Genomic DNA, 288,358 nt, shown 5'->3' on the forward strand with positions numbered 1-288,358 from the left:
CTCAAATGTGGCCTCTCTAGCCATTTGTTCATGGTGCAGTGTGGGAAAACTTGACTGTCGAGAGGAAAAAGAACATTGTCCTGTGGGATTGTGGGATACATTTAGTAGACTCCCAGAGCACAAGTCCAGTGTGGCTGTGTCTACACTGCTAAACAATAGGGCTTGACCCCTGGGTCCCAGCTTAACTTGAGGCTTAGACCCCTCACCCTGTGGGGTTGTGGGACCCTGGGTTAGAGCAATTGTGTGTAGACAAAAGGGGAGTTAGGTCTAAACCTGAGTGTGAACCCTAGGCTTACATTGCAGTGTAGACATACAGGGATGAATTTGTTAACATCATATTTCCTTTTAGTGCACTGGACATTTAGGGAAAAAATTCTGCTCTTGTTTTTTGTGCTGCATGTTGGTGAGCAGAGTAGAAGTTTTGAAGCAATACAGAGAGTCTAGAGATTTTATCTTTTTTTAGTAAATGTAATATTTATGAGAGAACCCTGAAGGACTGCTTCTGATTTTACACCACTTTTAATCTACTGTAATTCCACTGATTTCTATGACTCTATCCATGAATCTAGCATATTCCAGTGTAAGTAAGATCAGAACTCAGCACAAAGACTTCCAAGTAAAAAAGAATCTGCTGGAGTTGACAAAGAGCATTCAAAGGCATGATTTCCAACTTTATCCAACCAACGTTATGCCCAGATGGCAAATCAAATGAATCAAAATATTCATGCAATTATTTTACAGAACTATCTGGGTTGGTGACAAATATCAGAATGTGAGTAACATACAACTAAAGTTTATACTGCTCTTGCTTAGATTATATGGGGATAAAAATTCCAAAGCCAAAATGAATAGCAATGGAATTAAGGGACATCCATTCCCCATACCTTGCTAACAGAAGTATGTGCGCTGCCTTGCTCAGCCATCATTCAAATTGCATCAGAATCTTCTTTGAAACACTCTGCTGATCTCCCTCGGCTCATCATATCAAGTTTAGATCCATCTCATTTAAGGCCCATATAATTTATGTATCAGATCTTGTAGTGTTCCTCCCTTCTTCTTTGTCCCCTTTTCACATAACTCAACCTAATCACCTTTTCCCCAATCTCATCTTTGTGCTTTCTTCAATAGTGCCTCTCTTATGTAAGTGTAAACTATACATACTCATCAAATCTGTCATAGTGCCCCTCTAGTCTACATAAAGAATAAGAGATAGCTACTGCTACTAGCTAATGGAGTTATAACTTTAGTTCAAGTGTCAGGGGCTCTTGGCTTTTAGTACAGAAGAGTCAGAGTTCAATCTTCTCTAATGACCCTTACTGGAGAGTCATTAGCTTTCTAACCCAAGTGTACCAGTTCCACATTATTTACTCATTCAAATCGCTTTTAAAGGCTCATTCCTCCCACAAACTCCACAAAAAGTAATGGTTGGTACATTAAAAGGTAAATATATTCTAAGTTATCCCTCTGGATGACCCAGTGCATCTTCTTACCGCTGTTTTATAATTCGTAGGACTTTTGGAGCAAGAACTGTCCGTGTGTCTCTTACACAGCACCAAACACAGAGCTAGTGTTTAACAGCTAACAATAGTAAGAAAAGTATAAATGACCCAAAATTATGTTGATGAATTTATGGCACCATTTATTTTCATATCTGTTTTTTTTTAAATTATTTTTTTCATTTGTGCAGGATGACTTATAGCTTTGCACTTTATTTCATGAAAAATAATTAAAAATTTTAAACTTCAATTTTTTATATTGATTTCAAATTTTTTGTTATAAATGTAACTTCTGTGGAGTTCTACCAAACCTACAAAAATAATGAAAGTAAAAGTACAGCAAAAATGTTAAAATTTTGGTATGAATTATGCAATAGAAATTATTTAAATAAAGAATGGACCAACACAACACCCTTTAGCACACTCCTTCCACTCAGTCAAAGTGGAATCTCATTAAATTACAGCCTAGAAAGATGAAGATTTTAAGATAATAAGACTGCAAAAGTTCCTGCTGAGTTTGATGCAATATCTTAAATTGGCATTTGAAGACAGTGACACACAGATGCACGAAGAATTGTTTGTCTTGCTTAAAAAAAACTCACATAGGAATCTAAGGAAATAAAACTTAGAGTGGAACTATTAAAAACTTATAGACTTTGTTTTTCAAAGCTTCTTTTTCCTCTGTTGAAGCTGCTAGCAGCTAATAAAGGGTGTAAAAATAACTGGCCTCATCCATCACTAAAAGACTGGTGCATTTTGAAGACATTGTCATTTTCCAAACAAAGAATTAACTCCTCCACCTCATCTTGGTAAAAAAAAGATTAATAAAACCTGCAGGCTAATTATATGCAAATTGCCTCTGAGGTAGCATGCCTGATTTTCAATTTTTTATCAGATCCCCTGTTTTACATATATCTAGAGAACAGGGTCTTCCCCTACTCCTCTTTCTTTTGATTAAATACATGTTTTTCTTGTGCATGTTAACAGTCAGATTTTTATTCCCCTGCATATCTCTGAAATGCTTCCAAACCTACAAAAATAATGAAAGTAAAATTACAGCAAAAATGTTAAAGTTTTTGGTATGATTATGCAATAGAAATTATTTAAATAAAGAATAAATTTCCAGGGCAAATTTGCTCATCTGCAAGGAATGATGCAGTGATTGCTCTGGTATGGGATATACTGTCCAACTCTCTTAATAAATCACTATAATTGACGAAGCAACCTTCATTCCTGAGATTGAGACAAGGTGTGTTAAACATAATTACAGCTATTTAGTCAAACAAGTTACAAAGAGTAATGTTAAGCAGCTTCACAAAATAATTGATACAGTAACAGATTAAGGATCTTTGAAGAGGGAACAAAGGTTTTGAACAAAAATTGGCCTGAACCCCAGATCAGTAACAGAAGCTATCTATAGATTTAGTTATTATAAATAAATACATTTTAAATCAAAGTATTCTGAAACACTATTTTCTCCCTTCCAAGACCTGTGTTGTGATTTCCCCTGGGAATGGATACCATTGGTGGCCACACAAGCATCTAACTGCAGCCTCAGGAATGCACTGTAATAGTTTCCCACCTAAGATGGAGGCACTGGTGAAATACATCAGTTAGGCTGGCCCAAGACATAACTCTCAGGGGCAGGGACTGCATTTTGAGATGCAGGATCCCAGATGTGGAACACCTTATCGTCTTCTTCATTATTCCTTCATTTACTTTTAACTTGGGATAGGCCAAACCAAGATCTATCTATCTGAACTCGCCGTCCTGCCCTCCAAACAGGGAAGGACTTAGATCCGAACCATCTTTCTTTTGGGGGTTTATAAAACAAAATGATCCAAACCCTCCCTGATTTTGTTCACCTCTCCCCCAAGTTGCTGAGTTCCTACATCTACCCCTGTATCATAGACTTTGTAGTCAATTACGCATTGTAACACTAGTGCCTTCTGAAGTATATTTTTTAAAATAACAGGATGCCACAATATAGATCACTTTACATATACATGTTTTCAGCCATGGGACCTCATCAGAACCTATGAACTAAGCAAGGTCAGGCACGTTCAGTAGTTATGTGGGAATCCTCACCATGATACGCAGTTGCTGTAAGAGATGTTGTTAGCTACTGAGCGTAGTGCACTCTTTCCTCTGACTCTGTATTGAAGTGCCTCAGCCACAGTAAGGTTGCAGTGCTGTTGGTGTTAGAAGTCACTGTGCTATCTGTCAGAGGATGCTTTTAAGTGAGACCCTGGCAGCTCATGACAAATATTTCATGTTACATGTGTATGAGTGGGTTCATACCTAGAGTCTTATAAGACATGACCATTTATAATTAACAAATAAACAGCGATCTCATGGGTCTTTGCAGTAGCAACCTGTTGGGCAAATTCTCAGAGTAAAAATATTCTGTCTACTTAAATTCCTCCTGTTTCAATGGGATATGATATTCTATTTTGTTAAACAGTAGCCATGCTCCAAACTAGATGACTTAACTCGAGTGCTGGCTGGTGGGTGATATTTGTGTATATCTGTTTCTGTTTGTCCATGTTCACATGCAAGTACACGTGTATAATTTGGTAAACATTTTGGGAGCCTTGAGTATGGGAGGTGCTATAAAAACCTAAGACATTGTTATGCTGAAAGATATTGGTGACTGCATGAATCACATGTTGGAGATCAGGTGTGAACACACCCTTCAATTAACATAAATATCAGGATGAGTTAATCAGGACTTTCTTCCATTTCATCCTTCTCCGGCCCAAGATAAAGGAGAATTGTGAACTCACCCAGGAGTTTAGAATGAGTGGGCAAATGGGTTCCAGTGAGTACTGTGACCAGGTATGTGTGAACATACAGAAATTGATGCCTGGTCTACACTAGGATTTTACATGGGTATAGTTACATCTGTCAGGGGTGTGAAAAATTCACAGCCCTGAGAGACACAGCTATTCTGACCTAACTCCCGTGTAGACAGCACTAGGTCAATGGAAGAATTATTCTGTTGACCTAGCTACTACCTCCCTTTTGTGGAGATGGATTACCTATGCCGATGGGAGAATGACTATATATATATGAAGTGCTACAAGGGCACAGCTGTTTTAAATGTAGACAAGCCCTCTGAGTGACAGACACAGCCTTAAGGAGCAGCTGAAAGTGTGTCGCTAACCCTGGAAGAAACCAGGGGAGACATTTTTTGCATCAGGGTGCATGCACAAAAGAGAACTCTTGGTACTGTGAGCAAAATAAACTGTTTGCTGCTATTTGCTTCCCTCTGTGTTCAGAGACACAGGACAGTACATTATTTGTAAATACAACAGCATCAAAGAAATGCCTACATCACCCGATTTCTCCCAACTGGAACATCCCCAGCCCCCAAACTTTTGACTAGTGGCTCAAGTCTAAAAAGGGACAACAATATTAATACATTTTTAAAGTCCTACTGATGCCATCTACTGCTCTTTACAGTGAACTTCATCTACAATGACACTAACGTACATTTTTGGAAGACCGGAGGCTTCCTCATTTGCGGGAACAATTTGAACCCCCTAAAGTTGCACCTGCTTTTTGCACCCACAGAAAGAATTGCAGCACAAAGCTGAGTACTGTATGTCGACTTCTCACTGCCTGACTTGCACCTGCAATTTAGCACTTTTAGGAACACATGCTCAGATTTTACTTGCAGCTTTACAAAAATGCAGGTGCAAACCATGCCTGCAAAAAGAAGGATTGACCCTGAAAATCACCCTTAAAATAGACCCTTCGGGACTGCTGCTTTTCTCCCAAGACTTTAGTGTGCTTACGGTACTTCATTTCATTTTAACCCCAGTCAGAAAAAACAAAGCCATCAGTACTGAAGGATCAATATTTACACAGATGGCACTGCTGCCATAGTGACAAGCACTTTCCTGAGTACAGCTTTGGCCATTGTAATATTTATCTGTGTGGGAGGGAGGGTGGGAAAGGAGTGACTGACTAACAAAATTAGACCGAGTCAGATGCTGTGCAATGTGTGCAGGAGGCATAGTCCAGGGGAATGCAGGGACAAAGGTGGTTTTAAGCCGCAGGGGAAAATATTTGAAAACAAAAGACGGACATTTACAGAACTAATTTATAGTATTTGATTTTGGGCTCTGAGGGGACCAGAATGGCCCCCGCCATTATTAAGGCAGCCAGGAGAACTGCTCCAATGGTATTCTCCCCAGTGCTGCCTAGGACTTGTGGCATAAGCCAGAAAGGCCACAGTAGCATCCACCAATTATCCTCCTACACCTAGTGCCACCCCAACATACTCCCTAGAGGCTTGCAGGGAGGTCAGTGTAGGCCTACCTATGGCAACTCAGCACAATATCTGTGCTGGATGAATTCTCACCTTTCAGGCTGTTTAGCACATCTGTCCATCACTGGAAGGGGGCATTTATAGTTTAGAAAGAAAAGAATGAAGAGTTCAGTGGCTGATTGCTTTTGCAATTTAAATCCCATCTATTCTTCTTTGACACAGATTAGGTGCTAAACACAGCCCTAAGTGAATCCATATTTGAGAGAAAAGAACAGAAAGACTTCTGGGAACAGACCAAAATTATTTCACCCTTATTCCTATTAAAGCTACAGTCCATCTTCATGCATGCATCCGACGAAGTGGGTATTCACCCAAGAAAGCTCATGCTCCAAAACGTCTGTTAGTCTATAAGGTGCCACAGGATTCTTTGCTGCTTAGTCCACCTTCAGGTGCTTTTCTGTTAGGTAGAAAATGTAGTGGAAATCTTCCCTACAGACATGAACATTCCTGTTTGCTTTCAGTATTCATAACCTCTCTTGTATTGCTATGAGCTTCCCACAGTCAGTCCAGGAAATTCAGTTTTCCAAGCCTAGATATATGCTATAGGCCTCATCCAAAGACATGGAAGTTAGTGAGGCCTTAAGCACATGGAGAAGGGGATGGTGAAGCTCCTTCTTACATTCAACAGCATGAATCCTCCAGGTGTGCAGTGCTACTGGGCTCTTGGCTGGAAGACTGGTTAGGGCCCTCACACTAGCTGTCAGGAGTTAGATCTGGAAGGAAGATCCTGAGGTCTCTTCCTGAGGATGTGGAGTGTCCCCACATTCTGGGAGGTTTATGTTTTGATGACAAAACTCCCTCTGCCTATACTGCAGAATGAGAGAACCCCCAGCTGAACTTTAATGGCAGGAAAGAATAATAAGAGAGATGCTTAGCTGACTAATATAATTTTGCTGTAGACCCTGGTCAGTATGAAACAGGGGATACAGAGGGGTTGTGTAGCAGCTGGAGCACCCCAACGCAGCCAGAATTCCTGAGAGGCACCCACACAGCACCTATCACCTACATGTCCAGGAATAGAACTATAACCCTGCCCTTTGCTTGTCTCTCGCCTTACCTAGCACCCTGAGGAACAGGGACCATGTTCTCAGTCAGGAGTCTGAATATCCCCATCCCTGAATGTGTGTGCAAGGGAGTGGTGGGGACACTATGTACCCTCGTTATGCACACCCACCAAGAGGCAGGAAAGAATCAGGCCCTTATACCTATGGGTCTGATACTATAAATTAGTTCTGTAAATGTCAGTCTCATATTTAAATACCCTGCTTTGTATGGGGCTCACCAAACACTACCTTAGAGCAACATCTTTAAAATGAACAAGGGAACTTGAAACAAATTTAGTCAATTATCCTTTATTGACAAAGCTACCCCCACCCCTTCTCCCACTGAGCTGCCTCAGCTGGGCTGAATTATGTTGGGAACATATTAACCTAAAAATAGCACATTAGATAATTGAGCTGCTGTGAAATAATCCCAAAGCAAAACAATCAGTCCCTGAACCGATAGCATTTAAACTAAATTCTAGTGTGTTGTTAATGACAACTCTGCAACTGAAACACCCTCTAGTGGCCAACAGTCTAGTAGCATACTTTTTGCTAGTCTACAAACATCGCTTTCTGCCCTGGGCTTTTGTTCTGTTCCAGTGTAAACATTCATTGTGTGCTGTCATAACATTGGTTCTGTTGCCTGCCTTGGTTTGTTATACTCCTCTGCAGTGATTTGTTAGTGGAAATCCTGGCTAACCTTCCCTTCCACTAAGACTTGGTGCTATTGGTCCAAACTTTGCAATTATTGGGCAGGCAAATCAGTTATTGATATAACTTATAAGTGGAAGTTTTACTCCCCAAAACTGCAAGATTGCACCCTACACAAATCCTGAGCTGCTTTTCACTGCCATTCAAAAACAGGGAACCAAACTTTGCCATCAGAGAAGTATGTCCTGACTATTCCAGTCAAACAATGAAATCCATTTGACTGACCAAATATTGTATTCATCTTGGTCACATTTTAATTTTTCTGATCTACTCAGAAGCCATTTTAATTTCTGTTTAAGGTATGTCCCAGTGCAGAGTCAGATACGAACTTCCCAGCTAGCCTGTTTAAATGCAAACAGCCCAACCTCACATTTAAACTTTTCACCCCCTTGTGAGTTCTGCCATCCCTAATGCAAATGAAGCTAATTGTTCAAAAATATACAGATGCCCTCAAGTATCAGGTTGTTCATTGGTCAATAATGAGCATTCTTAATCTGTCCCCCTGAATTGGGGCTTCTCTCAAATTGAATATCTAAAGTGCCTCCCATGAAATGCATCTGTGTGCCTACCCCATTCTCATATCCATGTCTTCACCTTCCTCCTGGGGGTGGTTGTTCTTTGCATGTAGACAATGTGCATACATCACCCCTTATGGAGGATATCCATAGAGTAACCTAGAAGTTATTCTAAAAACATACTGGAGTTAATCAAATCCCTCTAAAACAGCAAGAGAATCTATTTGGAGATGAGGGGACCCTTGTCTGGGAAAGAGATCAGTTGATTCCCAGAAAGCCAGCACCTAGTAAGATTTTCTTTTTTTAAAAAAAAAAGAAAAAAGAACCCTTTGTGCTGCTCACTCAAAAGACCTGGCTCACAACTCCCAGACCAGACCAAATACAGCTTGAATCCCTCCCCCTTACAGAGACACCCAGTTAGCCTCTTTTTATCTGCTTCCTATAATTGGCTCCAGCTGCTCCAGCTTCCACCCTCTTGAGCACTGCTGAAGGACTGCTCCTCTGGGTCCTAGGTTCCCACTTCCCATGGAGACAGTAACCCTTTCCTTTGATAAGAAAAATTTGCCTCCTTTTGGTCCCAGAAGGTCTATTCCCCCCTCCCCCCCCCGCCCATCATACCTTTCTCTAGGAATTTTACTCAAACTCTTGAATTCCATTGGGAATTTTAACCTTTCGATAGAATTGATAGGTTGATTTAAAATATCTATAAAAAGGTCTCTAGTCAATTCTGAAGATCTATTGATCTATCTGCATTTCTAAAGGTGCCTGTCACTGTAACAGTATTACCAACCTGAAATGTTCAAAATCAGGAGATTGGCTTTAAAATCATGAGATTATGTACAAAAAATAAATTTGCCTTCTGCTTTTTGAGCCTTTAGGGTGCTCTGGGGTTACATTTTGAAGCCTTCTCCACAGAAACCTACTTTTTCTTTAAGAATGAAGGCTGAAATCATCATCTATCCAGTAATTATCATGAGACTCATGACAAAATCATGAGGGTTGGCAACAGTTGGCAATATCCAGGTATTGACAGCTCCTTCCCAACCTACCAAAGCAATACATAGGGTTCCATATGGGATCCACGAACGTACATAGGCACCTAAATCCCAGCTTTGGCTTCACTGCAATCCATAAAACTCCACCAAACTCTGTAGGTGCCTGAACTCATTTGGTGCCTACATTTTTCAGGGTAAACGTTCCCTAGGTGCCTAAGTTTCTGCCTCTGGTGATGTGCACTGCTGCCTTCCTCTAGGCATCCGCACACCTATCTCCTGCCTAAACACTAGAGTGATTCATAGATTCAAGCATTCAGTTGATGAGTAGGCATGCTCAGAGGGCACCTACTGAATCATGTCCCATTCAGAATCTGGCTAGAAAAGGTGGAGGTGGTGCCCACTTTTTAATTTTTATCTGAATGGTTACAGCACTCACCTGGGATGTGGGAGACCCAGCTTCAATTCTTCCCCACCCTGCCCTAGGAGGAGAAAAGACTTGAACACAGGTGTCACCCCCACTTCTCACTTTAGGAGCATGAACTAGCCACTCAGGTATATGGGTTATTATGGTGTGGAAGCTGTTCCACTGTGGATGAAGATTGAAAGGCTGGTTAGAACAGGGGGACTGGATCCAGGGTCTCCCACCTCACAGAGAGCTGCCCCAACCACGAGACTACAGAATCACTCTCTCTGGCCCAATGACTTTATAGCTTCAACAGGAGAGACTGAGGGAGGCCCCATCCCTGTGAGCACATCCCATAGCTCAGTGGTTAGAGCACTTTCCCACATGGTAGGAGACCTCTCTTCAAATCCTTTCATCGCCTCTGGCAGAAGGGGGAATTGAACCTGCGCATTCCATATCCCAGGTAAGTGCACTAACCACTGGGCTAAAAGCAATAAAGCGGGCGCCTCTTCCTCAGGGGCGGCTTCAGGCCCCAGCACGCCAAGCATGTGCTTGGGGCAGCATGCCACGGGGGGCGCTCTGACGGTTGCCGGGAGGGCAGCAGGCGGCTCCGGTGGACCTCCCGCAGGCGTGCCTGCGGAGGGTCCGCTGGTCCCGCGGCTTCAGTGGAGCATCCGCAGGCACGCCTGCGGGAGGTCCACCGGAGCCGCAGGACCGGCGACTGGCAGAGCGCCCCCCACGGCGTGCCGCCGTGCTTGGGGCGGCGAAATGGCTACAGCCGCCCCTGCTCTTCCTGCAGTTGTTTTGTGTGGAGCAAGAGAGGCACCTAACTCATTACTGCAATAAATGCCTTAGGAGCCTAAACCTTCTGATTCCAGGCAGTGGGTGCCCGTTCGTGGGTTGCCAGGCAGAACTAGGCACTGCCCGGTAGCCTGGACTTAGGCACCTATCTCCAAGAGAGGGGTGAGGCTTATTCCATGCCCCTCTCTTCAGCATCTCCCATTGGCTAATTTAGTCAGCTCCCGCCTAGTGTGCTGGCTTTTGTGGATTGCATTCTTAGGCACTTCTCTCTCTTATTCATTGCATGGGGAGCCCAGGCTTTGTGGATTGCAGTATCGTTCCTGGATTTTTCAGGCACCATGATGCTCAGCATTGCAGCTCCTAAATCCTTTTATGGATGCCCAACCCACTCACCCTGACTGCCTCACAAAGTGTCTGGGAGAACAAGCACGCCTTGCCACAAGGACTGAAAATCAAATCATTCAGGCCTTATTGGACCAAGGTAGAGAGGACAAGTTCCTGAGCTGAGGACCCTCCTTTGACCACATTTTGTCATCAGTATCCCATGACTATATGTGCAAACTTTCTTCTTAATCTCAGGTATTGAAGTTAAAATGCATGTAGTCAGATGGTCTCCACAGTATGCAGAACCTAAACCATAATGAGCTTTAAAGTTCACACCCCAAACTTTGAATTACACTCAGGATGTATTTCACAAATTGAATCATGCTGAACTAGCCTGTTTTGGAACGTGGCTCCTTCTGACATGGCTTGGCTTTCCCCTGCCCAAGGCCATGGGATGTCACTGCTTCCCCCTACATCTACTTGGCTGCATCTCTCTCCACCATGGACTCATTCAAAGGAGTGATCATTGGGTAATTGGTGTATTTGCCTTCAAAGACTAAATGAGTGCCACCATTGTTTATAACAGAAGTACATTGTTTAACAAAGTAATACAACAGTTTCTAATGGGTCAGGAAGAAGATATGGCTGGGGCAAGCTGAGTTTTGTTCCATCTTGCAGCATACCACTGTGAAAATCTCTAACCATCTGGAATGAGGAAAAGACTTTGAAGGCCTCGGACTGTTACCAAGGCACCATTTTGCCAAGTTATGCTATTTGACAGAAATGGGTCATGAAATATCTACTAATTGCTACAAGATTTAACAAGGAGAAAGCAGCCCCAGTGCAATGAGGTTCACCTACAGACTTTCATGTTCAGAATAGCAGAGCAGGGGAATAACAATGTGTAATGTGTCCTGCTCTCTGAACACCAAATTACTGGGATCATTTTTCTACCAGTGAAAGAAAAAATATCTGACAGGGTAATTATGACATATTTTTATTGTTTTCAAGAAATGTGAGCCCCTAATTATCCCAGCTATTTATGGGAAGGTTTTAGGACTAGCAGATGCAATGCTTTAGCTCTTTATTTCCCAAGGGCTCCACTGTTACAGGTCTTATTTCAGTAATCCCAGATTATTCCCTTGCTTCACCCGACAAGTCACTCCATTAACCCACTTGCATTCAGAGCTATGTTTAAAGAAGATTGCAGCATTTACATTGGCACAATGATACGGGAACAAAGAAACAACTAAGTGAACCTGTTTTCAGACAGCTGTAAGGCTGCTTTGCAGGAGGACTGAGCATCCTATGTTTTATTTTAAAAGTGTTTAAGATAGAAAGTTCCTGGATTCTGCATTTCTTATCTCTCATCCATTCACTTCCATTACTGTTTCACTGACTTCAGGGAAAAGTCTAGGGTCTTGCTGACTTCAGTGGAAGTTTGGGATGAGTGAAGAAAGCAGAATCAGTAATCAAATTCAAGGTGAGTCCAGACCCGACCATTGGATCTGGATACCCCTGAACATCAAGGGGCACTTAAAATCTGAATGTGGGTCTAGATATGAACTTCACATCTGGCCTTCTTTCTCAAACGGATTGAACCAAAGCCCCTGAACTTCGGGTGCTGGATCCTATCTATCAAAGTTAATTACCCGCCCCCACGACCATAGTACTTGAACATCTCAACACCCCTATGAAGTAGGGCTATTATATCCATTTTACAGATAGGGACTAAGGTACAGAAAAGGAGATTTTTCAGAGGGGCTAGTGACAGGTAGGAACCTAACTTGTATTGACTTTCAATGGGTGTTAGGCTCCCTCATGGCATCAATGGGAAATAGGTGCCTGAATACCTTTGAGGATCTGGACCTAGTGGGATTTTCAGAAGCACCTAAGCAGATGAAGTGTCTAATTTCCATTGAAATCCCTTGGGATTTAGGCACCTAACCTGTTCAGGCACTTGTGACAATCCCATGAGGCACCTATCTGCATCTTCAGGCATCTAAATACCTTTGCAAATCTGGCCATAAGTGTTTTGCTCCGAGAAGACCGTGTCAGATTAGGAAACTGAACCTGGGTCTCCGCAGTCCCAGGCTGATGCCTTAACTAATGGACCAAGAGCAAAGTCTTTACTTTGTGCCTTGGACTCATCTCTAGGAAGAATACACTGCTGATAAGATTTACAAACACAGGGAGCTATCCTGCAAGGTGCTGAGCCCCAATCCAGCAAAGTACTTTGGAACATACTTTGCTCAGCTTGGCTGGGAGTGCTCCGTACCTTGAAGGATCACTCGCATATCTGTGTGACTGCACGCATACTTTAGCTTGCACCTGCCTTATGTATATAAATACCTTGTAGTGCACTTACATTTGCAAACAAATGTAACCAGCATGGTGACTCATTAGCCATGTACACTTAGACACCCATCATTTGGATTACTATTGAATATTTCATCTGCTTTCCTCTCCCTTTTCCAGGTGTCTGACTTGAATGCAGAAGGAAAAAATTTATATGATCATGTAATTAAAGACTGTATCATAGCCCAGCTGAGGTTGAACGGGCACCCTTAATTCTGGCATTTCCTAACTTCTGAATGCTTGAATTTTCAACCTTACTGGTGTTCTTTTGGCGCAGTTTTTTGGTCTATATAGTTACATTAGTATGATGAGTGCTTGTGGGTTAAAGACAGTAAAGGAGCTGTTGTTATGGGCAGGCAGATTTATATGTCCACCTTCAGGTGTGTCTGAGAAACTGAGCCATTCAGAAAATCAGGGGAAATGCCTTATATTCCTGCCATGATCAGCGTTCAAGAGCCCATCTGCAACAGCTAATGATAATAATGCTTATAGTTTATGGCAAGAGTCAGCAACCTCTGGCACGTGGCTCACCAGGGTAAGCCCCTTGGCAGGCTGGGCTGGTTTGTTTACCTGCCGTGTCTTCAGGTTCGGCCGATCGTGGCTCCCACTTGCTGTTCCAGGCCAACGGGGGCTGCAGGAAGTGGCATGGGCAGAGGGACGTGCTGGCCGCTGCTTCCCACCACCCCCATTGTCCTGGAGCGGCCAGTGGGAGCCACGATCAGCCAAACCTGAGGACGTGGCAGGTAAACAAACTGGCCCAGTCTGCCAGGGTGCTTACCCTGGCGACCCGTGTGCCAAAGGTTGCCGACCCCTGGTTTATGGGATGCAGGGGAATGCTCTTATATAGGTTCTTATTGTGTTATCAGCACTTTCAGGAGGAAAAATGAATCCTGAACTCAGGTTTTGGCAAATAATTAAATGAGGGGGACCTGAAGTGTGTGAGCTTTATGAAATGTGATGATGGTAATGTGGTTACTGCACCTTTAAGATCCAGAACATTCTGGGCGGGCAGAGTACAAACAACTTGCCAGCTGTCGGCCCAGTGTAGTGGGTGCTGGGCATTTAAGTATGGACTTGATCACCATGCTAACCTGATTCATTTTTGTAGCTCCTTTCTTTTCCTTGTTGTTCGGATCCAGTTAAAATCATTACAGCCAAATTAAAAGACATTACTGGCTAATTGGGCTTGGCAAGGCTGATTTTCTAATGTTTTAAAAATGTATTTTACTCCTTGTTTTAAAGTTTATATTTATATTCAGTTCAAGGCTTAGGTTTGGGACATTTTTTCTAAAAATGCTTTCAAGTTATCACCATTTTAATCAATGCTGGCATTGATCAGCCTCAAGGAAAATAGTAAGCCATCCTCTTGCACATAAGTGCAAATGGAAAATAGTCAGTTGAAACACAAACCTCTTGCTTCTCACCCTGATCTGATTATTATTAGCAAGCGTGTATCCTTTAATAACATTGAAAAATGAACACACAACAGCTGGGAAAGGTTTCAACATAAAGGTATTGTGGGAAATTTGCTGGAATTCATGGTACACATGTGAACTCAGAGGCTGGTTCAGATTAGACATTTTCTACAATCAGGTCTACATATTGAGATACTTTGGACTCTGGCCTTTAAAGGAATGTTGTTAGCTTGGTATTTATGAATCAGAACTCGCTGATTGGTATTTAAAAGGAAACTTTGGTTACTTTGCATACCATTTTAAAATTAGCTTTCCACTTCCTAGTTTTAATAATAAATAATCTCTTAGGAGATTACTGTTGGAATTTGTTGCTTCCCTTTGCAAAATTTGTGTATGTCCATCCCATATGTGCACTGGTTTGTTAGTGTAGGGCCTCTAATATAAACTCTCTGGCATCTGCCAGTTGCTGGACATACTGGATTTAACAGGTGAACATGTCTCTTGTCTTGCAGCTGAATTCTGCCGGTGGGAATCTACAGGATGTTACATTTAGGGCTTGTTTCTATCCCCATTGAAGTCAGTGGCAAAACCCCCCACTGACTTCAACCAGAACAAGACTGGGATATTTTGGAGCACACGCTGAGATCATTTAAGACACCCTGTCCGTCCCTGCTATTATAGGGGAACTGGACAGAGGTATGCTACAGAATTCAAAATCAAATTTCAGCACAGCCGTGGAGGAAAGTAGCAAATATACAGGAAAACTGGGAAATACCCACCAAAAGAGAACTGCAAATTGTGAACAAAATTAATTTTCCCAAACAAATTTGATGATCAGCTGCATGTTAGCGATGTTGCCCTTTACTGTACTTAAATGCTGCTCAGGGAGAGCTGAAAAATCACTGAAACGCCCACGTTATCTAGATTTATTGGCCCTCAAAACAATCAATTCCACAACACATTCTGCAGGTCAGCTCACGGCAGCCATAGCCAGGAGACTTGCACACACTCCACCCTTGGCTGAATCCTTCTACCAGTCTTGATAACTGAGAGAACCAAAAAGAGAAACGAGCCTGGTTTAGCAGCATTTGATGCTTTCTGGGCGGCTAGTGGTGTATGATTAAAGCAACATTTTGGCTGGACAATACCCTACTTCTTTTAGCAGGGGCAGTAAAGGGAAAGGAAAGCAAGAAATACAAAGAAAGAGACTGAGAAGAAACAGATTCCCCCTTTTCCTATGATGAGTTGCTTTCCTTTGAATATGCCATTATCTGACCTGCAGGCAGGGCAAGTGCTAAGCTTTGGGGAGTGTCAGTGATACTAGTGATTATAACTTGCATAACTAACCAAAGCAAAGTGATTTGACATTTTTTTCCCAGGCAGCAACAAGTCTGAAATCTTGTCTCATTTTTGACTGCCATATGAGCAGTAGTAGATCCAGCCACAATTATGGAAAATCTTCAGGCAACAAATTATTAGGATTTTGCTGGTGACCTGTTGGGAAAATCTTGCAAGACAAAGACTCAGCTTTGTAAATAAAAATGGCCACGGACCTACCTAAGCAAAGTGGAAGATGTTGATCTCCAACACTTCACTTCCTCTGTGAATATCAGACACAAAGTTATGAGTGTGACATAATATATGGAACAATGTAGACAATCTTGTACAGTTGTCAGTCATCAGACTCAAAATACTCTTCATCTAGTCTACCAACATTACCAATGATATAGTGCATTGTTTCCAAGCCTATGAAGAAGACTCACCTAGGCCAGCTCTACACTAGAAAAAGCTTGCTGATATAGCTATACTGGCATAGCTAAATGGGCAAACTCTCTAGAGTAGCTGCAGCTTATACCAGCAAAATAAGCTATATTGACAAAAACAATTTTTTTTGCCCGAATAACTGTCTGAAATATGGGAGGGAGGGGAACACACCTCTAGCCAATGTTACTATACCAGCAAAAGTTTCTTGTGTAGACCTTGCCTTATTCAGATTTGTATTACATTGTAATAAATCCACAGCTAGGAACATCAGAGATATCACCACCCAGAATGGTATGATGACAGGAGGACTGGAACCAAAAGTGCATGTTCTTACTATTTAAGCCAAAGGAAAAACTATTAGTTGTCAGTCGCGTAGGACCCATAACACAGAGATCATTTCCGATTCCTGCCTTTATAAAGCAGGGATATATATACATTTTAAGCAGTTCATTGTATTATTTTTAGCTGTACTTTTCTTTTTATGCCTTTCAACACTGCATTTTCTTGGTATTGTTAACTGTGATATATTATAACTAACAGCAAGTCAGAAAACTCCATTTGTCACCTGTGTTTGAGAGTTTTTAGCATGCTGAATCTGGATTTATAGTACTTTAGATCAGCCAATTAAATTATTTGGCTAGCATACCCTTCTAACCCTACATTTAGTAGACAAGAGCTTGCAACTGATTCAAAGCTATGTGTGACAGGAAGTTCTGACTACAAATATTGCCATTTATAGAATTGGATGAGTGAGATGGGAGATATATTTTAATACTGAGTGTGACAGATTTTAAAAAATCTCAGATGTACTTTAAAAGGTCTGAACTGCTATGTCTCTAGCTGTCGCAGAAGCTTTACATTTTTTTGGCTTGATCCTCACCCCTGTGATTCCTTTAGCCTCACCTGGGGGCTAGATTTTCAAATGAGCTCATCCTCCAACAACTCCCATAATGACAGTCATAGCTGGATTTTTTTCAATAATTCAGCACTAGAGCTGGTTGGGAATTTTTCATTTTTTTCCCCAATAAATGGTAATTTGTCAAAATTTAAACAGTTCATGGGAAAGCATCCATTTCAACAAATTTGTGAACTAAAAAAAATTTTTTTTAAGTTTTCAAATTGTCAAAACATCCCATTTTGATATTTTCAGAATGAAAACTTCTGCTTTTTCATTTTTTAATTTATATGAAAACATGGTCAAAATGTTAAAATTGAGATGAAATGCTTTGAAATTATTGAAATAAAATGTTTCAGTTGAGCAGACCTGAAATATTTTTTGGTTTGTGGGTTTGCAATTTTTGTTTTCTTGTTTTGGTATTAGAATTTTTTATCACATTCTCAAATTCTTGTGGGATGGGAAAACCATTTCCCTTCCATGCCTACTCAGCACCTAATATGCTGTGCTCTTTTAAAAATGAGGCCATTTTTTTTCATGCCTCTCTGAGAGCTGAGCTCTTTTGAAAATGGCCCTAATAATCTTGGTGCATAATCTTGTACTTGACAAGAGTTCTCATATTGCATTGTGTACAAACAAAAATGTTCTCCTAGTAAAAGCTACTGTTGGCTGCATGTTTAATTTAGAATTTATGTGCTTTTAATCAGCCATGATAATACAATAACTCTTGTCATGTACAAGATGTGAGTGTGGCGTGTTGTCCATATGTAGAGAACAAATTCATATTAACCACAACACTACATATGCCAAGCCTGGCCAAACCTTTTGGCTAACAATCTGGGGGTTGCTGAGCTGCCAATATGGAAGACATATGTTCTTCAGGACATACATGATGATGGTTTTCATCATACTACTTCCTCTCAAGCTAGTTTATTGAGTGAAATAGTGTTACAAAGCTTGCTTGTCTGGATGGAACAAATGTGCGTCATAAATGAAATTTGTGTAGTTCTTGATATGATCCGTGTCATTCTGGACTGCACTGGTGAAGGGATTATATTCAGTGACTTTAAAAAACAAACAGACAATGAATAGAGCTGCAATTCAGTATTCATTTGCACAGAGAAGTTAAAGTAACCTATAGGTTACATGGAGAATACCATATACCCAGTTTAACATTACTGAGCTTCTTTCATTTTATGATTGCACAGGTATTCTGAAGGGGCAGGATTGGCAGCATACAACTTGAGTTAAAGGGCCATGTTGACAGCCACACACATACACCCTGAGTTCAGTAGGATTTGTCCTGACAAGAGATCCTCATTAGGGGCAAAAGGCTGACTTTTCATTATTCTTTACTGGAGGTGGCAGGAGTATGCATGGTCAGGAGTTGGAGGATGGGGACAGCGTGGTTCTGTGATTACACTCTTAGCATGGATCTTAAAGAGCTGATGGGTCCCAGCTGCACTCCCTACCCTTCTAGTGTGTAGAGATTGAATCCAGTTTGCTTCACTTTTAGGACCAGAGTGTCCTCTCTTACAACAGAGAGTTAAAGTCTTGCTGTGGTGAGAGTAGATGGCATTTCATTTCTTAGGCATTTTCCAGTACAGATGGTGCCAGTATTGAGGTGGGCAGAGTCCTGAACACAAAAGGGTTAAAACCAATTTGACAAATTAGGCAAACCACAGAAAATATGAAGACAGCTATTTGGTGGCACATCTGATTCCCATCTACAATCGCTTAAAGGTGCCGTCATAAAGAGCAGCCTGGAATGCCTAGCTAATAAAATGTCAGCAGCAGGGATATTACGAGGGAGTTTACAAGAGTGCATGAGTTTAATTGCTGCTGAAAACATCTGATACACTTGTGTTTGATTCCAAGCTTTGGACTGGCAATGAAATAAACCCACAGAGTTATCATGAACAGCATTTTAAAAGGAAAACTTCTCCTATTTTAGGTACCTATATGGCCCCCATTAGCAGAGTATCTGAGCAGCTCACAATTTTTAATGTATTTGTCCTCACTTCACACTTGTGAGGTAGGGAACCACTAATATCCCCATTTTACAGATAGGCAGTGACAGAGACTAACCCTCTTGCCCAGGGTTTCTCAAACAGGGGTCGCCACTTGTGTAGGGAAAGCCCCTGGCGGGCCAGGCTAGTGTGTTTACCTGCCCCATCCGCAGGTCCGGCCGATCGCTGCTCCGGGCCAATGGGAGCCCGGCGAGGGCCGAGGGACTTACTGGCCACTGCTTCCAGCAGCTCCCATTGGCCCGGAGCAGTGATCCACAGCCAGTGGGAGCTGCAATCAGCCGGACCTGTGGACGGGGCAGGTAAACACACTGGCCTGGCCCACCAGGGGCTTTCCCAACACAAGCGGTGACCCCTATTTGAGAAACCCTGCTCTTGCCCAAGGTAACACAGGAAGTCTGTGGCAAAGGAAGGAATTGAGCCTGTTGAAACTAACAAGCCACAGGGGCCAAACTTGAGCATTGCTGCAACCCCTGTGGTGTCAGGTTGCAACACCACTCAGTTGTTCCTGTCCCACCCCCACCCCAAAAATGTTCCCTTTCTCACTCCTCCTTTCATACAATCAAACATAAGTATGAGCACACTGGGTCAGACCAATGGTCCATCTAGCCCAATATTCTCTCTTCAAACTGTGGCTGGTGCCAGATGCCTCAGACGGGGGTGGGGAACCCAAACAGAGCAATTTTGAGTGATCCATCCCCTGTCGTCCAGTCCCAGTTTCTGGCAGTTGGAGATTGAGGAACTTCTATAGCATGAGGTTGCATCCCTGACTATCTTAACTAATGGCCATTGATCGACCTATACGCCATGAACTTATCTAATTCTTTTTAGAATGCATTTATACTTTTGGCCTTACATCTGCTGCCTATTAATTTCATTGGGTGATGGCTTGTAGGGTAAATGAGTAAATAACACTTCACTATTCACTTTCTCCCCACTATTCATCATTTTATAGACCATCCTCCTTAGTCATCTCTTTTCTAAGATGAACTGTCCCAGTCTTTTTAATCTCTCCTCATATGGAAGGTGTTCCACACCCCTAATCATTTTAATTGCCCTTCTCTGTACTTTGTCCAAAATCTAATACATATTTTTTGAGATGAAGCAACCAGACCTACATGCACTTTTAAGGGATGTATGTACCATGGCTTTATATGGTGGCATTAGGATATTTTCTGTCTTATTATCTATCCCTTTCCTAATAGTTCCTAAGATTTTGTTACCTCTTTTGACTGCCGCTGTACACTGAGCAGACGTTTTCAGACGAGTATCCACAATGACTCTAAGATCTCTTCTTGAGTGATAAAAGCTAATTTAGACCCCATCATTTTGTATGTGTAGCTGATAGTGTTTTCCAATGTACATTACTTTGCATTTATCAACACTGAATTTCATTGGCCATTTTGTTGCCCAGGCATCCAGTTTTGTGAGATCCCGCTGTAAGTCTTTGCAGTCACCTTTGGATTTAAGTAACTTGAGTAATTTTTTATCACCTGCAAATTTTGCCACCTCAGTGTTTATCTCTTTCTCCAGATAATTTATGAATGTGTTGAACAAAACTGATCCCAGTACAGATCCTTGGGAGATCCCACTATTTACCTCTCTCCACTGAGAAAACTGATCATTTATTCCTACCCTACGTTTCCTATCTTTTAACCAGTTACCAAGCCATGAAAGGACCTTCCCCTCTTATCCTATGACTGCTTATGTTGCTTAAGAGCCTTTCATGTGGGACCTTGTCAAAGGCTTCTGAAAGTCCTTCTATTGTCAACAATTATGTGAGCTGAAGACAACGTTACCATTCACCTCACACTGCCTGGCCCCAACCTTAAAGCTACTTTACTGCAGTTTCTTGTACTTATGACAAAACTGAATGTTTTTTCTTTTATATATAAACTATATATTCTTCCACACAAAGCTGAAAAATGAAACCAAATAATTTAACGTACCTACCGACTGCTCATGAGACTAAAAGTAAAATCAGGTCTCATATTTAGTAATGACTTAAAAAAACCCTTGTATAGGATAACAATGTCAGTCGCAATTATTCCCATATGTGGTGTCAAGTAAAATGACACCAGAACAATTATATAGATATTTCATGAAACAATTTAAGTAACAGTCAGATCATATTAAATGAATCACTTGCTTCCTGTGAAAATTAGACTTGCTTAGTTTGAGATTTTCCTCTAAGGCGAACTAAAAAATACTCTAAGTGGGGAACAGAGGTGTATTTCTAATCTGAAAGCCATGGCATTGGGCTGCAACAACCTGTTTTGATTCCTTCCTTGTGATTACAATACTCAATCATTTAAAAAAGTGAATGGCATATATGGCCTGGTCCATATAGATTCCAGTTGATTTTATTGTCTTTGGATCAGGACTAAAATGCTTTCATACTGTTACAGTAAATGTACTTGCACATCCATCCACACTCACCCAGGGGACTATAGTGTGCTATCAGGTTTTAAGCAGAATTTCACAGTGAACACAATCAAGTGCCCTGGTCTATGGCTGTTCTCTGCCTCACACGTGGCCCTGAGAAGCAGAACATACATTAGTGCAGCACTAAGAGAGTTCTCATTTATACCATGGACCTCATGAACCTGAGAAGAGCCTAAACTATGAGAAGCACAGATGCAGAGCTCCCTCTATTCCTGCCCCAAGCACTGGGAATGGGGTAATTAAGAATCACTGCCCTAACGTCTAAGGCCTGGTCTACACATAACACTTAAGTCAACCCAGTGACATCACTCAGGGTGTGAAACATTCTCACCCCTGAGAGATACAGTTAAGCCAACTTAATCCCTGGTGTAGACACCACTAGGTTGATAGAAAAATTCTTCCTATAACCTTGCTACCACCTCTTGAGGGAGTGGATTTACTACAGTGACAGAAAACCCCCTTCCGTTGCTCTAGCAAGCGTCTGTGCTACAGTGGCATAGCTGTAGTGCTGTAGCTGTGCCGTTGCAGGGCTTGTCGTGTTGACATACTCTAAGAACCTGATCCAAAGCCAACAAAAGACAATAGGAATATTTCCACTGACTTCAATGAGCTGTGGATCAGACCCTGCACGCTGAGCACAGTAAAAGAGCATAACACTGTAAAAAAGTGTTTTCTCTGAATGCTTTTAAGTAGCACGTACCAAAAAAGAAATCCTACTAAGAGTGTGATGATCAAAGTTCTTCCCTTAACTGATTTTTTTTTTGTAAATGAATTAAGGGTACTTTATCATGGAAAGTATGCAATTCTGCTTTAATTTTTAAAACAAATGAGTCAGCAATGTTAACACTTTTCTTCTTTGCATTCCTGTTAAGTTTGTTTTCATAACCCCGCTGTTGGGCTTCTGTATATTAAACCATTCCTGATCATCTGTGCTGCAGTCCAGAGCAATATAATAGAAAGGGTCCCACGTGCAGGAAGATGCACTACTTCTTGCTAGGTAGTGAGCTCCTAAGGAGCTCTGAGGCAGCTGTGAACAACCAGTCACAAGGATGAGGCCCTAAAATAAACATTCACATCTTTAAAACTGTTCCTTTGTGGTGAATGATGAGTGTGTTCCAAAACAATCACAAATGTCTGTATTCATCCAGTAGACCAGCTGTCCCAGTCTTTGCAGTAGTCATTTTATAATCTTACTGCAAACGATTTTACTGTTGTTGTCTTTAAATAAAACAAAGAAATAAAACTTTTATTAGCTTGAATTCATGTTTTAAAAACACTGTCACAATTGGACAGATTTCAAAACAAGACAGTGTGGGGCCTGACCCTACTGTCCTTATTCAAGCAAATCTTCCATTTACTTCAAAAATCAGCTCCTTGAGTCACCGTTTTCTTCTGAACGAAGATGCTGAGTGAAACCATAATTAGAGGGGGGGTCACAATGTATCATTTTTGAAATTCAGAGGGTTTTTTTTGTCAAAACCTAAATGTTTGAAATTTCTATTTCTCTCTTCTTCTGGGGGTTGTTTTTTTGAGGGGCAGGGAGGCAGGAGGGTGTTGGGTTTGGTTTGCCACTGCATGCAATGGGAAAAGTGGTGTTCAAGGGAGACAGGGGGCCTTTTTTCATGTTTCCTTATGTCACTCTAACTTTTCCGAAGTTGGAGAAGTTGTAAAAGGTTATAAAGCATCCAAAGGAAAACGTGTGTGTGTTGGGGGCAGGAGAACACCCTGGCCAGCATTCCTTTTATTGCATTCAGTAGCAAAAAGGGAGAGAAAGCGGTCAACCCTGGAAGTTTGGAAATTTCAAATGTTTTGATTTTTCCAAAAATATCTCCGAAAAATTTCATTTTGAACCTCACAAAACAGAAATTTTGAAAATTAACAAAATTGTTTTTACAGTTTTTGACCAGTTTGACCCATAATATAAATACTAAAATTACTGCCAGAAAAAAAAAGGAACATTCAAAGGCTCCTGCCCTTGCCTTTGTACTCTCAGCACTGGCTCTTGTCCCCAGCTACAGCCTGTGTTCCTGCCTGCACTCCTGTCCTCCCACATCCCTGGCTCCTAACCCCATATACCCTCCCCACAGGTTATTATCCCCTCTTGCCACCCATTCTTCATATCGCTACATTCCAGTCAGGCAGCTTCCTTCTTCTCCTCCACACTGCTTGGACACCAGCAGGGGGGGCATTGAGAGCATAGAAGAAACAGTCTCCTTGCTCTCAGTTTCTATGCTGGACACCTTTGGCCCCTGGGTTCTATTCTGGCTCGGCCACAGACAGCCTGTGTGAGTGCAGGCAGGTCACATACCCTTTCTCTCTCTCGTAGTTTCCCCATCAATACAATGGGAATTAATCAACTCTACCATCCTCAGGGGTGAAGCTAAACTCATTAACGCTTGTTAAGTGGTTTAGGATCCTTTATTTGTAATGGAAGGCAGTAGAAAAGTGCAAAGTATTATAATAATACATTACTGTTGTTATTATTGTTTACTGTTATGGCAGATTTCTCTGTATTAACAGGAGCTCTTCTTCCTTCCCAGCTGGCTTCTCTTTCTGCATAAAATAAGACATTTATATCCATGATTAAAAATAAGACATTTATATCCATGATTAAATCCTTTGAAAGAACTTCCACCCTAGTATTATTATTAATAACAATTATTACAGTTGTGCCCAGGCACCAACCAAAAATGGGGACCCATTGCGCCTGGCAGTGTGCAAACAGAGAGTACTATTCAGTGCCAAAGAACTTACGATCCAAGCAGACAAGATAGACATATGGTAAGGGGGAAAGGTCTGTTACTGCTAAAGAAGGGGGATGACTGTGGCTTATAGCCTGGAAGATTTTGTAAGCCCTGGAAAATACTTGGGGGGGTGGGCATTAAGAACAGTTAATTTCATTTCACTTGACATTCCATCTTGTTGAAGAAAAACCCAAGCTCATGAGAATCCCAGCCTGAGTCCACAGATCAAAGAGATGCAGATACTTTTGGATCCATATCTGCATTAAACCTCTGAACTAACATGAGACAACATGGAAACTTTTTGTGACTTGCACTAGCTGAAAACTCCATTTATAAACATACAGATGCATTCAGTTAAAAATACTATTTAGGAATCCATTTTATTCTGTGTGTCACTGCAGCTGTTTATGTATGTGTGTATATATCTCTACATCTCTCTCTCTATCTATCTATATGGCAGGGAGGTTGAATATTAATTTGGTCTGCAATTTGTTTTCCTTGTTCATTGTTCTATAGAAGCACTTCTTTCCAATTCCTAATGCTCTAATCGTCCACCCACTGTGTCAGAGTACAGGCGCAGAATACACAGTTCTCGGTGTATTTTCAGATAAAGGTGGACTAACCCAATGCAAATCAAAGAAAAAGTACCTTTCTAAGTGGAATCTGCATATTCAAGCACAATATAAAGGTTACTATTGGAAATATTTCCTCTGCTTCTTAAAACATATTAAAATGTAATGCTAATTTTGCAGTCCTTGGAAAAAATAACCTCTCTTTTAAGCTAATGGGAGTTTCCCCCAAGGAATAAGATTTAGCCCTAAAAGAGTCACAGAGACTGACTTTCCGAAATAAATGTCTAGAATTTAGACAGAGGGATAGAAAAATCCACTTTAGTTGGAATTTAAAACCAGATCTGATTCCTTCATTCCTCTCTACCTTTGGATTTCACCACATAATTTATAAGCCAGGTTTTGTCTCTGGGAAGAAAGGTGTATTTGCATGTTGTGACCACAAGAGAGAGCTTTTGTGTTGGATGTTGTTTCCCTAACTCCATGAGGGCTCACATGAGTCTTATTTTTTCCACTCCCAAGGTCACATGTAGTTCTGTTTTCCCATCTCTTTACCTGACACTTTACAGAATGTGAGAAGGATGTCAAAGCTGTAGGCAAACTGTCCAATTCAAAAGTTCAGAACAGTCAGTGCACTAGTACAGGCAGGGCCGCCAAGAGCGGGTGCTGGCCCCGGTGAAAAAATTTTTTCAGACCCCCCAGCAAGGGCAGACTGGGCTGACGAAGACAAGGAAGCTGGGCCCCCTTCCGGACCGCCGGGCCCCGGTAATTTGTACTGGCTTCTGCCCCCACCTCGTCGGCCCTGAGTACAGGCAGGCTTCACATATCCTGAAACATTTGACTTGCCAGGCCAGATTTTCAGGGGCTCAGCTCCCTCAATTGGGCCAGATTTTCAAAACAGCTCAGCTCTCAGCTGGGCACTTAAATAAGTGCTACGTTTTCAGAAGTGCATGGCACCCAGAAACTCCCATTGTGACACTTCCTGACAGATTTTCATCCAGTGTGCTGAGTTCTTTTGAAAACCTGAACCTAAGGGTCTATGAACAGCCTGCAACATAAGATATTGGCTAGGATGCTCCCAGATGGAAGGAGCGGTATTCATTTCAGTTCTGTCTTCTCATATTGGGTTGGGTGGTACAACATATAGAGATCCATTACTTGTACCATAAATGTAATCAACCTGTTCCCCACACCAACCCATCTGCATGGAATATCTCACAGTTCTGGTCTGCCAAGAAACTACCCTCCCTCCATTCAACTTCCTACTAAAGATTAATTTCTTCCACGATACCCATGAAAACTGAATCAATAATAATGATTGTATTTTGGTCAAGCCATCTCAAATCCTCAACCCTTTGCTGTGTTACCACCACACATGTTGTCACTTCTAACACTACATTGCAAATGGTTCAGGGGAGTGACTTTAGTCTTTTTATTTGTCCTGTGAAACACCTTTTTGATGTTATAAAAGCAATAAAGTATCACATGTAAAACATGGCTTTAAAAAAAGTGTTGAGTAATTTCTAAATTAGGAAAAGCAGGACATTCCGAGTTACCTAACCCCATAGCACTTTGACATATTGCATTCCTGCAGCTACCTAGGAACGGTATGTAGTGATAATGGTATGATAATGATCTTCCATTCCGGTAACACCTTTCATCCCAAAGCATAGCAAATAACTAACTAATTGTGCAAACTGTCTATACGGGAACCACTTTGTTTACCACTGCAGAGCAGCCAGAAACACATGCAAGTATCTGAGACTGCACAGCAATATAACTCGTGTAAGGCCCTAACAAAACCATAGGATTATGAGCATGGCATCGCACTGTGAGAAAAGTATGCAGATGGCATCATTGGGAAAGGGCCTTTAACTCTGTATTGTCCTGCCTTTGTTCTGTTTAAACGGGACAAATTGCTTCAACACAGGTTGTGCACGGGTGCACATTCATGCTACTACATATACAGTTGGCACCATTAAACAGGCTACATTTGCAATAGTAGCTGAGATACTATATCCGTTTTTTCCCTGCCTTTGAATAGGAAACTTGGGCCTGATCCCGAAAGGTACTGAGAATCCTCAAATCCCATTGATTGAGTAGGACTGTCCCTAGCTGCAGGGTTTTCCAATACCACGGTGCAGTAATTGTCATCAAGGATTGAATTTTTAATGGCAATAAATTGATATTAATTAATTTAAAATCTCTATTCTCTGGAAGATTCTGAGTTGAGGATTTTTAAATTACATATTATTTTACCCAACAGACCAGAAAAGTTTCTATAGACCCACAATGGGAATATAGTAAATAATAATATGGACACCTACCTCCTGTATAGTGTTTTTTATCAGTGGAACACAGCACTTTATAACGCAGATCAGTATCATTATCCGCATTTTATAGATGGGGAAACTGAAGCACAGAGAGGTGATGTGGCATAGATAAAGTGTATCAACTGCTTCAAAGCACATCAACTGCCTAAAAAGTCCACACCATCTTCCTAAGAGACATGCCTATCCCAAACCTGAGCAGCTTGACTGTCCACACAGCTATTTTGAGAGCACTAACATGAGCCCCACAAGCCCAGGTCCATCATCCCAGGCTGGGAGACTGGCTGCTGCGGGCCACTGCAGGCTGTGCAGAAGTACCATGTGGGGTCTGATCCTGCATCACAGTCCACTACTGATGAAAATGCACCTATTCGGAGTCCCACTGATTTAAAGAGACTTTAGCGGAAACTAATGCAAATTTGGGGTCATATATTGTACACAATTTCTAACATGCATATGCATATTCTAGCATGAATAATAATAATAATCTGTCTATCCCTCTGTCCACACACTCATCGCATTACTGTACCAGACACTTAATTCTTCCCAACAGATCATAAAAGTTTCAGCATTAACTACAAATGTTTTGTTGCACTTTTGATTTGATTGATTGTGCAATAGCTCCAAAGACAACAAGGCCGCTGCCAGTGACTCGCACATGTTGGACTCATGTTGCTTCCTGTCTCCTATGGCAGGTTTCCTTGGTAGTTTTATATACATTTTTTCCCCCAAATTCTCAAAGATGTAATTTACTAAATGGCCGGTAGCTATTCAGGTTACACAACAGTGACATTTTTGGAAGCTTAGAAGTGGGCAAACAAGATGTATGAAACTGTTGAGCTTCTAATAGCCCCCCCCCCCCGAGCAGTTTTCCTTACCCCCTATAGCCTTTTCAGAAGGATACAGTATCCAAGGCCGCCCAGAGGATTCAGGGGGCCTGGGGTCTTCATCGCCGAAGACCCGGCACTTCAGCGGCAGGTCCCGGAGCAGAAGGACCCCCCGCCACCGAATTGCTGCCCAAGACCCGGAGCGGAAGGAGCTCCAGGGGCCCAGGCCCCACGAGAGTTTTCCGGGGGCCCCAGCGTGAGTGAAGTACTCCGCTCCAGGGCCCCCGAAAAACTCTTGTGGGGGCCTGAGGCAAATTGCCCCACTTGCCCCTCCCTCTGGGGGGCCCTGACAGTATCTCCCTGCCCCCCAGCATGAATGGTCTTGCACTCCCTACATTCTGGGCCTGGCACTGTGGCCACCATTAATTACTCCCACTGACAAAGACTGGATATGTTTCCCTCCAGGACTAGTCAAACCCAAGATGGCCTCGGCTGCCTTCAAGAGAGGACTCAGCTTTGGAGACAAGGACACTCACCTGACACATCCTTTACCAACTGAGAGAAGCTGCAGCTCTTCAATTGGCTAGAAAGATGAGAGAAGCCTGTCACCAGAAGCTGAACATGCAGCTGAGACTAAAACAACGTGGAGTAATCAACACATATTTGTGCTGTGGGAACCTGGGACATCTGCCTGGTCACTCCAACAGCATGGGAGTAAATTGGAGTCTGCTTCCATGCAACGCAACAGCAAACGACTAGAATATCAAAAACCAGGATTCAAATGTGCCAATGTACATATTAGAAACATCCCAACTGTATGTGATATTTCCCCCACTTCTCATCCTGACACAACTCCTAAATATTTTCCACAATTCCTAAAACTCCTCCTGCCCGAGCGCAGAAAGGGACTGTTTTTAGTTATGCACCTCCAGAGCACGCATTTCGGAGCTGAGGCAGAGGGCAGGGTGCAGCAGTAATTTACACACCATAAACTTTTGTAGGTTTTGTTCACCTTGTTGGTCTGGTATTAAACAGCATCACATGGTGACGGTGAGCTACAGCACTGGCTCTTGACTTGTTCACGCTATATCCCTTCCCCTTCTTTCTGCTTTGCATGAATGGGATGCAAGTTGGAAGGCTGCTGACAAGAGGGGAATGAAAAAGAGGTGGGAACTGAGTGCCCACAAACTATTCATTCTTATCATGTATTTATATTATAGCTACATTCAAAATGTGCTAGGTGCTGCACATATATACAGCTGAAGAGGCACTCCCTTCCCGAAAGACAAAAGAACTTACAATTTAACTGGCATTACTGATGGCAAAGGAAGACTCCAGTATCAAATATGCAAAAGGGTGACATATCAAGACACTCTTAGCATGGCTTCGTACTGGCTGGGTCTAGGAAGGTTCCTTTCAGGGACACCTGGTAAAAACGGTACTTGGCATTTATACAGCATCCTTCATCAGGTGACCACAAAGTATTTTACAAATTAGGGTCTGGATTTTTATTCCCAGGTAAGAAACTGAGGCACAGAGAATTCATGCAACTTCCCTAGGCCACACAGGTCTCTTGACACTTACGCCTCTGCTTTAAACCCTTGGCTTATGCTGCCCTAATAGCGATGCAATGCAAAGACCATGAGAGTCCATGTTTAAGCCTTTACTGTAGTACCATGCAGGATGCACTCATCCTATGAGTTCAGCCTCCTGATGGAGTACTGAGTTTCCTAATTGGTTCAGCCCACTCTAGAGCCTGGCTGCTGACTGGTAAATACTACACGGGGGCCTATGCAGAGTAGTCAAGAAACTCCTCTGATAATCAACAGGAAGGAAACACTGTCCGGTGTTAAAGGGAAAATCTGTGTAACTGACAAACTTTCTGGGGGAAGGGAATTTCTGTATGACACACAGAGTTTTTAGTGACAAGGGCAAAGGACAATGGTGCAGGATGAAGCACAGGAGACCTGGAGGTGGGGCAAAGGATTCTCAGTCAAGAGTTTTTTCTCTTACTTAATTGGCCTCTCAGAGTTGGTAAGACAACTCCCACCTTTTCATGCTCTCTGTATGTGTATATATCTCTCCTCAATATATGTTCCATTCCATGCATCCGAAGAAGTGGGCTGTAGCCAATGAAAGCTTGTGCTCAAATAAATGTGTTAGTCTCTAAGGTGCCACAAGTACTCCTGTTCTTTTTGCAGATACAAACTAACACGGCTGCAACTCTGAAATCAGTCAAGAGGATGAGGCTATGAAACAAACCTCCAGAGATCAAGCGACTCTGAAATCAGACCATCTCTAGGAAACACTGCCAAACCTTCCTCTTCAAAAAAAGCCTTTCCACCATAAGAATGGCACAACATTGACAGCAACGACACTGGCTATTTAGCAAAACGCCCATGGACTCCAGGAGGAGCAGGAAACTTTGCACTGTGCTGGCTATTTCTGATTGTCAGCTGAAGTGGCAGGTGCTCAGCATGCCTCAGGATCAGGCTGCTATCATATTAAACATGGTCTCTCACTCCAAGCCTCCCCAACGGCCCACTGCTTTATTTGAATTATCCCATTGCCTTTATGTTCAGTAATTCTAATCTTTGTCACTCTCACGCCATGGCACCAGAGCGCTACTCTGCAGACCTTAAACAAATCTTCGTCCAATGGTCATTATGATGAGTTCAGTGTGTATTTATTTCAAACAAAGTAAAGGGAAAAAAAAAACCCACACCATTATTAATTGTTCAGCCAACCAGGCTTTTCCGGGACAGCAAATAGCTGGGAACAAACTATTTTTATATGTCCCTGTTTGGTCCTACCTGAATCGCACAACCCAGAATTGTGTTTCAGGCCTTAATTCTCTACAGAAGTTTAAAAAAAGACCTAAACCAACATTGTGGAAACTTTGAGCTAATATGAGCCTAATTCATGTGGGTGGCATGCTATTGAGTTCAGTGGATTGACATCCACAATGAATTTGGCCCTATATTCAAAAGTCTGGAGGGTGTGCGAATGGGGAGGTGAGATGGGGAATGACGTGCTTGGTGGTTTATCTGGAGAGGCGAGCCACAAAATGTTGTAGTTACACTTAAGTTTTATTAAAAATGCCATTCTAACAAGCCCTAGTGGCCCCAGCACATGGAAAATGGCTTGCTGTGTTTTGAATGGCGCTAAGTAACACCCTAGGGCATTAAATCAGTTCAAGATGTGCTGGTAACGTCTGATGTTAGGCATAGAAGAGAAATTCAAAGCAATTCAGATTTAACCTACAGACCCTTCTTCTGCCTGACGCTTATCAATAATGCAAAAGAAAGTAAAGTCCGGAGAAATTAGTAATGAGGCTGGTTAGGATATTGAATAGTGATTTTTATTATTAAAAATATTATTGCCATGGGGTTTGCATAAGCAAGACAAACAACATAGGCAACAAAATGTCAAAATGTGGACGATACAGAGACACAGCAAAGTCAGACATGGCTTCATCTTTGTTTCTGTGGATACTATCTAAGGGCTCGTCTATGCTACCACATAAGTGGAGGTAACTTACATCACTCCAGGGTGTGAAAAAGCTACCCTTCCCCCCCTCCCCGAACGACATAAGTTACATCGACTTTAAGCAGCTGACGTAGCTTCCGCCTCTCATTGAGGTGGAGTAATTACGCCAACGCGAGGGCGCTCTGCCGTTTGTATAACGTGTCTTCATCAGACGCACTGCAGCTGCACCAGTGTACCAAGGTAGTGTAGACTAACCCTAAAAAGGAAGTTATGTACCGTATGTTGGTGAAAAGTTGGAGAATAAATGGCTCCTTAGGAGCAGAATCCAAGAAGAGGGCGGAAACATATGTGGAAAAGCTACTAACCATCTCAAGTCTCACAGATAGTTGATGGGGCTCCCCAGTGTCCCAGCAGCTGATTATCTAAGTCAATGAAGGTTATTTGGCAGCAGAATGCCAATACCTCACAACTGTTTTATTTATTTATTTACAGATGTATTTGGTGCCTTTGCCTTGTGGTGTCAGGAAGCTAAGCAAGTGATAAACACTAAACTGACATGCCCACAAAGGGAAGGATAAGCCATCCCAGCCTGTCACCATCCTTGCTCAATGCTTTTCTCCAGCATCAATAATCAGAAAAGACCAAAAAGGTTTGCCTTCTGCTGTGCCCAGAAGGCCTCCAAGCCTTGGCTCACAAGGGCTGGAGATGGAGAAATGGTGTGGTTGAGGAACTTCTCCTGAGATGAGAATGCCCAGTTATTAGAATATCTTGCCTCTTGTGATGGGACACAATGGGCAATATGAAGAGTGTCTACCCTACAATTGGAGGTCTGCTTGCAGCACACATGGGCATTCCCATAGCTTTAATCTAGCGAGCACGAGCACCAATAGTGTTAAAGCTGTGGCAGCACAGACCTCAACATGGGTTAGCTACCCAAGTATGTATCCAGGGTCCTAGAGAGGCTTGCACAGCCTGATCCTGAGAGATGCTTTGCTCAGCATTTGCAGTTCCCATTAGCTTCTATGTGAGGTGTAAGCTCCCTCTGGATCAGGTTCTAACATATCCTGGGTCCTAAACGACGCCACCACATTGAGTTTCACCTGGAATGGGACAGAAACCCCCAGCTCTTTTTGTGTAAGGCATCAAAGACCCTGAGTCAAGATCCACCACTGGAAAAAAGTAACTTAGGAAAGGATAAAAATCTGATATTAAAAAAAAAATACTACAGCTACTACACCCAAATTATTATCATCCCTTTGAGATGCAAATAAAATGAAAATATTGGTGGACCTGAATATGAGCCATGGTCTTCAGGGAATGACACAAAACTCCTGGAACTATACCCTAAGTATAAGTCATACCTCATCCACTCTGGAAGCATTCAGATATGGGCATTTCTATCACTTCTAGACCAGACCGGGGAAAGGACTTCTCAGAAAGGTACTGCGTACATTTTAACTTTGTCAGAGATAGGCCAGAACTGGAACTTCAGGTATATGACCCCTTTGAATTTCACTGGGGATTAGTTTAGAATCCCCAAGAATCAGATGAGAATCCATCCCTATGATTCTATCTACTGGTTGGACCAATTGTGCAGATCCAGACTGGATTCAGCCCGGTGTGGCAGAATTCTCATGAGGACAGCTGATTTCAGGAGATTTCTGCTATTTGGGATCAAAAATATTGCAAGAGCTCTCGAGGTTTCAGAGTCAAACATGAATCCTAGCCCTGGATTCAACCTCAAGCCCCAGCCTGAACCTTAACCTAATCCCAACTGCATGTCTAATATTTATAGAGCAGCCCTAATATGCCACACTGCGCAGCACGTTACAGAAAAAAAGAGAAAGTCATAAATACAGACTGAACTGGGAGTGAAGGTTTCAAGGCAAACTTTACAGGAAGAATGTGATGCAGTAGGAAGAAAGGAGCCAGGATTAAAAGGATGTTCATGTGTAACGGATGAATATACACCTCAGACAGCCCTCAGAGGAGGCTACCAAACCGTATCTTCCAGCCGAAGTCACACCACCCCAGTCACAGCTCTGAGATGCATGTCTGCAGGACTCAGAACCAATGTTTTCTACTGAAATGGTTGATAAACTGTAATAACATTGTTTCTTCTGTCCTTGGTATCTTTGGAACTCCCTAGTGCTTCTTATAATGACTAGTAGGCATTTCTTTGGTAATAATGTGCAGAAGGACAAGGTCACCAACTTCAAACTGATCCCGGCCAACTGGACTAGGTGAACTGGGGACCTGCATAAATTTCAAGGGATTGTTCCATTTCCCTCAAGGTGCAAAGGAGCTGGACATTACAGATGACTAAACTGTCTTCCAAGGCACCTTGCAGAAGTGATACCCACCATAAAGGGACGACTGGATGGTCAATACTATAGAAGCATCGCCAAGTCACAAAACAGGGTACCACTCGGAATGAGAGAATTGGATACCAAAATGGATTCCAAATTGGGAAGCAAAATGGGAGCTGTTTTGCTTTACATTTTTTTCTCTCCTAAACCTGAAGCAGGATTGTGTGAATATCACCTTCTGAGTATCACTGAAAAGAATGCAGTTAAGTCCCCATTGTGGATGTTCTCATGGGACATTTGTCTAAGGATTCTGCTCTCTGTACCAATATATGCATATTTTCTACATCACAGTCGGCTTGAGTTAATTGCATTAACTGACTTTTGTTTTTCATTTAACAGCACTTATTTTTTTAAAATATGTGGTTTTGTCCCTGTTTGGGTTCAGCGAGAGGCTTGAGCTCCCTGTGCCATAAGACATAAAAAACACCCACAGACCACTCCCAATATGTACATTTCTATCTGAGAGTGCAGAATGAAGGCTTGAAAATGGTGCTGAGTGGATAATTTATAGAAAATAATTATCTGATTAATTTTGTGCTTCTTTTCTCAAAACATCCACAAGTGGCTTGTGATTTTCTCAAATTTATTCATTCTTTTAGATTAAATTTTCCAAATAATTTCAGGGAATAACTCTCAGCCTGTAAATTGCTCACGAGCAGGTCCTTGAGAATATTCCATGGTCAAAATCCAAACTTCAAACTGGGGGTAGGTTTGTGAAAGGGTTAAATGGATGGTGCATACTGTTTGTATGAAAGTTCCTTGTTGAGTCTCAAGAATAAGTAAAACCCAGCTGCATGGTCTGCACTGCAAAGATGGTTTCTCCTTTCCTTCCATCTTGAAAAAATAGTATTTTTACCTTGGGGTGATGCGTTCATGGAGTTTTCTCTGGAGCTGGGACACATTGCAGTATTTGCTGTTGGCTGAGAGACTCCAATTTGGATCAGATAGAGGGGACGGATTGGCCAAACTTTATTAGTGGGGAGGAGAGAGGACTAAGACTACAAAGATAGTCACTAACCATAAGGCATTCACTCCAGTTTGGATAGAAACCTGCTCCAGCCATGTGGTGCTTATTTCGGCTTGGCAATTTAGTATTGCTCAGGAGATTATTTCAGCCTGGCAGGTTAGGTTGACTCTGGAGCCTGCTCCAGCTTTAGGAGTTTACTGCAGCCCTGAAGGCCCAGTCCAGTTTTAGAAGCTCATAATGGGTTAGGCGTTCGACCAAACTAGGCCCCAATGCTGGTGGGCTTCATTTAGAAACAACAACAACAAAAAAGCTGAGAAATAAAAGCAAAGAAGCTTCCCTTTCAAAGAAATTCCCATACAGGGGTATTTATTGCTCATGAAGCTGCAACTAAAATTGTAAATTAACATGCTTCCTACGAGATTTTTAATTTAAAATCCCATTCTATGTATTTTAATGGACTTCTCTACTTTTTCCTTGCACTGCACTTGAGTCCATGACCTACAGCTCCCACGCTGTGACTCTAGTGTGATAGCTGCTGTTTATAGTCACACAGATGACAAAGTCTTGCCTCTGGTTGGCTGAACATAACTCTCCAAATCTAATATAAATAGTCATTTAATGGATCCATAAATATTCCAGTTTCCATAAATATTCTCTGTATTTGCTGATTTCTGAACATGCCTGCCACTGCCAGGGAGCTCATTCGGGGGAACAGCTGCAGGCAAAGTGAATTAGCTGAAAGTTGTGAAAAAAATATTTGTGGCGTTTGGTGCACTAGTTGCACCCAGCTCTAGTTTAAAATTTCAGCATTTCAAAGCTAGAGATCAATGAATTTTAGATTTTTGCCCCCAGCCTCAGACGAGATGTTCACAAGTGCTACGATTATACTGGACTATACAGGGCACTTGAGAACAAGGTTCAATGAGAAATCCTTTATTGCCAGGAATGGCAAGATGACTTACTCTTTCCTCTCAAAGGGCCAGATTGTAAGACTCACTCACAGAGACGTACCTTATTCTACCAGCAGCTCTGCTGACTTCATCGAGACTATTCAACGTGAGTCAGACTATCAAACTCTGGCCCTAACGTCTCTGATTTTTAATTTAGGGTTGGTGGAGAGATGTAGTCAAAATATCTCAAAGCCCTGGACAATTACTACCAATTGCAACAGAAAACTTTGCAAAAGCAGATCAAATCTGGCCCTGTTAGCCCTTCCCTGCCAATGTTTTGGCTGTGGGTATTTTTCAAGTTCCTTTCTTGTCACTCTAAATCAGATGATTCACGCTGGTAACATGTTGTATCGCTTAGCTAGTAATGCAGCCTAATAAAACCCTGCTTAAAACCATTTTCCTTAAAGAACCAGAAGAATTTGTTCCTCTCAGAATCAAACCTGTGTTCTTAATAAAGGCAGATTGAATAAAACAAGCCCTGTGAAGTAAAGAGACTAATTTAACAGCTCGCTGATGAAAATCTGTGGCTAGCTTTCTCTCCTCCCTTCTCCACTCCTGCTCTCCTTCACCCACCCCCCAGCCTTGCATGAGAACAGATGGTTTAACACAACGTTTTGAATGCAAACTTAATTAAAAAAAATCCATTCCTCTTACAATCCTTGGGCTAAGACTTTAAAAGTTCCCCGCTTAAAGGAATGCCAATGCTCTTATTTTGAGCTCTGTAATAAGGAAACAGACTCATTAATGTTCCATAATTACTGAAGTAGAGTGATGGTCATGGATTAGCCCTTGAATTGAGCACGGCAGGCTCCCTTGGCAGCCAGACATCAGAGTGGAATTTGAAAACCTCCATTTTGTTCCATTTTCTCCATCCTATTAATCTGGGTCTTGAAGCAAGTACAGTCACCTCCATGGTGATGTTACTATCCCAAAGGAAGGAGGGGTGGGGGAGATTCAGAAGTGCGAGGCATTTTCCTGTAACAATAACAATTTACTGCACGTTTACATTAGGGCTTTTCATTCCAAAGAACTATGGGAAACAAAAGATGCTTCATCCAATGCTGGAATCCAACCACTTCTAGAGTGGAACACACTTGCTTTACAGTGACAGCAACATTTCAAAAGAGTTTAGGACAAACAAGGAAGAACACCACTACATAACGATTTGTTTCCAGTGCAGACACACAGAAAGGCATCGTCCCTGCCCCAGCGAGTTTGTAATCCAAAATAAATGCAATTTAAATTACTGGGGGAGGTTTGGGTAAGTGGAATGCAATGATCCAAGTTAGAATTTGGCCAGATGCTGGAGCGAACGCCTCTACTCTTACAAAAAGGGTGATGGCCTCTATGATGACCACAAGTGGCCAAGACAGACCTTCATTTCACATCTCATCCTAAACCAAACCAAGATGTTCCTTAGAGTTCTTCCCTCGTATTGGCCTGGCCCAACCCTATTTACTGGTAGTTGTAAGAGTTGAGAGGATTATGTGACCAGGTTGGGTGGCTTCAGCCTGAGTTCGGACTGGTGGTAGGCTGTATTAGCAGGGTTGTTAATGTACCTTCAGAGCCAAGTTACCCTTTGCAAGTAGCTGAAAACAATAACAAGCTGGAGAGAATCTTGAAAGGGCATCTGATTAGTTTTCAGCTAGCAGAGTAAAACAGACTCCTGATACAGTTACTCTTCCTGGCCCATCTTGTCATCTCTACTATAAGCAGAAGCAACAATGCCATGGTGTCCTGAAGCGGACACGGTGTTGTTCCACAATTCATATGCATGACGGAGAAGTGATTAATCATATATAATGGCTTATTCCTGACTATGACGGGCCTGATTTTTAAAGCCAGCCTGCAATTGTGCACCCTTAATTGGTTATGCACTGCAAAAATCTAGGTGCCATTAAGTGCTGATACAAACTACTTAACACCTGGAAATCAACTAGGTGTCTAAGCATTATCATTTGCACCAACACTTAATAATGCCCACAATCAGCAACAGATGCAAAACTGCGGGAGCAAAAGCCATAGTCCAGTTCTAAAAATCAGGCCTATAATGTGAATGGATCAAAAGTAGCATCTATACAGCTAAGTATATTGGTAACGCACATTATTTGAATATGTACTTACCAACTACTGTTGGCATTTAAAGAGCCAGAGCATTTAGTTAGTACAGTTTGGTTGCCTGAGCAGACTAGCCATCTATTTTAAATATACTAAATCAGGGATAGGCAACCTATGGCATGCATGCCGAAGGCGGCACGCGAGCTGATTTTCAGCAGCACTCACACTGCCCGGGTCCTGGCCACCGGTCCGGGGGGCTCTGCATTTTAATTTAATTTTAGATGAAGTTTCTTAAACATTTTAAGAAACCTTATTTACTTTACATACAACAATAGTTTAGTTATATATTATAGACTTATAGAAAGAGATCTTCTAAAAACCTTAAAATATATTACTGGCACATGAAACCTTAAATTAGAGTGAATAAATGAAGACTCGGCACACCACTTCTGAAAGGTTGCCAACCCCTGGACTAAATATATCCTCTAGATGATGGACCTTTAAGTACTCTGAACAACATTATACTCCTCCAGCTCAGAGGTGGCTACTGTTCCAGATGATATTTAAAGGTATCAGGGTCCATGACAGTCACAGTTGGTGGTAACTTCTAACTTGCTAGTTTCCATTCTTTGTTGCATCCCAAGTCTAGTGTGAACCTCACAGCACAGTAGCAGTCTGCAGGTCTTATCATGAAACATGGCTGAGAACTAAATGCTTGTGCAAAATCCCTATCGGCATGAAAAACTGCAGTGAGTGCTGATGAGCAGAGTAGAGCAGGGCAAATCTCAGCAGTTCTGAGTTACACAGATTTGTGGGAATGGTTTTTCCTCATTTCTGAGCTGCTTCTCCTTGCACCTTCAGAGTTCTGAAGAGTCCAGAACGCAAAGTGAATCTCAGTTGAAACCACAGCACTATAAACCAGCCCCAAATCCACTTGAAACTTAGCCTTAGAAGGCTTACAAACCCTACTGAACCTTTCAAGCAACATGGCCTTACTTGTTAATTTGTAACAAAACCTAAAATCAGCTGAATTTCATGGGGCTTAAGCCCCTCTGGCCAATGTGTCTAAAGGAAGCAGACAATTGCAAGATACTATTTGGTGATAGAAAGTCCAGTACTCCCCACCTCTGCAACTGCAAAGAGTACCACAGTCTCTGAGATGCCTCACATCAACACTGCCAGCCCTGCAGCACATTTTCATTCTCCTAAATTGCCTCATCACAAATTTTTCAAAACCACAAAGCTGAACAAAAATTATTCCCTTCCACAATGTTGAATGTGAGGAACAGGGCCGCCCAGAGGGGGGGGCAAGAGGGGCAATTTTCCCCAGGCCCCGGACCCCACAGGGGCCCCCACAAGAGTTTTTCGGGGCCCCTGGAGCGGGGTCCTTCACTCGCTCTAGGGGTCCCGGAAAACTCTTGTGGGGCTGGGCCCAGGAGCTTCTTCCGCTCCCGGTCTTCGCCGGCAGGGGGTCCTTCTGCTCCGGGGTGGAAGGATCCCCCGCCGGCGAATTACCGCGGAAGCGGGACCCGCCTCTGAAGTGCAGCCCGGTCTTCGGCGGTAATTCGGCGGCGGGGGGCCCTTCCGTTCCGGGACCCGCCGCTGAAGTGCCCCGAAGACCTGCGGTGGGGGCCCCCCGCCACCGAATTACCGCCGAAGACCAGGCTGCACTTCGGAGGCAGGTCCCGCTTCGGCAATAATTCGGTGGCGGGGGGGGGCCCCGCCGCGGGTCTTCGGGGCACTTCGGCGGCAGGTCCCGGAACGGAAGGGCCCCCCACCACCGAAGACCCCAGGCCCCCGGAATCCTCTGGGCAGCCCTGGTGAGGAAAGAGTTTTGATATTCCTATCAGGGCCGGTGCAACCATTTAGGTGACCTAGGCGGTCTCCTAGGGCTCTGGGATTTGGGGGGCACCATTTTCTTCAGCAGCAACCACAGCGGCCGGATCTTCGCCCACCCCGGTCACCACCAGCATTTAGGCAGAGGGAGCTGGGGCAGAGGAGCGTGGGGAGGGCCGCCTGCAGCAAATGGGTGGTGGGGCGGCACGCAGGGGAACTCCCCGCCCCAGCTCACCCCCGCCTCGCCTCCTCCCTGAGCACGCCGTGGCTGCTTCACTTCTCCTGCCTCCCAGGCTTGCAGTGCCAATCAGCTTAGGCGCCGCAAGCCTGGGAGGTGGGAGAAGTGAAGCAGCGATGGCGTGCTTGGGGAGGAGGCGGAGCAGGGGGTGGAGGGGTGCCTCAGGGCAGAGGGTGGGAGCTGCCGTGGGGGTAGGTGCCTCAGGGCGGGGTCTCGGGGACAGGGGAGGGTGCAAGGTGGAAGTTTCGCCTAGGGCGCGAAACATCCTTGCACCGGCCCTGATTCCTATCTTAAATGGGTGTGGCAGTGTTTATCCAGACGCTAATGGGCTAATTATCTCACAGTGTTTGTAAACGGACTAAGTTTTCTCTACTGTCTCCAACTCCTAGGCTAGAATTGCACCGATGGTGAATTACAGCTATGAGGTTTGCTACGATGGCCACAGCTCATATGTTTTAATGTGAGTCATACACAGCCTTCTTGATTGTTTGACACCTTGTTTAGTCATTCACTCCAACGCAAAATTACACTAAAGTAAGTGCAAACTATGACCAGTCTAATTTAGAGTTTCTTTTACACCCACTTGCCACTTCTAGTAGCATTGACTTGATGGCTGTGAAATTCTCTGTACAGCTTTTTAAGATATCTTCATTAATAACCGAAGGTCACAGAAATGAAACTCTTTCTTTTAAATAAAGACTTTCTAGACTGTTGTTAATTATTACTGAGGAAATGGGTAAAGCTCAAACAACGTAAGAACGGATATGAACCTTCATCCAAAACTAGAGATCTCCCTAGAGGTTTGGCCTGAGCCACAGAATTCAGGTCTCCACCATGACCTTCAACACACCTAAAATTGAGTTTTTTTCAGAGCTAGGGTCTTTGTTTGGCCCGTAACAGAAATAGGGGACACCTGTGAAATTTGGAGCCAGAGTCAAATTCTGATTATGAAACCACACTCACCAAAACATTCAGAGAGACGCATACATAATGTTTTACTCTGGGAGCAGCTTTATGCAAAATCAGATCCAAACTCTTATTTTGGGTAACTTTCCCCCCACCCATTACTGCTCATGTTTGTTGTGTCCCTCTGTACTTCCTGGCTTGGGCAGGAAGTAGAAATGGAAACATCAAAAATAACCTGAAAATGGCTTATTTCATGGTATTTTCATCCCAGCCAGAAGTAGGAAGCATTGGAAATCCCATGAAGAAAGTCTAATGTTGCAGACTCCGGAGCGCTGAACAAGCATCCAGGCTTCAAGATTCATATTCAAACCTCCACATCAGCTAGGGGGCAGCTATCACTATTCATTAGATATGCTGCACCACCTAAAATGTGGTGTTTCACAGTCATTGAGAAAAACGCAAAATAGATCACATCAGTTTTGGTTCTCTGCCGTTTGATTTTGAAAAGCTCATGCCATCTAGCACAAATGTTACTACCAGGTGACAGTATGACAGAACTGAAGAACACTGAACTCTAAAATGGTGCAAATTGTTTTGGGACCCAGATTCTGGCCAGCCCTTAGGTATAAAGAATGTCCCCAATTTCATTTGTGTGGCCCACATAAGGACCAAGTAGAATTTCAGTCCCTATGCTTGGGGAAGCAGGGCTCTACACCCCCCAGGCCTCCCTCAGTGGATCTGCCGCTCTGCAAAAGGAGCAGGAATTTGCACATCATAAAGAGATGTAGCAGATGACAATCTGCCTCTGCACTCCCAGGACCTATCAGAGAGAGAATGCCTCTCACTGCTTCCTCCAGGGCAATATAGCCTTGCATCCTTACTATGAGCACATCTGAAGCTCCAATAAGATAACAACATTAACATTTTTTAAATGTAAATAGCCTCCAAAAGTGTTAGTGCGTGGTCACATTTTGCACATGTACATCTTCACTCATGCAGAAAATTGGATCCGGTTGCACCTAATGCAACTGTGTGCACAAAGTGGGCAAACAAGCATCTGCAATTGCAGTTTGAGAACACTAAATCTGAGTTTTTGCATACACAAGAAGTGGAACTGAAAAAACATGAATGCAAAAAGCTGAGTGTGCAAAATAGCTCTTGCAGTTTGAGTGCATTTATGCATAGGCACTAAACTGACTTTGAAAGAAGCTTTAATAACATCTGACTTTTTTCATGAAAGCGTAAACCATTGATGGCTCCACTGAAATACAGTTTAGTGTTATGCCCTTACTTAACTCTTGATACATCTTCCTAGCAAATTAGTTATTTTGCTGCAGTATATAAATCCTGAAATAGCTTAAATGCAAAAGCTTCATTTCCTAAAAAAACCCAAAAACTGTTGTATAGAGTGATCAGGGAAGAAGCAGTGTTAGCTGGATGGAAAATGTTTGCAATGCTCTTTGGTGTATTCAGTTCCCTGATCCCCCAGTGTTTTGCAATCGTGGTCGGCCTGTAATTTTCAGGCACTTTTGGAAACGATGATGAATCATAACATTTCTAAATCTCAAAGAAAAAAGTGTAGGCCTACAGTAGTGTTCCATAGTTAAATATATGTTTGCAGTTCACCATGGAGTGCTGGGTTTAATGAGCAGCTGCAATTTACTTATCTTTTGGATGGATCATTTTAAACGCATGTTGGAAAGTGCCTTTCACCGAACTGCCCATTAGAAGTGAACTACAAAGTAAATGGATTGTGTAGGAAGTATTTCTTATCTTACCACTGGAATACCCTGACTGCTGGGGCTTCTTAGATGAAGAGGTTTTAATGTTTGCAGGGTTTGGGGGGTGGTTCTTTTGTTTGTTTGTTTTTACTAAAATGACATTAACATGTTTTCTTATTTTCTACCTGCCAGTGAAAAGACAAAATAATGATAGACTTAAACAACAACATTCCCAGGGGGTGTATTTTCTGGATGGAAACAAATGGACGCTGATTTACAGAACTGACATTTTAAATAACAGCTTTGATTTAATGTGCAAGCCATTTTACTCCTGGGTATTTAAATGTTATGTTGGACATACATATACTGCATATAATGAGACAAGTAGATGACTTATTCATTTATAGATGGCTCTCCAAGGCTGTCATTGGCACATCGGCAGAGATGTATGAGACTCAGGGGAGGAAATAGGCCCCCCCAGGCTGCCCAGGCCAGCGCGGCCGTTCCCGCCGCCGCGGCCGGGTCCTCTTCTCGCCCTCGGTTCCGCTCGCGCGCGGCGGGTCCCGGAGCCCGGGACAGCGCCCCCTCCGCGAGCGAGGACCCGCGCGGGCACGGCGCGGGCTCCGGCCGGCGCTGCGCCCGCGTGCATGCCCTGCGAGGTCCAGCCGAGCCAGCCGGACAAAGCGCCTCCGCAGTCATGCATGCGTGCGGTCAGGTCCGGTCGCTCTCGTGGGACCCTCCGCAGCGGACTGCCGAAGGCGGAACCGTCCCCAGCCTGCCGCCCCCTAGATTTGGCCGCCCCAGGCAACAGCTTGGTTTGCTGGTGCCTAGAGCCGCCCCTGATGAGACTATTCAAAGATCCAACGACGTTTGGACCATAATTAGTTATTAAATGATTATTCTTGGAGAGTGCTGTGCACTCTTGCCAGGTGCTGAACATCCTCAACCAATAGGAATTGAGGACACTCAGCACCTCGCAGAATAGAGCTCTAAGTGCCAGCTATTTGTTGGCATTTCACCACAATGAAATACTACGGCGGTGCCATCTTTTTTTGTTGTTTTTTTTCCCTCATTCCATTCAGTATATCCAGGCTTTAGTGGCCCTTAATGATGAATGTGCCAAAGGGCTGACGTATTTTGCCTTTGCACTGATGACTGATCAGGTGTCCATTTCCACTGTGTGGGGAAAACCCACCCTTCTCACAACTGGAGCGTGGTTCGATGAAGCGTGGAGCAGCATGTGGTTTCATTTTGGAAAAGGCTCTGAAACACAAAAACCTTGGCAGCATGGTCTGGAGGAATAAGGAGGTTCTGAGTTCTAAGCTCAGCAGTCTCTACTCCCGCTGAGGTCCACACCAAGTGCAGTAAGTAAATATGCTGTCAAAGCCACTACACAGCTATTATTAGCATCCTGTTAAATAACTGTGTTGTTCCACTTATACAGCTGCATGTTTAAAAAGAATTACCAACATCAGTTATTAATTTCCAGGACACCTAAACTACCTGATTACCTCTACATGTACTTGTGTGCACCGAACCTCCAATTAAATAAATAAAGGCAAATGTTCTAGTTATTAGAAGGTTGCCACTTCACTTCCATAGGTGGGTGAGCAGTAAAGTTGCCATCATTAAGAACTTGCATTCATTGTGTAGTTGTTAACCTGGCATGCTCTCTGTGATGGCACCAAAACCAGACACATACTTCAGATGAGAACATGAGATATCTTTTTCTATCTGAACAGTCTTTTGAGTATTAGCTGTTATCCCTGTGACTCATGGACAGTCAAACAACTCCACTATCAAGAGAAACAGCAACAGATCATCTGTGGTTGGATTCGGTAGGATCAATCAAGTTCAAAGTGATACGTACAATGTAGTGACAACAGCAGACTTCAACTAAGCTCACAAGTTCCATCTGATAGATGTTTTGATGCTTCTCCAAGGCTTATATGACCCATTTGGGCTGTAAAATTCATCTAGTCAACTTGCCGAAACAGGTTTCTTCTTGAAATTACCAGTATGATGGGTTTCAGGATGGGGCTGGAAAGACAATGAGAACAAGCCTTCTGCATTGTGCTTTGGGATTTCTGCTTCTAGAACCCTACATTTTAAAAGAAAACAAAATAATAATAGCAAATAACCAAACAACTTTGAGGGGGAAAAAATGGTTTGTGTTTGCTTCCAGTTTTGGGTGAAGGATCATTTTGGGGAAGAGGGAATGGGTGTCTTATTTAATCTAAACTGATTGCCCATCCCCTATGCCAGCCTCTATATTAGTTTTTTCCCCTCACTCCAAAACAGCTTGGTTAGGGCCATTTCTTGATTGGTGAAGTCAGGGTCAATTCTTTCCAGCTGGATTGAATTAAGCCTCTTCCACTTGCTCATCCCCTCAAGCCACGCCCCTTTTCCTCTAGCCTCTCTTCTCCTCATGCTTATATGGCTGCCAGGATTGCTTCCTTTCACCCCCAGCCAAAACATAGCTCCAGGAGGAGCTCATTAATTCACACTAATGATGGGGAATTACTGAATATGGCAAATTAGTGAGAACGGGCTTGATCTAGCCATTATTGGTTGATTTGACCTAGGAAGCTAAGTTGAGCCCCTAAATGAATGAACACAATAAAAAAAGGAAACAATAATACATCAGACCAAACAGATTGTGCTCGTTTTGTTTTGACAGTTATAGTTCAATCTTAATTATTTATGGTGACACTTCATGATGTGCTAGCAAATAAACTGTAGTAAAAGCAAAGAAGTCTTCGTAATATGACAATTCATTACAGGCTCTCAGCTATTAAATCTTTGCTGAGCATGGAGGAGAGACAGAGGTTTTCGTGTGAATGAAGTGTGGACCAATGAGGTTCCACTGTGTATTTATTTAGCTATTTAAAAGAGACTCTCTCTTAAATAGCTAAATACGTGTTACACATTAAAGACAAAAGCTGGTCTTTTGTTTAGTGGGACTCAGGATCAGTTCCCATCTCTGCCACAGATTTTCTATTTCACTTTGTGCAGGTCACTTAGCCTCTCAGTAACTGAGTTCCACATCTGTAAAACAAGGATAACGATATTCCTTTCTCCCTGTACCAACCTCAATGGCCACCTAATCTTGGCTGGGGCCAAGAACAAATACATGATCTTTTATTAGAGTGAAGGCAACAGGTGCACCATTAATTATTTCTAGTATTTTCTCTCGACTTCTAAAGGGCATAACTTAGCTTCCAGTCCACTAGAGAAAACCCTAACAGCACAAAGTCAGAGAACTGCAGGGAGTGACTAACTTAATTTTGTTCCAATACGTGCCCCAAAACACCCTTGGAAACCCATGATCTTGTGATGCTATGAGTAGCTGCAGTTCAGATTCTGCATGTGCCAGATTTACTATCAAGTTAGTGTATTTAACTCTAATAATAAGTAAATAGAGATCCTTTAATTATAATTAACAAATATACATCGGGGTCTATTCTCCTGTTCTTCCCATTAACAGAAGTTATGCACAGAGGAATCATAGAACTGTAGGGCTGGGAGGGACTTTGACAGGCCATCTAACCCTGCCCCCTGCACTGAGGCAGAACCAAGTATAACTAGAATCTTCCTTTACATCTTGCCTCCAGGAGGACGAATGCCGATCACCTCTGGCCTTTGGCGAAGATGCAATGTGTTATCAATTGAGAAGCAATGTGGTAAGAACAAGACTGCAGTGCAGGAAGTCCTGCGTTCTAATCTCACCTCTGCCACTGCGTGGACATGGGCAAGTCCCTTGGAACTAGAACCTGCCCTGGGCTTACTCAGTTGCACAGAGTGGGGGCAAGTAGGAAGGAGTCTCCATTCCCCCTTGTGCAGCCCATATAAGAGCAAGGCAAATGTCCAGTCCCTGTGCTGAGAAGGATTCAAGCAGTGCCTCTTCTCTCCTTCTTCAGAGGCACGTGGCACCCAAAAGGGAGGAGCAGCAAGGAGGTGGGGAGGTGAATCCTATGCACCAGACAGTGAAGCTGGCTATACCTCTGAAGAGGGCATTCAGAAAGGTTGTGCACTGAGAGGTCTGGGAAACATTCTACTTCTCTGAGGCAGAGCAGCACATGCTGCTTTCTCTTGGGTGATGCAGCCCAACAGTACCATTCACTATGGGTTGCACCATGAGTTATTATTATTGATCTGTCTTCTGCCCAGGAGGGTATTCTGGAGAATAGTCTTTTCCTCACCTCCTACCATCCCAGGATCTTACAATCACACAATGTCATATATAAAGCGATGTATGGGGATGTCAGGGTCTCATGACCCCTTTATCATCACCAGTGTAGGTGGCACTCCAAATTATTCTCTCAGCGCATAACACTGTGTTATTGTTTTGGTGCTTTCAATGAAACTAAGTTTTTCCAGACAGCAGTTTCACATCATCCTCACTTTTTACCCTCCCCAGGCCCTTCCAATAACAAAACGTCCTGCCTATTGAATGGGGAAAAACAGTCAGCTTTGGGAAAAGAATGCAACAGAAATAAGGAGATAGCTCTGTGTGTGTGTCTGTAGGCAGAGGTGCTCTGTGGAATGAATCAGATTGGGATTCCCTCCTAGAGTCCCCCCCAAAAAAACCATATCAGGCTCCACCTGCTCATAATGCTAAAGTTAGATGCCACTTACCATAGATTGTTTAGACCTTCAAATATGATTATCTTTTGCTTTGTGCATTTTGATGAGCACTGAAATGGTTAACAGCTTGACATATAAAGTGCACCATTGGGCTTCAGAGTTAGCATTTCATATCGTGAGTAAGAACAGGCCACACCTCTCTCAGACCTATCATTTCAGGCTTCCCATAGATTTGGTCAGGTATCTCTGAATCTGTACACATTGCAAAGATTTTCATAAACATAAGTGCTAGAGACATGACAAACAAAAACAAAACCCTGAAGTTTACTGTTCAGATTGTGATGCATAAGACATAACTGTGAGAGAAAGGCAGCGCTAGCAACCTGGCTGGCTGAGCTGCCCTAAGCTGGCCCAGTCTGACCTAGCATGTGGGAGGAGGAAATGGGTCATGGTCTGCTGTGCCCGCCAAGGACCCATTACTTTTGTAGCAATGGGACAGACAGAAGAGTGGATGCTGCTTCTCACTACAGCATTCTTCATCTTTCCTTCTCTGGACTAGGAAACCGTGGCTCTACCTTGAATAGTTTTGTTTGTCTGCATACTGTTCCAGCCACCTTTTAGCAACATCAAATGTATATACACCTCTACCCTGATATAACGCTGTCCTCAGGAGCCAAAAAATCTTACCGCGTTATAGGTGAAACCGCGTTATATCGAACTTGCTTTGATCCGCCAAAGTGCGCAGCTCCCCCACCCCGGAGCACTGCTTTACCGCGTTATATCTGAATTTGTGTTATATCGGGTGGTGTTATATGGGGGAAGAGGTGTACCTTCAGATTTTCTTTGGAACCGGGGCAAAGCATACAGTCTAACTTTAAAGAAAACACCAAGTAACATACAGTATCAGACCTGAGTTATCACAAATCTTTCCAAAGCTGGAGTAAAGGGGAGAAAGAAAGATGACTCATTACTGGGTATTGGTTGTTTAACTTGCTATTAAAAAAAATGATACATTTTGATCAGCTACATTTTTAAAAAGAAAAGTGGACAAGAGCCTAATGAAAAGCCCATTGAAATGAACGGGACTATTTCCACTGATTTGACTGAGCTTAATCATCAGTCCTTTAAATACACATGACACTGAGGGGGCTTTCTGATTGAAACAGATAAACATCACTGACAGTGGCAGGAGTCAGGCAAGCATGTGTTGTACAAACCCATACCATGCAGCTCTGCCAATGTACCGATTTGACCTGTAATGTTCCTTTTAATCTACAAGGCACAGCCCAAGCCAAACTGATATCAGACAGAGGCAAAGAGTGGGTGAATACTGCAAAGAAAAAAAAATAAAATGGCCCAAATATCCATTTGAAATGTTTAAACATGTTCACTTTAGCTGTATTTGCACCATTTTTTATGTTCACTTTCCACAAATATTCTGTTGCATGAGTTTACTGGCAGGAATGGTCATGTAAATAGCAAACTGTTAAGCGGATATTATGGAATCTTTACAGAAAGCAAATTTTCAAAATAGAAACAGGAGCATTTGGACTCAAAACATGACTATATACCAGCACCTACCCAATCAGGGAGCAGAAATCATACCATTTAACCCATGTGTCCTGTCAAATGTACCCATCACAGCTAGAAGTGTGAATATCCAATACTTGCAATTAACTGCTTATGAATAATCAACATACCAACAATTATTTGTGGAAATTATTTAGTGAAAACTTTTGAATTAGAGCAATGGTGGTAAGCTCTTCCTGGACTATTTCTGAAAGGAGAGGGGCAAAAATAATCAAATAAACTAGTCACAATGAACTATTCACCCAATTCAAATATTACTGAATTCTGCTGTAGTTTTCTGGCATGGGACTTAAGCACCATCTTCAATAAGCTGAGAACCAAGATAAGAAAAGATGCGTAAACATGATTCTAGCTTGGTTTCTTGCACATCTTGGCATGGTTCCCTGCCCCAAGAAAGGTGCAAGGAGAGACCATTAATTCACTGAACCCCCAAGGCCCCTGGTCTAATCATTTGCATTTTAAGGGAACAAGATTATCTGTAAATCACAAGGCTGACATATCCTATCCCAGTGTATTAGGACCTTAGTTCAAAACCCTTCACATTAGAGATCATGTTCCACTTGACTATTCATTTTAGTTATTTTCTGTTGCTCCTTCAACAAAGACAAACTGAAAATAAAGGAGGTTGCAGAATCCTGACAGCAAAAGTGCTGAGGGAGCATTGTTACAAAATGAATAATAATAATAATAATAATAAAAGAAAAAAGCTGCTGCTTAAATCTTGGCCAAGATCTTGCAGGGATTGTCCCAAGTAGCTTTATGCAAATTATAAACCTCTCTCCCATCGGTCACTTGCAAAAGGGTTGTAATAAATACGTTGCAAGTGTGCATGCCACAAGTGCTGTATATCTTTCTGCTTTGTGAATCTTCGAAGTGATTAGATCACTGTCGGTTCCTACCACGTTTAATACAAGAAACAAGGAGAGGAAAGAACCTCAATTTTTACAGTTTAGGACTGTTATTTACTAACATCGGACACCGATTGTGCTTAGCACCTCTGAAAATGTAGATGCACGTAGGGGCCTGAAAAACTTGGTTCAAAAGCTCAGATATTACAATGACAGTGAGATAAAATAGCTCACTTCTACCTTCAAATAAAAGATAAAGATAAAATAGAATGTGAGCTCAGTGGGGCAGGGAGTGTTTTCCTTAGATGTGTGAAGGGTGCCCATAAAATGGAAACTTACTGCTGCTGCTTCTAGGCTCTGTCATAATACAAATATAATTCTAGTTGTTGAAAAGGTCTCCCAGAGAAACACGTGTATCTTGATTTTCCAAGGCTTCTCCTTTACATGCCTCTTCCATTGGTGAGAGGTGTATGTTTAATTATAAAAAGGGTTTCTTGGGTGTAATCTGTTTCCAGTTCAGTTTCTTTGCTGGGTAAATCCCTTAAACGCGTTGTCATTCCTTATTTATTGATTGCAGGTATTTGGGGTTTAATTGAGCAAGTCGGTCGTGGCCCAGGGCAGGAGTGGCGCTACATGAGCAATTAAATCTGATTAGCCAGAGCCCTTTAAGACCCAGCTGGGTGATTGATAACCGAGACCAGCATTCCTCAATTGACTCGCTACATCAAAAAGGAAAAAGGCTTAGCCGAGAAATGCACGGGTCCAACATGAAAAATAGCAATGCAGTTGGGCAGATTAGACTTGTAAAGGAGCTGAACTAAAGGAGAAAGAGAGAGAACAAACCCGATCAGCCCATAAAACAAACCTCGAGGTGTCTCCTCCTTTAAAAGGAGGGGAAAAAAAGCCTTAGCTGTAATTTCCAAGTAAATGACCAGGTTAAAGTGAAACTGAACTATACAAAGAACGAGGTTAGGCAAAGTCTGTTTCGCTCTGTCTTTAACACCCATTATCCCCTGGGAACTGAACTCCATCCATAAAGCTGTCGTCTGTTTGTTAGTGCGTTTGTCTGCTCCATCATTAGATCTTTTGCCCGGTAGTTTAAGAAAATAAACTGGCTGAAAGAACAGAAGTGAGCAACCACCATTTATCAAAGTGATGAATGTGCCAGCTTCCATGTCCCCCTCTTTGCGAGAGTCATTGTCAGGCAGGAGAAGTTATTGATTTTCTAGGGGAGTGTGTGTTTAGACACAGTTCTTTGGCACCTCTGGCTCCTGGTCAATTTCCTCACCGCTTCCTAGTAAATTTCTGAAAGTTCCGCGTGTCACTAGTGGTTAATAAGGGAAAAGAGCTCGTGCCTTCCTCTGTATTTAGTCATACCCCCACATTCTCTTCCTCAGCAGTGGCAGCAGGACACTAGATAGAAGGGGTTGGTTTTTTTTTAAATAGCAAACATCGGAACAGAGAGAGATTTAATTCAGCAACAACGCTCCGCTCTTTTATAAATTGCTGGTCTGATTAAAGTAGCTTTAGTGATTTTCATTCCAAAACGAAGGAGTTAATGTAACCCTTTCGGCCCCAAGGTTTAAGTCTCAGCCCTATATTTTAAACATCTTGGGGCAGATCCCGAGCTGATGTAAATTGTCCAGGCTATGTGATAATTTAGACTGATAAACTTCCCTTGTGCCAGATATAATGAATCCTGCCTTGCACACTGTCCGGTGTTGCCTGCATCCTCTGCTCTAATAAATGGGGACAGAGGGATTTAAGGGGAAAATCAGACTAAAAGAAAAGTCTATGTCACGGATAAGACTTGATCCATCTAGGAAGGGGGATTTAAAGCCTATTTTTTTTATAAGGAACAATTTGCCCTGTTGTTGGGAAGGTTTTTTCCCTTTACAAACTGGAAAAACATAAATATATAGCAACTGTCCCCACTCACCATTATTTTTCTACATTTTGCAAGTGTGACTCGGCTTCCCCACGCGTGATTCTGATGTTGCACAGTGTCTCGTTTTCTTTTGGGCACCTCAGGCCCCACGAGAAGCGGAGCGAGCACGCCTCTTGTATGTGCTGACTTTACACAAGGATCAAAACAGCAGGAAAGCAGAAATCATTGGGGAAGGGAGGAGGGCGTCAGCAGGAGCTGGACTTCTAAAACCCTTCCGCCCCATAGGCTTTAATATTAAAAAACCCCTAGGAGTCTCAGACACTGTATTAATTAGTGCAGCCACCCATGCAAAGTTGGGTTTGGAGCAGCATTCTTTGCCCTGTGTGAAACAGCAACCCTCATAAACAATTGTTAACTTGGCCTATTGCCTCTGGTAAATTACACAGCATTAAAAAATAATGCTTTTCATATTAGGCAGTAATTAAAGGTTGGGACAGCTTTTAAACAAGAGGGGGAGGGGGAATCAAAGAAAATATAAAAATGTTCTTTCAAGAGTTATGGGAGGCTAATAAAGTATGTCTGTTATAGTGCACCACTTCGCCCCCAGCTACAGCCAAACTGGAGCCACTGCAATTGCTTCTCAATAAGATAATGATATTCCTTTCTCTGCTATTAAAAGGCTCCCAGTGCAAACTTAAAATGATTTATTTAATTTAAGAAATTATGAGGTGTAACTTCAAAGCGTAAGCCGTTAGTAATGGAAAACACCAGGTTGTTTAAAATTATAATAATAATTGTTTGGAATACAGTGACATCAAAGTGCTTTCATCACCAAATAAAATATGGCACAGACCCCCAAATCCAGTGGAGTTTATTGAGTAGACTTTTTTGAGTGTTTTTATTATTTCCTTATCAAGAGACATTATTTTAGCAGCTCCTTTTCTCAGCTTTGATGTTTTGACAGTCTTAAATTAATGTTATTGCCTTTTGGGAGGAGGGGCTGGCGGTGGAAGATTATTCCGACTGCTTATTTTTCATTATGACTTTTTTTGTTTTTGTTTTCAAGGACCAGCATGATATTTAACACAGCACCTTGATAGCCCAGTTGAATTGGATTGGCCATTACAAGTCATTAAAAAAAAAAGAAGAAGAAATCTGTTTTCAAGCAAGCCATTACAGGTCTGGGAAAATATTTCTACTTAAAACAAACTTGGAATTGAACTCTGGCATAATCAGTTTAATGAAATGGGCAGCACATATTTTTAAGGAACATATATTTTTTTCTTTACGAGATTCTTGCTTATTCGACTCAAAACGTGGCCATCTAAAAAATACATACAGAACGCTTGCCAGAAAGACCTGCTTTTACAGTGAGACTGTCACAGAACGTTTTAATTTCCTTGAACACTGTTATGAAACATTAATCGACCATATATATTTGAGTCTCTCCTGCCCAAGCAAAGCAGAATTATTCCAACCCCCTTTAAAAATGGCGGTATTTTAAAAATACGTAGCAGTTGCAGCTTTATAGACCGGTATTTCCACTAAAACAGCAGGGACAGAATTGCTGTGGTGTTAAAGAGAGTGAAATATAAGGGATGGAAAGATGTTTATTCCTTTCCTGCAACCAGCTGAGAACTACAGCACGTTGATAGCCAAATGCCCTATGTAAGACGATGGGAAACACACATCGAGGTCTGGGGGGGGGGCGGTATTTGTATTGTGGTGCTGACGTCGAAAGCGAACATAAATTATATTGTAATCCACCTCTTTTGATTTCCGAATGCAAATGGGTGATGTATAGGCTTCTTGAGAACCTTATATATTTCACTTGTAAATGTCACTTCATTCGACATTTTTTGGTACCCTGATCTATAAATGAAGTGAAAACTCATCCTCTGCTCTAGGGACGATGGGAGAAAAAAACTCACAGGCATTACTTTTTGTAGGGGGGATTTCTGCACGCAAATTGTAAGCGTTGGGGATGATGGCTATGGGTTATCTATATGGGTTACTTTTTAAAAATAAACTTGCGCCTTTAAATGATTAGGTTTGTTATTAATAATATGCAAGATGGGAACAATCCCTGGTTGATTTCGTCCTGTTGAGCGGAAAGTTTTTAAAGGCTATGTTAGTCTGGAGGTGAGGGGGGGCATAAATCAGAGATGAGTACACAAGATGGATTAGGGAACGAAATGATAACTTTACTACCATAAAGAATCTGTAAAACTAAGCCTGATTTTCATTTCCCCGGTGTAACTCAATTAATTTCAAAGGAGTTACTCCTGATATTATACCAAGCGTAAGTGAGCTCAGAATTAGGCCCCTCAGAGGCTGGGACCTTATTTTCTCGATGGTTCAGTGCTTCTTCCAACAGCTGAGCTTCCCCGGTAAGGGGGAAAAAACACCACAGCGAGTTTATTCTCGAATTTGGAGTTGTGAGCAAATTTTGCAAGTGTTCACGTGACAAGGTTCCTCTTTACTCTGACCCGCGGGGGGAGCTGAGGGGACTGTGCTTTTTCGATTGTATCTTTTTCTCTTATTTATCATTATGTTTCCATTTTCTGCACAATGCTTGCTTTGTGTGTGTGCCTGCGTGTACATAGGATCCAGAATTCCAGTGCAAACGTATAAAATTCTCAACAGCTATACAGAATTTATTCTGAAAATTAAAATGTCTGTATGTCGAGAGAGAGAGCGCAGACGTGGTTCAGAAATGCAATACATTGAGACAAATACACATTATCTCTCTCCATATATATAAATACGTATAGGTGTGTCTATACCAAGGATATGTGTATGTATGCTATAAAATGCATGATCCAGACGTGCAGTATCATGGCAAGATATATACATTCAGTCCTTTCTTGTCTCTGCAGGACAGAGATGTTGGCCTAATGGAGTCTAACTTGATTTGTTTGGTGATCCTGGCATTCCTTCTCTACTAGCTGTCATTTTATCCTGAAAACAGCCCACGCCTTTACTTTCCTTAAATGAAAATCATCGGTGACTTCCCCACCACTCCCAACTCTTTGTCGTCACAGAGCAGGTGGCCAAGACTGCAAATATTAACTAGTTTCAGCTAAAGAGAACATGTGCTTTATAACCTGTAGTGTAATCCCTAAACGCCTCCTCTTTAAATAACGCACAATGCCTTGGGAGTAAGAAGCCAAGGAGAGGGTCTGTCAGATTTTGTTCTGAGTACTGTACCACCCTGTCAGCCCGAAAGAAACCCTCCTTTCATTTGAGTGGCGGCGTAGGGCTGTAATTAAGATCGGAATCGGGCCCCTTGTTTCCAATGTAAGTGCTTAGCTAGTGTGTTATTTCTCTTCTCCGACGAAAAAAAGTTGACCCTGCTTGGGGCCCGATCCTGACGTCTTGCCAGGCTCTCAAGGCAGGAGCAGGTTCTCTCTCACCATCACCCGAGTTCGGAGCTGTTTCCTAATTTGGGGCCCGATCCCATAATCCCGGGTTTAGTCGCTTGTGCAGCGTTTACTCGCGAGCGTAAGGGCTTGCGGGATCGGGCTAGCGCCAAAGCGGACGATTGAAATAAAACTGTGACACGTGGACTAATAGGCGCCCGGTAGTAACTTAACTTTCCCCCTAATAAAATGCAGGCAAGCCAGGGAAATTCCTGGGCTTGACAAGGAAATGTGACAACATGAAATACAGACTCAACGTGCCTATGGCGTTGGGTAATGAATTCCGTGTCAGAAACCCCTTTCCCCTATAACCGTTTATGTCAACAAATCCAAGGGTGGATTAAAGCCCCAGCCGGGTTCCGCTGCTTCGCCGGCCTGCCTCTCCGTTCACCGAGCTGGAATTTCAAGGATCGGGATAATTTATAAGGTAGCATTTTTATGTTTGTTATTTATTGTTCCAATTATCGTGCACTTAACAAAAAAAAAAGGAACCGGAACAGTTTTCCAGCTCGCTCGTTTCTACTCATCGCACCTGCTTTGTGTCAGAAAATACTTGGAGAGCAGTTTAACTTTGCATTAAAGTAACTCATTAGAGACACACCTCTTGCGAAAGGGGCGGGGGGGGGGAGCTGCATCGCGTTTAATGACAGCGCTCTGATTCCCCTGACGTCTTGTAATTGATTCGGTTACAGATCTGCCCACAGGGCAGCTCCCATTAGGCCGCTGATGAGCAAAGCCTGACACCTCCCTCTAATAAACAGAATACTCCATTAAGCTGGCCTTTCTGAAGGCTTTAATTTGAACACGTTAATAGTGGGAGCAGGGGGAATTGGCCATTCCGCAGCTCGCTCTTAGGAAGTGTCACAGGCCGTCTTGGCTTTGTCATAATAAGGTCGCACCCATGTTTTGGAGGCTTTTCCTTCAACACCCTTGTGTTCTGCCATAAATCTGTAGCCCTTTTAAGGAGCTCTCGTAACACACACAAAGCTCCGGTGCTCAAAGAGTTTCCAGCGAAACGATTTAGACGTAATCCCTGACACACATGATTTATGCTGAAGGTTCAAAATACTGCTGCTTTATTTCCAGCCCGGTTAAAAAAAAACACATTCAGGAACATTTGGGGGCTGTGTAGCGGGGGCGGGGGGGGAGGCTCCTGCAGTTAGAGGGGAGAGAGAGAGAGAGAAGCGGTTGTCTCAAGTTTTTATGTGGCAGTAAATGCTAATTTGAAAAGTCTGCACTGGAGATTGTATTCCTCCAGCTTTGTTCCTTGCATTTGGAGGGGAGGCGGGAAGGAGGCTAAGGCTTTGGGATCTGATCCAAAGTCTACTGGATTCAATGCGAGTCGTTCCACTGAGCTATAGAGATCAGACCCTGGCTCCTGAACCCCTTCCTCGGGTAAAAGTCCCGCTAGTTAGAGCGCGGGGTCCTGATTCCGCCATCAGGGCTTAGTATTATAACTTGGTTTCGGTGACATTTTAGAACTTTGTACCCTTCGTTCTGCAGCCCAGATCCATGTGCCTGATCGTGTCACATTCAGGGCCACATCCTAACAAGGGGCTGCGCTCCCTCACCTCTTACTGGATCGGGTCCTAAATGCACTGAATTCGCAAGGGAGCCAAGAGCCACCAAGAAGGTTGTTTAAAACATTTGGGGCGCTATTGTCCCATCCGTATTCAACATGAACTCTCCCTGCAATGGAAACTAGGGAGAGTCCTGCTTACAAACGTGGGGAAGGGCTCACAGGCCGGAACCAGCGGAGAAACACAACTCTGTACGTTTTTTAAATTTTAAACAGGCATTGCTAGGTAATGGGCATTTCCCTGTCCTTTTATTTTTAAGTAGAAAAGGAAATATATGGCTTAGGATCCTAGCCCCCCCGCCCCCCTCCCTATCGCGAATGCAGGATCGTTCCCTAGCCAAGGAAAAGAACAGATCCCAGGGCAAAATGCATCACTGTGGAGGACAGGCCATCCAAACTATCACGGCTATTTAATATAACATTGTACATACAATTATCTTAGGAAGGACATAGGGTAGCTATTAATCTCCATGACAGCGGAGCTAACTAGTCAGTTTCAGGAACTAAGGGGCAGACACACTATCTGTTCCGAGGGAGTGAGAGATGGATGCTCGCCTTACTAACGGGCGATCATTTCAATGTAGACGGGGCAAATGCATCAAAACGTGTACTAGACTATTTCAGCCCTTCCCTGATGTGTGTGTCTTTTAGATCCACAACCTTCAATCCTTCCCTGTCACTGTCTACAAGGGGAGAATTTACTGGGTTCATTCTCATCTCCCCCTGGGTGTACATCATTGGGAACTCTACTGGAGTCAGGGTTGAATAGACGGATGCCAGCATGAGGGGAATCGGGACCAAGCGCTAACCAAAATAATCTAAATATTACATAAAATATCGTGTAAAGAGAAGAAGCGCCTAGGAAGAGTTATTAAAAACAAGAACTCGCAGGTTAGGCTTTCGATTGTGAATGTTTGGCTCTCAATTTCAACTCTGTGTGCCGCATATCTGGCCCTTTTTCACTTTAAGATTTATGGGGTGGGGGAAACGAATAATAAAGGCAACTTAAAGAGAAGTGCTGATTACTTCTTTGATCGTGACCCAGGACAGACAACCAGAGCGAAAAGTTATCTTTAAATAACTGCGAACACTGACAAACCCAGACACAATTAAACAAGGTTGGTTTTTTTTAATTTAATTCGAAAGAGATAAGAAATAATAAATCTTCAATAAAATATATAAAATTGTACACGGCATCCCTTTCAAAGGGACTTTAATATAATGGGAGTGGAGAAGGGTGGAGGACTGAACTACAGTGGAAGACAACACATCCTGGAGTAGGTCAAAACTTTGTGGCTCTTTTTTTTTTTCACAACATGCTTTTAAAACAAAATGCATCCAGGAGAAGTTCTGCCTTCAGCGATCTGCATCCTCTATAGTAACTTTACCACAAAGTTCAGCGCTAGTAATAATAATAATAAAACAATAATGATTATAAGAAAAAGCCTGGGCCATATCGTGCCATTGGTTTGTAAGCAGAACTCCGCCCGGTGAAATCCAGGAAAGGAGATCAGTTTGCAGAGCAGAGGCATCCTATTGTCCCATATGTTTCTTTTTGGTACCTGAATCTATTGGTGTTTTCAAGAAATGCTTAAGCATGGTTCACTATATTGGCATTCTTAACAAGGTGATTTTTTTTAAAGCACAAATTATTGCAAATAAAAAACAACTCTGCGTTATGGTTTGATAGTCCTTGCACACACACTACTCTGGGGGGGGGGGGAATAGCCCACCTCTTTTCTCCATATCTCCATCGTACGCGTCCACCCCGCCCCCTTCAAATAGCATCATAGAGCCAAGCATACATACACCTGGCTGTAGGTGAAATTATTAAACGCGCAAAGGAAGAAAAGATAAAGACAAAACTCTTTGCCTATAGCCCTCTCTGTGCGTCTCCGCTCCCCCACAGTGCTTTGAAAAAAAATATTTAAGCGAGTTCTACAAAAAAGGGGAGGAGGGAATAAATGAACCGATAATGGGGTGGGTAAAGTTATTATAGACTTTACTCATTTAGGGGCCCGATCCTGCGGTCCAGGAATGCTCTTTGTTGCTTGGGCGCAGGGTGGCCCCGTTTGAAAATGCAGGAACTTGCTGCCTTTGGCCTCAGTCTGACTCTACTGGGGTCTACTTCCTATTTACAGTGAGTCTCTGTCTTCTAAGGTTTGTTTTAAAAACAAAACTCGATGATACCTTTCATCTCCTAAATGTTAAGTGACAAGACTTAAGATTCAGTTTGGGGAAGGAACCACTCCTACTTTAAAACAGGTCTTGGGCCTCCTAGGAAGGGGATAAGGAAACTATGCCTTGAAAATACAGGATTTATTGTTTACCGATTCCTGTGTCCCGTGTGCAGTATATAAAGAGAACTATATTGGTTTAATTGGATATGTTTTTACATTTTTCTTTCAGGGTCAGAGTCTGATTGCTCAGATCAAGCTGAGAGGGGACCCTGGCTGCCTTCCCAACCTGTAGCTTACAGGCTGCTTTACTTTTCTAATGCAAACTCCTATACACTTGATATGGCACATAGAAGCCGGCAGAAACAATGACCAGAACTGGTTTTCTAGTGCGTTCTCGCAGTGGACAAGATCCGCCAGGAAGTCTATATCGCCGTTGCTTTCCTTTTGATCTTCTTAAGACAAGTGGTACATGCTATATCCGACAGGAGTAGCATAGAGTCCTACAGGTGGGATGGGAAGCACAGGTCTGTGAAAAGGATAAGATGGTCCATACAGTGAGGCCGCCTGGATGGGAGAGTTGATGGGGAAAGGTAGACTGAACCCAGAAGGCAACATGGGCTTTGCTGCCATTTTTAGCTTCTCTAACTCGGCCTCCTGCAGTCTCTTGGCCTTGGCCCTCCGGTTCTGGAACCAGATTTTGACCTGGGTCTCTGTGAGGTTGAGAGAGCTGGAGAATTCTGCTCTTTCTGCGATGGACAGATATTGTTTCTGGCGGAATTTGCGCTCCAAAGCCAGCAGCTGGGAAGTGGTGAAAGGGGTTCTGGGCTTCCTGTTAGTCTTGTGCTTCCTCAGTGTGCATGCGGTGGGACTCAGATGTCCTGGAAGGAAAGAAAAGGCCAGTTAAAAAAAAAAAAGGAGGAGGAATGCTTAAGAAAAAAAAGGGGGGGGGGGGAGAAAACGAAGCTTGAGAGTATGTTTGGGATTTGTTTCATTCGCACCCTCCTGGAGATAACCCCCAAATATGAAGTACTAAGAACATGATTTATAAGCGGTGCTTGAACTCATTGCTGCCTGGGTCGTGGGCTGTTTTATGGAGAAATCCCGGCCCCATTTTCCATAAGGCAGGTAGAGAATCCCCCTTCCCCATAAGCCTTTAAGTGACAAAATCAACAAAAAGGAAACAACGTGTGAGGACATCACGGGGTCCGACCACATAAATGCAGAGCACAGCGCAAACGTCTTAATAGCTTCGCTGAGCAAGAATTCCTAGGACCCTCTGTGTACACCGAAGTGTAACGTGTTATACAAGAAATACGTCCCCAGAAGTAAAATCTCTAGCAAGGGGCAGAAATAAATCCCCCATCATCACCACTCTCCAGGGATTTTTCCATTTTGGGCCAAACCCTTCAGTCCTAGTAGGCCTTTTGCCTGAGAGCTATAGAATGGGATCTGATCATATTCGTTGTGTTGGCTGACAGTGGGTGACCAGATGTCCCGATTTTATAGGGACAGTCCTGACATTTGGGGCTTTTTCTTATATAGGCACCTATTACCCCCCCACCCCACCCCCGTCAGGATTTTTCACACTTGCTGTCTGGTCACCCTGACACCTCTACCTGCTTCCACTGAAATGGGGGGTGGGAATTGGGCAGTTTTATTACTTTTAGATTATTCACAGCCCCTCTCACTCTGCCCCCCCCCACAAACAATGAAAGAAAAGCACAGGAAGGAAAGAAGGCGAGTCCTTTTTCAACGTGTAGCTTTTATGGCATAGGCTAATTAAAAACCCCGTATAACTGCAGCATCTCTGGCCAATGCGAGATGTGGAATGTGTTACCTATCGTGTTCCATCGTAATCCGGGCCACATCATTTACATTGTCACTGATTTTTCTTAGAACACTTTGCATTTCAGTAATAACCTTTTGGGTTGAAAAGAATGACTAAGATGTGAGCAACCTGAAAACCTGGGACGCTTAATTGGCTTTAAATCGAAGTATTTAACAGGGAGCTCGTTCTTCAGTGCGATATCGAAAATGAGAACCTGCCCTAAATGGCTGGTGCATTTTAGACACATTTTTTGGCCCTATTTCATACACACTTGTCAGTGTTTGCGCACTCTGGTTGTTAATATATTTTTCCTTTGCCTCTTGCAATTTGTTTCAAAGGACGTTTTGAATTTTAAAATAGACTGGGCGATGAGTTTGAAATGCGTGTGTTGCAAAACAACCCCCCAAACTGTTCAACGTTTGAAAACGAAAAAGTAGAGGAAGGAAAGGATTGCCCAAAATAAAAGTCAACCTTAAATTCTTAATCCCTGGTCTGTCTACTGAAGAATTGGGGGCATTTTCATAACTATGCAGCCAGTGTGGGTATTTCGTGCAGTCCCAGAACTTCCTAAAACAACACAGTAAACATGGAATTGCTACGCTTAATACACTCCATTAGGGCTCATCTTAAAATGAAATTATGATTAGATGTTCCTATGAATTTGCTTCTTAGGAAAGATCTCCAAAGCCATGGTTAGACAAGGGGCTTGATACTTACGCCTTTTCCCTCCTTACAAAACATGTGAAGACTAAGAGGGTGGATGAAGGGTTTATCTCGAAATTGCAAACACAGAAATCAAAAGCAAATCTTCAAATGGCACCAGGAACTGGCCCAACTCAAGATTTCTGCTAAATGTGTATATGTGGGGGGGGGCGGGGCGGGGAGACTTTTGACCTCATATAAGTACTTATTTTTTTAATAAAATCCCAATCAAAGGTTTACTGCCAAATATCTGCAAACTTTAACCTATGTATCTTTCATCATTTCGGCATCCTTTCGGCATCCTTTCAAAGAAGTCACCTGAGTGTAGCGGTGATAATAAACAGAGCACTAGAACACATTTCACTGTCTTTACTGTGGATAGTCTATGGTATTTGGTGAAATGGCTTATTTTAAAGGTATCACTTGTGCTTTTCACTAGATTTTCTGGCAAATCCTTGACACAGTCATCACCTGACTGCGTAATGCTACCGGTGTCAAAGAAACCAACCATGTAGTTTAAGCTACTCCTCTCTGGTCCCACTGATCACTCCCCCAACCAACTTTAAAATAACCTCTTTTAAATGCCAAGAGTGTGCAGGGAGATGATCTATATCATCTCTTGTAAGAACCCAGACAAAGTCACTGACCTACAGACAACCCTCTAAGACTTATCTAGTGTCGGGAGTCAGTAGTTATTTGACAGGGATAAGAGAGACTGAAGAGAAAGGGAACCCTCACTAATAAGGGTAGCAATCTCCAATTTTCATCTTGGCTTAAGCCTTATTTTACCAAAACCTAGGACCCTCGTGCAGGCAAAATTTCACGGAATAGTGAATTCCGTGAAAAGCCATGAATCTTTCTAAAGCCCAGCATGTACTTTCTGTGACATGTTAAAGTTATAGAATATTGTGACCTCTGAATCATTGGCAATTTTTAATAAAGCGAGAAAAAAAGCTGGGAGCTCAGTGAATCTACGATCGTGGAAAAGAGACATGTGGAGGGGTGTCTAGGTAAAAACGTTAGGCCTTGTCTATTTCCAGGTTATAATTTGTTAGAAGCTGTATGCTATAACTAGTAAAATATAGAAAGAGCAACACACACACAAAAAGCGTTCTAGGAGTTTTGTTTAAGGTATTTTCATACCTTTCCCTAGCAAACCTGGGATACATAAAGATTGGGAGACTTTTTCTACACAAGAATGACGCAGGAGTATTAGTTTTTTCCCCTTTTACACTGTTCTGTCTGTTGTCACACAATCTCTTCCGAACCTCCCAGACATCAGATTAATTTGGGGGATCAAAGAAAACTGAAGCTCCGAAAGTCAAGGAAAATACACAGGTACCGGAAAGGTGAAAGCTATAGCTTTGCTAAAACTTTCTTTTCGTGAGACTACATTACAAACCGAACTTCTCCTCCAAGATAGTTAGACTAAGCAGATCACATCTGTTGGTGAAGCAGTTATTAGATCAAAGCAAAGCAGCCCATTTTAATTTTTAACCCAAGCTCGAGGTGTATAGATCGATCTATTATTACAGGTGCGTAACACCATTGGCTACTCTTTATGTGGGAAAGTGCGGAGCTGCATGGCCATTTAAAATATATTTTTGTCATACTAGGTCAGCTATATTCCTGAATTTAAAAAGGGGCCAGAACACTAACTCTAGTGATGTGATCTAAGCGGGCTAGCTGCGAAGTTCAATGGCGAAATGCAGTGTCCACACACTGTTGTATAGCGACAGACGGAATTCCGCTCTGAAGAACTCGCCTCACCGAAGCCAGCCGCATGGCTTTACGCGCATTACTAGCCTGCGGATCGTGTGTCATTGGGGGGTGTATGTGTGTGGAAACACCTCTAGTGAGCCTGGGGAGCGGATCCCGAAGACATGACAGAGTCCTCCCCAGTTTCACACACTTTAGGGCACTTAGCGGAGCCAGCTCGGATGGGTTCATTCATGCGCACAGTGCCAAACGAAGCGCTCAGGGAGCCAGTATCATACATAACAACTCTGGAATTCTCCTTGGAAGCCACGCTCCGTCCAGTTCAATTTGCGATCTGCTTTGAAAATCTCTACTGACAAATGCGGTATCTGGGAAATTGCTGCGGGGCTCCGGATCTTCACTTATACAAAAAGCATCTAGCCAGCCACCCTCCATCCAAATCTTACCGCTCAGAGACTCGTTCTTGGACGTGAAGGAATAGATTAAATCAGGAAATAGCAGCCAGTTAGTTCCTAAAGGCAGAGTCAGCGCCCTCCCTGGAAGCTACGCGGTCATAGATCTGGTTTCATGCCCCAATACAGACCCTTCTCCCACGCGCACGACTCAGCCCCCAGACGCGGCATTTCTTACTTAGACAACCCCCATCTGTTCTATTTAGCCCCGCTAGTGTCAGAGCCCCAGCTCCGGGCAGCACTCACTTGGTGGAGGGGAATATCTCCCGGCCTCTTGAATCCAGGAGCTGCCGTCTTCGGAATTCTCCGATTTCACCGACGAGGTTTCCAAGGTTTTTGTAAGCCCCCCGGGGCTGTGAGCTTCCCTGGAGCCGTGCCCTGGCAGCAGCAGGTTCCTGGAGGTGCCCAGGCCAGCTCCTTCCATGCCTCCCCCGCCGGGGGTGAGGGGCACCTCTTTGGAGGGCTTTTTGTCGGACATGAGCGCTTCCACGCTGAAAGGCAAACTGGAGACTTTGATTTTGTGATGATCCTCGGCACCAGGTGCTGGGCCCTCTTCATCCGAGGAGAAAACCTCCTTCGTCTTGGAAGGAGAAGACATCGCCGCGCACCCCCACCGATCCCTGTGCACTGCGCCTGGCACACACACACACACACACAGCTCTGCTCCCGTATGCCTCCGACTCCGTGCGGCTCCTACTACTCACTGCTCAGGGACCCGCCAGCTCCAGCCACTCAGCAATTTCCCACCCCCCTCCTGCTTCTTTTTTTGGGTGCTCAGTTGTTTCCTCCTTTGGGAAGTTGAGTCAACTCAGCCGAGCCAATCAGAGCAGACCTGGAGGATGACGCGAAGATGGCGCTCTTCTGATTGGTTCTGAGAGGCTTCCCCCCTCCCTTTAAAAAAAATAAATTCGGAGTTAATGACATGGGCAGCAAACGGAGCTGCGTTATTAAGGAGCCTTCCAGGGCTATAATCATGCCAAAGCAGGAAAAGTCAGTAAGGTAATTAAGGCAGGTTACATGAAGAGGATTCTAAGATTCCAGATTTTTCTCTTTTAAACCCCCTCCCTCCCCATTTTAAACACTCCTTTTCTCTAGTTTGTGGCATAACTGTTACCCACTTCCAATCACATCCCAGGTGGTTTTGTCTGACACGGAAACATGTGACATCTGAACACCTCCAGTCACCGCCACTTTTACCCGTGGCTCGGGCAGGGCACCAGCGATCCTTGTCTCCCGAGCCTTATTTGTGAATTTCTGCTATTTAGTCTTTTGTCAAAATACACACACGAGACTACGGGAAATTACACGTGCCTCGCCCCTTTTTTGCTGCTCCGCCAGCACCTCCGAACGCTACAAAACACGCTTTGGAGAATTAAAAGAATAATGTGATTTGCAAATTCGTGCGGTTCCGTTCGGATCCAGTGCCAGTGAGGTTCGAAGGGGTAAACATTTGTTCAGTGCTCCCGTACCTCAGAGGGGAGAATTCCCTATAGCCTGGCAAGGACAAATACATCAACGTATAATCTTAATAGCTGGAACATTTTTCACTACAAATGCACCTTTGCTCTATTTCTTAGTGCAAAGACACACGCCAGTTAAAACCACGCTACAACGGTGGGATTTGTAATGATGATTTTGCTCACATAAATCGCACGCGGACAATGATGATGAATAAATGTGGTTCTAATAAGCATGGGACATGATTCTGCAGTCCTCCGTTTGCAAACATACCGACGTAGTTTTAGGGGGGGGGGGATTCTGCCTCTTTTTTACTCCTTTAGTGTGAATAAGAGTGTGTTAATTAAAAGCATTTCTTTCAATCGCCTTGCGGATAAAAGCAAATACATTTTCTTCATAACGAGTGTAATTTCATCATGATAATTATTTAATTACATGCTGGCAACTATGGCTATTAAAACGCTCAGAAAAATTGAAGCTTAAAATATAGGCGGGGGCAGTTAAACCTAACACAAACCCTGAACAAGTGACGAGTCTATATTTATTTATTTGATGATTGATTCCGCCCAGATTTCCACCGACTGTAGAAGGAGCATAGGGGTGGGGGTGGGGTACAGGATCGGGACCTGCCAAAGCAAAACTAGATTGCAGAGTTGTTGTTTTAAAAGGCGGTTTTATTTTTGACACTAACTGGTTAGTGGTATTAGTTCCCTCGACCCATTGCCTCTCAATAGGGTGAGAGCTTTTACCCCTTTCTTATTAATATCCCAGACAGTTACAACCACTTGGTCTTGACCTTGGTTTCTGGCGCCTATGTGCTATGTACCTTGTGTTGGTCTATATGAGAGAGCACTCTTCTCCGAGCGGTATCCGGGGCTTGATCCTGTAGCTGTTATTCAGGCAAGAGGCATTTTGAGTAAGGACAGCAAAAGATTATGTCCCTTGTCTGGACTGGCCTAGATTAGCTCCCTTCTCTGTCTCCCAACTGGGAGCTGCCAGTCCTCAGAAAGGGAATCGAATCGAACGTTTTAAATGAAACTAAACCCAAGTTATTTAAAGGGCTATATAGTGAAAAAACAAGCCCCCTTGGGTTAAAAATTATTCCTAGTTTGCCACTTCAGATATTCTAGCCCATTAGCCACCTTTCCAGCTCTTGAGACGGTAGCTGTTAATCGTTCCCCTAAATTCCAGTCAGCATCTGTAAAATATACACTGCATTCAGATCGACTGAGCAGCAATACATGGACGGTCTTTCCTCTCTACACACAATCCTCATAGGCACATCTTCAACAAAGATCTAGTTTATAACACCAAAATCAGGGTGTTTCGAATTAAGCCATAGACAGTTTCAGCAACTATAAAAAGAGGCAGAGCACTGAAGAAGCTTTCAGATGGATTAATAATAGGTTGGAATTATTATTATTTGCCACTTCAGTAAACAGCACACGTGATCCATGGTCATTTTCTCATTAAGTTAAACCACAGGTTACACAGTGTGTAGAGAATGGGTTGGAGAGCAATTTAAATTACATACTGTGACTTCCTATTTATGGTCTTGCAAACCATCCTGCTGCAGTTCGTCTACTTCGTATCTCCTCTTACCCCTCCCCCCCCCGTTCCCTGCATCATGACAAGTAAATGAGAATTAATGAAAATAATGAAACAATGTGTGTCTAGGGAACAATGAAGCGCCGGTGTAAACCATTGTCGATTGGCTTAAATGCTACAGATAATTATACCGTATTCACAAAGTCACTGCACCTTCCAACTACCCATAAAGAAAGAATGCTTGCTGGGGGGTAGGTCAGGGTGACACTGTTTCTAGAATCGAGAACACTGGGTGTATTTCTTCAGCTGGACAGAATATTCTATTCGAATTCCTTTCACTGCTGCATTGCTGTGGCCCGTACGTGATCTCACAAGCGTGGTCGTGTGTGTGTTTGATGTGCATTATTTGGATTGTATCCCCTTTGGGGCAGCAAACATGCCTGTATACATGTTTGTATAGCACACTGTACATTTAAGACTTGGTTTCATAAATGTCTCACAACACTGGGTCGGTTGCTGCTATTCGAGTTTAACTCTTTTGTAGTGGATGATATTCGCTACCCATTTAGTATCACTTTGGGTTAGCAAAGCCTTCCTGAACCCATCCCCGATGTTCTGCCAAGGTAAATAGTCTGGCTGGATAATTCTAAGCCTATGGTTGTTCGCAAACTGTTCGTTTAGACATTTCATTATTTGTATGATTGTTTATTTCAGTCACAGGGGTTCGTTTCTGCAACCCGACTAGATGCCTGCATCTTTTAAGATAGGAGACGAGGAGGACTAACTGCCTAGGACAGAATTTGGGATTTGCGACCATTTTCAGGAATGCTAGGTGACTGTCCAGCTTCTGGTCAAATCATGGATAATACAACCCCAGGAGCCACTGCGAACCCAAATAAACTCCCCTTTCATTCCGGAAAATAATCACAAGCCCATTTATTTGACTATTCGCCCAGCTCTCGCTGGGATCAAAGAAACCCGACAACCTGTCTCAGCTGTATCATTTCCTTTCCCCAGAGACACAAGTCACATCTCCTGATCCCCAAGCAAATGTCACGAACCTTTGCTCTAGAAAGGAGAATTTGGGGGTGGGGGTGGGGTTGCCCGCTAAACCTCTGCTTGTGCCTTAAAGGCTCTGGGGCTGCCTTTGGCTTGCCGTACCCGCGCCTAGGTATCCGAAAGCCTGGGCTCGGAGATCCCAGAAAAGGACAGGGACCCTGCCAGGGCCAGGGGCACCTTCCCACTCCAAGGATGGATGGAAGAGTTCTGGAGGGGAGACTGGGAGTGAACAACCCTTAGACACGCAGCAACAATCCCACGGGCTGCAGAGGAGTTCGCACCAGCTAAGCCGTCTGGGGCTTAACATAACCTGTCTCCACGCTCCGACACGAGGTTCAGCTCTCCCCTCTCATCACTTATTCTCCTGCACCAGCTGGGAAGGGTGTGCCTGGGCCCTGGGACTTAGCCTCCAGAGTGAGGCAGGGAGGGGGAGAGCAAAAAGGAGGGGGAGGGGGGGAGAGACGTTGCAGACAAACTGAGGCTGTTTGAAGGCGCCAGGAGCGGAGAGATGAAAGGGAAGCTCCTGGGGGAAGTGCTGTGCAGTTTGACCGGCTCCAGCAGCAACAGCAGCGACTGCCTGTCCCAGTCAGACCCGCCCCGCCACCCCCTCCAGCCCCCCGTCTACCCTGGGGCAGCTGCCTGCCCACTGAGCTTGCCTTCGTGTCTGTTGTTCCGGCCAGGGGAGAGGAGGAGGAAGCCAGCAGCAGGATCAACAACATCATAATGACTGTATCAATATTGTCATCAGCCTTATTAAGAACATCAGTGACAGTCATTATTTTATTATTGTCCCGAACGATAATTAATAAGAAATATGTGAACGCCCAGTTCCTCCGCCTAACTCAGATTTCCCTGTCAAGTGTTTGGCAGGACCGGGCCCGATTCTGATCTGGTTTACACCAGGAACAACTCCATCCACATCACTGGAGCTAGACTAGTGGAAGCGGGGATAGAATCAGGCCCAGTTTGTGTTCCATGAAATTGGGTTTCCTCTTTGTACAGCAGATAATCAGTCACGAAAACAGTCGTTGCATTAATAATCACGTAGGTCTAGGGCATTTGCAAACGAATTCAAGCTAATGTCATTTACAAGCAGTTTGTTTGCATTATTGTGAAAGGACTGAACACTTCTGCTACGTTGTTAGACGCTAGTGACTTCCCTCGGCCCACAAAAATCCCCTTTCAGATATTTTGACTAGATCTCATTACAAAGACAGATTTTAAAACAAGGCATTGTGCAGCTGGCAAGTGAAAAAAATTGGGGGAAATGCTGCACGTTAAAAAAGTTTATTTAAGAGGCTAAAGCATAAACTCTGATTGGAAAGAAAGGAACTAAAATGGGCTCAGACTTGCACACAGTGGAAACGTTACCTCCAATTAGGTGTATGCAGATGCAAGCCTTTAATTTGTCAGATGTCTGAGATCTTCCTCTTATCATCCCCCTTGCCAAGGGAGAACTGAAGCCAGCAGAAAGGCGTTTGAATTCTAGCTCACGTGCCTTTATCTTCAGACACCGAAAAAGGAATGAAAAACATCACAGCCTCGGAGCTGGTTACCAACACAGGAGCCTATAGATGCGTTTTCAAAGCCGTTCTTGTTAGGACTACGTTTCTGAAGCCCCGAGTGTCAGAGAGTGGGTGTCGAACATCCCACTCGGAAGGTGGAAACCCCCTGCTAATGTTCTGTTCTTGTTTCCCGTCCAGCTACGGAAATGTGTCTAAAAGCCGCCCTACCCTTTGCTCTGAGTACGTACATTAGGGCCCAGATCTTGCTCTCTCCAGTTCAAGTCTACGGCAAAGCCGCAGTCGTGCAGGATCGGGCTCTGCATGTGTTGGGAACGAGCATGCCCAGGGAGGTGCTTTGCAGACCCAAACCACTGAGAATCGCTAATGAACATAAAAGCTGAATGAGTAAAGAAGAGGTTCTAATAAATTCGATCCTTTAGATCTCGAATCCAGTGCAGTCCTTTGCTACAATTACTCCCTGGGTCTGTCCTCTGACCATGTTATCAGTGACTGCCAGTAGTCAGAAATGACATTCATTGTCTATCGAACGGTGTTACTGCATAATAATAACCTTTTTGATAAGAGATTCTCCCTCCCGCTCGCAAAGGTAAATTTTCTCCGAAGAGGTATATTTACAACGAGATATGCATTTTCTATTTGGCAAGAGTCAGGCGATAGCTTCTTTTTAGAGATCAGGCGTCTGGTTCCTGAAACCTGCCGACAATTTTTTGCCCTTAAGGACGGCAAACGATTTTTTTTCAGGGTAATGGCTTTAAAAATAAATAAAAGGGAAACCTTCAAGGGGGGGGGGGAGAGAGACACACTATTTGTTAGGTAATAGTAAAGCGAGAGAAGTCATAAAACGGATCGGTGGAAAGAGATGAAGATTTTGTTTTCAGATGCTCTATTTCTCACTGCTATGGATAATAATATTAATCACAGTCTTAATTGCGCGTTTGCTTCCCACTGTATAAATGGGACTGAGCGTTCCAGAGTGAATCCTATTGTCATTTACACAACACTGGAAAATAAGGCCCAGAAGGCGAAGCAGCATGTAGGACGTTTGTCTAACCTAATGCACCACACTGTCAGTTTCCAGACCAAGGGCCCGATCCTGATCCCGTTGAAGTCCATGGAAGAATCGTTGTTGATTCCAACTGAAGCAGGAAAAAACCCTTGAAAATAAAGTTGGACACCTATTAAGCCTTCCCGGCTAGAAGTGAGTTAATGGGTCGGGATATCCCCGAGCATCTCATACAGCTACTAGAATAGGCGATCAATAAATGGCCCCATAAAAGCGCCCTTTGGAATCTGCCCAAAATACAAAGGGGATTTCAATGTGCCAATAGCAATACATCGCCCCCCCGTATTTATGGGGTTCCCCTCCCAGCTCCTGACTGTAAACATCCTTTTATCCTATTGGAGGGGGGAGACAACATAACTTTTTACTAAGACTCAGTGATGCAGAGGAACTTTTCTAATAATATAACCAAGAATCTTGGAAACTACATTGTAGAATTTTCCTTTTAGTTCCGGTTACAGTTTTTAAATCTATGACTTTCAAGGAACACAAAAAAAACACCCCAAACGTTTCAAATGTGCAAGCTAATAAATTGTTCTTTGCACATCGCTGTATGCCGGAGAGTTGCTCATTTCCATCCGAACTTCCCGTGCCGTATTTTGAACTCGTATAGACACATTCTGCCATTAGAATTACTTAATTAACAATCCCTACGAAGCACGTTGTCCGAAGCAAGTATTACAATCGTTTAAAACGATTCGAAAAGAAGTTGCGTTGATTTAGATTTGTACAACCTGTTATATCTAGCGACGCGCACGCACACACACACGTGTGTATTTATATACATATTTACTTTTTATTTTTTGCTGCCAGTTTTCATATGCGTTCGTTTTTAGATGTCCCGCATATTCCCACCCACAGCATCAGAAATGCAGAATGGTTTGGAACAAAAATAAACACCCTCCGTCATACTGGGATCACATAATGGTCCTAATACATTTCTTATTTACTTTGAAATATAGAAACATATTCCAAGTTCAATACAGCCATCGGAAATTAAGTACACAGACTCTGCCCTTTCCAGCACTTTTACCTTTTATTATCCTGTTTCTAATCTTCGTTTTGCAAAAAGAAATTCAAATCCTCCTTATTGTGGCAGCTTTTTCTGTAGCTGCCCGCTCCTTTTTGGCGTGGGTATGTCTGTATAATTACAGAGTAAATTTTATACAAACTGACTCTGAATGAACCCGAATCTAGGGATAAACTATCAGATGAATTGATTGGTTTGGTAACCTCATCATAACCTATATATCTACACACACACACACACACACACTCTTGTACATTTCAAGTAGCAGCAAATCTCCCTTTTTACCACTGCAATCAAAGACTCTTATTAATTGGCATAATAAGGCAAGTTAGCTGATTATCCCATACTTGTCGGTGAAGGTGGGATAGTATGAACATTAAATTCTTTTATGAAATACTTTTCTAAGCCTTGGGAAAAGGGGGGATTTAATTCGTGTGTTTCACTGTGTGCTCTCGGGGCTATTTCAGCCTGAGCTCCAATCGGGGAATTCACTTCCTGTGTGATCCTGTTTTTAACCCTCTTGTGGTTCCTGGAAGCTGTCCTGGTTGGCACAGGGGTTGGATGCCAACCTCCTGAGATGCTCTGGTAAGTGATTTCCATCCAAGGAACAGGCGCACTCAGAATTCACACCCCACACCTGATTTTACATCCCAACCTGTTATCTGTCTGGTAAATTCTATTGTCCTGGTCAGTGACAGCCCTTTATCCATTCAGTATCTTAGCTAGATGAATAGTTTATACATTATCCAGCACCTACAGATGGGACTCCAAACAGCCTTTCAAGGTTAACCATTTTTTCTTTGAGACATTCCTCATGTAATTGTACTCAGAACTCCCTGGGGTGATCCATGATTTTCACAATTATTATAGACTAATTATAACCCATTACATTTAGTGATGATATTAGTTCCAGGGGGGAATACTATCAAGGTACAGGAAATATTATACTGCTAAAAGTATACTTGTTTTGAAGTTTCTCATTCAGCTGAAGGGTGTGTTCCACCTAACCTTTTTTAAGGAGGGCAACATTTTGTATTCATATTTTTTGAGAGCTCAGGGAACCTTGTGCTGTAATAATCAAAACGAGTCATCCTTTGGAATATGACTGATGCTGAAATGAATTCATACAACAAATGATCAAATTAAACCCAAGAGGGAAAAAGCAAGCTGCAATTGCATAGTCTTATTTAGCACCAAACCATTGGAATTAGAGAGGGAAAGAACTGATTGGTTAACCTAGTGCACATTCCTTCACTCTCTGCCAATGCAGATTTGCCTCCTACTATACCTTTCCCAGTGCTTTGTCCGAACTAGTTCTAAATGTTCCAAGCAGCAGTACTTCCACCCCGTCCCTTGGGAGAATATCCATGTTTATGGGGAAAGTATTACTTTTGTCTGTGTTCTTACCAAAAAATCAAATTGAGATCTCTAAAATTAAAAAAAAAATACATTGCATCTTTGTTTAAATATAAGTCATGGCAGGCTACTTGTGAGTGGGAATTTTAGGAAAGAGATCTGTTTCAAGCTTGGATGTTATCAAGGTTTTCTATTCCAGCAGTTCTCAACCAGGGGTCCAGGGCCCTTGATCAGGTTTCAGGAGGTTCACCAAGCAGGGCCAGCATTAGATTCACTGGGGCCCAGGGTAGAAAGCCAAAGCCCCATTGCATGGGGCTGAAGTCCGGGGCCCCAAGCCTCGCCACCCAGGGCTGAAGCCAAAGCCTGAGCCATGTAGCTTCATGGGGGCCCCAGGCAATTGCCCTGCTTGCTACCCCCTAATGCCGGCCTTGGCTTTTATATGCAGAAAACCAGTTGTTGGGGCACAGGTGGGCCATGGAGTTTTTATAGCATATTGGGGAGGGTCACAGCAAGAAAGAGGTTGAGAGCCCCTGTTCTATTCCATTGTACATGGCCTGTGACCAGTTAACACTCTGATAGACTGATGCATACTTTTGCCATAAATCTTCATGTTTTTACAATCCAAGTTTGTTTATCTTGAACGTTTCTTGGACTCAGATTACAATTTATCACAATTCCTGTCTTTCGAAGATCTTGACTACTCTACAGACAAACCATACTGGCCAAAACAACAAAACTGTGTTGTTTAAACACAAGTTATTTCCAGAAAGGTGCTAACAGAGCTTCCCAGGCCAACTGTGGTTTGCACAGTGTTTTTGTAGTCTTGTTGGACCCAGAATATGAGAAAGAGAAGGTAGGTGAGGTTGTATCTTTTAATGAACCAGCTTCTGTTGGTGGATGGTACTAGCTTTCGAGCTACACACAGCTCTTCTGCCGGTCTGGTGAAGGAAATCAGAGTGTTTGACTAAAGATTGTGATTAGCAAATGAGGATTCTGGCAAATATTACCAATTTAGATTATAATTTGGGTCTTGATTCTGAAAGTGGTTTGGTATGGACTGACCCATTATGGTTGAGCTATGTTCAATTGACTTCAACAACTTGCAGGACTGTGGCCATGGTTTGTAAAAATAGTTTACAGCTCATTCTTGATTATCCAGCCTTATTCAACAGCCTCCAGGACATTCAGACAATCAAGATTTGTAGTAATCAAAGAATGTTCAGTGTTAATAATATATACTGGGGATATGACTCTGTTTCTGATAATGGGGTGTTCTGGATAAAGGTTTGGTTAATTGGGGTTCTGTTTTATAACTACAGATGAGCCTCAGCCACAAAATTCAGATCTGGATTTCAAGCACTCAAAAGCTCAGGAGCATTTGAATCATGAGTTTTAGTTTGGCCTTTCACAGGTCTACTGTAAAAATATGGATCTGAATTGGAGTTGGTATTCCAAACCCATAACCCACACAAAAGAGCCGTCATACTGGGTCAAACCATGGTCCATGTTGCCCAGCATCATCTTCAACAGTGGCCCATACCAGAGCTTCAGGGGGAGCGTACAGATCAGGGCAATTGTGGAGTAATCTACCCCTCTCTTCCACTCCCGGCTGGCAGGGGCTTAGGGCCACCTCTAGCATGTGGTTGCAGCCCTGACCATATTGACTAATAACCACTGATGGACTTATCCTCCACAAACTTGTCCAGTTATATTTTTTGCCATCACAACATCCCATGGCAATGAGTTCCACAGGTTAGTTGTGCATTGTGTGAAAAAGTACTTCCTGTTGTTTTTATTAAACCGGATGCCTATTAATTTCATCGGGGGACCACTGTTTTTGTATTATGTGAAAGGGTAAATACCACTTCTCTATTCACTTTTGCCACATCATTCATGATTTTATAGACCTCTATCATAACCTTGTTTAGTGGTCTCTTTTTCTTTTTCTAAGATGAACAGCCCTAATTTTTAGTCTCTCTTCATATGGAAGTCGTTCCATATTCTTGATCATCTTTTGTTGCCCTTCTCTGAACCTGTTCCAGTTCCACTATATCCTTTTTGAGGTGAGGCAATCAGAGCTGGACACAGTAGTCACAGTGAGGGCTCATCATGGATTTAGATAGTGGCATTATGGTATTTTCTGTCTTATGTTCTATCCCTTTCCTAATAGTTCATAATATACTGTTAGCCTTTTTTGACCACTGCTGGACATTGAGCAGAAGTTTTCAGAAAACTATCTATGATGACTCCAAGTTTCTTTCCTTTGATGGCAATAGCTAATTTAGAACCCATTATTGTATATGTATAGTTGTGATTTTTTTCCCCAATGGGCATTACTTTGCACTTATCAACATTGAATTTAATCTGTCATTTTGTTGCTCAGACACCAGTTCTGTGAGATCTGTAACTCCTTGCAGATAGCTTTGGAGTTAATTATCTTGAATAATTTTGCACCAGCCACAAACTTTGCTAATTCCCTGTTCACCCCCTTTTCCCGATCATTAATTAATGTGTTGAGCAGCACAGGTCCCAGTATGGACCCTGCTGTTCACCTCTTTCTAGTGTGAAAACTCACCATTTATTCCTACCCTTTGTTGCCTATCTTTCAACCATTTACTGATCCATGAGAGCAGGGCCGGCTCCAGACCCCAGTGCGCCAAGCACGCGCTTGAGGCGGCGTCCCAGTGGGAGGGTGGCAGGCGGCTCCGGCGGACCTCCTGCAGGCATGCCTGCGGAAGGTCCGCTGGGACCGCGGCTCCGGTGGACCTCCCGCAGACGTGCCAGTGGAGGGGCTGCTGGTCCCGCGGCTCCGGTGGAGCATCCGCAGGCATGCCTGCGGGAGGTCCACCGGAGCCACGGGGCCAGCGGACCCTCCACAGGCATGTCTGTGGGAGGTCCACCGGAGCCGCGGGACCGGCGACCGCTACAGCACCCCCTGCGGCGCGCCGCCCTGCTTGGGGCGGCGGAAATCCTAGAGCCGCCCCTGCATGAGAGGACCTTCCCTCTTATCCCAGGGCTACTTGGTTTCCTTAAGAGCCTTTGATGAGGAATGTAGTCAAAGGTTTTCTGAAAATCCAAGTACACTATACTGACTGAATTACCCTTATCCATGTGTGTGTTGACTCCCTCAAAGAATTCTAATAGTTTGGTGATGCATGACTTTCCTTTAAAAAGCCATGTTACTTTTCCCCAACAAATCACATCTATCTGTGTGTCTCATAATTCATATTGTTTCTACCAATTTTCCTGGTACAGCCAGGATCTCCTCTGGGCCCCTTTTTAAAAATTAGCGTTACATCAGATCCCTTCCAGTCATTTGGTACAGAAGCTCATTTCAGTGATAGATTATGTTGTTGTTGTTGTTCAAACCCATCTCTGGAACACTTTTAAAACCCAGGTCTACAAAGGGCAGGAAAATCATATTGAAACCATGTTAGCACTTTGAGGGAGAGAAATAGGTTAAAGCTTAGCCAGAATTGGACTAGCAGCCTTGGTCTACTTTACATATTAGCTATAACTGTTAGCACTGGTTCATCTCCTCTGGCATTACCACTGTAGATCCTACAGTGTGTGCTCCCAGAGTCACCTTTATTTTTGCCAGCATCTCATTTAAAGCTAATCAGAGCAGGTCTAAAGAAGAGAGTCTAAAAGACTGGTCCAGAGGCCTTGTGTACACTAGAGTTCCCAACCATATTGGTGGAGCAGGACCAGTATTAGCAGCTGTGGGGGAAAAAATTACATAACACATCCCCAGCCTTTGCAAAGCCATAGCGCAGTTGTAGTCAGAAAGATGGTGCACAGTCCATCTCTGAGTGCTCTCACTCATGCTCCAGATAATGTTATTTTTGTTCGCATAAATGTATCTCCTCCCCTTGTGTTGATAAACGCCTAGAGCTTCTTTGCTGGGATTTTGATCTCTTTACTCATGCTTCAAATATGTCAACCATAAGTGGCATGCATGATTATCAGAAGGGAAGAAGCTTGCCTTTTTGTGAACATTTATTAGCTAATAATAAAGGAGACCTGGGAGGAGACCTTGCTAATCATACAATTAGATTTATTGTCGGCATGGAAGAATTCAAAGGAGATAATGCAAAGGGCATATTTTGCTCAGTAAATACCAGAGCTTCTGGGAAATGTTGAAAAACATTCTACTTAGAAACCATTCTCTGGAAATATAACAATTCTGGGGATTACTCCCAGGACAGGCTTTTGTTGTTGTTGTTGTTGTTGCTTGGGCAGTTGCGCTCTCGGGCGGCACTCTGGAGCTTGGGGAGGCAAATTTTTTGCTGCGGGGGCAAAAAACCTAGAGCTGGCCCTGATTACCCCTCATTTTTATTATGAGGGTCATGTGAATAAAGGCTTGTTGTTTATTGTTAAGAGTACCTTTTCCACCGCTGATCAATTTACAACTGAATTCAAAATCCCTTTTTAGGTGATAAACATAGAACTCATAGAAATGTAGGGCAGAAGGAGCCACAAGGGGTTATCTAGTGCACCCCCACAACAAGGCAGGATTAAATATACCTAGACCATCTCTGATAGATGTTTGTCTAACCTGTTCCTAAAACCCTTCAATGACGAGGATTCCACAGTCTCCCCAGGTAACCGGTCCCAGTGCTTAACTATCCTTATAGTAAGAAAGTTTTTCCTGCTATCTAACCTAAATCTCCCTTGCTGCATACTAAGCCAATTGCTCTTGCCCTATCTTCAGTGGACATGGAGAACAATTCATTACAGTCCTCTTTTATAGTAACCCTTTTACTGGTTTGAAGGCTTTGACAACATCTAGAAAAACACCCAGCTGTGAGGTTACAAACAGAACAATATGAGTCAGACAACATTTGGTGACCTTGATTTGCACATGTAACGCCCATTAACATGAGCTGATGTTCCAAATATAATATATGGTCTATTGCCTAAGGTGTGGCCCAAGCAATGTGGGCTAAAGAAACAAAAGGGACAATTCTAATTTCTATCCTGGCCGCTTTATGCTATTCTGGTAAATAATAAATAATAGTAATTGGAGATATGCCAATTTCCTAAAACTGGAAGGGACATTGAAAGATCATCTAGTCTAGCCCCCTGCCTTCACTAGCAGGACCAAGTACTGATTTTTGCCCTAGATGGCCCCCTCAAGGATTGAACTCACAACCTTGGGTTCAGCAGGCAAATGCTTAAACCACTGAGCTATGAAGGGGTGGAAATGCCCCCCAGGCAATACGCCTTGAATAAGGGGGTGGCACAGTACTGTCTATAATTGCTCTACATTGCTTCCTTCCTCCAATCAAAGCACCCAATATATGGCGCATACTGGGAAGGGGGCATGACCAGAGCATGCTGCACTCTGGCTGTTCTTGACTGAAGCAGAGTGTATGTTAGGGTATGTCTACACTGCAGTGTAAGCCCAGGTTTTGAACTCAGGCTCAAGCCATCTCCACATAAATCGTGCTAAACTAGGGTTCACATGCAGAGTCCCAGGAGCCCAAGGGGGTGGAGGGTCCAAGACTGAGTCAAGCCAGGACACAGCATTCAAGCCCATTGCTTTGCAGTGTAGATGCAGCCTGATTGCCCAGCACACGGCGCGTACCTGGAGCGGCAAGCCATGGGGGGGGGCGTTCTGCCGGTCGCCGCAAGGGTGGCAGGCAGGTTGCCTTCGGTGGCACGCCTGCAGAGTGTCCGCTGGTCCCGCGGCTTCGGCAGATCTCCCGCAGGCGTGCCGCCGAATCCGTGGGACCGGGGACCTCCCGCAGGCAAGCCGCCGAAGGCAGCCTGCCTGCTGTGCTTGGGGCAGCAAAATACCTAGAGCTGCCCCTGCCCCCAGTCCCACAGGCCAACTTTCTTTGTCCTCTCTAGACAGAGAAGTTTGGTGAATCATCAAGTTTTTCTGCACCATGAACAAAGGGCTAGAGTGGCCATATTTTGGGAAGGCACTAGGCAGTCTGGGATATACATGGCTGGATTTGGGCCCGCATAATGCAGTGTAGATGCTGGAGGCCCAGGCTGAGATCCATGGTTCGACAATTCCTAACCAGGTGTTACAAATGTGTGTAGACAGTCAAGCCCTAGATTAACCAAACGTGGGCCTACTCAGGGGCGGCTCCAGGCACCAGCACGCCAAGCGCGTGCTTGGGGCGGCAAGCCACAGGGGGAGCTCTGCTGGTCATCACGAGGGTGGCAGGCAGGTTGCCTTCGGCGGCTTGCCTGCGGAAGGTCCGCTGGTCCTGCGGCTTTGGCAGACCTCCCGCAGGTGTGCCACCAAATCCGCGGGACCGGGGATCTCCCGCAGGCGAGCCGCCGAAGGCAGCCTGCCTGCCATGCTTGGGGCGGCAAAATACCTAGAGCCGCCCCTGGGCCTCCTAACTCAAGTTCTACTAACCCTAAGCTTACATTACAGTACATTACATTATATACCCTTAGAGTGTTCTGGGATTGACACTGAGGGGCTGGGTAAAGTTTACCAGATGTCCCCATTTTATAGGGACAGTCCCGATTTTTGGAGCTTTTTCTTACATAGGCACCTATTACACCCACCCCCTGTCCTGATTTTTCACACTTGGTATCTGGTCACCCTAGGGTAAACCTATAGCTGGCTTAAAAATATGGAAGGCACAAAGATGGCTTTAAAGTCTTCTGACTCACTTCTAACTGAAAAACAAACCAACCCAAGAACAAAACCCTGCCAAAACACAACACTCCACTGCACATATAATTCGCTACCCTGGCACAGGATGAGAGAACCACATATGATAGATATTTGTCATGTTGCTTACTGCTCTATTGGAAGGCATTCAGGCTATGGCAACACTAGAGCTTACAGCTGCACCAATGCGGCTGTGCCACTGTAGCGCTGCTAGTGCAGACGCTCTGAGCTGACACTCTAAGCTGACAGGAAAGAGCTCTCCCATTGACGTAATTACTCCAGCCCCCACAAGTGGTGGTAGCTATGTTGATGGGAGAGCTTCTCCTGCTGACATAGGGGGGTCCACACCAGCACTTAGGTGGGTGTAACTTATGTCGCTCAGGGGCGGGGACTGCAAACATTTATATTTATGCTTCTCTCTGAAATTCTAATAATTTATTAAAGGAATTTGCTAATTGTTTATTTGGACCAAAATTCACATTAACTTAAAAACAAGACTTTCCTTCCCAAACCTAAGAACTGTAGAAATATTTCCATGCTTGTGCTTTAAGATTCCAAATGAAAGAGATATTTCTAAACAGCTAAACATCCTCAAATGCTTGCAATTGCACCTGGAATCTAGCAGCGCTCAGAACTAGGAAGTGCAAATAAAAAGGAAGGCAACTTTATTCATAATCCAAACTAGTGACATGCCAAAAAGCCAGACACCATTAAGAGTGAAAAGTTTTAATTATTTCATTTTCAATTATTTCACATATTATTAGTAATAATATAAATAAAGCTGTGTTTGTTACCATATACTTTTTAAGCTTACAGTGTTTCTTTGAAGTTTTTGGATCAATGTAATAAAGAATTATAAAATTCTAATAATCATATAAAAGAGGAGACAGTTTTATTCATCCATCCAGCCATCATGTTAATACTATAATAGCAACTGAGGCCAGAGTTTTCAAAAGCAGAATTTATTTTGGATAGGCAACTTGAGTCACTGTTACCCCAATATTGAGGCACCCAATATCAGTGGCCACTTTCTGCAAACATTTGCCATACTACCTAGGTTCAAGGTCCCTTTATGAGTTAAAAGATAGATAGCTCCAGGGATCCTTTGGTTATCTTCAAACAAGGAATCTCCAATTACGTTTCCAAAATGACATCAGTATTACAGCTGCAATGTGAATCCCAGTGAAATGAGGGGAGACACAATCTGAGATTTGGTCCCAAATATTTTTATAAAATATTTTTCAGTTACACTGTAAAGAATCTCTGATACTAGGATCTCAAAGCATTGAAACCATGAATTTATTAAGACTTAACTAAATAAATATTTAAAAAAAAATCCTGAGGTAGACAAATCTTATTATATCTATTTTACAGCCAGGCAAACTAAGGCACAGAGAGATAAAGTGACTATATCAAGGTCACACAGGAAATCAGTGGTTGAAACAGGAATAGAATCCAGGATTCCTGACTTCCAATCCTCTTCTTGAACTGCTGCATCATATTCCCTTCACTCAGTCAACAATTGGAGAACGTGCCAATTTAGTCTCAGTTTGCCTTTTAAGCCAAAAGGAAATGCAATACCTGGTCAAATAACAATATTTCAAGTGCAGTAGTTTGATTCAGTACAGCAGTTTTACAAGTGTACTCTGCCATCAGACCAAATTTCTTCATAGTTTTAGCAGCATTGGTATACAATTTGCATTTCATGTAGCAAATCGCTTGGTGCAATTTATGCATTGTTAACCTAAAGGGAAAAGTAAGGTCTGTCACTTTAATCTGGAATGAGTTCTTCATGCAATGCAATAATTAGTAACTTTGCTTTCATTTAATGCTTATTTGTTCTGATGCATTTGACAATAAAGCCTCTTGAAAATTAATGGGCTAATCTCATGCATAATGGCTTTATTTGCTGAAGTGCTGAATGAGGCCTGCTCAGTTTTGTCTGACTATATGAGGAAGCCTGAAACCTGAATAATGTTTAGAAAATATTTGGGAAGCAGGCTGGTTTAAAGCAACAGCACCACAAAATAGTTTTAAATTTTCTTTTATCTCAAAAATATTAAAAATTTCAAAATCATTTTCTCTTTTTTTAAAAAGTTCCACCATTTCCCTGTATTTTTAAACATTTTAATGAATTTGATTATCAATTTATTTTCTCTTTTTGAAACAAGAATTTCAAAAACATTGACTTTTTCACTTTAGTCACACAGTGGGATTTTAAAAAAATATTTCCATTTTTCTTAAATGTGACATTTTATTTTCAAAAGCAGGAACTGACAGATAAACTCCAAAATATTTATATTCAAATTTTATTTTAAAAACATGAGATTACAATGTTCATTACAATATCAATTTTTCAACAAAAAATATTTCATTTGAAAAATTTCAACTTGCACTATGCAACAAAATGTGTGAAAACCTAGGCCCAGATTTAGGTGCCTAAATCCCATGGTATCTCATGTGGCAAATTGCTTGGTGTAATTTATGCATTATTAACCTAAGGGAAAAAGAAAGGCCTGTCTCTTGAATCTGGAATGACTTCTTTGGTCATGTCTACACTTCCCAGAGATGGACACTGCTGTGATCGATGCAGCGGGGTTGATTTAGTGGGTCTGTTGAAGACCTCCTAAATCGATGGCAGAGTGCTCTCCATCGGAATGAGAAGAGTAAGGTAAGTCGATGGGAGAGTGTCTCCTGTCGACGCACACAGTGTAGACTTAGGTTGACTTACCATGGTAGAGTAGACGAGGCCTCTGTTCCAGATAACCATTGTGAGGTAGGTGCCTGAATCCCTTTCAAAACTGATGCCCTTGCTCTGACTGAGATGGCCCAAGCTTCTGGAAACATCTAACAGAAACTCTGCATTCTCAGTAGCTTATCACACCCATTAGGCTACTTACACTCATGGGTGTGTACGGGTAATGTGATACACAGGCTTACATCCTCCAACCATAATGTAAGCTTGTTTTTCTGGGAAGCAATTAGAAGGATACACTTAAACATATCATTTAAGTAAACAATATAAGCATATCTGAAAAACAGTGTCTATGAAGTGTTGTAACTTGTGGGTTCTTAGAGTGACATTATTTGTAATTATGTAATTAAATAACAAGGGAGTCAGGACTATTGATCAAGATATTCAGGGAGGGTGGATTATAGAAGGTCGTGGTTTCATGGAAGAGAAAGATTTTCCATTCTAAATCTACTTTTGGACAGTAACCCACCTCTAATTTTTTTGGGGGGGACCACCCCGGAACAAATTAAATCAAATTAAATCCCCTCATCTAGGCCTAATACAGTTGCTAGCTATTCAGTGCCACCCCCAATTCCTGAAGCGATAGAGTTAGTATTAATAATCAATCATTAATATAAATAGTAGCTAATATGGTTCCACAAGCAAATACCTCACAATCTTTCATTGTATAACTCTTGTCCTTCTCTGAACCACCTTTCTGATGTCATTTCTCCCAGGGGATAGGAATTCATCCCTCCCTTTCTTTGTGCCAGGGCTATAGGGCAGGTGTAAGCCTCCCAACCCTCAGGAGGACCCGATGCATTCTGGGGTGGATCAGAGCTAGGCAGAGAGTGCATACTACAAGCAGGAGGCTAGTGTCCCGGGTGTCCCTATGCCCTGGCTATTCCCTAGTTCTACAAGGCCCATAGGAGCTCTGGCAGCTGGGGTGTAATTTAAAATAACCCTGCCTATGCTGGTGGCCAAACAGACACCAGAATCAGGGAAGCAAAAAGCTGCTTGCACTGAGAAGTGACTTCAGCCGCCTGTGCCATGATGAATGTAGGGCTCAATCCTGGAGCTTTTTGAGTGCTTCCTCAAAGGTGTTGAGCACCCTCGATTTGGACTGAAGTCAAGAAGTACCATGCAGGATCAGGCCCTCAGCCATGACTGTACCCTTAGCTAAGCAGAGCAGATCAGCACTATCTTTTTTCCCATTTGGTGGATGCCATTTTCATTGTTAAGGAAAAAACAAGAAGAATTGGGGGGAAATCTGCTCAGAAAACAAAAATAGACAAGCTTCAAAAATGAAAATAAAATCAACCCCTTTACTATACCTTGGTAATCAATAATGCAGCCTTTTTCTGTAATCCTCTATTTTGCTTGCTTATTTGTCTTTTTTTTTCCCCCAAAAAATATTCAGATGCCAATGTAACCATCATGTTCCTGTTAGAACTGCTACAGTGAAACATCTTTCAGTGTATCCATTATAAACTGTATTTTCTGAAGTTTATAACTCAGCAGTAAAAATTTGCTCCAGGCTGAATCTTGGCATATTAAGTGTCATCACCGAGGTAATTGGTTTTCTTTAAACACCTTGGGGGAAAAAAAAAAGATCTGAAGTTGCCAAAAGGCTATCATGTCCAAACACCTACGCTTCCATGAGAAGTTTTCTTGGCTTTTGGTCTGTCTTTCTTTGTGTTTTCTTCTGCTGGTTGAATACAACCATCAAAAAAACAAGGGAAATTATTAACCCACAAGAATGTGTTCCAATTAACAAAAGAGGCTCTGATTTAAACTACCAGAAAGAGAGGATGCACATTTATGACACTTTGTCTTTATTACACCATGTTCTATCACAACAGACATTCAACTACTTTGGGATTGTGAGTGAAGCTTCGAGTAGAGATTCAATACAAACCCACCATTTATTATTCCCAGCAACTAAACCTGACAACAGTGATATACCATATTTGCTTTCTCATCTATCTATAAGACCACTGAGGTTTAAGGATCAAGGGACAGATTTACAAAGGGGTTTAGGCACCTAAAGCTGCAGATAGGCACTTTTGAAAATCCCAGTAGGCACCATCTAAATTTTTGGGCAGCTAAATGCATTTAAAAAAACCTGTCCCCAAATTTCAGCCCTCCTCTGAAAGTGCTTGTCTTCTGTAGGGCTATGAGCTAGTCATAGCAATGTCAATTCTAGCCCTATTTTCTGTTTGCAAATATACCTCTACCCCGATATAACGCTGTCCTCGGGAGCCAAAAAATCTTACTGTGTTATAGGTGAAACCATGTTATATCAAACTTGCTTTGATCCGCCAGAGTGCGCAGCTTTACCGCTGGAGCGCTGCTTTACCGCGTCGTATCCAAATTCGTGTTATATTGGGTCGCGTTATATCGGGGTAGAGGTGTAGTTCCAAAAAAATTCATGACATCAACCTGAGTTTTTGTAATTATTCAAAGAATGTTTACAGTTGGACATATTTTTAGTCTAAGATTATTTGCCATAACTATCACTTTAGCTATCGGACAGATGCACTCTGAAATCTGAGCGGCTTTGGGCATGTAGATCACATGGTACTTCCCTGTTCCTGGACTGGATGAACGAACCTTTTAAAAAAGGAGATTGACAAATGATGAAGAATAACAATAGCAAAAAGGACACTTTCTAATTCAAATGTATGGAAAAGTCACTAGCTATGCTAAAATTTTGTGAGATTTTTAGGCTTTCCAAACTTTCTCAGGTGTGAACCCTGGGTTCCTTAATCAACTAATTTGATCTCATGACCAATGTGTCTCAAGAGTGGTGTGAACTCATCACATTTATTGGAGCCAATATTACTGAATGATATTTTTGTTTTATTTTGACCGGCTCTAGTTGTCACCTTTCATGGGCATCCAGGGAATCTTAAGCCTCATTTCCCTAATTCATGTCAGGGCCGGTGCAACCATTTAGGCGACCTAGGCAGTCACCTAGGGCACTAGGATTTGGGGAGTGCCATTTTCTTCGGCAGCGACCGCAGCGGCCGGATCTTCGGCCGCCCCGGTCGCCGCCGGCATTTAGGTGGAGGGAGCTGGGGCAGGGGAGCGCGGGGAGCAGGTAAGGGGGTGAGTGGCATGCAGGGGAACTCCCCGCCCCAGCTCACCCCTGCCCCGCCTCCTCCCCGAGCACGCTATGGCTGCTTCACTTCTCCCACCTCCCAGGCTTGCGGTGCCTAAGCTGATTGGCGCTGCAAGCCTGGGAGGCGGGAGAAGTGAAGCAGCGACGGTGTGCTTGGGGAGGAGGCGGGGCAGGGGTGAGCTGGGGTGGAGGTGTGCCTCAGGGTGGAGGGGGGGAGCTGCCATGGGGGGGCACTTGGGGGGGAGGGCGCAAGGTGGAAGTTTCACCTAGGGCGCGAAACATCCTTGCACCAGCCCTGATTCATGTCAGTGTTTCATTTATCCCAGTTTTCCTGGTACATACTAGAGAGTGAGTTACGAATGTGAGAGAGCACTGTCAGTGTTAACAATTGTTCTAGTTCTGTTATATAAATTGCCTTACCTGAGGATTGTGGTGGTGTTGTTTTCAACTCATTTTTTTTTGCAGCATTTGTTTCTTAGATAATATATTGGGCCAAATTTTGACTGGCATCATGTGAGTGCAAGGCTGTGGATAGTGTGTCCCTGAGCAGATGTCAGCCACAATCTAAAAGCAAGACCTAGAGGAATCTATCACAGTGTCAGCACTAGATCCAATGGGGATCAAAGGAGCAAATATAGAATCATAGAATCATAGAATTCAAGATCAGAAGGGACCATTATGATCATCTAGTCTGACCTCCTGCAAGATGCAGGCCACATAAGCCGATCCACCCACTCCTGAACTAATTCTCTCCCTTGACTCTGCTGTTGAATGCTCCAAATAATGATTTAAAGACTTCAAGTAGCAGATAATCCACCAGCAAGCGACCCCTGCCCCATGCTTCGGAGGAAGGCGAAAAACCTCCAGGGCCACTGCCAATCTACCCTGGAGGAAAATTCCTTCCTGACCCCATATATGGCAATCAGCTGAACCCCGAGCATGTGGGCAAGACTCTCCATCCAGACCCTCTGGAAAAGGCTAACAATATCCCAACATTGACCCTTTGTACTAATTACCAGTGTGGCACGTTACTGACCTATTGACTAAACCCGTTATCCTATCATACCATCCCCTCCATAAACTTATCCAGCTTAATCTTAAAGTCATGGAGGTCCTTCGCCCCCACTGTTTCCCTCGGTAGGCTGTTCCAGAATTGCACTCCTCTGATGGTTAGAAACCTTCATCTAATTTCAAGCCTAAATTTCCTGACTGACAATTTATATCCGTTTGTCCTCGTGTCCACATTAGCACTGAGCTGAAATAATTCCTCTCCTTCCCTGGTATTTATCCCTCTGATATATTTAAAGAGTGCAATCATATCTCCTCTTATCCTTCTTTTGGTTAAGGAAAACAAACCGAGCTCCTCAAGTCTCCTTTCATACGACAGGCTTTCCATTCCTCGGATCATTCTAGTGGCCCTTCTTTGTACCCGTTCCAGTTTGAATTCATCCTTCTTAAACATGGGAGACCAAAACTGCACACAATACTCCAAATGAGGTCTCACCAACGCCTTATATAACGGGACTAGCACCTCCTTATCTCTACTAGAAATACCTCGCCTAATGCATCCCAAGACCGCATTAGCTTTTTAACCACATCACATTGCCTACTCATAGTCATCCTACGATCAACCAGGACTCCTAGGTCCTTCTCCTCTTCCGTTACTTCCAACTGGTGCATCCCCAGCTTATAACTAAAATTCTTGTTAGTCATCCCTAAATGCATAACCTTACACTTCTCTTTATTGAATTTCATCCTGTTACTAATACTCCAGTTTACAAGGTCATCCAAATCTCCCTGGAGGATATCCCGATCCTTTTCCGAATTGGCAATACCTCTCAACTTGGTGTCATCCGCAAACTTTATCAGCCCACTCCTACTTTTGGTTCCGAGGTCAGCGATAAATAGATTAAATAAAATCGGACCCAAAACCGAACCTTGAGGAACTCCACTGGTAACCCCCCTCCAACCCGACAGATCACCCTTCAATACGACCCTCTGCAGTCTCCCCTTTAACCAGCTCCTTATCCACCTCTGGCTTTTCATTTCGATCCCCATCTTTTCCAATTTAACCAGTAATTCCTCATGCGGTACCGTATCAAATGCCTTACTGAAAGCAAGATATATTAGATCCACCACATTTCCCTTGTCTAAAAAATCTGTTACTTTCTCAAAGAAGGAGCTCAGGTTGGTTTGGCACGATCTACCTTTCGTAAAACCATGCTGTAATTTGTCCCAGTTACCATCGGCCTCAAGGTCCGTAACCACTCTCTCCTTTAAAATTTTTTCCATGACTTTGCATACTACAGATGTTAAACTAACAGGCCTGTAGTTACCTGGGTCACTTTTTTTCCCCTTCTTGAATATAGGAACTATATTAGCTAATCTCCAGTCAAACGGTACAACCCCCGAGTTTAGAGATTTATTAAAAATCATCGCTAACGGGCTTGCAATTTCACTCGCCAATTCCCTTAATATTCTAGGATGAAGATTATCCGGGCCCCCTGATTTACTTCCGTTAAGCTGTTCAAGTTTGGCTTCTACCTCAGATACTGTAATGTCTACCCCCATATCTTCATTCCCGTCAGTCCCTCTACCACTATTCCTTAGCCCTTCATTAGCCTCATTAAAGACCGAGGCAAAATATTCGTTTAGATATTGTGCCATGCCAAGATTATCCCTAATCTCCACTCCGTTTAAAGTTTTAAGCGGTCCCACTTCTTCCTTCTTGGTTTTCTTCCTATTTATATGGCTAAAAAACCTTTTGCTATTGGTTTTAATCCCCTTCGCTAGGTCCATCTCCACCCGGCTCTTTGCCTTTCTCACTGCTTCCCTACACCCTCTGACCTCAATAAGGTAGGTTTCTTTGCTGATCCCTCCCATTTTCCAGTCCTTGTACGCTTTCTGTTTTTTCTTAATCACCCCTCTGAGACGCTTGCTCATCCAGCTCGGTCTAAAACTGCTACCTACGAACTGTTTTCCCTTTCTCGGGATACAGGCCTCTGACAGCTCCTGCAACTTCAACCTGAAGTAACCCCAGGCGTCCTCCGCCTTTAGATCCCTAAATATGTTAGTCCAATCCACTTCCCTAACTAGTTGCCTTAATTTAGTAAAGTTAGCCCTTTTGAAATCGTAAACCTTAGTCTCAGATGCAATTTTGTTTATCCTTCCATTTATTTCGAAACGAATTAGCTCATGATCACTCGAGCCAAGGTTGTTCCCTACAACTATTTCCTCAACAAGGTCCTCGTTACTCACCAAAATCAGATCTACAATGGCATCCCCCCCTCGTCGGTTCAGCAACTACTTGATGAAGGAATTCATCAGCTATCACGTCTAGGAAAAGCTGAGCCCTATTATTATTACTAGCATTTGTTTCCCAATCTATATCCGGGAAGTTAAAGTCTCCCATGATCATACAGTTCCTATTAGTATTTACCTCCTTAAAAACATTAAAGAGCTCTCTATCCATATCCAGGCTAGATCCCGGCGGTCTATAGCACACCCCAATCACTATCCCAGGGGACGCTCTAGTAGTTTTCTTCCCCAATGTCACCTTTGCCCAAACAGACTCCGTATTATCCATTGCATTGCTAGTTATTTCATTACATTTCACCTCATTATTGACATACAATGCTACTCCCCCACCTTTACCTTTGTTTCAGTCTTTCCTAAACAGCACATACCCTTCCATACCTGTACTCCAGTCATGGCTACCGTTCCACCATGTTTCGGTTATTCCTACGATATCCGGTTTCAATTCTCGGACCAGGAGCTCCAGTTCCTCCATTTTGTTACCTAAACTTCTCGCATTGGTGAACAAACATCCTAATTTTTGCTGTTTGGCTCCTCTCACCCTTTTCACCCAACTTGGTAGGGACACAGTACTATATATATAGCTGCCCTTCTTCTCTTGCACCTGTCCATAGAGGTGCAGAAGGTGGGGCATCAGCTCATGCTGCACCCTATTAAAGCACTGCACTGAGATATACTACTTTGGTTCCCCTGAGCCAACCCAGCATCTCCCACTAGTGCAAAGTCCCTCCAGATCCCTCTTCTTAATCTGGGCTGAGTTTTAACAGCCACAAGCTAGCCTAGTGCATTGCTCTGCTCTGCATTTTATACAGTTGTATGCCTTTTTCGATTCCTAATAGACATAGTCCTCCTGGCTCAGGAACGAACCCCATATCAAAAATGTCCATAAGAAAACAATGTCGTCTTTCCAGGAACTCCACATGCTTGAGTACACCCAGCATTTCCCACAACTAGATGGAAATATCTTAAAAACAGCATAGTATGTCAACACCTCAGCAAATTTCATCGCCTCAACTGTCCACTTCTTTCTCCAAATCTTTAAATACCATTCATCCACAATTCTAACACCTGAGATAACCCCCATTTTTATCTGAGGGTTATAGCACTTTGATTCCCATCACAGTTTTAATCCATGATGATATTTCCCTCCTTATGCAACAGTGATTTCTCTTCTGCTATTATCCCTTATAGAGGGATGTTACCAAAAGCTTTTTGAGATTCCAAATAAATTATGTCTTCTCTCAAATACGGGAAATGAACATTCTCTCTACATGTCTGTGTATTGTGGCCTATATTTGGATTTCCCGTGAAGAAATATTTGCAGCTAATATACATCCATCTGATCAAGTAGCAAAAATGGGGGTACCCAACACAATGGCATGTTGCTGAGTCTGAACAAGTTGCCTAGCTGATGTCTTACTGCTGCCAAGAAGAATGATGCTGAGGAGTCAAAACCAAAAAGAGTCTTTCTGGCTGGGGGACGGAGAGAACGTGAAAACTCGTGGGCTTCGTTTGCAATCTGGAAGGTGATCAGATGTTACTGTAAGGAGCACTGGGTATGTGATACTAGATAGATAGAGGTATAGGCAGGAAGATTGGTCTTGTGGCTAAAACAGTAGAATGGGACTCAGGAGACCTGGGGTTCTAATTGAGGTTTAATCTATCTGAGTGATGTTAAGTAAGTCATGTAATCTCTCAGTGCCTCAGTTTACCATGTATAAAATGGCGCAAATAAGACATCTTTTCTTCCAACTTTTGTTTTGTCTATTTACATTGTAAGCTATTTGAATGTTTCTAACTATGTGTTTGTATGACACCTAGCACAATAGGGTCTGGATCTTGCTTTGGACTTTTAAGTGCTATTGTAAAATATAAATAACTGGATAAGATAGATAGCAGAGCTGGTCGAAAACTCATGCCATTTTTCTTGAAATTCTGAGAAAAACTTGACCACTGTACTACACCAAACTGCTGGTGACTCATGGAGCAGAAAAACTATACAGGCTGTTTGTTCTGCCATTAGTCCTCAAATGCTTTTAAACAGCAGCAGCCCATTTTCAAAAGATTTCTAATCCCCTACTTTCAAAAAGTGGAAAGAAAAAGACAATGTCTTCAATGTCAAGTGATGCTTCTAATTCTTGGCATTAAGCTCTTCTTTTCTGGGGGATTATTTGACATTCTATTAGTGCTGCCAAGATGAATAATGCCAGATAAGGGCCCTCATCTCACGATACAGAGCTCAGCATTGCACCCTAGGAAAACATGACACGTCTTGCAGGGACGAATCTCCCACTTTACTGCCTGGTTTGGAACTGGCTAGCCATTGAGAATCCCCTCAGGCAGGTTCTCTCATCCTTTGTTAGGAGCAAGTTTTGACAACAGCAATGCTAATTGATTAAATGTTCTAATCAGAGATTACAGCTAAAAGAGAGATAACATTTTTATTTCATTGCATCCCTGAGAACCATTAGCCTCTAAGTATCACTTTAAAATAGCTGGATAGAGTTCCACAACCAGTAGACTTTCATTTTTTACTGCATCCCCGAGGTCAGGTATTTAAAAAGCTCACTCACCATTTACAACACATCTTTCTCTCTCCTTTTTTTTTATCCTAGATAATAAATTCAGCTACATTAAAATTCTTTGAAACTCTTCTTGTTCTCCCCATGTTTTTGTTATTCTAGTTACGTTGAAGCCAGATGGCAGTGGCGGGTGTTCAACACGGTAAACTAGTAAACCATCTGAATGGGGTAAATTATATAGGGGGAGATAGGACTAAAACTGTGGTAGTAGAGGCCGTATAGGATTTTCAGATGTATTCAGCTTTGGTCTTACTCAGCTTCCACTGAAATCATTGGGAATTTTTCCCAATGACATCAATAGGAAAAGAGTGAGGCCACTGCTGAGCATTTTTGGAAATCCCGTCCATAAGCTGTTTGGGGGCAGGGACAGTGCCTTAGTTTATGTTTGGAAAATACCTAGCACATGGTGGGTGTTACCAGAACTAAATAATGCTTCTACTAATATACTATGCTCTCATTTTTCAGTGCTACACATTGGAAAAAGGAACGGGAAATTAGGAAGTGTAGTCAGAACATTGAAGTCACCATCACTTACCCTTCCTCACTTCAACCGTTGCTTTTCTTAGAACTGTCTTATTTTATATCTGTTTCGTGTATAAATATTATCCCCATTTTTAGAGTGAATTAAGTCAGCATCATGGTCTAGTTGACTGATCAGCGTGCTAGGATCCAGGAACTCCTGCATTCTAAATCCAGCTCAGACACTGGTTCACTGTATGATCTTGGACATGTCACGTCCAACTATCTGAGCCTATCTCCCCATCTGTATAATCGAGCTAATGAGACTACAGCTGGGCACAAGGTTTTGAAAATGTGATGACTATTTTTGCCAAAAGCATTTGCTGGGTTTGGGGCAGTTTAGCGTGGTTGACATTTTTCACAAATTCAAAATATAAATGAAACGTTTTTGCGAAACGTCTTGTAAATCGCGCTAATGCTTACTTTCCTTAGAGAGATGTTGTAAGGATCATCCCGGTAATATCTGTGTTGTACACTGAAAAAGAAAATGCAGTCTAATAGCTAAGCATTATTAACTGATTGACCACATGTGATTGAAACTTTTATATTTATTATTTATTTGAAAAGAAAAGCCAGGTTAACATCACATGCCTTTTCAAATATCCATAATGCCTCTGCAGTGCTGGAACATTCAAATTCTAGATAAAATTGGTTGCCTCCAAGATGCTTGTGAACCATTTAGCTTTAGATTCAGAGCAAAATCTTTGATCAAAGTGGGAATAAGTAGCATACATAGAGTCTCATTAATATGTACTACTTTTTACTTGCCTTATTTTCAAACAAGGCTAGCAGGGATGGATATAGTATGGATGCTCCTGATCAAAACATTCTTATATAATTTGACTCACCTAGCTAGCTTGCCCTTCACCCAAAAAAGAGCAGGAACTGGGTGGCTAGAGCAAATCTTATCTGCTCAGCATTTAGCCTTACTAGTGGGAAAACTCCTTAGGAACATAAGACTGACAGAGAACATTGAAACATAAAGATATGCTTCTGAGTGGGAAGGAATAAAGGAAAATGTTTGAGACTAGATTCTGATCTCAGTTGCGTTTGTTTAAATCTGGAGTAATTGCACAGTTCTCAGTGGAGTTACTCTGAATTTACACTGGTATACTGGTAAACGAGGTCAGGATCTGGTCCAAGATTTCCAGCCCTTTTCTTATGGAACTTCTTTCCACTGAATTATTATAAATAGCCAATTAACTATTGCATTTCTTCCGTAAAATGTAATGTCTTTGCAAATATACCTCTACCCCTATATAACGCGACCTGATATAACATGAATTCGGATATAACGCGGTAAAGCAGTGCTCTGGGGGGTGGGGCTGTGCACTCTGGCGGATCAAAGCAAGTTCGATATAACACGGTTTCACCTATAACACGGTAAGATTTTTTGGCTCCCAAGGACAGTATTATATGAGGGTGGAGGTATATTTAGGATACTCTGTGCACCCCACTATTGTTACATAGCTATGGTCAATGTCCTTTAATGCCCTGAAGACCATATGCATGCATTCACCCCCATTGACTTCAGAGGGAGTGAGATGCTTATAAAGACAGCAAGATTGTGATTAAAGTTGTTGTGCATGATTGTTTGATAAAATATTTTCTATAATAGTGTGGTTGAAGTACATAGAATTTCACAAGCCAGCCCACTTTATGTAAATGAACTCGCATATTGCATGCTATGTGGATGTTTCAGCAATGGCATCCCAAATGAACATGCAGGATTTACTGGAACTTTATTTTACCTTTGTCATCTAATTAGAAATAGTCCCAGTTGTTTACCAGTACACTGGCTCTCCATAATAGCCCTCCACAATAGACTTTTTTGGGAGAGTGGGTCTTTCATGTTGTTTGACAGCAAGAATTTTTCAGAGCCTGGCACTTGGTGGTTTCACAGCAGTTATAAGGGTATGAGACAGTAGAGCTTGCAAGAAACTAAAACTTCATTTCCTAGCCCCAGGCACCAGGCTCTTAGATGTAGGTTCATATAGATATCACCCATGTCATAGGACAGGGGTCAGTGTCTGGTGACTCCAGGGCTTACTGTTATAACAATGCACTTGATATTTGTCAACATGGGAGCAAAGAGAACAGATAGCTCCAAATGCTTGTTGCTTGTGATCAGCTTAAAGACACCTGATGCATGTTCAGTGCCATCTCATAAAAGTGGACCTCCTGATGGGCCAGAAGCATACTCCTTCCCTTCCTCCCTCTTCCATCCCCTGCCTTGTATTTACATTTGTTAGTGAGGATGTAAAATATTTTCTCTACACCAACATTCCACACAAAGATGGACTACAAGCTGTCAGGAACAGTATCCTCGATAATGTCACGGCAAACCTGGTGGCTGAGCTTTGTGACTTTGTCCTCACCCACAACTATTTCAGATTTGGGGACGATTTATACCTTCAAGCCAGCGGCACCGCTATGGGTACCTGCATGGCTCCACAGTATGCCAACATTTTTATGGCTGACTTAGAACAATGCTGCCTCAGCTCTCGTCCCCTCGCGCCCCTACTCCACTTTCGCTACTTTGATGACATCTTCATCATCTGGACCAATGGGAAGGAGGCCCTTGAAGACTTCTACCTGGATTTCAACAATTTCCACCCCCCATCAATCTTAGTCTGGACCAGTCCACACAAGACAGCCACTTCCTGGGCACTACAGTGCAAATAAGCGATGATCACAAAACCACCAACCTATACCGGAAACCTACTGACCACTATACTTCCCTATATGCCTCCAGCTTCCATCCAGACCACATTACATCATCCATTGTCTACAGCCACGCCCTAAGATACAACCACATTTGCTCCAATCCCTCAGACAACACCTACAGGATCTCTATTAAGCATTCTTAAAACTACAGTACCCACCTGGGGAAGTGAAGAAACAGATTGACAGAGCCAGAAGGCTACCCACAAGTCACCTACTACAGGACAGGCCCAACAAAGAAAGTAACAGAACACCACTAGCTATCACCAACAGCCCCCAACTAAAACCTCTCCAGTGCATCATCAAGGATCTACAACCTATCCTGAAGGACGATCCGACACTCACACAGACCTTGGGAGACAGGCCAGTCCTTGTTTACAGACAGCCCCCCAAACCTGAAGCAAATACTCACCAGCAACTACACACCACACAACAGAAACACTAACCCAGGAACCAATCTCTGCAACAAACCCCGTTGCCAACTCTGTCCACATATCTATTCAAGGAACACAATCATAGGACCTAACCACATCAGCCACACCATCAGGGGCTCATTCACCTGCACATCAACCAATGTGATATATGCCATCATGTGCCAGCAATGCTCCTCTGCCATGTAGATTGGCCAAACCGGATAGTCTCTGTGCAAATCAGTCATCAAGAATTGTAACATTCAAAAACCAGTAGGTGAGCACTTCAATCTCCCTGGTCACTCAATAACAGACTTAAAAGTGGCCATTCTTCAACAAAAAAAAATTCAAAACCAGACTTCAACGAGAAACTGCAGAACTGGAATTAATTTGCAAACTTGACACCATCAAATTAGGCCTGAATAAAGACTGGGAGTGGCTGGGTCACTACAAAAAATAATTTTCCCTCTGTTGATACTCACACCTTCTTGTTAACTGTTGGGAATGGGCCACATCCACCCTAATTTAATTGACTTTGTTAGCACTGACCCCCCAACTTGGCAAGGAAACTCTCATCTTTTCATGCCCTGTATATTTATACCTGCCTACTTTTTTCACTCCAGGCATCTGATGAAGTGGGTTTTAGCCCATGAAAGCTTATGCCCAAATAAATTTGTTAGTCTCTAAGGTGCCACAACGACTCCTCGTTGTTTTAACTATTTTTCTTAGCTTTCATTTCCCAGTATAATGTGTTCAGGATCACAGTCCAGGGTCTATTCTGAGGAGGCACAGCATGGAATGGCATTGACCTGCCCCGGGGCAACTGCTGCTGCAGACACACAGCATTCCCATTAGAGATGTTCCATATTATGAGTGCTATCCCCAAATAGGTAGCTAACACTGGCACCATGCTGCTCTGCAGGAGGTTTTCTGTTGACAGACAGCAGACCAGAGGTGGCTTTAGCTATGCTACGTATTTGGTTGATGAAAATTCTTGAGATCTTGTAAGAGTGGAATCCCCTGAGAACATGGTTGTGATCAACTTTCTCTTGTGATTTCCCCAGTTTCATTAGATTTGACATTATATGAAACTGAGCTTTGTTGCACACTCTAGCCTCTGGCAGTGACAGTGAGTTGCAGAGAGGGGATATTACCCTGAAAAAGAACACACATTTTTCTTTTCATATTTCCTCTTGACTCTCCAATTCCTCTGTCCTAACAAGCTACTGGGATCTGATTCTGTTCTAACTTGAGGCATGATCCAAAGTTCATTGAAGTCAACTGAAATCTTTCCATTGACTTCAGTAGGCTTTTGGATCAGGTCCTTCCACCAGTGTCAACGAGAAGTAACATCACAGAAGTCAATGGGGTTACAGTGGTGTAAAACTGCTGTAAGTGACAGGACAATTTGGGAAGGAAAGATCTCACCCTCAGAAAACAAGCCCTTCTAATGACTTTATAAACCAATTCAACTTTATTTTAAAGTGGAGAGGGGGTAATATTGGCGGTGGTTGTGACTTTGTTTTTTTAAATCAAAACCTAGGCTGTTGGCACTGGGGTCTCCTATTATCCATTTTCCCAAAGTTCAGCAGAATTCAGATAAATGGTTCTGGTTTTGTCCATTATTATTTACAAAGGGAACTGAGAACGTTTTTATGAGTTTTGAGTTTGACACCATGAATAGAGTGGTTTTGGTTTCACTGTCCGAGACAAACTGCAATGAATCCTTATACTTTCTGCTTTCTTTATCCTTCTGTTCTTTATCTAGTCAATTACATGACACAGATAAGCAATTTCTAAAAATAGCATGTTTCTCTTAGGCACCCCCTACAAGCAGTTGTCTGTCAGGCAACTTATGGCCAAAACACTGTCGAGCCATCCTGTGCTCTTGACAGGGGTTTTCCTTCAGTCTTCCTTTTTTTTCTTTCCTGCAAGAAAAATCTTGCATTTTTACCACTTCTGATTAATGTCCTACATAGCCCCACTCAGAGACTTTCATTTTAGTGGCACACAGCTCAGCCTTTTCCTGGGGAAAATGAGGCTAGGCTTCGAAGCTGCCTCCATACCATTTGCACAGCATATTTTCCAGGGTGAGCTAAGGTCAAATCTCCGTAACGTTATTGCACCAGTTTTGTCATCTCACATTTCATAAATCCTTGAAAATAAGCCCCTGAAAAGCAGGGATAAAGGGACATTTGGGAATGGAATAAAATCACAACCCAAACATGAACTCTAGTAATGGTTGGGAGTTAGGTTACCAGAGCTTCAGTCTATTTAGAATGGCTTAGAGTTTGATCGGAACTGTTTGCTTAGCCCCGTTATGCATACAAGGTTTGAACTCGTGGCCCCCTCCCTCATAAATAAACCAATGTCCGGGCTACAGTTAGATGCCCATCTTTTCTTGAAATGACACCTACAACTCACATCCAAAAAAATCTCTGGGGTGAGGGGGGGTTATGGAACATAAATCTACGAAAATAGTTTACTAATACTACATTAAAAGCTCATGCCTGTGAAAGTCAACAGGGTGGATTAGGCAGCCTGCGTGTACAGTTGGGAGTTTTTCCCCCCTCATTCTTTTTCTTTTTTAATTAGAACCAGATTTAGAACTGGGACTTTCCTGAATAATCAGCCCCAATAGACCTTTAATCTTGGTCACCTCTCGGAGAACGGAATGGGAAATCAGTATCTGTTAAGCAACGCAGACACAGTTGAATGAGAGAAGGAAATGATGATAGGGGACATGCCACTGCATCAGCCTTTTAGGAGAACTTATTATTCATTACTTCTGGTAGTGCCATCAGTGTGCTAGGCCCTTTCTAAACACAGAAGGCACAATCCTTGCCCTTAAGAGCTTATGATCCAATTAGATAAATATCCAGACAGAAGCTGAAGGAAAGGGACTAAGAAATGTAGCTATGTAGAACGCTGGTTGAAATAGTTTTCATCAAAAATAATTTTGATGAAAAACAGCTTTTGATCAAAAATAGAAGTTTTGATGGAAAAATTAAGATTTCCCATGTTTTTTGACAAATAAAAACTAAACCAAAATTCAATACCTGGAAAAATTTCAGCTGGTTCTATATACACTACTATTCAGCTCACTACTGTCCACTCAAATGGGTACTCGCCTTCAGACCGACCTCTTGCTGTTTGTTTTTTTTTTCAGTGAAATTCACCCCTATGCAGAGAGCCAGCATGAAGCCTGTGCACCACATAACTCTCTCTTTGTTTCAGTGCTTTACCATAAGTTAAGTTCTATGTTTGCCACAGCCATGATTTGCATCACAAAAACAGTGAGTTTTGGGGAGGAGGGTGGTTGTTTTGTTTCCATTCACAAGGCATGGTCTTTGTAAACCTGGCCTATTTCCTACTACAGTCCATGAATTTTTTCCAATCTATCTCTAAATATTTTCATTATAGTGGAGTATGGGAGATTGACCTATGTTTTTAAAATGCCTTTAAATAATTTAAATTGTAGACTAGGGATCGGCAACCTTTGGCAAGCGGCCCGTCAGGGAAATCTGCTGGCAGGCTGGGACGGTTTGTTTACCTGCAGCGTCCACAGGTTCGGGCGATCACAACTCCCACTGGCCGCGGTTCGCCGTTCCAGGCCAATGAGGGCTGTGGGAAGCGGAGTGGTCCGAGGGATGTGCTGGCCACCGCTTCTCACAACCCCCATTGGCCTGGAACAGCGAACCGCGGCCAGCAGGAGCTGCAATCGCCCGAACCTATGGATGCTGCAGGTAAACAAACCGTCCCGGCCCACCAGCGGATTTCCCTGACGGACCACGTGCCAAAGGTTGCCGATCCCTGTTGTAGACTAAAGGATATTTTGCTCACAATAATGTGAACCTGTGACTTTGTTACTATTTATATACATATGAATTGTGCATTGAAAAAGCCATGAATTTTCTCATCTTCTGCCATGAGAAACAACCAGCCTTAATCATAATTAATATTTATCTTCATTCTGTTGTCTATAGCCATCCTCCTACTGTAGTTATTTTCTGTCCCTCATGACATTCTTTTGCTCCTACGTATACACAATGTATGGCCTAACCATGACCAATATCTCTTTTGTATTTCTGCAGGCAGCTATCATTTAAAACCATAGGGCTAGATCCTCAGCTGATGGAATTCACTATGGCGCCGTGGATACCAATTTATGACAACTGATTATCAGACTTTATTGTTGATATCTTCACATTTTAAATATTCCAATTTTAAATCAGAACTGCCACAGAAATAAGCTGATGATGAGCTGACACAGAAATCCTCCAAAGTGAAAGCTTCAGGCTTGTTGACACGGACACTGGAAGTCCAATGAGGCACACATTAGCACCAGAACTGGCAATTAAATAAAGCTGTTTTTGGGCCCAACTTCAATCATTTCTACTTGGAATGCCCCCAAAGCCAATATAGCAAATAAGTTAATATGATTAGCTTGAAACAATCCAAGAAATTGGTTTGTTTATACATCTTGGCACAGCTTTTGACAAGTGTATAAGTTTAATCAAAATAAATTTACTTTAGTGAATGGGTGTGAAGTGCTCAACTTACTTAGCACTGAACTAGCATCTGACTGTAGTCAGAAAAAAAAAAAGCTTAACTCCTGTGAAATAACTTGTGTTGGTAAGTAGTGAGTAGTCAGAGAAGGAAAAGAGTGTAACAGGACAGTTTTCCACTTTCCTATTAGGTGCTTCTTAAATATTTCTGTGGAATATTGAATTAAATTGGACTTTTAATGTAAAATAAAGAACAATGCATTTTGTTCAATTTCCCTATATGAAACATTCATCCTTCACTTATCCACTCAGCATCCGTTGACCTGATAACTGTCCACTAAAACAGCATGAGTCAGTTGACTGTATAGAACTGAGCCTTTCTGGAAATGTACTCATTACTAGAAGCTGGTACTACTGGTATCATAGGATAGGCTATGCTATATTGCATCCAGCATGGTTACTACTTTACACTAATGGTACATCTCATCCATAGATCTCAAACCATTTTACAAAGCTCAATAAATATTGTTATCTCCATTTCACAGATGAGGTAGTTGAGGTACTGAGAGGAGAAGTGGTTTTCTCAAGGTTACACAATGACTTGGTGGCCTAATCAAAAACAGATATCTGCTTTCTTAGATATTAGACCATAGGGTTGACCCCTTTTATAGAGATGAAACAGTGAAACAGACACCCTTTACTATACACACCTCAAATATTTGTCTCCTACTAGAACTAAAACCTCCTTTTGGGGAGGGAGGGGTGCAAAATACTTTGGTTGACTGTATTTATCATCATTCATTTTTGCTACATTCCTTTGCTCTGAAAACAAAAGAACACCTGAAATACTATGGGGAAAGGCTCTATGCACAGTATTTCTGATCTGACCAGAAGCAGAACTTATCAGCAATTTCATGTAGAAAGCTGTTTTTGAGAGATTTCCAGCTCGGTCTTGAAGATCGAAGAGGTCTGGATGAACTTCCAAATGTATGGTAGTTTATCTTCACTGAATGTGAACGCCAAACCTTTTGAAGCTTTTCCATCACTGAGATGCTTTAAAATGAATGAGCAAGGGCTTCCAATCCAATTTTGAAATAATGCAGCAGATGAAGGCCTTTATTGGTGGGGGACTGAGAGGTGTTCAGTTAGCACATATAGCATTTTAACTTTCTTCAGTAGGCCAGCATTAATTTATATTTGCAGCTAGTGTTAAGGTTGCGTCAGCTATCAAGAGATTTAGAATTTCTTTCTAGAATATTTGCTCCATACTAAAATTTGACAGTATCTAGACAAAAAATGTTATTCTATGAAATCTGACAGGGGGTGAGATTGTTGCCAGTTTTTTTTTATCTTTAGAGCTGTGTCTCAGTAATGAAGTTCGGCTCTGGAACTAGATCTAACTACAAACTTTCCTCGAAGTTCAGGGGCATTGGAGATGGCATTTCTGTTTGGCCCATTGTAGCACTAAGCCAAAGTCACAAAGTTCAGAACTGGCTCAAGATCTTTACTAGAACAGCCTCCAAATTCAGAGGTGGGGGAGGCATTTTGGATTAAGTTTTCTGATTTGCACCCATACCTAGTTGTCTTTTAGAGTGGCATTTCCTCACTTTGATGTGTAGTATGTTGTAGGGCACACAGTCTGACAGCCTGGCTTGCATGCCCTCCAGAAGTCAATAAGAGTTCTGCATGCAGACAACTTGCAGGATTGGATCTGGAGAAACTAAATGGGAATATTCTCACCCTGTCTCTCTTTGTCTTTCAAATATCCCTTTAGTGTGTCAATGCTGTTGATTGTTATTGCAGAGGAAAATATCTGACTAATGAATCATCATCATTCTACAACATGCTGCTTTTGATCATTGAGCCTTAGAGGGTTTCAACAAGCAATTAGGAGATGGATGCAAAGATAATTTGCATATTTGTTAGCTTGTTGTTTTATCTCATGCTCTTCTATAATCACCGAGCTAACTCCCTTTTACTGTAGGTGGGAGGAGCCTGAGAATTTCCACCCCCGTCTCTCTGAATTTTGCCTGATTCATTTAGGTAGACATTCCAAGCTTTTCCAGTACAGAGTGTGCACTCTGAATAGAACTGCAGAGGGTTCTTCTGAATTGTCATGCTCCTACGTGTCCTCTCCCCAGTGAAAACCATCTTCACCAACAATTACCATGTCTTTGCAAACAAACCAAAGAGAGACACGATGTAAAAATTAAATTACTTAAAACATTTTTTTGGGAGATAACACTTGGCTTTATATAAACTCATAGACAATCCTATGAGGCACTCAAGGCAGATTATAGGTTTGGGCAAAGCTAGAAAATTGCTACAATTATATTGTTATTATTAACACCTTGTAATTAGCCCTAAGGAATCCTGAAGTTCTCTCTCTCCTGATTTCCCTTTAATGAAGGAAAATTGCTGTCTTTGCAAGTTGGATGGCGCCCATTCTGATTAGCCTTAAGTATATAGGACTATTATTTTGAAAATGTTTGTTGTCATGTTAATATTAACATTGTATACAAGGTGGGAGGAGAGAGAGGAGTGCTCTTTTTTTTCTAGCGCTCACTTAAGTTATAATCATCATTTTAAAGATCAAGAATGGAAGCCTTGTTAAGGTGTCACAACCACAAACTAATGAATTCAGTAGGATGCTGTGGCAAGAACTGGCAACTGCCTTACCTGCTGATTGCATTGCCTGATGGAGTAATTGTTGGCTGGAGATGGTTTTATTATTGCTTTGAGACTCACCCCCTCTGAATGAGATCATGCATGAGTTAGCACCCTAAATATAATAAAAAATAATAATTTTATTTGCATGTCCCAGAGCCTTTCCTGATGCATTTGCTGCTTTCACAGGCAACATCTTTCCAGTGAAATCATGCCAACATTAATAAAACATCCCTTCCATACATCTCCACTCCTTCCCCTCCCACATACTGTATATTTTCATTACCGTCTCTGGGAAAAACTGACATTAAAGAAAATTCTGATCTTATCTGTAATTAATTTGTATTTTGATAATATAGAAGAAGAATTTTTACATGTAATGACTTACCTGTTCATTATTTTTCTCTTTTGAACTTCTGTGACCGCTTAACAATTCATGCCGGTGCAGAACTTATTATGACATTTTCTCCACCCACCATCCAGGGAGATTGAAGGTGTTGCCGCTCAGACAAATTGCTCCAAATAATGACTTTGTGCAAAATTAGTCATACATAATTGAGAAATTCTATAGATGAATAGGAAAGTAACTCTAGATGAAGTTATTTTAATGTTTAAGTTTATAAAGGATTTGCCATGCTGGTGGAAGACCATTAGTCTACCTATAATAATAACAGTAACTTGCCTCTTGCAGGCTGAAGACCTGATCCAACTCCCATGGAAATCAATTAGAGCCTTTCCAGTTCTCTGGCCTGTGTTATACTGGAGGTCAGACTAGATGGTCTCTTCTGGCCTTGGAATCTATGAATCAATTCCATTAGCAATGGGAAGGTCCTTGGAAAACTAATGTCTGAGTCTGCAAATGAAGAGTTACTCACCCCCAAACATGAAAATCCTAAGTCAAGCCCTAAGAAATCATCAGATTGGCTTAAAAACATTAGATTTAATAATAGTTAATAATACATTTTGGGTTCATTTAGTTGCCTACTGGTTTCTGGGCCTTTAGGTTACACTCAGATCATGCTTTAAAGCCTTGCTCCCCATCCATGAGGATAAGAAACTTTTTATTGCAAGTGAAAGCAGAGTTTCCCATGTAGCCACTTGATTCCAGAAGATGGGGCTTTAAGAAAAACACCAAATACTGTGAGTCCCATGACAGAATCACAAGAGTTGGCAACACTGAAAACGAGTGTAAGTGATATGAGAATCAGGCCCCAAATCGCCCATAAGGAGCCTGGCCAAACTTTCTATCGTACATACAAAAATAAATAGATCTTCTTGTGCCCCACAAAGTAATGCACTAGCCCCCTGAAAGCACTATCCTTATTGCCTCAGCTTACATAGTTATATGCTATTAGTGACTAGAAAATTATTCAATCTTTTTTCACAGCAAGATTACAGGAAGAAGCAGGAAAATGAAATTGAAGTGCCAGCCATGCACTAGAACATTTACAGATTTTTTTTTAATAGAAAAATATGGAAAGAATAAGGTTAGAGACAGACTTGGGTTGCAAAGTTCAGAGGGAGAGGGGTCCTAGATCTGGGATTTTGGTTCAGCCCAAAGACAGAGGCAAGCTGTACAGTCCAATCTTTGTACGTGTTCAGATTTGGAAATCTGATTCAGGTCCACTTCCAAATAAGACATACCATAAAACAATCCATCTTTAGCATTTCTGCAAGGATAATCATAACACAAGAAGAAGAATCCAAACAGAGCAATAAGTTTAAATAGAGATATATCCTTTACAAAGATGGGGACAGCTACTCATTCAAAACTGAAAGCGGTTATGTGCACTGTCAACTGAATGCAGGCTGCTTCTTCCTGTCATGTCCTCAGCGGTCATGTTGTGTTTCTTTGCATAGTTATAGAAGCTGTGTTTTATCAAATGAAGTGATTAGTGAGTGATTGATATGGCTTATCGAATGCTCACTGAAAGTCAATGAGAGTCTTTCTATTGACTTCAGTGGGCACTGGGCCAGGCCCATGGTTTGTAAAGCGTTTTGGGAGTCTTGGGTATGAAAAGTTGGAGAGGCATTTTATTTAAGTAATTACAATTATTTATTGTGATTTAGAAAATTAACCAAGTTGCCCGTCTGCGACTCATGGTGCTTTTGGCATGACTTAAAACAACAATACAACGCAGACAAAACTAGAGTCCATCCCCCTGCAAAGCTCCAGGCAGGACTATCCTCACCAATCCTCCTTCTGCCAAACAATCCTTCCACTAGGCCCCAGCCTATCTGCAGGTTGTTGTCATTGTTATACATGTTAGAATGGTTTCACGCTCTGTAGACATAAAATGAAAATATTCAGCATAAATCAAAATGGAGTAAAATAGGGGTCAGTAAAACTTGCAACTCTTAGGCCCCAGTGACTCCTGTTAACGCAGGAGAGAAACTTATGCAAGCTCATGTTTCCAGCGTAAGTTTATGGCACTGTGTTACTACATGTAAACTGTTGCACGAAGGTGGGGGAGAGCCTTGCTAGGACATTCGCACATCTGATTTTTTCCTTGCTGATAATGGGCCGTGTTACCCCTTATGCAGAATAGACAGGAGGAGAAGAGAGGAAATTCTAGGTGTTCATGTGGACGGGAAAGGTAGCAATGACACAACAGCATTTTCTCACTGTATTGGCACCGCTAAACCCTCTGTGGCCGCTATACAGGAGATCTGATTCACCCAGGTAAGGGTATATGTGGCCAAGAGAGACAAGGTGTTGGGGAACAGCACTTCTATAAGACATATTCTCCTCTGAGAAAACCAGAGCTTATAATGTAATTTGTATAACAAGTTCTGCTTCTTGAGCAGAATTAACCCCCCCACACACAGTTTTAATAGGCTGTAGCACAGCAACATTTCATACACTACTACCATTACTGTGGGAAGGATGGTTTCAGGAACAGCCTGGCTCCAGTGGGCACTGGTGGAGGTCTCAGAATTCTGTGGAGATTTCACTGGCATTTCCCATGGATCACAGGTTTTCACAAAATTTGTAAATTACACTCTACTTTCTTTGTACTGCTACCAGCCCAACAGTCCCCTGGCATGGCAGCTGGTTGGCTGGCTAAAAATAGAAGATTTCTAAAGAGCAGAGAGGGGAACATCTGACCAAGAATAGTTGCACCAGAACTTAAATAGTCATCAAACTCTGGAAAGTTTTCTTTTATTCCATGGAAATGAGACAGCATGAACAGCAGCAGTGCAAGGTTTCCCCACACCTCCTAGTCAATATGCATCGGCCATGATCTGGAGGACTCACTCCCATGTGTGAGAGTCTATAAGACAAATTAATTCTTTGGCCTCTTTTCTTAGACTGGCAACTAGATTGTCATATGCCAGTTTTGGTATTACCAGTTTTTCTCAAATGTGGAGAACTGTGAGCCTAGACTGAGATAACCAAAGCCCTACCACTTTGTGGCTCATAGCCTTTTTATTTGTTTGTGAAATCCCAACTATTTTTTAAATTACAAATGCTAAACTACATAGCATAATGAATGTTCCTGTTTCACGGTACGCTATTCATTTCTGATATTTACTTGGTTCAAAACAAGTTACGGACCGTCCAATTGTTGATTACGCAGAACGACAGAACAGTAGCTTCAGTGTCATGATTAAGTGAAACCAAACAAGCTGTGAGTGCATATTCCAAAGAGCTCAGTGATTTAAGATCCTGCAGCAATTTGCTTCTGAGTCTCCCCTTACAGCTATGTGAGTCAGCTACACAGATCAAGGAAAGGAACCCCCGCCCCCTGCCCCACAAACGTCTATAAAAGTTTGCAACAATTACTTTGTGATGACTAAAAGCTACCACAGATACTGTAATCCTAACGCATCCCTGGGTGCATAGCAAAAAGTGACCTTCAATCATGTGGGGAGTATTATACTATGATAGTTCTAAGCATACAGCAGAAACTATGAACAAAGGATTGTTCAGCTTGCTGAGTCTTTTTTCTAATTTATGAATACATTGTCTATTTACACAAGGTGAGGAGGGAAATGTTGTGCACTGTATTTGTGCTGCTTGATTCTTTAGTATAACCTTGTTTTCATAGCCTCTGCATCCTTTAATTCCTGGCTCAGTTTAGTCCTCATTTTTCTGCCTATCTTAATGGCTTGCTGTAAGGCAGTGGTTCTCTTTTCATACCACGACCCCATGTTACCACATAAAAACAACGTTGGAATCCGGCCTTCCATAGTTTGATGATCCTCATTCATTTAGCCATAAAGAAAGGGAGGGAGGTCAAGATCCCCATACTGAGATCCTATCCTGTCAGGTGTCCTCCGGTAGTAGAGCTGTCTAGAACTGAACTCAAGGTTCTTCTAAGCAAGATGGCAAACCAGAGGTCCATATGTAATAAACACCATCCTAGGCCTAAACCCAATCCGAAACTGCACTGAATTTGAGATTTGCAGTTTTATTTATATCTTCTGCAGCCTGATTAGTCTTGAAATTTACATTCCTTAGAATGGAAGCTCTTTCAGGTATGGACTTGGCCTCCATTTCAGTCTCAGAAGTACCTACTAGGCTTTTGATGCTTGTTAAATAATAATAATTCTGAATAATGAATAGGCGACACCCTGAGGTTTTGCATGTTCCTTGCTGAGGCAAAAGTGCAATGGGTGTTTGCCTGTGCAAAGACTACATGACCACTGAAGCAGGAATACAGCTGATTGGATTATTTAGCAGGGATAATTTACTGGAAAAAAGTTAGCTTTTTTTTTCTGTTTGTGAATTGTTATTTTTACAAATTTGTTAATTATTTGCCATTGTTTGGTGATTAAGAACATTGGCATTTCCTGTATGCCTTACACTGGATCAGTTCAGTCCAGGGGCTGGGATTTTCAAGTGACTAAGGGTATGTCTACACTACCCGCCGGATCGGTGGGTAGTGATCGATCTATCAGGGATCGATTTATTGCGTCTAGTGTAGATGCGATAAAATCGATCCCCAATCGCTCTGCCGTCGACTCCAGAACTCCACCGTGGCGAGAGGTGGAAGCAGAGTCAATGGGGGAGCGGCAGCGGTCGACTCGCTGCTGTCCTCACGGCCAGGTAAATCGACCTAAGATACGCCGACTTCAGCTATGCTATTCGGCGTAGCTGAAGTTGCATATCTTAGGTCGACCCCTCCTCACAGTGTAGACCTAGCCTAAGTGACTTGAGAGCCTAAATTGCCGTGACTTTTCACAAGAGAAAGTTTCCTCCTAACCCCGCATTAGTCAGACATTGGCTTATGCTCTGAAGCAGGAAAGTTTATCTTCTCCAACACACTTGTTTATATTCTGAGCATTTATTATTATAACTGGCTATTCTTATTATTGATATAAACATTTAATTCCTTTTGTAAATCCTTCTAAGCTTCTAGCCTCAATGATCTCTTTGGCAATGCATTCCACTGGCTAACTGCATGTTGTGTGCAAATGTGTTTCTTTTTTATCGGAATAGAATTTGCCATCTTCCAGTTTTACAGAGTGTCTTCTGGTTTTAATTATTTAATGTGTTTATACAAATGTTAGCTAGTGCTTTGTTCACAAACTGACCACTATGCACTTTCGCTATTCATGTCATGTGACTGGTCACATGTGTCAAACAGAACAAGAAGAAACAGGAAATCAAGGGAAACAGATACATCTGCTCAGTCTAGACTCACCTATAGCAGAAAATAAGAATTAACCAGGAGAAAAATAGGAACCCATGGTGCAGAACCTCAGCGGTGCTGAAACAGTATTTCACCATTTCTTTTGTGTAAAATAAATATAAATAAACAAACCACTCTAAAATGCTACAGGAGGCCTCTGGACTTTTTCAAAAGGTTTCAGAGGCATCATGAAATCTTAAACACCTCCAGGTTCTTTCCTGTCTGACCACTGAGCAGTTCTATACATGGGTGGAGGGAAAGTCCCTTCCTGAGCCCTGCAATACAGAATAAGTCTTGAAGGACATGGTCACTACATTTGCAGAGAAGAGTTTGTTTCCTTTAAGATAAACAAACGCACACACTTTACTTTCTGAGAAAAACAAGGTTAGAGACCAGAGCCGGGCCAGGAACTCGGATAACGAGAGGATTAGTAGCAAAGGTTAAACTCATGTCAGGCTGAAGATAAAGATGCAAAAGGAATGAGTGACTCCTACAAACTCTGTGAGCAATCCGGTCTTAAAATACCTCCTCCTTTTTTAATCTAAGCAATTAAGTTCAATGTTCATTTTAGCTAAAGAACTTTCTCATTTTCCTTCCATGGAGAAAAGGCACAAAGGAGAGGGTGCTCGGAGGCTTACATCTAGAAGTTGGCTGAATGACTATTCTTACTTTGACTGTTAAAACAGCCCCTTGAGGACTTCTTTTTGAATTGGGTGTTTTACATTGCTGGACTGAACTAATAGAAAACACTAGATAACACACAAAAGACAACTGACAAAAATCTTTCATTCTTCATTTGGTAAAATTTAATAAAACCAAAGAACTTGGTTTGTTTAATTTCTTTTCTTTCTCTCTCTTTTTTTTTAGGCATCTTTTTTTCTAAATCACCAAAGAGCTAAACTACAGAACAAGGAAAATAAGGGACAGAAACAATTTCAGTTGAAAATTCAAAGCTACAATTTGAATTATTGGCGCACAATTGACCATCTAGGTAAAACAAAAACAAAAAACTAACCAAACAACAACAACAAAAAGCAAGAACTCCGACAACTTTAAAATAAAAAGCACTGAAAACGAAATCATTTTCACAATAATCTAGACAAATCAATGAAATTGTAACATTGTGTTGAAAGTGCCTCTTGGGGTGGAGAGTGAGAGCTGGGGTCCACTTGTTCAGGAAGAAGCTTAAAGAGGGGAAAGGAAGTGTTTCTCTTGGACTCAGGCACATAAAATTTAGTAAAAAGAACAGGAGTACTTGTGGCACCTTAGGGTATGTCTGCACGACCCACGGTAGTGATCGCTCTATCGGGGATCAATGTATCGTGTCTTGTCTAGACGCGATACATTGATCCCCGAACGTGCTCCCTGTTGACTCCGGAACTCCACCAGGGCCCTTTTTCCAGGGCGAGAGGTGGAAGCAGAGTCGACGGGGGAGCGGTGGCCGTCAATCCCACGCTGCAAGGATGCAAAGTAAGTCAATCTAAGTCGATCTAGGATATGTCAGCTTCAGCTACGCTATTCTCATAGCTGAAGTTGCGTATCTTAGATCGATCCTCGCCCCCTAATGTAGACCAGGCCTAACTAACAGCCCACTTCATCAGTAGCCCACAAAAGCTTATGCTCAAATAAGTGTGTTAGTCTCTAAGGTGCCACAAGTACTCCTGTTCTTTTTGCGGATACAAACCAACACGGCTGCTACTCTGAAACATAAAATTTAGTGTTAGGCATCAACTCAGTGCAAGCTAAACCTCCCATGTACGCAAGCCCATATTATTTTACATCTCACATTTATAAAGCTTGATCCCAAAGAATTCCCAAAGTGCTTTAAACACTCTAGGCTAAATCCTACTCACACCTATACTAGTGCTAATTCAGAATAACTGTAATGTACTGCCTTTTGTGTGTTTGGATTTGTGTGCCTGATGGCCCCTGGCAACTGACCCACAAAGGGGAAAAAGAGGCTTGCTAACTATGGGAGATCTTTAACTTGAGTGGCTAAGGCCTGTACTACTGCAGTTGAAGGGAACAGGGTTCTAGCATTTGCCAGGAGTATGCTCTGTGTCTACTGTTTGCACAAATATGAATTCTTAATGCAATTCTGTTCATTTCACTTGAATTACTCCAGTTTTTTTCCACTGTTGCCACATACTGTAATAGTCTTTGGTCTTGTACATACCATATGCAGGAATCACATCACCTATTTCTGTAATGCACTCACCTCTGGGGTGTTACATGCCTCCCGTTTAACACTGTATAACACTCCAGTAGAGGAAGTGAATAATATTAGTACTATACATAAGTGAAACTACAAGGGGAATTTAGGCAGAATGTAATTATCTCCGGGCTACTATTATTATTTATTTATGGAGATATACCTATCTCCTAGAACTGGAAGGGACCCTGAAAGGTCATGGAGTCCAGCCCCCTGCCTTCACTAGCAGGACCAAGTACTGATTTTGCCCCAGATTCCCAAGTGGCCCTCTCAAGGATTGAACTCACAACCCTGGGTTTAGCAGGCCAATGCTCAAACCACTGAGCTTTTCCTCCCCCCCGCACTCTTTGAAGAAGTGTCATGTGATTTTTGATGACCACAAGTGGTCAGACCTTGGTTTTATATCTCATGCAAATAACAGCATTTCCATCAGTACATGCTTTTAACATGTCAGGACAATTGATCAACACTGAATTCCTTCCAATGGCAATTCTCACTAGGGGCCTGAATCAAAGTCATAGAATCATAGAATATCAGGGTAGGAAGGGACCTCAGGAGGTCATCTAGTCCAACCCCCTGCTCAAACCGGACCAATCCCCACTGTAGTTTGTGGCTGGAGACTTTCATGAGCTTTGGATCAAACCCTAGGTCTTTTGCTTAAGGAAAGGCTATCATGCCCTGTGGCAGAGGCAACAATTTTGATTACAGATGTGCTGGCTTTCATGTACCCATTTTCCAACTCCCCACATTAAAGAGCAATGAACAACTGGGTGAGGAGAAAGGAATGCAACTGTCCTTGGTTTTGTTTGTAGTTAGAGGACATTTTGTAGGTAACATTGCATAGATATCTTCAAGCTGTTGTGTTTTTTAAGAGTGTGATTGCTGAGGAAGTACGTAGTCACTTCACCCCACGCCTCTCCTCCGGGTGGTATGTCTTTTGGAGAGGCAGCATGTCAAACAGTAAGATGTGACATTTGCAGCCATGGGGTGTATCACAAGATAATATATCTGGCTGGGAAATCTGGAAAAAAAAATGTACTGACAACTGCCTCGGGAAAAGAGAGAGCTTGAGAGATTTAAACCATTAAATAAGCCAAGGGAGAGGAAAATATTTGCAGAGCATGTTTTGCTTCCAGAGATCTTGGCTATTTTTGTGAACAACTTCACAAGGTACCCTGCCAGACACGCAAAAACTACTTTCACCTTATAAAAAAATATCCTATTTACAGACTTGTAATTCTTCATGTGTGTGTTCTACTAAACCAAATGCTTCAGGATTTTTTAATTAATCTTAAAAAAAGAAAAAATCTATACATCATAGAAGATGAGCTTCATTGCAAACCAGACCAACCCTAAACAGAAACACTTCCATAACAACTCAGAACTGGTTCAGATTCTCAGTTCATGTAAATTGACATTGCTCAATTGAAATGAATGGATTTGCATAATTTACACCAGCTGAAAATCTGGCGTAGTATGTGTACAGTCAAGCAACTGTGAATAATTATACAAAACCAAATCAGCTTCAATGTCAATGTATAATAGGTTCTTTTGGCTGATTCCCACTCCATCCAAGGTCTATCCTGGCATGCTCCACCTGAAACACCACTGCTATGGCCACTCCTTCCCCTTACACTGGGGGTTGTGGTGGTAGCTGGCACATGAGCAACCACTGCCAGATCTCTGCCAGCAGAGTTCCCCTTCACAGGGGGAATTATCCACTGACCCTCTTTAAGGCTACTCTAACATCACTTATGTGGCACAAAGTAGCCTTTGCAGACCAGAAAGAATCTGCTCTTTTGCCTTTAAAACAATCCAAGACTATTAATAAGTGATAGTGTATTTTTAAAAGAGAAGGTTCTAGCAATCTGATAGAAGTTTTTAAAAAACCCATAAGATTTCAGGCCAGATCAGTAGGAATTAAATAATCCTAAATTACAAATGTATATATATTATGTAACACCAGTTGAATGTATTTCATGTCTTTTGCTGTTGTTCCAAATAAAAAGTTACCACTTGAAAAATTGTTAGAAAGATCAAGATAAGATTCTTCTGTGGCATAAACAGGATCAGAATTGCAGATTACACTTCCAGCCTGTGGATCAATGGGACAGTACAGAGGAGTCTCTTAAAATACCTCAGCTGCATTAGGACTTGTCAAAAAGATGGGCCAAACAGGCTTCATGATCTTTTTAAAAAAAAAAAAAAATTCCAAATCTTGAGGGCTACCTCTGTGTGTTGTGTAGTTCAAAGACTACATTCCAATCCTGCATGGTGTTAAGTGCCTCAACTCCCATGAACTCCAGTCAGACACTCAGCACTTCTCAGCATTATGTGCCTAATAAAGCCCACAAAATGGGGAAAAAGAGAGACAGAGAGGTTGAAAAACTCGGCCACAAAGTTTTTGACTTTTCAAATCTGACTCCTACAATTCTCAGTCCTTGGAAATGCATCACCCTGTCATAGTACATTGGCACACCCATTTCCCATCCCAGTTGGTATCAGGCTACTCAGAGGCTCATGGAAAGGCAATGTTAAAAACCTAACTGAATTTTTCAAACCTCAATAAAACCCAAAGGTTTAGCTAAAGGTTTGTGTTGGATCTTATTTCATCCTTGCCCATCCCTAAATGTGGATGAGGATGCAAGTGTGTATTCATTGTTTCCTCTCTGAACCTTCCAAACTAACAAGTAATTTCTTTGTTTTCCCCCATTCCACTGGAAAATTTTTAACTGTATTTCATCTAACATGTAGAAATATGTAAGTGTCAATTATAGGATTACAGCATTTATTAGCCAGGAAAATTGTTACAGTGCTTTAACGCCTGCAGCAACAACAACAACAAAAAAAGGCATTCTGAAAGCCTCTTTACTATTGATCTTTGACTCCATCTTAAGTGAGCCACAAAGCCAAAATTTCACCTCTGATGTCACTTTGTATTTCTCAGATTTTTTAAAAACGTAATTCTCTGCCCCACCCCCATTACTTGACACTGACAAGGCACTGGTTATGTTATCAAATATATTGATGGATAAGGAGAGTGATTTTGTTGTCACAGATCATTTGAAAAGTTCAGACTATATTTTCTGTGTAACCTACAAAGGAACTGTGTACACTGGTAGTTTTGTCAAAGTATGTCATACAACAAATCGTAGAAACACAGGGCCGCAAGGAACCTCAAGAGGTCATCTAGTCCAAAAAGCTTCAATCAAGATTATTACGGGGACACTTTAAAGGTTTGAAGGCTTTGTTCAGGCGTGGGTAGATTTACAGGCCAAATTATTATGGAACCTCAAAAATACACATGTGAAACCTGGGTCATTCTATGCTTCACTGGTGGAGTTCTGACTTGGGACACAAAGGTCTTATGACAGGATTTTCAGAATCCTGACACCAACAAGCTTGGTCTGGCAACCCTGCCAGCCTTATGACGATTGGCAGAACTGGATGAATAATTTGTGATGCATAATAAATGAATAATGAATTTTGCATTTTTTCTTGTCCATGATTTGTCTGTGAGCAGAGAGCGATTTTCTCAAATTTGTTAGTCAGAATTATTGGACATTTTTGGTTTGTAGATTCTTCATTAGCAGTTTATTGCAAATATTTGATATTTGGTTAGTTTTCATTGGATACAGTCACATGGTATGCTTAGGCTTAGGGAATGTATGATCCTAATTCCTGTAATCAGGCTTCTGGTACAAATACTTGTGATTATAAAGTCAAAGGGGACAGATTGTCCCCTACACCCAGGATTCACTGGTCAGAACCAGAAGTGGGGCGGGAACATAGAGGACCCAGTTGCAACTTCCTGAGTCTGCTGCTGGTTCTTTGTCAGATCCAGACTCAGCCCCAGCCTAGTTTTAGAGCCACTGAAGTGGCCAGTATGCCAGCCAAGAATAGACAGAGCATGTTAATATTTGTTTCAGCCATTTCACCTTGCATTCCAATCCTGACACACCTTCACATGGGGAGCTGAAGCGACAGTGGAGCAGAAATCCACAGCTAGAGATATCTGGCTGCTTTCCAGCCCCTTTGAACTACCGAAGTAGCACAAAGGGCTTGGATCACAGCTAAGAATTTGGCCCAGTCTTTGCTTTCCATGAATATCCTTTAATATCACTTACAATGGCTATTTCCATGAATCTTCCTACCAAATAAACTTGTATTTTAGCATAGTCACAGGAAGCTAATATAAAAACCAAACACAAACTCTTTGAACAGAGTCAAAGGAAATTCTTTTCTTTAAAAAGTGAACAAACACTCAGAAATAATGTCTTGGTATTTACCCAGCTCTTCAAATTAGTGACCCTTACCATGCACACATGCAACATATTAAAAATCTGTCTCCTTGACCAGCTAGACAGTCATGGCGGGTTAGTTTGTGAAGCTATATTTAGAGTGAAAATCTCTGAGGTGCCTTACACCTGAAGCTACCACTGTCCTGCTCCATCTGGGTAGGGACCTTCCATTTCAGTCTCTGTTCCTGAGGCAGTTTCTGAGGCTGGGAGCTGTCAGACATCTCCATGTTGTTTATGGTTGTGTGCAGCCATTGTACCACAGATGAAAACTCAGAAGATACCTGGATTAAAACTTCTACTGTAATATTGCATGCTTTGTGAATTGTAATGTGTCCAATAGGCCCTTATAAAAATACTCCAGCAGGGGTAGGCAACCTATGGCACGGGTACCGAAGGCAGCACACAAGCTGATTTTCAGTGGCACTCACACTGCCCAGGTCCTGGCCACTGGTCCGGGGGGCTCTGCATTTTAATTTAATTTTAAATGAAGCTTCTTAAAACATTCTGAAACCTTATTTACTTTACATACAACAATAGTTTAGTTCTATATTATAGACTTATAGAAAGAGACCTAAACATGTTAAAATGTATTACTGGCACGCGAAACCTTAAATTAGAATAAATAAATCAAGACTCGGCTCACCACTTCTGAAAGGCTGCTGACCCCTGTACTACAGTATTCCTCACTGTTGTCCCCAGTTCCCTCTTGTCAGCTGAGAAATACGGCCGCATGGTTTTTTTGTTTTGTTTTGGTTTTGTAAAGAACATTTCTGGACCAAATTCTGCCCTCATGCAGCTCCCATTGAAGCAGCTGGCCCTTATAGAAGTTTAAGGGGAGCTGGGTGGCTATGCATTGTCACAGCTGAAATTAGTCAAATTTTTACATAAAGCTAGTTGAGTTCTTCCTATTTTTTGGACAGGTGGTTGCCCCTCAATGCATAAAGATGAAGACCCATAGGCTATTGCCATTCCCTTATTAATTTCATTTCAGGGCTCACTAAGGTATTCTGCACTACAGAACATTCCTCATCCGTTGAAATGGTCATCAAAACATTTGGATATGTTATTATCCTGACAGCTCAGTTGAGGAGGTTTTTAAACTGACCAGCTGTCTCAGCACCCCCCAATAAATCTCGTCATGACCTAGTAGTGCATTTTTCATTTCTTTTGTGTCTATTTGCTGTTTGACACAGGAGCCTGTGCTGTAACTGCTCATTTAATACCAGACAGTGTAATACCCTTGCAGCCTGGCATGATTGTCAGGTTGATTTCATTAGCACGATAAGATGCATAGGCTCCTTTTTATCTCCTGTATTCTCCTTCTCTCTCTCCCTTTCTCTGTAATTTGGGTCTTTAAAGTCCCTGCTGTCTCCTGATCTACAGATAATTGTTTACTGTAATACTAGCCAGGAAAAGAGCTGATAAACTCCAGATGTATCCAGGTCTTCAAATTCACTTTCCTTGCTCTATGCCCATGGCTATGGACCTCAGATAACACTTTGCTGCTGTCTGGGGTCCCCTAAACCTGCTAATAAAAAGGGACTATTTAAGATGGACAGTGATTGTACTTTATAAGATCTGGGTGGGTTTTGGGGTTTTATTTTCTGTTTTGCTCTTTTTACAAGCTTCTTACTTTCCCCTGTTCTTTTCTTGTTCCCTGGCTGTATTTCACCCTGCACTGTATTCTTTGAAGTCCTAATCACGCTTTCTAGTGACAGGAGCCAGGACGCTACATGTTAACCCCCATAGATCAAGGAGATGGGACTTTTTAAAAAAAAAGAGTATTAACACAATTAGCTTTTTCTGCCTCGCACAAGGTTGTTCCACTGAGATCTTTCCCATCCTCTGAAACTGAACTAGCAGATGGACCAACTGCAATGGATAAAATAAGAACCTAACTGAGTCTTCACCTAAAACTTCTACTCAATATGAAGCAAGATTTTTCACAGGCTCAGTAATAGTCATCTTGTTTATTTTTATATTGCTCAACCTTGTACAACTCTGAGCGTCTCACCTCCACCCAGAACTGGAAGGGCAAGTGCCATAACAACACAGGGGCAGATTGATCCTCTTGATATTTCTAGTGTCATCCTAAATACCGGAAATATCATAAAATATCCTGCCTACGCTACTACTTTGAACCAAGTGTGTAACCAGTTCATGACATGATTGGCTATAAATATGATTTGTGCCCACGCACAACATGGTTAATATTTAGTTAGTAATTATGGCTGCCTGGGCTGGCCCATGGCAATTTTCCTGTAGCTGGTTTGGCACAGTGCTTTTTGTCATGTATTCAGGACCACCTCGCCACGTAACCAGCTTGGCTGGGTCTCTGCCCTTCAAAATTTGTGGTCAGACACCCACCCAAGGGTACTTTGTTTCACGAGGTTTTGGTTCCAGTGTAAGTGCACACTTTAAGCACACTAAAATCTGCCAAGGCAAGGTAGGATAGCTGGCTAGATTCTCCCTAAATGCACTAATACAAACACAGGCAATGTCACTGTGGATCCACAGACATGGCTAACACATGGTTGTATTGCGAAAAAAGCTGCTGTGTGGCTATACATTACCCACATATTTTTGTAACTGTCAAATGAGAGAAACTAGTTGCAAATATAGGGTTGGGCTTGTAGTGTAGACAGGACCTAAGCCTTTCCTCCCTGTGATTTCCAGTCCAATTTTGCAAAATCAACATCTCTGAGGTAGAGATGGGTATGGATCTGAACAGCCTAGCACTTTGGAAGGGAGTCAAAATTTGAACCTAGATCCAAATTTTGCAAGTGGGCCTTATAAACGAGCCAAACCAAACTCTTGGATTTAAACTCCCTCTCTAGGCTGAATTTTTGGAATTATGCAAAATCAGTATCCAGCTCATAAGGAAACATCACTTCACATCGTGAATTCCTTGACTCTCTTTCCCACAATAGCGAGGTTGGCAGACAATAGCAGCATGGATACTGATCGCGCCATACTGTCATGCATGGGGGAAGAGAACCATCAGAGAGCATGGAATGGGAGTTCACTCTCATAGCTGATCTGTTTTTTCCATTCTAGGTGTACTTGGCACTACTTCAGCATGGGGGGGAGGAAAGGGGATGGGATTGGATGAGGTCACTTCCAGTTCTACATTTCTATGATTTTATAAGTCCACATCCTCAGTGCTCCTATCTACTGGGAGTACAATTCTCAGACTCCGTATTCCCACTATAGTCACAGAGTTTTTGCATTAATTTTTTCCTCCTCCATGCACTTTTGCTTGGGAGGCTGCATATGAGCCCTTTCTATTTATTGCCTAGCAAGACATGCACCACCTTTTAGGCTCTGGTTTCTTCCGCCCCTGCTCACAAAGGTGGGTTCACTGAGTTGTCATAATGCCTTCCCCATGGGAGCACCCTACTTTTCCCCTGTGAGGCTTTTCCACCAAAGTGGCGGCTTTGCTGGAGCAGTAATGCACTGTATAGCTTTGCAGAGACGAGTATTCACACACCGCAGTTCCAACACACAGTGAATTCGATAAACTTTATTCCTGATTCCAGCAACTAGTAGGTGAGCGATTGGGGCAGTGCCCACACAACCCCTCACAAGGCAAAGCTACTGCAACTCCAAATATTAAACCTTAGTAATGACACACCTTTATCTTGGTATCGCTGCCGCTTTCCTCTCTGCCATGGAATTGAATAGTCAAGTATTTGTGTAATTCTTCCTTCAGAATAATGCTGTAGCTTTTCCCTTGTAATCACTTATAACTGGGATTTGCTTCCTGACAACAGCATATAACAGGGACATGGTGGAGTGAGTGGGTGAGGGGAATGGGGATGAGACAGAAAGGAGTCCCTAAAACCCAGCTTCCCCTGCCTGCATTGCTTCCAATACCATCTTTGAAGATAACCCCCACCCCCAATGCATGAGAAGTGTTCACTCACCTCCCCGCTTCATGTAAACATAATTTATCTTGCTCCATGGCCAGCATAACTAGTAAGAGCAGGTACTCACAAAGTGTAAATTAGCCAGTGACAATAAATTGTCAAACTGCCTCTGAGGCAGAAACAAATGAATAGTTTAGTTTATTAATCACATGCCACCTTCACCTTTGATGTCTTGATGTTCCAGTTTTGGTGCTCCATTAAGCAACACTGAGCGACTGCTCCTGCAGCCGCCACTAAACCAGAAATTTTGTTGGCAGCACATTTCAGGACTTCAAAGGCAGTAAATTACCCTGAGATTGTTTCATTAAAGCGCCCTGCCCAGTGTGAAAAGCAATAACAGGAGAATCAAGATCAAAGAGTATCCATCTTTCTAGATTTGTTACATAGAAAATTACATGCTGAGGGTGTCTTTTTCACAAATCATGTCGCCTCCCATTCCAGTAAGAATGGTTCTAATTAGACCAGAAGCCTCCCTGGCTGCCCAGAGAGTTATGATTGTCATTAATACGGCATGCAAGCTTTTCCTCTCCCCCTCCCCTTGTTCTGAAAGCTAGCAATGCTTGTGATGTGCCTCTGGAGCCTAATTAGAAACAATTACACTGATTAACTGGTTACAGGCAGCTCTCCACAGAGTCTCAAGAGGAACTTTGTCTGAGATATTTATTTATTTATTTTGCTTATTCTTCCACTTTCTCCCCAAGCTGTCTGACTTGACAAAATCCTACCCGTTTTCTTCTGCCCAAGGAAAAGCCTAAGCAAACGCCCTTGGAGACAGACGAGGGAGTGCACAGAGAAAGGGCTCCTGGCCAAACTCCTGATACATCTCCTCCTTGCTGTGATGCATCAAGCAGCGGCCAGCAAAGGGGAAATGATCTACAGTCCGATTTCTTTATAACTTACAGTGTCTTTGTCAGGCACTGAACTGTTGGCACCGGCTCCATTCTGAAAGTCTGTGGAATCTGCACTGCACTGGAATATAATTATAACAATGCAAGCAGTAAAGTAGCAAAGGCAGCCCCATTGCCTGCTGACCTGCCACTGTCCTGGGTAGCTGGTACTTTTTCAAATGGCAATCGGAGTGGTGTGCGATGTAGTGAATGTGGGTAGGCATACACTTCTTCCATGAGGCTTATGTTACTGTATTCTCCCTGTATCCTCTTACTTGATGTGTATATGTATAAAGGAAGATAAACGGAAAGAGAGCGATGAGGTTAATCCCTCAAGATGCCTGCATTATCACATCCTGGGCCACTCCATTATATTATTGCTGGAGCTCTTGTTCTCCCGCATTTCCTTTCCCTGCAACTTTTTGTCCATGCCACATATGTGTTTTCTTAATATATACACTATAACTTCATTGAGCAGCATCTTGTCTTTTATTTGACAGTAATGCACCAGGTACTGCTATAGTTTTATCAAGGTAATAGTAAATAATAATAGTCAGTGGAGCATCTAAGTAAATAAGTCTCACATCAACCGAACCATTCAATGTGCTTCAGAGGAAAGTGTAAGAAACCCTGAAGCACTTATGGAATAATCAGCCCAGACAGAAAGTTTCTTCCTAATTCCATATCAGTTAGTGGTTGTATTATGCCCTAAGGCATAAGTGTTTACATCCTTTCAACCTTTAGTTTGGTTTCCTCTTACCAATGTAACTTGGATGTCTTTGCTATCCAAGTAAATGTCCAATCCTTTTCAGTTCTTGGCCTCAATAATATATTGTGGTAAGGAGTGTTACAGGCTAAATTGTGGGTTATGAAAAAGGTCTCTCAGTTTATTGGTTTAAAAATATTGCTTTTCGATTTCATGCCATGGTTCCCTTATTCTTGCATTATGAGAGCTTAAACTGCAGAGTCAGAATTACCTTCTCTGCACCATTCATTATGTTAGATACTCTTATTTAGTCCCCTTTTACTCATCTCTCTAAAGAAAAGAGCTCCAATCATTTTCAATCTCCCTTTATATGTTTCTTCTATATCTTTTTACAGTTAGTGTGGTCAGAACTAAACAATCGTCCAGGGGAAAATGTACCACTGAAGATTTTCAGTATTATTTTCTGCCTCCTTCCTTATGCACTCTTAATTTTGTTAAAAAGGGGATAGAGAATAAGACTGAGAATATATTATTGCCCTTATATAAATCCATGGTACGCCCACATCTCGAATACTGTGTACAGATGTGGTCTCCTCACCTCAAAAAAGATATTCTAGCACTAGAAAAGGTTCAGAAAAGAGCAACTAGAATGATTAGGGGTTTAGAGAGGGTCCCATATGAGGAAAGATTAAAGAGGCTAGGACTCTTCAGTTTGGAAAAGAGAAGACTAAGGGGGGACATGATAGAGGTATATAAAATCATGAGTGATGTTGAGAAAGTGGATAAGGAAAAGTTATTTACTTATTCCCATAATACAAGAACTAGGGGTCACCAAATGAAATTAATAGGCAGCAGGTTTAAAACAAATAAAAGGAAGTTCTTCTTCACGCAGCGCACAGTCAACTTGTGGAACTCCTTACCTGAGGAGGTTGTGAAGGCTAGGACTATAACAATGTTTAAAAGGGGACTGGATAAATTCATGGTGGCTAAGTCCATAAATGGCTATTAGCCAGGATGGGTAAGAATGGTGTCCCTAGCCTCTGTTCGTCAGAGGATGGAGATGGATGGCAGGAGAGAGATCACTGATCATTGCCTGTTAGGTTCACTCCCTCAGGGGCACCTGGCATTGGCCACTGTCGGTAGACAGATACTGGGCTAGATGGACCTTTGGTCTGACCCGGTACGGCCTTTCTTATGTTCTTATGTTCTTATGTTTGTTTTAGCCAATGCTGCACATTGAGCAGAGATTCTGGTTGAGCTGTGCATATGATACCACGGTCTCTTTCTGAAATTGTTACAGTGAAGTCCTTTGAAGTAAATGGAGTTACACGGGTGTATGTCGGGTACAAGTGAGAGCAGAAACCAGGCCCTATGGCTTTTTATTTTTTTAAAACACAGAAGAACATCCCTGTTGGCAATATGCTATTGGAACATTCCATTGGGACAAAACAACAGAGTCCCTCCTCATCAGCCAATCAGAGTTCTTGATTGTCCAATGTTCTGAGAAAAGCAACTGACAACACCCTTGACAAAATATGGCATGTTGAAATTTAGTTGAATTGGCATTGTTGATTGGCTGGAAGTTAAATCATTGGGTCATATTCACTGCTGACACAAAAGATGCAACTTCATTGACATCATTCTTGAATTTGGCCTATGATTTGTAAACCTCTCAAACACAAGTAGATGTGTGTGAGCTAGTCACAACCAACAATAAAACTATGCAGAACACAAATTCTTTCACATTTCAACATAATCTTAGAATAGAACAAATATTTCACCATGTTTTTCACTGGGAATGGGTCACTTTTTTAAAGCAAACTTTGGGTTCATTGAAAGTGAAAGTTGATGTCAAAATGTGAAGTTTAAAATTGAAATTTCCATATTTCTCATTTAAAAAAGACATTTGTCAAGTTGCACTGACAAGTGAAATGTGAGGAGTACAAAATGACAGGGAAAGAAATAGCAAATATTTCTTGCAACATGTAGGGGCGCATTTTTCACCTGTTTTGCACAGCTCTAAATACAATTCCATGAATCCCATTCCATGGCCAGGAGATTGGGTGGAATGAGTGGCAGCTTACAATGATTTGTTAGACACTTTTGAAGTCATACTGTGCCTAATTTTATTGTAAAAGGAACATATGTAGCCATTGATCAAAATGTCTTCATCAGTTTGGAATTATGCCAGAGTTCAAGAGGGAGTCCCATTGCGTCTTGTGATGTAAGGTCAGAATAAATTAAACCAGGTCTCCTTATTTCTGACAACTGGTTTTCAATGAGGGTCTTTATGTTAAACTTGGTTTGTTTTTTTCAACCACAGTTAACCACTCATCAAAACTACAAGCTCTATTGCATTGTGGAATATTATCCCCCAGGAAGTAGTAGAAGCCCTATTGCTTGGTACACTGAAAGGTAGACAGAAAAAAACTGGGTAACAGTAGAGAATAAACCTACATTCGGTAGGGAGATTAATTAGATCAGAGGTCATACATTTGTAGCCTGCAGACCCTTTTTGGCAGTCCTTAGAATAAAATATTTTGAGAACTAAACTGTGAATGGTTTTGTGACTGGAGGCCATCAATGGGAAGCTCTTTCTTTAATGAGACAGCCTGCACATTGACAAGGTTGGAAGACCACAGGCTTGGATGGCCTAATTAATAGATCTTTCTCCATCTCTGAACTTTATGGGCCTCATTCTGCTCTCACGATGATGTAAATTAGGAGTGATCCCACTGAAATCAATGGAGTTTCATTGTCATAAAACAAGAATGTAAATTATTCATGTTTAGTACGGTGGCAAAAAAGCCAAACAAAAATGGAGCCTCATTGTGCAAAGCAATTTATAATCACATATCCCTGCCCTGAAGAGTTTACAACCTAAATAAACTGGCATGACTAATAACCTAGCATGACTTGTGGTCTTTGCTCAAGACAGGTCTAGAACTGATGGCAGGAGAGAGTACTACATGTCAGGACTGAGGGTCACTGTTAGAGCTGTGTACAGGGTCCAGGATTAGAATAACTAGGGTGTTGCATACTGTGGCTGGGGAAGCATTTTAGCATAGCTGTTTGTAGTGAAGCCTGAAGTGTGTTTGTCTGCACTGCCCCTGCAGTTGTAATTGTTTTTTGTCCATCACTTTTCTGAACACAAAATTCACACACAAAATTTAAAAAATTATAGTAGTATGAATATTCCGCCAAGATGGAAAAGACTTTTGTAAGTGTATAATATTAGTGTAAACAGGTCAGAAATCTGGAAGTATATTTATATTCATGCATGTTACCTTCATTCCCATTCCAGGGTATTCAAGAATTTAATAACTTGACACTGATTTAATATTCTAAAACTGGAATCAATCTTTCTTTCTTGTCAGCCTTTATTTTCTCTCCTAATGCAAATTATACACCCATTTCTGCTGCCTATAGCCCATGTATATATTTCCATTGGCATCCACAAGAGTTCCCCCCATCCCTCACTCTAGAATTGAGAAAGAACTGACTAGTTAATTGAGGTTGCAATTCAATATTTAGTGAAGGAAATAAGTGCAATACGTTAAAGTAAATTTAGCTACACTGTTCCTCGGTGGCTGATTACTAATGCAATGAGGATGATCAGATATTGTTTGGGAACTGAGATATGATGATTGGTTTTGATAACCTGAAATTAACAAGTGAATTTATAGCTTGTAAATATTTCTTATGGTAAATTCTCGTATCACTGGCATAAGCTCCTTTTCCTGTACAGACCTCATTTATGAATCCCAAACCAGTGATTTAATCCCCAGGATGTAAGACAAGAATCTCTCTTGTAACATAAACTGCATTTACTGAGAAGTCAATAAAGCAGCACTCTCGGGCCTGTTATGTGGACTGATTTGGTTTTATGTGACTGTGACAGTTAAATTTACCTGTACTGACCTATTGGTTGGGTTTTACAACTACAAGCTCTCACATGCACAAGAGGTCTACTTCAATGATTCTCTCTCTTTTTCTCTTTCAAGAGGTAAAAGACCTCTTGGGCCATTTTCACCAGTGTGGTGCAGATGCTCTGTACTGTTCTGGTAACACAGAATCATAGAATCATAGGACTGAAGGGACCTCCAGAGGTCAAGGAAGAACTAAGTATTATCTAGACTGTCCCTGACAGGTGGTTTTCTAACATGCTCTTAAAAATCTCCAATGATGGAGATTCCACAACCTCCTTGGGCAATTTAGTCCAGTGCTTAACCACCTTGACAGTTAGGAAGTTTTTCCTAATGTCCAACCTAAACTGCCCTTGCTGCAATTTAAGCCCATTGCTTCTTGTCCTATCCTCAGAGGTTAAGGAGAATAATTTTTATCTTTCCTCCTTGTAACAGCCTTGTATGTACCTGAAAACTATTATCCTGTCCCCGCTCAGTCTTCTCTTCTCGAAACTAAACAAACCCAATTTTTTAAATTTTCCCTCATAGGTCATGTTTTCTAGACCTCTAATCCTTTTTGCTGCTCTTACCTGGACTTTCTCCAATTTGTCCACATCTTTCCTGAAATGTGGCACCAGAACTGGGCACACGACTCCAGCTGAGGCCTAATCAGCATGGAGTAGAGCGGAAGAATTACTTCTTCAGTTTGCCCAAATGCAGTATAACTGACCTTGGGGAGGATCATCCTCTGATGGCACAGAGCCAATGTGATGGCTCTTTTGCCATTCCTGCCTTGGCATAACAGGGGGACAGGGAAATGGCTGATATGTACCTGCACCACATCAATCTCTAATTGTATTTTGTACTCCTTGGGTCCATTTACAGTAGGGGTAATTTAGAGCAATCTCTGCTTCATCCAGCACAACCTGGAGACTGGCTCTGAGGGAAACTGAGCCTTACACACACACACACACACTTTGGACCCACACTCTGTACAGAATAACTAAATCCTTTCACCCCAGCTCAGTTTGGGTCACAAAATGGCAACAACTCTTCATGGAACCTGCAGCAAGTGTTATGTTAGTGATGGGAGAATTTTTTTTTAAAGAACAAGGAAAAAATCTTTGACTCTTGGGCCCCAAATGTGAACTTTTTTATGCTAATTAGTTTTTAAAACCTTTGGAGAACATATTTAAATGCTTATTCGATCTTGGATATGGCCAGAATCAGAAGCATAAACACCAAAATACTCTATTAAACCACACTCCAATAGAATTTCCAGTTCAGTACAATCTGAGACTCAAGAAATATACAAGCAAGGTTGATCTTCTGAGAGTTTCGGGCTAATATTCAGATCCTAGAACCCTCCGAACTGTATCAAACCCACTAATCTTGTACATTTTCCCCATCAGTAGTGGAGAGATAACTGGGTCCCATTGCACTAGAGAATGGCTCTTGCTCTCCTGAAAGGATGAGACACTACTGGTAGTCTGCAGGGAATTGGAAGAGGGGGCAGGTATAATAGGGGTGGAGGGATAGATCAAGTCATCAAGCTGCTCCTCCAAGAAGACCTGCTACGACAGGTCAGAAGTAGATGAAGATGGTTGGACAATAATGGACCATGTAATTAGATGGGAGGAACTGTCCCATCTAATTCCCATTGTAATTTGATGGTGAGGTCTTGAACTAAGCATTTCTACATATTATAAAAGGTTTGGGTTTGTGATTTTTCCAAGGAATGGGAAAATTTTTGGTCCATATCTTATTTTTCCAGTACAGGTTTGTCTAATCCCAGCAGTTACCACCAAAAGCTCAAATTGATGCCCACGTGAAAAAGCATTTTTAAAAATATTGAGCTTGGAATCAGTGGAGTTATTCTGATTTATGCCAACTGAAGATCTGACCTCGAGTATTTTGCAACATTCACATTCAGAAAGGAAATCTCTATTTTTTTCATCCTACGGACATTGTCACTGAGTAACAAAAGCTAGGGTCAACTCTTGAGTCAGGCTGTGTTGAATAGTTTTAGACAAAAAGTGGAATAACTGTGGTACAGACAAAACAAATCCTGACAGGAGGGGACAGCATGAGATGGGGAAAGCTGCCCACTTCAATTTGTGGGTCAGAGAAGAGGGGATCCTCAAGCAAATCACAAGTCCAGAAACTCCCATGCCCAAAGCTCTCAGGATTTTGATGTTCTAAGAAGCCCCCATCTAAACTGGTTGGCCAATATGTCAACATTGCAGAGAATGGTGATGACTGCACTACCACTTCCCAAGTGCTTGTTTAGGGCATATGCCCAGTTACAGGGTGCATGTGCAAAACAGAAACACGGGAACACACCAATAGCCAGACAGAATCAGACCAATGGCCCATCTAGTCTAGTATAGTGTTTTCAATAGTGGCTAGTTCCAGATACGTCAAAGGAAGGTGTTAAAAAAAACAACCCTATGATGGGTAATCATTTAACTTCCCCTGGGACATATTTTTCCATTCTTTTAAAAATAGTAGCCTCAGAAAGCAAGAGACTTCCTTATCCCTCCCCTACAACTAAATTACATACCAACCTCCTTGTCCCTCAGGCAAAAGGCTAAGAAAAAGGATAGACAAAATTTGCACAGTGCAAGGCCTATCTTGAACGAATGAGGGAATTTAATTAAACAACCAAGAGGCTTCCATTGAGACTGCCCAGTCCCCAGATACATACTCTATGGACTTAAAGTTAGCTTGATCACTCCAACTGCTAGGATAGTCCCTGGAGATAGAAATGTAGCCCACTGATGGGCTCATTTCAATGCCGACAAAGGAAATATTCTGACACTGGCTGCACCTGACTGGCTGATAGAAGTCTTAAAATTACTATTTAAAAGTAAATCAAGTCTCTCCACTTAACAGAATACTGCACCCATCTAAGTTAGCCAGGTCACCACAACACAAGCTGAGGAATGGACAAACTCAGGCAGGTAAAGTCAGCACCTTCCTCCTTCCTCTGAATCTCCAATCAACCTGAATCTAGCTGCACTTCTGGGTTCTGATGGGCCCACAAGTAGCAATATATAAAGAGACAGAAAAACTTTTCTACTGGTATTTCTAGTCTGACTGTAAAGCAGGAAGAAGCCTAATCTCCTGAGATTCCCAGCCCAAATGAACCAAGATGTTTGGGAACATTGGACAAGTATCTAAAATTCTGGATGCTTATGTGAACCAAAACTTTTTGAAGTCCCACATTTTCGACAGTTTTTTTCCCCATCAGTTTCTCTTTTAAACATTATTATAGCGTATTAGAATTTGATTGCCTCTGCTTTTGGTCCTCAATTTTGAGTGAATGTGGTAATTTTTCTGGGGCCATGCAAAGAGTAAAAGTGAGTGTTGGCAAGTTGACTGAGTAGAAAGAATAGAGATGATAAGTGAGCCTGACCATGTTTAAAGTGACTATCCTTTGTGGGTACCTATTTTTTTTTAAAGACTTGTACAAACACAAATGTGGCAAACTGCAAGGATTACATATGAATTGACACTGGTTCATGGAAATGTCACAGCCCTAATTGAGGTACAACTATTAAGCAATCATCTCATTATAAGGGAGGATAAAACATGGACTTATTTCTTCTTGAGAATATACAATGACATCTGGGACCACTCAACTCCTTGAAGGCCCTGATCCTGTTTTCCAGGCATAGTCAAAACATGCCAGTGGGATATTCTTTTCTGGATAAGTGGTACTTGGATGAAATCCTTAATGTTCAGTTAGTGACAACAAGGCGCCAACAGTACAGTCCAGAGAGAGACTATTTTGCTTTTTTTTAAACGTACCATAGTATTAATTTTTTTACTTAATTATCTACAGCTGTTATATTAATAATATACACATTGATATGTAATTCTCCCCACCCCCAAGGGATCATGTGTAATAGAAGGGTTGGGTTTTTTTATTGCTGATGAGCACAAAGCTTGATATACTTACTGTATCAATGAATTAGCATAATAATGAAATGCATAATCTCTTGTGGCAAATAGAAACCAAAGTCACAGAGACATTTGCATGTGGCAGGACAAGTTTGCTAGCCAAAACAAAGTCTACTTGTATTATTCACATTCCTGAAGAATTTGAATATTAGAAGTAGTTTAGGATATAATGAGGCAAATTTCCAGACAAGATGAATACAGGCAGTAATATAATCTGAGCATAAAGAATAGGGCTACTGTTGGAATTTTAACACTAAAAAAATGACTGACTTACAGGAGGCCCGCCCAGTTGGAATTCTGGTTTTCACAGTCTCTTTGCTTGTCAAATTTAATATCAAGTAAAATAACCTAATTTGACTTGGCAAAGGCACATAGAATATGGCTTGATATTTGTGACAGAGGCTTTTGAAGTTTTTTATAAACAGGGTTTTCTCTGCTTTAGAACAGAGAGTTGAATAATAAACAGCTTTTCGCATTCCAAACCTGCTGCAGAAAGCTAAAAATCAGCACGCAGCTCATCAGTTAGGAAAAATCCTTCTACTAGGCCACTTTGCCTGGGAAGCACTTAAGCATGTGCTTAAGGTATTCTTTTTTGAATTGGGCCTTACAGAGACACCTAGTTGGAGTTTTCTGAATTTAGCGGGCAAGTGTGATTCTGGTCTCTATCTTATTCAATTTTTCTCTCTCCTTAACATTCCCTGTAAGTATAGAGGTGAGATTTGGACATTGACCAAAAAAACACCCCGTCTGCTTATTAGGAACTCAGAACAGACAGGGAACAAAACAGGACTACCCTCCACAAAGGGAACTAGACTCAGAATAAGCTACTAGAGGAAAGGTTTGATGCTAAGCAGAATTGCATTAGTATGATCAAGAGATACACAGATTTGTTGCTGGGAGAAAAAAAGATTAAGGGCTCTGGTGAAAAACCTTGTCGCGGGGGGGTCAATAATCAACCACAAAAGAACAAGCCTGATGGGGGGGATGACCATTCCTTTTCCTAAAACATCACATGCTCATTTCCTAAAGCATCATGATGCACATTATGGGCTAATTTAGGCACTGGAAGAAGTGGACAGCATTCCCATTGGAGTCAATGGAAGCTGCACTCACTGACTGCTGAATGTCTCTCTTTAGTGGGTCAGATTGCACTAATAATAATAATAATATAAACAGATGACACAAGAAGTGTGGTGAGCTAATTTGCCATCAGTACAAGGATTGAGTATTGCAGCATGTTTATATTATGAAAGGTGGCAGCTCTCCATTTCGCCCACCTAAAAATGGATTATTATTTTCCTTTGGTTTTTTTTAAACAGAAAAAGTATGTGCTTTTTTTTGCCTTCTTTGTCTCTTCTGCTTCTAGTTAATAAATGGATCAGTGCCTAGTATGTAAGAATGAGAAGAAGCTCATGGTTTCCTTTTCAATCTCTCCTCTCCATGTTTAACTAGTTTGTTCACATACTTAATTTGCCAAATTCCTACAACTTTTTTTCCACTGATAATTGATAGATTGTTCCTTCCTTCCCAATTTACTTTATTAGTTACATCAGGAAGTTTATTGGTGCTCTTTGCATGTAACTCAATAGGGCGGAGAACTCCACGCTTGTTTTCTGGCCTATGTAAATTAATACTGTCCAGAAGTCTAAAGGCAAAGATCAGCAGGTCTTAAAACTCAGAAGGTATCTGGTTACATGCCAGAGGCCTCCTCTTCAACTGAAATGACAGGAATCTGGGGCTCAAGGACTTCCTATTGCTCTTAATGAACTCAAGTGGCTCTTGTTTACAGCCAGAAATGATATGCAGGCACACTGTTAAATTTGTGTAAGAAATATTCCTGTCGATTACAGTCTATTATTCCTGTGTTATGGTCCTCTTAGTTTCCCCATGTTATCTTGCCATCTTAAGGACCAATCAATCATATAAAGCATTACGCCCACAAATAATAATTACTCATTAATAATGGCACTGATTTCAATGTGTCTACTAATGTGAGTAAGAATATGCAGGATCGACCCTGCACTTGGAACAGGGCTCTGATAAGATTCAGCCAATTCAGCCTTCCATTAATTTCATCATCATAGTCCATGAGGGTTCTACTGGGCACAGTCAAAGTCAGGAACTTCACCAGGTGCCACTGGATCACTGAATCCAAATGTGTTCACTTGTGTCTGCTGCTTGACTCAAACAGGGATGATGCAGAGTGTTTAGGTACTGTGTAGGACAATCATACTGGCTCAGATTGGTTTACTGTGAATGGTCCTTTTCAATTAATGCAAGTGGTAATATAAATACTTTTACTGAAGAACAATAATGCAAGTTATGAAATGAGAAGTAATGTACGGGAAGTTACCCACTCAAAATATGGGGGTGTGTACGTAGGCTACAAAGATGCAATAATTGCACTCTAACTTAAACATGGTGTAATGTAATAATATGTGCACATGATGTTTTGTTCCAGTAGCAGTCCTAATTATCACACTACTTAATACAGGAAATTGCCCATTGAACTACTCTACCAGAAACCTTAACAGACAGTTGTGCATGTCTTTGTTTATACAGTGAAATAAAAAACCCAGCAGACTGTTAGAAGCAAACTTTAAGACCTATGTCATCTCTTTAATCCTCCACCCTCCCCCATCAAAATCCCACATGTGTACAACATGAAACACAGCAACACTGAGAGAAATGTCTTTACTACTCTAGCTCAAGTGAAGCAAGAACCTGGTTACAAAATCCAATAGCATTTGACAAGATGATGACTCAACCAGTTGGTCATCATATACTCAAAAAACAATTGGAAAGGTCTGGGTTACAATAACACTAACAAAAGGAAGTATGTCAACATTCAGTACATAATTTTCTGTGTGAACATCTTGCAAATGCCTGGCTGTAAATTATCTGCAAATTGCTCCACCATGAGTTGCCATGATAATGTAGAGAGAAGCCTTTCTCATTCCCATAATTCTCAGCAAACTTGTGAAGTGAACCAAGCAAGATATTTATGAATTAGAATCTTTTAATTTCTTGTGTCATATGAGTAACATATGCACCAACTGGTCTTTTTCAGTGGTGGAAAAAATATAGTGTGTTTTTTAGTTCCCTCAGAATGGACTGAGACAGGTTAAAAAAATAATGTTTTATAAAAACCCATGTCTTGTATTTTTAACCTCTTATGATAATAATTCACTTTTCCCCTTCCTACCTGCTGCAAAAAAAAATCTACCAATCAGCATACAGCTTGTCAGCTAGGCAAAACCACTGCAACAGGGGCACCCAGATGAGGTTTTCTTAATTTAGATTTGAACATTATTTATATGATTCTGGTCTCTGTCTTCTTCAGTTTTTAATTCTCCTTCACACACACACACACTGTAGATAGGGAACAGAGAAGATCTTGACACTCACAGAAAACCCACCTGTATATTAGAAAACATATTAAGCACCCATTCAGGAAAGCACTTAAGCCAATTCTGGGCCAAAGGACAGTCAGGGGACTCAGGCAGTCAGGGAAGTTAGGCGCAAGTTTCTTACAATGTCTGTGCTCATGTTTTTGTTGAGTCTCTGCATTTACAAAACAGTAGCAGGATTTAATGGGGCAAAATTGTTTTACAAGGCTTAGTTGGGAGGGACCTGAAATTCTTCCAAGCTATAACCAAGTGCTAAGTCAACAGTCAGACTCCCCAGGAGTAGGGGAAAATGTGATGGTGTGAATAACAATATTGTATGCACAGTAAATCTAACCAAAGGAGAACCTGTCATATATTTACCCCACAATGCTGAAAATGTTGCATTCCAGGACAGACCATATCCTTGCTACTCCCATGTCTTCACAAAATTATTCTTTCACCTTCACTGGCTGCTGATTCAGTCAGGAATCAAAGGCACTAGTGGGGTCACATATCACACCATCTCAGTTATAAGACTTCGAACATAGGCCCCAGCCAAGTCCTGGTAGTCTCGCAACAATTTATTGTTGGTTTTCAACCCTCTTCTTTTTCATCCCCCCAGTCTGGTGGAACACTTTGCTCTCCCAAGAAATATTGATCTGGCTGATACCATACATTGTATTAATTGAAGTGGAAGGTGTACCTCTTTCTTTGTCTTCACTCCTTTGCGGGGCCCTTTTACTGATCCTAGTAAGCCTAAGGACAATAATACCTGATAACAGACGAAACCCATCACTATGCACTAACTCTGCATTTTGCAGCTTAGTTTAGAGTCCTCTTGCAAAATGGATTAGGTTTGCTTTGAACTATTTCAATTTGGTCTTTTATTTGTGTGCACACAACTGTAGCACACCACTTTTTGCATGCTTCCAAACGGCTATCCCACAATGCTTTGCAGGTCGGCAGTACGTTTACTTGTGTGCTTCCCCGCCCCCTCCTCCCTGCTGCCTTAGTGTCAAGATTCCAGGATGACCCTCCCCCTTGTAAAAGGGAGCTCTGGCCCAGATTTTGCCCATTTGCTCCTGAATCCCAGTGTATTATTTTCACAATACAAATGCAATAGCACTCCAGAAGCCACACAGCATGCCTTGTGCAGCTGCTTGAAGCTGTGCTGAGACCCTAGATCTCATCACTGTCTGGGGAACAGAGTCGGTTCAGGATGCTCTTGTAGCTAGACACAGGATCTTTTTGTGGACATTGCAAAACAGATGTCCACATGGGGTCAGGACTGGTATGCCAGTCAATGACAGACAGCAGGCAGCTCACGAGACAGTACACTGAAGCATGGGATAAAAGGAGACAATCTGGTAGAAGACGTGTTCTTTCCATTTTGTGATGTACCCATCCCGAGCATTATTCACAGCCTGCTGTTCACATTTTCTCCCCTCCGAGGATGACCACCTTGATCCATCAACGGTTGAGCAGGACAATGGTGGAAAGGATCTGCCCCCTGAGAGCCGGGATCTGTTTGTGACTCCAGGACACTGATGATGGCCAGCTGGAAAGTCCTGCTGTGTGTTGACTGAGCCTGATTCTCAGCCAAACAACCAGGCTGGAAGCAAAGAGTCAGATCCCCTGGAGGGAATTTCGCTTTTGTAAATACCTATCTTTACAATTTATTATTATCGGTGGTGCAGGTGGGTTTGGCGCCCTCCCCCACTCTGCCTTGTGCTACTTCAAAATGGCGCCCACCAGCATGGTGGAGTCGCAGTCTGCATCCCACTCCCCTCTGCCCCTGGGGCAGATTCGAATAATGAAAGCATTCATTCATGCAACGCCTGGTCAAGGCACAGACAATACTGCTCCCCACTGAGGCGTTCTAGCTGGCAATCATTGCAGAGCCCCATCTTCTTTTCTCTGCTCTTTCTCTGTGTCTGCGGGGGAGAGAACACAGAACTGACTACTGAGAAACAACTCAATATGGTATCACACATTACAGGGAATAGCTGCACCCCCATGACCCTGGTATGACTCGCAAGCCCTTTCCACTCCTGCAGCATTTATGGGGGAATCGTCCTGGGGCATAGTTTCACAGCATACCTCGCTGCTATGCCCTTTGCCTTTTTGACTAACACCATTTTAGTCACCCATCTCAGTGCAACATCACAAAGTGAGGACAACCTAACGAGGCTATAGAGGTGATTACTACTGAGCTCGTCCCCCATGTCCCCATGCCTCCTTTTACACCTCTGATGCCACTGTAGTGTCTCCAGTGCACAAACAAAACTACAAAAATCAACCTGGAATATAGCTCCATCCACCCCACCCCTAGCAGCATGAAAGCAGATACAGTACCCAGCATCCTCCAAACATGCAGACCACTTACCATCTCTGAAGTTCCACCAGGAATGGGAAGAGGTTTAAGGAGGTAAGATCACATATACATACTATAAAAAGGCTGTCACGATTTGCCTGAGATATGAACAATAAGTGACTGAGTTTTTTTTCCTCCTACTCCCATAAACCACATCACCTGCAACAGCCAGACCAATAAGGACTGGGCCTCTATCTACTGCTTACTGGCTGGCCAACCTGAGGGGGAGAAAAAAGACGACTTGGGACAAGATGTTTGCACAACTCATGGCTGAGAGATGGAGGCTGCACATGAAGACCCAGAGGGAGAAAGAAATGCAGTTCTCCCAAGAGATCCTGGGCGTGGCCAAAGGACAGTGTCACAGTGCTAGGGTGGCCAGACGTCCCGATATTATTGGGACAGTCCTGATTTTAGAGGACTTGTCCTGCACCCCAACCTTACATTGGTTGGGATGCCCTTTGTCCCAATATAAGGGACCATCCGGATAGCAGCCGCGGCACCGCGGCTCACGGCTTCCTGGGGCAGCTCCCAGTGCCTGCCCGCCGGCAGGAGCGCTGCGTGCTGCAGGGGCGAGGCTTGCAGGTGCTGGGAACAAGCAGAGAGCCCTCCGCCCCCACCCCAACCCAACCCACAACCCTAGGAGCCAGAGGAACCAGCCTGCCGGATGCTTCCTGGGATGGGAGCAGCCCCAGGTGAGCACCGCCGGGACTCCTCACCTTGCCCACTGGCAGGTCCCTCTGGCTCTTAGTGTGTATAGGGGGGGCTCTGCGTGCTACCGGTGCCTGCAAGCCCTGCTCCGCGGCTCCAGCAGCTCCCAGAGGCGCTTTTTGCTGGCCAATGGGAGCCACGGAGCTCATGCTTGTGGCGGGCGCAGCATGTGGAGGGTCTGGAGACTCCCTTCACTGCTCTCACCCCTAAGCTAAAATGTTCTCCTGCAGAATATGCTCCTTCTGGGTCAGCAGTCACGTCCTTCAGCCCCTGGACAATGCTGGCTACTGGAACCAGCAGCAACTTCTAACCTCTACATCCCTGCAGCTGTGTTCCCAGCAGCTCCTGTTCACCTCTCAGATCCAACTTCTGGGCACTGAGAACACTTGCACCTGGGAGTCCAGCTCTATTGAGTCCTGCAATGCCCCTGAAAATTTTGAGCTAAAGCACTCAACGCCAGAACCCATGCACACAAGAAGAGCCAGAGGCAAGACATATACTCCCTTTTAATGCCCCCTCCCTATTTTGTTGTACTTAGAACATTGCTACCATTGCACTTTGAGTTTTGTTTGCACTTGTGCAGTAATTAAAGGTTCGTGTATAGTTGGTTACTTAAAAAAAATTGGTTTGTTAAATGCACTTTCACATACAATGACATTTTTCCATTGCTTTTATTAAAACTTTATTATTGGTATTTTATTGTTGTTTCATAATAAAACTGTTTACAATACATCCATTATGGGTCATCATTTCATTTAACACAAAGCATCCTTTAAATAAAGCTGAAATAATTCCTAGGGTTTTGATAAAAGCACATTAAGAACATTAAACTTTAACCACCCACACACAATACCCCATTGCTTGCAGTGTCTGCATCCCAACACTCCCCTCCTACTCCACCCCGGGCTAACGTGTTCAGACATGTGACTGAAAACATGAACAATAGACATCCCACGGGTGTTTGGAAGTTTGAACAGCCAACAGAGAACACAAACAAGTCTCCACACCTTAGCCTCCCACCTGTTGGTCAGGCTTTCCCCCTTGCTTTCACAAATATTGTGCAAGGCACAACATGCAGTTAAATTGGTTGGAACGTACTCTTCTGCTGCTTCCAACCAAGTCCACAAACAGCACCATCTGCCTTTCAAATGGCCAAATGCACAGTTGACTACCATTTTGCAACTACGCAAGTGATAGTTAAAATGTGTGGCTTCAATCACCAGAGTATCAGGGGTAAGCCAGGTCTCCAAGAATAACCAGACCAACCTACACACCATTAATGTCCACAGTGGTCCTGGGGTGAACAGTCCTTTTGCCATTAATTTAAACAGTGCTGAGTTCCAAAAGATCCTAGCGCCATGGACCTTCCCAGACCACACTACATTTATATCTGTTAACCTGCTGCAGTAGTCCACTGGTCCTTAGAGCACCATGGAGAAATACTTTCTGTTTATAAATTCTGTGCCCAGATGGGGGTGAGGGCAAATGACAGGCACATGGATTCCTTCAATTGGCCCAATACAGTTTAGGAACCCCAGGCATGCAAAGCCATCAATAATCTCCTGAGCATTACCAAAGTTCATGACCCCAGTTAGACAGCACCTTATCAAAGGCATAGAAGACCTGCATGAGAATGGCTCAACAGTTGAGTTCCATGTGCTGAATTGGTTAGCTACAGACTGGTAACATTCTGGGGTGGCCAGCTTCCAGATGGGAAAGGCAACCTGCTTTTCCATGAGTACGGGGCACTGCGTATTGGTATACCGTTGCTGAAGCTCCAGGGTCAGTTCTGTACTGATCTTAAAATAGGTGGCCCTTACCATCCTGAAGTTCTCTTGCTACAGCTGGTCATCCCATGTTGGCAGAACGATCCTCTCCCACCAATCCAAGCTGGTTTCTTGGGCCCATAAACAATGCTGAAAGCTGTGTAGGTGATTCAGGAGCCAGTCCTCTTGCTCCAACAGCTCAGAGTCCTCCTATTCTTAAGCCTTGTCCTGCTGCCACCACTGAGCCAGCCCAGAAAGTAAGCATGGGGGGAGACACTGGAATCATGGGATTTAAAAAAAATAAATAAAAGAATAAAAAAAGAAGTTGAACCCACCTTGATTTCCACAATTCTGAGCAAAAACAATCCTGGGATGCATGTTGCTCAGCAGCAAAGCAAAAGATAATTGGATACTCCCTGAGAATGCTATGCCCTCAGTTTGCACAAACTGACATGTTTTCACACAATGCAAATTGAAAACCAAACAGGCATTCCATGTGCACACTATTTGTTCGACTTATTAACTCATTTACTGAGTTACCTGATGCATATCAAAAAGCTTTGAATTAAACCCCCATGTAGACATACCCTTAGACAGCTGGAAGTGTCTCAGTGACACGGGTATAAGCAAAATGGAGTTATTGCAGAATAATACTAGTGTAAATGAAAGAAGAATTTGACCCTTTATCTCTCTCTTACAATCTTTTCTGGCCTCATTGCCTTCCTCCTGCCATCATGAAAAATGGGAGTTTTTAATGGGCATTGCTAGGATGCTTGAATATCTGAACATCATCTTTGTGTTGTAATAGGTGGCTCAGGTTAAATGACTTGACAGCTTGGATACGTCCATTCCATCCTAGCTTTAATTAATATTTTTAAATATCCTGTGTATTTGCCTTTAATCACTCTCAACCTCCTTCTCATCTCTTTCCCTTCTGCCCCAACTACTACTTTGTTCATTTTCTTCTCCAAATCAACCATCTACAATATGTGCCATAGCTTTGTTTTTGGCTATATTTTACTAAATCTCATTTATTAAAATAATCACCTTAATTAATCCTAATTATTAATCACCTAAGTAATAAGCTTCCATTTGCTTGTACACATATTTTATATTAATCATTATATAAGCAACACATGAAGCAATCTGTTTAATTATTCCCAAAGGACCTGGAGCTAAACCAATATAAATCAAAGGGAGAGAAAATAAAATGCTTTCAACATTCCTGTGTAATAACTGAGACTTCCTCTGTCACAAATGACTTTATGAGAAGGCTGGGGTGGGATTCCTGACCCCACTTCCCTCACCCATGAGCCACAGCAATGAAATTGCAAGCTGCTTTGCAGCAAAGATTACATTTCAAAATTTGCACTTCAAATTCCTGTTTTAAACAAGGCTAGGAGAAAAAGTCAAAGTTATTGGTCCCCTGTTGAATTAAAACACATGGATACAGAATGAGCGAATGTTCCTCAAAGGGAGTGAAATTAAATCGGTGACTTACAATTTGTGAGACGCTCAGACTTTTGTAACTTTTCTTCCCTTTTGCTCTTAGGTTTGCATTGTTGATAGGTCGATGTTCAGAATGGTTTCAAATGTGGTGGCTCCTGTAAAAATCAACAGAAATTTAGGCTCTGATTCTGCCATCAGTACTCAAGGTGGGTCAGATCATGACCCAAAGAGCCACATGTTGGGTTGGGGAATGGACTGCCTTGCACTGAGTAGTGGCTGTCATGGAGCCATCATGTGTGGGGGTGGCACTTACACTGTACCTCCTGCAGTCCCATGAAGCTTATTCAGAGAAGACTATACAGTCAGAGGTTGCATTTCATATCCTGTTGAACACCTCGGCCATGGTGATCTGTTCTTTAAGTGGTGGTCTCTCTGGGGACACTGGTGGGGAGGACTGTAGGGTCAGCATAGGTCCTTCATGCAAATAGTTCTGATTCTCCCATGGATAGGTCAGGTTTGGTTGTAGACTCACTCTGTGATTGTGGGGAGTGACAATGCCCACAGCCATACCCACCCACCCACACACCAGCTGGAAAGACTGAGGTTTTACAGCAGGAAGGGGTGATCTGGCCTATGATATATTTCCATTGAAGTTAATGGGATGGTTCTCATCTATACTGCTCAGTGAAAGTACAGGAGAGAGAATCAGACCCTTAAGTGTTTGAGCCAGATATTCAGCTGGTACAAATTGACACAGCTGTACTGACATCAGCAAAGCTACACCAATTTACATCAGTCAAGAATCTGGCCTGTGATGTTTATGTATATATATGCTGATCCACTTTCTCTGTTATATCCACAGTTAGTTGAATAATAGTCACAAAGTTTTTTCAGCGTTGTTTCTCCATCCGTTATTGAATGCATTATTCCTCAATGCATTTCCCCCTCATTATTGTACCAGCTCTAAAGATGGCTGGATTATATTTGCCAGATAAATTATTTGTGATTTTTTTTCTCCGTTGTCCAAGCTACTATTTTATTTTCGAATGGTCCAGTTTCTCTGCTGGCAGAACTCAAACATTTTCCAAGGAATTTATGTTAGCTGAATGTTTAGCCTGGACATTTTTTTCCCCCACTGTCTGATCAGCTAAAAATATCTATATTGTCTTATGTATAGTCTTCCCTATCCCCATAGATAGAGCACATACTTTATTGCCTCATGTCAATGCAGGTTTCCCTGTGCCATATTGCTCCCCTTCCAGCAAATCTCCTTCATCCATGACCTGTAGGAATAAGTTCAGTCATTGTCCATTTCTATTTAGTGCTTTCCCTTTGTTTCTACTCTCTTCCAACAAAGATGCCAGTTAGTTCTAACTTTGATAGTGGCTTTTGTGACATAGCAACTTGACAAGAACTAGAATGAAACTATCAACTGTTTTGACATAGGCCATCTATAGCTATCAGACACAATGATATACAATCACAACTGACCTGGGTTGGCCTGGAGTCAAATAAGTGAGAGGTTTGTTTACCATCTCCAATCCCTACTAGTAAGACAATTCCCTGCTGCCATCAGTTTTCATTGCATTGCATCAACAGCAAAACCATCTTACCTTTAAATTAATGATTACAATAGAATAAAAGCATTTTATATTTGAATAATCTACAGTATCCAGCCACTCTTGGACAATCTGTCAGACTATCACAATAAACTATTCAACAGTCATCTTACCGCACCAGTACAAGCTTGTAATTTTAAACTTTCATACTTTATGTGTTCTATATTATGGAAGTCTATATTATTTGGGGATTGTTCCTGCTTTGAGCAGGGGGTTGGAGTAGACCACCTCCTGAGGTTCCTTTCAACCCTGATATTCTATGATTCTATGAAGTCATCTCTCTCCAACCCATTACCACAGGCAAACAGTCTGGAACACCATTCAGACTCAAAAATGTTAAACGAGGGGAAAAAAGAGGGGGAAAAAAAATCACACAAGAGAGTTCATGGCCACAGCTCTGACTAACAGTCTTCCCTTACAAGTTCAGTAGGTTTTTCTTGTTTATCCATTCAACCTATCTCAGAAGGGGGCAAGTTCCCGCCATCTCCTCCAATGGCGTCACTAGTAAAAGAGCAGGGCTTGTACACAAAAGATCATTTTGCCCTCTCACGTACACTCATTTTTCAATAGTATAACTCCATTGACCTGAATAGTTACAACAATTGACGCTAATGTAAGTTAGAGAGAATCAGGCTCAAAACGTCTTTGCTGACAGACGGCCTCTGAGAAAAAGAGCCTTATTTTGGAAGCTCCATAATCATTACAATATCCTTTTCTTGTGCTATGCAGCCTACATTACCATTTTTATTGTGTTTGTCAGATAGCCTCAAAAATTCATGCAGGCCAGGTATTGGGTATGCCTTATATAGGCTGCCTTGTAAATTTCACCTTATACATCAGTAATTTCACCTTATAAATAAATGCATTTCAAAGTCATTTTAAACATTTAAACATGAAGTCCAATGCCAACGCAGCACAAGTTCTCAAACATCCTCCTTCTTCCAGGATCTCTTTTATATGAAATTATAGGAGTCCTATGCAAAGTCTGACGGTGTGATATGATAATTTAGTCACCAGTATGTATCCAGTATAGAACTCTGTATGTGAGCTATAATCACACATCTCAGACAACTCAGCATGGCATATACAATTTGATATGAGTCTTTTTCGGTGTAGTCTGTTTTAATATGTATTCAGTTCAGCTGATTTATGTACAGTATTTTGTCTAACCATCAGGATGAGTCACTTTAGTGCTGTAATACTGTTTATTTTGCTCTCTTCTGATTACTTTATTACCATGATGTCATTTGATTATCTTTGTGCCTTTAAAGCAATGGCCACAGACCCTTGCAACCCTTCATATCTTAGGGCAGGTCTACACTAAGAGCGGGGGTCGAACTAGGGTACGCAAGTTCAGCTACGTGAATAGCGTAGCTGAATTTGAAGTACCCTAGTTCGAACTACTCACCCATCCAGACGCCACGGAATCGAAGTCCGCGGCTCCAAGGTCGACTCCGCCACCGCCTTTTGCAGTGGTGGAGTACCGAAGTTGACCCCGGCGCTTCCGGAGTTCGAACTATCGCGTCCAGATTAGACGCGATAGTTCGAACTCTGAGAAGTCGAACTCACCGCGTCGACCCGGCTGGTAAGTGTAGACTAGCCCTTACTCTGCTATATAACTATCGGGTGGACAGAGCTAAATCCTCTGTTGCATCAGCTTACATTGCTGATGCAGCTTTCCACAGATGATTTAATGGTGCTGGTTTTGTCTTTCACGTAAATGGAAAACCTTTGGCCCAGTTACTGGCTTGGCTTTGAACAGAATTTCAGCACAATTTGCAACACTTTTTTCACTAGGTCATGAATGATGAATAGGGGTTTGGATAGAGGCATCACACAATTGTCTTTCCCTATATCCCTGAAAGAGAGACTAAAGCAAACCAATAAACCTGTGCTAAGGTAAAAAGCTGTTAATATACATGCGATATGCTTTTCAGCCTATAATAGTGAATCAAATAGAAATTGCTGGGGAAAGAAATCAGACGCTGCACCAATTACACCTACACAAGTGTTAAAAGGGACATCACATTCATTCAGTGAAATTACATTTTTAATTATGTCCCCTGGACTAGATCAACAAAGTTAGTGCCATATACTCCCCTAGATCTACAGTGAACGTTCCACTGATAACACTTGGAGGCTTGCCCAGAGATCAAAGATAGAATATGGCCCAAATGTAGTAACCAAGGGGAAAAAATGGTGCAAGCAACATTTAGGACCACTGGTATTTCTTCCCTTTCTTTGGCCGGTTGACTGCACAGTTACCCAATTTGCACACAGGACAGCAATAATTATGCAAATTAGATGCATAATTGCATACATAATTTTTTGAAACCTGGCTCTTAGATTGCCATCATTAGTCTTAAGAGTGAATAACCCAGTGAGAAAAACGGAGGCACCTCACACAACTTAGAGTTCTTGTTTCAGATTGTCTGCAGATTCAGGAAGACAACTCTGCATAGATTTCCTATTTGTTGCATTTAATTTACAGCTGGATATTGGGGGTATTTTTCATAATGGCAAGGGAAACTTAATTTCTTCAAATTGTATTCTACAGGATCCAAATCTGACATAATGCAAAGACAAATAATTTAAGCAGGCTGGATCCAGCTCACAAGCTGGGTGTTTGACGCCACTAGATGACAAAGAATCAATTTAAAACTCAAGAATGTTTTCATATTTGAACAGGACTGACAGGGGTTGAAGATAAACAGATTGACTCAGAGCTTTAGAACCAGTATTTTTAAAGCAGTAAGGTAAGTTTTATTGTTCTCGGCTCTGCTTCCCCATTCCCAGGAGTGCCTCTTTGGAGGAGATTTTTCTGTGAATACCAAAACTAGGGTAGCCTTGGCCACTGAGGGGAAGTACAATTCACATGCACTACTCCAGGCGCCTGCAGAAACTGTGCTATCTCTCTCCACTTCGACTAGAAGATTCTGCTGTGAAACATGACAGCACAGAGGTAAATGAGTTTTTAATGACACTCACCATACGTGAGTGGGCTTGCAAAATAGCCATGCTGCCTGTAGTACCTTGAATATAATTTTGTCTAGAGATGTGTTAAAATTTCCTAACCAGCCCTGTTAATCTCAACAATAATTTTTGCTTTTTGATGACGAAACAGCATTAACTGAACTTTACTGCTCATGCAGTATCATAGTTGAAGACCCATTTGATTTATGTAAAGGCTAGTTTAAGGTCAAAATTTCAAAGCAAGGAGCAACAGAAGCACCCACAAAAATGTACACATATCATTGCTCTTGCAAACAAATGCATTTACACTCACAGACCAACATATGATATTTAGATCAGATAATTGAATGCCTAACTACATGTTTGTGTGTGAAATTATCTGATTTGCACAGGTGAATGCTTGTTTTCAAGTACAGATGCCAAACGAGGATTCATGCCCAACTGTTTATGTCATTAGGGTCCAAATAATGAATCATAGGCAGTAATTGGAAGGGCTACAATAGCATCTCCCTGGGTGTGTACAGAAGGATGGCAAATCTATTGCCTTTTTTAATTAAACGTGACCTAGGATCTTACTCCATTCATAGACCATTAGAGACATTAATTGGACTTATTCAATTATTTTTTATTAAACTGGTGTACAATTATAAAGACCTAGGCAGCTAATTATTTTCCATAGATAACTGAGAGTCATGCCAATATCTTCTGAACTGGGATAAAAGCTTAGACGTAAAAATCTGCACCACCAACCAACACCATCAAGAACAAAAACGATGGTGCAAGTGTTCCAGTAGATTTAATTTTCTCCTGCAGGATGACATTGTGTCATAATGCTGTGACACTGTCACACACTGTCGCTTCATGTCACAAACGGAGGTGTGTGTCAACACATTCTGACTCAATAAGAGATGGCCAAGTCCCCCGAAAGATTCCAAACTCAGGCTCAGCAACCCATTATGTTAGTTAGCAAAAATACCTATCAAATCTTTGGGGTCAATAGAATTGGGATGGAATTCTCACACAAATGGGCTCTCTCACGAGATTTTCATATATCCTTCTGACTGAGTCAGAAATCCCTAGTCACAATTTTCGATTGAAGTTCATCACCTTGTGGGATTCATAGTAGCCTCACGAGGCCTGAAATAAATTCAGGGATATTTAATTATTTGCAGTCAGAAACAGCTCATGGAATTTCAGGATAGGTATAGGCAACCCTCGATACACCAGAGGCATCCACTGATAATAACAATAATTTCCATGTCCCTGGCTCCTTCTGTCTGATGTTCTCAAATTAGTAAAAAGTAAGCTTTTCAACCTCACTGTGATGTCAGTAAGTGTTATCTTCATTTCACAGATGGGAAACTGAGTCATGGAAAGGTTAAGTGATTTGTGCAAGGTCACACAGGAAGTATGTGGCGAGACTGGGAATACAACTCTTGATTCCCAAGCCTGTGCGACTTGTTCTTCAATCACAAAAACATCCTCCTAGTCCACTGAAAAAATCTCTCTGTACCTTTCTCCTGCTGTACATCTGCTCTACTCAGGGACCCTGTTGCTCTAAGCACTGAAAAATTTTAGAGCCCTTGCAAAATATTTTAGAACTTTAAAAAAAATAATTTAAAAAATGAAAAGCATTTTCTCAGCCTCTCTTCCCTTCTCTTAAATAATAAAATTATTTACAAGTTTCACAAGAATTTAAATTCTGGAGCCCAAGAAGTTCCAAATGCTTCTAAACAATTACTTCTGAAGTGTCTAGTTAGGATGATCAAAATATGTCACTTTGGATTGGAATGACTGTTCTCTTATACTGTCACAGCAAAATGTATATATAGAAAACACCGCAGCTTGTAAAAACAACAAAATTTTGACTGGATCATATAACACATTTACTTGAGTTGGTTCTTGGGAGCGAAAGGAACCAATCACTGTTCTTTTTAAACACAACACACTGGTAGGTTTCAGAATAGCAGCCATGTTAGTCTGTATCCGCAAAAAGAACAGGAGTACTTGTGGCACTTTAGAGACTAACAAATTTATTTCAGCATAAGCTTTCGTGGGCTACAGCTCACTTCTTCAGATGCATAGAATTGAACGCACAGACAGGAGATATTTATACATACGTGTACTTCCACCTTTTCATGTTCTCTGTATGTATAAATATCTCCTGTCTGTGTGTTCCATTCTATGCATCCGAAGAAGTGAGCTGTAGCCCACGAAAGCTTATGCTGAAATAAATTTGTTAGTCTCTAAGGTGCCACAAGTACTCCTGTTCTTAACACACTGGTAGTCTATGATTCCTGTGTCCCCCATGAAATTTTCATCCTATTCCGAGTGCCAACCTGAGGCTGGCCTGCTCTCAACAACGGGGAAGGGGACTCCTTGCACTTTACAGAGCATTTTGAGCACACCAGAGAGTAAAGGGCTGATTAAGTCTGCATGTCATTGCCTGGGGTGAAACCTCAGTAGCAAAGAGAGAGAAGGAAGAATAAAAACCCCATCAGAAAAATACTCTCTCTTTGTCTGTGGCAGCTGATTCTCCTTTGCAAATTCCAACCACAGTCATTTTTTAAAAACAAGTTGGCCAGAGCACATGCAGATTTGTATCCATTTCCCCACCTGCGCATCCAAGGTATGAAACAGTGAGTGAGGACAAACATCCCGAGGCAGGTTCAGAGACATTGAGTCTAAACCTTTAATTAACAGAAGAAGATTAACTGAATAATACGTGAGCAAGTAGCCACATCTGCATTAATTATCTGTCAAACAAGGACTCTGCAATTGGGGCACAAAGAAAAAGAAAAGAAGCAGCAACAAATATCCATAGTGGGGTTAACTAAGACAGGTAATTCTCCTCCAGTGGCTGCCAAGTAAGCAAATGTTCTGGTTAAATTAACAGAAATAGGGTATATCTGAGTAACATACATGCTCATTGGTTACAGCAGAAGTTAAACAAAAATTTGTTTTAAAGAACCAAAAGAACATGGTCCGACTCCTTAAACCACACACCACATGTTGTTAACAGAGGTCAGAGGAGGGATGCTTTCATGGCTGGACTGTGCTGCTTTGAAGTGGGACAGCATGGAAAGCAGAGAGCATTTGTGGCTGTCAAGGGCTCCTGGCAATTGCAAATTACTTACAACCAACTTTTAGCAATGAGGATGTATGTGCATTTTGCAGTCAAACAAACTTGACCCTGCCTATGTCACTGTGATGGGATGACCTTTTCAGAACCAGTCCAACTTAAGCTTTCAAAGGCTCCAATTTTTCAATTCAAGCATTTATTTCATGTAAAATATCCACCTGAGGTTTCAAAGGTGCTAGTATTTAATTGGCCTGTAACACACATATATCCCTCTGCACTACTGTAAGTGGCACCATAATTAAATTGCTGCCTCTGAATAACTCTATTTAGGTCGCTTCATGACATACTTAAGTATAGTGGATTTTTGCAGCTTTAAATTGGTACCTCGTTGTCTATTACAAACTAATGGTGTACTCAGGGAACTTTGGAAATAAAATAATTATTATAGTCATTAGTACTGTTATTACTCTTTCAGTAAATAACCTAAATAATTTCCAATAGGTTTAGCTTGATTAGGATTTTTTGTGTCACTTTATTCTCACAGCTCCACAGTGGTTAAAATGCACAGCTCTTTTGAGGGGCCAGCCAACTGACCTGGTGTATGTGTTCTCAACTATCATAAAAAGGAACCAGTTTTAATCTCTAGGAGGTCAAAGTCCTACCTAGTATCCCAGGCAGGAAAGAACTGGGAATGTTTTCAGTGGTGAAGAGAGAGGTTTTGGTCACTTGGAATGAATGCCTATGACCAAGCTAATGACATGCAGATTTAATGCACACTAAAGGAAATCCCATCTAGTTTGCCTCAGATTAAGTAATGTTCAAAGTCCCATGCAGCTTTGAGGGAAATGAGGATGCTGTGGAAAAAATGGATGATGATCATCATTAAATAACATCTGACTCAACCCAGCCCCCAAAAGAGAACTGTGGCAATTTATGAAATCATCTCTTAGATAGATTCACCTCCTCCCTCCAGTTCATACATATATAAATACACCATATTTCTCTAATCTTGACACCTGTTCTCATAACTCTACTTGGCTCCTTCTGCCACATCACCTTGCATTTCCAATACACTTTAATCCAGTAATTAACCATAAAAATAAATTACCTGTATGGATTATGTAACAATAACAAGGCAGCATGAGTCACATCTCTTTGTTCTCACTCACCAGCAAGCAACAGAATGGGCTCATTAAGTAGGTACTAGAAGTTCAAAACTCAGATCTCAAGGATAGATAACTGGGCCTTCATTTGTTTGTCTTTGTTCTCTTTTGTTATGAGATTAAACGGGCACAATGTGCCTTTACTTTCTCCTGGTAAGAGAGAGTCAGCGAGCTGTTCCTTTGCTGACAACTAAACAGGGACAACTTGGAGCCTACAAAATAGGAAAAAGTATTATAGTTACACTTTCAACCAAAAGCTTCTTTGTTCTTGTGTAGCGATGAAGACAGGAAGTGGTCTTCAGATTCAACTTCTGGAGGAGGTGGAGATATCTTAAAGAGGCCTGATAGCTTAACACACCATCCAAAAATCAGGCTCCTTGAAAGAGTCTCAAATTGGGCATACAAAACTTGAAACACTCAAAATCACTAGTCTCTTTTGAAAATTTAGACCTTTTGGATCTGAGTTTGGGTACAAGGATGAGATTGTAGACACACTGTCAGATCTGAGTTCCTGATTCAGATTCATCTGATTTTATTTCATCCCTAGTTAGGACTCAATAGAATCACAGCCTTGCCAGTCAACATTGCATAAAATATAATGTACAGATTATATAAATTATATAGATTATATAAATACAAGTGGAATTTATGGTGCCAGTTGGCTCTTTAGTCAAACCAGCTAGCAAAGAATTTAATTATATTCATTATGAAATGTTTGTGCTTTGAGGAGGCAAAGTGCTAAGAACAATGATGATGAATTTATGGATTCTTACTATCATTTATTGTACTTTCACCAAGTCTAGCATGTGTGTGCTGGGGAAAGGCGGTGAGGGGGAGCCTTGCAGAATTCAAAGGATTGCTTTTTAAAGTCTTCCATTTATTAATTTCCTTAGACACGTGAACATATTCAGCAGGAAAGCCAGTCTTATGGCTTCGGCTTCTGCACTTGGAGCAGTTTTAAACAACCCAGTGGATTCTCACGGAATTTTTTTTAGATTCACCCTTGAACCACAGACCTAAGTGGATGAATTGTTGTTCTCCAGACTCAAGAAACAGAACTGCAGGGAGTTAAAGAAATGGGAAGAGAGTGGATTGCCAGAGTTTCTGGCTTGGCTGCACTCTAGAGTCGTTACCCAGGTGACTGTGCTCATGGGAGGTCTATAACTGACACAGCTGCCTGCTTAGCTTCACAGGCACCACAGCTACTTCATTATTTCATCAAAGTTCATTATGTTGGGGAGGGTACCACCAATAAAACAGGATTACAAGTGTCTCCAATGAGTCCTTAAAGATAATAATTTCAGGTTTACCTTTTGCCATATCCCTGTTTGTGGCCCTGTAACGTGCAGAGATTTACACCTATGATATATACTAGCTTGCAAGTTAATTGAAGTGAAAAACACCAGGAGAATCATTCAATTTGTCTTGTGAGAGATGCTTCTGTTGTTCTGTGTGGAGACTTAATTATTTATTTTAAAAAAATATTTAATCACATGGCTTTTGTTTAGTTTTTTCTTTTTTTAGGAGACACAGTAATATAGAGGGTAGTCAATTGAGGCAGCCATGAATATTAAATGCTAGATGTAAAATATTTGACACACTCAAGATACACTAAGACATTACATGGCAATCATTTAATCATGTCCCGGTTACAGCTACTGTGCTTGCCAAGTCATGTTTCTACCGTTTGGTTTACAGTCTGTTGGGATCTGGGTCTGATTCTCCCCTTATTTATACTGGTTTTACACCCCATTGACTTGACTGGAGTTAGTCCTAATTTATACACATGCAAGAAGAGAATCAGGCTCATTGTGTGTTTGTTGTTGTACCCTTTCATCTTTTTGGCACCAAACTAAGTCACGATTCTTAATTCATAGTAATTGTGAGAAGCTCAAATTCTGTTTCTGCCAAAAGAGCAAAAGAATCATCAGAAGTCTCCACTGAAGACTGCTTTTACTGAAGACCTCTTAATGCTATTTCGTACTTTGCTATGATGAGTGGCATAAAATGAAGAAATTGGTTTCCCTGGTAAAAAATCTGCATAAGCTATTGGTCATGGGAGTTGGTCACCAGGCAATTAGTTTGAAAAGCCACTTTTTACATCTAACAATCACAAGCTTTTGCACTGGTGTAGGATATGAGCAAACCAGTTCATTAGGAACATATGTTTTGATGGACCAACTGATGCATCAAATTTGATAAGGATTCTTCATTTTGTGAACTGGAGATCTCTCATCTACTTTACATAGTTCACAGATGGTCTGGGCCAATGTCTTCTCCCATTTACATCAATATAAATTTAGAATAGCCCCCTGGCTTCAATGGATTGACTTCCAATTTTCAGTAGTGTGGCTAAGAACACAATCTTGCCTGTTTCATGAACTGGGTGGGAAGTTCATCAAGAGCAAGAACTGTAGGATAAGCAGGGTCAATTCCTCATCACATCTATTCACCCCAATTCTCGATACTGAATCTTAGAATAATAAAAGATATAAATAAAGTGAAACAGTAATAGATATGGAATTAAAGCACAATACATTTATTTAGTTAGTTAGTTAGTTATTTTGCTGAAAACAACCCACCTCTGGATAATGCATTATGTCCTACAACTTGCATTGTTTACAGTGAAAAAAGCCCAAGTTTATCCAAAACCCAGTTCATAGAATACATTCCGTGCCCCATTCTGTTGAAATAAATGGGATTCTAATGTATTTCTCTTTGCATTTTTTTCAGAGACTCTTTGGACCTTTGCAAGACTCTAATTATAAACTAATTTTTTTTATGTGGCACTCAAAGGGGTGTTAGACAATTTATATCCATATGGAAACATAGGTCCCTGCTCCAGAATATTTCCAGTGTGAGCACCTGTGACATGATGAAGGAAGGAACAAGGATTACAAATAAATCTGAAAGCATGTAGTCACTATACACACGTCTTTCTCAAAATGAAACTGTTAATCGCAGCTAAGAATGATTATATTCACAGTGTCTGTCTTGATATACAAGCCCAAATGGTGAAACCAAGAAGGAGCAGAGAGTGCACTGGAGACTGCTCTGATGGATATCTACTGGTATCACACAGGTGGAAATTAAAATCCATGTAAATCCTGAGGTAACATGTCACTCCCTTCTCGAACCTGTATGCACAGGAGGGCACAGGCTTCAGTCCCTGCCTGCAGCCCTTTTGTTTGTATACCAGTTTACAAAGCACTGTGGTATCTTTTGAAATAAATGGCACTTTATACATCTGTGGCAATGGCCCAAATTCTTGGTCAGACTGCAGCCACTTTGCATCAGTCCTCAGGCTCAAAGAAGTCATAAAGCTAGTGGAGTACTCCCACTGCAAAGGGAAATCCTCCATAGTGGCTCCTTCACCACCACCCAAACCAGCTTCCCCAGCTCAGGGACCATGTTCAGGGACACAGGGGCATGGCAAGGATGTGCCTGAACCCTCAGCATTCCTTGGTGGCCGTTGGCAGCTGCCATGAAGTAGAGCAGCCTGGACACTGCTGTACTTTACACTAAGAAGCAAAAGCGGCAGCCTGACATTTCCAGGAGCATCGAGGCACAGGCATAAGAACATAAGAACAGCTGTAGTGGGTCAGACCAAAGGTCCATCTAGCCCAGTATCCTGTCTACCGACAGTGGCCAATGCCAAGTGCCCCAGAGGGAGTGAACCTAACAGGTAATGATCAAGTGATCTCTCTCCTGCCATCCATCTCCATCCTCTGACGAACAGAGGCTAGGGACACCATTCCTTACCCATCCTGGCTATTAGCCATTAATGGACTTAACCTCCATGAATGTATCCAGTTCTCTTTTAAACGCTGTTATAGTCCTAGTCTTCAGACCCTCCTCAGGCAAGGAGTTCCACAGGTTGACTGTGCGCTGTGTGAAGAACTACTTCCTTTTAGTTGTTTTAAACCTGCTGCCCATTAATTTAATTTGGTGGCCCCTAGGTCTTGTATTATGGGAGTAAGTAAATAACTTTTCCTTATCCACTTTCTCCACATCATTCATGATTTTATATACCTCTATCATATCCCCCCTTATTCTCCTCTTTTCCAAGCTGAAGAGTCCTAGCCTCTTTAATCTCTCCTCATATGGGACCCATTCCAAACCCCTAATCATTTTAGTTGCCCTTTTCTGAACCTTTTCTAGTGCTAGTATATCTTTTTTGAGATGAGGAGACCACATCTGTACACAGTATTCGGGATGTGGGCGTACCATGGATTTATATAAGGGCAATAATATATTCTCCATCTTATTCTCTATCCCCTTTTTAATGATTCCTAACATCCTGTTTGCTTTTTTGACTGCCTCTGCACACTGGGTGGACATCTTCACAGAACTGTCCACGATGACTCCAAGATCTTTTTCCTGACTCGTTGTAGCTAAATTAGCCCCCATCATATTGTATGTATAGTTGGGGTTATTTTTTCCAATGTGCATTACTTTACATTTATCCACATTAAGTTTCATTTGCCATTTTGTTGCTCAGTCACTTAGTTTTGTGAGATCTTTTTGAAGTTCTTCACAATCTGCTTTGGTCTTAACTATCTTGAGCAGTTTAGTATCATCTGCAAACTTTGCCACCTCACTTTTTACCCCTTTCTCCGGATCATTTAGGCCCTGCCTAAATAGGTCTAGGCCTGGCCCTAGACCAAATGACGCCCCAGATGAGGAGTGTCTTCAGCGCCCCCCCCCATTTGTTACACTTTTGAATACCTTATGAGATTCTACAAAGGTCCAGAACATTCTAGGAGGTTAGTGAAAAATGAATCCACATATGGAATACCTGAAACATGTTACCTCAAAAATTATATTTCTTCTTTTGTCGCTAACAACAAAAACAGCACCCCGAGCCCAGCACCCCCCAAGCCCAGCACCCCAGGCGGTTGCCTGGGTCATCTGCTCCTAAATCTGGCCTTGTCAAGATGGGTGTGACTGTGTTTGTGCGTGCCTGTGCAAGAGAGAGAAAGTAAAAGTGACTTAAAGCTACTTTTAACGCCCACCACCTGCAACCAAGCTGCAGTGAGAAAAGTTTGTGCGAATCCCTGGATCTAACCCATTATCTTTATTAAATACATATTATACAAAGGGTTCCTATGATAGAAAGAGAAAAATAAAACCTTCACGATACTGGTTTATTTTTGAAGAGTGGGGCTGTTTCAGTACATTTCCCACCTTGAATACTGAGATTTACTGTAAGACCATACATTTTTTTCATAGACAACAGTCTCTTCTCATGATATATCTCAGCTAAGTGATTTGAGAAGACAATGTAAATAAAAAAACATATTGAGCAGCTATTTGTCTAACTTAAAAACAAAACACAACACAGCACTGCCTAATTTACCAAAGCCAGAACTCTATTTTATATAACCTTTCCTGGCACTATTATTCAGCTCATTATTATATTATCACTCTCTTGAACTGCATTTGCAGATTATGTGAAAATATACATTGCCAGACTATGATTATTACAGCTCAGCTTCTCCTTTTTCATTTTGATCCTTTGTAAACCTAGTCATTACACTGCCTCTGACTGGCTTCCCTAAATGTCAAGATTAAAATGGGGCATGAAAGCTTATGCAAGGGTGAGTCAGTGAAGCAATTTGAACCAATAAATATCAAAGCAGGCTTTAAGAAGCAAGCAATTCATTTGATACCACATCTTTCAACAAGTCTTTAAAAGATTTTCCTCTGTAGGGTTACACCCTGAGTTTTACATCTTGATCTCTTTACTTTGCAGAAGCAGTAGTTTGCCTCATTAATATGGTGCTTTGTAAGGGAGGCATTTCTATCTGCATTACATGTCAGATTACTCTCAGCTCAGCAAACGATCTGAAATCCCATCTACCAAAATATATATTCCAAAGGGTTGGCTTGTCTCACTCTCTCTGCAATTAGCGATAGTTTTATTAGTTGATGCGGGCCATTGGCCAAAGAATAAGAGAATGAACCAATTTTCTTTTCTTATGTCACTGCAGGTAAATTAATTCTAAAAACAAATGTCCCAATATAAAGCTGCCAATACTAATTGCTGGATATGATGGTAAAGTACAACAAACAATGAGAACTTTGTTAAGGAAATGTACTGCTGTGGCCACTTCTTTGCTTAGTATTTTCAAACCGAAGATTGCAACAGCCCTCCCACCTCCAGCCACACTCCCTCACCCCACAGAGTCTTTTTCTTTTAAAAATTCTATATTCTTCCTGTAATGTCACTTTATTTTACTCCCAGTTTCTTTCTCTAGTTAGCAAATAATCAGAAATCATTAAGAATTTCAGATACTACAGATTTTATTGTTTTCAGAGGTGGACTTGAACCAAAATATCAGGTCTGAAAACGATTAGACTTTGAAGGTGTTCAAAATCTGAATCGAGATCTGGAATTGAATTTCTTAAATGGTTCTTCTCTTTATAATAGGCCAAACCAAAACTCTAGATCCAAACAAACCCCACTTGGGATCAAGTTAAAATATTGGATCTGGTTTTTAAACACCCCACTTTGTTGCTAAATAGATTCAATTTCTGAATTCATATTGAATGTTTTAGATCCACCTCATTCATACCAGTGATTTACAGACATGTTCTGGACCATGTAAGTGGTCCACTAAACACCTGCTGGTGCTTTACAGAAAACTGGTTGTGCGCTGACTCCTCATGTCTAGTTAGTAAATTTCACTAAAGGGCTATGTAAAATACATTAAATATTTTCCGAGCTGTATTTTTCCATGTGAGTAATTACTGCAGTTGCCCAAGTGATGTTAGGTGGTCATGAATGAGAGGGCAGGTGCTCACAAGACACTCTTTCTACTAAAATGTGTCCCATAGTATCTGAACATTGGAGAACATCTGCCATACAATTGACAGTCCTCCTTTTCTAGTATGTAGGTGCCATATTTTGTGGGATCCTGTTTATGACTGATTTGATAATCTTAAAGTAAGATTGTTCCCCTACCCACAATCCTCCATTCCAAAATAATTTTTGTACCAAGGATTACTTAGATTTACAGACATACTAGTATCCACCAACCAGTGCAGTGACTTACCCACCCACATTTGAAACACTATCTTTCAAAAAAAAATATACAAGCAGCATTAGGGCTTGGATTTCATTTGGGATAAAAGGTCTATTTATTTCAAGACGATGATAGGTCTGCAAAGCCATCCCACCAGGGCTGAAGCTCAGGCACTTTGACTGAAAACTGAGAATGGCAGCGCGAAAGAGGCGAGTGTCCTAAAGACATCTATGTACTAAAATGATCTGCACACAATTATTTTTCTCACTCCTTGTTCATTGTGCACTTTGTATCCTACCCAATAATTAGTACTGACACCTTTTATTGGCGCATTTGTTTTCACTCTTCATTTACTTATGATGAAATCACAAGAGGAGTATACATTTCATTCTTTTTCTTTTGGCACTGGGCCTGTAAGTACTAATACAAGATCACTAATTGTCCAATAACAAGCCAAGCGATTTGAAAATGCATTTCCTAATGGATGGGTATTACATATTCTAAAATCTTATAAGTAGAACCAACAGAAGAAAGTAATGTGGCTTGTGTTACCTTGGACAGAGAAAAATGTAGAGAGCTCACACAGCGCTAGTCAGATGACACACCAGTTATGAAGCAGGGGCAGAAAATGGCAGAGGAGTGTGATGAGAGAGTCAGGCTCTTACAATGAAGTTAAGCAAACCCAAACGTTCGAAGTGAACCCAAAAGTACAAAGTTCTTCTGAGCCAGCAACAAGTGAAAAATTTGTTACGCTACATAAATGTCATCGCTTTGTGACCTGAAGAAGAGCTCTATGTAAGCTCGAAAGCTTGTTGCTTTCACCAACAAACGTTGCTTCAATAACAGATTGTACCTTCCCCACCTTGTATCTCTAATCACTTTGTGATGCTACCATTGATGAACTAAGCTTGCAAATGGTTGTATTTGGAAGATTCAAATGCTGCAAGGCTTGAAGATCGCTTTCAGACATTGGCCTAGCTCTACTCCAAATCTCTGGCTCTCCTTGTTCGGGCTCTTGGGAACGTAAGGGAAAGGGGATCAGATCCAGGTCCAAAGACAAATGGCACCATCCCCATGTATGCAATTTGCATGATATACTGGTTGTCAGGAATAGAATACAAGTCACCTGACTCCCAGTGACTCCCAGTTAACTGCTATACTCACTATACCACAACATCTCTATCAAAATTCATGCCTCTTACCAAAGCCTACCAGGGATATGTCTACACAGCAAAAGCTGTCCTTGGGCTAGCCTACCTGAGCTAGCTTGAATCCAACTAACCCGGGTAACAGTAGCAGTGAAGACAACACAGCTTAGGCTTTAGAATGGACTAATTAGACAAGTACATACCCAGAGCATGTGCCAAGCATGTACTACCTGTGTTGCTGTGCAGTCTTCACTGCATGTGTTAGCCTCCCACTGAGATGGGTAAATCTCTTAATTCATTGGCAGGCTTCAATTATGAAGCAAATACTGGATTGACACTAGATGGGAAAACTGCCTTCAGTGCCTCGGCTTGTAGTATAAAATATTAAGGGCATCATCCAAACCCATTCATTGGTCAGTACTGATCTAGTAGAGGGTCAGCAGGAGGGACATTCTCACGAAAGATCCCACAGCTGAAGAGCAGCTGTAGGTAAGTTTTGGGTCACATGTGACTAGTAGCCATTTTAATGGGATGGTGAAGGAAGTTTTGGGGTCCTGCTTCATTCATAAATTGCTGGATAACCTTGAAACCTTTATTATGGAAGCAAATGTCACATTTGCCTAGTTAAGTTTGAGATGAGGTCTGCACTTAAGCAGGGATTTAATCACTTTGTTATCTAAGCACAATGCAGCCTTTCCTCCCCAAATTACAGCACTTACTCTTTGACCACAGAATGAATTTTCAGACCATTCACAAGTAAGTTAGTTAAGTGGGTACTAACATTTAAAAATGAGTTAACGAAATTTAGTACCCAACATCAGACCATTTATTTGTCCCAAATGACCTTGATAACAGAACACAGACACTCCAAACTTCCCAAGCAGTTAAAACTCACTAAAATCTCACACTTATGCTATATTTGAAGATATTTTGTAGGATAAATACTCATTTTTATATCATCCTTCATAATTGAAAGTTTCTTCTTCAGCAGGACAAAATAATCTACTACAGAGAATTCCATGTAGAGCTATCCTCCTTCAAAATAGCTGCCATTTCCCAAAAAGCTACCCACTGCACCAGACCTGCTCAATAGAGAGGGTAGGAAAAATACAAGTGGTGTATTATATGGTGCATAAGGGAGGAGAAAAGTGGGGGTGGGGTGGGTAGGGGAATGTAGAGGACAGAGGGAAGGAGAAGTTTGGGTGTGTGCCCAGGGGAATGCAAACCAGTTGTAAACTCAGTTTCACTCACCAATATGCTCCAGCTGCTTTTGGGTTGCTCCACAGTGGCATAAAGCACGCAAATTACACTGATGAATCTGGCCACAAAAGTAAAAAAAATTTAAGCAAAAGTGATTTCAGGTTGATACTTTATATCAACACAACGAGAGGCCAAAAGATATCTCTCTTTAAAAAATCAGTTCCATCACACACACTAACATGCCTTAATCATAATCACATAGTTATTGCATGGTGTCAGTACAGGGCAAGATTAAAGTTGTTGAGCGTCCTAACTACGCATTGCCATACCTTAACATGTTTGAATTTCTTTTAAATTTAAACTTAAGTCTGAATTTCATGGGTTTAACACACTCGGTTTTGTAATAATTGCAACATTCCTGTAAAATATTTTATCCTAAATTACTGATATGTACTCTCAACCTTACCTCCATCTTAATATAGTTTTTTGGCTGTGAATAATGATAATAAAACATTGACATTTTGCCAATTGTACCGTATAATCCTTTGAGATAAATCTCAAATCAGACCTGTTGTCTCAAGCATGGCAGAATCAATTGCACAATTTGTAGATTTCTGTTTAAGAACGTAAGTAGATAAATTATCATTGTCTACAAATGGATTTTCTACATCAGACCCATGAAGTGAAAGAAATTAGTCATGATGTTTTATTAGTAACATGAGCTCTATAGACCTCATATCCCATGAAGATGGGCTAGAAGAGCCCTTTGTGTTCTGCCTGATGCAATATATTGCTCTAATGGGTCAGATCAGCCATCTTGATTTATAATGCCATTTTTGGCTTGGAACCTGTTTACCTAAAAGTGCTCGTCTCTTTATGGGCCAGCAGTTGAGATCAGCTAAGGTACTTCTATTCACAGCCCCTAGATTTGAATGTCATGCTGGAGAGCTCTTGACTTTGGAACTGACTGTCTTCATGGTTCTGAGCTTGACTCAGTCTATTAACCTTCAGGGCACTGTGTAGGTTTATTTATTATTTCCTTAATCTTTTGCCTCAGTGGAGTGACTGGGAAGGATATTTCAGATAAGCTTTTGGGAGACGTATATGGTCCAGAAGACAGGGTACTACATTTGGAATCAGGAAACCTGGATTTTTTTTCCTGGCTCTGCCTCAGACTTGCTGTGTAATATGGGATAAGTAACTTCACCTCCATTTCCTCTGCCACTTTTGTCTGTCTGATCTATTTATGGTCCTGGGGGCTTGGACTGTTTCTCACTACATGGTAATACAGTCCCTACCACAATGGGGCCTTGATCTCAGTTGTGCCTTCTAGGCATTACTGTCATATAAATATGAAGAGAGAGGGGGTTCTTTTTGTTAATATCTTGTGTTAGAGATTTAGTAGTGTGTTTTATATACTCAGTTTTCTGATGAGCATATTTTATAAATCTGAGAAATAAATTGAATAAATATGCACTTGTGAAGATAATTTAGGAACCAGGCACTACTAGTATAAAAAGTCAGGCAGATACCCTGCTTGACACACCTAAAATGCAGCGTGTATCTACACAACTGTATACAGGGCAAAGCTTCTTTTTGAGTTTGGTATAAAGTGCTCGTAATAATTTGACTGCAGTGTATGCAAGAACATTAGTACAAAAGTATTCATCAATATATCACTCAGCAAATAAATCTCCTCCCTTTCTGGCACCTTAATTCTTAATTACATTGTTGCAATTAGAAGATGAAAGATAAGATCAATTGCATGGTAAGTTACCTAGCAAAGAACAAAAATCTCCTGGGGAATGAAATTTAAAGAAAGAGGAAGCAGTAGCAATACATGGCATGTAGAAGAGAAAGAGTATGAAGAAAAAGACAGGGGAAGGGTGGAAGAATTAGGGAGATGGGCAGGCCAAAGGTGAAATCTTGATGGCTGATCTGCCCCTATTCTCCTCCGAGGGTCACTGAAGGAAATTCTCCCCTTTTTCACTGATCAATTCTTTATCACACTGCTGTTCTAGAGCAGTCTTCCTAGTGTCTACCCATGGGAGACACTAGGAAAAAGTGGAGTTTTATCTCCAGACGTTGGGGAAGGGGGATTTATTGGGTTCTATATATATATGTTTTAATTCTATATGCAGTGTACTTGTAGCCGTGTTGATCCCAGAATAGCAGAGAGAGAAGGTGGGGTCTGGACTTCAACATCAACAGTAGAACAATCTGAAATCTCAAAAATCTAGGGCCAATGCCTTATTCAGAAAAAGTGTCCCTGTAAATAGGGGACAATGATTTCACATGTACTGTTCCAATTATTTAATGTTGTTGAATTTTACAGATTTTGAAATCCTAGAGGCATGAAGAACCTACTACTGGAGCAACTACAAGAATGAAATCCTCCAGCTTAGGTCACATGCATTTGCAGTGTCATTACATTAACTTGACGCCTGTGGAGAGAGAGTGAGGATAAATATTTCTACTTGTTCTCAAAACACAAATGTTATCTTTTTGCTTCCTCCCCCTATGGAGATTTTTGTCTGGTAGGTAGGAAACCAAAGAAGTCAGTAAAAAATAAATAGAAAAACAGAACAGTAATGAGCTACACCCTCCTCCCCCTTTCAAAATCTCTAGGATGGCTTCCCTGTTTCTATTGGTTCCTAAGCACCTTTCCACCTTGATTTGCTTTGCCAAAACCATCAGATATCTCTGTCATGTGAACTAGGCAGCAAGCCAGCAGGTCAGAGCTTACACAATTTGTGGCGCCTACTTAGTGTCTGAGAGTTTTACCAATCAGTCGGGGCCTGGGGGCAAAGTGTAATTCTCTCTCTCTCTCATTATATATATTTAAATTGCACACATACAAAGGTAAAGTATGAATTAGTATATTAGGTTGTTTTTCTTTAACAGAAGGATCAAATCAAAAGACGTCTGTATCTTTTGGACCACAGTTTAATCACTCCACTACAATGGCACTAAGTAGCTTTCATAATGAATATAAAAAAATACAGGCAGACTGACACCTTTCACAAGCAATAAAATTTGGCACAGAATGATTAAAAAGCATAAAAAGTGCTTTAAAGTTGTTATTAAAATCCAGTGTTATTTATATTTTTACATCAAGTAAGTTACTCAATTGATTTAATCCCTTATTCTGCTTCAGAGTTAGTTGCCATTAAATTTCTATGAATTTGTTCATTATCTGAAATTATTCAACCACTGTTTTTTGCAAATCTACTTGAGCATAATCAATGTACTATTTGCCATGGTTCCTGCTTTGCAAGCACTCACAGTTGGAACTCGGTGATCAGCTTTAGTCACATAGTATTGTTTCTGTTTCTCTCCCAAGCCTCCAAAGATTTTTCAAGATGGCCACATGAATACGTCCAGTGCAAATACTGGTCAAATTTATATGATCCTTTGTGACCTTTTCTTGTTCCACAAACATTGTTGTGCACTAGAATGGGCTCGAATGAATGTTCATGGAAAGCTGTCTGAGCCAAAGCACTGTCATCCATGACCTCAAATGCTGTACAGACTCAATCTCTATGTGGTCCAGCCACTACCGGGAGACAGACAGCCACGTTTACATGTGTATTTCTAGCCTATTCTCATTTGTTGGTGGCTACTGGTTTAGGGCCCTGCAGTCCCACCGGTGTCAGGGCTTACAGGAACTTTAGAGGCAGCAGCACAAGATTGGTATTACAAAATCTTCTCATGTTTTTCTTACCTACATCCAAAACTATGAGGAGCCATTCTTGTTTAAAAGAATATTTTCCATGTAAATAATCCATTTAATCTGAGGATCTCAAAGTCCATTATAAATATTCATTAAGTAAGAGACACAACATCTTATAAGGCAGGTTAATGTTATGATGCCCATGTTAAATATGAGGTTATGACAAGTCACAGCATGCCCAGTACATTCCTTGCTCAATAGTAGGGTGCAGCTAGTTCAGCTCATTCAGCCTTTATTAAAAAAAAAAAAAAGAACTGTGTGTGTGAGAAACCTGGCTGAGAAATAAAGATGCCTGAATTCCAGGGAATACAAAGATGCCTGAATTCCCTGGAATTCAGGCATCATATGTTTCCTCCTTGCTGATCCAATGATATCAGAGGCTGGAAGCCTAGAAAATCTAGCAAATTATTGGGTCTGAACATAGATTTTCTTTCTCCTGCTGTTGAGGCATCTATCACTGTAGTGTCTGAGGACCAGAGAACAGGAATCTATTATAATCAGACACCTCTCTTTCTTCCTCTAGTTACACCTGGTCTGGAATAGGTGTCCAGAAAAGCCACAAATTTTCTCTCTCAGAATACTGGCACAACAGCAATATATGTGCAAGCTGAGGAGGGTGGACAAGCGCAACCAAATAAAGAGAATCTATAGGTATCCAAAATGGGCTCATCTCATGCCTAGACTCTCTTGGCACTGAAAAGGATAACAATATGCATGTACCTGTTAGTAGATCAGCTAAAAACAAGGCAGGAATCAGGATACTAAGACTGTTTATTCCATAGTTTAAGGGCTTGGGCTAGTTTTCAAGGGCTTATTTGAAGGCCTCTCTGTCTCTGACAGGAAGTACATGTTAATTGTATTCAGGGGATGATAGATAGTCACACTGCCCAAATTCCTTACAAAAGAGGTACAAAAGATGCATGTTTCTCAGACGCATACCCAGGCTCCTGCTAGCATGGTGAGATCTGGCAGGTTTGGTAGTTAGCAACATGTGGACAATCTATGTTCACAGATCCTCTGTATACTCTATCATCATTTGCTATCCCTGCACATTTGCTATTCCTATATCATCCTGAATATTGCTAAATATTTCCCCATGAAGTAGGGTTGCCATGTAGCTACAACTTACAATCCTTAGTACTTTGAGCACCTCCATTTCTGGAAGTATGTTGGAAAAGTGAACACATTCTACGTGGTAGTCAAAGATTGCCTACAAGGATGGAAGCAGATGGCATAAGACAGCATCTCCCTATAACCTCTGAAACAATAGTACAATAAGAAATATTGACAGGTGCTGGGATAGCACGAGCACTTTCCATTTCTTTACTAGCTGAGGCCACTGAAGATAAATGAGCTTCTGAATGGTGCTTCCATCCAGGTAATATTGAACAAAACACCCTGGATAGAAAGATTCCTCAAGGGTCATTCTGCAGGGTAAATTCACCCAGTAAAATGTCTCCTGTTGTAGCTATCACAGAAGACGAAACTTCAACAATCCGGAGCTTAAATTTTGACTTTCCATCCTCAAAGGGTAGACAAGTGTTTTCTAATAATGCTAAGACCCCTCCACAAAAAAAATATATCACCCATGTCAGTTAGAGGAGGACTCAACTCCAGGTCCAAACAACTAAGTTCAAAAATAAGCTCAAAAGGTGTTTGTGGCTCCCAAAGCCTTCCAGTACCTTACTCCCAATACACGCTTTGAATGAGTCAGGTATTAAAAACAATCGCAGACTAGTGGGATGTCACAATGGGAATATGGCCCCATCTGATTTGGTTGTCATTATTAAAACAATGACTTTAGTGTTTGTAAAAGATGCTGGATGAACAACCCAAGAAACTGAAGACACAGTTTCATACATGGAGCAGGTATAGCTTGTGTAGCAACACTGTAACCTTCCTCATACTGCCCTGCCAATGGATCAGAACCGAATTTTGAAGGAATCATTTGGTTCACATTCCATCTTCCCTTCAATGTTGAGGATCTCTGCAGACCCCACGAACAATGGTGCCAGTTAACATCAATCATAGTGGTGGTCTCTCTAACTTCATTCTATAACATCAATATCAGACAAGGGTCCATTCTCAGTTCTTCATCTTACTAATACACCTCCCAATGAGTGTTAAATATTCAAGGATAGGCTGCTTTAAAAAGTAGATTGGGTCTTGCGTTTCCTCTCCCTGGTCAGTTTTAACCACAGCACTCAATCAAAGTACGTCAAATAAAACCATTGGCTAGTTTCTTGACGGATAAAAAAAATATGCTGAACCAGCTTGACCTAGCATCCAATTTCTAAATGAATATGCAATATTTCAAACAATTTTCACGGTACAGCCTCTTTTCTCTTTTTTAATGCAGAAAACTAGAAAAGAAGCAAAGCTAAATGAAATGGAGCCTTCATGCAAAGCCCCCCTTCAGAAAATCGTTTTAATTCAGGGCAGCTGTGGGTATAGTTTACGTAATAAAAAGCAGTTTTGTTAAAGTGTCTGTGGTTATAGTAAACCAGCGTAGAGATCCTGATCAAAGCTGCTTTGCAGCCAAAGTCATCAGCAATCCGACAGCATGTTTTGGTAAAAAGGACTCTCTCTCGGCTGGGATGTCTCACACCCACCCACAAGACAACCAAAGCTGAGCAGAAAACTTGGTGTAAAATCAAGACACCTTTCCCCCAACTTAGTATTAAACCCTAAAGAGCAGTGGGAGCCATGAGGTATACCTATATATTGTCATAGGGTTTATGAAATTAAATAGGATTCCACTGGCTTATGCCCATATACTCCTGATGAGCCCACCAGACTTGGGGATAGTCACTTGTCTCTCTTTCTTTGGCGCTCTGCTCTGGTGGAGCCCCTAAGCTTTGCAAGAGTAGGTCTACACTTAGAGCACAATGAATAATAATTATAGAACAATGTAGTCCATGAATTTCATTATATTTCTCGAGTAAGTTATTCATGGAATATATTTTTCACCATTGGCGCAGTTTATAGAGTTAGGCAAATAATTTAAGAATATATATGCCATGTGATTTATTTGATCAATTTCACAAAAATAAAGTCTTGAGTTATTTTTCCTTATTTTCACCCAGCTCCAGTTTTGATCTTGAAGATCTTAGGAGCATTGTAAAAAGGAAACTGCATCAACACAACCCTGAGGCCTTTGGTAAGTCAGGGTTGCATTTAGGAGGGTGAGGGAGGGAAAGATGGGGAGAGAGATTATTTTAAATTGGTCTGTGAAGGATTTCACCACAGGATCCAGTACATAAACACATCACACCTCAACAAGAGAAGGAGTTTGCTTGTGCTGTGTCTGTCCCTTTTAAACAACATTTAGCCATAGCCAGCAAATGAAGTAGCCACAAGCCTCATTCTTTTAAATCTGAAACCCAATTAAATGACAACTCTTTACTTTTAGAAGACTGTGTGTTCTGATGTATAAGAGAGATCCTTGCAGCAATAATGTCCATATCAAATGATAATTAAAAACAGGAGTGAGGACTATATTGAGATTTGAACTTTGGACCTCCCGGCCCAAAGTCCATACTGCAAAACTGGACTTTAAAGGCTCACCGGAGTTTAAAATATCAGACATCTAATCACAACTAGATTTTAGGGGTGATTTAAAAAAAGAAACACCTCAGTGCTATAGAGACTATAAAGTGATCCGAGCATACATCTTAGCAGAGAAAGATTTACTCAGTGAACGGGTCACACACTTTTTGTATAGCTTTGCATCTACTGAAACAGGAGCGGCTCTAGAGCCCAGCGGGGCAAGCACCCGCCTGGGGCGGCTGTTTCCCAGGGGGGCGGCAGGCTGGGCCGGTGGACCTGCCGCAGTCATGCCTGCGGGAGGTCCACCGGAGCCCCGGGACTACCGGACCTGCCGCAGGCATGACTGCGGACGGTTCGCTGGTTCCGCGGCTCGGCTGGACCTCCCACAGGCATGACTGCGGCAGCTCAACCGGAGCCGCCGGACCAGCGAACCGCCCGCAGCTGCGGGGGGTCCAGCTGAGCCGCGCGACCAGCGGACCCTCCGCAGTCATGCCCGCGGGAGGTCCGCTGCTCCCGCGGCTCCGGGGCGCCTCCCGCGCATGACTGCTTGGGGCAGCCAAATTTGTAGAGCCGCCCCTGTACTGAAAATAGTTCTAATATATGTCAAAGATGCTTCCAACAGGATTCACACTGAACCAAACTTGAAAAGGAGACTCTGAAGCAAGGGTACACAGTATTTGTGATCCAGAGGGCCACATTGGCAACTTGCCAGGACCACAAAGACTCCACCTAATATCTATAGATATTTTTATACCAAAAGTAAATTCACGTAGCCACACTATTTACTCACACTTGTATCGTCCTTCATAGAATCCATCTAGTTAACTTGTATGTTACTCATGTCCTGCCCCCCCCAGTAGTGTTAGCAAAGATGTAAAGGAATGAAGAGGCATGACCAAATGAACTACTCTCCCCCAACTCTTTAGAAGGTCATTGTTGATGCACATCAGCTGGGCAGTGGAGGAAGCTTGCATTGCCACTACCTGTGCTATTGATAGAGGGAAGATCTTGGTCTACAGAACTATCAAGACAACATATCTACATTTCTTGTTGGATGTGTTGACCAGCATTAAACAGCTTCATCAACACACCTCAATTACAGGAAATGTGTAGCCACAGGCCTTATTTTGGGAGATATGAGAACTTCAGAATTCCCTTACTGCCAGCCCTTTGTATCAGAGGAACTTGAAAGCATGCTCCAAAGTCTATCATTTTGGACTAGCATTTGAGGAGGTTGAGGTGTGTGGGTGGAGTGGTTATTGGGGTACCGAGGATTGGATGGGGTTTTTGTTAACCTAACTGTTCCACAGAGGTTGTTTGTGGAGTTGCTGATATTTTATTATATCTTATTGTTACAAGCCCAGGTCTACATCTTAGCTGGGATAGCTGCATAGCTCCACTGATGTCAATAGGGATACTTATAGAAGCTGTCAGGGGAAAGCAGGAGGGTTTGGCAGTAGAGGAGGGGATAGCTAGGGGTTTTGGGGAAGTGGTTTATTAGCTGAGGCTTTTGGTATTAGGAAAGGGCTGGCTATATCTTTTCCACACTTTTCTGGAAAGCAATAGAGGAGCATTTAAATCTGTAGAGAGGAAAGTTAAATTCCTCACTCCTCATCCCAGGAAGTCCTCCAACCTGGCAGTAATAGCATCTGCCCTGAGTCCCCAGGGGTGCTCCATTAATAAGATTTTTCACCTATAGTGGACATGAGAAATTGTGTCAAGGCTGGCATTCAGTATTAACAGCAGAAGCAGTACTGAAAGTCAGAGGAAGGGCACTGGGTTTGCCTAAACATTCACCTCTAGTACTTAAAGATTAAGGACTAATCAAAATCCAAAACTCTCTTGCCCTGCCCCGCCCCTATTCAGAAACTTCCCTCAGCATCCCACTACTACAATCTCTCTTCATTCAAACCCCTCTCTCTTTCACAGGTCCCATGAGAAAGGAGTTTACATAAACATTGATGAAAATTTCCAAGCCACATTCTCCCTGTTATCCAGATTTCCCAGTGCATCTATTCAAGGATGTGTCAAACTTTTAGACTATAAGCTCTGTAGGGTAGGGCATTTCTAGTTATTTTTTGTGTTGTACAGTACCCAGCATATTGACTGTACTTAAACAATAAGAATTGCCTATTAGATAGGGGAGATCAAGTAGGCTGTGGAATGATCTCCTTATGGGAACATCTGGAAGCCCCCTAACAAGGGATATTAAAATCTAGGATTCAGCAAAGTTTATGGTAATAGACTGTGCTGCCCTAGACCCCTCTGTGTTGGGGAAGGGATATGCACAATATGTGACAATGGGAGAAATAGAAAGCTTCTATAGTTGTACAACACCAATAAGGCTGCTAGGTTTTACAGATTGCAGAATCCTAGGAAGCAGGAGTGAGGAAACCCAGCTACACCTTCTCTAGTTCACCCCCCTCACCTGAGCCACCCAAGCATCTTGCAAAGCTAGCCTACCTTAATTTTACAACAGTAAATTGATACTGAATTCAAAATAACCACCTGGGCTTTAAATTCCATAACATAAAACAATAGCCCTTTGCTAGTTTAACTAAAAACATGTAGGTAGAGTTGAGCACCAGACCAAGCATTTGTGATTAAGAGAAGGAAAACCCATCCACCCTCTTCTTTCCTAGCTTTGCCCAGAATTAGCCCCTGAAAGTAACACCCAGACCTTTTTATCTTGCCTGCTGGACCTTGATTGGCTTCTGCCTTTCTAGTTATTGGAGGACCAATTCTCATTAGTTCTGCCAGCAGCTGATCCTGATTGGTCTCTGTAGGTATCTCTGGGAGGTCTGAACTGAGGCCCAGATCCAAGAAGGTATTTAGGATCCTAAATTTCAATGGAAGTTAGCCTAAATACTTTAGTGGATCTGTGCCTCACTGTTTCCCCTCCAAATGATATCCTCTTTGGATGGGTTGCACCAAGGTGGCAGGGCTTTTTGCAAGAGGCATCAAATGCCTGGTACACCCCATAATACCCTCACACTCTGTGGGGCCAATGCACTATTGTTGACATGCTGCAGGTGAGATCACAATGCAGGCATTCCTATCTCCTCAGGTGAAACTGCAAAGCCAGACCTTCGCTGCCATTCAGGCCTTGAGGTGCCCACAGGGTAGGATCTTAAAGGAAGTCACTTCACAGAAATGTGTAAGAGATGAAAGCACAAGGCAAGCTGCTGGAGCTGGAGGATATCTTGCCTCCTGGGATGCTGGAATGTATGTTCCAGAGAGAAATGGATACATCTATAGAATCTAGATTTCAAATATCACTCCCAGCTGTAACCAATCAAACACAGTCCTTTGCAAGATCAGGGAGTGTGGAACCAATGTCACCTGCTACCCAATCTGCCTCTTCTAACCACTTTACCTCACCCCCTTTCCAGTGTCAGATATAAACACCTGGAACCACCTCTTGACTAAGATTAGCTTGAGAAACAAAGTAGTATAGAGCAGAGGAGAGAGAAGGGTATAAAAAGCTATGCTCTAAAGCCAACTAGAAGATTTAGTTTTATGACTTTCACTGAAATTAATAGTATGCAGGGATTTCATGCTAGTCTTTCAAAGTTTAAGGGGGAGAGATGTCCAGATACTCCTTGAGATTCAGCATACTTGAGTTGCAGTGTTCTTGTTTCCTGGGATTGCTATTGTATACCCACATTCCTCTCTCTGGCTTTTGGACAGGAGATTCTGGCTTTCAGGTATGTTTTCTCTCTCTCTCTCCCCCTAGTCTTTCCTACTAATGCAAGAAAGATGGGAATAGGAGGGAAAAGTAGTCCCCAATCCAATAGCACAAGAAGCTCAGCTCAACCTGAGTGGGAGGGACTAGAGAAGGAAGAAAACTGAAGGGCTTGGAGGCAGGGAGCAGTTATGATGGAGGTCTATACACTGAGAAGGCAAGATAACCTTTTGTCTGCTTTCCCTGCAGGAGGAGGAATGCCATGTAACACAATGAATGAAACACAATATCCCCAGAAACAGTAGATGAGGACAGTATATGAGTCTGGCCATAGAGATGCAATTTTCCTGTCCAGCACTGATGCACAGATGAAGGCTGTGTCTGAGCACCAGGACTTCCCCCGGTCAAACCCTTCAAGAACCTCAGTCCCTGACTGTCTTCAAACTCTACCCCCTTCACACCCACCTGCTATTATGCCCCCACATTAAGGAGAGGGGCTCTGGGGAAACTCACTGAATTTTTTCCCCAGAACCATCCCCTTATGAGATGGAGACTGATCAGTATGTCCCCTTGTAAGGTGCATATCAGTCCCTTTGTGAGGTGGATATCTATTCCCTCCCCTGTCACTACCCTACTCTGGACATCCTACCAAACCAGAGCACCATTCCTATTGCTACCTCCCCTCAAGAGGAGACTGTGTGCCCCCAAATCAACTCTCTGCTAAGATGCAGCCCTTTCAGGGACCAGACTATGTCCCCTGCCCTCCTCCCTATAAGGGCCCCCTTCTTAGGACTTCCATTTGCCCCTCTCATGATAACACTTAGACAAAATGAATGTCATGGGGTAGGGGGGCAGCCTCTTGACGAAGGACCTTCCTCCATCCCACATATTCATCTCTGGTTTCTGGCTGCTCCCCAGTGCATAGGGGTGCAACCCAGCAGCATGTCCCTGAGTAAAAAAGACAGCATTCTTCCCAACCAATCAGCACCTGGCTCCATATAGAGACGGCGGAAAGGCCTGTAGGTGGAGGATGTGAGCATTACCTCATCACTATTTCCTGGAGTAGGAGATTATGGAAGGACCAGACTCCCTATCTTCTGGGTGCAGGCAAGGGTTCTGATAACTCACTAGAGGGCACCCCTAAAAAATACTAGGAGATTGTGTTCTGCAGAGAGTGGTGTAGGTAACTCAGGAGGGGGTGCTCTTGCCTACGCTTTCTGATGCTAGTATGCCAGTGTAATGGTAGGGGCTGCTACACTGATGAAGGTGACTCCTCTAGGATAAGACAGAAATCCAAGGTCTTGACCCCAACCCAGGGGTGAAAGTAACTTAAAGGATTTACCGGTTTGCCAGAGCCCTGAGCAGGGGCTGGGGCCTCAACTGGAAGGGGTGTGGCCTCAACCGGAAGGGGTGTGACCTTTAGAGCGCTGGGCCCTTTAAATTGATATTTAAAGGGCCCCGGACTCCAGCTGCAGTAGTGGTGGCTGGGAGCCCCGGGCCCTTTAAATCACTGCTGGAGCTACCAGTTACAGAGGCAGCTGGGAGCCCCGGGGCTCAGGGGCCATTTAAAGGGCCTGGGAGTCTGGCCGCCTCTACCACAGTGGAGCCCTGGGCCCTTTAAACTGCTGCCTGAGCCCTGCTGCTGGGGGCTCAGGCGGTGATTTAAAGGGCCAGGGGCTCCCAGCCGCTGCTACCGCAGCAGAGCCCTGGACCCTTTAAATTGCCGAAGGAGCCCTGGGGGTCCCAGCTGCCACCGCTACCCCAGGGCTCCAGCAGCGGGGCTCAGGAGGTGATTTAAAGGTCCTGGGACCCTGGCCACTGCTACTGCCCTGAGCCCTTTAAATGTCCGCCGGCAATGGGGCTCTGGTGGCAATTGAAAGGGCCTGGGGCTCCAGCCACTGCTGCGAGCCCCGGGCCCTTTCAATTGCCACCTGGAGAAGCTGGTCCGGTACGGTGTACTGGCTTACTTTCATCTCTGCCCTACCCCACCCTCCGCAAGCATTAAAAAGCCCTTAAAAAGACTTGGGTGACTAAACCCAGTGTCCTCCTGGGCCAACTCCCAGCTCAGGTAATTCCATCCATCCTCCCTGCAATTTCACAGGGATATAGAAATTTCCTATATATCTTGTTCTTGTGCAGCATTGCTGTGTCCCACCCCACAGGAGGCTGTGATCCAGCAACAGGCAAGTGCTCCTTACTGCAGAACATAGCTTCACGGATCATGTGCAATCATCCTTTTTGGTGAGGAGAAAGAACTCCGACTGTTCCTACCTGATAATCAGTTCCCAGGGACAGAAAACCTGGGTCTGTCTTTATCTTCTCTCTGAGGTTAGAGAAAGGATTGGGGTTGGTTCTTAGCATGTAGAATGAGTCCAGTGACATATATTTAGGCCATTAGAGGCTATCTTCTCTGCCAAACCCATCAGTCAGATCTCCTGTTCAGTAGAGTCAGGCCAGGTCAGTTCTTGGGTGGCAGACCTCCAAGGAACACCCAGCTGTTACAGGGAGTATTATGGATGGCTCAGGCAGGGTTACTCCCACTTCACAACTTAGACCAATGTGTTGGTGGTATGGTCCAGGAGAGAGCTGTGCTGCTGCTGGAAGTGCTGTCCTTCATAAGAAACACCATCATTTACTCATTAACTCCTGTGTGCTACTGCACAACACTTTACAATATTTTTGTAAACCTGGTGGCTTACTGAATACAATAAATTCCTTTAAAAGTCTTACCCCTCAGTGACAAGGCCTCAGGAAGAATCACTTGGATTAGAACTGAAAGATAAGCGAAGTGATGATGCCATTATTATTAGGCATCTATTTGTATGAATGTTGCACCTGGAAACCCTACCTGAGAGGAGGAGCCACTTAGCCCTGGGCTACACTGGGACTAGAACTGAAGAATCATTTGGACTAGAATTGAAAGTCAATTCAATACTTAGATCAACTTACCGTGGTGTCTTCACTGTGGTGAGTCGACTGCTGCTGCTCCACAGTCAACTCTGCCTGTGCCTCTTGCGGTGCTGGAGTACAGGAGTCGATGGGAGAGGGCTCAGGGGTTCGATATATCGTGTCTAGACTAGACACGATAAATCGATCTCCCACTGGATCGATTGCTGCCTGACGGTCTGGCGGGTAGTGTAGACATACCCTTATCCCCATCTCCAAGTAGCTTACAACCCCAGTAAAGAAGACAAAGGGGAGGAGGACTAGTTGGGGACAGTGGTCAGGAGAAGTGGGAAGCTTTTGCTAACAGTTCCAGTATTTGAATTCTAGCCTTACTAGTGGCTCAGGCATTCCCAGTGAGTGGCCCTCTACTCTGAAATTCATTTCCCCTGTTGGTCCAGCAAGCCCTGCATTGTTGACCTTCAGAGCAATATTCCAAGCCTGATTATTCACTTAGGAGAAGCCTAAGGAAGCTGTTTGAGGGATTAAGAATTTTGTTCTTCCTTAAGTTAAATGTTGTGGTTCTAATTTACAGAAAGGAGCCCAGGCAGCATGACCCTTTGTGTACTCTACTAATCCATTAAAACAGGCCTCAGAGTGCTTTTCCATAAGACTTCTTGCCCTGTGGTCCTGGCTGAATTCCTCAGTAGCCACATTCACCAGCCTGTCTAAATTCACTCTGCAGTTTCAGTGGGATACTCCAACTCACTTCCTGCATGGACAATGAGTAACTGCCCTGTACAATCATCAAGGTGTGTGGGGGGGGGGAGAGTGGACAGCTGGAATGGGGACTGCCAGGGCTTTTGGGAAGTGATTTTGGCTTCAGGCATTCAAGCAGTTTCTGAGGTGTTTGGTATTAGGGTGGGGGTGTTTTTTCTCTTTCCCTTTCAGTCAGGGGTTTAGGGGACTCTATGTCTGTGGGAAAGGGAGTTGAATTCCTCAAACCACCCTCCCTGGAAGTTTTCTCCACCTGATTGTCCTATCATATTCCCATAGTCCCTGCTCCTTATGTTGCACTGAGATGGGAGCTGTTCAAATTTAACCTTGCTGTGCTGCTGAGGAATGCCCCATTGCATGCTCAATAAGGACTGCAGCACAAGGCTCAGCTGTTCCTTGTTCAAACTCAATGTGGATGGAGGAGCTGTGCATGCTCAGTCCCATTCTCCTCCGCACCCCCCCACACGCCATTCCTCTCAATTCTGGGGTTCTTGCAAGTACAGGCTGTGCAGCCAGCTAGAACTGGCCCTGAATTCAAGCATAAGTTTGCAGGGAGACCTTTTTAGCCTCCACCTGCACTATTGCTGAGGCTCCTGCTGTCTGTAGGTCATTCTGTGTTCTCTGCTGGAGAAATGTCCTCACATATCATTTAAAGCTTCTCAATTCAGACTTTACAGAAGATAATTCTCCTCTTAAAAAAACAATTCTAAACCCTGATCATATTAGCAGCCCAGCCAGACAGTATAGCTCGCTGTGCCTGTAAGTGTCCCTCCTCTGAAACACATTTAACATGTTTTCAGTTCTCTCTCTTAAATATTTTATTTATAGGTACAAACTCAAGTGTCTTAGTGCTGCAGGCCATGACTTAGAGTTTCATAGTCAATTCCTATTTTGCTCCCCAGCATTAATTTGAGTAGTGCTTTTGGACTCTGCCAGACATTTGTGTAATGATCCTATTTGTCTTTACCTGACGTTGAATTAAACTTTAAAAATTAATCAGAATAAATTGATAAAATATAGATCAGGGTGCTTGCTCTTCCCCCCAAGTGATTCTTTTTCAGACTTCTCTGAACTACAAGGAAGGACATCATTTGTACTAGCTCAACAGTGTGGCTAAAAGGATAAAAAACAGTGGTGACATTTTGTGGTATTTATTCCTGATTCTATTATCAGGACTGACTATCTTTCCAGTGCAACCTGTCTTTTCTAGATCACCCTTTCTCTATAACAAAGATGTCATGTTCCAAATGTCCTGCAACAATTTACTACTCGGCAATTGCTGTGACTGAGCACAGACTGGTAGGAACAATACTTTAATCATCAAGAACAAGACATCTAATTTACCTTTATTCCTGGCTTTTGCCCAATTTGTGAATCCTATTCCACTGCTAATTTAGCAGTGGATCTTGTAAAACTGTAAGTGAGTAGCATCTCAAATATAGCACTGGTAGAGAAAAGCAGTGATCCCTTCCCACTATCCAAGTCTCATTTCTGATAACAGCAGGTAGGGAAAAAGGTACTTTAACAAAACTGTGATGTGGAGAGAGATCCAGCCATGGGACATGTATAACTAATTGGATCAGATCCACACTTTAAGAAACTTAATGTGTGTTTGCAGACATTTAAGTAGATTTAAGATTTAAAATGGAATAAACCTGATAGAGAGAATGCTAATTCCTTTCACCTTTCTTCCTATAATAATAATTGGAGATATACCAATCTCCTAGAACTGGAAGGGACCTTGAAAGGTCATCGAGTCCAGCCCCCTGCCTTCACTAGCAGGACCAATTTTTGCCCCAGATCCCTAAGTGGCCCCCTCAAGGATTGAACTCACAATTCTGGGTTTAGGAGGCCAATGCTCAAACCACTGAGCAATTCCTCCCACCTAGTTTTTTACTAATGGAGGATAGGTTCATCAATGGCTATTAGCTAAGATGGTCAGAGATGCAACCCCATGCTCACGATGCTACTAAACCTCTGACTGCCAGAAACCAGGAGGGGAAGATAGGGTTGGATCACTCCAACTGCCCTGTTTTGTACACTCTCCCGGAAGCTTTGAGACAGGATACTGGGCTAGATAGACCATTGGCCTGACCCACTACGGCAGTTCTTATGTACTTCTTTAAAAACTACCCGAATGCAAAACATTCCCAAGAAAGGCCCTTGGGTCCTGCTAGGATTCTGTTACTAAACAGTGAACTGACAGAACTTTCTTCTTTCCCCCTTGACACTTGGGATGATAAACACATATGGCATTTGCAAGAATATAGGAGATGCTGTTTAATGAAAGATAATGAATTCTATCAAAAATTCTTCCAGATGTCCACAAAATCACTAATTCAATAAAATGTTTCCCACAAATATTAGTGTATCCAGCGTGCCTGTATTCCATAATTTAAAGGCATGATCCAAGATTTTTGAAGTGATTTTTGGGTTCTGCAATGACTGAGTATCCCACCTTAAAGAGACAACTTAAAGAAGTCTGTTTTTTCAGAGGGTGAGCACTCTTACATGTTCTAATTTTCATCAGGCAATCACCCTTCTATAATAGCATTGAGATAATTACACTCAGGACAAAATTTTCAAAAGCACTTCAGTGACATCACTTAAGACAGTAAGTCCCAGTTTCAAAAGTGACTGAGGACCAGATTTTCAAAGGTGTTTAGTACTTAAAGCTGCATAAAGGCACCTAGTGGAATTTTTAAAAGCTACATACAGAGATAGGTGCCTAGCAGAATTTTCAAAAGGGCCTGGGCACCTATCTTCACCTTTGGTACCATGTGCCTTTAAACATCTGGCCCTTTGGCACTTAGGGCATGTCTACACTTACTGGTAGATTGGCACTGCTGCAATCGATGCAGCGTGTGTCAATTTGCCGGTCTGGTGAAGACACGCTAAATCAATGGGAAAGCACTCTCCCATCGATTTGTGTACTCCACCTCCCCGAGAAGCATTAGGGAAGTCGACGGGAGATGCTCTCCCATTGATAGCGCAGTATAGCCACTGCGGTAAGTGGATCTAACTAAGTTGACTTCGGTTACATTAGTCACGCATAAGTTAGATCGATTTACTGCAGTAGTGTAGATCAGCCCTTAGAGTAAAATTCTGGCCCCACTGAAGTCAATGGGAGTTTTGCCATAGACTTAAATGGTTCCAGGATTTCCTCTTAGGAGTCTAAGTCTCATTAAAATTCATAGGTGATGTAACCTCCTAAATCCTGATGTTCTTCTTTTCTGTGTGATCTACTAGGTAAAGCGCACAGCCCCTCCCCATTTTGTTTACCTTGTCTTTGCTGCATTTGTCTGCCTTGGCATTGTGCACTCACAATTTACCTAACTGCAGGTGCAGCCTGAGACTTGCCATGAATGTAGGATGGAACACTGTTATGAGATGATGCTTCCAGTACAAAAAAGTTGCCATATTGCATCAGTTATAACCGTGATAATCTCCTAGTTTTGCAACTATAGTTTGCAGTGCAATGAGTATGTATCCTAATTCCTGGGAGGAGAGATGACACAGGTGCCAATTCCACTGATATGGTAAACAAGCTAAAATTTACAAACACTAAGACTCTTCCAAAAGTTTTACAAACTGATGATACGCAAAATGGAGTGAGGCAAAAGAAGTATCTTCATTTATTAGGGATCTTAACTGGACTAAAATACTTAACCTATTGATAACTGTTTTACACTAACTCCTAAATTAAAAGAAATTCTAGCCTTTTGAAATATTTTCTATAGCATAACCCAATTGTGTATTCCCTGTATATGCATTAGTATCTTTGTATATGGTACCACCATCAAGAATGTTTGGGGACTCAAATCCTTGCACTAATTTAACCACATAAAAAATCCCACTACACTAGGACACCAGGATAAGCAAATATTGGAAGAAAACTGGTTCAATGGTTTTAAAGTTATGAACATTTGAAGTCAGCAGGTTGAATGTTGTTCAAAAAAAATCTCTTCAAAGTTAGAACTGTGGACAGTCTCAATTTGGGATGATCTCAAAACATGAGCAGTCTCAAGCAAGGGATTGTTTCACACTTGACATCATCTAAACCTCTGAACTCCCTCAAAAACTCTGGGCTATTCAACTTAAATATGATCATTGAACTTGGCTTGTTTTGTAGCACTGGTTGAGACAAAGATCAAGTCTAAAGGCTGTATGTAAAATATGTTACTCTAACTTTCAGTAAGGCAAATTGTATAAGAAATTCTATTTTTATTCTACTGTATTTTGGACTAATTGACAGCAATATCACATAAAAAGAGATCATATTTTAAGGCAATGTTGTACCAACTGAGGATCTGCTAATATATACAATCAAAGCACCTAGAGATTGGAATATATGCCTTTTTATACAGTTTACTTTGAAATAAATAAAGGGTATACAAGGCCTTAGCAATGTCACAGAAAGCTTGTTAGAGTGTGCTATTTAGAAACAATTCTACTTGTATTGAGATGCTGTATTTTATTGTATTTCTTTCCCATTTATTCTTGTGATTCTTCATAGGATGGCTGTTAGCTACTGTTCCTACAACTACTACTAGAAGTAGGCCTGAAACAAAGCCCCAAATCAGAATTTGTGCCAGCTTTGTAAAGCATGCATCCAGACACAGATCTGAATGTCACAACTGGACCTATCTTACAGCTGGCCAAACCACCGTCTCAGGTCTGACCATGTGAACTATGGGAAAGTTTCCTTGTACTCCACCATCCATCTCTTGTCTTAGAGTGTAAGCTCTTTGGAGCAGAGACTTTTTTGTCCTGTGTTTGTACAGCGCATCGCACAATGAGGGCCTGATCCATGCCTAGTGCTCCGAGACACTATGACAATATAAATAACGTTTCCATCCGGACCTAGCTCAGCCCCTTTTCCACTTAGAAGAGACATTTGCCCAAAGACAGAATTGGTGTGGTGTAAGAGGTCCAGGCCACCCAGAGGATTCGGGGGGCCTGGGGCAAAGCTGCAGCACTTGTACTCACCCAGGGGCGGTCTGGGTCTTTGGCCCCACTTGCACCCCCCCCCCCACGGCCATGAAGAGGTCATCTACTCATGCTGCTTATTAAGTCCTCATCCTCTTCTGTGATATCACCACTGGTTGCTATGGCAGTGACTAAGATGTTCTAAACATCAATGAACAATAATAAGCAGCAGCCCACTAGTGCCTATTGCTGGTATCAGATCCCTGTCACACCTGCCTAAAGGTGTCAGATGACCTCATTCTTCTGAGCTGAGGTGACCAGGAAAACCCAAGGGTAATCGGTATTTTTATATCAGTCTAGAGAGTTAAACCCTTTTTGCTGCAAAGCTCATCTTCTTGTACTGTAACCATCAGAGTAAGGTAGGTATGTAATAAACCGTACACAGTCTCATTATGAAAGTTACATCTGCCCTGGGGGGGGTTAACTTTTTATGGATTTCCTCATCCCCACACAACTTTTTGTTTGGTTAAGGGAATAAAGAGCAACTGCTTAAATGCTGCTTATGTCCCATTTGAATCTGCAACAGCCTGGTCTTGCATAAAGGGTGGGGGGTATCTTTCTAGTAAGTCTGCTTCCTGCAAACTAATGGCTTTGTTCAGATGAAAGAGACACTTATTATAAAACCTCCAGTGCTAGGTGCAGAGACCTGGGTGGATTTTATGCCCATGAAAGTGAGAGAGAGACACCACCAGTTAGATCCAGCACAGTGAGGATAGACGTTACGCTAGCTTTATCAATGTACTTTAATACACAACGGCCCTGACCTCCCTCAATTTTCCTGAGCACCTGTTTAGCAGATGGGAACAATCATGCCTAGCTGTGTTGTTTTAGCCATGTTGGTTCTAGGATATTAGAGAGACAAGGTGGGTGAGGTAATATATTTTATTGGACCAACTTCTGTTGGTGAGAAAGCTGGTCTCTCTCACCAACAGAAGTTGGTCCAGTAAAATATATTACCTCACCCACCTTATCTCTCTGGATCCCATGGGACTGATAGAGCCCCCCCAGAGGGGACCCTATGGATATGTATTTCCTGAAGGGGGTATGGGGTCAGCCACTTCCAAGGCAATAGTGAGTCCCCATCTTAGGAGCCCATCCAGGTTCCCTTGCAGGGTCCAGGATTCACACATGGGGCATGAATGGGTGCACTATATGCATTTCCTCCCCTATAATCTGCCTTTGCCCCTCCTGACAGCCCACAGGGAACAGAAAACTAGGCACTACAGTCCCAAGCTGCAGTAACGTGGCTCCACTGGAGCTAGAGGGGAGTGCAGGGATCCCTAGAATTAGCAATGATGTCCTTAGCCTCCAGCAGATCTTAGGGATCTTCTGGGAGAAAACCCCAACTCCTCCCACTCTTGTGACCAAAGAATTCAGAGGAAACTCCATGATACACATCTTCCACCAAGCCCACATGGGGGGTTTTCACAGGAGAGGGGACAGTCAACACCATTAAGATTATAGGCATTCTGGAGGCACTGATGGCTAGATCCCAAAGGGACTTAGATGCCTAACTACACTTTAGGTGCCTAAATTCAACATTCAGACCCTACCAATATCCTCAAACTCCCCCCTAACCCTGGAGGGGCCTAGAGCCCCTAGGCACTCACATTTCTTCCAGCAAAGTCCTCCAGGCACCTAAATACTTGTCAGTATATATGTGCCAAGTCACCTAAGTCCTGTGCTTCTGAGCTGCTTAGCACCTAGATCACTCCTGTGAAAGAGTCTCATAAACTAGGCGTTCCCCTACTTAGCTAACCTGCCTAGACCAATCTGGTAGGCATCAGGCTGGGCCTCATACATCCCAGAGGGGTGCCCTAAGTATTGGGGCTACAGGGAAGCACCATCATTTCCTTCCCCTTTTCCCTCATGTTTTCTGTGGGTTAGGCACACTCTGAAAACCACCGTCATCATTTTTTTGTAGGAAAGGAATAACTTGGTTTATTTGAATGGAGCTCAAGTCCTGCCCCCTCCTTTTATTTCCTACTGGCTAGCTTAGGTGGTTCCCTGCTCAGCTTGGCTTCCATGAATCCCCTTCTTAGGTGCCTAACTCTTCCCCTGCATTGTAGTGGAGGGCTGGATGCCGAACTCAGGGCAGGGTGCCTAAAAAAGTAAGCTGTTGCATCACCTAAGTCTCTGTGGCTCTAGCCCTCAGCACCTTGCAAGACCCAGTCTCATGTGATGAGAGGTAGGACTTGTACTGTTGTTATAGTGTTTAACACAATGGGACTGTGATGTTGGTTGAGGCCACTAGGTGCTATGGTAATATAAGAACGTTTCTCAATAATAACTGACCTGGGGACAACGATAGCTCATATGGCACATCCTCCCACCCACTTCTTTCCAAACAGACAGAAGTGGAAAGCGTGTGTATGGCAACCCATTTCCCCCATGCCCCATCAACACCCCATGTCAAACACTGAAGAGGACAAAAGTATTCACTGAGCTTGGGTGAAAGCTCAGCAGAATCTTTTTTTACTTTAAAGAAAGTTTGAACTCAGGATCTGAGTTCAATTAAAAAAGAAAATGCATTACAGGGCTAATCCAAAGCCCACTGAAGTCAGTGTAAAGACTCCCATTGACATCAAGCCCCTAAAGTATGTGAACAGAACAATTTACATTGAGCCTGTCTTTATTTTCCCATGATGTGGATTTTTAATAATAAATCATTGCTAATGAGGCAACGAGGGCAATTTCAATATTAATTAAAAGTTAACTGTTTTTCTAGTGAATAAAACCAATATGTATTTAGGACAGGGATCGGCAACCTTTGGCACGTGGCCCGCCAGGATAAGCACCTTGGTGGGCCGGGCTGGTTTGTTTACCTGCGACATCCGCAGGTTTGGCTGATCGCTGCTCCCACTGGCCGTGGTTCACCGCCCCAGGCCAATGGGGGCTGCGGGAAGCGGCGCAGGCCGCTTACCCTGGTGGGCCACATGCCAAAGGTTGCCAATCTCTGAGATAAATGATATAATATGTTTCCCATTATGATATTAATGTAAAGCCAGACAGTCTTACATTTGCCTTAGTTGATGCAAATAATTCAGCAGCAAGCAAATCAGAAAAAAAAATCCCATCATCACTTTAAGTCAGTCACCTGTCAAACATTTAGCTGTTTGTGACTTTTAAGGCACTTTATCTTTGCCGAGTGGTCCTGGCACTTAATTGTGTTAACACAAATCCTCCACCCCTGACAGAAAAGAAGAGATAATTATTGCAGTCAATGTTATTGCTTTGACTTGAAAGTCCATTCTAAAGAAAGCATTAGAGAAGACTTTCTTGTGGCTGAAAGATCAGATTACCACAATTAAAGTAAAAAGGTGTGGCGTTATTTACCCTGCATGTTATGACACACAAAAGAAAATGATTCAGGCAAGAAAAATAATTACACATTAGTTTGTGTTTGGCAACTTTGTTTCATACATTTGGGCCACAAACCAAAGATAAAAAGTTTTTTTTTGCCCAATGTATTCTCTGCTTTTAACAGGTCAAGATGTAGGTTGTGTTTAGAGGAGTATTTTTTGCTTGCCATACAGTGTTTTATCAGAAGTTGGCTTTTTAAACCTCCATATCCATACAATTCTGTAGTAAAGTTTGGTTCAACTTTCATCACAAAACCCCAAACCACCCGATGCATTTCTCCCAATTTCAAAATTTCACTACAATCCAGAAGCCAAGCCTGGCTTTTACAAAGCTGAGTTGAATTTCAGGAAAATCTGGGACAATTTCGGGTTTGAGTGGTGTCTACCCGAAAGGACTATATGGGCTGAGTTTCAGTTTGAGCTTTTGAGTTAATTTAAAGCTGAAACACCAGGGTCCCAAAGCTATGCAAAGCAAATTCCTGACAACCAAAATCAGCAAGATTTACATAGGCTTCTATAAGCTGGAGAGTAACTGCAAATGGCGGGGTTACAGTCTCATCACACTTCAAGGGGACTTTTAGTTTTGCAACTGCAATATGTGTTAATGAGTTACATGGTCCCAGCTGGAGCACTGTGTCCAGTTCTGGGCACCACACTTCAGGAAAGAGGTGCACAAATTGGAGAAAGTCTTGAGGAGAGCAACAAAAATGATTGACGGTCTAGAAAAAGATGACCTACGAGAAAAGATAGAAAAAAATGTGTTTGTTTAGTCTGCAGAAGAGAAGACAGAAGGGGGGATGTGATAACAGTCTTCAAGTACATAAAAGGAGGAGGATAAATTCTTCTTCTTATCCACTGCAGGGCCGCCCAGAGGGGGGGGCAAGAGGGGCAATTTGCCCCAGGCCCCGAGCCCCACAGGGGCCCCCATGAGAGTTTTTCAGGGCCCCTGGAGCGGGGTCCCTCACTCGCTCCGGGGGGCCCGGAAAACTCTTGCGGGGCCGAGCGCAGGAGCTTCTTCGCTCCCGGTCTTCGCCGGCGGGGGGTTCCCCCCGCTGGCGAATTACCGCCGAAGATGGACCCGCCGCCGAAGCGCAGCCCAGTCTTCGGCGGTAATTCGGCGGCGGGGGGCCCTTCCGTTCCGGGACCCGCCGCCGAAGTGCCCCGAAGATCCGTGGCGGCCCTCGCCGAATTACCGCCAAGACCGGGCTGCGCCGCGGCGGGTCCCACTGGCGGCACCGGCGGCAGGGGTCCTCGCTGGTCTTCGGGGCACTTCGGCGGCGGGTCCTGGAACGGAAGGGCCCCCTGCCGCCGAAGACCCCGGGCCCCCGGAATCCTCTGGGCGGCCCTGATCCACTGAAGACAGGACAAGAAGTAATGCAGTGAGAGAGATTTTGATTAGACATTAGAAAAAACTTCCTAACTTGAAGGGTAGTTAAGCACTGGAACAAATTATCTAAGGAGGTTGTGGAGTCCCCATCACTGGAGGTTAAGAGCAGGTTAGACAAACACCTGTCAGGGATGGTCTAGATAATACTTAGCCCTGCTTCAAGTGCAGGGGACTAGACTAGAGGACTTATCGAGGTCCCTTCCAGTCCTACACTTCTATGATTCCAAGTGTGTAGCTCCTTGTGCCTTGAGAAGAGAAAATATGACTTAGATTACGTTGGTCATAATAAATATTGAGGTGAGCTTTAAAACCTGCATGGGCTTTCCAAGATGGTGTCACAACAATGTCTTCGAAATGCACCATGACATTAGGGCTGTGAACAGTATTTAAATCCAAATATGATGAGCTGACTATAGTACAGCGCCCTTACTATAACTATTTAGAAATAAATATTGGTTCAGGTGTCTATTTAGTCTCAACCTCGATACTAGGCAGGTGATAACTGGCAGAAATTCCACCTACACTACCATTCTACCAGCATGTCAGCAAATGGTGGTGTCTTGTAGTATCAAAATCACCTACGATTCAGAAAGAGCAGCAAAGGGAGAAAGAAATGAAAATAAGATGGAAAATATACATGCTTCAGAGAGAATCTATATGCACAGATCCAGATTCTCAGCTGGCATAAATCTAAATGACTCCACTGATTTTAATACAGAGCTATTATAATGAAGCTAGGTCAATTTATACCAACTGAGGATCTTGCCCTTTAAAAGATTGACTTATATGTATGTGATAAGAATTTAGTTCAGTGGAATAGTACTTGTCTCCATAATATGTGAACAGCAAACATGATGCAATGTAGCCCTGTACAGTTTCACTTTCCCATGAAATCATTTTTAACATAAATCATGATTAATTATTACAAGGAGGCAATTTTAATGTTAATTAAAAGTTTACTGTTCTGGTATCAATATGTATTTTGGAGTGATCACCTGAGTACAGGGACACAAAGCATCTGCATTTGCAAATAAAATAAAGCTTTCAAACGTGGGAAAAATCTAGCCAGTGGAATCACTTTTGTTTTGTTAGAAATATTTGTATTTTAATAGAATAATGTAGAATAAATATGATATAAATTACAGTGATACAATTTGGCAACTAATGCCTCCTTCATATGTGCCAGCCTACATTTAATTTCAAAGACAAGAGACACTGGACTTCTCTGCAGTAAGATAAAGAGTATTAATTTTAATAGTGTGTGTGTCTAGAGAATGCATCAGGGTTGGGTACAATGTTTTTATTGGCATGCATCTGAGATGGGGCCACATTACTCACAACTGGCATAGACGTGTGTGTGTTTTACAGGTCATCCCAACAGAGGTTTGTGTAATCTCTATACTATTAGAGTTCCATTATTTTACATGGGCATTTCTGAAAAGAATTAATTACAAAGCTTTATTTTAAAGAAAAATAGTGAAACTTCCAAGTCCATTTTAATGCTTTTCATCTACCAGCAGATGTCACTGATGAGTGATACAGTTCTCCAGGGAGAGCCACTGAATAGTCCTAAACTTCTACCAGCTTGGGGAATCAAGGGACATCATATTTGGAATTTTTGCCTGCTAGGTAGCTGTGATACTTATTCTACACCTCTCCCAAGGTACCAAGAAGCTGGCCAGACCCATCCATAGGTCATAAAAAGAATGAGCACTTTCTAAAGATCCTGAAACGATTGCAAACAAGAAAGTAACTTCAGTCTTTCCATTGCAGTCCAGAAAAGCAAACCCTTCAGGAGAAAAAAAATGGAAACACACGAAACACAAATTGAATACACTCAGAATGTAATGAAAGGAAAGTCTTTTTTCCATCGTAGTTAATGTTTTAAATTAGAATGTTGATATACAAGCTGCAAAACAGATGGGGACAGTACTTTTTAATAATTTGTTACTGAATGTAAGGCTCATGAATGGGAGGAACTAATAATAACATTGGCTAGAACTAGACTTACTGTAGACAGGCGCTATGTTAGTTTCCCCAGCGTAGTTCTGCCAAAACATCTCAGTCCCAACATGCAGCGTCCCCTGCTACTCCAGTTCAGGTGTTTTCCCATTCCACCTCAGTTCTTTCAATGCCCTCCAGTCTTGACCCACAATACACCCTAGTTTGTTCCTCAGCTCCCTTATTGCTCATGTGCACCTCATGTCTGCCTCCTGTTCTGGAGATCCTCCACACAGCTTTGCCAAATGGACCTCATCAGGAACCTATTCAGTCCTGATCCTCTGGCTTTTCCAGATGTGACCCTCTCCCCTTCAGCAGGGACCAACAACTGTGGCAACGTGTAGGGTCATTTGAAGTATGCATTCAAATAGGCAAAGATGCTGCATATTTCTAGGATAAAGGATTTTGAAGGCCACCTTGAGTTTTGGAGGCTGTGGCTGATAATAGCTTCTGATTCAGATAAATTACCATTTACATATCTAATATTCCCTTGAGAGAATGTTGTGATGGCATCATGATGCTACACAGAAATGCTACAGTGAGGGAACTACAGAAAAAAAATCATGGATTAAATGGACCCACCCACCTACTTGCATTTTTAATGCTATGCCATGCCAAATCCCTTTGTTTTTTATATGACTGTATCTAACTAGAAAAATGTCTAATGCCCCCACAATCACCACCACAAAAGCTCAACAGACCATGTGTGTGCAAACTTGTACTAACAAACAAATAAAAAAATAAAACCCTTCCCCAGCCTTGAAATCGTCTATCAATTCCTTCTGCTGTTCCAGTGCTTGACATGAATTCTGTTCCCTGGTTTTATCTTTCATCTTGCTTGCATAGCTGCTTTCTGAGATATTTGTCATGACTGGCTCACAGTGCACAGCTAATTTACAGCAGCAATTAATTCCATATCAGTTGGGAGGGGATGGGTTCATATTTTAAAAATAAAAGTAGCAAATTATATCCACAAGTTTGAAAATACCACTCTTAGGTTTTTATATATAAAATTTAAACTTTTGGGTTCACGTACAGGTGACAAATACAAGGAGATGGGAAGGAGGAGAATGCAGAACCAATAGGCTTGATATCAGACAGCCTGTGTCAAGTAAGAATGAAATTGCTGGTCACATCCTATCCTCCCTGCACAGACACATGCAAGCTAGATCCTTAACTCCTGTAAACCAGCATTGCTCCATTGAGGGGGAGGGATCACTCAGTGGTTTGAGCATTGCCCTGCTAAAGCCAAGGTTGTGAGTTCAATCCTTGAGGGGGCCATTTGGGGAACGGGGGCAAAAATCTGGGGATTGGTCCTGCTTTGAGCAGGGGGTTGGACTAGATGACCTCCTGAGGTCCCTTCCAACCCTAATATTCTATGATTCTAACCCAATAGAGCAATGCTGATCTACACTCATTGAGGATAAGGGCTAGAACTGGCAACCTCCACACACAGCTGGAATCATGAAGGATGTTGCAGGTCATGGCTGAAGTTGCACAGTGCATCGCCTCATGTTTTGCTCTAGATAGCCCTATCAGACTGAGTTTTATTGACACATACTATTAATTATTGGGGGGGAGGGTATAAATGAGATCAGTATTCAAACTAAAATTGTTCAGGGCTAGAATTCCTTTTGTTTGCTCCCTTACATACCTCAGATGAAAGCACACAAATCCAGATTTGAATCATATGCAGCTGATATGCCTATGTGCAGATGCCAACCAGCAGCTATGTGTACATTCGAGTTTGCAAGTGCACGACTTAGCAGGATATACTTCTTCAGATGGGGCTCTTTACTGTGATTCTAACTGAACTTTTCTTTAGCCTGGAGACATCATCGACTGGCTCAAACATTAATAAGGGTTTTGAAAATCTACAAGTGCAAAAGAAATATTCATCCTTCATTCATACAGTATTGTAACATTTTGCATGTACCAGAGAAACAGCTTCAATCACAAATACTCCATAGCTATTTAGATCTGAGGATTATCCACTAACAATACAGTTGGAGTTCCTAAGTATTAAAAATAGGTCTTCACTTCAGGATGATTCTGATTTTAAATGCCTTTGTGCTGAAGCACATTTTTCCACACTCCCCTGTATGCACAGACTGCTTTCCTATCCCAGTATGCTCAGTTCTTTCAAGTCCTCCTTAAGGAGACACTTCTTAAATCAAGTTTTTTAAAAACAACAACGGCAAGAACAATAAGCTATGCCCGTTACTAGATTTCAAAGTTCAACCCATCTTCTGGTTGTCTATCGCTTGACTTAAAAAATGTTCAGGGCAGGGACAGTCTTTACCTGGTATACTGTCCACTACTGAGCACACTGTGTGCACTAAATAAGTAATAAATAGTAACCAGTACTAACCTGAAATGCATTACACCTGCAATGGTATTATCCCAAGTATGGAAATCAGAGTCAGAAGCTGCTGGAGAAGGAAAGTCTAGGGGATTTTGTTGAATTGACCTTGGGCAGAATGTACCTTGGAAAAGACCTGAAATATTTGTTTTATATATAAATACACACACACATATATATAACCCTATTTAACCTAGATGTTCACAATTGCTTTCAACCTGGAGAATTATATAACACTTTACATGATTTTTCAAGGAGTACACCAGGAGTATTTTAGAGAATATGAGCCAAGAAGCTGTACAGACAGCAAGGCGTCTGTGTTGCCACTACAAAGTGGATGTTAATTACCTAAAACAATACATATAATAGGCAAAGCAAAAAATGCTCTCCATTGCCGTGCCATACCCACTCATCTAGTGCATCTCTAACTGCAGTTATTTAGCCTGGAGGGATCATAATTAGTTGTTTTTCAAATTATTAAGGATGGGGGAAAAAAGAAAGCTACCAGAATTAGAATGGTGGGAAACTTTATATGTGGTGTTTCTCGAGGAATCTAGTTAGCATACATAATTACTTCATTTCATTTCATTTCATTTCATTACATTACACACACACACACACACACACACACACACACACACACACACAAGGCCTGTACTTCACTCAAGAAAAGGGTTGTTTAATATCGATTCAGTGATCTCTAGTTTATGAAATTAATCATGCAATGGAAGCGTTGGGCAAACAACGAGCTATGCCCAGTGTGTCTAACTGCTTCATAAAAGATGGTATGAAGCCAAGCATGACTCATTTATAATTATAAATGGAGCCCTGGGTGGATACAAAAATGTGGATCCACATCCACCAGGATCAACCCATGATCCAACCCACAATGGGCTAGCCATCTTTTACCTGTATCCGCATCCACATCCACCCCCGCAGCAGCAAACCATCTCACAAGAGCTAGCAACGGGGGGAAGGGAGCGAGTGGGGGAGGGCAGGGTCTTGCAGGGGAGAGGCACTGCAAGGGTGAGAACTGGGGGTAAGGGACAGCATGGGGACATAGTTTTGAGAGGAAGGGGCGTCGCATCACATGCTGCTCCTGGGGGCTCACCAGCGACTGGGCCCAAGCTGCTGGACAGGAAGCAGTGCAGCGAGCAGGTGCTGGACAGCCCTGACTCCGACCTGCCACCCAGCCCCAGCCACTGGCTGCTGGCCCAGAGCGTGCTGCACCTCCCCCACCCCCCGGGCTGCCCAAGCCAGATGCTGTGGGCCAGTGGACCAGTATCTGCAAAAATGGTCCGCAGATATCTGCGGAGATGAAGTGAATATCTGCGGATTTGCAGGGCTTTAATTATAAATGTTTTGCCTGTCTCAAGCACATTTCATCTAAGAAGCTCAATCTTTTTATAAATGCTAATTAGTTAAGCCTCACACAGCTCAGCTGGTAAGGTAAGGAAAAGATCATTTTCCAGATGGGAGAAACTGAGGCACAGAGAGGTGATGCAATGTGCTGAAGGTCACCCAGCTTGTTGGTGGAAGTGCTGGGAAGAGAACCCAGTAATCACTGCCAACCTCATAATGTTGTAATTAGTGTGTTTAAATCCTATTTACATTATTTAGTAATGAGCTGGGCATAACGGACGGCTTGTCCTTTTCCCCCCTCCTTTGGTAATGGAAAGTGTTTCCCCCTCACTCCTTACCATCCAAGGAATTTACAAGGTGGGAGAAGCGTCTACCCAGCTGGTGGCCAAACATAGCTTATTAGCAGATTCAAGCTGACAACAGGCCCTCTGCGTGCATTTATCTTTCACATTATCACAGCCCAGGTTTGAATCAGGACCTCTCATGGTGCATGGGAGAGGAGCATTCCTGCCAGAGGAGCTGAAGAGGGCTCTGTCTCTAGCTTATCCAACAGAAGTTGCACTGAGTTCCTCTCAGCTGGAGGCCACTCTTTGCAGCTCTTACAGCATAAACCTCCACTTGCTTTAATTTGTTAACCCACAAAAACTCAGCTCGGATCCAGAGTCTGCTTTTCAGTGTGGTTCCTGCATTTTTTCCCCTCAAAACTCAGGTTTCCCAAGGCACAAGGTGGTGGGGGACGTGACTTGTCTGAAGTCCAACAGCGAGTCTCAGCAGTTCCAAGTCAGCAGTGGAATTCAGAATCCTCTCAGCTCCCTGGCTAAATGGAAAACTGGGCCAAAGGGAAATTCCATCCATTTTGCCCAGACCAGCAGTCTGAATGTTAGGAAGGTAGGAAGTACAGTAGAACCTCAGAGTTACGAATACTGGCGTTACGAACTAACCCATCAACCACACACCTCATTTGGAACCGGAAGTACACAATCAGGCAGCAGCAGAGACACCTCCCCTCCCGCCCCCCACCAAAAGGCAAATACAGTACAGTACTGTGTTAAATGTAAACTACTAAAAAATAAAGTGAAAGCAGCATTTTTCTTCTACGTAGTAAAGTTTCAAAGCTGTATTATGTCAATGTTCAGTTGTAAACTTTTGAAAGAACAACCATAATGTTTTGTTCAGAATTATGAACATTTCAGAGTTATGAACTCCCTTCCCTCCCATGCCTCCCCGCCCCAAACAAACTAGGTAATGTGCTTTTTAAATTGTTCCTGGCATTTATTGGTGGCAACCAGCTTTCTAGGAAAACATATGGGAGCCCAGCATAAAAGAGTGTGAATCATTTTCCATCTGACTTTAGAGGGTCCCTGCCTTGTCCTCCTCTCCTGCAGCTTTGCCCTCTTCCCAATGCCTCTACTTTGCCTCCCTGGTTTTCTTGTGTACCTTCAGAACCTGATTCTGATCTCACTTTTTCAACTCCATTGACTTTCATTGGGTTTAAAGTAATTTAGAGTCAGATAAGCAGGAGCGAAGTCAGGCCCCTCCTTTACAGAAGGTCTGGGCAGCCTGGTTCTAATAAACCCAAATGTTTTTCTATTTGTATTTGTGACTGTGAGCCATTTGGGGGAACAAACTAAAGCAACATCTAGTCTTCTCGTGGAATTTCCACCACACAGGAAGAGAGCTAACGTAAGACCAAATCTCATGTTATTTCACTCCTCTAAAGGGTTCATGGAGGTGAATGAAAAAAACCCCACACACAAATACAAGTAAATACACTAAAATTCACACTGGTTGTCTCAGAAGAAATTATCCCTGCGGTGTCCATCCTACAATCAAACATTCATCTAAGCTCCATCCTCCCTTCACTCTGGTGGCTGCCCAGATAGAAGTTAAAGACCCCAAGGTACTTTCCAAAAGGAATAGGGGGTAAATGTTGTTGTCCTTACTGACATTCCCTTTCTCAGTAAAACCCTGCGGTAAGCTCTGAACTACTGCACAGAGATGGGTGTGAGATGCAACATTTCTGTCCAGATTTTGATAAGGAAACCCATCATCCTCCCTCAAAATGTGTGTATCAACTAGGGGAATTTAAACTTCAACTTGAGAGTATCCAGACGTGGGGGGGGGGGGGGGCTCGCATCACTCTACTCAGATATAGTCTGTAAGACTGTTGCTCTAACCTGCCTAATCATTTTGCTTCCAGTATCTAGCTCTCTGATCTTGCAATGCGCTGCACACAGCAGCCAGCCTCGATAGCTAACCAACTCTACCTATTCAAAAGCTGGCTGGAGTGGGAAGACTCAGTCAAATTTAACTTGTAAGTAAACTTCAGAAAATGCTAACTTCAAACAAATGGGTAGGTTGTTCAAAACCCAGGTGTCCCACTCAGAAAGGTGCAACTTTCATTAACACTAAAAAGTTAAAGGGTCATGAGGACTTGTGAGCAGAGTTGCCTGGGCCCAGCCACTCTTCCTATGGGTGCTGAAAATAAACAATGAACGTCCCCATTTGAGATTGGCAGTGATTTTGGTTGATTGGGCTTTTATTAGTTTTTGAACAGCAGCAAGGGGGCTATATTTGTTTTTTTCCCCACTGATCTGCTGGGGCTTTCATCTATCAGTGTGAAAAACAACAACCCTCCCCTGTTCTCTGGGAAGAGCCCTGGTAAAGTGCTAGACAGAACAAACTATTGCAGATTCATAGAGGCACAGTGCTAGATAATTCATCCCCAACTATCTGCTTGGGGGCATACAAGAGCTTACATTTCTATTGCCTCTTTCACCTGGTCCCTGTGCAGGTAGATAAAGTGGGAAAGGCACAGAAAAGGCTGTGAACCCAGGCCTTCTTGCACTCAAGGGAATTTTATTCATTGGCCCTTTTTGCGGCACCTAGGTTGTAGGGTAAGCACAAAGACCAGCCCTGCCCCCAGAATATCCCTTGGATAGGGAATCCCTACACAAGGCCTTTCAGCCATGCAGGGAGCAGGGGCTGTTCCAGGGAAGGGGCACTCTCTGAGTCAAACAGTGTCATGGTGAGTCTGCACACTTGCAAAGCCACATAAAGACTCTTGAAGAGGGTCACAATTTAAGGGAGCCTAACAGGGTCCAAGGCCTACACTAGCTCCCAAATAAGAGAGATGCAAGCTGCCTCCCCTCTGTCCTTGGCTGGCCTTTGCACCAGAGCAGGGATGATTCTTCTTCATGGAGGGGAAGATGCTGCAGGACTAGCAGTAGCCTCTGCAGAAGGGGGCTGCGGAGGGGAGGTTGGGGCCATAGTCTCAGTGTTCTCCCCTCGGCATACTGAATGGGCACAGAGGGGAGTGGACACCAAGACAAACCCCATCTCTTATGAAAAGTGTCATGGGACCTGGCTGCTTTAATATCCCAGAACAATAATTATGCACTTCCCCCTCCGCCATGAAAACATAAGCATTTTGTTTTGTGTTTCCTCAGTCCCATCTCTCTTGGGACTTCAAAACACTTCACAACATTGCTAAACTCAGTCTCTCAGCACCCGTGAGGTGCCTATTGCTATTGTCCAGCTTGATAAACTGAGGCACTAAGAAGGAAAGTAACTTACCTTAGGTCACACAGTGAGTCAGTGATGGGGCTGTGATAACAATCCAAGACACCTGGAGCGGGAATCTCCTCTCCCTTATGGCTTAGATGGGCTATAACAGCCTCTTAGCCAGCCAGGAAACAGATTCTATCCACTCAGGCACTGCACTGGACAACCATAGTCAACCTTACACAGGGCCCCTGGCATCTAGGAGGGCTGGTCTGGATTGTGAGGGGGATTCCCAAAGCACAAAGTGCCTGGTGATCTTGGGGCAGCTCTGGGGCTCATTGCAGGGCTGCCATAACTTAGAGTGACAAGGCAGGTTCATACTCTGATACCAGCCTTTGACATTTAGCAGCAACACCCTTGGCTCGGAGGTAAAAATGCGTTTTCTTTCAGCAGCAGCTCAGTTAGGCCATCACATGAAACAGTCCATTTCTTCTGTTTCCGAGAGACTGCTGAGTCAGATCATGAAGAGATGGGATTGCAACAATGTTAGTCACCAGCTATTTCCTGTTTGCCAGAGAATCTCACAGGCTGAGGCTTCTTGGCCAACAGCACAACCAGGTGGATCGCATGGTAATGAGATACCTGAACGCTGCCAACAGCTGGGCAAGAATAAAGCCTGCACTTGGCTGACTGTTGATCCTCACAGGCTTTAGACAGATGAAGTGCATTATTTAACAGTTATACGCACCCCTTTATATGAAATTTCCTGTTGGTTCTCCTACCCTAGTGTACCACACGTCTTTACTCATTGTGTTACATATATAAATTAGATTGTAAGCTTCTAAAGGCAAGGACCTTGTTTTATTTTATACCTGAAAAGTGCCAAGCACAACTGTGGGCCTATACCAGGGATCGGCAACCTCTAGCACGTGGCCCATCAGGAAAAGCCCCTGGCGGGCCAGGCCCGTTTGTTTACCTGCAATGTCCACAGGTTCAGCCGATCGCAGCTCCCACTGGCCATGGTTAGCCTTCCCAGGCCAATGGGAGCTGTGGGAACCAGTGGCCAGCACATCCCTTGGCCTGCGCCACTTCCCGCAGCCCCCATTGGCCTGGAGCAGTGAACTGCAGCCAGTGGGAGTTGCGATCAGTCGAACCTGCGGACGCTGCGTAAACAAACCAGCCCGGCCCGCCAGGGGCTTACCCTGATGGGCCGCGTGCCAAAGGTTGCCGATCCCTGGCCTATACAATTAAATAATAACTAATAAATAATCAGTTGCAGTAAGAGCACCAGATTCTCCTATATTTTACCATTTCTTAGGGTCATGATATCATAAGGAGCAGATTCATCCCTGCCCTAGTGCAGAGGCCAGCAAAGGGACAGCGGGTAGTGAACACATGCCCCCTTTATAAAGAACTTGTGAGGTCCAGTAAGGCTCCTGGCATGGGTGTAGCCAGCTGTCAGCATTGCCCAAAGTTGTATGCCCAACTTTCATAGCCTCTATGGAGCTTTGCAAGAAAGTACAATTACTGGATAGCTCACATCTGCCCTGGGATTACCCCTCTCTCCCCAATATGCTCCCTACCTCTCCTGGTCTGCCTACATCCTGCCTTATCTCTACCCCCAGTACACCAGGAAGCTACAGAGGTAGCCCTGAGCTGGCATTGTCTCCAAACAGTTAGGCTTCCGGGAGATATAACGCTCCAGATTAACTGCTATTAATGGCAAGATCATGTGTTTATACTATATAGCACCTTCTTTTCCAAATGTATTCTACAGAGTCTATAAAATACAGAGAAATTATTTCACCCACTGCTGATAGGCAGCCAGCCCTGAGTAGAACATGGCAGCTGACTACAGTAGCCCCTAGGATAAGAAATGAAGAATCCAAGTGAAACTGCAGAATATCGACACAGACAGTAATTATCCAAATTAGAATGGGAATAGGATTACGAAGGCTGAAACCATTTACTGTTGCAAACAGTGCCACTGGATTTTTAACTCTCACTAGTGTTCAGGGGCACTCAGTTTTATATTTTACCTGACAGACACTACCATCAACAGCACAGTGCCCCTAGTGCCACCTGGGGGCATGATTCAGTACTGACTCATATACCACTTAATAATACAGCATCATGTTCTGGCTGTAGCATTCTGGAATGTCTTTGGTCTTCTATACAATTAATAACCTGGCCCCTGACTTGATTTAGCTTGTAAGAGCTGAGAAGATCCCACTGTGACAATAAAGGAAACTCTGGATTAGTGCATATGAAGTGAATTTCTTCACTGAAACAAGCAGGAAGGGAAAACTGAGTGCATTGCTGATGAAACAAAGGCGCACGTAGCTAGAGTGACGTGGACTCATTTCAGATTCACTGAGATTTCTCACACCCTTACCTGTGCACTTCACAGGGAACTGCAATGCCTCAACTGATTCCACTGGAAATAATGCTGCATGCTCCTGGATTCTTGAGATGGTGTACGCTACCCATGTATGGAGCCATACACCTGCTGGAGGAAAGTGAACCTGTGTGTCATGCTGTGTATGTCTCATTCATGCTATAAACAGAAAGCTGATGACTTCGGGACTGAACTACGCTGGTGATCTGGCCTTCCCAAATAATTATTGAGATTTAAAGAAAAAGAGAAATGCACTAAAGAGTTGCTATTTATATTTTCTTGGTAAACCAGAAATATACCCAACAACTCTGCTGCTTTGCAAACAGAAAGAATATATAGGGATTCCTTGAGTTCAGAATGATGGTCTGTTACATGCTGTAGGTAATAATTATCCTCATACATGGTTAAAATTAGTCAGATCTCACTGGCAAGTTAAAACCACGTTATTCATAAATGTTCATTGGCTGAACTGTTTTTGCTACTGTGTGTATAGCACTTCAGAAGGAAGTGGCAGGAAGCAGAACAGAACTCCCAGGGTGTTTATAGTTGGATCCAGATTAGTGACTGATGAACTTCAAAAGATTCAGCAATTTGGACTTTCATGAGGATTTAAGCCTCTTTGGTGCAGCAATCAGGCTGGAAATCACAGAATAAGTGATACTTAGACTCTTCTCCTTTCATTGGAGTTGGAAATGGCACAAGAATTGCTTTTCTCCTGGACTGCTAGCATTTCTGCTTCTGGGTGCATACATTGGGATGCACCAAAATGGATGAGGGTGTGTGTGTGTGTAAAATTAACTGCACTTCTCCAAACTTCAAAGAGTGTTCCTATTGAGAGTCATGGGCAAAGATTAAAGAGGGCTGTATAGCTGTCCAAACTGTCCACCTAGCACTATTACTGACTTTATGATCTGTGGCTTATGCTTTTATATTACCTTAACATGGATTATGGAGCTCATTCCCATGCTGCAAAATGCAAAAGACAGGGTCTAGTGGGTAAATCATGGCATTGGGAGCCAGTCCTGGGTTTTATCCAAGCTCTCTCACTAATTCTCTCTAGGACTTCAGTTAAATTACTTAGACTTATATTTTTAAAGGTTCCAGCATACTTTTGCACTCACGTGAGTTCCGAATTCAAGTCAGCATTCCACATGTGCTAAGGTATGTTTACTCTCAAGTCAGTCCCTTGATGTGTTTGTGTACATCCGATGTTGCATGTTCACACTTGGCAAAACAATCCTTAACCATGCTCTGCGTCACATTCCCCATCTGTAACATGTGGACAATAATACTTCCCTCCCACACATGGGGAGTTGCAAGGCAATGTTTCTAAAGACATCCTTGGAACCTTGGATGTTTCTGAACTTTGGATGGAAGACATTATGGAAGCCCATACTATTATTATAACAAAGTGAATTGTAGTCAAGGGAGACTTAGCACAAGCTCTAACAGGCTTGATTAGATGTAGGCTCCCATCTGGCTCACCTATAAGCTTCATCCCATGAAGATTCCTGAGTGTCAGATACGGTAATGTACAGGCCACAACCACAAAGAATGAGTCCAGGTACCAGAGGGAAGTTGGTGGAGGCTTTGCTAATTATGTCCATTCTAACATTTGGACACATTGACTGATGTAAAACTTTCCATTACAAATATGATGCCCCAAATCTCCATCTGCCATGAAGTTTTAGCTTAAATGTAGACGTTTGAATAATCTCTTTTAAAGACTACTGTCCTTTCTCTTTATGCAATTTATCCAGATGTGTTTTGTAGTGAAGAGTGAATCATAGAAGCTAAAGATGGAAAAGTCTATTAGATCATCAAGTCTATCTTGCTACTGGTGCAAAATTATTCCCTAATGAAAAGTATTTTGTGAAGTCTCCATCAATTTCAATTGAGTTACACCAGAGTGAAATGGGAGTAACGCAGTGTAAACATGGAGCTAAGACCAGTGTAATTGTGGATTATTGGAGTGGTGAACCAGACTCTCATATTCAAATATCCCAATTAACAGGTCTTCCCTCACTTCCGTTGGGAGACCAATTCACATCTGAGAATGCTCCTGCTGCTCCCCACAGATCTCAACAGATGCAAGCCAGTAAACTATCATTGTTGCAAAGGGATTTTACTTCAACAGAAAACACTGTGAACCTGCTACAAGTACAGAAAGAATTTAAAAGCCAGTGAAAAAATGCTCAACATGATGAGTAATTTCAGAGTAGTTGTGCAGCTACCGGTTTTGAAGCTAGTAATTTGGAGTTGTAAATTGTAATTATACAAGTGAGAAAAAATGTTATTCTCTATTGCCAAAAATATTCATTTGATATGTGAGGCTAGGCTGGTTGCTGTAATCTACATCCTTCTGAATGTAGTTGTAATTCCTGTTTAATAAAATCCCAGATGTGATTTCTTTTTATCAGGCTATTATCTGTAATTAAGGCATTAATATTCAGTCCCTTTGATGTCACGTCATCTTTGAAACATGAAGTTTGAAGTTTGTCTCCTTCTTGGAAATGAAGATGAATGAGTTGGAAGGGCAGGTCCCCAAAGATACTTTTAAAAGCAATTTGGTGTTTAAAAAAAAACCCACCTCCTTGGCAGAAAGCTTGCAACAGACTCTTGCAGGAAGTGAGTAACATGACTCACACCTTCCACAGAGAAACCTGGATAGGATTTGAAGCTTACCTACTTTTTTATTCCATGCTACTTGCTTGTCATGAACACCCAAAGCACTGGAATTCAGAATCCCCCTTATTGGTAACTATCTTCTTATTATTCCTATTTTACAGATGGGAAACTGTGGCACAGAGGGTGAAATTCATTGTCACGTGGAGGGTTCATGCATGGCCCCCGGCAACATTTCAGCCCCATGGTGGAACTGTACAAAGAAACTGCAGGCACAACAGCCATCCAGTAGGGCTTTTGCCCTGCGTACTGCTAGCTCCGCATTGGGAGTCGGCACAGGAAGGAACCCACATGATGCATGACTGGGCAGATCCAAGGGCCCTGTCACCCATGCAAGCAATCACTATTCAATCCTCATGGAGCTCTGCTGCAGCCTCATGTCCTAACACTGGACTTAGGGGTGAATTTTGCCCCTCTCAACCACTACACTTTACCCATCTATTGTGGAGGAGTGGATTTCACCAAGGGCAAACAATAAGTCAGTGGCAGATCTGGGACTAGAACCCAAGTCTTCTGACTCCTAATCCTATGCCTTGGCCACACAGTCAACATTCAACCCCAGTCAATTACTGTCCTCTCCAAAGTATTGTCGGATGTGCAGTCTTTCTTGCCATCTCTTTTCCCCCTTAATTTGTCAAAAATATCTTTCTTCTGGCATGGGGCCACTTCTACTCTCGTTATCCCTTTCTTGATACTGGATGCAAGCCAACCTAGATATAAGCTGTTCTCCTGTCTGCTTATAATTAGAATTCACACACTGTGAAGTTTGTTTTATTTCAAAAGTTTTATTAGTGGGGTGGGGGGGAGCAGCATGTGGGAGGGGAATCACACAAATCCTGTTATTTGTACATGTTCAAAGTGGTGCATGGAAGGAAGATACAAAAATCCCATTAGTCATTAATAAGATTTGGGAGCAGATTTCTTAGGCAAGACTTAGAAAATTTACTCATGACATCCTATTATACTGATTTCTGTGCTCTTCCTTGACACCTCCCCTCCCCCTGCCATCATTCCATCCAGTCTGGGCTGCATTTTCATACATGCACCTCAGTAAGTGCAAAACCTCAACATTGCAGATCCTGCCTTACTCACCTCTCCCCTCCCACCCACCATCTGCTTCTCAAGGACTCCCCATTCTTGCAGTTTGACTAATGCAAGATTTCTTGGGTCTGTGTTAAGTGGCAACATGTATATTTGATAAAGTTTATCAAAGATGAGCTGATGACAGACAGAGTCAGACGTGGATTTTGAGCACCCCAAAGCAGGGTTGGAGATGCACAGATTTAGCAGTTGGTTCAGTTGCATCTATAGTTTCTTACCAAAACTCCAAATCTTTAAGGATGAGTAAACTGATTCAAAGTTGAAAAGTAGCAGCAGCTCATGTCCAGAACACCTACATGGCTCTGCACTTCTCTGTTCTAGACATGAGCAGAAGTGATTGATCAGTACTAATAATTAACTTTATTAATCACTCAAGAGCTGATCCTGATCTCACTGAAGTCGATGGAAGTTTTGAATAGTAAATGAATGTGGAAGAGATCTGTAGAAGGACAAAGCAAGTCAAGAGAGAACAAATACAATGTTGTAAGTGGGTATTTGGGCTTGAATGTTTCTTGAAATAGGTGGGGCTTCCATAGTTGCTAAAGAAGAGGATGGGAGCTTAGTTTATGTTACCAAGTGATTATGGCAGGCATATGGAATGGGGCTGTAGAAATCTTAGAGATGGGTGGATGAAGGAGACAATGAGGTTGGCGAACTAAGGCTTGGGAAAGATCATTTATAAAATGGCAAAACTAGCATATGTTCCATTTCTCTCGAATCTTGTCTTGACACCTGTTTCCTCTTGGATTTTGTTAAGCACAGCCTGTTAGTAGACAGAATTAAAGATGCTCAGTTATCTACCATCTATTTTCATATTGTTGTTTCACCTGCTGCTCCTCCCCACTCTCCATACCTGAGTAGTCCCCAAAAGTTCCGTGAGGTTGTATTTGATTGGACTATTTTGTATCTTGATTTATATTTTGTTCCTGGCTCAGTTGGTAGCATCCTTGCCTTTCTTACTTGTAAGTCCTGGTTCCAAGCCCCTGACCATGCAAGAGTGGGGGAGATTGCTCCACTGTTGCAGGTGGCATCCATTAGATGAGGTGCTGGAGCAATTTCCCTTCTGTCTCTGGTGATTCTTGAAAGTGCATGTTCCAGAAGCCTATGGGTTAATCCCAATATCCTGGCCAACTCAATAACACATGCTATAATGTACAAAGCAATATGTGGGTTACTGTTGAGCTTATAGGGCTTGTTTATATGTACATTTAGTTTGCAGCAAGCAGGGTCCCCATGGACCCTGCTGCTGTGCACTATCAGTTCCTTAGCACACTTTGATCTACCCCGGTTTGAAAAAAGACTAGATCAAAGCACACTAAGCAACTGTTGGTGTGTGGCAGCAGGGTCCACATGGATGGTTAGGGCACTGCAGGCTAGTGTGGGGTAGATTCACACCCCAGCTTTCTGCGAACCAAATGTTCGCGTAGACAAGCCCATAACATCTGCTCCATTTGCTTAAACAGTTGCTGCACTGCCAGTACCTAACTCATTACATTGTAATATGCTTTGAGATATCCTGAGTATAAACAATTGTCTATAAAACCAAGTTCTATTCCATTCTCTATTGTCTCCTGCCCTAAGCCACCCATATCCACAGATCATCTAATGAAAAGTTCACATGCAAGAAATTATTTCAAACATTGGTCTCCTCGTTATTGCTATGTCTCTCAGTGAGGTGAAGAGCCAGTCAAAAATGGAGTCTTTCAGACTATGTTTCAAATGCTTGAACCTTTGCTTCTCAGCCTTAAAGCGCATAAGAAAAAAAACAGATGTCTTGTGGGGGGGGGGGGGGAGCAACAAAAAAACCCTTAGCTTTATATGCACTTGGATCTTTCATTTTATAAAAACAGTCAAGCCACAACCACAAGATTTCACAGATAAGAGAAAAAATGTGGATTGTACTTAATTCAATATTTTAAAGAAATGCTCTTACAGGGAGACGGCAAACTGAGCCAAAGCCAGACCAAGACTGCTGACTGATCTGAAAAATGTGAATATTATTCACACTGGGACACCACATCTCATAATGCTCCATGTGTGCTATAGTATATAATTATGAAATGTTTGCATTAAGTAACTTGGGTGCCTAAATACAGATGTTCCTTATTGACATTAATTGGACTTGACATATCTTTGGCCTGCTTTATACCAGTCACCAAAGCATGCATTTCCACTTTACCATACATATTCTAAAGGAGCTCTGTTCCATATCGAGCTTATTAACAGAGAAAAACATTAGTGCCTTAGCTATCTGTCATATATTTCAGTTAAAAATGCAATTGGTTTACTTTGAAGAGTGTATTTGTTAGGGTACTTACCACAAACATTAATTATTGTTCTTTTTCTTTACAGTGATATCTGTCCCCAAGACTCAGCCAGGTATTTTTTCTTTCAAAAAATGTCATTGTGTTTTGGTGCCATTCATTCTTCTGACCACAGCTGAAATGTCAAATTTCCCTGAGAAAGAAAGAAAGAAAGAAAGAAAGAAAGAAAGAAAGAATTGTCCCTTTGCCTCAACACACGCAAATAAAAGTCCTGTTGAAGTTATTGTTAAACTTAACTGTGCTGTGCTATTCTCCACTGAGGCTGTTTCTACTGTTCCAGGGAGAAAACCCACTTAACTCTTGAACAGACACAGTGTTATTCAAGCTATTATAGGTGGGTTTTCCAACCATGAAGTTGAGATCTGGATCTGAACTTCCCCAAAGTTTGGAGGTCCTTGGAGAGTTTGGATCATGCCTATCTCAATAAGCTTCCAAAAAAAAAATTAAAACCAAACCTAGACTTGCATATGTTTTTTAAATACTCAGAATCGTTGGGGAAGGGAAGCATGTAAGCTACAATATTAAGCTGGCCTGTGGGTGAGTGGATATCTTTTCACTTTATCAACATATTCCTGTGGTCCACACAAAGACAGAAATTCATCTGAAGCTTGTTTGGACTATCATTCAAATTTGAAATAATTTTAAAAAGTTTTCCAGTGAGATGTCTTGCACATACTGCTTTTGGGTGGCTCAGAGATACCTCAAGAATAGCCTTTCTTGAGACGGGCCTGTGTGTAATATTAGGAAGAGTGGAGGCACCCACAAATTATTTTAAAATTTTTAAACAATGTATAAATTCCATTTTTGAACCACTTTGATGTGATATGGATTCTATCTTTTCCAAAGCTGGTGCATCTGACCACCTTCACACTGAATAAAATGAGCTTCATGAAAACATGTAAGCTTTTAGGGTCAAATTCAACCCTGGCATAAGTGAGTACATCTCCACTGAAGAAAAAATGATTCTCTGTCCCTTAATACTGTAGGAGCATTTGCTTTCCTTCTAGAATCCAAAGCCACTTGGCATGGTTAACATATGACATCCTGCTACCTCATAGACTTTAAGGTCAGAAGGGACCATTATGATCATCTAGTCTGACCTCCTGCACATACCTCTATATAAAGGATTATGTATTGGCTTCGATCCCTTGTCTCATGGAAGGAGAGTGTTGGGTTTTGTACAAAAAGGCTATGTCTCATGTTAAGACTAGTTGGGAATGAACTTAAAGAGCAAGCAAAGTATTGGATCCAACAGTACCTATAGCCAAATACTTCAGTTCAGTGAAGCTACTACTTGGTATAGTTCTTTCAGTTTCCCCTAAAGGTATTGGCAGGGCTAGCAGGATATCAAGAGAGAGAGCGTCCCAAGAACTACTATGAATCACGAAGGGAGGTATCCTGCGGTGAAGTGTTTATTTTTGTAAGCCACTGTTACAAAAAGTTTTTCAAGGCTGAACATATTAGAACAAATCACAGAATGGGAAGCTTGTTCTGTCCAATGTCACTGTGTATATACTGACTTTGGAAGAATACAGTCTTCCAATAGTACCTTAAAGGGATGATGTAACCGCCAGCAATACAGTCCCAGCAAGGATCGGTAAACTCCTTTCTGAAGTAAGGAAGGTGAAGATGACAGATTACTAAAGGCAAATATCAAAAGGACCACACCCACTGTAAAATGGCAGAAAAACATTTGGATAAAGAGTTGAGCTTGTTTGGGGCTTTAAGTGAAATCTAACACAGAAGAGTGTTGTTTTGGCTTTTTCAGTTGTATTCAGCTTCAGAGGATGGTCCTGGCTGAATTTGACATGAGCAATCGTGTTTGTGTGTGTGTGTGTGTGTGTGTGTGCGCGCACATACCATGCTACAAGGACAATAAATGCCTGACAAAGGAATCTGAAGTTCATCAGAGGTCATTGAAGGGAGTTTCATCCAGACGTGAGGTATAATGGATTCAGGACCCAATAGAGTCTGTCTTGTGTGAAATGAAAAGCTGCAGAGTATTTTTAGTAGCCAGTATGCTTTTAGACACCATTATCAGAGTTCAAAAGTAGAAATAGGCCAAACCTCAAAAACATTCATCTGTGTGACACCCGGCAAATCTGTTGCCAGCTCTTGCCAAAGCTTTAGGCCTCAGCCAAACACTGATAAATTCATTACTGGTCTGTTTCACCTGTGTGTTCATATGGTTAAGATGGGTATTGAACTTATAACAATGTGTTTAGTGTTTAGACTTTATTAAATGCTTGTAAATTACTGCATGCATTCATCTCACTTATCTTTATCACATGCTACAAGATAATATTTAAGTTTTGTTTTAAATTTAATTTTGTAAAAAATTAATTTTGTAAAAAACATTTGCTCTGAAATTGTCAGCCTGTCAGGAGGGATCATCTCCTGCTCATTAAGACGGCTATCAAAACTAAATGGGCCATTGTGAGACCTCACAATGCAAACTCTTTGTTACTTCACACCAATGAAGAAGCTATGTGCAAAAGGACTCATCCCATCAGCTTGGATTCTGGAAGAAGGAAATAAAACTAGCTGACAAGAAAAATTTTCATCTTTCCTTTGCTGTTTGGACTCTGACAGGACCAGAGCTACAACTCAAAAACAGAGATCCCCAGGGTCAACCTGGGTTAGCCCTTAAAAACATTCAGAGATGACAGATTACTACAACTCCGTCACCTTTTAAAACCATCAACTGTAACTCATTTGTGTATATAAATCTGCTTGCTTTAACCTTGTAATAACACTCTCATTTCTTTTCTTAGTTAATAAATCTTTAGTTAGTTTATTACAGAATTGGCTAAAAGCGTTGTCTTTGGTGAGAGATCTAAGGTACAAATTGACCTGTAGTAAGTGACAGGTCTCTTGGGACTGGGAGCAACCTGAACGTTTTGTAATCTGTGGAGTACAGCAATCAACTATCACTAAATTCAGCTTGCCTGCAACTTTCAGGATGCTAAAGTGATGTAGCAAGAGCAAGGATAGATAGCCATTATGAATGATAACAGAATCATAGAAATTGGAGACGGTATAAATTTGTTGTCAACCCTCTAATTAATGGAGAATTATTCCCGGAAGATTACACACTCATAGGCCCAGTTACGTTCACAATGGGAGCTTCGCAACTGACTTCAATGGGACCAGGATTTGGCCCAGAGATTTTAAGGCCAGTAGGAACCATTATACCCATCTAGTCCAACCTCATGCCTAACACAGGGCACTCAATTCCACCCAACAATTCTTGCTTTGAGCCCTCCAAGTGAGGGTGATACAGTATGGCCAAGACAAGAGGTAGAGCATGTTCACTCTTATACACTTGGCCTGGGTAAATCTGACTCCACCTCAAAAATTCCCATGCCTGCTGTGGCAAAAGCAGACAGTGGATTTAGGAAGCAAAGTGTGATGATCACATAATTTACATCTGATTTCCCAGCACATAATCCCAGCCTAGGCAGCAAAGAATCCCTCTAAGCTGTGCGGTCGCGCAGCTGCCCAGCAGTCTATCGAGTGCCACACACTTCAGGTGCCCCTCCCCACACTGTCGTGCTGCTCCTGCCCTCTCCCTTGAAGCCCCTGGTCAGCAGCTCCTGGGAGCCTCCTGCTTGCTATGCAGGGCTGGGGGAGATGCTGATGTCCCCCACCCCTCTGCCCCTGTACCCCATCTCCACAGAGCAGTGGGGGAGACACGACAGGGCTCATGAGTGGGACATGGGACAGAGCTTGCTGCTGCTGTGTCTGAACAAGCAGGCTTCAGACGGGTGAGTGCTGATCTATTTAAAGGGGCAGCGTCTCTCTCGCTCACGCGTGCACACCCACACACATTGTGTGTCTGTCTCACACACACACTCTGTCTTTCACACTCACCTCCCAACACATACTTGCATTATTGTTGTTGTTACTTCTTACTTCCTGCAATGCACATATATTCACTGTCATTTTGTTCTTTCAAAGTGCTGTTATTTTAGTTTTTTGACTGGTCTATGCATTTCATAATTTTTATTTCTCTCTTACGCTTAAATTTAATTCTTTGAGTAGTGAGTTCTAAAATGCCTAACCTGCCCTGACTGGAGTAATTATCCCTATGCTAACTTTTAAAAATATATATATTGCATCTACTGGTGGCACACATCCGCCCATGACCTCGATATTACTGTACATAACAAAATTCATTCCGCACAGGGATGGAAAAAATTAGAGGGAACATTGCTCCCAGCCCTCATGTGTAGTAAAACATGCATTCTGGGAAAACACCAAAGGACTTGGGTAAGAGATGGGGACTGCACAGAATTCCTTACAAGTTTGCAAAATGGAAACCTTATCTGTGACCACAAAGTCCTAAACCAGTGAATAGACTAAAATTCTCCAAAATGGCACACACCCCTTATTTTTATAAGTCAAAAGGCACGGTTCATCTTGTTTAACATGATCCTAAAGGAAGAGGTGTATATTGCAGGCTCCAAGGATTAGAGAAACAATATGTGAGAATTGCAAGCGAGATAAACTGAACCTACTGCTTTGAGAATGAATAAATATTGTAATTAAAACATCAAAGGCAATCCAAATAAATCAAATGTCTGCTTAGAGAGCTTATGTCAGGAACGCATTTCCCATTTCTATGGCGTGTGCGGTTTGCTTTGTACACGACCAGCCCACGGTGTCAGTGCCTTGCGACACACCATGATTATACTTCCATACCATCCATATATCAGATGTATAGCAGGGAACAAAAGAAAATATATTTCCTTCTTGCAACCTAGATCTGTATCTCGATGGTACTTTGGGTATCACCAACTTATCTTTTTCCATTCAAAGCCCTCATTGAGCTCCTGAGGGGACACAGTGTAGAGATAAATAACGGGAGGGGAAAGATGGGCAGATGGGGATTTGTCAGAATGTAACAACACACACATATTGCAAATTTTGAATGTTTAAGTTATTGAAATCAAGTTACAGCTGCTTTGCCATGAATACTTCCAGCAGTAGGTATCCTGCTCCCCTACCCCACTGTATTCACTCATGCTTATGTTTAGATACATAAAAACATGCAGTGATGCATTAATACTCCGAGTGTATTTACAGCATTCATCTCACATTTATCATGTATCCACCATCTCCTGCATGACACTTCCCAGTTTATAAATGCTACTGCACATGAACTTATCTAAGTAGTCACAAGTCCTGAAATGAATGGCCGGTGGGGGCTACAAGCAAGAAACAACGATGCTGCACCTTTACGAGGACATACAAGATTCCTCAATGGCTGGGGTGCTTGGAGAGGAGGGTGTTCCAGAGATCTAGGTGCAAATCCTTGCCGTTCGCAAGGGGAACTGAGTTTATTGGTGAGTCCTATTCCTTAGGAGGCATTTGCCCACATCACATATATACCATAATTTTTATTATAGTCTAGTTCAATTAGCAATTCCTGTTCAAGAAAGATTCAGAACTGTGGGGAGAGAGAAATGGGGGTTGCAGACTAGGATGGGGGTGTGCTGGCAGGGCTTTGGAAAGCTTATCCAGCATCGGCCTGTTCTATGCTCAGCTCAGGCCGGGCGATATTAGTCCTTCGCATTCAAGACTGCCCGAATGACACAGTCTTTATTTTTATTAAATCATGATGATTAATAAGCACATTGTGCATCTTGCCTTTTTACAAACAGTCTAAGGTATGTGAGAAACTGCACTGAGAGCGAACACCTACCCGGAGTTTTTCCATACTGCAGAGCCTGGGCCACATCCAGCTTATCCATAGATTGCTGGATGAACCTAGCGGGACTATATTTCCTGAAGAGATGAATCAATGTAACCCTGTGACATTATAAATGAGGTCATGGCAGTCACCCAGAAGCTGCAATAAGCTTGGAATCTGAAATAAGGGCTTCTCATGCTCAGGAAACAGAAGAGGCAGCCCACAAAGGTGTCTGTAGACAAACTCTCTACAGGACACCAGCTGGTGCATGACTTGACCAAATTATTCTTTTTTTTTTTTTTTTGGCTGCTGTGAATGATTTACTGTAAGCTAACAGGTTCCTGGGGTTCACAATCACAACAAAAGATGGGAGCACAGTGCACACAGCCACAGGCGGCAGCTGCTGCAAACTCCCCAGCAAAATAGGGGCTGCCATGAAGAGACGTAATACGGGTGTGATATTGACTCCAGTGCTTACTGTTACAGGAGATGTCTGCAGTGTCTCAAATTGCCAGTCAATCACTCACAGCCCTAAATCTCAGCTGAAAAGACTATTAAAATCACACAGACATCTGACTTCACTGCTTTGTTCCTAGAAGAGATAATTCAGTTGATTCCCAGAGTCATTCCCTAGCACCCTAGATACTGCAGTTTTTTCTGGCCAAGAAGCCATGACAAGCTGCTGTGGCTAGAGCCCCTTCTATTTGCATGATGATGTCATTCATCAATGGTTTTGGTGAAGGAAATAATAATTTCCCTGAATGTTATTTGTAATGGTTCAGACTCAATGCATGTAGAACATTAGTTTAATCTATTCCTGGTTGTATATGCACCAGCACAGTCACATGCAATGCCCAAACGTTAGTATTCTCCCCCACCTTTTCCTCTCACCTTTGATCTGAAACTGGACTTGAACCTGGGCCTCAGAGAGGAATGGTGAATGCTTTATCCACCTTACTTTCCAATGGCAATATCTAGCACAAAACAACTCCTTTATAGCATCAGTTTAGTTTCCACCAGCTATTTCCAATGGGATAATACACCTCTATCCCGATATAACGCTGTCCTTGGGAGCCAAAAAATCTTACTGCATTACAGGTGAAACCGCGTTATATCGAACTTGCTTTGATCCGCCGGAGTTCACAGCCCTGCCCCCCGAAGAGCACTGCTTTACCGCGTTATATCCAAATTCATGTTATATCGGGCCACGTTATATCAGGGTAGAGGTGATAACAAGATAAAACCATTTGAAATGCAAAACACAACTCAGCCTTATCTATGGAGCCATGACTAGCACCTCCATAATACTAGACAGCTGGAGAGAGCTCATTTTATGACAGACAAGCTATTGGATTGGTTTCTACATTTTACTGAGATAGCACGGAGTCAAAGAATGTCAAATGGAGTTTGAAAGAGGTAAGAAGTTGCTTCACTAAACAAAGAACATTTTTTCCTTTTCAAAATTAAGTAAAATTGTGAGAGCAGGAGGAGGTCTAAGATGCGCAGACTGCGAAGAGTTACAAAGGTCTCTCACAAAAGTGGGCAACAAAATGGCAGATGAAATTCAATGTTGATAAATGCAAAGTAATCCACATTGGAAAACATAACCCCAACTATATGTATAAAATGATAGGGTCTAAATTAGCTGTTACCACTCAAGAAAGATCTTAGCGTCATTGTGGATAGTTCTCTGAAAACATCCACTCAATGTGCAGCGGCAGTCAAAAAAGCTAACAGAATGTTGGAAATCATTAGGAAATGGATAGATAATAAGACATAAAATATCATATTGCCTCTATATAAATCCCTGGTCTACCCACATCTTGAATACTGAGTACAGATCTGGTCGCTCCATATCAAAAAAGATATATTAGAATTGGAAAAGTTTCAGAAAAGGACAAAAAAATGATTAGGAGTATGGAACAGCTTCCATATGAGGAGAGATTAATATGACTGGAACTTTTCAGCTTGGAAAAGAGACGACTAAGGGGGGGGATATGACAGAGGTCTATAAAATAATGACTGATGTGGAGAAAGTAAATAAGTGTTGTTTACTCCTTATCATAACACAAGAATTAGGGGTCACCAAATGAAATTAATAAGCAGTAGATTTAAAACAAAAGGAATTATTTCTTCACACAATGCACAATCCACCCATGGAACTCATTGCTAGGGGATGTTGTGAAGCCAAGCATATAACAGGGTTAAGAAAAAACCTAGGTAAGTTCATGAAGGATAGGTCCATCAATAGCTATTAGCCAAGATGAGCAGGGATGCAAAACCATGCTCTGAAGTGTCCCTAGCCTCTGTTTGCCAGAAGCTGGGAATGGGCGACAGGGGATGGATCACTTGACGATTACCTCTTCTGTGCATTCCCTCTGGGGCACTTGGCATTGGCCACTGTCGGAAGACAGGATACTGGGGTTAGATGGACCTTTGGTCTGACCCAGTATGGCCGTTCTTATGTCCTTATGGTCTTTTGGAAAATGGGGACCAGACTGTTATCTGGAAGGAAAAGTCTCTTTGGACTGCAATTTTCAAAGGACCTTAAAGGAGGTAATGGCCCAACTCCCTCTGAATTCCAAGGAGGAATCCCAGGCATAGTTAACTATAGAAAAAGAAAGGGGGCCAAATTCTGTTCTCAGTTACACCAGTGTAAAAGAGCACAACATTTGGCTCGATGTTTGAAAGGAACTCAAGCTCTTTCCCTGCTTTATCCAGTAGCCTTGGTGAGGAATCAGGGAGGGGGCGATGGTATTTTATTTTGTCCCAGTTAGAGATTCCAGCGCTGGTCAAGAGCAGCCCTTTATCTGCACCATGGGGAGGAATCCAATCTGTTTTCTTTGATCTATACTGTAGTGATGAGTCTGATAATGTGTCCATCTGAAAGCACTAGAGAGATTCAATAAATGACAAAGCAAAACATTTTCTTCTCCATGATAAATAAGAGAGGGATAAAGGGAGGGAATCTTTAGGTCCCTCCTCCTCCTTTCTTTTCTTGGGAATCACCAATTGGGGCATTTTAAATATGATTTCCACTTAAAACCTCCATACACGAACATTCAGAGCTTTGTCTTCTAAGCATAGTTGTATTTGATCAGACAGCCATCAAAGAAGGATCATTCATCAAAGGAACTTTTCAAATCTATTTACCCAAAAGCTCTCCCTAGGGTTTTCTGCTGCGGCTGAAGTTTTAAAATTCTCAAGCTGGGGTTTGAGTTTTAAACTATACAGTGACAAATGATATCAAAGACAGAAGATCTTATAAAGACTGTGATCCTGATTCTGATCTCCCTTAAACCATCATAAACCAGAAGCAACTCCACTTAAAACAATGGAATTACACTGGTATAAAGAGACCTTAGCCACAAGCCCCAAGAAAATGGATGTACATAGTTTCACCACCTCAGGAGCAGGATAGGGATCAAATTGTGACTCTCAGAGAGACACAAGCTGGTCTCTGGTTGTCTCCTATTTCAGGAGGGAACTAATGTTGACCAGCTCTTCACCTAGCACAGATTATGTCTCCTGCTGCTCTGGCTCAGTTTGGCTGGCCAGTGTGTTGGCAGGGATGAGTCAAGGCACCACTTTCTTCCGCCTCCCCTCCCCACCACTACCAATATTAGGGAAGGTCCAGGCACAAAAGTAAGGGGGCTTCCTAAACCGTCCTACTACCCAGAGCGGACATGTAGCCAGGACCATGGTTGTGCCCTAAATGAGATGAGATTCACACCCTCTAAAATGCCAAGATAGTAAAAAACATACTTAAAAATATCTTATTGGTGTTACCAGGGCTGGCCCTGGACCAAATGGCACCCCAGGCAAGGAGCATCTTAAACGTCCCCCTTCCATTTGTTGAACTTTTGAATACCTTATTTTTTTAATTGCATTTGTAGCCCATTTCACAACTCTGAAGCACGATTTGCATGCATGATTTATCCTCTCATATATGATGAAGAAAGCTCTCAGATTCAGCGCATGGATCTTTGCCTGGATGTAACTGTTTCTTCCCTTCATGTTCGCACCATTGTCGTAACCTTGGCCACAGCAGTCTTGAAGCTATTTTTTTTATTTTCATTCAAAAGGTTCATAAACAATTCTACTGGCCTTTTCCAGTAGAGTCATCCTTAGACCAGAAACAGATAAAGTGTTCCTTTATTTGGACACAGCCATCTTTGTCGTCAACAAATCTTACTGTAAATGACATCTTTTCACTGTGACTAATGTTGGGAGTACAGTCCATTATGACGGCGTAGTACTTCGCTTTGCCGAGCCACATCAATATGTTATCAAGCACCTTCCTTGCCATAAGGTCAAGCAATTCATTTTGAATTGCTTTGCTGTAGTAATGGTCCATAGCTTCTTCGCGAACTGCTCGATGTAGGTGCTCATGCATGACTTCATTGTATTTCACAAAGATCTCTACCAGAGGAAATTACCATTATGTTCAGTGAACAACTTATCCTTAAAGCCCTCTGTGACATTATCTGATTAAAATATGACCATGTAGATCATTGTTGCTACCATTGTTATATAATTGCAACAAATCTTATACAAAGTGTGTCAAGTAAGGTGTCAATAGAAAAGTTATGATTTGCTGAATATGATTATGCTATGATTATGCATGTATCATTTTTATAGATGAAGTTAGGAGTATTGGCTCTGTACCTTTATTTCAAAAATGTTTGCTCCTGTGGTAACGCCCACAAGGTATTTAGCCTTCACGTCTTGAAGGGACTATTCAAGTTAAGTGGCCCATTAAAGAACGCTTAACTCACAATGGAAGATGCCTCTCCACACTTAATGGACTTTCCTGCTGTGACTAGTGAAATCAAGCATGGACATGTGACTTGCCCTTGTGACCCCAAACATCATCTTGCTACCTGTAATTTTCAACTAGCTGAGCTGAGGTTTTTGTCTGAAACAATGGATTTCCCCTCCATATCGCAGAAGCTATAAAAGGCCCTGGAAACATGCCTCTTTCCTGCTCTATGGACTTATACTAATGTGATCATTCTAACTGAAGGACTGAGGACCTTCCAATGATTTGGAAGCAACCAGAGACTTAACAAATCAGCAGTTTATTCCATGACTACTACAAGCCTGATCCAAGAACTTTCCAATTGTTGTATGTATTTGATTTCTTTAGCCAATTTTAACTCTCACCTTGCTTTTTTTATTTTTATAAATAAACCTTTAGATTTTAGATACTAAAGGATTGGCAACAGCATGAATACTGGGTAAGATCTGATTTGTATATTGACCTGGGTATGTGGTTGGTCCTTTGGGATCAAAAGAAACCATTTGTTGGATGGAATTGGTTTTAAAGAACCGCTTATCTTTAAGTCTAGTGTTTTTGGTGGTGATACAAGGACTGGAATACCTAAGGAAACTGCTTTTCTGACTTCTGGTTAGCCAGTGTGGTGAAACAGAAGTTTTGTTGCTGGTTTGGTATATCTTATGAGAGAATAATCACCAGTTTTGGGGTGTGTCTGCCCTATTTCTCAGCACTTTGTCCTGAATTTGGTATTCTCAGTTGTGACCCATGGAGGCCCGTCGGTGACACCCCAGAAAGCCAAATTATTCTTTGAAAGGAAGAGGGTAATTGAGATCAGATGCTCAAACACATTCCTCCAAGGCTGGGTTTCTATGTTAATAATGCACTGGATTTCTGTGTCTATGCATCTATTCAGGTTGAGCCTGGACTCAACCTCCATCCGTTTGGAGTAGGTCATAAAATAGCTGGGTGACTTTTCATATTGCTTCAGAGCATCAGCTAAGGTATGTCAGTAATTGCACCTGGAAAGTGCAAGCAATGATTTGGCATTCTTGTCAAATATTTCACAAAACAGGACACTGTCAGTTGATTTTGAGTAAATTAGCCAAGGCCAATTCAGTTTCTCACCATTCTCGAGCACTCTTTCGCAGTGTGACTTTGAGAAGTGTCGCTTCTGCTCATTTACTGGAAATATCACAACCTCAATTTTGCCCGGCCCGTTCAAAATTGTACGATCAAATATTGGCAGAGTTTAGGATTGCCGGCCATAATGCAGGATCTGAGGTATTGATCTGTGGTGTGCAATTTTTCTCAGTGCTGTTTCTGTCATCATATGAGGCTAATTCTTCTTTACTGTTTCTCTCCTTTTCATGTAAACCAGATTTTTCTTTGTCATTACTTTCCTTTTCATGTGAGCCATATTCTTCTTTATCATCACTCTCCTTCCTGCTACCAGAAAAACTGAAGAATTCTCCATCACTTTCCACACATTTCCATTCCTTATCTTCAGGTAAATCTGCTAATTCCTTAGTAATGGGACTTCCATCATTTCCGCTTTGCTCCTCAGTTTCTTCTGCACCGGGACAATCGCTACTGCCTAAAGCCCGGGCTATGTTGTTCTGTTCAGATATTTTCCCATCAAGCTTTCCCCTTGCTGCAAACTAGATTGCAACTGAGCTTTTTGCTTCCTACACTAAGCTCCTGAAGGCTTCTTCAGGGCATCTTTTATTTTCTAGGGGGGAAAACAGGCAATACTAGGGAGAGCAAAAGTCTACATTCCACAGTCTTAGAAAGTCATCAAAGATTATGTGTTAAGCAAAAGAAGGAACAGTATTTTTTTTATATTGTTGCATAGATAGGGGTTTGAGAAATATCTCATGCATCTCATTAAATATGTCCTTTATTGGTCACTACTTACACTCTTCAAGTCTTAAAACACATGTACACTTTCACAATTACACAATAAAACAAGGTTCACAATTTTGCAGCTGGGCTCTCACTTCACTTCATTCTTATATCTCACTGATGGACTGGCGACACCCCACCCCTTCTATACCCGCAAGGACATGGCTGAAACATTCTAAGAGGTTCAAGGAAAATGTAGTTCTCAAAATCTTAAAGGTTCCACGAGATTCTACAGAGGTCCAGAACATTCTAGGAGGTTAGTGAAAAATGAATCCACATATAGATTAACTGAAACATTTTACTTCAAACATTCTATTTTCCCTTTTGTTGTTAACAACAAAAACAGCACCCCGAGTCCGACACCCTCTGAGCCCGGCACACCAGGTGGTTGCCGGGGTTGCCTGCCCTGTATGTTACCAATAACCACAATCAAAGGAAATAGTCTCTGCAAAAGTTCTTTTTCCTATTAACAACATTTTCCTGTTTCCAAGTTTGCAAAATTATTTCATTAATCAGAGTAATGTATGATGAAATACTTGAAACATTTTCTACTCTCTGGATGTTTGCAGGAGTTTAGCTGTTTCTCTCAACAGTCTGAACTTCTCAACACCAAAATCGGAATGAAAAGTCAAAATATCAAATACTTTTGCAAAATGGAAAATTTTGAAAAATTTCAATTTGAAATGAAGCATTTCAACATTTCCGATAAAAACAAATCATTGTCATTCTCAAATCAAAAATATTTTGTTTCAATTTTTTGACTCTTATGAAAATATTTGTTGTTTTGGCTGGGTTTTACATTAATATGCATCACCCCGAGCTGTCATGGTGCCTCATGGGAGCTCTAGTTCATGTGCCCATTCTCATGTATGGGTCAGGCTCCCAAGCTGGACTACATCTCTCCTGGTATACCATGATCACACGACATCTGTATCACATTGTATCACATATCACATTGTATCACATATGTATCACATTGGTAAAACCAGAGGGGAGATCATGGTGCATCATGGGAGATGTAGACTGGCTGGAGAACTTGTCCAACTGTGGCAGCTCAACCAAAAACATATGATTGTCAAACTGATCCAAAATGAAACATTTTGATTCAGTTTGACAAACCAAAATGTTTTGATTTGGGTTAGTGCAACCACCTCTCTCCTCTCCCCACACAAAATATTTAATTTTGATTTTCCAAATGTAAAAAGTTAAAAAAAAATTCAATAAAATTGAAATTTGCCCTCAGAAATGTTTGATTTTGTAAAAGTTGTATTTTCCATCAAAAAAAATTTCAATTGATAATTCCCACCCAGCTCCATTTGTGATATGGGCTCCTCTTATGGAGTTTTCTGGTCACAGTTAGTACCGTTTCACTGTTCTGCACTTCTGTTTCTGATGCCAGTCATAACTGGGAAGCATAGAGGCAGAGGTCGGAAATAAAGTTAACTAAACGTTTTCAAAACTCAAAAAGTGTTCAGTTGTGGGCAATGATTCAGAGTGGGTTTTGCTTTCTCAGAACCAAATTCCCCATTCGTGTTTATAACATTATATTTCTGACAGCACAACCATACCTATGCCAAAAGACTGCTGTAAGTATGACTTTCATGAGGAATCAAGCAGAAAAGAAAGCTGAGCTGTGAAGCAGAAAGTCCTCACTATGAGAGGACAGGAGCAAAGACATCTTGGTTTCATCTGGTAACAGTTTGTTGTTATTAGCTTCTCCTTTATATAAAATTGAATTTACTGTCCATGAAAGTGAGGTGCTGATAACCACAAAAACAGGCCCAAGCATAGTTCAGGCAGGTGCTGTGCACACTTCCTCCAATGTAGCTGTGCAAACCCACATTCATGGGCTGTACTCTCAGGGGAGAAAATGTTAATATTAACATCAAAGTGAAGCAAACAGAACTACAGGAAATTACACTACACTGTCACCTTAATGGTATAACATTAATTTTCTGTTATGCAATTTATTTTCTACAAAAAACTCCTTCTCCCCATCCCCTCCATCCCATTCTTTGGTATCAGCAAATACCATGTCTCCTGTAATTTTGGAGGGAAAGTCTGGAAGAGGAAGTCCGGTAATTATTACTGTGTGCATTTCCCTTGTGACTTCAGCTTACAAGCCTTCTCTGATCACATGTAAGCAGAATAGTGTAGTTGGCTGTTTGTTTATGCGACATTGAAATTGACTCTTTAACATAAACTAAGCTGGGAACAAAATGTGACTAGAGGGGGAGAAGGTTTCCCTGCCATATCAGATAATGTTAGTAATAGAAGCTTTGCCATTGGCTGAATTGTTCTGCCACAGGGAGGCCTTGCATTCAGGTCATGATCTTGGTCCCGAGGCAACAGGGGCTTGCAAAGGGAGCACATTCAGCCCCCAGTACTTTGGAATGTTCTCCAGCAACCCCTTTGGTGTAGAGAAATGGAACAGCCCCCATTGCTCTTCTGCTAGATGGACAGTCACAATAGCTAGCTATCTGATATTTCACTGATACCACATATACCTGAACTGAGCAACATAAGATTTGCCATAATACATGCGAATCCAGGATCCTCCCTCTAGCAGGTTGTCAGTGCTAGACTTATTTTCCTAAACTTTCCCACCACTGCAGCCCCAGTAACGTTAACAAAGATGTAAGCTCTAGGGGAGAAAAGGCACCAGTGTTTTAACAACCTTGCCATCTCAGAGCATCTTAGGCACTTTTGAAAAACCTAATTAGGTGCCTATCTGCATATTAGGCACCAAAATATCTTTGAAAATCTGCCCTAGGTGCCCAGCTCCCATTGAATTTCAGTGGAATTTGTGTGCCCAATTCCTTTAGTTTCCTGTCTGGTTCAAGGTCACAGAGCACACAAGTAGCAGAACCATTTTTCCCTCCCACATTGGTAAATTAACCACTAGACAACATTAACTAACTATAGGAGCATTCCTTATTATTACTATTGCACACTTGGTGTGCATGGCAGGTTGGCAGGTCTGGATACAGAGCTCCTCAGGATTGATACATTACCAGTTAAGAGTGCCTCTTGGGCATGAATGCAAACCTTATCCTTTCCTTGGATAAAAAAAGCAGTAAAGCATGATTTTTTTTCACCCGCAGACTATTTCTGATTTTAACCATGCTTACAATCAGCTCCAGTTCATGCGCCATATCTTTTCTTTTCCTTTCTTAAAGGGTCAAGTGTAGCAAAGCTGATCCCAAGGGCAAAACAGTAAGGATTTTAGGAGTCCGAGTGTTTTCAATTCTCTGATAAACAGCCTCAGCCTTTCACTTGGCAGTTAAGAAGAGTTCTCCTTACACTATTGGCTGACAGAATCCAGATCTCTTGAACTTGCCACTCTAAGCTGAAAACATAGGCTTGAGGAGGGGGAGGTGGTTTGTTAAGCAGGATTCAATACTGCTACTGTATTCGGCAGGACACAGGGGGGATGCCTCCTTTTGGAGATGGGGTAAGGTTGGAAATTCATTAGCAGTTCTATGCTTCAAGTGATAGGGGTTTAAAATGGCCAACCCATACCCTGGAAGTCACCGAGTGGATTGATCCTGATGTATTTGAAAACATTTAACTTTTCATGAATAATACTAATTTTAGAAATGGGCCCAAACTAGACCTCCAGATCTAAATTTGGATATTCTGAGAGTGCAGGATATTAGGATTTGCGCCCTTTACACAGGTGGCTGTTGCTAAGAACTCAGATGCAAACTGTAATCTGGGCTCCAGAACTGGGGTCTGGTAGAGGCCCAATCTCTCCGCATTTTAATCAAATTTGTATCATATCTGCATTCATTTGTTTTTCAGTTGATCGTTGTTCCCAGAGCCATTTTCAGGACATTGCATATAAACAACCCTCTGTCTTTCAGTGTAGTCTTAACTGTCTTGTTCATCCTTCTCAGTGGCTGTGCTCTGTACTCCGTAGTCTGTTGACATAACATTGAAATCCGTGGAACACTAATTGATATAGCCAAAACAACAGCTGAGATAAATTCTTATGGCACACTACTATAGTAATTCAGCTATCAATAGAATAGCCTTCCCTTCTTTCCAAGCATTCATCTCCAATTCTTTGAAAGCTAGGGCCAGTGGCAGAGAGAAAAAAATGTAGAGGTGAGCTTTTATTCTCACTGTGAACTTGGCTGTTGTGCTTCTAACAGAAGAGGCAAAGGAATGTGCCCTGATATTTTAATCTGTTGGGTATGTTATTGAGCGTATGATGGCTATTAATTTTGTTTGTTCATATGCACTTTCCTGCATGTGCTTCTGTAAACATAGTCTGAGCTCATAAAATGTAAATTAGGAATGAAATAAAATAAATGAGGCAATAATCCAAATCTTCTGGTCTCTTTTGGCCCAGAGTGCTTGGTTCCTGTTAACTATTTCCAGGCCATTTACAAACAAGTGACATTTTACCAGAACAAGCATCTTGATTCAAACCTTTTTATGATGCAATGAAAAAACAGCCCTTTAAATCCAACAATTAACACAAGCTTGCTGTTTGAAATTAAATCAGGGATAAAAAAAAAAGTCAAAACTTCCATTGCAGTCAGTGGGAGCTTTGAATATGTAAGCACATCGAGGGACCGTCCTGCATTAGGATCCAGCAGAATGGGGCAGGGCTGATCATTTATCATAGCTCAGTGGGGCCCAACCTTGTTAAAACCTTTAGGGTGCCACCACAATATACATATTAACATATAATAATAGGCAGCTCCCTAATGAAGGACTTTCAACAACAGATGTTTTCTATACATGGAGTAAAATAAAGTTAAATGGATCCAAGATACAGTATATTGATCATGTGTGGAAATTAGCTTACAAATAGATGAAGGGCTCCATTCAAGCAGATGTCATTTCAGGGGCCTTAATGTGCATCTGCCATGTGTTATTTTCTGCTATGAGACGTATTATTATTAGTGTAACACCAACCAAGATTGGGCCCGTTGAGCTAGGTGCTGTACAAAAATACAGTAAGCGACGGGTCCCACCGAAAGGAGCTCACAGTCCAAATAGATAAGACAGACAAAGTGTGGGAGGGGAAACAGAGTCAGAGAGGTGAAGGTCCAAGGTCACACAGCAAGTCAGAGGCAGAGCCTAGGAAGCCTGAGTTCTATTCTGAGTCCCAAGCTAGTCCCCTGTTTAAGTCCCTCGGCCCGCGCCGCTTCCAGCAGCTCCCATTGGCTCGGAGCAGCGATCTACGGCCAGTGGGAGCCGCGATCAGCCGGACCTGCGGACGGGGCAGGTAAACGCACCGGCCCGGCCCGGCCCGCCAGGAGCTTTCCCTACAGAAGCGGTGACCCCTGTTTGAGAAAGCCTGGTGTAGAAAGCTTCAAACTTGTGGGGTTTCGTTTCTTTAGAACAAATGATTTATCCCATAACTCCAGTTTTTCTAGTCACTTAAAAATAAAAGCAACTAGCTGGCTAATGTGTAACTAGAATGCAGAAAATGAACTGTTAACCCTTAAAATCCCAGCATGTTGCTACATGGTATTCAGTGAAATAAAAATACTTCATGGGCTTATAGTGTCAGAAGAAATGCTGTACTGATTTCTGTCTCAAAAACTTCAGAGGAAAAATAGTACTTGTTCAAATGAATCACCTCTTAGCAGACCCTAGTGTAGGTCACTCATTAGCTAAATGTTCAGCAAGAATGCTTATGTTAACATTAAAAAATGTTGATTTTTTTTTAAATTGCCATCTCACAGTAGTGCCTTATTGATTTTGGTGAAGTTTAGTATTGCAAAAAGTTTCAGCAAAGAAATTGCCAGAGGCTTTTGGATGGTTAAGGAAATACAATGTGACAAGCAAATCCAAACTATTTAAAAAGTATATTGTGAATTATCAGTAAAGTATGTGCTTTTTCATATAGCCAATAAATATGCCAGTTTGTAGTTTGCAGATTCAATAACCATATTAAAAATCAAATGGCAGAGCTGATAAAATAAAGCACCTTTTACCCTGAAAGATCTCAAAACGCGACATAGGTCCTGATCCTGCAATGGGATCTGCACAGGCCAACTTCAGTGAGATACTGTGCAAGGGTCCACCCACATGGATCCTGTGGCATGATCAGGAGTACAGACTGATCTACACCAGTGGATTCACTCCTGCATTCTGTGTGAATCCTGAAACTTTTACATAACTAGTTTCCCACATAGTTGATATTGTGACCCAACTATACTGTATTATATGGTTTTCAATTTTTATTTTAATGCATTTATACAGGATATTTTCCACTGAAGTTGCACATGTCAATATGCAACTCCAGTTGAGGCCTAATCAGCACAGAATAGTGCCGAAGAATTACTTCTCATGTGTTGCTTACAACACTCTTGCTAATACATCCAAGAATGATGTTCGCTTTTTTTTTTTTTTTTTTTTTTTGCAACAGCGTTACACTGTTGACTCATATTTAGCTTGTGGTCCACTATGACCCCCCCAGATCCCTTTCCGCAGTACTCCTTCCTAGGCAGTCATTTCCCATTTTGTATGTGTGCAACTGATTGTTCCTTCCCAAGTGGAGTACTTTGCATTTGTCCTTATTGAATTTCATCCTATTTACTTCAGACCATTTCTCCAGTTTGTCCAGATCATTTTGAATTTTAATTCTATCCCCCAAAGCACTTGCAATCCCTCTCAGCTTGGTATTATCCACACACTGTATAAGTGTACTCTCTATGCCATTATCTAAATCATCGATGAAACTATTGAACAGAACCAGACCCAGAACTGATCCCTGAAGGACCTCACTCTTTATGTTCTTCCGGCATGATTGTGAACCACTGCTAACTACTCTCTGGGAACGGTTTTCCAACCAGTTTTGCATACAGATATGACTGTATCACACAGTAAAATAGAAATGCAGTGTCCAGAGGAAATATCTCAAACAGCCATATCAGCCAATGCAAAAAACAAACAAAACAAAAAAAACCAGAATATATATATATTAGAGCAATGATGCATTATTGGCTGCATATTGTCATTACATGCATTGTATTGGATGATATACTTGAAATCCTTCTTATGGGCAATGACATCACTGCTTGCTCTTGCACAGACTATAAAACAAACTCCAAATCCCATCTCCGAGAATGATGTAATAAATACAAATACCTGGACAGCTCAAGAAACTGATACTTGGTTTACAGATTTGCAACTGGTTCTAATACAGACTATATTAGTAGTCATCAATGTTGACAATGGCTGCCACATTTCCTCCTCCCCACCCCGCCAACCCCCAGTCCATTTTCTGGAGTGAACCAAAGAACTGTAGTATCAGAGGGGTACCCATGTTAGCCTGGATCTGTAAAAAGCAACAAAGAGTCCTGTGGCACCTTATAGACTAACAGACGTATTGGAGCATAAGCTTTCATGGGTGAATACCCACTTCGTCAGATGCATCAATACGTCTGTTAGTCTATAAGGTGCCACAGGACTCTTTGTCGCTTTTTACAAAGAACTGTAGAAGACTATTCAGATGTTGTTGGTCATCAATACAATTATTTGTTTTCTAGTTCAGCTTCTTATACAAAGGGGTTCATTTTTTAAAGGACTGAGGGCATGCGTGAAAGGGAAAGTAAACTGCAGACAAAATCAGTATACTAGCCCAACTAATTGCTCTGCATCCTCAATCAGGTAATCAGAAGTGCATGTAATCTGACTTGCTCCTGCAGTTCAATTATGGATGCAAAAATGCAGGCACCTCTTTTGAGACACAAATTGTACCCATGAAATGAAGAGTGCCCTATTGAAAAACAGCAGAGTCCTGTGGCACCTTATAGACTAACAGACGTTTTGGAGCATGAGCTTTCGTGGGTATGACATGCATCCGATGAAGTGGGTATTCACCCACGAAAGCTCATGATCCAAAACGTCTGTTAGTCTATAAGGTGCCACAGGACTCATTGCTGCTTTTACAGATCCAGACTAACACGGCTACCCCTCTGACTATTGAAAAACAGACTCTCTGTGTTTCTGTTTGGATCAATGTCCTCCTCTGTATCTGCAGTCTCTTCTTTCACATCTGCAATGCGTTTTTGTTGGGGTTTTTTTTTTAAAGCAGCCTGCTAACAGCTTATCTTCAACAGCCTTCTAAAAACAGACCAAAGGGGAAGTCAGGAACACGAGACGGCAGTCATCACTTCAGACTTAATTGCCTGCTCAACCTGAGCCATCTTAATGAATGTACTGTTTGTGGCCAGAAGCCTGGATGCATTCTAGGAAATATATCATGCGGAATGTAAAAATAAAAAGATTCTCAGAGGACAGGAAGGTGTCTGCAAAATTAGAAGTGCCCTCTATTCAGATTCTGCACAGCTTCTCCACAGCACCTACTTTCAGCTGAGGGCAGCAGGTAAATGTCAAGTGTCAGTAGCTATGAGGTGCTTTTTTGCTTTTTGTCTAAAACTGTGTAAATGACAATAGTTGAGGAGTTCTGACAGAAGTTGCTATAGTCAGGCACAATTTAATGAGGACCCATGAAAGATTCCTCCATTATGCACACCACTGTCAAAGTACCTGAGCCCTGACCAGTAAGATCTCTTATTCCATTCCTGGGTCCCACACACATCTCTTTCTGAGCCATCTAAATCTTGTCAGACAGCATCCTTTGATGTTCCTGTCTTGGTGCTGCCTCACAGCTTTCCTTAGCCAGCTAACTGATAGGCTGCAGCTCCTGTTATTCTGGGTTTTGGCCTCCCTCAAGTATGGCTTGCCAATGGTGCCAAAATGAGTGGTGGCTTTGTAGAGACAAGGTGGGTGAGGTAATATCTTTTATTGGACCAACTTCTGTTTGTGAGAGACACATTTTCAAGCTTAGACAGAGCTCTTCTTCAGGTCTGGGCCTGTCTCTGATTTGAAGATCTCTTGAGTAAGATTGAAAACTTGTCTCTCTCACCACAGAAGCTGCTCCAATAAAAGATGTTACCTCACCCACCTTCTCTCTTTCATATCCTAGGACCAATGTGAATACAATACCACAGCCTACAACAGGTGGCTTTGTGATTCTTCAGGTACAAATAAAATGAGACCTCAATTCCTTTTCACCACGTGATGTAAACCAGAACTGACATGATCACAGTATTGCCAACTCTCCCAGTATTTGTTTTTGTTTAATGCCCTAGCTCCTGGAATCCTGTGAGAATCAAAACTTATATTAAAAAAAAAAAGTTTCTAGCCCTTATGGCTGTGCAGAAAAGCTTGAAAACATGAACCCTAAATGCTCAAAATCTAGAAAGCAAATAAAAATAATCCAAATTTATTATTTTAACACCTCTTGTTTTCTAAGACAATCTAGAGATTCTGGTGGACATGACTCACCATTATTGATCACCTGGGGTTGGTGATTTATACAGTGCTTGTTTAACTCTATCTTTCAGTTTACTTCTCATACAAAGGTTGGTGCCTTACACACTGAAAAAGATATGTGGTTGAAGGAGATATATAGTTCTAGACCATTTCCTCGATTTTATCTTAAAAAATAAACCCAACTGTGGGTAATCTATGATATTGTATCTTTTGGAAGCACAGTCCACACATTCTAATAAATTAGTCCTAATTATAAGTAACCTGCCTTTGGTTTCAGAAAAAAAAGAAATCCGGGTCTCAAACCTTGGCAGATGCATTAGTGCTTCCAACTATGATCTTAGTTGACTTTAACAGGTGACACAGCACTATGATTAGCTAAAGTATATATTACTGCCTCAGAGTAGGTTGCCCAAGAGCAGAGTTTGGATTTGAATCCTCAGGCTAAGAAACTAATAAACAGTACTATTTCAATTAGGCAATTTCTAGGGAAAAAAGCTGAGAACGCTACTGGAGACAAAATATCCTAAGTATCAGAGGGGTAGCCGTGTTAGTCTGGTTCTGTAGAAGCAGCAAAGAACCCTGTGGCACCTTATAGACTAACAGACGTTTTGCAGTCTGAAACCAAGGGAGGATATCCTAATAGACTATTCAACAGACAGGATTCTAGGCCAAGATGTACTGCTCTAGGAAAACTGAATCCATATTGCTCTCCTTGAGAGAAAAAGGTTTTAATTTAAAAATAAAATGTGTCTTTCTTCATTCTGGAGACATACAGAGTCCACATACAGCAATAAATGCCCATTTTACGCATAGTAATGGCCAATCCCTGCATGGGGAAAAAAATTACGCTCGCTGATAAAACAGAAGTTTCTGATGGTGCCACATAATTTAAAAATGGCCTTTTACACGCAAAAATTCCAAGCTGTCAATACATATTGGAGACCCAATCATAGACTGGGCCCATTTTCCATCTGTTTGTTTGTCTAATTGGTTGTGGATATTCCAAAATCTACTGCTGAATATCCTCTGCGGAACTTTTAGGTTTGAGAATTTGGAAGTGTTCATGTGAGAGTAATACCACTAGAATATCTGCAAATAAAAACTTTCTGAGGAACACTTAACACCCCAGAGAAGGGACAAGGAGAAAGCATGAGACACTTGCTTCCCATCTGAACAGCTCCCATTCTAGCTATGAACCACCTACACTGGGTATTGCTTGTATTTATCTTGAGTATAGGAGAACTACATTGTTTAAGCCCCACATCAATACATCTTCCTTTACACTGGGCACCTGGGTGGGCTTTGGCAGCTGGAGCATATGAAGGGCAGAGGCAGTTGGGCTAAGGCAGTGCCCATTTGTCTTCTGCTCTCCACCCTTCCATGCATCATGATTGATGTCTTCCAGCTTCCTGTTCCCAGGATAGGAGCTAACAAAGGGTCATATCTGCTAAATTGACTTCAGCAAAACCCTACTTCCCATGCTGACCAAAATCAGCATAAAAGAGCTGCTGATATGCTATACCGCCAGCACCTAGAACAACGAGGTCTTGGTCAATGATTGGGTCTCCAATTGCTACCACCATAATAAATAAATGAATCAAAATAATAATAAATACCTGGCCAATATGAGCCCTGCAGAGGAGACATATTCTTGGAGTATATGTTCTTTCTCAAGAAGATCTTTCCTTTTTTGTTTGCTGCGCTCCTAATCCAAAATAAACTCAGACTAAAAGAATCAGTCTCCTCCTCTTTGTCTAAAGAGAAACAAAACATGGGCTAGCAAACTGCTTCAGAAAGTTTGATATTTAACTTGCCATTATGCAGCTCAGCCACTAGATGTCTCTGTGCTGTATTAAAAGACCCCGCAAAAATTGAGGTCTTTGTGAGAACTGACTAAGATGGAAAGCGGCTTGTTTCATTTGTGGCATGTTGCTGTTCTCCCCAAGAGATGCCTGTTGCTAAAGATGCACCACATATTATGGCACCTGCTTAGCTAGAGTAACATAACTAGCTCTGTGCATCAATCCTGCTTCACACCCCACCAGATTAGAAAAACACTAATACTCATAACTGGCTGGCTGAATTGTTGAAGGACCAAATGTCAATGTACACATGACTGAGTTACTTAAAAGAAAACAAGTGAACATTATAGTCTCTTTAAAAAGACATCCCAAAGCCCTCTAGCAAAAGCGCTCCCTGGGATTTAAACTAAACTGAAATGAAGTCTCATTGTCTGATGCTACAAAGCAAACATGGCAGCTCCCGAGAAGACTAGCACATTGGGCTTTTTTTGCAGAGAGGAAATGCTCACGTTTGAATACCTCCATAATATACTTCTTTATAAGCAGCTACATTTCCAGGCTGATTACATTTTAACCACTGCAAGTTCACTTGACCCCCGTTCTTTGTGGAGTTAAGTACATCCTTGGGCTACAGTTTAACATAGCATTTTGGGAATGTAAAGACTTAAGGTGAGGTTGGCCTTTCTACCAGCTCCTTAATCTGTTTACAAGATCTTCCTGCACTTTGACCCTTGGGAAAAACAGTTGCTTCAGTTAAATGGTGAGACTCTTACTCTATTCTGTGGGAGATGGTGGAATTACAAGCCTCCCGAGCATATAACAGGATAAAAAGAGGGAGGAGATCTGGCATCATCACTGAAGTTGACAGTTACAACTATATCAGATTATTATTCAGATATTAAAGCCGGAATGGAGCTGTGCGCTCACTTGTCTAACCTCCTGCACAACACCTGTGTGTTTCTTCCCACATTTTTGGTCTGCTGTGAAAAGTCAGAGGGGGCCAAGGTTGGGAGGGGATATTGGAAGGTCTGATAAGTCTGGATCACAATTTAAAAGGCAATTGTGGCTACGAAACTCCATGATGGGGTTACATGTCAAATGGGGCGGGCGTATGTAGTGGGTTCCCAGAGGGGTTAGTCCCGGGTCCAGTACTGTTCGATATTTTCATTCATGTCTTAGATAATGGAGTTTAGAGTATGCTTATAAAATCTGCAGATGACAGCAATCTGGGAGAGGTTACAAGCACTTTAGAGGACAGGATTCAAATTCCAAATGACCTTGACAAATTGGAGAATTGGTCTGAATTCAGCAAGATGAAATTGAATAAAGACAATTACAAGGTATTTCACTTAGGAAGGAAATATCAAATGCAGAACTACAAAATGGGGAATAACTGGCTAGGTGGTAGTACCGCTGAAAAAAGAATCTGGGGGTTATAGTGGATCACCAGTTGACAATGAGTCAACAATGTGATGCAGCTGCAAAAACAGCTAATATCATTCTGGGGCATATTAACAGGAGTGTCATATGTAAGACACAGGAGGTAATTGTCCCACTCTACTCTGCAGTGGTGAGACCTCAGCTGAAGTCCTGTGTCCAATTCTGGGCACTATGTTTTAGGAAAGATGTGCACAAACTGGAAAGAGACCAGAGGAGACAGACAAAAATGGTAAAAACTTGACCTATGAAACTGGGCACGTTGAGTCTTGGGAAAAGAAGACTGTCTGGGGAGCTGATAACAGTCTTTAAATATGCTAAGGGCTGCTAAAGAGGACTGTGATCAATTGTTCTCTATGTCCACTGAAGGCAGGACAAGTAGTAATAGGCTTCATCTGCAGTAAAGGAGATTTAGGTTAGGAATTAGGCCTTCCAATCATATTCTTTCACCTTCCTGATATAACTAACTATATTTTAACTTGGTAGCAGAGCCAGAGCAGCCGTGGGAAACTGGATTCTAATCTACCCACCCATGAGTATTTATCATGTGCCTATCATTGTTGCATCTGAGAATTGTAAAACCAAATGATCATTCCAGAGATGGTTCCCTCAGCCTGACCTAGTGCTGAGAAAGTGCATGTGGTCATGTGTGCTGTCTTCATTTGTTGTAGGAATAGTGAAGTAGGAGTGGGGCTTGGTTCTGTTTGATTGTTGCTTGGCACATCATCACCCTGACTTGCACACCGCGAAACAGACTTACTGGGGATGCTGTAAAAGACATATTAATTATGCTGAGATAGCACCTGGAACTCACAGTCATGGGCCAGGATCACGCTATGCTATTCTCTGTACAAACACAGAACAAAAGGACAACCCCATAATGCTCACACACTAGATTTTCCCATTCCAGAGTTGGCTGATAGAAAATATCTTTTGACTTCTGTGATGAATACATTTGATATAGATGTTATTGGGAGATTATAGCATGGAAACCCCCCAGTGTCATTTTTACAGTCATTTATCTTCCTACAATCGTACTTTAAATCCATTTTGTTTTCACAAGGATTTGATTTTCTTCCTGCCTTTCTTTATTTTACTGCTGTAGCAGAGTTCAAATGGGGCAAACTCAGACAGTGTTGTAAATAAGTTACAAAGCAATGAGCAAGTCGCTCAGAAACACACCCTGGAGAAAGCCCAGGGCAGTGATATTACAAGTAAATCAAACCAGTGTTTATGAGGAAATCTTGCCCAATTATTTCTAAGGAATATTTAATGGAGACTAATTTTTACCCTTTTTTAAAAAAACACGAGCAAACTCCCTTCCAGGCTGCATGGTCTTTTGTGCATGAAGGCATGCAGTGAGGCTGGGAAATGATGTAGTTTCTAGGTTTGACCCTGCTTGTTGCACAGGAGCGGCTCTAGCAATTTCGCCGCCCCAAGCACAGCGGCACGCCGCAGGGGGCGCTCTGGCGGTCGCTGGTCCCGCGGCTCCGGCGGACCTTCTACAGACATGCCTGCGGAGGGTCCGCTGGTCCCGCGGCTCCGGTGAACCAGCGGACCCTCCGCAGGGACGCCTGTGGGAGGTCCACTGGAGCCGCCTGCAGCCCTCCCGGTGACCGGCGGAGCGCCCCCCGCGGCATGCTGCCCCAAGCACGCGCTTGGCATGCTGGGGCCTGGCACCGGCCCTGTTGTTGCACATATCAAATTCATCGGGGGTACCTGGCAGGATTATGCTGCTAGTTTTAACTGTTAATCGTGATGATTCTCGGTAGCCAGACAAATTTACTGATAACAATTTGGAATCTGTACAGATTTGAGGTGGGTTGGCATCAAAATCCAGCCCCTCACCATCCTCTAACTTTGGGGCAGGACCATGATCTGGATCTGAATTTCATGGCAGGGTGCTGTTTGTATCATGGGCCATGCTGACAACTCAGATCCAAATGCCACCAAATTTTGGAGTTTAAGGGAAGGCTGAAATCAGAATTTTGTGGTTTGGGCCCATATCAAGTACAAACCTGTCCAGGAGACACAAAATTAGAGTTCAGAACCCAGACAAAACCATTTCCAGATGGAGAAAAATCCATATTCCTTCAATAAATTGGTTGTCAGTTCCACCAAAAGTCCTGCATCCATCTCTGTTAAGTGTATGTGACAATATAGTATATAAACTAGATTTCAAGGATTCCAGAATGTGCCTGCACCTCTTCATTTCACAGGAAATAGCCTCCAGGTGTTTGGTGGGTCTGGGGAAAATGTTTTCTTTGTTACTCTAAAGACCTTTTCTAAAAATGTGAGAGGGGAGGTGTTTTCCCTGGATGGCTGACACAGAGACAATACATACCAATATCATATTATTATTTATTTGTATTACAATAGTGCCTAGAGACCCCAGCTGAGATTAGGGCCCTGTTGTGCACGGTGCTGTACAAACATATTGTAAGACAGAGTCCCTGCCCAAAAGAATGTGCACAATCAGTAGAGAAAGCACATCTCTGGAGATGTCTAGAGTCACACCTAGGGTCATACTCAGACATCCCGTACAGCATCTCTGAAAACTGGGCTCCACATCCTTTAAAGTGTCACAAAAACTGAACAGTTTTGTTACATGTGAAGTATATTTTAAGATGGCCATATGGATATTCCATATAGTGTATTTGTATAGTGTGCGTGATATCTTTTTAAATAGATTCTTGGAATTAAAATGTTGCTTTTTGTACATTCTCTGCCATCCAGAAACATTTTTCTTCTGTTATCTTACAGCTGGCTGAAGGTGTCAGCCCTGGGACTGAATTTTCTCTTGCACGACACAAGTAACTCCAACTAACATCCAATAAAGGAAGCATAGGGCTTTGCTGTGTAGAATGAAGTCCTCTCTTTATGCCTCCAAAAGGTACAGCATGGACTGCAGGCCTGCAAGCTTCCCTCACCACTATGCTCAAATGTGGCTAGCAGGGACAACCTCTAAGTATGATCATTCAGTCCACGGCCAGATGCTCAACTGAGATTACCACAATAGATTCCACTTGCAGTGACGGCTTTGTGAGGTGTGGATAAACATCTCCACTGAATCCCACAAGAGATAAATGTCTTTTTCTGAAACCCACCAATTCATTTCACAACAGCCACAATGGGAACAATTTTTAATCACTACTGACCTGAGCTAGTGATGGACGAAACTCATAAATGTCAGAGGTTTGGTTTGAAACAAGGTGTGTGAGGTAACATCTTTTATTAGACCAACTTCTATTGGTTAGAGAGAGAGAAGCTTTTGAGTTTACACGAAGCTCTTCTTCAGAGTTTAAGATGCTTATCCAAACCTCTTGGGTCTGTAAAATTGGGCTAGAAGTTTCCCCCAGAGAGACTCCTGCACAAGTAGAAATGAGAGAACTATTTTAAAAAGAATTCACTAATATCAATTCAAATAAAACTCATTTTCTTCTTTTATATTCATAGTCCATCTTACTCATTTTCTGCACTGTATGAGTTATTTTGTGTGTGCAATATATCTGTGAAAGCCAAAATCTTGAGAACACTCCTATGAATACGTTTTTGTGAAATGTGTAACCATCTTGAAATTTCTTTGATTTCCTTTTCCTGTTTAGCAAAGTTTCAGTCTTCCCATCATCCAGAAGAAACAATACCATTTGTCTTAGGTGCCCAGTCATTCACAATGAAAAACAAAACACCAAACAATTTAAGACAAAGTTGAAATGAGCAATTCTTAAACTACCCATGGGCTACAGTATATTTGCCCAAAATATTCAAACAATTGTAAGTACTGCACACATTTATAAAACTCAAAGTCTATTCACTGATGGATCTTGATCAGAAAAAAAAAGGCAACATTTGTTGAGGAGTAGTTAATCTCAGCTCTCCTTGTACTTTTTCTGATACTTCACAACAAGGGATGCAGACTCTTTCAAACCTCCAGAAATGTTTCCAATTCTGAGTGAATATTCTATGTGTTTTAGAGGAGGGATTTCATTTTACCCAAGCTGGTTTGCCCATATAATATTATATGCTATAATCAGCACCATACAGCTGAACATTTTGTACCCCCTAGAATTTCCAACCATCAAGAAAAAATGCACTCCAAACCGTCACATTTATATAGCACCACATTAATCTGCTTTGGCACCATCTAGCTACCGCCAGAGGTAACACACGTCATCATACCTCATTCAGAGCATTCACTAAGAAGGAATAGACTATGGCTACATTACCAAAGTTGCCTAAAGGATTTTGATGCCTAATTCATATTAATGGGAATTAGACATCCAAATCCCTTTGATGGCTTTGAAAAGCTCAATGTATCTATTGATCTTCTGAGACTGTCAAGCCGCCTAATGGTACAGAATGTTCAGTGTGGAATTCGTTAAAGCAATAGGAAACATCACATGTGTTTTACTTAGAGTCAGAAAACAGTGCATATGAACAACAACAAAACATGAAATATCAAAGCTTCCTCTACAGTTAGCAGCTTTAGAGTTTTCTCATAAAACTGTCTTGTGACCCTCCAGACAAAATGCTGATGTTTCAATCATGTCATAACCCAAGGCAGATTACAGTTTTTAAATTATTCTTTGCACTGCTTTCAAAAGACTCTTTAAAAAGGGGGGGAGGGAGGGGAGAAGGGTCTGAACAGTGGAAAAGGCATGTGCAGCTTTCAAAGTACATAGATATAATCATGCCCCAAACCTTTACACATGTTGCAAGATCAGAGACATCAGTGCTGTGATGGAAAGCATAAAATACCCAACAATACTACAGTAAATCAGGTTCAGGACAGGGAAGAAGGAAACACAGACTAGTAGTTCAATCAAGGGTTAGGAGGCCTCTGTTCTAGTTTTGTTGCTACACTGACGTGCTATGTGAACTTGGGCAAACTAAGTTAATTGTACTCAGTTTTCCCATCAGTAAAAATGGGCTAACATTTACCCCCCAACCTCTGCAAAGTGCTTTGAGATATTTGAATTAAATATGTGCTGTAAATGCAAATAATTATTCTAAATTTAGTATCTGTTTTGGTTCTTTTACATGGCATTTGTCTCTATGGGGATACTTTAAAAGCTCAAATTAACTAATGGTGTGACTGTAAAGTAGATTAGTTAAACTGCAGTAAGCCCTCATGTGGACATTCTTATTCAGAATTCAAGTGGCCTTAATTCATTTATCTTAATTCACTTCCAAAGTGAATAAAACTAAAGCAAATTAAGGCCACTTGCATTCTGAATGAGAGCCTCTGTACAGGGATTTAACAAATCCAGTTGAAATGTACACCTTTAGTTAACTCGGACTAACTTTTCTGAGTTCCCCGTGTAGACGAGCGCATAGGGATTATTGAACTTATTAAGATACAATAAAAACTGACTATTTTTTTCATCCAATGATGGGCTTATAATGTGTTTCAGTGGCAGGACATTGGTTTTTTTAAAAAGTGAGGCTTAATTCTCGTCAATATGGTAATTGTTTATATTTTTATCATCATGGATGATCCCACTTTTATATCATGGATGCACCACACTGCCACTATAAATACCAGTGTGTCCTTAGTACATACGACTACCATAATAGTATCTACCTACACCTGTGAGGTAGACCAGTGCTATTATCCCCACTTTACAGATGGGGAGCTGAGGCACAGAGAGACTAAGGCCAGGTAAAAGTTAAGTTGACCCAGCTATATCACTCAGGGATGTGGAAAATCCATACTCCTGAGTGACACAGGTAAGCCAACCTAACTCCCAGTGTAGAGCTAGGTCAATGGAAGAATTCTTCTGTCAACCTAGCTACTGCCTCTTGGGGAGGTGGATTAACTACAGCAATGGGAGCTCCCTGCCTGTCACTGTAGTGAGTGTCTACACTGAAGCACTACAACAGTGCAGAGCATTTCACATGTAAACAAGCCCTCAGTGACTTTACCAAAGTAAAAAAGGAGGTCTGTGGAGGAGCATGGAATTAAACCCAGCTCCCCCAGGTCCGAGGTGAGTGTCCTAACCACTGAACCATCCTTCCTCTCTATAGACCCTTTTCACTTTGTTACTATTTTGCTATGTTTTGTTAGGGATATTCAACCGCTAAGCCACCCTTTCAGAAGAAAGATTTTAATTTCTACCCAGCCTGCAGAGGACATTGAAGGTAATTTCAATATTAAAAATACATTTCAAGACCACACCTAGAAACTGCATTTGGTTTGGGGCATCACACTGCAGAAAGATGTAGACAAATTGGAGGAAGAACAACAAAATTACTAAGGAGCTGGTGGGGCTGATTTATGAGGAAAGATTAAAAGGACTCAATGCGTTTAACTTGGCCAAGCAATGATTAAGGGAGAACATGAGATCTGAGTATCAGGATATGTAAGGTATCAGCACCAAGGCGGGAGAGGAATTATTTAGGGTCATACAAAGGGTTATAAATAGAAGTATATAATGTATTGTCGTTGATACAAGGGAAAACTGGACTGAAAAAAAACCTGTTTGATTAGAGATCCATTAGATCCTAGAGCTCCCTTGGGAGTTCATTCTATCTGCTTGTAACTTTTAAAACAACATAAGGCTACTGGTAAACCGTCTGCTGGGGACAATCTTATACTGACCAGGGGATGGTCCAGCTGGGATGTAATATGTCTTTTCCATCTCTGCCTTCTGGAAGCCTCTGAATGTTCATTCTTTGTGCCATATAGAACAAGGGCGGCTGGGATCACAGCAAACCTCTTCCCAGAGGGAGTTGTGTTTGAAGTTCTTTTTTTCCCCTTTTTTATCTTTGCCGTGTGACTTTGTCATGTAGAACTAAGAGGTCTAATGAATGGAAAACTGAAATCGGCAGATTTTCATTCTTTAAGGAAATTAACCTCATTTAAAGGAAATGAGTGTTCAGAGGCAGAAAGGAAAGTCATAATTTAAATGATATCAGAAGCTGGCTTTCCTTATGTAACATATTATTAAACAGTGGGGAAAAGCTTTTGCTAGGCAGCCTCAGGGAGCACTCAGCAACTATAAAGAGTGTTCACATGCATGACTCTAATATGTTAATAAATTATGCTAATTACAAGGAAGGGATTAGAGAAGGGGAAATCAAATAATGGTGCAGTAACTGGGCCTCTTTCAACTTAATTTGCAACACAGCCTGGCTAGGCTCCTCTTGAGCTAGTAACTTTGTTTTCTTCTTTCAAAGCCGCCAAGTTTCTCTTTTGTCTCTGGGAAGATGGAGGTGTCACGGTCAGGAGATAGTGGGTGAAAAAAAATGAAGTGCAGGGGAGACAGAGAGAGACAGAAAGCCCCATTACCAATGAGCTCCTGATTACTGAATCCCAGGGAAAATTCAACAGGGTAGCAACCCCGCAGATTTCCTCCTGTGCTAGCCTTAAAACTACATTGAAAATTTTGACAGACAACATGTAAGGAAACATTTCCCCCCCCCCTTTTCTTTTAAACCTTCATAAATAAGCAAACAACAAGGGAAGGACGGCAACAGAATTAAAATGGGATGTCCTGTGCTCATCTGCCACTAACATTTACTGCCCTGATAATTTACTGCCCCCTTTTTCTCTTAAAATACCGTAATTTAGACGTGATTCCCACATTTCATTCAAATCTACTTTAGTCTCCCAACCAAATATTACTTTTTCATGAGATACAACATTCCTCCGTTGGGAACTCATCCAAAGTCTATGATGTCAATGGGAATCTTTCCATTTACTTCAATGGGCTTTGGATCAGGCCAGTGTTCATGGAATGTTTTCAGTCTTCTCTTCTCTCCTTTGTATGAATGTCTACAGTGGTTTATCAAATCCTTTTGTGTGGATTTGGCTGGAATTTATGCCAGGAAAGACTGGAGTCAACCAGGAGAAAGAAAAGGAAAGCAACACTTTTAAAAAATGAATCCAGGTTACAGAATTTTTCTGTCCGTTGCATTTCAGGGAACAGCAACGTCCTTCAGCACAGGGTGCAGTACAGTGGAAGAAAAAAAAAGACGGGGTTTGGTAGAGGAAGGATGAAATCATTGGGGAGGTGGGAAAAGTTTAATCTTTGTAGGAAATACTTCTAGTGTGAAAAATCCTTCCCAATAGTTCAGAAGTCTTGCAGGGAAGGGCTAATGGAAATAGACGTATAAGTGAGCATTCACGAGCCCCAATTTTCTCATTTAAAAAAAAGTTTGATGTGTAAATAAACCCAACCCACATAGGTTTAATATCTCTAATAACTGCCCGCCTTTTAGCCTCAGGAAGGGGACAGGTATTCATTTTCTTAAATTACTTTTTAAATCATTTTTTCTTTTTTCCCTCCCCCCACCCCCCATCTTTTTTTTCCCCAGCAAGGGGGGTGGTGAAAGAAAACAGAGACAAGCCAGATGCCTTTCAGTGCTTTGATCAGTTTCTCTGCAGACAGCCAGGCTGCCTCCTAGCACCTCTTTAACTACAGCTTGCCAGTAAGAAAATGAGCTGTTTTAACTCTGCAATTACAGTGCCTGCTGAATGCCTGTCATCACAGCAATAGGAACCTGATCTGAACTGTATATCCACTGGAGAGAGAATTACAGCAACCAGGGCAGAAAGTTAAATACCCCCTGGGGTGGTGAGACTCTCATAAATGAAAGAGAGCCCACAACCTAGGCCCCCTCTGTTGGTGAAAATATATAAAACACTGACAATATGACACAGCTTCACGAGCCAGCAAGAGGAATAAACACTCAGGAGACACCTCCTTTTGATGGAGATAGTCTCAGGAGCTAAGACCATGAGTGTCCATGAAAAGTGGGTAAGGCTCATGAAATCAAAAATCTGTATCATAAGCAGATCCGGTTGTGTGCTCTGTATATGGTGCATATATAAGTATATATGGGAGAGAGTCAGATTGTACTTCACCATTCAGTAGAGCTTTCCATCTCCCTCTGGTCTGAAAGCTCTTTACAAATATGAATGAATTATGTCTCACAATGCACCTGTGAGGTTGGGTATGTATTATTATCTCCATTTCAGAGACAGTGAAGGAGCAAGGAGGGTTAAGTGACTTGCATAAATTTGTGGCAAATTTAGATTTCCTTCCTCCCAGGATTACTTTAACCACTAGACCAAGCTTCTTGCAAATACTGACAGCAACTTAGTCTAACCTCTTAGAATGTTGTATACAGGGGCGGCTCTAGACATTTGGCCGCCCCAAGCAGGGCGGCATGCCGTGGGGGGCGCTCTGCCGGTCGCCGGTCCCGCGGCTCTGGTGGACCTCCCGCAGGCGGGCCTGCGGAGGGTCCGCTGGTCCCGCGGCTCCGCCTGCGGGAGGTCCACCGGAGCCGCGGGACCAGCGGACCCTCCACAGGCATGCCGCCAAAGGCTGCCTGCCTGCCGCCCTCCCGGCGACCGGCAGAGCGCCCCCCGTGGCATGCCGCCCCAAGCACGCGCTTGGCGTGCTGGGGCCTGGAGCCACCCCTAGTTGTATAATCATATTTTGCTAACCCATTTTTTGAATCATGTTAAATTATGCAAATTAAAATATAACTGTTTAAGATGGATTCACTGACCCGTCAATATTTTTTTTAACACACACTAGCATCGGTTCACGAACTGAGAAAACATCATGCATTTTGGATCTAATGCACAGCCCATGGTGGGAGAGGCGGGGAGACCACATAAAACCCAACCAGAGCAAGACACTCCACTGTGCACACACTTTTCCCCCGGTGGGGACATTGCAATTACAACCAACACCTGACAGATGTGTAATCATGTTACTTAGTGCACTATGGCAAGGTGCTCAAATACTACAGTGTTGAGCATAGTATAAGAACCTACATGGAATAAAATAGAATAAAAATTAATGGAAAACCTCCCCTCCGCCCCACCCATATTGACCTCAATGGGCTTTAACTTGCAATTTGTTTAATTTGCCTTGAGTAAAATTCAAGTTTACATATTGATAAATGGGTAGCCGACAGTCCTTTCAGCACCCTGTGACACATTAATGAGTGAGACGCCCATCAGTGGAATCTGAGACTAAAGCTATGGCTACACGCCACCCTAGACACACCAGGAAAGGCTCTGGTAGCGGGGAGGCAGTGAGGAAAGGCTCCAGCAGTGGGATCTGCTGCAAACTTCCCGCATTGCCTCCCCACTGATGGAGCCTTTGAGGCTCTGGAAGCAGGACACTACTCTGCTAAAAATAGCAGTAAAGACGTGAGAGGCACTGCTTGGGTGTATATGGTATATACCCTGGGGGTTCAGGTGTGTAGGGCACTTTACTTCCCTAAGCCACGTATCACTGTTTACACTGCTATTTATACCCGTACTCTATACCCTGCCAAAGTGTAGACAGAGCCTAATGTTACCGTTCTGCGTACAGCTTCTGATGGCCCATTTGGCTCATAATGGCTCAGGGGGGAAAACAGGGTCACTAAAGGTCAATTGTAGCCAGGAAGTTATTAATTCATTATTGTTTGATGGGGTATGTTCCCACCTATCCTAGCCCTTTAGAACAATAAGATTAACAAAACAGTGCTCCTATAGTTAGAACACTGGGCTAAAAATGAGCACTTCTGAGTTCTCATTCTGGCACTAAATCACTAAATGACCTTGGTTTTTAACCTCTCTGTGCCTCAGTTTTCTCATCTAAAATTAGCGTTACCTCACTCATTTACCTCACCAGTGTGTTACAAGTCTAAACTCCCTACTGCTATGTGTATAAAAATTAATATACTTAGGTCAATGGTTTTATACTGTGTCCCTGAACTGATAACCCTGATCAGGCAACTAAGTCAGTAACATGATTTTTATGGGTACTCAGAGCCCACAGCTCCCTTTGATTTTAATGGGACTTGCAGGTACCTCACACCTGTGCCACTCAATGGGGTTTTAAGGTTTAACTCACCCTGGGTGGAACAGAAACCTGGTTTCAAACCTCTAAAGGCCAAACTCAGCACTGAGTTCAGAGGGACTGGCGGGGGGTGGGGGGGATGTCAGTGCAGAATGCAGCACTAAATCTCTTACATTCAGGTTTAAGCTCCATAGCCCAGAATGCTCAGCTGGTTAATGATATACAGCGGAAACGCCGCATTTGCTATATTCGTTATTCTTATGAGTAAGTCCCCACAGTGATGCAAATGATTTGTAGGGCATCCTGGGAGACAACCCTGGAGTAGAGCCATGCAGATGAATTTCCAGAAGGGCTGTCTAATGTATCCAGCTCTTCAGCGCTCAGTCACTGTCCACCCCTCTCAGCACAGCTACACTGGCTCTCCCTGCAGGGCAGGGTGGAGTAGCACACAAATCTTTTATTAAGAGGACAAAGGGCCTGATCCTGACACCTCCCCACCCCTAGTGTTGGCTGCTTTTGCTCCACCTGAGCCTAAGCTAGTGTCATGGCACCTATGGGACTGCTGCCTTTAGGCTTAGCCCTTCAGCTGCTCAAAATTATGCTGGGTGTTGCTTTGAGGCCCCCAGCAGGCCCAGGATCAGGGCACTGAAAAGGTGGCTTAGTGCTCCTTTCTCTCCATCCCACTCTCCTCAGCCACAGTGATGACCTAACTCCAAAATTGTGCCCTGGCTTGACACTAGCTCAGAAACCCAACAAAAAAAGAACTGCCCGATTTCAAACCTAACGCTGAATCCTTTACAACGCGTTGCTATTCTGCTCGGGATGGTTTGCAGCACAACACATGCAATACCTGCTCTCCAAGTGCCACTATTTCTTTCCTTTCTCAAATGTAAATATCTGTGGCACCCCCACGATGGAGTATGTTAATGATGACAGACTAGGGAAAACATGTTAGGGTAAAGCTCTCAGCTATTTCTTGTTGTAGACTGAAGCTCCCTCTGCTGAAGCAAATGAGTAAAACGGAAGTGAATTAGTCATTTTAGTCAAGGAATTGGTCCCTGAGGCTCTCCTCAGTCCAATCAATGGAGTTGCACCAGCGTGAAAGGTAAGTGCTAGAATAATCAAGCCCATAATGATCTCCTTGGTCAGAGAGAAATAATGGATCTATCCTTGTAAAAATATACTACAGCGGGGTTCTCAAACTGAGGGTTGTGACCCGGCAGGGTGTTGCGAGGTTATTACGTGGGGGTCGTGAGCTGTCAGCCTCCGTCCCCAAACCCTGCTTCACTTTCAGCATTTATAATAGTGTTAAATATAAACAAGTGTTTTTAATTTATAAGGGGGGGGTCACATTCAGAGGCTTGCTGTGTGAATGGCGTCACCAGTACGAGAGTTTGAGAACCACTGTACTACAGGAGTCTACGGTCATTGTCCAAATCCTTGCATGATCACTGTTGTAAGAGGTGGTATTTTGGACCATTGGTGTAAAATAGCACAAGTCCTTTCTTCATATATGTAGGTTATCTCTGGTCATTTGTGACAATATCTATTCAAAGGGACAGGTAGAAAATTACACATGAATTGCTATCGTATGTTATAGAATATATTCAAAATATTTACACCATCAGCCTGCATTCTGCTCTTACTCATGAAACCTTATCGATGAAATTGAGGGCAATATTTAGCATGCAAAGTCTCCTTCTTAGCATTAGCTGATGTTAACATTTTGCAGCCTAAGCCATTTTCAATACCCTTTACTGGGGTTACTGAGATTTACGGTACTTCACTGAGAAATGTGATGATCTTATGCAAATTGCAGGTGTTACCACCCTCTTCTATAGCCAGACATGAGCCAGACTGGGACACACTCAGACACCTGATTGATGTTTTTAATAGGGCGACACGGTGAGTGAGATCATATCTTTTATTGGACAAACTGCTGGTCCAAGGAAACAATGTTTTGAGCTACACAGAGCTCTTCTTCAGGTCCAATAAAAGATATTTCCTCACCTAATATCCTGTGACTCATTCTGTAAATAACATTTTTAACAAGGAAGTATTCAAGATGCCACTCAAGTTGTATTGTCAACCCTTTCTCTAAATCGTTCCCAACAATATGGACAACTAGACACACTGCAAATTCAGTATCACCTTTGGAGGTAAAGATCTCACAACCTCATCTTTCAGAGCTAAGGCCTTGTCATCCTCACTAAGAACGAACAGAGAGGTAAACACTCCAGACAGGACAACTCTACTATAATGCTCCTGTTCAGAAATGGCACAGCACTGCAGGGCAGCTGGCTATGTTGTATGACATTCTTTTGACCTGAAACCTAAAGTCTTAACATAAAAATCAAACCAAAAATGTATACCAAGGGACAGGAGATACCTCTGTCTCTTTTGCAATTTCCAACACCCCTTGTCTAATTATTTATGATATTTTGCTTGTGGGTTTAAGTTCTTCAGAGGAATTAAATCTCCAGAAAGATCTAACTTGAAAACAGATGTTTATACTTCTATTTTCATTACATGCTGCTCTTTGATGAATAATGGATTATAAGATAGGAAATGTCATTTCTTTTATCAGACTTCAAGTACAGCCAGACTGGTTCAGATAGCACAAGCAACTTTCTAAAATCTGACGCATTTTCCATGGCTGCAACAATTATGGGAGCAATTCATATTGTTTTCATATAAAACTTCCCTTTTATTCTCAAAACATGAAACCCAGGCGTTTTAAGGTTTAAGCTGATCACATGCAGGGGTCAATCAGGGATTTCTTTTCCCCTGTGCACAGCATGGAACAAGGAGCTATATTAGTTGTGGGGGAAGTTTTGCCAGACAGTGTACTGACTCAGGCTGGAGGAAGGTTATTGCTTTGCAGAACTGATTGAATAATACGAAGAAGTATTCAACAAGCCAAATTTTAATTCACCGTGTTTGCACCCCTCTTGCATTCACTTTCTGGGAACAATCATGCAGTACAGTTTTGTTCCTGGGAAACAAATGTGTAGCCAAAATTCATTGAAGGTAAAAGAAGCAGTAGTAGACTACCAGACTTCAATGGAGCCAGGATTTTACCCTTTGTTTTTTCCCCAATCCATTTGTCCAAAGCGCAACTGCTGCTGCTTTGCAGCAGATCATGATCTCTGACCCCAGCCTATGGAATGATGATAGCCTCATTTTTCTAGCCATGATTTCTCAGGAAAAGGCCTAATTCATGTGGTATGGAAAAGAAAAATTCCATATGCTGCCGCTGGCCTAACTCCTAATGCCATAAGTTGTTCCCACCCTGTTCATGAGATCATCAAAGGCCCAGTGAGTTAATTAAACCCTATCCCTCCTTATTACACTTACATTAATCCAGTAAGAGAACAGAAACTACTATGTAATTGAGGTGAGCAGTCACATAGCAGCAACGAGTCCACACAGCAAAACAGTTCACGAGGAACTCATCATCTTTTTTTCCCCATTAAATGTTCTTTGAATCAACCCAAATAACAAAAAACAAAAACAAAAAAATCCCACCCACCTCTAAAGTCTCTTTGCAAACAATTTATGCAAAAATGAAATTTATCAGATAAACTGTTTATTACAAAATTAGTTGTGGGGTCTATGTAAGTCCGTTCTGGGATGGCATCTTTTTACACATGGTTCATCAAAAACTATTAATCATCTTCCTTCCAATAATACTCATAGGCTGTGCAATAAGAAAGGCCATATTATAACATGAAGGAGAAAAGTCTTTTTGATCCTAGATGGTGATAGTTAGTTTATGCCCTGATCAAGAGGATTGAATTACTGAGAGACCAGAGAAGTTTATCTATTTAGTTTATCCAAGAGAAGTTTAAGACGTGACTTGATCACATTTATAAGAACCTAAGGAGAGAGAAAAATTCTGATAGTAGATGGCTTCTTAATTTAATTGACAAAGGCATAACAAGATCCAATGGCTGGAAGCTGAAGCTAAACAAATTCAGACTAGAAATAAGGTACACATTTTTAACAGTGAGGGCAATTAATCACTGGAACAAGTTACCTAGGGATGTGGTGAATAAGTCTTTAAATCAAGATTGAATGTCTTCCTAAAAGATAAGCTCTAGCTCAACTAGACGTCATGCACCTGATGCAAGAACCATTGAGTGAAAGTTTATGGGCTGTGTTATGCAGCAAGTCAGACCAGATGATCAGAATGGTTCCTTCTGGCCTTAAAAATCTAAGAATCTATGATTTGTGTTATTTTATGTTAAGTAGTGTAATTGCTATGCGGAAATGAGTGCTAATTCATATAACTGATCGTTTTTTAAAGTTATTAAACTATTTGTTTCAACATTCTGGTATCAGTGAGTTCTACATGTTTTTATGTTGTATTAAAAATAATGATGCACTGCACTAGAGTAACTAAAAAAGCCAAATATATTTGGAACTGTGTTTTATTTCCCCCCCCCTGTTTTTCTTTTGGTTTGTTCCACTGGGTTTAAAAACACAAAAACAAACCAAAAAAACCCCATATTACAGGCATCAAAAGAAGAAAAGACCTAAGTCTGATCTGAGTAGAGGGGCTGTCAGAGCTGAATGATTTTTACACTAGTCGGTATGCCTCTCAAGAAACCCAATTCTAGTCAATCTATGCATCATGTCAGGTACCTATTTTGGTGTTCAAATCATTCTTTGGCTGGGAGTCAGATCCTTGGGAGAGGGGCCAGGGTCCTGTGCAACAGAACTCATTAGAGGCTTTGACGGGGAGCCTGAATGAGATGGCAATCAAAGCCTTTGACTGACACTTACAAAGTGAGCTGCAGAAAACCCTGCCTCAGTGAGCAGCTGGGATTGAAACCAAATGCCTTTTTGCTCCACCGTCTTGCAGTGTCTAATACAATAATATTTCATTTTGTTCTATGATCAGCTTTCATCTTAAACCCAAATACGCAGAGTGAATAAAATATATTAAAGCTGGTGTTTGGTGTTAGCATAGTTGGGTGGTTCGCATTTATAAAATGTGGATGGGTGCTCTGTAAATTCCCACATATCACTCAGTAAAAGAACCTTGATCCTGTTACATGTTACTTCTCCCCCATGTCCCTACAGCTCTGCCCAGGATCCTCTATCCTCATCTGCTCTGACGTCCCTTGCTAGTCCATTCCAGCACCATCACCAGCTCTGCCAATGCTCTTCAGTGCTGACTAGCATCCAGCCATTCCAGCCTTCAGCAGATTGATAATCAGATTGAATTAATAGATTGTAAACCAGAAGGGACCATTCTGATCATCTAGTCTGACCTCCTGCATAACACAGACCCATATAATTTCCACCAAGTAATTCCTGCATTGAACCCGTAACTTCTAACTGAGCTAGAGAATATCTTTTAGAAAGAGTCCTAATCTTGATTTAAAAACATAGAATCTACCATATCTCTAGTGAATTTGGTCTAATGATTAATTATCCCCACTGTAAAAAATCTGCATCTTATTTCTAGCCTGAATTTGTCCACCTTCAGTTTCCAGCTACTCAATTTTATTATACCTTTGTCTGCGAGATTAGAGAGCCCAACAGTATCAGAAATCTTCCTCCCACTTAGGTACTTACTGACTGTGATCATGTCGCCTCTTAACCTTTATTGGGTAAACTAAATAATCTCTTTAGTCTCTCACTATAAGGCAGATTTTCTAGATCTTAAGCCTGGTCTACACTAGGCATTTAAATCGGTTTTAGGAGCGTAAAACCGATTTAACGCCACAACCGTCCACACTAGGAGGCACCTTATATCGATTTTAATGGCTCTTTAAACCGGTTTCTGTACTCCTCCCTAACGAGAGGAGTAGCGCTAGTATCGGTATTACCATATCGGATTAGGGTTAGTGTGGCCACTGATCGACGGTATTGGCCTCCGGGCGGTATCCCACAGTGCACCACTGACCGCTCTGGACAGCAATCTGAACTCAGATGCAGTGGCCAAGTAGACAGGAAAAGCCCCGCGAACTTTTGAATATTTCCTGTTTGCCCAGCATGGAGCTCGATCAGCACGTGTGGCGATGCAGTTAAAAATCAAAATAAAGAAAGAGCTCCCGCATGGACCATGCGGACGTGATCGCTGTAAGGGCAGGCAAATCTGTTTTATCAGCGCTCCGTTACAGAACACGAAATTCAAAATCATTTTTTTAAAATCTCCAGACAGACGCCATAGCAGGGGCTCAGCGCACTGCTGCGTGACAAGCGTAACGGAAAGCCAAAGAATCAAATGGACGCTCATGGACTGGAGGACTCAAGCTATCCCACAGTTCCTGCAGTCTCCGAAAAGCATTTGCATTCTTGGCTGAGCTCCAAATGCTTCTAGGGTCAAACACCGTGTCCGCAGTGGGTCAGGGCATAGCTCGGCAATTTACGCACCCCCCCCACCCTCAGAAGTGAAAGGGAAAACAATCCTCTCTTGACTCTTTTACATGTCACCCTATCTTTACTGAATGCTGCAGATAGACGCGATGCTGCAGCACTCAACACCAACATCCTTGCTCCCCCGCCGCCATGGGTGGCTGATGGTGCAATATGACTGGTACCCGTCCTCATCATCAGCCTATTGGCACATGGGGCAGTGCAAAAGGACTGGTAACCATGCCGACTAGCATCAGTTAGGTCAATCAAGGGCACCTGGCCCTAATTTTTCCTGGCAGATGGTGCAGTATGGCTGATAACCATCGTCGTCATAGCAACAGGGGGCTGAGCTCCTTCAGCCCCCACCCTTCATGTGTAAAGAAAAGATTCAATTGCCCCTGGACTAGCAGAGTAAGGAGTAAGGCTCCTCTCCTCCACACTCCTTACTGTCCTGTCTGGACTATCATAGCAGCTGGAGGCTGCCTTCCACTCATTTCTCACTAAGAAGTCACTGTGTCTTATTCCTGCATTCTTTATTACTTCATCACACAAGTGGGGGGACAATGCTACAGTAGCCCAGGAAGGCTGGGGGAAGAATGGAATCAACAGGTGGGGTTGTTGCAGGAGCACCCCCTGTGAATAGCATACAGCTAATAATTTCTGCTGGATCTGACACAGAGCAGCTGTGCTCTCTGGTTCTATGATACAGTAGTTCTCTAGTACACTTGCCCAAATTCTAGACAGGACTGATTCTATTTTTAGATACCAAAAAGAAGGGATTGACTCAGGGAGTCATTCCCAATTGGCTAAGAGCAGCCAGGGGCACTTATGACAGCAACAGATGGAGCAGTGCAAAAGGACTGGTAACCATGCCCATCTTTTTACCAATTTATGGATTGGTAGGTGGTGCAGTATGGCTGATAACCATCTCTGCTGTCATGCAAAAGCAAAAGCATGCTGCTGTGTAGCGCTGCTGAATCGCCTCTGTCAGCGGCATCCAGTACACATACGGTGACAGTCACAAAAGGCAAAACAGGCTCCATGATTGCCATGCTATGGCATCTGCCAGGGCAATCCAGGGAAAAAAGCCGCAAAATGCTTGTCTGCCGTTGCTTTCCCAGAGGAAGGAGTGACTGACGACATTCACCCAGAACCACCCGCGACAATGATTTTTGCCCCATCAGGCACTGGGATCTCAACCCGGAAATGCCAAGGGGCGGGGGAGGCTGCGGGAACTATGGGATAGCTACGGGATAGCTACCCACAGTGCAACGCTCCAGAAATCGACGCTAGCCTCGGACCATGGACGCACACCACCGATTTAATGTGTTTAGTGTGGCCGCGCGCACTCGATTTTATAAAATCTGTTTTACAAAACCGGTTTATGCAAATTCGGAATAGTCCCGTAGTGTAGACGTACCCTAAAATTACTCTTGGAGCTCTTTTCTGAACCCTTTCCAATTTGTCAGTGTCCTTTTGAAAGAGTTGACACCAAAAGTGGACTTAGTATTCCACTAATGGTCTCGCCAATGCCATATGCAGTGATAATGCCACTATCCTTCTTGTATGTAATAGTCCCCTGCTTTTACATCCCAGGGTCACATTAACGCTCTTAGCCACCACATCATACTGCGAGCTCCTAATCAGTTTGGTTATCAGCCATGACTTTTATGCCCCTCTCAGTTGTTCATTTCCATCTTATAAGTATTCTGACACTACACCCCATATTCTTCGTAGAAATATTGTTATGATATGAATATGGTATAACTTGTATATGTTTTATGCAAGAGGGGTCATGTGTTGTTATGTTTTACTGAATATGATTATTCTATTAGTATACATGTATCATTTCTGTATCTAAAGTTAGGAAAATTGACTATGTAACAATTACAAATGTGGTTACACTTGGGAAATGCCCACCAGACAGTATGTAATCAGCCTGGATGAGCCATTAGGAAAGACAATGGGTCTTTGAAGATGCTGATTGCTCATCTTCCTGGAGTTCCACATAGAATCATAGAACTTCAGGGTTGGAAGGGACCTCAGGAGATCATCTAGTCCAACCCCCTGTGGATGTTAAAGCAACCATGGGACAAGGTTTATTTGTAACACTGCAAGGTCATGTGATGATTTCACCTGGTACGAGTACCACCTTGGACACTGTTGGTATTTTTCCACTGGAAACAAAGGATTCCCTATTTCCCTTATGTAAATCCTATTTACGGCTGGGAAGTGAGGTAAATCAAGTGTCTTCTCCACTGCCTCCCTGCCCAAGAAGGAAGATTTAAGCCTTATTTTGAGGGATTAAATGGGACTTGACTGGTGCATAGCCCTCATATTGTTCTGCACAGGAGCTGTATTCTACACATAGTGCAAAGAGTACAGTGCACAGGTTCCCACCCCATATCATTGAAGGGATCTTACCACGCTCTGTAAATGAGGTTCACAGGTGAAGGGGGTCTGCCTGAATCCCTGTTGGTTCTTGGAATTTCAGGTGTGTTGGCTGGCATAATGATCAGGAATATTTCTGATGTGGCAAGAGCACATGCAAGATGCAATGAACATACACGGATCATGTGTATTTAAGGACTGTGTACTGTGATGCTTGTGTTTTTGTTGGTATGGGTTTTTCACAAACATCTTTGCCTTTGCCACTTGCACATTGGATTCTTGCAATGAACTTTACATGGGGCTACCAACTGGTTCAGAATGCAGCCGCTCACTTTTTTAGCTGCATTAGCCAAAGGGATGGAATGAAACCAGTACTCTGAAAACTGCACTAGCTCCCTGTTCACATCTAGATAGTGTCATTGTCTGTTCTTTAAGGGTACTGGGCCTATGGTCCTATAGTTTGATGTTCACAACAATAAATTGGTGTTCCAATAAATTCCTTACATAAGGAAGATTATAATAGGCTCTCCCATCTCAGGCTTGCACAACTCACAAAGACCCTACTCCAGCCAAAGAATATTTGACTGTGGTTTTTACTACTGATGGGTGAGGCCACACCACTTGGCACCAGATCCAAATTCACTCCAAAGTTTGGAGATGCTTGAGCTATTGGTTCAGTCCATTATAAAGATAAGGGCCAGCCACAAGTTTTGGGTTCCAAACTTCCCCAAAGTTGAGGAGTTCTTGGTTCCAGACCTTTGATCTGGCTCCATTTCGCTTCCTCCCTCCAAGCAGAGAATTGTCCTCCCAGCCTTATATGACCTCTTTGTGATGCAATGAAATCATTGCACTAAAAGCAGCCCTACTTCTTATTACTTGATTACAACTGTAGGGACTGTAGTTATTCTCCAGTGTTTGATGTCATGAAACTCACAGGGCCCAGCACACTAATTAATTCCTTTCCTTTCATTAAGCACTATTATCTTGAATCCTAGGGCTCATACCTACACACGTGCTCCCATCCCTCTGGGGTTAAATCTCTCTCACACTATCAGTTCATGGAAGTGCAACCCATATAGAGCATCTCAGAATAACTTTTCTGAGTCATTACTAAGTTGAATTTCATAAGGCCATTCCATAAAATAAAACAGACATTTACAATGGAGCTTTGGTGTAGACTGAAGACAAAAAGAGTCATCTCAGTTTCAGAGACTGACATACAGTCCTTTCTCTGTACAAGTTGGCAAAAGCCACTGAAGTGGTATCCTTAGATATTTGCAGTCTCTCTTTGTGCCCAAAATATATACAGCCTGGGAAGTAGTATTACCAGCATTCCCCATCCATGTGCCTGAGCTGTCCTGTGTCTACCAATTCTCTTCACATAAGTCATGAATCATCATCTAGATGGCAACACCATTTTGGTTGTTAGTTCCCTTCATCAGATTTGAACTGGTAACCTACAGTAGAGGAGGAGAAATTCAATATCCCATTGCCAGTCCCCGAATCAGAGAACTTTGTTAGGAAGTATAATTTCCATTTAATAACAAGTTTGGACACAAATTAAACCTTATAATTGAACAAAACCCTATTACTTTTATCAATTAGTCTCTCTTTCTCATTTTAGACCATCCTCTCCCTCTGGTCCTCCCCAATCATTTCAACCATTTCTTAGGTAATATAATGCATAGTGCAAGCCCCTTGTAATAGTGTGAGCCAACTTGAATGGCAGTGTAAAGTAAACCACTCAGACAGTAAGAGTCACATATATAGTGGGAGCCATTTAGAATAACCAATTTGGGTAAGAAAACCAAATCTGCCTTTGCGTAAGTCCATTCCACCTGGACACCAGATTTCCCTTGGTGGGAGCACCCCTCTTGCAAGACTAAGACGAAAGCAAAAAAAGGAAGAAACCCAAGTGGAGTCTAAAATCTCTTCTGGGGTGATCAACGGTCAGGTGAAAAGCCAAGTTAAGTGTCTGTGAGGCAAAAGGTATCCAGAAAATAAGTGTTTGTGGGGGTGAAGCACTTGGGCTAAACCAAAGAAACGTCATTTGGAAACTATCTATGAAAGTATCAGAGGGGTAGCTGTGTTAGTCTGGTTCTGTAGAAGCAGCAAAGAATCCTGTGGCACCTTATAGACTAACAGACGTTTTGCAGCATGAGCTTTCGTGGGTGAATACCCACTTCTTCGGATGCAAGTAGTGGAAATTGCCAGGGGCAGGTTTATATAGGCAAGCAAGAAGCAAGCTAGAGATAACGAGGTTAGTTCAATCAGGGAGGATGAGGCCCTGTTCTAGCAGTTGAGTGAAAACCAAGGGAGGAGAAACTGGTTCTGTAGTTGGCAAGCCATTCACAGTCTTTGTTTAATCCTGAGCTGATGGTGTCAAATTTGCAGATGAACTGGAGCTCAGCAGTTTCTCTTTGAAGTCTGGTCCTGAAGTTTTTTTGCTGCAGGATGGCCATCTTAAGTTCTGCTATTGTGTGGCCAGGGAGGTTGAAGTGTTCTCCTACAGGTTTTTATATATTGCCATTCCTAATATCTGATTTGTGTCCATTTATCCTTTTCCTTAGAGACTGTCCAGTTTGGCCGATGTACATAGCAGAGGGGCATCGCTGGCATATGATGGCATATATTACATTGGTGGACGTGCAGGTGAATGAACCGGTGATGGTGTGGCTGATCTGGTCACATACAGTCCCCAGCTAAAACCCCTCCAGCGCATCATCAGGGATCTACAACCCATCCTGGACAATGACCCCACACTTTCACAGGCCTTGGGTGGCAGGCCAGTCCTCGCCCACAGACAACCTGCCAACCTGAAGCATATTCTCACCAGTAACTGCACACCGCACCATAGTAACTCTAGCTCAGGAACCAATCCATGCAACAAACCTCGATGCCAACTCTGCCCACATATCTACACCAGCGACACCATCACAGGACCTAACCAGATCAGCCACACCATCACCGGTTCATTCACCTGCACGTCCACCAATGTAATATATGCCATCATATGCCAGCAATGCCCCTCTGCTATGTACATCGGCCAAACTGGACAGTCTCTAAGGAAAAGGATAAATGGACACAAATCAGATATTAGGAATGGCAATATACAAAAACCTGTAGAAGAACACTTCAACCTCCCTGGCCACACAATAGCAGATCTTAAGGTGGCCATCCTGCAGCAAAAAAACTTCAGGACCAGACTTCAAAGAGAAACTGCTGAGCTCCAGTTCATCTGCAAATTTGACACCATCAGCTCAGGATTAAACAAAGACTGTGAATGGCTTGCCAACTACAGAACCAGTTTCTCCTCCCTTGGTTTTCACTCAACTGCTAGAACAGGGCCTCATCCTCCCTGATTGAACTAACCTCGTTATCTCTAGCTTGCTTCTTGCTTGCCTATATAAACCTGCCCCTGGCAATTTCCACTACTTGCATCCGAAGAAGTGGGTATTCACCCACGAAAGCTCATGCTGCAAAACGTCTGTTAGTCTATAAGGTGCCACAGGATTCTTTGCTGCTTCTATCTATGAAAGGTTCATTTGTTGAGGGAATCCACCTATTTTGGTGGGGTTGTAAATATCTGATAATTGGATGGAGAACTCTTACTGTAAATGTGTATGGCCAGGGCCGGTGCTACCATTTAGGCCATCTAGGCGGTTTCCTAGGGTGCCAAGATTTGGGGGGTGCCAAAAAGCAGCACCCCCAATTTTTTTTAAAGCATTTCAGCGGCCGCTGCGCTGGGAGGGAGAGGGAGTCTGAGCCACCAGCAGGCAGCCCCGGGGTTCCCCTGGGTCAGCACGCTGCCGGCAGCCCAGGGGTTCAGGCTGCTGGTGGCGGCACGCTGACCCAGGGGAACCCCTGGGCTGCCTGCCAGCGGCTCAGACTCCCTCTCCCTCCCAGCGCAGCGGCCACTCCATCCCATGTGATTCTTCTCATTGCCTGCAGGGGCGCTGGAGGCTAGGCAGAGCTCCACAGCTCTGCTTAGTGCACGTGGCACGAGTCCGGCGACGGGTGCAACAGCAGGGCTTCTGGAGGAAAGGGGCGGCTGCCTCCTGGCTCAGCCTCCACGGTCAGCCCCAGCGGGGGGCACGGAGAAGAAAAGAGCCTCAGGCAGCAGTCTGGTGGAGCGAAGGAAGAAAGAGGACCCCAACGCCCGTGCGTTGGGCAAGGTAAGCGCTTCCCCACAGCTCGGCCTCAGGCGCCTGTGCTCCTGCCCCTTTGGTCCTTGGCTGGTCCCTGCTCCTGCTCCCCTTGTGCGTGGGCCACTGGAGAGGATGGCAGCCTGCAGAGCTGAGCTTCCCCAGTGCCCTCCTCCCCCTGCTCCCTGCTCTCTTTGTGTTGCTCTAGTCCAGGGGTCGGCACCCTTTCAGAAGTGGTGTGCCGAGCCTTCATTTATTCACGCTAATTTAAGGTTTCGCGTGCCAGTCATACATTTTAATGTTTTCAGAAGGTCTCTTTCTATACGTCTATAATATATAACTAAACTATTGTTGTATGTAAAGTAAATAAGGTTTAAAATGTTTAGGAAGCTTCATTTAAAATTAAATTAAAATGCAGAGCCCCCCGGACCAGTGGCCAGGACCCAGGCAGTGTGAGTGCCACTGAAAATCAGCTCGTGTGCCGCCCTCGGCACCCGTGCCATAGGTTGCCTACCCCTGCTCTAGTCATTTTTCAATGACATTCTCCAAGGCATATATAGCATGGATTGTAGATCGGTCTGTACAGAAGCCATCTTGGTTGTCTGTCATTTTGGAGTTCAGACAACACTTTAGTCATTTCAGTAGTATGACTGAAAACACCTTTCCAGACAGCAGCATTATTTCCCTATAATTTGATCAAGCTGATTACTACCCATTTAAAAAAAGAAAAAGAAAAAAAAAGCAAGCAATGATGCACCCCCTTTTCAGATCTTCTGGACCGTGACCAGTTTCCCAAACTTTTAATATGACTATGAAGCCAGTGAACTAAATCCAGATCTTCACTCTTTAGCAGTTCTGCTAAAAAGTTATCAAAATCAGGTGCTTTATCATTTCATAACTGACTACAAGTATTACTTCCTCTAATGTCACCGGTTTAGTTTCTGCTGGATTCATTTTGGATTAAATTGTAGTTTACATCTTGGTGGGGATCTGTCCATTAGCTCACAACAATGCTCATGCCAACGCTTAAGTTGTGCATCAATATCCTGGCAGTATTTTCCATTTTTGTCCTTAATTGGTAGAAGTTGCAAGAATGGACATCCAATTAGGATATTCAAAGTCTCAAACACACGTCTTTCAGAGGCTTCCTCCATGTGCTGTGCCATTCTATTCCACCACTGATTACAGTCATTCCAACGGGCCTTCTGAATTGCTCGTTGAAGCCATTTCTTTTTCTTTATTGCCCACTTCCTCCTCTCTTCACTAACTCATCGCTGGGCTTCCAATGCATCCATTCTATGCTGCGCCTCATTTATTTTCTTTCCCATAATTTCATGGGATCTGTAATCCAATGTTGCTTTTTCATGATCCTTAGTCCTAGTTAGTACAGGATAATGACTGAAAACAAATATTGGAATTGGATCAGATAATGCCAGCCACTTGATAAAATACAAGTCTCCTTTTCCATTTGTATTCAGACTAGACGTGATAATCAGGATTTTTTTTACCCTGTCTGTTACCCTCCAGTATATAAAGCAATAAAGCAGATTCTGGGATTGAATGATTACTTGAGCCAAAATATGACATTTAATCATTTTCAAAGGACCATGGTTTTGCAAGTATGTTGCAAAGACAGAAATTATTGCTCATACTCAGCTCACCAGAATATGTCAAAGGAGGCATGTGACTATTTCTTTCCTAAAGAGATGTGAAAGTGCTGTGCAGCATCTTATTTGGACTTCAAAGTGGACCTCCACGCATGGGATCCTGGGTATGTCTAAGGTAACTTATCAATCAGGAGTATAGTGATAATATCTAACATAAGTGTAATTAGCATTATGATCCAAGGATCCCAAAGCAGTTTAGAAAGGAGAATGAGGATCCTTATCATGATTTTACAGATGTGGACCCTGAGGCTCAAAGAGGTGAAGTGAACTGCCAAGGTTTTATGGCTCATTAATGAGAGAGCCAGGAAAAGAACCCAGAGCTGACTGGGATCTGTACCTGTTGGCTCACACTGCAAGGCATTAACAGCTGATTGGTGGAACTGGTCTGATGGGATAATTGTTCACATGTGGGGGGAAATATCACAGCATGTCAGGCTGACCAGTATTGTCCCATTGTTTTCTTGTACTCCCCAGTCAGTCGGTCTGCATCCATCTGTTGTCTCTTGTCTTATACTTTGTAAGTTTTTGGGAAATGGGGCCCATCTTTTTGTTGTGTGTTTATACAGCACCTTACACAGTAAGTACTAGACACTATGGTAATACTACTAGTAATAACAATTAATGAATAAATGTTCAAGGGGAGATCTCTGACAGAGTGCCTGCCATCTCAAGGAAGGCTTGATTTTTACAGATGGAGGGTGGCTGGCTGAAATATTTATTTTGGTGTTATAAAAACCCTGGATGCTGCTGCAGGAGTTTGTGTTCTTTAAAGGAGATGGGCCAAGGAAGTTGGATTTGCAGTATGTGGAACCAAAACCAGGGGTAGTTCAGATCCAAGTACAATTTTATCCCAATCAGTAATTTGGGGATTGGTGAGATGGGCATTGGACAAATTTTTAGGGCCCATCTCTGCTGAGAGGGCTTCCATGATCTCTTATACATATAATAATGTGGTTTTATGGGTATTCCTTAGGCAGCACTACATGAAAAGTGGCTAATTATGATGAAAAGTGGCTAATTATTTTTAATACCAACAATAATTGGGTGATGATGGCTTCATTTTAGAATCCTGTATTTGGCTGAAAGCTCCAGTCATTAAGTGCTGGCTGAGTAAATAAATGATGAGATGTTTATGTCCTGCATACTTGGCAGGCTCAAGGGTGAATGGTGAGTGTGTCCCCAAAAACTGAGAGGTATATCCTCTTCACTACAAATATATAACCCCCAGTGACTCATCACAGTTTATCATAGCATACTCAGGTTTTAGGAAAAGCTAATAGAACAGAACAGGTTTTGCTTTGCTAGGTATTTAAGACTATACTGCAATAAGCAGCTCCTAATAGCCTAACACCCAATATCTTATACTCTCATAATGCATCCTGAAAGACCCCAGATTCTATACAGCAAGGCAGTATTCTTAATTCTTAGGGGCTGGACTAGGACTCAGCACACCTGGGTTCAATTTTCAGCTATGCCCCTAGTTTTCTGGATGACCTCAGGCAAGTCCTTGCCCCTCAGTTTCTCCACTTGTAAAATGCTACTGTCTTCCTTTGGCAAGCGCTTTGAGACGTATGGATGAAAAAAAGGTGCAAAAGCTAGATGTTACAGACTGCTCTGTGGGCAAACTGGAGGGTTTAATCGCTGTCTGAAGACTTAAGGAATACCCTTGTAGCATACTAATTTGTAATTCGCTTACTGTAGATTCCCTTTCTCATCCTTCCAAAGCCTCTTTCTCTGGACAATATTTTGGTTGCTTATAAGTACGTACATACACATGGCAAAAAAGCTGTGTTTCCTGGACTTCATCTTTGTAACTATGATGCACACCAAAGAGAGAAATTCTAGTGGGGGGGGAGTGTGGGAGGGTCTATAGACTACATAGAGTACTGTCCATTTAGCACCAAAATAAATACATAAAAAAACTGAATCATCCTTGGAAATAAGCAAGTGAATTTAAATTGCCAGAGAAAATGGTTAGAACCTCAGAACATGTTTCACAAACTTAGGCCTCAACTCAGCAAAGCATTTAAGCATGTGCATAGATCCTTCCCTAGTCAGCAAAGCATATAAGCAAGAGGTTAATTTGAGGTCAATGGGATTTAAGTGGATGCCCAAGTTTAAATATATAGAGTCACAGAAATGTGCCACTGAAAGGGACCTCAATAGGTCATCTAATCAAGTCCCCAGCACTGAGACAGGACTAAGAATTATCTAGACCATCCCTCATGTTTGTCTAACCTGTTCTTAAAAAACTCCAGTGACAGAGAAGCCACAACCTCCCTAAGTAATTTGTTCCAGTGCTTATCCACCCTTACTGTGAAGAAGTTGTTCCTAATGTCTAACCTAGCTCTCCCTTGCTGCAACTTAAGCCCATTGCTTCTTGTCCCGCTGTCAGTGGTTAAAAAGAATAATTGATCATCTTCCTCTTTATAACGACCTTTTTATGTATTTGAAGACTTATGTCCCCCCTCAGTCTTTTCTTCTCCAGACCCCAATTTTTTCAATCTTTCAATCATTTTTGTTGCTCTCCTCTGGACTTTCTCCAGTTTGCCCACATCTTACTTGAAATGTGGTGTCCAGAACTGGACACAATACTCCAGTTGAGGCCTTATCAGCAGGGCCGCCCAGAGGACTCAGGGGGCCTGAGGTCTTCGGCAGAAATTCGGTGGCGGGGGGGGTCCTTCCGCTCCGGGACCCGCCGCCGAAGTGCCCCGAAGACCCAGAGCGGAAGGACCCCTCGCTGCCGAAGACCCGAGAGCGGAAGAAGCTCCAGGGGCCCCGGCCCCGCGAGAGTTTTCTGGGGCCCCTGGAGCGAGTGAAGGACCCTGCTCCAGGGGCCCCAAAAAGTCTTGTGGGGGCCCCTCTGGGGCCTGGGGCAAATTGCCCCCCCTCCCCGGGCGGCCCTGCTTATCAGTGCACAGAGTAGAGTAGTTTTGCTGACAACACTCCTGCTAATACATCCCAGAATTGTGTTTTCTTTTTTCCTTCTTTTTTTTTTTTTACAACAGTATTATATTATTGACTCATATTTACTCTGTAATCCACTATAACCCTCAAATCCTTTTCTACAGTACTCCATCCTAGGCAGTCATTTCCCATTTTGTATCTGTGCAATTGATTATACCTTCCTAAGTGTAGTACTTTGCAATTCCCTTACTGAATTTCATTCTACTTATTTCAGACCATTTCTTCAGTTCGTCAAGATCATTTTGAATTCTGATCCTGTCCTCCAAAGCACTTAGACTCATAGACTTTAAGGTCAGAAGGGACCATTATGATCATCTAGTCTGGCCTCCTGCACAACGCAGGCCACAGAATCTCACCCACCAACTCCTGTAACAAACCCCTAACCTATGCCTGAGTTAAAGTCCTCAAATCGTGGTTTGAAGACCTCAAGCTGCAGAGAATCCTCCAGCAAGTGACCCGTGCCCCATGCTGCAGAGGAAGGCGAAAAAGCTCCAGGTCTTCTGCCAATCTGCCTGGAGGAAAATTCCTTCCCGTTCCCAAATATGGCGATCACTTGTAACCCCCACCCAAGCTGAGTATCATCTGCAAGCTGTGTAAGTGTACTCTCCATGCCATTATCCAAATCATTTACGAAGATATTGAACATAACCAGACCCAGGATAAATCCCTGTGGGACCCCACTCATTATGCCCTTCCAGCTTGACTATGAACCATTGACAGCTACTCTCTGAGTATGGTTTTCCAACCAGTAGCCAGGGCCGGCTTCAGGCACCAGCTTATCAAGCAGGTGCTTGGGGCGGCAACTCTGGAGAGGGGCGGCACTTTCACGTATTCGGCGGCGGGTCCCTCACTTCCGCTTGGAGTGAAGGACCTCCCGCTGAATTGCCGCAGATCGCGATGCTTTTTTTTTTTTTTTTTTTTTTTGCTGCTTGGGGCGGCCAAACCCCTGGAGCCGGCCCTGCCAGTAGCGCACCCACATTATAGTAGACTATATTTCTCTAGTTTGCTTATGAGAAGAATATACGCATAAGTGCTTTGCTGAACAGAGATGTGTTGCTGAATTGGAGCCTTAGAAAATAGTTAGACTAGTTGATAAACACTTGAACACCATGAAGCTCACCCTATACTGTTTTACTGAGGATAGATAGATAGATAATTTTAAAGGAGGGGTACAAGAGGGGTGGCTTCCAGAAATTTCTCATAGCAATCTTGCGATTAGGAGTGCAGCATTGTCACTAATATACAATACACCTGCTCTAAAGTTTTCTCAGCATTAAATAAGGGCCTTTTATTTTGCCTATAAGGAGGTAACAGGATTTGGAGGTGCATCTCTGAGCTTCAGGCTTCACACAATTATAGTCAGTCTAACCAACAGTAATTTATTAGGACTACTAAGTGTTTAGCATTAACTCCACTAGAGGACACTGTTGTTAAATATATGTGGGGATTTGTAAGAAGAATGCAATACACAAAGAACAGTCCTCTAGCTGGAGAGCAAACAGACCTGTAATCTCCTGATGTAAGCCTCTCTCCCACCCTGCCTATAAACCTAGATAGACTCTTCCTGAAATGAACACACATTTCTTCCTTTTATCAAAAAGCACAAGGAAGAAGCAGAGGAATTGTATTAAGGATCAGTCTTATGTAGTGAGTGCAGAGTATTTGGTATTCTACAAAGATATTAGAAAGACACTGTCCCTTCCCCAAGGATTTACAGAAAATACAAACACATGCAACTGCAATTTAAGGGGAAAAGTCAGGTCTATAATAGTTGGGGGAAAATCCAGGCACGTTAAGATGTTTTATTGGCAGATCCTAGCAAACCTTATTTATACTAATATTCCCCCAACAGGAATGATACACTATGCAGCACAATCTTGGTGGAATTTGACATATCAGATCTTTTTTATCACCAATCTCCATGTATTTTTCACTCCATGCATCTGATGAAGTGGGTTTTAGCCCACGAAAGCTTATGCCCAAATAAATTTGTTAGTCTCTAAGGTGCCACAAGGACTCCTTGTTGTTTTTGCTGATACAGACTAACATGGCTACCACTCAAACAAATCTCTATGAGTCTATGGTACAAGGCATAATAGAAAACAATTTTCTTTTATAAACACATTGAAGAACTCAAGCTGCTGCACAACTTAGAAACATGATTAATATGCAATAAAGGCAGAATTTTAAAAACTACCTTAATTAAAATTCATTAAATGACTAAGAATTTTATGATGGAATGGTCTTCCCAGACACAAGAGTGTACGACGCCGTTCATTTATTAACATGTAAACTATTGCCCTCTACTGGACATACTTGGCAGACCAACTGAGGTGATAGGGCTGGTGGTAAGTTTTTCACCAACCCTAACCGTTTCAATGGAAAATTGGGGCTTTTGAGTTTTGAATGAAAATGTTCAGTTTTCTAATTTCAACAAAAATTATTTTTTCTTCATTTTCATTGACATTTTCTGCAGTTAAAAAGCCCATTTTCCAAGCTGCTGTAGTTTACACGTTCCCTCTATCGGTAAAGCTGTTCTTTCAGTTCTCTGATTAGACACGTGTGGGGTTTGTTTAGCACTAAATTCATCCCCACGTTCTATATCCATTGTCTTGTGTATGTAATTAACAACCAACCATGGACACTGTGACTTAACTGAGAAGAGTAGTTCGGTCAGTAGCTGTTGTGCAGCACACTCAAGCAGATAAGATCTATGGTTCCCAGGACCAGCGTTTAGATGGCAGTTATGTAAAGTGTCCAGTGGCTCAACTGGGTTGGGTTGGGCAGTGCTGGGTCAGTGACCCAATGCTTTTCCTTCTAGCAGCCATCTTAAGCTTCAGAATCTAACCTTTTTGTTTTGTTTTACTTTTAAGTTGCCAGCTCTTATGGTTACCCCCTCTCAAAAAACCAAACCAAACCAAAAACACTTCAAAATATGAAGCAAAGGTAAACCAGTTCTAGAGAGATGGGTGAACTGCTCAGTTGATCACAATGGGGGTTTTAACTCTGAAGCCTAAAAACAACAGTTTAGATGTCAGCCCCTTTAAGTATTTCAGGACTGATCAAATCATGCACGACAGAAGAGGGATGATCTTATCAGGAAGTTTTACTCAGTCTACTATGAGGAGTGACGCTCAGTTTTTCTAATTTGACACCTTATGGTGCCTCTGTTCCAGGTAGAGGCAATAGCCTGCATGGTTTGTAGGCAGGTTCATGAAAGCCTGTGCAGTACTAAACTACTGTTGATTGGACTGACAAATTCATTCTCCAATTCACAGGATTTGTAATGCCATATGGTGAGAATTACCAGCAGCCCCTTTACAGTCACTGAAGAACTTTCACAGCTGAGAAATCTTTACAAATTGGCTCAGAAAAATTGATAAAATAATCTGTGCCATGGAGCTCAACAGATGATGAGATCACTCCCTCTGTTAAACAGCTTTTTCTCCTCTTTGATTCAAGATATTGCTTCTTGGTCAGACCACAGTCTCAATCCAGTCAACAATAAGCATTTTAATTAGCAAAATAAAATGCTACGCGTTAATCTAAATGTATCTGCAACTGGAAATTATGCTTAGCCTGAAGAACAGGACCAACAGGAGTTGGTCCAATAAAAGATATTATTACCTCACCCAGCTTGGCAAGAGACACATTTTAGAGGCGCTGCTGTTAAACTTAAGTAACACCACTAGAGGGCAATAGAGACATGTTATTTGAATGCTTTGTTGGCAAGGGTGTAAAATGGAGTATGGATGCATGTTTCAGCCAAATCCCTGGTACCGACAATCAGCAGGGCAATACCTGCACTGGGTAGCCATCATTTAGAGCTGAAGCCGAACAAAGGTTTGATATGAAAATAAAGCTTTCAAAGGAAGAATCTCCTCTTCTTAGGACACACTGTAGAAGGGGCAATGGGAGAGAACCAGGGCGATGCAGGTAATGATACTGAATGCATATCCTGTCTCCTGGGTCGGATCAGAAAAAGCACCATGCAGCCAAACTAGGCTATGGAGTATAATCTTATACGGGATGCCAGACAGACTGTTCTCTAGCTCTTCAGGGCAAGGACTGTCTACGACAGCGTACAGCACGTAGCACATCAGGGCCTTGATCTTGGTTGGTCCATAGACACTGCTGTAATAAACAAACAACATGATCTTTTGGCCTTAAAAAAAAATCCATGAATTCCTGATGAGATGTGCATCTATTTTAATTAATCCTTCCATAATATTCTCCGTGTCTCTTTATTTACATTTTTTGCTTCAAGGTATGAACACCCCTGGTATAGGGGCATGTTCTATCAGGAGGAAAGATAAGACTCTCCCCAATCAGCCAGAAATCTGAGAGCTGCCACACAGGTATAAAGACTGACTCAGGGCACCAAGGAATCCTAGGTATTGCTTGACTGGTGGCATTGGGATGCACTTATCCACCTACATGTACTCTCTCCATCCTCACCCAACATACACCAGTTGTGTGCTAGGATCATAAGAACATAAGATCGGCCGTACCGGGTCAAACCAAAGGTCCATCTAGCCCAGTATCTGTCTACCGACAGTGGCCAATGCCAGGTTCCCCAGAGGGAGTGAACCTAACAGGCAATGATCAAGTGATCTTCCTGCTTTCTGCACAGGTTCTAGCCAATGGAGTTTGGTGGCAAGAATTTTTGCAGGAACACCATACTTTAACAAACTATTACAGAATATTCATGGAAGCATTAAATATGTAATTGCAAGATCCTACAAGTTACACTCACTCATGCAACAAAACCGATACCATATGACCTGTATGTCCAGTGAAAATTAACACCGCTGAAAATTTACAATATTGAATATAGCAAACCGTATTTTGAGGGCTTGAAATGAAGGTCAGTATTCTTGACGGCATTAGGACTATTTTGCATTATGCCTCAGGCACAAATCAGGCCAAAAGCCAACATAGGCAGCCTCAAGAGAATCATCCCAGTGTAGGGCTTCCTCTGGTGGCACAGAACTGGCATAGTAGCTTCTATGTCATATCCTTCCCTGCAGGGGCTAAGATGGCTCCCCCTACACGCCAGCAATCCTCACTTGTTATTATGGCTCCTCGGAGCTGGTGTAATTTCAAGCAGCCCTCAGGCTGAACTAACTTGCACCAGGGGACCAGCCCCTATGTAACTGGCCCACAAGTGGAGGAGTGTAAGATGGCTTAAAGCCAGATTCACAGCCTTTCACTTCTAAAGGATGCTGTGGGCTACTTGGCTGCACCACAGATCAAGCCTACAGATCTAAAGCCGAGTTTGAACAAGTCTTCCTCTCCTTCATGCTATTCAGTTAAGCGCTTATTAAACTCTGTTGTTCTTTTTCTGTCACAGAATGCTGCCCCCTACATGATACTCCTTCTCCAGCAGAATATCAAGTGTTAACGTACCCAACTAATGAATGAAACTCGGATTTAGAAGCATTGCCTAATCACAGCAAACTCTCATTGGCTTATAACATGCAAGGGATTGTTTCTGGGCACTCTTTCCTAGCCGAAATGATACCCTTTGAGGAGTTGGTACCAACAGTCTGGAGGTAGCTTAAATACTCGACCCACCGTGAAACCCACTAATGCTTTGAAGTGTCAAAATATATCAAGTCCAGTATGACCTATTTTTAGGACAAGAAAACAGAAGCTAGTTATTAAATGTGTTATACAAAGAAATGAGATTAGCAGATAGGTATGGAGAGCTGCAAACATAGCATGCCAAGCTGCAATCATATTCGATTTCACAAGTTAAGTAGCATTAGCTCTGGTCAGTATTTGACTGGGTTCCCAGGGACAAGGACAAGTGATGTTGGTGACATCTTCCCCGAGGCTATATTGAACAATTTTCCTCATATGGTGCTGTGTGCTGGAGGCAGTGTCTTTTCAAAGAGATGGAAAGCTGACAATCTGTGACAAGCTCCCGTATCACTTTCCAGAGGAAAACAGGTAATTAGCCCCATTGTCCCATTCTAGATAATTACAAGCTGCCTAATTTCCCCCTGTGGTTCCATTTGGACATGCTATTCGCCACTTCCTGTCCTACACAGTTATGTAGAGTTTCTACACTAACAGATGCTGTGTTTCTTCCCAGAAGTGGCTGCTTTTCAGTGGTGGACAAAACAAACCTAGGATAGATGGATGCACTTTGCAAAGTGCTTTGGGATCCTTTACTGCTGTATAAACATAATACATTTGTTTAAAAATCTATAGTACAGTAGGCACTGGTGCAACAGGTCATGAGAAAAAATCCCCTTCAAATGGAAAGTTCCATTCAAAAAAATCAGAATATGCATCACATCATCAGTACATGCACATTTTACATAAGCATGTGTCTTGCAGGTTGTGTGTGCAGGGGGAAATTAGGCAGCTGTAGGCATGTGTGCCAGGCACATGGTTCATCAGAGGGCTGTGATGTAGCACAGAACAGCAGACAGGCAGTGCACGCAAGATACACACATGTTCTGGTCTACAGACACAGAGGGCATAAAGTTTCCAAGAGCACTAAAAATACACCCAAGAGAGACAGATGTCCAAGGCTTGCACTATAGGTACCTTTGTTCCTGGGCGATTTGAGGAGAGCCGTAAAGCTGCTTCTAATAAGGGAATATATTTCTGGAAATTGAGTGGAGTCCTTTGCCCTCTCGAACCCACTGTCTCAGTTCCTATAAATTGTTTCTCCATCACAGCTGAACCCTTTTGGCTGCAGCTGCTTAACCAACTTGCGATTTACGAGGCTTTCCAACCACTTTGGACAAAGAATATTTTTTAAAAGGAGGCTGCACTTCCCTGTGAACTGTGAGCCACTGAAGTGTACTGTGTGTATATGTAAGAACATAAATAATATATAGAATTACATACACCTAACTGGACAGAAGGCTGTAATTCCTCGGACAGCTTCTATGGCCGTCATAAAACACAACAGCAAAGCTCTCTGTCTAATCTGAGCAATAGGATTTTCAGTGGTACTGCTTCAAATCCCTTAGATGCAATATGTTACTGTCTGTATAGTATGTAATTATAGATAATATGCAAAGTGATAATGGAGAGCCAAGTTTGCTCTGTTACCATGTGTTACTTCCCTTCCCCCCTCTCTTGCCTGTAATGTCTTTCTCATTCCACACTCCTGTTCCAGAGACCATGGATTTCCAGGAAACTTTCCAGCAGCCACAGACACGGGTAGATAATTAATCCTGAGTCAAGACCAGAACCTCAGTTCCTAATTTCCTTTGATTTGAAAGGCATTTTGATTTAAAAATCCCTGCATCGGAACCCACCCCTACTATTTTGACTCCGGGTTGGATCCCCTGGAGTCTGAATTCTCACCAAATGAGCTGGGACTGATTCTTAAACTCATGGGACTGGAGGTAACATTTTGCCCTGGGAACTAGTGTGGTGATGGGCATGATGAGTCCAAGGTAACATAGCACACTGCTCCTGTGTACCCATTCCCCCCAAAATCCTTTCAGATTTGAGGGTGCTGCATTGCAGCCTGTTACTGAGAATCTGTTCAGACACATGGTGCGCACTGCATATAATATTTGCCAGATTCAGAGATAAAAAGATTGAATTCATGTTGACTTTTTGTTTGCCTGAAATCTTATCCTAGATGGGTGACAAATAAAGCAATAAGCACATATTAAATATTCCTTTGAGAACCTGCCTGGGCTGATGCTTACCTGAGAATATCACCACTGAGAAGCCAGCAAGCCCTCAAGGCACATTTCTATTATAGTTCTATAACGATTGCATATGGAAATCCCAACATCTCAGGGCTCCTTCCTCAAAGAACCCAGCACCAGCTACAGCCAAAGGGGCAGAGGGTAAGTTAGGCCCCCAGTAAGGGCTATTCTATGGCAGCATGCCCGGCACCCTCCCATGCGCCCTCTTTGGACAGCTCGATGGCACTTACCTCTAAAACCTGCCCTCTGGAGTCCAAACTCTCTGTGCACATAGTTCAGCAAAGTCAATGGTCAAATGTACCGGTTAGCTCGTTTTCTCCATTTGCTCTGTTACTATTAATTGTCGTTCCCCTTTATCCTGACCCTTCTTCTGTCACTGCTGCTCTTCAGCCTCATTATCCCTGTTCCATTATATCTCTTACCTTCCATCTCTCTCTATTTCCATTTCTACGTCAATTCCTTTCCCCCTCCCTTATTCCCACCATTCTTTCCCCCACTTCAACCACAACTACCCCCCACAAACCTCCTGAAACTAAAGATTTTATAGTGTAATGAAAATGGGAAAAGATGTATAAAGCTGTTCACCAGAACAGGGAACCCAAAGCCTTGTGCCCTCAGCCATCCTGAACACTGTGCTTGTACAATGCATCTCTTTCACCTTCCCCTCATCAGGCTTGGTCAGTTTATGACAGAGGTGGCCAAATCACGGCTCATGAGCCACATACAGTTCTTTTACAGTCATAGTTAAAGTGCAGCTTGCAAAGCCCCCCATATTCCCCCACATTCTCCACCTACCAGACTATTTGAGGGAGCTCAAGGCTTCTGCCCTGCAGCAAGGTGGTGGGACTAGGGGCCTCTGTCCAGTGGGGGAAGAAGGGGTCTTGAGGCTTCAGCCCCACAGGAGGCACCTGCCAGGGCTTGGAGCTTCAGCAGGAGCAGGGCTGAAGCCCTGAGCCCCAGCAGGCACACCCTGGCTCTCGAACTTCTGAAGATTGTCGTATGCGGCTCGGAGGATCAGTAAATTTGGCCACCCCTAGTTTATGCTGTTAGCTCTTTGGGACTGGAACTGGGTCTTCGTTTGCATCTGGTCTTGGCTCATTTTGGGAATGACTGCAGTCAATCGTAATGGTTGCTATTATCATCGTCATCCCCTCTATCATCACTAGGATCATAAGGCAATAGATTCCACTGCAACCGGAGACCTGTCTTCTACTCACAGTCAGACACCAAGTTTCTGTTCATGCCTCTCTGCATGAAGACAATATCTCCTCCCAATATCAGTGGCTGCTCCACGTGCCTCAGGATCACATGATAAAAGTTAATAGGTGGAAGAGAGATTCTTTATGCCAGTGGTTGTCAAACTTCCTTGCACTGTGACCCCCTTCTGACAACAAAAATTATTACACGACCCCAGGAGGGGGGACCGAAGACCAAGCCCACCCTTGCCCCGCCACCCTGGATGGAAGGCCAAAGCCCTGAACAGGGGGCATGTAACTTTAGCCCTGGGTGGTGGGCCTTGGGCTTGAGACTTGCTAGGGTCCAGGGCCAACACCAGCCTTGGCGACCCCATTAGAATGGGATTGCAACCCACTTTGGGATCCCGACCCACAGTTTGAGAACCCCTGCTTTATGCTATGTCTGACTAACCTGCCAAACTCACTGTCACGCAGATTACGGGGTAAACAACATTGAAAAATGACATGAAGTGGATGTGTAGTGCTAGCTGGGATACAAGTCAGAAGAGCTAACAATACTCATGCTTCAGGTACAAGATGCTCACAAATTGGGGTCAGAAAAAAACCCCGCTCTCACAGCGGTATAGTATCATATAATTAGGAGTGTAATGGGGGCTCTTCATGGCCTCACTCTAGGACAGTTATTCTCCAACTTTCCTTTCTGTGGCCTACTTGGTAAGAGAAAGACAAAGCCAACTCTCCCCCAAAACCACAATCTCCAAGCACTTGGTTCTCAAAATATATCATTCTGCAGATGACCAGTGTGGACCAAGAGTGGTCCCCAGACCAGTTTGAGAACTGCAGCTCTGGAGCAGCAGATATTGACCATCATCAGAGTCAGGTTTCTGGATTAGATGGACCGCTTGGCCTGTTCCTGCATAGCAGTTCTCATGCTCGTATGACTATACTCTAGGCAGCAGTGAAGAGGTTAAAGAACTTAACTGGCAGAGTTTAGGTCATGCCACTGATCAGGCGGGTGAGGTAAAAGTCCCTCTTTAAACTTAAAAAGAGAGGGAAGTCCTGATAAGAGAGCAGATGAGAGTTGTCTCCAGTGACAATAAAGGCCTTTATTATTATTATTAATTATTATTATTAAGCTTCACATTGCCAGAACAAAGCTTGTAGTTTTCTTTGCTGTCTGAACAATACCTGACGGGCGTGTGAACAGAACTGAAAGAGCTCCAATTCTGCCCCCTCTGGCAGTGTGGCACACTCTGCGTGTGTGTCGAGTCTGGAGCCCTCCCCAGGCACATGTCAGCTCTAGTAACCAGATTTGTCTTTTCCAGTCGCACTGTTTGGCTTTCTGTGAATTTGTTCTTTTGGTTCTCCTTGGGCTTCTCTGGATGTCATGGTGAAAGGAGACAACACACATTTTTAAACAAGCTAGCAGAATAATAATAAAAACATATGTCTGTGATTGGGTGTGCCTCTGTAGCATCTCCGTGTGGCCAACTGAGATACAATTCACTCAGCCACATGGTCTTCATCGGTAGGTCTTTGTCGCTTTGAGGGCTGGGATAATGATGTGCTAGCCCTCAGCCAAGGCACCCTTCAGTCCTGCCCCTTACAGGTTGTTAAAGTCCAAAAGAAATCAAGAAAATGAACTGTTGGCAAGACCCCATCCTTCTATTCAGGGCTTTTTTTCAACCACCCAGTATGTTGGCCAGTCTCCCAGCATCTGAGAATCCCTTTTGGCAGGAGGCTCATCTGACCAGCAATCTAGCTCAGGCTCTGGGATGCAACCAGGCTTCTCTCCCATCAAGGAGTGGAGCTCTGCTGTCCTTCCTGGTCAGACCTGAACTGGGCTAGGTCACCTCCTTTCACTGCCTCTCTCCATGCCTGACATCTGCTGGAGGTGTCCTGGGGTGGGACCAGTTAAGTTTACAGACTGTCATTAACCCTCTGCTTGCCAGCATGGGGCCTGTCTGCCCCATCACAATGCCCCTCTTACATACAGCCCTGAACCAAAACCTCAGATCGAAACACAACTACATTTTGGGGATGTTGAGATATGGATCCAGAGCCATATCAGTTCTAATTCCTGTTACACCTAAAAGTAGTCAGTCAGTTTCTCCTTTCTGCTGCTCCTTCAGTCTTTTCCTTTGCTGCCCTGGTATTGTCTCCACTCTTCCTTGACATTCTATCTAAAGTGTTTACATGGCCCGCACTGCCATAGCATTTGCGCACCTCACAATCTTTAATGTATTTATCCTCAAAACAACACCTCTGTGAGGTAGGGAAGTGCTATTATTCCCACTGTACAGATTGGGAACTGAGGCACAGAGAGACAAAGCGACTTATTACCATCACACATGATGTCTGTGGTGCAGTAGGAATTGAACCAGGGTCTCCCAGGGACCAAACTAACGCTCTAACTAATGGGCCATTCTTCCTCCTGGACTCTCAACTCCCTATTTTACACCATAGGATGCCACTCCCTCGTTAGAACTATTAGGAAGCTGATCAGTCTTCACACTGTGTAACCCTTCTGCCAGGTGATTAATTGCACCAATAAGGGCCCAGGTTCAATATATCTTGGGTCCCTCTTAAATAGCTAAACTGGCTTGAAACCCCACCCAGAAATCTGGGAAACAAAATGCACCATCCCTGGGTGCCCTTAACAAGGCAGACGTTCCCCACTCTCAGGCTCTCAGATGGTGTATAAACAAGGGAATCTGTATTAGGGGAAAGGAGACAGTCATAAACAAGGGAAAACTCACTATCAGAATCGATATGCAAATGAGTAAAATGTCCCAAATGAGTAAAAAGCTACTCCAGTAACTTTGGCAGTACTCAGCCTAATTTCCTTCTCACATGCTAATAAGAATGTGCCACATGTAATAGTCTGTCAGCCTCACCACCTCACTCATCCAGTATACCTCACTCATTGTTTGGATCAGTGAGTAGCAGCAGTCCAAGTGTCTCTTTGTAGGTCTGCCTCCAGTCCCAAGGAAGCTATTTTCCCTGACCCATGTGGAGGCACCTCCATCTGACCCAGCTTTATTAAAAGTGCTGGGTAGGTGGGACCTCACCAGAGTCCAGTCAGCTCTATTACTGTCCTCTGCACCATTTCTCACAGCAAAGTCCTCAGTCTGTGTTGGCTCTCACCACAAAGTCCTCACAGAAGGGAAGCAAAGACCATTTAGGACTCTTGAGCAGAGTCCTGGCTACTTGGTCATGAGCTCTTTCCCATGAGGTAAGAGCTCTTTTCTCTCTCCAAGCCTCTCTAGGAGACCCCAACCTCAAAGTCCCAGTTCATATGCAGTTATAACCACCTCTCAACTGGAATGGTCGATAGGTGGCTTATTCAAATTAAGCTCTTTATGGCAACACTTTTTCCTCTTCACCAATAGACGGAGCAAAGAGTTCTTTCCCCTCAGGAGTTTCTGGTCATAGGAGTTCCATCAAAGTTTGCCTTCTTGTCTGTTGCAACCTGCTTCTTAATAGATTTCTGTTTCTTATTCAAAAGTCCATCCACTGAAGCTTGCTGAGCCAGAGGCAATAAGTCAGGACCATTCAGGTTCCCCTCAAAACACAGTGTTTCTTTAGGCCTTGTATTTTTTGACCTGTCACAAAATGAATCCCAGTTGGAGTCCTTCCTCTTCAGTGGAATTCTTTGTGTGGTTGTTCTTTAAGGGTAATCCTTTAGCTCTCTCATTACAAACGGAAGTAGTACTGACCTTACTGCATCGTCATTTATACAGCACTTTCTGAACCACTCATCCCCTTCCACGCCTCAGTGTGTGGCTTCTTCCTGCCTCCCTCAGAAGTGCTGTAAAGCGAATAGCACAAAGACAAATAAATGATAAACTAGCAAATGCAATGGAAACTGCAGAGAGAGTAATCAGACTACAAGACATCTGAGTGTCTCTTTGGCTCAGACCAAGCTACTAGGTGCAAAATATACTTAGCCTCTAACTAAGCCTGCTGACATTTCACAGTACAACTAGGGTGATTTTTGGAGCTTTTTCTTACATTGGCACCTATTACCCCCCAATCCCTGTCCCAATTTTTTCACACTTGCTATCTGGTCACCCTAAATACAACATTTTCCTCTTTAATGAAGAAAAACAGGCATCAGTGAGAAAAGCACAAAGCACCAGAAACAAAAGAGCAAAAACTACCATGTAATGACCAAATATACACATACAGCACTGGGAACACATTATACTGACTATCAGCTCCTACAGTGTGAAGCAGGAGATTGTAGTTCATGTGTTCACTTCCCTTTATTAACAAAGTCTAAGTTTGCCAAGTCTTATCCCCCAATTGCAGAGGCAAGGCATTGTCCCAGAATAAATAGGTGTTACCTGCACATATTTGCATATAAAAATGGCTGCCCTTGCATTTTTCTCCCTGAAGGCTTTTACTTAATCAAGAACAAAGCACACTGGATGCTCGTGGCCTAGATCAGGAAGGGGAAAAAATAGCCGAAAGAGCTCCTATAAAATGTCCCCTGTACTTTTATGATAAGCTGCCTGTAGAACTCTATCCTATCGGCAGAATCCGACAGTTTGAGGTCAGAGTTTCTCCAGTGTCTGTTTCCTAATCTACATCCCCCTTTGAGAAACTGCAGGATCTCGCCCTTCTTTAAATCTCTACATCTTGTTGTAAACCATGGAAGCATCACTGATTGAAAAAAGATAAAATAAAGGGAACACCTAGCACAATAATTCTCTTCACTGACAGAAAACCGCATCAAAACAACACAGCAGCAACATGTTTCTCTTCTGTTGTGACCATGAAATTTGGAAATATGGTAGGGTGACCAGACAGCAAGTGTGAAAAATCGGGATGGGGATGAGGGGTAATAGGAGCCTATATAAGAAAAAGCCCCAAATATCGGAACTGTCCCTATAAAATCGGGACCTCTGGTCACCCTAAAATATGGTCATTTTGCTGGACTACAATATCATCTTCAATCACTCAAAACTTGAAGAAACTTAGGATCAAATTTTCCAAACAGCCTCTGAAAATGTCCCACAAGGCTCAGATTATGACATGTCTAGCGACACAATTTTCATTTGCAAATGCAAGTTTCATGCAAACACTGGGTGCATTTGCATAATGTGCGCGCACAATTTTGGAGGTAACTTTTCACCTGGATAATGATTTTGTTTAAGAAGAGCTTGATACTGCTTTATAGGCTTAAAATCAAAGCATGGAGACTTATAGCAAAGTATATAAACTACTATGGGACCTTTATTGATCATGCCTGCACTGCCTAAACACACACAGAGCACCAACTAAACTCCCACAGTCCTGACTCACCATGCATTGTGGTCCATGTAAAACCGGGGATGGCTTTTCTGAAGAGCAGTCACTTCTTTGGTTGTTCCAAAGTCATGGTGAGGAGTTTAAAGGGGATTTCCTCAAGATATTACAAGGGCAGATAGTTGCATTTGAGTCCCATTGGCAAGAGAAGACATAGATAGGGGTCAGAGTGGATGATTTTAATATATGCAGAAGTATATGCCCTTTCATGTAAATACTCACTAAGTGAAAATATGATTGTTTCACGTAACTCCAATAACAAGATGGCCTATTTGCACAGTTGTCTATTTCATGATGGTTTTTATGGCAGGAAAGGGATTGTGTGTGAGATCTAGCCACCTCCCACTGCAGGACTAGCCTAAGACCCACCACAATTCACTTCCCATCTCACTGAGCCCCAGACAGGAAGCACTGGCCAGTCTCTGCGTGACTCAAGATCACGGTGTAACAGGCAATCTGGAGAGTTAACAGCTCCAGGTAACTGAGGAGAGACCTTCATCCCCTTCCCCTACCTCTTCTTTCCCCCCATGATCTGTTTCTGATTTAAATGCCAGAAATTCTCTTTCACATCTCTTGTTAAAGAGACAAGAGAACACGGCTTGGCTGCACATAGGGTATAAATAACATTTTCCAGTGGAGAAAGTCAGTATGAACTAATGCACAAGATGGAGGAGGCAGAATCACTGGAAAGCACAGTGAAGGAGAGGCCTTGTAGGGTTCTCTCGCTCGGCTCCGACAGAAACTGCACAGAGTGGGCATGCAGAGACATTCAGCTGTTGCATGCTGTATTTTCTGCTACCATAAGAAAAACAACCCGGCAGTTAACATAAGTGGTGCTCTCCAAGGCAAGGTTTGTTGTTGGAAGCACAGAACAAATAAGCTTTTCTTTTTGAACCAGCTGTAATAATGAACTAAAAACTTGCAGCACAGACTTTTTTAAAATTAAAGAATTTTTTCAGAGCTTTCCAAGTGTATCTCTTTGTTAGACTGTCTTGCTACACGGAGGAGCTCAGCCCTGTAGAACAAACGAGGGAGATGGAGACAGACTTACTGTTCCCCACAGTTCTGAAAGGGCTCTGACATTTCTCTGTGTACATTTACTGAATGACAACTCACCGAGTTCCCTTATTGTTCTGTCTTCTCAATGAAAATGATATACAGATCCAGCCTTCCAAATTCTTCTGGAAGACATAACATAAGAATGGCCACACTGGGTCAAATCGATGATCCATCTAGCCCAGTATTCTGTCTGCTGACAATGGCCAGTGCCAGGTGCCCCAGAAGGAATTAAAAGCACAGGTTAATTATCAAGTGATCCATCCCCCGTCTTCCAGTTCCAGCTTCTAGCAGTCTGAGGATTAGGGACTCCCAGAGCATGGGGTTGTGTCCTTGACCATCTTGGACAATAGTCATTGATGGACCTATTGATGGATTTATCTAATTCTTTTAACCCAACATCATAACATCCCCGGCAATGAGTTCCACTGGTTGACTGTGCATTGTGTGAAGATGTACTTCCTTATGTTAGTTTTACACCTGCTGCCTATTAATTTCATTGGGTGACCCCTAATTCTTCTGTTATATGAAGCGGTAAATTACATTTCCCTATTCACATTCTCCACATCATTCATGATTTTATAAATTGCTATCATATCCCCCCCTTACTTGTCTCTTTTCTAAAAATGAGCAGTACCAATCTTTTTAACCTTTCTCTTATGGAAGCTGTTCCATACCCTGATCATTTTTGTTGCCCTTGTCTGTATTCTATTATCTTTTTTGAGATGGGGTGACCAGAACTGCATGCAGTATTCATGGTATGGGCATACACGGCAGTGGCATTATGATATTTTCTGTCTTTCTATTTATCCCTTTGCTGATGGTTCCTAACATTGTGTTAGCTTTTTTGACTGCCACTCTAGACTGAGCAGATGTTTTCAGAGAACTATCCACGATGACTCCAAGATCTCTTTCTTGAGTTGGAATGGCTAATTTAAACCCAAATACAAAATGCATTACTTTGCTATTATCAACATTAAATTTCAGCTGCCATTTTCATCTGGCCAGTCACCCACTTTTCTGAGATCCCTTTGTAACAACTTGCAGTCGGCTTTGGATGGGAGTGCCTTCTTTCGCAGGCGCTCAATGTCATTCAATAGAAGTCAAGGAAGTAGGACTATTAGAGGTTAAAGAACATACATTATCATATTTAATTTTTCTCATGTATGAGCACCCTTACTAATGGCTGTCACCATCACATCTGGGAGCACAGTAGTATCATCCTTGCTATAGCATCAGTCATGGTCATGGATAGAGCTGGGTGAAAGCATTCTCAATAACTGTTCATTTGGACCTTTAAAGTGCAGCTCTATTCTGAAGAACAACTATGTAAAAATGGCATCATGGATGGAGGCTCCAAATTGATTATTTCTCATGAGTAGGGCTCCATGTTTGTCATGGAGGTCGCGGAAGTCACGGGTTCTGTGACTTCCTGCAACCTCCATTACTTCTGCAGCAGTTGGTGCAGCTGACCCCAGAACTGCCCAAACAGATGGTCCTAGGGCCAGCTGCTTAGGCAGCCCTGGGAACCACACCAGCTGCTGCTGGAGTGGCTCTGTAGCCAGCCGCTCGGGTAGCCCCCAACCATCTGCCCCAGCCACTGCTGGAGTGGCCCTGGGGCCAGAAGCACCAGCCGCTGATCTGGTGGCCCAGGGCAGCTGGTCCCAGGGACAGCCCAAGCAGCAGCCGATGTGGGAAGCCCTGGGGACCACATGAGCAGCAGTCCCGGGGGGACCAGAGCAGCAGCTGGCCCCAGGGCTCCCCCGCCCCAGTGACGACTGGAACAGCCGCTGCCCCCGTTCCCCCAGGGCTCCCCTTCGGCAGTAGGTCTCCCAGGACTTCCCCTGCCTCCACAGCTGGTGTGAAAGCCCCCCCCCCCCGCCCACCCAGGGCTCCCTCCCCGGCAGTTGGTGCCGCGGGCTCCTCCCGATCCTGTGACCTGTCTGTGACTTTTACTAAAAATACCCAGGATTAAATTGTTGCCTTACTCATGAGATGTCCACACTTCAAGTGCAACAGCAGCACAGCTGTGACATTGCAACTACACCACTGTAGTGTTGTAGTGTAGACACTTATTACAGCAACGGATGGAGGTTTTCTGTCACTGTAATAAATCCACTTGAGAGGCCGTAGCTAGGTCAATGGAAGAATTCTTCCGTCAACCTAGCTACGTCTACAGTGAAGGTTAGGTGGATCTAATTACATCACACAGGAATTGAAATTTTTCACAGCCCTGAGTGATGTAGCTAGGTTGATGTAAATTTAAAGTGTAAACCAGGCCTCAGTGACATCTGGATAATATCTGCTCAATTTACAAGGAAAAAGATTCCTTTTTGTATGGAATTCCCATGTTGTAGACATGTGTATGACGCAAACTGCCCTGTTTCCCCATCTCAAAAACGAGGATAATACTTCCCTAATCCACAGGGACATAGGGAGAACTAGATCATTCGTTAATTCTTATAAAAGCACCACGTGCACACTATGTATTAACAATGACGACGACTTAGATTAAGGAAAACAACAAAGAACAAATGTAAGCTCAGCATAACACAGAAAGCAGAGTATGTAAGCCCACATAACCAGTGACCATGTCTACCTTTGTAGCAAATGGGGTTCTAAGCTCCTAATCCTAACTGGCACCTCTAGGTGCTACCAAAATAAGTATTAAATAATAATATGTGGAATTAAATATGGGTGAGGCAACAGAAGGGTATTTACCAGCAATCCTGTCAAAGTACAGTACAAAATGCAAACAAGCTATTATTATTATTATTCTATATTTGCACTGCATAGCATTTAGATGCCCCAGTCAGAGATCAGGGCCCCATTGTGCAAGGTGAAGTACACACATAACAAAAAGACAGCCCTGCCCTGAAGAGCTTACACTCTAACTATATGATCAGAGACAACAGGAAGATACAACAAGCAGATGGATTGGTAGTGCGGGAGCAGCACAAGTCAACAAAGAGATGATAAAGATCAGTGTAATAAGCAGCAGGCTCAGCAAACCATCTGCCTAATCTTTTCCCGCACCTCAGATCTGGCTTTCCCATCACATGGATCCATCATCTGTTTTCATACACCCCCCGAGTGACATTATAACAATGTTTGACTGAACATATATTTTTTCTCCTCCTCCGCAAACCCGTTTCTTTGTCTTTGTTTCGGCAGTTATGACTCCGCCAGCAGATTATGCTGGCAATTTAGTGTGAAAAGGAAATTAGAAATGCACCACTGTTCTCCACGTTAGAGGAGCTACGGCTTGAGTGAAAACATTAATTCAGATTAAAGCTGGATCAGACAACAATTAATCTATTTTTGTATTTTAAAAAAAGGGAAAGAAAATGCTTTTGTATTTGATCTCCATACATGACCTGCCTGAATAATGAAACAGTGCAGCCTGCTGGTGTTTCCTAAGACTAAGTCAGCCAGTGTCTCATGCAGCATGAAGTTTCCTATGGGGAGGAAACATGGTCTAGTGATTGACGCACAGGGCTGAGAGACAGAAGATTTGGGCTCTAGTCCTAGCTTTGTCATTGATTAGCTGTGATGCCTGGGACAAGTCACTTAGGGCCAGATTTTCAAAGATATTTAGGCACCTCCTATCTGCATCTTTAGCCACTTATCTGTATTTTTTTAGCATCTAAATAACTTTGACTCTGCCCCGGTTTTATGACAGTTCCCCCTCCTATAAAGTGAGGTTACTAGTACTTAACCAGCTTATGTGAACTATGAGGCTTGAATCATTAAAGGCATGTAAAGTACTCTACTTTAGATGTAAAGTGCCATACTGAAGGGCACAGCAGACTACCAGAGTATAGCCCCAAACACATAATATATACGTTTCCTGATGCAAAGCAGAGCGAATAAAGAGTCCAACCCTTTAAAAAGTAAATTCTTTCCAAGGACCTTTAGAAAATGTGCAATGAAAGGGGTGGGAGGGAGAATTCCCACAAACTCCCCAGGGCTTGAAATACAAAGTGACAATGAGCAAACAATGAAAAATAATTCCACAACATCCTACTAAAATGTTTATGACAAGACCGCCAGAAATTCTTGAGGCGCTGTTTGTGCTACCAAGCTAGCAATAAACAGGAGCCGAAAAATAGCAAATCGGTGCAAGACAGAGTTTCAAACTAATTAGTAAAAAAAAATTAAACATGAGCGTATGATTCATTTCAGATTTCCTTTTAAGAGAGATATTTATTTTTATTATTGTCATGGGCATCCCACAGAGATGTGCCAAAATGTTATACAGTTTGTGCCAGCTCCATTTTAAGGAGCTTTATAATTAAAAATAAATCAATATCTGTTTGTGGGGTGCTTTATGTTGTCCATGCATAATTAAGGGCACAAGTCACACAGTACTGTAGGCAGTAGATAGCAAAGGGAAAAAAAGAATGATAAAAAGACCAGGATGAAATCAGCAAAAGCAGCACTCAGAGGAGACGACAGCTCCAATTGCTGCATGGCATTGAACCATTGAAGTGGTGGGGGAGTCTGGAACACAACATAATATTAATTCCATTAATGTTTGAGGCCTGGGGGCTTTTCTCAATGAATAAAACTTCTTTGTAATAATGGTAATCACAATATCTTGCTTTTATTTCATCCTGAGACATCCAAAGCACTTTAGCCAATCCTGCAGCCCTTACCCAGTTAAAACTCCTCTTCACTTCATTATGAACAAGCCTGTCACTTGCCCAACATTCTTGTGCAGAAGAGTAAGGGGAAATAAGATGCCCCCGGTAGCCCCCTGCATGAGGGAGACCAGCCACTGCAGAACTTCCATTTCTTGGAGGTGAGGAATGGGCAGGCAGGAGTCGGGGAAGCCTTGACTCAAGGGACTGGCCAACACAGCTGAGCCTGGGCCAAGGAAAAAGTAATTTGCACCAAGTACAAGGCTGGCAGGGCTAGGGTGACCAGATGTCCCGATAAAATCGGGACAGTCCTGATATTTAACCCTTTGTCCCGCGTCCCACTCAATGTACGATCGGGACACTATTTATCCCGATATTCAGGTAAGGAAGCGAGCGGGAGGGAGGTGCAAACTCTGTGGGTGCTCCAGGGTTGGAGCACTCATGGGCAAAAATTGCAGCCAAGCTCCCCACTTCTTGCCTCCTTCTCCCCTCCTCCCCCTAGCGCACCACGTTCCCGCTCCTCCCCACCTCCCAGCGCTTCCCACCGCCTAACAGCTGTTTGGTGGCACCTAGCGCTTTCCAGGAAGGAGGGGGAAGGAGCAGGGACACTGCACACTCAGGGGAGGAGGTGAAGAAGAAGAGGCAGGGCAGGGGTGGGGACATGGGGGAAAGGGGTGGAATGGAGGTGGGAAGAGGAGGGGGTGGGCGAGCACCCACCCGGCAGAGGGGAAGTCGGCGCCGTAGGGGTGAGTGGCGGGTGGGGGGGGAGTGAAGAGGCAAGTGGCGGGTGAGGGACTGAGGAGGGATGCAGCAAGCCAGCAGGGGTCTGGGGGATGAGGAAGGGTGCAGTGCGGGGGGCGTGAGCAGGGAGGGGGTGGGACCTGGGGCAGAGTGGGGGTGGAGCCTGGGAGGAGCAGGGGTGGACTGTGAGCAGGGCTGACGGCACCCCAATGTGTCCTGATATTTTAGTGTTGTGATCTGGTCACCCTAGGCAGGGCTTATTCCCCCAGACCCCACCCCCCAGACCCCAGCGTGAGTCACAGAGCAGTGAGTTTGTCCTTGCACTGCTCTACCCTGTCCCTTACTCAGAACTAGTGGTGAATCTACAATCAGCTCCTATGCAGGAATCCCTTCAGCCACCAATAAAATGCAGCTGTGTCTGAGATGAAGCACAGCAGCTCTTTAACGGTACACAGCAAAACTATAAAACAGGACAGGACATTAAATGAATAATATTGTACCTAACAGAAATCATTATAATTCTAAGCTTATTATGCTTATAAGGTACACAGAAAAGAAAAACAGAATAGAGAGAAAAGACTGATTATCTTCATAAAAAAACTATTAGGAAATTAATACAGGTCCTCTTCCAACCTTGAATTAAATGGATAAGCACGGCTGACTCATAAAACTCAGGTCTTTTTTACCTTGCAGTTATATAAAAATATCCTTCATATTTCAAGGTATCCTTGTTAGTTGAAAAAAAGTTTTAAAAAAAAACAAAACTATGGTCCAATCCTTTTTAAACTCTGACCTTCAGAATATACCCCAAAATTACCAGTGAGGAGGATGGTGAAATGAAGGGATGTGTGGCTGAGAGAGGAGACCAAGGTGTCATTTCAGAACCAGGAAACAGAACACATCCTTTTTCACTGATTTTTGAATGAGTGCACATGAGAGTTTTTACATTGTTGTTTATTAAGTACGAGAGGTGGATTTTGTGAAGCGTTAACGTACAAATTCCATTACCAATAACAGGTTTCTCCCAGGCCAGCAGTAAATTCTTTCCTTACCTATTCTATCCTAGGAGTATTGTACCTATAGCCCACTTCTTATGTCCCATGTTGTTGTCTCCTTTTAACTGGTTATTCTTGTCCAAAGTCCTAGGTCTCTTGCTCAGCACTCCCTCTCTCTATAACACTGTTCTTTGGATAAGAATTTTAGGTTTTATCCTGCATCCCATATTCATTATTATTCATGTTTACTACAATAGTGCTTAATGACCAACCAAGAATGGGGCCCCATTACCCCAGGCACTGTATTAACAGAGTAATAGACAGTCCCGGTCCCTAATAGTTTACAATCTAAATACTCCTATTGGTTGAGAATTTCAAAGCTGAGTAGGGACTTTACCCTCACTACTCCCCATTGAAATAAACTGAAGTAACGTGGTTAAATCCAGTAATCAGCTTTGAAAATCACAAATATTTACATCAGTCAGAATTTTTCATGTGCAAGGAAAGTAGGATTGGATCTTATGTGTATTTCAGTGTGGTTCAGGTTATAGGCAGTGAATCGGTAAACGGGCATTCTACATGTCTGCGCATTAGATGTTATCCATTAACGTCAATAAGATTACTTCTGTGCTTAAAGGTAAGCACCTACTTTCTTAAGTGCTTTATTAATTCAGGGCCCAAAACAGTGTCATCTTCTAACGCATACATGCTGATCAACAAACTTCTCTCTGCCTTGGAAAATCATTGCTGTGGAGCTAAAGCAATGAGAACACAGTAGTAGTGTTATAGTTCTCGCTAAGATATTTTTATAGCTCCAATTACTGTGGTATCTGAGTACCCCACAGTCTTTAATGTATCTGGGCTTCAGGAGGGAGATTTATAAGAAAGAAGCTAACTAAATCCATTGGGCTATATTACTCATGTTGGGTAGCACTTCATTCCACTACGACTACAGAGGGACTCTTTCTGGAGTAAGGCACAATGCACCAGGAGTGATGGTATCAGAATCTGGTCCATTATTTCATCTCTCTTCCTAAACTGTTCACTATTTTCTGGTGATATGAGGATGCCATGTTGGAGAAAAAGCTGTCTAATTGCAGCCATCGTTTCAGAAACTAGTGTTACTCAAATAAACATTGCAGCCTGGGAGGACGATTACATGTTGTATACATCTCTCAGTGTTAGGATCTTAGTTTACTCTTTTCTGACTGGAAAACCATCATCATCCACTCTTAAATTTGAACAGATAATGAGTGGCTGTGAAGTGAATAATTTGCCTTTATTCACAGATGGCTCAGCACCACAATAATGCCTGACCCAGATTTCTCTCTTATTTATATAAAACACACTCTAGTCCTGAATAAATGCATGGTCTTGAGGTGCTCTCTTACAGGCAGGGGCAGATAAAATAAAATTAAATACAGTGTTGACAAGTTAAATTCAGAACCATGACAAAAAAATTGCAAATAACTCTTCCCAGGAGGCTTCTTGTGAGAACTTTCTGTACTAACAGCCAATGTTTGTTTAATAGAGTATAATAGTTTTCAACAAAATTTGGGCCAATGTATGATATATTCATGAGGGGGAATGAAATTAACTCATGCCCCCATTGTACCCAGCTTTAACTTTTAGTATAGTAAAGATAATTTCATCCAAAATCAATATCATGAAAGGTTACCAAAGTGCTGCCACTTGTCTTTTCCTCTGGTTGCAGGCACACATTCAGAGTAATGACTGTACACTATTACTCAGACGTAGGATCTCAGCTAACAAGGGACTGAAAGACTTGGTTGCTTCAGTGAAAATAATAATATTTTTCATTATGATCTTAAGTTAGGGACTTCACAGGTGGGACGAGCAAAAGCTCTCAGCACTGGCCTAACTCTGCTTCCATTGAAATCAATAGGAGCTTTAATGACTTCAGTCAGACTCAAGTAAGGCCAACCCTAAGCACTACTGAAAAACGCCATCCCCTATGTTATTGAATTGACTATTTAGCCAGCTGGGGCTGGCAAGATGCCTGGTCCTGTTGATCTTTCAGCAAACAAAAAGGCTTTCCCCATTCTCCATTTCATGACTGATTTACTTTAACAATCTGAAGTGGAATTTACTATAGTGGTCAGATCATTGGTCAGTCAGAAAACCTGTCTGGCACAGTGGTCACTGCCATTTCCTCATAGGGCAACAAGCAGGTGAAGCAGACAAACAGCTCCTGAGAACACCACCACCGGTATCAACTCATCTGATCCACAGTGTCATCTTCAGATACCTCCTCCTAATACCACAGTTCAGGTAGGTAGTGGGGAGTTGAACCTCTGGAAGTTTGAGGTTTTGTGACTCTCTCAGACTAAATGTTGGGTTTGCAACACTATTCTGGACTCAAATTTTTTTTAAAAGGAGAACTATAGGAGTGTGCAAAAACTGAATTTGGCTAGATTCAGGTTTTGCACACTCCTTACTCACCCAAAAATCCTATTAACTGAGAAAAACTGAGGACTTCAGGGTTTGGCTGATACTGAAAATGATTTAGCTCAGTACAAGTCTACTTGTTTGGAATTGGTACTGACTTCTCCGTTAAAGAGTTAGAGATTCACGCATAGGTATCAGGGTCCCAGTTCCACAAAACACTCAGCATTGCAATGCCTTACTGAGTTAGGAGACTAGTTTTCATGTACAGAAGGGAGTTGGGCACTTAGGAGCCAAAAATCAATGGGATTCAGGCTCCTAAATAAGTTAGGAGTTGCCTAAATAACTTTAAAAAGTTGGGCCTTAAGCACGTGCTTAGTTTTAAGCATCCTAGTAGACCCATCGACTTCAGATGTTATCCGTTGACTTCAATGAGACTCGTCACATGCTTAAAGTATGTTCTTAAGAGCCTTACTGAATCAGGGCCCCAACCAGTACAAACTCTACATACACACACTTATTAAAAACTTCCCTCTACCTAAAAAAATTCCCTCTGATTAACAACGTCCCTTTGCCAGTGCAGCCAGAGTAATGAGAACACAAATAGACTTGACCAAGGAAAGAACCCTGCATCTGTTTTTAAAAGAAGCTTGGAATACTGCAATTGTATATGCCACAAGGCTGAGAGCCCTCTGTGATGGTCAATCACTTCTCGCTAATATATGTTTGTCATCTAATTATTCAGTCACGAATAGGGCTTTCGGAGCGCTCCGTGTCCAGGTTTAGGAGTGAATCATTTCACATGATGCTCACACATCACCATATGTGTCTGATGACCAGGGGGCAAAAGGGGAACGCTATAGTGCTGACAAATAATTGCAGTGTGCCAGCTTAACATTTGCAGCAAATCAGCAGCAGTATTTGGAAGGGCTGCCGGAGGCCTGGAGCTGTCAAGCCAGATAATGGCAGTAAATACCACTGGCTGATAATAGCGTTGGGCTTCAGTACACCGTGTTTAAAGTGTAAATACAGACATTTTGGAGAGTGCTTTTCATCTGTTTTCCCTCCGTCCAGCTGTTGACATTCACTTTGGGGGGGCCTAGTGTAACATAGCCAGCCTGTGACCTTTATAAGACATAGTTGTGTAATTCACATATCTGTACTTCAGCCACAATCACCTCAGCCTGTGGCCTCAGTAGATTTCATAAATCAGGCAGCATAAGACCTGACTAGTATTTGGCTGGGACACCTCCCAGGAAAATCCAGAGCGCTGCTGGAATCGATACCAGAGGTAGCTGCAGTGGAGGGCATTTTAGTAGTAGATGCAGAGATTCATCTGTCTTTTTTATAGATGGGGGAGAGGTGTAAGAGAATGAGAAAAAGAGGCATGAGGCCTAATCCTGCTCCCATAGAAGCAAATGGCAAAACTTCCACTGAATGCAGTGGCAAAGCAATCCAACGCCATGCTGTGCAACCATCATTTCCATTGACTTCAGTGAAGTTAATATCAGGGATGAACTTGGGTCACATGTTATGCGCCAAGCCAGTTTCAGCAATGAAGAATCGTGGGTCTGATCTCCATAAAGAGCAGTGTCTCCATGAAGCTGCCTTGAAAGTTTTACTTGAGGTCTCAGTGCAATATAAAAATAAACAACATATGTTGAGTTTTAAAAAAAATTTTAAAAATAGCGTTAACTCTTCCATGCACACCGAGCACACAAATAGTGTATGAGGCTCTCTACAGTATCATAAACACATTTGGAATTACAATTCCGACAGTTGTCACATCCTTTAACATAAAAGTCAGGGCAATGTAAGTGAAGTAATGGAGAGAACTCGATCTGCACTGGAATAAATGAGATAAATCAGCCCGAGGATTTGTGTTCATACTGCTGTGGAGCATAATGGGTTTCATCTCTACCTGAACATTTACACTATCATGATACGGCAAGGAGTTAATAGCAGTACTGAGCGTCAAACACTCCAAATATCACATTACCTATAACTGCAAGGTGGTAGCATCCTAGAAAACAACTGGCTTGGGGGAACTAAAGGTAAGCAGCATGCCTCATAACTCAGCTAATAAAGCTCCTGGGCTGATGCCAGCACTGTGTGGTCTAATCCATAGTAAATTAGAACATTTCCAACCCAACAGAAACTGCTAGATTGAAGTGTCCTTCCTCTGAGACCTACATGATTCAAAGTAAACATAACTTGGTCTGCTCTCTGTCCAGACAGTGGAGAAAGAAAGAATAGAGAGCACTGAAAGATGATCAGGTTTACTCGTGCTAAAACCAGAGCTGACAGAAAAATCAGGGGATGTCATTTTACAAAAGGTTTTTTCCACAGTTCATCCAGTTCTACAGCACCCAAGTAAAGATTTTTCCTGAGCCCCTCCATTTGCTTAAGTGGGGTGTGTCAACCTCAATGCAAGGGACAATGAGCAAAATCTCACGTGCTTCTTAAGTGTCCCCAAAACTTTTAGATACTTGTGAGTTTTAGTTATTAAAACATTTTGGGGCTTTTTCCCCAGAAGTAAAGGAAAACAAAAAGTGGTAGGAGGTTGCAGTGCTGAGGACGTTCAAACAAGCAATGTTATAGGTTTTCTATTTTACATTTAACATTTGTCTTCATTTATGTGATTGTGTTCTTAGTGTAGTTCTGATCTTGTTTTCCCATTTGTTGTAAGGGGATATCCTTACTCACTGATGCAATAACCGAGTCAATTAATTCCTGAAATAATAGTGGCAGGGGGGAGAAACCAGTACCAATTCCAAACAAGTAGACTTGTACTGAGCTAAATTGATAAAGGCTGATAATTGATGCATTCTATCTAATTGGCCTATATTCCACTATCATATTCCCTTTATCATGATAGCTGAGAAATACATAACTGCATCTGATAGATGGGGAATGTATGATTAACTTTCCTATTTGTATATTCCTGGTAATGTTAATTATGCAATTTATTTTAAAATAATGGAGCAGATCATCAGTTAATGTAAACTGATCTAGCCCAGTTGAAGTCAATGGATCTATATTGATTTACTCCAGCTGATGACCTAGCTATATAAAATTTAACTATACTGAAAAATTACTCCACCTACTTAGCAAGCTAGCTTTCATTTTCTGCAAGTATTTTCCAATATTCTCCTAAAATTTGGTATTGCTGTGAACATTCTTTTCAGCCAAGTGTTAGCTAGAATATTCATGAAAAGCAAAACTCAAAAGGAACATACAGTAAATTTGTTTAAAGATTAAAATGAAATACATCTTTTTTTCCTCAGTATTTTGCTATCTCTAGTGTCAACCTTGAACATCTGAAATTTTGGATGTTCCAAAATGAACACACAAAATATTTCATGAAATCCTTTCCACACTTTCAATCAGCATTATTCCTTTCTCTTCCCCAAAACAGGGTTCAGATCTGATCTCTGCCACAGATTACTGTTTGACCTTGGTCAAATCGAGCTCGGTGCGTGCCTCAGTTCCCTCATCTGTGAAATGGGGATAACACTACTTTCTGTCTCCCATCATTTGCCTGTCTTGTCCCCAATCCAACAAGGACTTACGCACATGCTTATGTAGATGAAGAAAGACAAGCAGGTGAGTAAGTTCTTGCAGGATTAGGACCTTAGATCATAAACTCTTTGGGGCAGGCTACTGTTTCTTGCCACATATAATGCCCAACTCAGTTAGGCCCCAGTCAGGGCTTCTAGGCACTACTGTAAATATCATCCTAATCAATAATCATCATCATTTCTAGCTGACAATCAGGCTTTTTTCCACTGGGAAATATGGGGGATAAAGGAGAAAATTACTCATTATTATATTTACTAGTCCCCCTATGGTTCTGATCTACATACAGAGTAGGACGTAGTAGTAGGTGCAATAAAACTTCAGTGATCTGGAACCAATGGGAGTAGTCTGCTATCATTTTAACATTTTCTAATTCACACACCAGCAGCCCCTTTTGATCATGCAGCTGACTGTTAATGGAGGGAGCATCATACACACACTTTGTGACAGGTAAAAGCTTTACAAAAGTTGACATTGACCCTGCAAGATATTCACAGACAATAATTAAGCCCTTGAAATATCTCAAGTTTTGTCATTGCTTGTTGGTAGTTTTAAATGTTTCCTTTAATAAAAGAGAGAGAGAGAGAGAGAGGAAATAAACCACAGCAGCCTAATGAGAATTTTATTATCTTGCCTTTTATTTAACAGTATGGAAATACAGGAACTGTTCTGTATAAATAGCTTCCCATTTCCTTAGATTTTAACTAATCAGCCTCCAAGTGCATTTGCCAGTAATCCGATAAACACAATCTCCTTTAGCAACAATCAAAACCCAGCCCTCAGGTATAACTTTATTTGAAGATACAATAAATGACTTGGATCTTATCTTTTTAATTACGGAATGCAATTTAGTTATAATTAGCCAACTTATTAACCTTTAGGCAAATTCAGAAATCACTGGCCAGCTGCCAGACCAATGCTCACTACTACTACTTTCACTCCCTTTTGGATGGTGTGGGCAGGTTGTTTTCTTTTTTTCACAATAGCCCAAAGAAGGTCTGATAAGTGTAGCAATTCTATGGCTGCAGAGAGTTTTCTGTCATCACTTATCCAGCATGGCCATGTGGACTACATACGTTAGGACAGAATTCACCCTTCCTGTCCAAAAAAAGCCCCAAAACACTTGAGCAGAAGGAGATTCCCCATTAGGTGTAGTATAAGTATTATGGCTTATATCCTATTTGTGGGACAGCCCCTAGAAAGTGGCGACCACATGCGCAGGTCTGGCATTCTAACCAACAGAAGAGAGTAGCACACGCACTCTAGAATGGACACTGCAAAGAGATCCAAAGTCCAGAAGCTCTAGACGCCGTTTGACTGCCTGAATCCATTTACAAGAGGTTATGTCTAATGGCTAGGAATGAATGTGCCTCCAAAGGTTGGGGGAACTCATTACATTTGGGCGTTACCAAGTTGTGGCGCTTGTATCATGGCAAAAAGACATTTGTAAATTACAAGCAAGAGGCGCAATAGATGCTTTTTTACTAGGAGTCAGAAATGAACTCTGGCCTCAGGTTTAGCCTGCTGTTCCCTGGGTCAATGGGGGCTAGGAGCACTGTGGAGGTGGAGAGCTCAAGCTCGCAGGTGAGGTAAGCAAGCTCATTTTCAGTTAATCTGCAGCAACTACTCTAACTTATCTGGAAAATTCCTGATGTTTCCAAAGGGCATCCCCCATCCCGCCCTCCTAAGTCAAAGAAAAGTTGCTCTAATTCATGGCCTAGAGAAAGAGAGAAATGCTCTTGGGTCAGTGAGAACCCACCAATCATCCTGACAGCTGAGATCAGTTAGGGCCCCAGATTTCAGCTCAAGAGGCCTGCGTTCTGAAGCAATGGCTTAGTCCGTGACTCTGGGATTCATTCTTTCTACTGTCAACAAAGGCTGAGTTAGTTGAATTTTAAAGGCAAATTGCAAAATGTACCTATTTAAACACACTTTTCCTTAAGATAGTGGACAAAATTGCCATGAACTTCTTTTGTAGTCTATGCAGATGTCTCTCTGGTGACGGGAGGAAAGGGGAAAGGGCCAATCTCTATACAAAAATCAATTCTCAGCTTTAAAACTGTGAGAATTAGAGGTAAAACATTAATTCGCTTTAATGCATTCTGTCTGGCTGCCCTGGCAGGCTTGTGAAATAGAAAACTTTAAAATGCTGATCTGCACACAATCTTGGACATTTCATGGTTTCTGCAGTGATGTCATTAGCCCACACATCAAAACAAATAAGCTTTTCTTCTTCAACACAAAGCCCCTTGGAAGCTCATCAGCACAGCTGGGTCCTGAAGCTGACATCATCTCACATTATACACGGGGATATTCAGCTTACCCTTACCTGCATTTAAAAGCAATTTTCTCTTCCTTAAATAATCTACACATGTTAATTAGAAGCCAGTAAAGAAGCTGAAATAGTGTGAAATTAGACAGAATGAATTATTCATACTATTTGCTAGCTGCAGTCTTTGTAGATGGTGTTTTCTGTTTTGGGAAAAGGAGACAAATAATAACGAGAAGATGAAATTTCATTCTAATTTCTTTTCCCAGCAATAGCAGCAATGTTCTTTAGTGACAGGGGCTCAGTGCAGGGAGTACTTCCAATGCCAAAAACACTAGCCATTCATGCTACCTGAAATATTTTGATCTTTATTAGTCTTCAACTAAGCACGGAATCAGTGAAATTAGAGGAAAAGACCGGTTGCTGCTCATTTAGCCCATGTTCCTTACTTATGCAAGATTGTTCCCTAACGTAGAGTTACCAACAGTTTTCCCAGTCCATAAAATGTCTCAACAATGGAGTTCATCTTTCTCCCTGGAAGAGTATTCTTAATAGATTTCACTATTAGGAAGAGTTTCTTGATAAGCCTGGAGATTTTTTTCTTTACTTAATGCTATGCCATTGCTTCTCATTGGATCACACTAAACAATTCCTGCTGGGGCTTGTATAAACCTTTCAAATACTTGTAGACAGTCATTGTGACTTCTCTCAGTCACTTAGCCAAGATACCTAACATTTAGTTCTTTTAATCTCCGTTTACTAATCAGACCCTTCATTCATTTTCTTTCTCTTCTCTGAAATCTTTCCAGTAATTTGGGTTCCTACTAAAATTGACCCAACAAAGTGGGCTGACGTGGTGTCATCTACCCTACACCATACTCTGAGGTGACTAACAGCAATCTAGGGGCTACAGACTGTGTAAAGGATAAAGAGTTGATCATTTTCTAGCAAACCACTACAGCCCGTGCAAGCAGCAGAACTGATGGGCTTTGAAGAATGTCACGTCCAGTTCTCCCTGGGGAGCCAGCGAAGCCTTCCTTTCACAGTACCTTTTGCAATGTAAACAGATATCCACAAGGCAATGGATTGAGAGCCATGTCGCATAACAGCCAGAGAACAAGAACTTTCTATCACTTCCAACCTGGGGCTGGATAAGAAGCAGGAACAGAGATAAAGAGCAGGGTTTAGAAATAATAGCTTGAAAGTTTCAGACTTAGAGCAACTTCATTAAAGCTAAATAAAATAAGATTTAGATATGAAGATAATTAGCGAAAACATAATTAAGCTATCCCAACAGGAACCAGCCTCCTGAATCCCAGCTGGAAAACACTGCTCTTACCTCACCAAGTAGAACAATTTCAATGTCATTTAAACTATTCAGCTAAACATCAATAAATAAATAAAAGCATCCTAGTCTGTTTATTTAAAATATATTTTCAGCATCCAAGAGGAAAGCCACCATAGAAATAGAATCAGTATGGAGTAGCAACATGAGCATGGAGCTAAGAGGCAGGGATCCCGTGTTCCAATACCAACTCTGGCTCATCATATAGGTTTTTGTATCACATTCAGTGGTATATGAGCACACTACAGATTTCTTGAACACAAGGAAACCTTTTGCATGAGCTAGGCACTTTGCTTGCTGCTCTTCTTACTATTTATATTACAGTATAACCTAGAGCCCCCAACTGAGACTGAGCCTCCCTTGTGCTAGGCAGCGTACAAACACATGGTGAGAGAGATTTGCTGTCCCGAAGAGTTTACAGTATAAATAATGAAATTCACAACAGGCAGGAGGGGAAATACAAGCACAGAAGGGTGAAGTGACTTGTCCAAGGTGACACAGAAAATCAGTGGCAGAGCCAGGAAAAGAACCCAGGTTCCCTCATTCCCAGTTCAATGCCTTATTTACAAGACAACAAAAATTGTTTTTGATAGATAGATATGTTTATATAGGTGTGTAGTTAGCTAGCTATACATATGTATGTTTCAAGACCCAATTTTATTTCCATATGGACAGTTAACACTTAGCATTTTAAAATCCCAAAAAAATTAACTACTGCATATTAAAGAGCCCAGGTTTCTACAGAGAGGCAAATAACCTATAGACAGAGACAAATTTAGTGAAAGGAAGAGCGAATGCAGCCCCACTATTATGGACCCTCCTAAGACTGCAAAACAGCGTCTTTGATAGATAAGACTCAGAGGCACCCACATATGTTCAGTCATACTTTGTTTACCTTCCGCAGCACAGCTGTTGCAAGGCTTTCAAGAAATATGGAGTGTCTGCTGGGTCAAATACAGAACATGATGCAGTCAATCCATCTAAAAACCTAAGCCAAGTTACACATCCACAGCTTTCAGAATATATGCCCTTTAAAAGGTGAACTGCAAAAGTTTGTAAGAATCAGCTGAAGATCAGACACCCCCAGGAATATAATTTTAAAACAATATTTGTAAATAATTTTTCTCCTTATGCTGCCAACATCTGAATTCAAAGTTTCCCTTTGACTTTTGGTGGCATGACACAAAAACCTGAAACCTAGTGGAGTACTTTTTTTTTAATTTATTTATTTTTATTTTTTTTAAATACTGTAGTCATCAGTCATGACAGCAATTAATGAAGGAAATAATGCAACATCACACCACGCCACCTGTCTCCCAACATGCAAAATAAAATTCACTGCAGCAACAAAAAAATACCTTGGGTCAAATTCACAACATTCCACTAGCTGGCTCCAGTAACTTCAGTGAGCCTTACCCAGAAGGGTGCCCTAAATGGGCATGGGCTGAGTGAGGTTAACACTCCAGGTTTGCAGCCTCCAATAATAAAGGCCCCGCCTCCTGTCTTTTGGACAGCGAGCCCTTCCCGCTCTGTTCTACTTAACTACTGTGATGGGATGTATGGCAGCAGACAGTATTCATGGTGCTAAAATATTTCAATGTTTTATACACTAACTTTAAGACAGTTAAGTAAGCTTGTTAGATAACAGGCCAACATGGCAGCTCATGGAGCCTGGCTATATCACTCACTACTGTGGGTGAAGGCCCTGAAGCAGTCTGGAGTTACCTAGGAATGGTTTTCAAGGACAGCCATACACAAAGCAACAGTAACACTTTACACTCCTCTAGAGCCTTTGATCGAATAGGCTCAGATCGTTAAGCGTTGTTAGGCACTTAACTCCAGTGGCGTAGCTAGGAGTGGAGATTTGGGTGGGCCCCGACTTTTAGGTGGGCAGGCAATGACAGACTGTGCTAGCCCAGCTTCTCCCCCGATGCCACACCCTCTTCCTCGCCCTGGTGCCCCCAGACACAGGCCTTCACCTGCCAAGCTGGGCAAGTGCATGGGGCGGCTCAGAAAATGGCAAGGCAGAGCTGCCGGAGCGTAGCTTTCTGAAGGACAGGCACATAGCTGGGTTCTGGATTTCAGGAGCCCAACTGACGCTCCGGGCTGCTGTGGCAGCACAACACCCCTGCTCAGATTTGGGTGGGCCTGGATGATAAGTGGGTGGGCTGCGGCCCACTCATGGCTACGCCCCTGCTTAACTCTCATTGAAATCAATGGGAGTTAGGCACCTAAATGCCTTTGAAGATCTGGGCCATAATGCTTTAGAAATATTAGCTAACTATCTATTCCGATGCTTACACTCCCCATTTTACAGAGGGAAAAATGAAGCACAGAGAGGTTAAATGACTTGCCCAAATCCACAGCCCAGTCAAATTGCAGGGCCAAAGCTAAAATTCAGGAGTCCTGTTCCCCAGTTTACTGCTCTTACCAGGAGATCACACTCCTTCACTATAATTCCAACCAAGGAACTCACAGCACTCTAGTTCTGCATATTTAAAAACATGCATTAAACACTTTGCGCTGGCTCTGGCAGTTGTTTGTGCAACTTCTCATTTTACGAGGGCGGTTAAAGAGTGACTAAGGAAGACGGAAGGAGAAGATCAAGGAGTCAGCCATTACGTATCCATTAGAAACAGGAAGGAACAGCATTTGCAAAACAAAATTATTTACAGGAATGAACTCTGGGCACAGGGGAGAATTAACTTCACTAAACCCAGATGGTGCTATAAGGAAGAGCGAAGTTAATTCTTCCCACAGCTGAAGTGCAAAGTAACCTATTTGTCCTTTCTCTGTCCTAGTTATGTGGTGACGGAATCAGAGCTGACATCTGGCTGCAGTTTTGCTGCAGTTGGGCAAGTGATACTCTCCACTGACTTCATAAAAAGAAAACATATTTTGAGAGCAAAAGAGGGTAGGGTCCACTCGGAAATGTGTGTAAAGTCATACTCTACTTTGCACAAGGAAAAGTAGTCTCTTCCTCAAGATATTCAAATGAACTAAAAAAGTAACAGTGTAAACCTAAATATATATTGTAGAATATTAATAATGATCCATTCAGGCTCATTAAAGCATTAATAAAGTGGCCAGTTTTCATTATATTCAAAACATGTAGGCCCTGCTTCCTTTCTGCTTTGCACCTCATCATTTACACCTGTGCAAAAGGAGTATAAATGCAAGTGTAACCCACACAGATCAGTGTGTATTATACATCCCCCTCTAGACCCAATTAACAGAGGCTGTGAGACAGTTATAGTCTTAGGTGCAAGAGTTTAACTCTTTAGTTCAAGCTGTAGAGACTCCTGCTTGTAGCTGTTGATAGACCTAGTTCAACACCCACTGAGTTGGTCAAGTTGGCAGCTGACACAACAGATCAGAGTGGCTGTGTTTTGCATTCACTTTGCACACTTTGACGACACAGAGTGCAAGGCAGGGGAGGATCCAGCCTGTATTCCACCGTGACACATCTTAAATAACCATGTGATATATAGTGGCTACAGCCCTGCTTCTGCAAGCTGCTCTCTGCAGCCAGACTGAGACTGAAGTCAACGGGGCTTATGTGAGGGTAGGACCGAAAATAACAATCATGAGAATTGTTTAAGATTTTATACATTGTGCCATATGCTGTATATAGTGGGAGAGTCAGATTTATCATTTATAGATTAGTTCAGCCTCTGGGTGCAGGTACATTTTATAGTTCTAATATATCTTAAAATAGGAGGACAATGCCCTATATAAAACATATGATACTGTATGTATGTTTTATATATGGAGCCTGGGTTCTAGGACCCTGTGAGCTGGGAAGGTCCCAGAGCTTGGCTGCAACCACAGTTAAACCACCACAGTTAAACAGTCCCTTAGCCCGAGCCCCGTGAGCCTGACTCAGCTGGCCTTAGGGTGACCAGATAGCAAGAATGAAAAAATCGGGACATAGTGTGGAGGGTAATAGGTGCCCATATAAGAAAAAGCCCTGAATATCAGGACTGTCCCTATAAAATCAGGACATCTGGTCACCCTAGCTGGCCTGGGCCAGCTGCAGGTGTCTAAGTACAGTGTAAACATACCCATAGAGGGAGACAGAGACCCACCTTTTCCTCACCTGTACAGAGATCAGCAGCTATTTGATCCTCATATATGACTGAGCCTGTAACACAGGACACACACAGTGCTCTGTCCTGGAGGCTTTACTTTATTCCTTATGGCTGGGGTTTTTAGATCTAAGATAAAAGGCTTGTTAGCTCATTGAGTGTAGAAGCAGAACGGTAATTTTTTAAAGCCATCTATGAAAGATACTCCGTGGCTGGGGGTTATGATGTGAACTTCAGAGGGCTTTCTTTGTGCACAGAACCTTCCTGAAAGCTCGTTTGTCAAGCCTGAGAGATCCCAGTATCCATATTACAGATCAGTTATTTTAAGTGACAGTGCAAAGGTTGCCCCCAAGAATTAGTAAAGTTTGTAGATTGGGGGCAACACGCTTTCTCACAAGCTTTATTTCTGAACTGCATCCATACTAGGAAATCTGTACTGCAAGTAAGTCTGCTTTGATGAGCATAGATTATACATCCTCAACTATACAAATAAGGATTTCAAAGCTCATATATCAGCGCTAGCTAATGGCTACTCCTCTGCTGAGATTTGCATTGAAGTCAGTCAAAAGGTCTGATGCTGGTAGGGAGGCACTGAAACGGCGTTGTGAAGACCTGTCAAAATCCCAGTCATTTAGGACTAAATCAACAGATTCCACTGAAAGGAATTCCTGGAAGGCAGACTGGACTATTGAAATCTATCCCACTACCTTTGTTCTTCCTCGAAGGGGGGAAATGCTACAAGTGACTGAACAATGGAACCCTGGAGGCTGTTCTCAATCCAGGGACGGTGCCTTCGCTTAAGGACAAAACTAAGCTGCCACTGGAAATTGTGTTGATTACTTAACAGGCATGGATGGTAAGCAGAAGCAGAGTCAATGTTTGCTTAAGACTTAGTGGGCCAAAATCCTCCCTGGTGCAACACCAGTGAAGTCTGCTTTTGCTAAACTTCCCTCAGTGGCAGCAGGCCTGCTTCATCTAGCATATTATTTCTCAGACACTTATCCCTTTAGAATCTAAGCCATTTTCAGTGATGTTAGAACTCTGAAGAGCCTGCAAAATTAGGAACTTGGATTGATTATGGACAAGTTTCTTTACGGGGATTTTCTCCCTGTTTTTAAAAATAGATCTGAGTCTTGAGCCACTGATCTTTGGCCTGAACATGAACTCACTGCTGTTCTCTACCTGAAGGACCTCAGAAAACAAGCCATCAAGGCATTTGGAACTCATAGAAGTTTCACTCTCTCTCTCTGCCTGGTCTGAGTCTGAGCTTAGTGATGGGTACAAACCAAACCCCCATACCCAAACATCCCAAAACTGGAGGAAAACTTTGAATCTGGATATGAAGTTCACCCCTATTCCCTCTCCCCCCCCCCCACACACACACACACATTCACATGGAGGGTCTTACCTCTGTAATGTAGCTGAACTCAAAACCCAGAGTCTAAATACCACTGAGGTTTGAGAAAGCTCAGCTCTAGAGCCAAACTCCAGCTCACGCCCATCTCTCTAATACAGAAACAAAATAAATCTTTTGAAGAACGTAGAAATTTCCCACAAAGGAACTTAGAAATGCCTTTGTTCTTCAGAGCACAAACACACTGAAAGTCTTTCTGGGTTTCTCTTCTCTCCCTTCTTACCTGGTTTCTCTCAGATCATATAATCAGTTTCAAAGAGAAGCAGCACTCCTTCAATCTCTTGAAAGCTATTTGAAGAAATAAAAAACTATCAACAACTTAGAAGTCCAGTTTATGCATCTTTCTACCTTTCACACATCCTTCTGCATTATTTGGCTCAATTGATTGTTTGTGGTCAAGACAGGCTCAGGACCTAACTGTCAGGAAGTTGCTCCAGGCAAGGGTTGAGATGCACCCAAAATGCTTTGTGGCACTCCAGGACTGAAGTTTTAGGGGACTGCTCTAGGTCAGGAGAGAGGTGCAGTGGCAAAGCTGAGATGGATAGAACTTTCACAGTGCTTGACTGTGCTCCATCTGGTTTCATTGGAGCACTGGGAAGGTCTCCATTAGTGTGTCAACAGGTGGCCTGATTGCGTTACCAGTAAAGAAGCGGTCAAGTCTATTCACTTGTTATTTCTTCCATAGAAATAAAACTAAGAAATTGTATCCCTCATCTGTGTAAAACTGCTTTGTGAGAACAAAAAATATCAAAAATAGGTGTCCAGTGGGTATATGACAGTGGTCATGTGTGTTCTGTACGACAAGTAATTGCTGTCTGCAGATAATGGTCACTTTTTATTTACTGTCAAATAATTAACTCAAAATCACAAGGCTACCTTATCAATGATCAGATATTCTTATTTCTTTCCTTGTACCTGAAGAAGAAATCTGTGTAGTTTGAAAGCTTGTACCTTCCACCAACAGAAATTGGTCTAATAAAAAAAAAGATATTACCTAAGTCGCCTTGTGTGTCTCATATCCTGGAACCAACATGTCTACAACAATACTGCACACAATCATTAATGGACGTCCATATTTCCTAAAAACACCCTCTAGCCTGATCTCAGTCACACCATTTCCACACTGCTGTAAATCCATTGACTTTAATAGAGCTTCTCCTGTTTTTCACTCTCATGAGATCAGATATAAACCCAAGAGCCCAGCTTCTTAGCATCAACTG

At 42.3% G+C, this 288,358-nt stretch overlaps 1 protein-coding gene and 3 long non-coding RNA genes across 24 annotated transcripts; 2 read left to right on the forward strand and 2 right to left on the reverse strand.

Annotated features, from left to right (window-relative positions):
* Positions 1-43,382: 43,382 nt before the first annotated feature.
* Positions 43,383-50,158, reverse strand: LOC120370642. The gene is made up of 3 exons (XR_005583855.1): positions 49,897-50,158; positions 47,171-47,371; positions 43,383-44,633 (listed from the first exon to the last, which is right to left on the reverse strand). It is a non-coding gene; the product is annotated as an uncharacterized LOC120370642 (long non-coding RNA).
* Positions 50,159-54,448: 4,290 nt separating this feature from the next.
* LOC120370885 lies at positions 54,449-58,982 on the forward strand. Its single transcript, XR_005584035.1, has 3 exons — positions 54,449-54,745; positions 55,063-55,294; positions 58,856-58,982. It is a non-coding gene; the product is annotated as an uncharacterized LOC120370885 (long non-coding RNA).
* A 75-nt stretch (positions 58,983-59,057) lies between these two features.
* MSX2 (msh homeobox 2) lies at positions 59,058-197,201 on the reverse strand. 19 transcript variants are annotated; one of them, XR_005584013.1, is made up of 6 exons: positions 174,651-174,744; positions 155,086-155,152; positions 145,665-145,870; positions 138,030-138,104; positions 136,874-136,976; positions 134,314-135,648 (listed from the first exon to the last, which is right to left on the reverse strand). XR_005584013.1 is itself a non-coding variant. In XM_039486172.1 (2 exons), the coding sequence occupies exons 1-2, from the start codon at positions 63,923-63,925 to the stop codon at positions 59,080-59,082; spliced, it is 777 nt and encodes a 258-aa protein (XP_039342106.1). In that variant the 5' UTR covers positions 63,926-64,174; the 3' UTR covers positions 59,058-59,079. The 19 variants fall into 19 exon arrangements, 1 of the variants encoding a protein (XP_039342106.1); XR_005584014.1 differs by lacking the exon at positions 174,651-174,744 and adding an exon at positions 164,997-165,393; XR_005584019.1 differs by lacking the exon at positions 145,665-145,870 and having other exon boundaries at positions 174,651-174,754.
* On the forward strand, positions 165,313-182,148 carry LOC120370883. Of its 3 annotated transcripts, none has more exons than XR_005584031.1 (3): positions 165,313-166,023; positions 174,178-175,009; positions 180,920-182,148. It is a non-coding gene; the product is annotated as an uncharacterized LOC120370883 (long non-coding RNA). The 3 variants fall into 3 exon arrangements; XR_005584033.1 differs by lacking the exon at positions 165,313-166,023 and adding an exon at positions 172,120-172,158; XR_005584032.1 differs by lacking the exons at positions 174,178-175,009; positions 180,920-182,148 and adding an exon at positions 166,251-166,738 and having other exon boundaries at positions 165,431-166,023.
* Positions 197,202-288,358: the final 91,157 nt, after the last annotated feature.

The sequence above is a fragment of the Mauremys reevesii genome, linkage group 8 (assembly GCF_016161935.1).
Source record: "Mauremys reevesii isolate NIE-2019 linkage group 8, ASM1616193v1, whole genome shotgun sequence".
Lineage (NCBI taxonomy): Eukaryota > Metazoa > Chordata > Testudines > Geoemydidae > Mauremys > Mauremys reevesii.

Bases quoted from the DNA above. Each gene is read 5' to 3' on its own strand.
- MSX2 (XM_039486172.1), bottom strand. From the start codon at position 63,925: ATGTCTTCTCCTTCCAAGACGAAGGAGGTTTTCTCCTCGGATGAAGAG. The intron at 59,505-63,573 runs GTGAGTGCTGCC...CTTTCCTTCCAG, and splicing joins GAGATATTCCCCTCCACCAA to GACATCTGAGTCCCACCGCA.